Source organism: Ursus americanus, chromosome 7 (assembly GCF_024610735.1).
Source record: "Ursus americanus isolate L20-20 chromosome 7, mUrsAme1.1.p, whole genome shotgun sequence".
Classification (NCBI taxonomy): domain Eukaryota; kingdom Metazoa; phylum Chordata; class Mammalia; order Carnivora; family Ursidae; genus Ursus; species Ursus americanus.
The window spans coordinates 52,297,175-52,579,433 of NC_142133.1; the positions used below are offsets into that span (position 1 = coordinate 52,297,175).

At 49.0% G+C, this 282,259-nt stretch overlaps 10 protein-coding genes and 2 long non-coding RNA genes across 21 annotated transcripts; 2 read left to right on the top strand and 10 right to left on the bottom strand.

Moving 5' to 3' along the window:
• Window positions 1–3,515: 3,515 nt before the first annotated feature.
• Window positions 3,516–7,243, bottom strand: ADRA2B (adrenoceptor alpha 2B). Its single transcript, XM_045808983.2, has one exon. It carries the CDS (start codon window positions 6,696–6,698, stop codon window positions 5,361–5,363), a length of 1,338 nt encoding a protein of 445 aa, XP_045664939.2. The 5' UTR covers window positions 6,699–7,243; the 3' UTR covers window positions 3,516–5,360.
• A 6,776-nt stretch (window positions 7,244–14,019) lies between these two features.
• ASTL (astacin like metalloendopeptidase) lies at window positions 14,020–27,520 on the bottom strand. Of its 2 annotated transcripts, none has more exons than XM_045808855.2 (9): window positions 27,408–27,520; window positions 26,619–26,744; window positions 24,836–24,897; window positions 23,507–23,597; window positions 22,916–23,033; window positions 22,019–22,200; window positions 19,156–19,237; window positions 18,908–19,062; window positions 14,020–14,497 (listed from the first exon to the last, which is right to left on the bottom strand). In XM_045808855.2, the coding sequence occupies exons 1-9, from the start codon at window positions 27,451–27,453 to the stop codon at window positions 14,148–14,150; spliced, it is 1,212 nt and encodes a 403-aa protein (XP_045664811.2). In that variant the 5' UTR covers window positions 27,454–27,520; the 3' UTR covers window positions 14,020–14,147. The 2 variants fall into 2 exon arrangements, with proteins under 2 accessions (XP_045664811.2, XP_087719338.1); XM_087863212.1 differs by lacking the exon at window positions 14,020–14,497 and adding an exon at window positions 15,977–16,901.
• Window positions 27,521–30,781: 3,261 nt separating this feature from the next.
• Window positions 30,782–34,239, bottom strand: DUSP2 (dual specificity phosphatase 2). The gene is made up of 4 exons (XM_045808797.2): window positions 33,767–34,239; window positions 33,535–33,656; window positions 32,872–33,091; window positions 30,782–32,767 (listed from the first exon to the last, which is right to left on the bottom strand). The coding sequence occupies exons 1-4, from the start codon at window positions 34,152–34,154 to the stop codon at window positions 32,553–32,555; spliced, it is 945 nt and encodes a 314-aa protein (XP_045664753.1). The 5' UTR covers window positions 34,155–34,239; the 3' UTR covers window positions 30,782–32,552.
• Window positions 34,240–64,902: 30,663 nt separating this feature from the next.
• STARD7 (StAR related lipid transfer domain containing 7) lies at window positions 64,903–87,950 on the bottom strand. The gene is made up of 8 exons (XM_045808984.2): window positions 87,616–87,950; window positions 78,315–78,523; window positions 77,905–77,954; window positions 76,538–76,648; window positions 76,375–76,457; window positions 75,817–75,916; window positions 69,430–69,514; window positions 64,903–68,335 (listed from the first exon to the last, which is right to left on the bottom strand). The coding sequence occupies exons 1-8, from the start codon at window positions 87,933–87,935 to the stop codon at window positions 68,151–68,153; spliced, it is 1,143 nt and encodes a 380-aa protein (XP_045664940.1). The 5' UTR covers window positions 87,936–87,950; the 3' UTR covers window positions 64,903–68,150.
• Window positions 87,951–88,103: 153 nt separating this feature from the next.
• LOC148109694 (uncharacterized) lies at window positions 88,104–96,334 on the top strand. Of its 2 annotated transcripts, XR_015725265.1 has the most exons (3): window positions 88,104–92,645; window positions 95,440–95,487; window positions 96,177–96,334. It is a non-coding gene; the product is annotated as an uncharacterized LOC148109694 (long non-coding RNA). The 2 variants fall into 2 exon arrangements; XR_015725264.1 differs by having other exon boundaries at window positions 88,104–95,487.
• Window positions 96,335–96,870: 536 nt separating this feature from the next.
• Window positions 96,871–109,231, bottom strand: TMEM127 (transmembrane protein 127). 4 transcript variants are annotated; one of them, XM_045808986.2, is made up of 4 exons: window positions 109,075–109,231; window positions 108,333–108,650; window positions 100,075–100,239; window positions 96,871–99,323 (listed from the first exon to the last, which is right to left on the bottom strand). In XM_045808986.2, exons 2-4 carry the CDS (start codon window positions 108,574–108,576, stop codon window positions 99,016–99,018), a joined length of 717 nt encoding a protein of 238 aa, XP_045664942.1. In that variant the 5' UTR covers window positions 108,577–108,650; window positions 109,075–109,231; the 3' UTR covers window positions 96,871–99,015. The 4 variants fall into 4 exon arrangements, with proteins under 4 accessions (XP_045664942.1, XP_045664945.1, XP_045664943.1 ...); XM_045808989.2 differs by having other exon boundaries at window positions 108,333–108,675; XM_045808987.2 differs by having other exon boundaries at window positions 108,333–108,723.
• A 184-nt stretch (window positions 109,232–109,415) lies between these two features.
• On the top strand, window positions 109,416–115,752 carry CIAO1 (cytosolic iron-sulfur assembly component 1). Its single transcript, XM_045808985.2, has 7 exons — window positions 109,416–109,699; window positions 110,265–110,413; window positions 110,567–110,678; window positions 110,784–110,872; window positions 111,108–111,309; window positions 111,949–112,036; window positions 112,913–115,752. The coding sequence occupies exons 1-7, from the start codon at window positions 109,561–109,563 to the stop codon at window positions 113,151–113,153; spliced, it is 1,020 nt and encodes a 339-aa protein (XP_045664941.1). The 5' UTR covers window positions 109,416–109,560; the 3' UTR covers window positions 113,154–115,752.
• Window positions 115,753–116,343: 591 nt separating this feature from the next.
• Window positions 116,344–145,534, bottom strand: SNRNP200 (small nuclear ribonucleoprotein U5 subunit 200). Its single transcript, XM_045808991.2, has 45 exons — window positions 145,349–145,534; window positions 144,670–144,833; window positions 142,983–143,154; window positions 142,084–142,276; window positions 141,323–141,378; window positions 139,449–139,547; window positions 138,926–139,078; window positions 138,719–138,818; window positions 138,425–138,561; window positions 136,868–136,951; window positions 136,602–136,775; window positions 136,167–136,304; window positions 135,770–135,925; window positions 135,048–135,218; window positions 133,003–133,196; window positions 132,662–132,785; window positions 131,447–131,596; window positions 131,095–131,205; window positions 130,158–130,289; window positions 129,801–129,989; window positions 129,228–129,425; window positions 128,646–128,798; window positions 128,452–128,532; window positions 128,109–128,192; window positions 127,365–127,471; window positions 126,905–127,023; window positions 126,484–126,638; window positions 126,187–126,376; window positions 125,806–125,979; window positions 124,662–124,822; window positions 124,126–124,353; window positions 123,574–123,765; window positions 123,309–123,487; window positions 122,987–123,138; window positions 122,032–122,140; window positions 121,110–121,218; window positions 120,394–120,583; window positions 120,135–120,299; window positions 119,789–119,910; window positions 119,435–119,578; window positions 119,155–119,331; window positions 118,686–118,846; window positions 118,487–118,568; window positions 116,888–116,980; window positions 116,344–116,780 (listed from the first exon to the last, which is right to left on the bottom strand). Exons 1-45 carry the CDS (start codon window positions 145,391–145,393, stop codon window positions 116,637–116,639), a joined length of 6,411 nt encoding a protein of 2,136 aa, XP_045664947.1. The 5' UTR covers window positions 145,394–145,534; the 3' UTR covers window positions 116,344–116,636.
• A 9,583-nt stretch (window positions 145,535–155,117) lies between these two features.
• On the bottom strand, window positions 155,118–188,970 carry NCAPH (non-SMC condensin I complex subunit H). Of its 2 annotated transcripts, none has more exons than XM_087863697.1 (18): window positions 188,634–188,970; window positions 183,984–184,203; window positions 183,734–183,824; window positions 182,977–183,069; window positions 182,508–182,646; window positions 181,935–182,059; window positions 174,976–175,165; window positions 173,524–173,615; window positions 172,600–172,805; window positions 167,809–167,957; window positions 167,294–167,400; window positions 166,608–166,730; window positions 164,101–164,211; window positions 162,687–162,863; window positions 161,519–161,632; window positions 159,548–159,649; window positions 159,076–159,151; window positions 155,118–155,653 (listed from the first exon to the last, which is right to left on the bottom strand). In XM_087863697.1, exons 1-17 carry the CDS (start codon window positions 188,650–188,652, stop codon window positions 159,080–159,082), a joined length of 2,130 nt encoding a protein of 709 aa, XP_087719823.1. In that variant the 5' UTR covers window positions 188,653–188,970; the 3' UTR covers window positions 155,118–155,653; window positions 159,076–159,079. The 2 variants fall into 2 exon arrangements, with proteins under 2 accessions (XP_087719823.1, XP_087719822.1); XM_087863696.1 differs by having other exon boundaries at window positions 159,558–159,649; window positions 188,634–188,968.
• Window positions 188,971–189,802: 832 nt separating this feature from the next.
• ITPRIPL1 (ITPRIP like 1) lies at window positions 189,803–197,314 on the bottom strand. Of its 3 annotated transcripts, none has more exons than XM_045808993.2 (3): window positions 197,044–197,314; window positions 196,780–196,883; window positions 189,803–195,953 (listed from the first exon to the last, which is right to left on the bottom strand). In XM_045808993.2, exon 3 carries the CDS (start codon window positions 195,937–195,939, stop codon window positions 194,296–194,298), a length of 1,644 nt encoding a protein of 547 aa, XP_045664949.1. In that variant the 5' UTR covers window positions 195,940–195,953; window positions 196,780–196,883; window positions 197,044–197,314; the 3' UTR covers window positions 189,803–194,295. The 3 variants fall into 3 exon arrangements, with proteins under 3 accessions (XP_045664949.1, XP_045664950.1, XP_045664951.1); XM_045808994.2 differs by having other exon boundaries at window positions 189,803–196,235; XM_045808995.2 differs by lacking the exon at window positions 196,780–196,883.
• Window positions 197,315–197,880: 566 nt separating this feature from the next.
• LOC148109695 (uncharacterized) lies at window positions 197,881–220,597 on the bottom strand. Its single transcript, XR_015725266.1, has 3 exons — window positions 220,523–220,597; window positions 220,225–220,394; window positions 197,881–199,226 (listed from the first exon to the last, which is right to left on the bottom strand). It is a non-coding gene; the product is annotated as an uncharacterized LOC148109695 (long non-coding RNA).
• Window positions 220,598–250,313: 29,716 nt separating this feature from the next.
• NEURL3 (neuralized E3 ubiquitin protein ligase 3) lies at window positions 250,314–255,601 on the bottom strand. Of its 2 annotated transcripts, XM_045808996.2 has the most exons (4): window positions 255,233–255,601; window positions 252,263–252,748; window positions 251,232–251,300; window positions 250,314–250,594 (listed from the first exon to the last, which is right to left on the bottom strand). In XM_045808996.2, the coding sequence occupies exons 1-4, from the start codon at window positions 255,258–255,260 to the stop codon at window positions 250,428–250,430; spliced, it is 750 nt and encodes a 249-aa protein (XP_045664952.2). In that variant the 5' UTR covers window positions 255,261–255,601; the 3' UTR covers window positions 250,314–250,427. The 2 variants fall into 2 exon arrangements, with proteins under 2 accessions (XP_045664952.2, XP_087719824.1); XM_087863698.1 differs by lacking the exon at window positions 250,314–250,594 and having other exon boundaries at window positions 251,035–251,300.
• Between the last annotated feature and the right edge of the window lie 26,658 nt (window positions 255,602–282,259).

Below are 282,259 nucleotides of genomic sequence, written 5' to 3' on the forward strand. Positions count from 1 at the left end.
TATGCCCCACCTAAGCCGTGGGGTCTCTGTAGGGGCAGCCCTCCAGCCAGCACAGGGCAGGGGCTTTGCTGGGCTGGGTGGGCGCCAGGCCTGCTCCCCCGTTGTTAAGGAGGCAGATCATGAGGCCAGTTAGTGACACAGTGGAGATTAAACCGGGTGGGTTGGTGTCCTGGCTCTGGATGACCTCAGGCAAGACGCTCAATCTACCTCGGCCTCAGTTTCCTCTCCTATAAAATGGGAATAGTGGTCACTCTAGTCTCAGATGGTGCATGTCAGGCACTAACTAGTCCTGATGGCTCAGACCTGTCATCTTTCCTCTGCCACTGTCCATCTCAGAGGGCCCCAAACTGATGGGTCACCCTAGCCCCCGCCTTCCTCTGCCCTAAGGCACAAAGGTGAAGGAAACACAGCCCTAAGCCTGCCCAAGAGCCTGACCCTAACAACAACGGGCTAACTCCACGAACCTCTAAATCTGGATCTTCCAGAAAGCCAGGGGCACAGCAGAGATGGAGCCTTGAGCTGGGGAATCCTAAGGGCCATGGGGTCAACTCCTCGTGGGCAGGCAGGGACAGTGAGGCCCGTGGAGGGACCCAGCCCCGCTCAGGGGCAGCTGGACGGATGACGGCAGAAGGAGAGCTTGATCCTGGCCTCCCCGCCACCTTCCCACTGTGGTTTTCACCGGCGCTCAGTCCCACACCAGCCCGGGCCGTTCACAGCAACGGGGCCCTCCAAGCAGAACTCCTGGCCAGCCCCAGGGAAGCCAAAGGTTGCCCAGTATCAGCTCCACCTGGGCAATGCCTCCCTAGGCCCCGCCAGCAGCAACACCTGCACGTCTCACATCCAGTTCTCAGTACCAGCTCCCAAACACAGAAAAGAGGACAGGGAGACGCCGGGGCCTAACGATCTCATAAGCCCGCTCCACCCGGAGTCTTGGCGGCGGGTCCGCCGACCCTCCTGGCACAGCTACCTTTGAGCAGGTGGGCTGGGGGAGGGGCCTCCTGCAGCAGTGCCCCCAAGAGGAATTCCCAGCAGCCCCTAATTTCTCAGCAGCTGGCCTGAGGCAGAGGCTGGGACTGAGCTCCCTTTCAAGGGTATCCCCTGTGATCGAAGGACCCAGATTCTTACGCCGCCAGTGAAACTGGAGGGGAGATGTCTACCTAAGCCATCCACCCCACCTCTTCTTTAACCGTCTTTGTGGTTGGTCCCCCCCTTGTCAGGGGTGACATACGACAGAAGATAGAAGGGGCTTCAGAAGGCACAAGTGAGCCCCCAGGACAGCTCGCATCCAGCTGGTGGACTGCCGCGCCTCATGCTGCCTCCTGTCCCCCGCCCTCACCCCGAGGCTGCATGCGGATTACTCCTGGAAGGAGGCCTGCTCTCCCCCCACCCTCATCTCTGCTGCTCTGAGCCCACCCCTTCGACCCACCAACCCTCAGATGGGCTCAGGGTGAAATCCAAAGCAGGTGCCACTCACAAGAAACAGCAGGAACAGGGTGTGAGAGGAAAGAAGGCGGCCTGGGAGCCAGGTGTCCTGGGGCCCAGCTCCAGCCGCACCACCGCACCACCACCACGGCTGTGTGACCGTGGGCAGGCCCGGGCTCTGCTCCTCAGGCTCTTCCTCTGAAAACTGAACAAAGTAGCAAAATGGGGACAAGCCGGGCACAGGCCCTCGCGCACAGCAGGCTGTCCCAGATGTTCCCTAAATGTGGGCCTGTTGTTCCTTGAGTCTGGATGCAGTCCCTCCGGTGTGAAGGGGTGGGAGGGTGGGCGCGGGGACAGGCAACCTGCGTCCTAGACCAGCTCTGCCGCCGCCTGGCTGTGGGCGTGTGGGGCCAAGGCCAGTCACCTCTCTCTCTGGCCTTTGGTCACTTCTTTAATAAACTTCGGGGTTTGGACCAAGCTGTCAGGAATGGAAAACCTGCGGGACCCAGATCTTCACTTATGTGCTCTGTGGCAGTGACAGACGTGATTGGTCCGTCACCACGCCGCGGCCCACCGAGCCCAGCCACACGCCCTTTTGGAGTCCCCCACTGGCCGGCACCCCCGAATGACAGCTGCAGCGAGAGACGGAAGCATGATTCTCCCTCACCTGAATTTTGAAGCTTTGCATTCAGGGACCCAGCTGGGTGACCTTGAGCCTCAGTTTCCTCTTTGGCAAAATGGCCACAGCCAGCAAGATTGTGAGGATTAAGTAAGATTGTGTTTTCAATATTAGTACTCAAAACGGGCTGCCAACTGTCCAGCTCCAGCAGAAGTCACTCTCTGCCACCCTCTCCAGAGACGGGGCAGGGAGCCCTTCCCCCAGGCCCCTGGGCCCACCCCTCACAGACCGTCGGGCAGCCCAGACAGTGTGGGCCCATGGAAAGAGCGTGGGCCTGGGTGACCTCTGGCAAGTCAGTACACCTTTCTGAGCCTCAGTCTCCCTGGCATAAAATGGGCTGGTACTTCTTCTACACAGTGTCTAATTTTTTTGTTTAATCCTCATGCCCAAAGTGCCAGAAAAGCGATTGGCTCAGTAAATGGGAACAAACGAGCTCTGTTAATCTATGCTCATCCGGCCTCAGGGCCTCGGCATTGGAAAGCCAGGCTGGTAAGAACTGCCGGGAGCTCCTCGGGGCAGGGCGTGGCTTTCTCGTTAAGTCTTTGGTGAAGTCCCAGGTCCCCATGACCACCCGCGATGGTGGATACATAGAAGTCTCCACGGGTTGCCCATGGTGGGAGCTATGGCCCTGGGAAATGTGAGTCCTGGATCTGGGAGGTGGCCTCCCACCACCAGACCCTGGGACCTCAAGGCTCCTCCCTCTGCCCTGCCCTCCCCTCCCCTCAGAACCAGGCCACCCTGGCTCGGGCCCCAGAGGCTATCCTCGCTGAGGGGGGACAGCATGCCTTGGAGGCCTCATCTGGGAAATGAGGAGACAGACAGAAGCGACATCCTCAGGTCTCCCAGCTCTGGTGTTCCTGACGGAACCTCAGTTGGGGAGAGCCTGAAGCAGAACGTTCTGGTCCACTCTCCCCCCCTCCCGGAAGGCGGCGGGCGCGAACACTCTGCAGAGTTACCGTCCTCCCGCCCTTCGTCTCCATGTCCCTCCCGCCCCCGGCCCCCGCGTCTGCACCTGACCGCACGGCTGACTCTCCAACGGTCACAAATCCACCAACGGCGCCCTTTCCACGGGCTGCCCCCGCCTGAAACGCCTTTCCTATCGTGCTTCTTGGTGTCCTCCGGCTCTTCCTCCAAGACCCAGCCCCAAGGCCCCCTCCTCTGGGAAGGGCTCCTTCTCCTCCCTTGCCAGGCGGCCAGTCTCAGGCTTCTCTGGCCGCTCCCGGCCCGCCGGCTTGCGATGGTAAGGGAGGCTGAGGGGACAAAGCAGGCAGGCAGCCGGGCAGGTACCGGGTGGCCGCACCTGGGGGAGGAAAGGGCAACTGGCCCCCGGAGGGAGTCTTGCTTAGAGATACTACCCGAGTAGCTGAGAAACAATTACCCCTGGCAGCCTTTGGGCAACAAGGACACAGCTCACTTATTACAAAATATCCTTTATTGATAAAATAGCTCAGACTTCTAAAAAAAAACAAAAACAAAACCACCTGCATATCACAACAAGGGGGCCACAGGCAATCACAATAGCAGGACACCCACGGGACACACACAAGATGTCACAAGTCAGCCACTCCCCTGGGCCCAGCCTCCACAGCCTCGCCCCAAGGCGGTGCCCTAGCCTCACCCTGAGACTAAGGAAGGAGCTAGACAGCGCCTCTCCCTAGGAGGGGCTCTCTTTGGTCCCCTCCATTCTCTCCACCCCAGAAAACTCTCTCAGCACCTGGCCAGGCCCATCAGAGGGCCAACAGTGCCTGGGCTGCTCAGCCCCCACCCCACACTAGCTGCCCGCTGGCTTAACGTCCAAGCCAGGCACTCCTTGGAGAAGAGGAGGAAATGTCCTGCAAATGCTCTCAAGTGTTCTGGGTGCCAGGTCCCAGGGATAGGGAGACACCAGGAGGGAGAGGCCCCTGGAGCCCCATCAGCAGGATGGAGCAACGGCTGGGTGAGGGATGGCCAGCCGGCCCCTGCCCCATCTGGGGGAGGGTGGCTTATACATCACAGGAACCCACTGGGGGCTTGGAGACCTGCCTGTGTGCTCTGGTGCAAGGTTCCTGCAGGAGTCCATAGGGCCCTCACTCACCTGTCTGGCCCCAGCACCCTAGCTGGAGGCTCTGTCACCCACCCCAGGCTCTCATCCCAGACTGCTCCCACGGTATGGGGATTTTTAGCCATCTTGGGGAAACAATCGGCCTGCCCGATGACAAAAGACTTTTCCCCCACTGGGGGGGCCCAAGCCACTGAAGGCCCCCTTGGTGTTGTGGGCGAACTGTCAAGAAGCTGTCAAGCAGCATAATAACTAACCCTTGCAGGCGCAAGCACACGTTCTCGAAGCAATCCTTTGACTGAGATAGTGGTCCTCTCTACCATTCCCCACTTCCAGTTTGGGGTAAGAATTCACACACCCCAGGCACAGCACAAAAGTCTACAGGAAGACAGGTGGTGGTAAACACAGAGAAAGGGGATTTTTATATCACCAAATAATCACAGTTTCTGGTTCTCTAGTGCGTCTCCCCACGGAGCTCAAAGCTTTCTGCAAAGCCTTTCATCTCCCTGCAGCAAGCAGGCGGCGAGCCACTGTCGCCCAGTGTTTGGGGGGGGGGGGGTGCCAGTGATCAGGGATCTCCCGTCGAGGCAGAGGCCAGGCCTCCAGACCAGCCCACCAGGGCGAGGCGTCCACGGGCACACACCCACCTCCCCGAGGGGTGCCAGGCGAGGAAAATGATTCCAGAAAAGGTTCTGGCCGTTAAAGGAGCTACAAATCCAAAAGTAGGTGGAAAGGGACGAAGGCCCAGAAGCAGTGCCAGACCGTGACCCCCCCAACCAGCGCCTGATGGGGACCAGGTGCATCCGGCGGGGGTCCCTCCATTCTGCCTCCGGCTTGGCAGCAGGTGCTCCTGGGAAAAGTGGAAGGCTGGCATCCTGCTCTTTCCCCAGGGAAGATGAGAAACAAAACGCCACAAGCAAGCGACCAGCCAGGGAACACAGAGTCCTTGAGGAAGGAAAGCCCACCCGTTGGCTTGCAGGGGTCTGGGGTCCTGGGAGGGAAGTGCTCTCTCCTGGCCTGGCTTTGGAGGCTTCAAAGGGACCCTGGTGAACAGAACACCTGCCCCTCCCCCTCCCGGGGGGGGGGCTCCCAAGACGAGGCCTGCAGGACCCAGGCAGGAACCAGAAAGCCCCAGGGAGGTGGCCCCAGAAAACAGGGCAAGAATCGAAGTGGCCCTGGTGCCACCTGGCACCAACCCCACGTGGGCGGCGGGCAGGTGGCTCACCATGCCGTCTGGGTCCACTGGCGGCAAAGGATCCTTCGGAAGGCACGGCGAAAGTCCTGGTTAAAGATGGTATAGATGACGGGGTTCAGCGAGCTGTTACAGTAGCCAATCCAGAAGAAGAACTGGAAGAGGCCGTGGGGCACCTTGCAGCGCTGTGGGCAGATGGCGCCCAGGCTGTAGCTGAAGAAGAAGGGGAACCAGCAGAGCACGAAAACGCCGATGACCACAGCCAGCACAAAGGTGAAGCGCTTCTCCCGAGTCAGCTGTGCCCGCCGCCGCCACCACTGCCCGCTCGCGGTGCCCGCACCCCGGCCCAGGAGCACCTGGCCGCGTAGAGTTGCCAGCACCCGCGAGCCCTGTGGCTGCTGCAGGGGGGGGCTACAGGCTGACGCGGGAGACGCTGGTAAGGCCTGAGGCTCACACTCTTCCTCCTCCTCTTCCTCCTCCTCAGCGTCGTCCTCTGGAGAAGCCCCACACACACCTTCCTTCCGACTTGGGCCTGAGTTGGGAAGGGCTGGCCAGCTGGGTGGCAAGGCAGGGGTCCCAGGATCTTCAGGGGTAGCCCCCTCTTCTTTCTCCCCAGTAGGCTTAGGGTGTCCGTTGGCCTCCCCAGAAGCAGCCAGAGAGACCAGGGTTGGCAGCTTGGTTGAGGTTCCCGTAGGGACCGAGTGGGGCCGCTTCGGCTCACCCGTCCCAGGGGCCCCCTTGGCCCTGGGGCCTCTGCGGTGGCTGCGCCTGGCGATCAGGTAGATACGCAGGTAGACGAGGATCATGATGAGGCAGGGGGCAAAGAAGGAGCCGATGCTGGAGGCCAGGACGTACCAGGCCTCTTGGTTGAGTTTGCACTGGGGGCGCCCGCGGGGCTGCGGCCCCGGGTCGCCCTTGTAGATAAGTGGCGGCAGGGAGATGACGGCCGCGATGAGCCACACGGTGAGGATGATGCACTTGATGCGGCGCGGGGTTCGCTTGGAGTTGTACTCCAGCGCGCGACTCACGGCCCAGTAGCGGTCCAGGCTGATGGCGCACAGGTGCACGATGGACGAGGTGCAGAAGAGCACGTCCAGCGCCAAGTACACCTCGCACCACATGCGCCGGAAGTACCAGTAGCCCAGCAGCTCGTTGGCCAGCGAGAAAGGGATGATGAGCGTGGCTACCAGGATGTCGGCAGCGGCCAGCGACACCAGGAACAGGTTCTGCGGGGCGCGCAGCGAGCGGCTCGTCAGCACAGCCAGGATGACCAGCGCGTTGCCGAAGATGGTGAAGAGGATGAGGAACGTGATGACCGCCGCGATGGCCGCGGTGGCCTGCACCGAGTAGGGTTCCTGGTGGTCCATGGCGGGGCAGAACGCGGCCAGAGGGGTCGCTGCTCGGCCGGCACGAGCTCAGCCGGCGACAGCACTGTCCTACCCAGTTAGGCTAGACGGGAGGATCAACCCCCTGGCGGCGCAGAAGGCGCTGGAGCCCCATGGCCGGGCCGAACCGGGCCTAGGAGATCGAGGGATGCCTGGGGCCAGCCGCCGCCCTCCTACATCCCCTTCCACCAGCACCCGGCGTCCCTGCCGTCCTTCCCGGAGAAGTTTTCCAAGTTGTCCCTCTGTCGTCCCCGCCCCGCCCGGGACCGGGGGAAAGTTGCGCCCTCCCGCTCCGAGGCTGCTGGACGCACACTGGGGCACGGGATCGGTGGGCCGGGCGGCGGGCGCGCCACCGGTTGTGGGAGGAGGCGCAGAGGCCGAGGAGCCCGTTCTGCTCGCTGGCTCTACCGGGAGCTGCTCTACAGGCAGCGCGCCGCGGCAGGGGAATGGGAGGAGAGCGAACGCGCGGAGAGGAGGGAGGAGACTGGAGGCGGGAGCAGGAGGAAAGGATGGAGGCGGGGCAGGCGGGCGGACCGCGGATGGGTGGAAGGTGCGCCTGGAGGGAGGACTCACCGGCCGCAGTGTCCCCGCAGCCCCGGGCCTCCGCCCTGGCGCTCCTACCCCTTTTCCTCCCGGCCTCCGAGCCACGGGAGGTCAGAGAAGCGTCCGGGGTCTTCCAGACTCCAGGAAGGATCTTAGCAGAAGTGGAAGGGTTGGTGCGCACGGGGAGCTGGGACCAAGCGGGGGCGGGGGGGCTCTCCTTCAGACCTGGTCAGAGCACCGGAATTTAGGACCGTGGGCTCCAACTGCTCTCTCCTCCCGCCGCGCGTGAGCCCCAGGGAGAAGGTGGATGGGTGTGTTGGGGCACCGCAGCGTAATGAACCACACCTCCGACCCCGCGCTCGAGAAGGAAGCCTAGTGGAAGGAGTAGGGGGGAGTGGGGAGACTGCCCGGAGTCCCTTCCCCAAGTGCTTTCTAGCCCCGACCAAACTCCGTCGGGCCTGCGGAGCCCTGAGAGGCGCGCGTGGCCAGGTTGCGAGCGCCCCCTGCTGCCGCCCGCGTGTGGCTAGTCCGCGGCCGGCCCTGAGACCCGCGTCCTCGCAGTGTTCTGGGGGCACTGAGGTTCCCAAGGCCGGTGGGGCAAGCGAGTACTCAAAGATTTAGGACTTCAACTGTCCTGTTTCCCCCGCAGCTGCCTCGGTTTCCTCCACTAAGGGCAAAGAGGTAAGAGGAAAACTGGCTTGGATTCCAATCTCAGTTTAACGCAGCTCAGAGAAAAAGTAGGTCTCAGGGGCAGCTAGGAAGGGAGGAGCATTTCTTTGACTATGTTGTCACACATGCACACTCGGCATTCCTGCCGACTCCCCCCACAGACATGCTGTACACCCCTCTTGGAGTGGCTGTAGGAGCTGGGTAAGAAATTTCAGATTAATCACCCCACCCCATCCCCATGCCAGATTCCAAGAGCGATAGGCTCCCCCTCAGGCACCCTCAGCCCTACTCACTCTTGCTGTGGCCACTGCCACCAGTGTCAGCCCGGGCAGCCTCAACAGCACATTTTTTCAACACTCCTGGAGCCCCTGATGTTATAACCCCAGCCTAGAGCTAGGCCTGGTATTCACAGCCCGTGGCTCTGCGTGACATCCTCTGTGTAAGCAAGCATCAAGCCGCCCCTGAAAGTAGGGCTCCTCCAAAGGAGCCGGCCTTGAGACAGCATGCATGCTGGACCTTCCTGCCTGCCTGCTCCATCTTCACGGGACCAGGGAATGACCTCTCAGTGCCCACAGACCACGTCTCACCCCTACCCAGGCTCACACAGCCGGGGTGGAAGTGTTCCTCCATCCAGGGCTGTCCCTGCCTCCTGCTGTCCTACTCAGTGCTTTTGTTAAGTCTCAGTGCCACAGCCTGATGGTGGGAGGGGACAGCCCCTCCGGAGACAGGTCTTATGGCTGCATCCCCCACCTGCTGGCTGGGCTGAGCCTGGAGAAGAACTGGAGAAGTCCCAGTAGCCCCTTCCCTGAGGAAGGACTGAGGGACCACTTTTTCACCCTGTCCAACTAAAATCACACCGGGGGGCCAGTGGGTATCTCCCCAGACATTGCAATCAGCATCAGCCCTTTGTTTCCTGACCCAAGCTTTCTTTGAAGCACCAGGACCCCGAAGGAGCTGTGGCCAGGGCTGCTCATGCTCTCTCCCCTGCCCGCCCCTTCCCTCCACTTGGGCCTTCCCCAAAGGGGCAGCCGGCTCTGAATCTACCAAGTGTCAAGCCCGACCTGGCCCAAGCCCAGGTGGCGACAGCCAGGGAGAGTCTACAGGCATCTCTGAGGCTCAGCCACAGCCCCAGGTCTGTGTCACCTGCTGCTAAGTGCAGATGTGCAGCTGGCTCTTGGGGCACTGGAAGCCATTACATAAGTGGATTCGCACTCCTCTCTGCAGCTGTCTCCCCCCCCCCATACACCCTCCAGTGCTGCCTGCCCCACCCAGCCCTGCAGGAATCCGGGCCCCAGACCATAGTATCAACTATTCCCAAACTAGAGCAGACCTTCCATTGTCATTCCGTTCCACCAGGGCTGGCAGAATTCAATCCCAGCCCCAGCCCCAGGGCCGCCAGCCGCAGGAGCTGCCTCAGAGCACCCCAGCCACCTGCTGCGGGAGAGGAAGACCGTGCTGGCCACTGGCCTGCCTTCCTGGCCCCACCAGGTTACCTGCTGGTCCCTGGATATGCCCTGAGCTCCCACACCTCCAGTCCTTCCCAGGAGCTGGTTGTTCCTCTTGTGCTTGGTGGACCCCCCACTCTCCAAGGTCTACTCACCCCTCACCCACCACCCTCCCAGGGAGAAAGAGGCACCCTGCTTTCCAAGTTGTTTGACGGCACATACACAGTACCACTTCCACACTCAGACATGTACTGAGATGCTGGAGGATGGGTTTACTGCATCACCACCACCCCCGCCCCCGCCTTGAGCATGCGTCCCTTCTCTGTCCCCAGTACTGACCCAGATTGCTGAATGATGGGGGGGGGCTGACATCAGTGGATGACATACATGAGCCTCTCTCAGATAGTGTCCAAATGAAGGTGTCACCAAGGGATGCCCTTGGGGGGAGGGGAGGTGACCTAGTACCAGCTTTTCCAAAGACACAGGGACAGTGGTCTCATCCGTAGCTGTGAGAGCACAGCAAGAGATGTGCCCCCTTCGTGGAAAGCATAGCCACTTGTCCAGGCCTGAGAGCCAAGACTGGCCCTGGATTCTTCCGTGCCAGGGCTCCACGGGGATGAGGCCCAACTGGGCTTCACACCCCAGCCCTCCCCAGAAGCCCCAGCCTTTCAAATCCCTGGGACTCTCTCCTCACACCACCCTGAAAAGCTCCAACCTCCCCACCTTCCCAGGCCCTTGAGTCAGGGCCTCCATAACGCAAGCCCTCCACCTTCTCCTTCATTGCACCTCACCTGACAAAACCCCAACCCTGGGCAGACCTAAATCACCCACCTGGCTTTTGCCAAAGCAGCTGCTCCTTCCGGAGCAGAACACTCACTGCATCGACTGGTCTCACTTTAAAGTCATGACCACAAGTCTCCCAACTTTCCCAGGGTGCTCACCTCTCCCCCCCCCTTCAGGATCGGTATCCTGCTCATCCTCCTTGGCCACGTGCCCTCCCCCACTCCAAGCCGTGACTTTGCCTCGGACTTAGAAGATGAAAGCCCTCAGGCAGGAACCCACTCCGAGCTCTGCTGCAAGGGCAAGACCTCTGCATGTATCCCAAAGCCTCTGCTGTCCTCCAGGACTCTGCTCCTGCCATCATCCCCCTCCACTGTCATTCCTCCCCTGATCCAGGGTCCCACCCCCACCCCGCCCCCACCCTGGGAAGCCCTCTAAGCCACCTGCCGCTTCTGCTTCTCAAATGGTTCACTGCACTGTCTCTAACCCCTGCATTCTCTCCTTAACCCTCCGCTGGGCATCCGCACCCTGTCGTCCGCTCAGTCTACTCCCGGTGGGTCATTCGTGACTCCATGCCACCAAGTGTGCCCTCCTCATCTCTCTGCAACATTGTAGACCACAGACTGCCCCCTTCCCTGACAACACTGCTACCCTTCCCTTCTTGGCCTCCTTTTCTCCCCCAAACTCCCAATCACCGATTCTCACTAAGCGGGATTTTTTTTTTAACCCCTTTTCCTCCAGGGACATTTGGCAGTCTGGCACCTGGAGACATTCTTGACTGTCCCAACAGGAGGAAGGGGGTCGCTACGGGCATCTGGTGGGTAGAGGTCGAGGACGCTGCTAACCGTCTTCCGGAGTACAGGACAGCCCCCGCAACAAACGATTACGAGGCACAAAACACTAATCACGCTGCCCTAATGTCGCGGCACCCTGCTCAGTCCTGGGGTCCCTTTTCTTCTGGACCCAAACTCTTGATTTCATCCAGCCCCAAAGCTCCCACCTAGGTGCTGAGGACTCCCCGAAGTCCATGTGCCCTGGACTCCAGGCTCATTCAGCCCACACACTCCCTCACCTCCACTGAGGTCTCCGGGCTGGATGTGGTGCCCTCACCCCTGCATCCAATAGCAGGGGTGGTTGCCTCAACCGCCAGAACATGCTCCAAAAGCATCCCTCTGCCCCTTCCACAGCCCAGCGCTCTGGCTTGCACAGCTGCAGCGCCTTCCAACTATCCTCCCTGCTTCCAATCTATGCTCCACAGAGCATCCAGGATGATTGTTTAAGAGCTTAGAGCTTATCACTCCCTCCTGAGGCTCCTCCAGCAGCTGCTCCCTGTTGCTCTTGAATAAAACCATTGCTCTCTAAGCCAACCTCCCCTGCCCCCCCTTCATCCCCCCACTCACCCCTTAACTCCCTCCTGCCTCAGGACCTTTGCACCAGCTATTTCCTTGGATTTTTCACAGGGTAGTCTCGATCATTCAAGTCCCAGTTGAAAAGCCAGCATCCTAAAGGAATGCCCTCCACTCCCACCATTTATCAATCCCTGATGATTTATCTATTTACTGTCCATCCTTCTCCCACCCCAAATAAACTCCACGAGATTGGAAACCCTGCCTTGCTCACTGTGTTACTCCCAGTGCCTATAGCCGAGCCAGCCTGGCACCTAATTCAACAGATTCTGTCGAATGAGTGAATAAATTGATGAGTGAGGCCACATAGTTATGTGGTTGGGGATTAGGGAATAGGTCACGGACCCTGGGGTGGGTGGCTAGCCCCCAGGTTCTGGTTAACAGCCCAGGGCCCCATCCATAGCGCACGCGCACGCACGCACGCACACACACACACACACACACACACACCCCATGCCAGGGCTTCAGGGGCTGAACCAAGGCTGGACCACAGGGGCAGGGTGGGGCCTGGGGATCGGGGTCTGGGTGATAGCTGGCTTCATGGGGGAAGGACAAGGACAGCCTCCCCTGATCACCCCCAAAGAAGAGGGGGAAAGCACTCTTCCCCTTAAGTCACCAGGCTCAGCCAGTCCACCCTCTAGAGAACCCAAATTCTGGAGAATCCAAAAGCCACATCCTAATGGAGGCTAATGCCGGGCAGCCTCTGAGAGCCGGGAGGGCCTCACAGGACACCAGGCACTTCACCTCCTCTGACCTAGTGCGGCCACCAAGAAAGTCCAGCCCGAGGCCTGGCTCCACCACTTAAAGAGACCCATAGCTGGTAAGGCAGTCACACTCCGTTCTCTGATAAATGGGGGCACTGTGTACACTCTCACTCTTTGCTTAGGAATCGCCCAGGGGAGGGGTCACCGTGCCAGGCACGGGGCCAGAGCCTCTCACCCACTCTAAACCCAGACAATCGTCCTCTCCTATCTGGGGGCAAGCAGAGGGACCGTGTGTTCCCCACCCCATCAAACTTCCCTGATGCTAATACCCGAGACCAGGCCCCTGTTTGGTCTGAGAAGACCCCGAACTCAAGACAGAAACGCAAGATGGACCAAGGGCAGAGGCTTCAGCCTCCCACAAGCATGTCCTCATGTCCCCTGACTGGGCCCAGGAGACAGGCAAAGGCCCAGCTCTCCGCAGCACTGAAGCACGGCAAGCCTCAGCCCTGCACGGAGCTGCTGCTCCTGAGCCCTGCTCCCTCGGCCGTGCCCCTCTGCTGCCCCGAGTCCCTCTCCTCCCCCGGGAAGGGGGTGTAACAGGCCTGAGGGCCCCTCCCACGTCAGTCAGCGGGGTTAAATACACTCATGCCTAGCCCAGTACCGGCTCCTGGCGCAAGCACCCAATTTTATTTCTGCCCTCCCTCACCACATCTGAGGCGCGGGCCCCATGGGGCCAGGGCCCAGGCTCCTACTGCCCTCCTACTCCTAGCAGGGCTTCCGGGGGCTTCCAACCGACCACCAGGATAGTGCCTCTCCAGGACTGGGGAGCTACTGGCCTGGGAGCCTCCCTAGAGACTTTCTTCACTCCTGGAATAGCCTTCACACAGCAAGCCAAGAGGTAAGGATAGGGCTTTGCTGAAGGAAGAAAAGCAGGTTGACCCCCCTCCCTGCCCCTTTCCCACCTTCCAGGGCTTCCTCTGGCCAAGTCCCTGGCTGGTGGGAGGGGGTGGAGTGGGGGTGGAGTGGGGGGGGAGTGGGGGGGAAGGCTCCTGGGAACAGGGTGGAGAGGACCTTTGAGTCCCATGTTCAGGGCCTCCCACTCTTGCCGAGTTTCCCCATTGTGTCGTGCTGGAGGCCTCCCCCCCCCTTCCTCATTGTCCCATGGGGTAGCGTTCCTGTCTCTGGAGCCGCCCTGCACTGCAGGGGAGCAAGCTGAAAGCCCCCCTGGGGAGCGGAGCTGGAGGCTACAGCTGGAGCGTAATCTTCCTAGCACCCAAACACAGGGGTGTGAGGCCATTCCCAGGGTCCCAGCCACAAGCTCCCCCTAAGTCCTGGCCTGAGAGAGAGAGAAAGAAAGAGAGAGAGAGAGAGAGAGAGAGAGAGAGAGAGAGTGTGTGTACCTGAGCATGCTGGGGGTCTGGGACTCACCACGGGAGGATTCCCAGGGGCCTTTGGGGCTGGAAGCTGCCTCTGCCCCACCTCTCCAGCCCCCCTGTGGTTCTGGGGCCCTGGAGAGTATCCCCTCCCCTTCCCAGCAGCCTCTAGGGCTAGGGCAGAAGCTGAGAACAGGCAGAGCCAGGCATCTCTTGGCAGACCTGCTTTCCCCCAATAGACCTAGAAGTACCCTTTGTCCCCAGGAGCCTTCAGGAGAACATATGGGAAGGAAGGGACAGAGGGAGAGTCCAGGCCTCAGGTTGGGGCTGGAAGACCAGGTACTGCCCGGAAAGGCCAGAGGTTACACAACCCAGCTCTTCTAGACAGAGGATGCCCTTCCCACTTGGGGACAGAAGCCAAGGGCTCGACCTCTGGGCAGCCCCCTGAAAGGACTTTCAGGTACATGTGCTCCTGGCAGAGCTGGGGTCCCCAGAGCATCCCGAATAGGCACTAGCTGGTCTTCTGCTTCTGGAGACGTGGTTGGGGGTGTACAGAGGGCACTCGGGCCGGCCAGGATGTATCTAGAGAAATACCAGGAACACCTGCTCCAGGCCTGGAGTTCAGGGAGGAAGCTGGGGTCTGAAGCAGCCCCGCAGAGGCCTCCAGAGCGAACTTCCTCGGCGCAGGGAGTTCCCAGCTACGTGAGCTCTCTCCCGGCCCTGCAGCAACACGCTGGCCTCCAGCCTTGGGGCCACTGGCGTCGGGGCTCCCAGATTCTGCCAACAACGCCTTCAGAAGCCGCTGCAGGTATGGTGTAGAGGCAGGGGTAGGGCTCCCACCATCGCTGTGGGGCTGGAACCCTGAAGCGGGAAAGACAGGAGGTTATGTCCCAGAATCACAGAAGGAAAAGGTGCAGCCCGGCTGTAGAGCGCCAGGGCCGTCTTGAGTCTCATTCGCAGCTCGCTGGAGCCAGCCTGCCCGCCCCTGCTCAGCCGTCGCTCCACACCTTCAAGACCCACATTCTCCACTCCCACTGACAGACAAGGACCGCAGAACCATCCCACTCCCTCCCCTCTTGTCTCAGTCACCACCAGCAGTGAGGCCACGGGGGTCTTCCATGACCTTCTGCCCGGACCCCAAGCTCCTGACGGTCACCTCGCCAGATAGCCGAGCACTGACAGCAGTGCAGCCCTCGCTGTCCCGGCACCTCCTGGGGCCCCTGTCCCGAGCGCCCCCCGGCCTCTCCCGCAGAGCTTCTCCTGCACTCCTAACCACCTCCACCACGGTCAGACAGACACACACACGCACGCAGCGGGACGGGGCTGCCTTGCTCCTCACAGCCACCCCTGGACCACGGCTCGAGTTCCAGAAGACTTCATCTTAAGCCCCAGTTCTATCTGGCCAGGCCCCTCTCACCGCCATCACGCCTGCCCGTGCACCGAAAGCTTCGCAAGCAGCCCAATCTTCCGTCAGCACACACCGACCATATGAGGGTTGATCTGCTTCAACCAGCCACTCTTCTCCCTCTTGGTCCCATGGACCTCGCAGCTCATCCCCGCCCCCAGGCAGGTCAGCACCAGAAACCACCACTGAAGAAGTCTCTGTTCCTGGTTGCCCACTCCGGCACTTCTAAGCTCACTTGTTGAAATACCACAACTCTTCAGCCCCCCCCCCCCCCGATCGCATGGACCCCAAGGTCATCCTGCCCTGCCACCTCCTCGCTTCCAGACCGCTCTTCGCACCCGGCTTGCGGTCCACAGCCCTCACTGCAAATACTCAAGCACCTTCCCCTGTGTCACACCTGCCCATAAAGTCCCAGTCCTGGAGCACCCAGGTGCCCACCCACACCATGCCTTCCCCTGGCCGCCAGCTGCCCCAGCACCACCCACAGCCCTGTGAGGGGTCTCGAACTGGTCTCTAGTCAGCAGCATCACGCCTTACCCTTCACATCCATTCCCTTCTCCCCAACCTCCAGGCTAATGACCTCATGTCAGGCTTTGTGACAAGGCCCTCGAAGCCCACACATCTGCACGTCAGGATCCACATACGAGGTTAGGTCTGCTCCCGTCTTCCTTCTCATTAGGTCCAAGGAAGCGCAGACATATGCTTGGACACCTATCCACCAAGGGCGGCTCCTACCCAAATGTTCTAGATGTTCTTCGCTCTGCCCTCTGAATGCACCCTTTTTCCTTCTCCATTGGGTCATTTCAGCATCTAAACATGCTTGAATGTCTACCATCATGATAAGCCTTCTCTTGACCCACAGCCCCTTCCAGCCACCTCCCAGTTCCATTCCTCATGGTAGTCCAACCCCTAGAATAGTTACCCACAAAGCTCTTGCCACATCTTTTTTTAAAAAAAGTATGTAATATTTGATATTACGTATGGGAAAGAAATGCATAAGAAATGATGCTAGGACAACCAGATAGTCACATGCAAAAGACTTGGGATTAAATTTTCATGACCTTGGGTTAGGCGAAGGCTACTCAGATAGGACAACAAAAGCACAAAGGATAGAGAAGTTAGACCCCCATCGAAATTAAAAATGTTTGCATTCACAGGACACCATCAACCTATAGAATGTGAGAAAAATATTTCCAAATGACAAGTCTGATAAGGGACATTTACCTAGAATACACAAAGAACTCCTACAACTCAGCGATGGAAAGACAACCCAAGTGAAAAACCTCCAGAAGGTTTTAAACCCATTTCTCGAAGAGGACACATAGATGACCAATAAGCACATGAAGAGATCATTAGGGAAACAGATCAAAACAATGAGACACCACGTCATACCCGCTTAGGACCAATATAATCTGAAGAACAGATAAAAGCAAGTGTTGGCAAGGACATGGAGAGATTTGAACCCTCCTACACTGCTCGTGGGAGGGAAAAATGATGCGGCCAATTTGAAAACCATAGCCTTTAAATCCAGAGTTACCATAGGACCCAGCCATCTATTCCTAAGTGTAAATCCAAAGGAAAAAGACATGTTCACATAAAATCGTATACACAAATATTCGTAGTAGCATTAATCATAATAGCCAAAAAGTAGAAATAACCCAAAGATCTTTCAGCTGATGAATGAACAAAATGTCCTATGTCCATACAATGAAGGGTCATTTGACAATAAAAGAATGAAGAACTCATACATGATACAATATGGATGAGCCCTGAAAACATCATGCGAAGTAAAAGCAGCCTGTCACAAAACATCATGTACCGTAGGATTCCATTTACAGGAAATTTCCAGAATAGGCAAACCTAGAGAGACAGAATGTAGATTGGCAGTTCTCTAGAGCTGGGGTTGGGGGCACTCATGTACACGTGAGGGACATGGAACGTCTTGTGTTGACTTCTCATTTGGTTTCTTCTGTGAGAGGTTTGTTAGGTCTCTTGCCTGTTTTTCTACTTTGTACTCTTCCAGCTTTTTCTTATTATGTTCATTATATATATTATGTAAATTACATAACATTATGTATTTGGGGTACAATTCGTTATGTGTTACAAAAGCTCTGATTTGTAACTTGCATTTTCACTTCGTCTTTAGATTAGTAGTTATGCTAGAATAACCACACAGTATTATTAATGTAGTTGGACTTGTGAATCTTTCCAGTTTCATGGTTTGCTTTGTGTGTGTCTTATTAAAGAAACCCTTACCTATCCCAAGGTCATAAGCATTTTACTATTTTTCCTAAAATTTTTTTCTATTTACATGGAAGTCTGGTATATATCTGAGATGTATTTGTGCATGAGCTGGGAATTTTTTTGACAGATAACTAGTCATCTTAGAGCTACTTAATGGCTATTCTTTCCCTAATGATTAGCAGTGCCCCTTTACCAAGGCTCTACTTCTGAGTAGGATTCATTTATGGACTCTCCATTCTGTCTCAATGGGCAATTGTCTACCCCTGCACCAGAGATATGCATTTAACATTACATACATTTCATGTATATATTTTGTATGGTATACATTTCTATAAATCTATTTTATAAACTATATATCTCGATATCTGGTAGGGCAAGTCCCTCCACTTTATTTTTCTTTAAGAGTATCTTGGCTATTATTTGCCTTGTGTTTTAATAAGATTTTATTTTTTTTACTTGTCAGAAAGAGCACAAGCAGGGGGAGTGGCAGGCAGAGGGAAGAGGGAGAAGCAGGCTCCCGACTGAGCAGGGAGACTGATGTGGGATTCGAGCCCAAGACTCTGGGATCATGACCTTAGCCGAAGGCAGACGCTTAACCAACTGAGCCACCCAGGCGTCCCACCTCTGGTGTTTTTATATAAGTTTTAGAATCACCTTGCCAAGATTGCCAAAAAAAAAAAAAAAACTTCTTGGGATTTTCAGTGGGAATTGAGTGAATCTATGGATCGGAATTGACATTTTTATATCGCCTTCCTATTAATGAACAGGATACATATCTCTACGTATTTAAAAATCTTTGATTTTAATAAAGGCTAATTTTCCATAGAACTTTTTATGGAACTGTCAGATTGATTCCTTGGGACATTATTGCTATTATAATGGGTTTTTTAAAAATTATGTTTTCCAACTATCGATGCAATCACTATAGAAATCATATTTCTATACATCTACCTTTTAAAATGCTCATTGCTGGGGCGCCTGGGTGGCTCTGTCAATTGAACGTCCCACTCTTGGTTTGGGCTCAGGTCATGATCTCAGGGTCATGGTACCAAGCCCCGCATCAGGTTCAGCAGGAAGTCCGCCTGAGATTCTCTCTACCCCCCCCACTCCCTGTGCCCCTCCCCCCAAAAATAAATCTTTTAAGATAAAACTCTTATTGCTTCCAATAATTTAATAGGTTTTGTTGCTTTCAATGTAGATAATCATCTATGAACAGTGACAGTTTTTGCCTCCTTCCCAATCCTCCGATTCTCATTATTTCTCTTTATGCACTGCAGTGGCTAAGACCTTCACTACAGCACTGAACAGACAGGACAAGAGTGGAAGAACTTGTTTTGGTCCTGATTTTAGCGCTTTAACATTAGAAGTGATTTTTGCTCTGGGATTTGGGTAGATACCCGTGTTAGGGTTAAGAAAGGGACCTCTATTCCTATTTACTAAGAGTTTCTAATCACAAGTGAGAATTTTCAAATGCTTTTTCTACATCTCTTGAGGCGAACCCCTGATGATTTTGCCCTGCTCACCTCTGCAACCTCAGTGCTACCACTTCGCCCTCCTGGACATCACCTCAACAGAGGAGCCTGCTCCGGACGCCTCGGATCACTCTGCCCCTTGTCACTCACCTCCTCCATGGGGACCTTGGCCACTCGGGCTGCAGTCGTAAAGCCTGAGGACCCGTGTGATGTCCGAGGTGCTCAGGTTCCATCGCTGGCCAATGTGGACACCGGGAGCCCAGAGCGGTGTGATGGTGGGCAGCCCACGGCGGCTGAAGGCAAGCCTGAAACCCAGCAGATGGGGACCTGAGTCCAGATCACAGTGAGGGCTGGCAGGGCAGCAAAGAAGGGAGGAAGGAAGGGAAAGGGGTCCTCACCTCCCATAGTGCATCACTGATGAGTAGTCATAGGGCACCAGCATGTTGCTGTTCCGAGATTTGATGAAGTTGATTTCAAAGCCTAGGGGGTGGAGGGAAGGAGGAGGAACAACCACAAAACTTGGTGATGGGGGAAGAGAGCAGGGGAGTGAGGGGTTGGGGGATAGGGGTCTTCCAGGAACTTGTAACCTATGTGAGCTGAGGGGTCCAAAACTATAGCCAGATGTGCCCTCCCCTATACCAGTCCCTGGTCCCCACCTCCTTGGTGCCTTTACTTGCTACTCTTCCCCTCCCCCCCCCAGGAGGGGTCCAGACCTGCACTAGCTGGTGTGGAAGCACAGGGACCTCCTGACTCCTGAGGAATGCCCTCCACTTCCTGCCCCACTCGAGCTCACCTGGATGTAACGATCTTTGCCGAACCTACACTTTCCACGGGGTCGCACACTACTCAGTGTCTTCCACGCCCCCGACCCGAGAGATAGAGTACCTACCCTTCAACCCGGCTTCAGAGACCTGCTAGCCCATCATCTGCTGTTGAACTCCCGCTTCCCAGCAGCAAGCCACCTTGCTCTTTCTCAGGTTTGAGTCCAGCACTTCCCCACTGGCCAGAGCACCCCCTTTTCCCCATCACTGCCGTATGTGCCTCTAGAGAGTTCTTCATCTTTCCTTTTAAAAACCCTTAAGCCATTAGGGGCGCCTGGGTGGCACAGCGATTAAGCGTCTGCCTTCGGCTCAGGGCGTGATCCCAGCGTTGTGGGATCGAGCCCCACGTCGGGCTCCTCCGCTATGAGCCTGCTTCTTCCTCTCCCACTCCCCCTGCTTGTGTTCCCTCTCTCGCTGGCTGTCTCTATCTCTGTCAAATGAGTAAATAAATAAAATCTTTAAAAAAAAAATTTAAAAAAAAAAAAAAACCCTTAAGCCATTAAACACTTTTGAACAGGCACTATATTCATCTGGTTCAAAAGTCAAGAAACATTGATCTATAATAAGCCTCCCACTCCATCCCCCTTCTGAGTGTCTGCCTCCCCATCCCCAGTTCATTACTGTCATTAGTTTGTATATCTTAGCAGTTTGCCCTGTACGTAATACAAATGTATTCTCATTTTTCTTCATTCTTAATAAATGGGGAAAATCGCTTAAGAAAACCACGCAAGTTTAGGAGTGCTGTTGGTTTTCTAATTCATTCATTTCTGCTTTTAACTTCATTAATTCCCCCCTGCTTTCCTTTTTCTTAACCTGGATTGAAAGGCTTATTTTTTTCTATTTTTATTGATATAAGTATTTAAGTCCACACATTTTCCCTGAGCATTGCTTTAGCTGAGAACCATCAGTTCTAGTGTGTTGGGGTTTTGTTTTTGTTTTTTTAAGAATTCCTGCAATTCTTGGGGCGCCTGGGTGGCACAGCAATTAAGCGTCTGCCTTCGGCTCAGGGCATGATCCCGGCGTTATGGGATTGAGCCCCACATCAGGCTCCTCCGCTGGAAGCCTGCTTCTTCCTCTCCCACTCCCCCTGCCTGTGTTCCCTCTCTCGCTGGCTGTCTCTATCTCTGTCGAATAAATAAAATCTTTAAAAAAAAAATTAAAAAAAAAAAGGCTTAAAAAGAATTCCTGCAATTCTTTAACCCTGGAGCTAAAAGAAAGGATTATTACTGTTGTTTTTTAAACTTTAATTTCTAAGTAGATGTTTTTGGTTTTGTTATTTTTTAATTTTATATTAAAATCGAAACATTTGAAATAACTCTTTTTCAAATATGAAGTTTTTCTATCATATGGTAAGTTTTCCCAAGTATTCCATGAGCACTTGGAAGGACTGAAGTCTCTATTTTCAGGGTATAGTCACTATCATCACCCTTCTTCCTTAGGCTAGTCTCGGATCTCAAACTCCATCCCTTGTCTCATTATAAGGTGCTACCTAAGTTCCCCCCACATGGCACCCTTTCTCAGGGGCTCCATGCATGCTGGTCTCTTGAGTACCCTCCCCCACCCATTTCACCTGGCTCACCCCACAACAGCAGCAGAGGCACTCACACCAGAAGCTCTCCGCTTACAGGAAGTCTTCCAACCCTTCCCCTTCCCCCCACATTCCCCCAGACCAAATTCCTGATGGTGTATCTCTTCTACTTCCCTCCCTCATGAAGCAATGGTCTCTACTCTTCTTACCTCCTGACTCAGGCTGTCACCTCCCCCACCACAAGCGAGGGATCCCACCATTCCCAAGACCAGATGCCCAGCACTCAGCTCCTGCCCATGGCATGCAACACAGTGGCCCACTCCCCAAACCAGCCTCAGCTCTGCCACTGCCACCTTCTGGGACATGGTCTCCCCGGGCTTCCTCTGTCCCACATGCCCGTTGGTGCCCAGCTCACAAGGACTGAGCCCCTGCAGGGCTGGCCTCAGCCTCCCGCATCAGACACTTGGCACACACAGCCCACTACTTCCAGGGCTTCGGTCTTGGCTCCACGGCTGCAGCTGGAACACAGCCGCTACCCCAACCCCACCCAGCAGCGTCTGGCACAGGAAGGACTGCAAGGTGCATACGCAATGAACAAGGGTCAAAGGATACCACCAACTCCAACCTCAGCTAACTGGCTGTGTTCGTGAGAGGGGGGAAAAAAAAGGAGACAAAGCCAATAGCGATGCCCTAGCTCAGGCAGGACTACGGGCGGACAGATGGAAGGCTCGGAGCCCAGAGCAGTAGTAGCTGGACAACCTCCAGGGCTCGAGGAGAGGCAGGAGCCCCACCTTCCTTGTGGTAGAAAGACGGATGACCTCTTCTAAAGTGGCAGGCAAGTCAGGCCCTGGCTGGTGCCCTCGCACCCCAGGATCCCCATGTCCAGCCTGTGCTGTGCACGATTTGGCTTACCTGGGAGGATCTCGTTCCAGTTGATTCGAATATAGCGGTCCCGATCAGCCCGGGAGTGCTCATGCCAGAAGCCCAGCACATGCATGAGCTCATGCAGGACAATGCCTGGGCCTTTCTGGAGACAGGTAGGTGCCAGGGACACCACCTGCATCCCTCCACTGCGTCCCACGCTGGAGAAACACCTGCAGGGCCAGAAGAGAGCACTGGGTAGGCGCCAGCCCCGGGATGCAGAGCAGGCCCCCCTCCCCTTCCTCTCCCAAGTCCTGAGATGAATGACCACCAACAGGTAGTCCCCGTTCTAGGTTCTAGGCTTGCAGTTCCCAAGTCCCTTCACTGCCCGGCCATCTGTAAAATGGGTACACGGAATTCCCACTCCCACCCTGGGGTACAAGGAGGACAGAGGGGTGGAGAGGAGCACCGATAACAGAAGCAGCTCATTGAACGAATGTCCCCATCCAGGGGTCCCCAAGTCTACGCTCTCACACGTGATCTTCGGTCCCTAACAAGCTAGGAAGTGGGTACTGCCATCACGCCCATTTCCGAGCAGGCAGGAGAGCCTCAGAAGTTAAGCGCTTGCCCGGTATCCGGTGGCTCCTGCACCCGGAGCCGAGGCCAGGTGGGTCCCGCAGAAGCCGTGCCCATTCCCCAGACCATGAAGTCTCCTCAGAGCGTTTTGGGAGGAGGGTCAAGCACCTCATTCCCCTCCTTCTCCACCTTCTGCCCCGAGTATCTGTGGGCCCGGCTCCCACCCGGCAAACCACTCAATGGGCGGAGCGGCTTTGGACCTGGGAAGCCAGGCCCAGAAACAGATTTTAGACGCTGGCTTGGGTAAATCCCGGCTGAACTCAGAAGAACACAGAGAAAGTCCCTCCCCCCCACGCCCCCGGGAGCACATACCCAGACATGGGGATGATGGAAATGAAGTCTCTCTGGCCCTGGTAGGCGACAAACCTGATGCAGGTGACACGTTCAAACTCGGCAAATGCCTTCAGGAGGACCTCGCGGCTGGGTTTGTCTGGGGGAGGGGACACCCTGGCTGAACCTCCAGCAGAGACCCCCAGAGCCCTCGTGACGCCTCACAAGTCTGCACGCAGGGTGGGAACGGAGCTTCCAAGCATTCTTCCAAAATGGAAATGTCAAGAAAGGGCAGCCTGAGTGTCGTGGGGGGAGGCGGAGGGGGAAGCTGGGTCCCAGACAGGCCCTCACTGTGCCACCCTGGGTAGGTCCCAGTCGTCTGGGCCGTTTGGCCTTGAGATGGAGCAAATAGCCCTAGGGACCCCCATCAGCTCTTCCGGGCTTTTAGCCCTCCCAGCTCTGGGGGCCCTCCGGAGTAAAGGCTTCTCTTCCTGGGAAGGGGCTCTCTGGTGGTGATGGCGAGTAGAGGCAGAGGGAAGAACTTCAGAGGAGTGCAGGCTACACAGGGGTGTAAGAGGCCGGGGCCACAGGGAGGCCCACAGCTCCCGGGACCGAGTGCACATGCCCACTCACCGTACTTGCTGGAGAGCAGGAAGGGGACCTCCACAAACCCCCCGTTCTTAGGCCACTTGTTGCTGCCCGCTGAGAACAGCCGGAAGGGACTCTGAAGAGAGAGGGCAGTTCGGGGACCTCTGGGGACACAGGCCAGATAGGCTTCTTGCCCCTGGAGGTGCCACGTCTCAGGCCACAAGAACCAGGAAGACAGGAGAAGCAGGATGCAGGTATGGGAGGGTGGGGATGGAGGGACGTCGGGGGCCTGCTAGGTGAGTTCCGATACACAACACGACCCTGTGTTCTGCAGAACAGAGCTGTAACTTATTCCATCGGCAGAAGAACAAAACCCAGGACTTGTTCCTGAAGAGGCTGACGAGGAGTGCCAGTCCCAGGGTGGGGCCCACTTCAGAAAGGGAGCAGCAGCCCCGTCCTTCCTGAAACCCGGACGGCAGCTGAGCATCCCCGAACGTCCACGGAAAGAGGCAGCAGGGTCCTGCTCAGGCTGACGCTAAGGCAACACCCCTGGCCTTAGCAGCTCCCTTGCCCCCCCTCTTCCGCCAACCGAAACCCTCTGAAGCATAGGCTTTGTGGCACCCCAGCCGGTCCTGCCCCGCTGGCTACCACAGGTCTTACTGGATTCTGTTCCCCCTCCCAGTGCTCACTGGGTGACCAGGAACAGGGGCCTCGTCCAACCCCCCAGCCCCAGCCTTTGGCTCTGCAGCCCAGCCTCACGTTGAGCCAACAGCGGGCAGCCTCCAAACAGCAAAACCGTCTTGCTCTCACCAGGTCACAGTCCTGTTCAGGAGGACACCTCTGCCACCCAGTCACTTAAAAGATGGTCCTGTTCTCCTGAACACCGTGCATTCTCATCTGCCTGCCAAGTCACCCCAATTCCCACCCAGCCTTCTCCCTTTCTGACTCCACCCCTCCCTTCCCACCAGGTTGAGGTCCAGACTGTGGCTACCACCTCCGGGGTTCCCCACCACCACCTCCCACCAGCCCCTGCTGGTCTGTGCTCATCTCTTCCTTCATTCCAGTACTTTCTGAACACCTGCTCTGGGCAGAGTACCGAGCTGGATCTTGAGGACTCAAACCCCCTCCTTCAGGAAGCCCTCTCAGGCTGACTGCTGTTACCACTGCCGATGTTACCCTCCCTCCCATTCAGTCTGGCTGATACCTACTAGAATATTCACTGTGACTTTAACAAGAAGGGGTATCTACCAAGCTGTGAGCAACAGATGGATCCCTCATGTGTCGCACCCCCATGACACCAGAGGCTGGGCTCCAAGGCCTCTAACATGGTCTGTGAAGTTATTCACACCCATGTGTATACATGCTCACACTCACTGGCCGAAGGATATCCCCCTCGAGGAGGAAGCTGCTCTCTGGGGTCTCCTCTGGAATGAGCCCTGGGAAGAAGGGAGGGATATAGGTGAGCCCATGCCCTACGCCCACCGGAGTCCAGACTCTAGGGACAGGCCCAGCAGCAACCCCGGAGTCTGTCCTTCCCGACTCTGAGGCTGGAGCTTCCCTAGGCCCTCAGGCTGTGTGACCTCAGGCAAGTCATACAGCCCCTCTGAGCCTCCAGTCTACAAACATACGTGATGCTTCTCAGCCCAATCACATCTCTCCCTCATTGAAACACAGTCCACGGCTTCCCCAGCCCATGCAAATCCAGTCCCAACTCCTCCCTCTATGCTTGGGTCTCTCTGCTAATCAGGAGCGGCGTTTTCCTCCAGCTGCCCCTTATGTCATCCCCCTCTCCAGCTCAGGCCACACTCAGGGAACATCCCCCATCTAATCCTCCCCATCTGTGTGAGTCGGGGCCCTCGCAGGGACAAGTGACCGATTCCAGCCCATACCACCATCGCAGGACGGGGTCTGGCCCCCGTGAGCCTGGCTCTCCGGCTCTCTCCCTCCCCACGTCAGCCTGCCTCTGCTTCTCTCCAGCCTCAGTTTTTGCCACAGCTGGCAGCCCTTCTCCCCAGCCTCTTTACTAAGAGGTCAGTCCTACAAGGAGTCCCAGAAGAGGGTCTGGCCCTGAGGTATGTTGGGGGGGGGGTTCCCTAGATGCAGAGCCGGAGCTGGGGAGGTACCTGCGAGTGATTTATTGAGGGGGCGCTGGGGAAGACCCAGGCTCTGCGGGACTGCAGCCTCGGCCTGATTCCGCAGGAGCTCTGGACCCCAAACAGCACCACACCCTTGTCTCACACGGAGGCCAGGGGCCGCTCCATGGCCCCCATGAGTCTCTGCGGGCCACTCTGGGCAGGGGAGGGAGTAGCTTCGCAGGCACCCCTGGCCAAGGGCCTTCAGCTGTGAGGCCTTAGCAGCCAACATTCCCGGCAGCTGGGGACGGCGTGTGCTTCCCAGTAAAGGGCATCTCAGATAGCTGTTGGGCCTCCGGCAGCCCTGGCTAAGTGTTCTGTATGGCGGCTGAAAAAAATCAATGCCGGGGAAGTTGCAGATTGGTTCTAGCTACCTCCAGACCAGTCACAGTCACCGAAAGGTGGCATACAGCCCTGCTCCCGCTCAGCCATGCTGGGGCGCCATGTCGGCTCACAGAGAAAGGGCAAGACCACATTCAGGAGATTCTCATCCCTCCAGGCAAAGTCACCCCTCCCCCCAATGCTTCAGCTCCAACCTCCAAACTCCAGTCTTTTTTATCCCAGCAGCTTCATCCCGGGTTATGGGTTATCTATATGCTGGCCTTCTTCAGCGGAGATCCCCAGACGCCTGGGGTCTCATGCTGCTTTGGCTGCCCCCCCCCCCAGCTCACCCGCTCACACCTGCCGCCCATCCTGCCCCAGGTGGCTGACATCTCCAACATCCACTAATGACTTAGGTCAACACCAGATGGAGCACCCCAAAGACCCGTACTTTTATCAGGCCGTTTTTAAAAACCTAGGCTTTTCTCTCTTCTTATAAAATAACAAGCCAGTAGAGAAGATACAGAAATATAGACTTTTTAAAAAGTCACCCATAGACCTAGGAACAGCCGCTCATCCAGAGCCCAGTGAGCTGGCTCCTTTCCAGCTGGTTCTGCTCGTCCGTGTGTTCAGCACGGTCCTCACCACACCACCTGGACCGCTTCAAAGCCCCTCCATCCCACAAGAAGACATGGTGCCCTCACCTTGGTTAATCGCAGGGATGTCCTTGTCCCAGGACGTCTGGGTCTCCTCAGGTTTGAGGCCCTCTGAGAAGCTGGTTCCACAGGCCTCTGGGGAGCTGGAGGCGGAGGGTGCTCCTAGGATCAAACCTGGCCCAGACAGTGCATACTCATGATGCCCGAAGTGCCCTCACTGGGGAGAGAGGACAACAGGACTTGGCGGAGGGGGGGGGGGTGGACAGACAACCAGAACCAGGCCCTTCACAAAGGCAGGCCTCCAGAAAGTAGTCCTGGGAGACTGCCTGGCCTCCCCTCAGTCCCAGCTGGTGACAAGACCTAGACAATCTGAGGAAGGAGCTCCTTTAAGGGGACCAACACTGGGCTCCAAAAAGCAACCCCAGATTCCAAGTATCTGTGTGTATGAGGTAGGGGAGGGACAGGAGAGGCGGGGACAGACCTCAGACACGCACACTGAAGGCAGTGGGGCTAGTCCGGACCCTCCCCCATGCCTCCCTTCTCAGCCCAGACCTCTGGAAAGTGGACTCAGACTGGGCAGGCCTGGCACGCCAGCAGAACGAGGGCGTCTGGAGTGCCACACCTTCCACCTCCTGCCAGGTAGGCCTCTGTGTTCAGGGTCTTCAGGAGGCCTCCCCTTGGCGCCACTTGGAGCGGCTTTCTGGGAACATCCCTGGAGAGCCCATTCTCTAAGCTATTCAGATCAGTTCGGATCCCTGAAGCCTCCAGTCACACCCTCTCGCCTCTACCCGCACTCTGTGTAGCCGAAACTCGAGAAGGGCGAGGCAGCCCACTTACCTGGCAAACAGAGCAGACCCAGCACCCATGGCCAGAGGCCTCCCATTTTCACGCAGTCGGGGGTGGGGATGGGGGGCTCCCGCAGCGAGCAGGAGCCCAAACACCCGCAAGGACAGGCCCGCCTGATAGCAGACTTAACGCCAGCCCCGCCGCCCACGCACCGCTTAAATAGCGTCTTCTCCAGCCCCCACCTGCAGCCCCGCCTCCACCAACTCAACCTGCAGCCCCACCTCCGCCAACTCCACCTGCAGCCGCTCCCGCTCCTACCTGTGTTCCCCACCCCCACCCCCACCCCCAGCCCAGGCCGGAGCCTTCCCGACCCTGGTCAAATCCTTCCCAGCCTGGCTGAAGTGGGGGAGAAGGTGAGAAGCCAGGCACAAAGCACCGTGCAGGGTCGGAGGGTACCACTGGAGAGTGTGCCCCTTATGAGGTCCCCTCCCACCACCAGGGGGCAGAGAAACATCACAGAAGGGTGCTGAGGCGGGCGCCCTGGGGTGGACCTCATCCTCCAACAGGGGGAGACCGCTTTCCCGCCCCCCCCCCCCCCGCACTCACACATGGGAAAAGCTGCCTGAGACCGAGGCACCCCCAGGCTATCTGTGGAAGGAGGAAAAGTTCACGAATTTTTATAAGCGTTTACTTTAATATACATAGAGGAAAGTAGATAATCACAAGTGTGGGGATCTGGAAAAGTTTACACACTGAACGCCCGGGCGTAACCAGCACCCCCACAGAAGCCTACCATGCGGAGAGGGGGAGCTTTTGGATACCGAGACCCTTGCATGGACGCTACCCTTGTCATCCCGACAGCCTTGCAAAATCGGCATTTACCCCCATTTCACAGATCCAGAAACTAAAGCTCTTTACCCATATTCCTCCTCCTCTATGCTCCTGGGCCTCTCTGAGAGGCTCATTCTCAGAGCTTGGTCAGCCAGGGGGCCCACCTGGATTTAAATCCTGGAGGGGAAGGGTTTGGGGACCTCCCTCACCAATCCCCAGTGAAGCTAAGTGACAGAGCCGAGGCAAGGTCACCAGCCACTGTCCGCACGTGTCTCTCAGCATCCTGCCATGCCTGGAATCCAGCATTTCTCAAAAGATAGGAGTCAGAACCGCCAGGAGAACAGACAGATGCCCCTGCCCCCCAGGCAAGGTATTAGTGTATGTAAACATTCATGGACTGGCCACTTCCGATGAGAGCTTGCTGAAGTCATCCTAATAATCACCCCACTCCGGTAGAGAAACAGATTCTCCGTTAAGAAATGCAGTTTGGCTAGAGGACATTATGCAAAGCAAAATAAGCCCTTCTCAACAGGGCAAATACGGTACGATTCCACTTACAGGAGGCACATAGATTCAGAGACAGGAAGAGAATGGTGGTTGCCCGGGCCTGGGGAACTGGGAAACAGGGAGCTGTCATTTAATAGGCACAGAGCTGCAGTTCTGCAAGATGGAAAAGTTCTGGAGAGCTTGAGTATGCTTAACATTACTGTGCACTTAAAAATAGTAAAGATGATGGGGCACCTGGGTGGCTCAGTCAGTTCAGTGTCCGACTCATAGTCTCAGCTCAGGTCTTAATCTCTGGGTCATGAGTTCAAGCCCGGTGTTGAGCTGCATGCAAGGCGTGGAGCCTACTTAAAAAAATAGTGAAGATGGTAAATTTTATGTTATACGTAGTCCCCTTTTATCTGCAGGGGATACATTCCAGGACCCCCAGTGGATGCTTGAAACTGTGGTTAATATCAAACCCTACTTTTTCCTATACATACATACCTATGAGAACCTTCAATTTACGAGTTAGGCACAGTAAGAGATTAACAACAACTACTAAATGCTGTAATTAAAGTTATGTGAATAGGGTCTCTCTCTCTCCCAAAATACCTGATTGCACTGAACTTGCCCTTCTTGTGATGATGTGAGATGGTAAAATGCCTACGTGGTGCGATGAAGTGAAGGGCTTGGTGTAGCGCTGTGAGAGAGCCTTAGGCTACTGCTGACCTTCCCGTGATGTGTCAGAAGGAGGGTCATCTGCTTCCAGACCGTGGTCGACCATGGGCAACTAAAACCACAGAAGGCAGAACCTCCGATAAGGACGGACTTACCGTGTATTTTTAACCACGATTTAAATTTTTTTTTAAAGAGTTATGTATCTGAAGGAGAGAGAGAGAGCGCCTGTGAACAGGGGTGGGGGAGGGGGAGGAGCAGAGAGAGCTAATCCTCAAGCAGACCCCCTGCTGAGCCAACTCCGGGCTCATCCCAGGACCCTGAGATCACGACTTGAGCCAAAATCAAGAGCGGGCTCCTCAACCAACCGAGTCACCCAGGCGCCCCACAATTTTAAAGGTTTTAAGAAATAAATAAGAAGGAGGGAGAGAGAAAGGGGCACCTGGGTGGCTCCGTTGGCTAAGTAACAGACTCTTGATTTCAGCTCAGGTTAGGATCTCGGGGTGGTGAGAGGGAGCCTGGCAGGGGGCTGCATGTGGCGTCTGCTTGAGATTCTCTCTCTTCCTCTGCCCCCCCCCACACTTGCACACATTCTCTCTCTGTCTCTCTCGCTCTCTCAAAAAAAAAGAAAAGAAATTAAAAAGAAACAAACTTAGGGGCGCCTGGGTGGCACAGCGGTTAAGTGTCTGCCTTCGGCTCAGGGCGTGATCCCGGCGTTATGGGATCGAGCCCCACATCAGGCTCCTCCGCTATGAGCCTGCTTCTTCCTCTCCCACTCCCCCTGCTTGTGTTCCCTCTCTCGCTGGCTGTCTCTATCTCTGTCGAATAAATAAATAAAATCTTAAAAAAAAAAAAAAAAAAGAAACAAACTTAAAAACACAGGTAAGGGAGGCTGGGGTGGGGGGGTGGGCGGAAGGGATGGGATAGGGCTGAAGGGGGGTGGGCAGCGGCCTCAGCCACCAGTCCTGCTGTTTGTGAGATAGGACTGTGTGGTGGTGGGAAGGCCCTGATGACTCAGAGCCGCAGCTGCCCTTCACTCCCACCCCAAGCTAAGTGTTGTTGGCAGGTCCAAAGGGAAGCCCACTCAGGGCCTAAGAAAGCCTTGATTGCAAGCCCAGCTCTGCTCAGTTCCAACCAGGGAGCGCCTCACCCACCCCAGACAGCAGAGGGAACAAGGCACGGGTGACAGGCCACTCCGTCCTTTACCAGGCCTGTTGGAATGAGTGCCAACCTGTGCCAGACTCTGGGCGCCGAGGGCAGAGCAGACCACAGGCCCTGCCCTCGTGAGCACCTGGCCTGGCTGAGACACACAGCTATACACCTGAGAACAGTCCCCTCACAGGCTGTCAGTAGCTAGCACTTCTTGTGCACCTACTGTGTGTAGGTGCTGGGCTAAGCCTCTTAAATGGATCGACTTGTGTCATTCTCCGTACCACGCTAACTGGGAGGGGCTAATGATAAAACCTCGTTTTATAGACAAGAAACTGAAACGCGGGGAGCAAACCTGGCCTCCTAACCGTCGAACTCCAGCCCTCAGGTGTACCCTGCCAGGCAGGCAGAATGCCAGGAAGAAGAGCCGGCATTCTGCGGGGGGACCCTCGAGCTGAGTTTGGAAGGACAAACAGAGTTAGGCAGACGACGCTCCGGAGTGGCCAGGAGTGGATGCTGAATGAAGCAGGGGGAGCTGTCCAAGAGCTGACCTCAAGGGCCTCCACACCCCTGCTCCCAGGCAAATCACAGCACCTGTTTCAGGCAGCCTCAGCACGCACCCCTCCACTTCTGGCTCCGGCTGGGCCCGTGACTCACGCCACCCCGGACAGCATAGTCCCGTGCCAGGCAAGTAACCAATATTCAATCAAGACATGCTAGATGGGTGGGTGTAAAGAGCAACTAAGACCATCCCTGGTGACATGTTCTCCACACTGGACACCAGGCCACATGGCTTCTGGGGACAAAAACGAACTCTGGAACAGAGGCTGCTGTGAGCCCTAGCGCAAACGGGCATTCCGAGGCCTGGGGGCCCAGCCTGGGTATGCAAGAGGAGACGGGACAGGCTGTGTTGCCCTACTGTCGGGAAAAGGAGGCCTGGCCTAGCACACGCACGCACGGCCACTGGAAGAGCCACACACAGGCACACACACAGATACCTTCAGGCATGCGTGACATGCAGGTGCGTGCAAACTGTGAACACCAGACACCCACACTTGTGGGAACAGCCACATACATAGGCGCACACACTTACATATCCATCCATGTTCCGAAAAGGAAGTGAGATCTGAGCCATGGACACAGGCTTCCCCCCACAGGGTCCAAAGCCAGTAACAGGAATAAGATTGGACACAGCCTCCCAGAAACCACCTGTCAGCTCTGGAAACAGAACACTGCCTGGGCTAGGACACCAACACAGGGCGACTGGAGCCCTATGGGAGACGTGACACGAGCACCCTCTTCCCTCCACGCCTCTGGCAGCACTGCCAGCACAAGGAAAGGGGCGGTCTGATGAAGACACGGCTTTTGAGCATTTTCCCAGGCACTGACTTGAGACCAGGGGTTTGAGAGGTTGTTTTTTAAACAAAACAATATTTTATTGACACATCCTCAATGTTCTGTATAAATATAAAGTGCTAAGTTGCCAACCCCCACCCACGGGGCTGGGAGGAAGTGGGGGAGGGAGTGTTAAATGTCAGCTGAACACAAAAAACTTTCCAGCACCGAGAGAGGCGTGAAATGCTCACACGCGCGCGCACACACAGGCCAGAGGGCCACACGCAACAGCCGCAGCACTTCCCTGACGCCCAGCTCCCCAGAGCACAGGGCGCAGGCTCCAGGCCTGTAGTGGGCCCCCCTCCCCCCTCACAGGGCTCCTGGTTGTCACAGCTTGTTCCTTGGAGCTCTCAGGCTGCCAAGGGCTTCAACGTGGTGGTGGGACCCGTGGGAATCCATAGGTATAGAGTCCAGTTAGTTTCTGCCAGAAGATAGAGGGGGGAGGGGAAGCAGACACGCCCTCCATGCTGGTCCCCAGAAAGAGGGCCAGCCCTCAAACCTAGCAGAAGAGCACCAGGTGAGAAAGTCCAGAATTCCTGCATTCCCAGCACCACCACCTGGGGGCTCTTCCAATTTCGGGGAAAGGGCAGCTTTCCCTGAACTGGAGGGAATTGGTGGCCCCCCCCCCGCCCGGGCGAGCCGGCATGATGGGGCCCTGCCTCAGTGACACAGCACCTGAGTCTCAAACTGTAGCAGCTGCCCCATGAAACTGAAGTTGGGGGAGATGACTCCCCGGCGTTGCTTAACGAAGTCGAAGGCTTCGTCCAGCCTCACTCGGCGGCTCTGTATCAGGTAAGCCAGGCAGATGGTGGCAGAGCGTGAGATGCCCGCCTGGCAGTGCACCAGGACCCGGCCTCCACTGTTCTTCACTGAGTCTGCAAGCGAGTTGGGGAAAGGGGGGTCAGACACGAAGGGAGGCAGGGGAGGTGACAGGTGCCCCAGGCCCCTCACCTGGGTGTCCCTTTGGGTCCCCTCTTACCAATGAAGCTTATGGCCTCCTGGAACCAGGCACTGATCTCCACCATCTGGTTGTCCTCCACCGGGATGCTCTTGTAGCGGAAAAGGCCCTCAAAGTGGTTGGGGCAGCTGGCGGAGACGTTGAGGACCGCTGTGATGCCACAAGCCTGCAGCCCCTGCAGGTCGGAGGAGTGGCTGCAGCTGCCCAGGAACAGGTAGGGTAAGATCTCCACAGGGCCGCCCTTCGTGGGGGGGGAGAAAAGGAAGGATGAAGAGGAGCTCTTCTCAGCCCTGGCCTGGGGGCAGACATGGCTGGCTGGCCCCCCGCAAGAGGAGCCCTCAGCCTATCCTGACCAGGATCACACCCTGGAATAGGAGGGCACAAGGGGACACACAGAGGTACACACTCACAAATACACACCTCCCCGTCGGAGCCCCAAATATGCTGCAGACACACATTCGCAGAGGCACACATGAGCAGTCCACACCAGACACACAAAGATGTGCTCCCGTTTGCTGCGGGGACACACACACACACACACACACACACACACACACAGTGTGGACAGGGAGAGACTCCTGGAATCCACAAGAGACAGCCCGCTTTCCCAGAGGTGCCTATCCCGCAAATGCGGGGAGAGGGCGTTGGGGGCGAGCGGTGAAAGGAACTCGGATCTCAACTCACCTGGTCGTAGAAGGGCACCCTGGGGTCAGAGCGACTGTTCTCGACCCCAGCAGGCGGCATGGCCGGGGCGGGGGACTCGGAGCACAGATCCGGACAGCAGGCCTGGAAGCCATCGAAGCCGCCTGCAGGGAGGGGGAGGGCGGTTAGCGTGGAGGGCTCGGCGGGGACAGAGGTGGCGGGGTGGGGGGCTGGCGCGGGGTGGGGGGGGAGGACCGGCGCGGGCGGCGCTCACCTCGCAGGAAGCACACGGTCGTGGGCCCCGCGCGGGTCTCGGGCAGCAGCGCGGCGAGCAGTGCGTGTGCGGGGCCGTCGGGCGGGAGCTCGGCCACCGAGGCGCTGCCCTCGTCCAGCACCACGGCCCGGGCCAGCTCCCCGCGGGCCAGGCGCGCCCGCAGCGCGCGGTCGGGCAGCAGGCAGGCGAGGGCGGCGGCGGGCGAGCCGCGCGCACGGCGCCGCAACAGCGCGTTCCAGGGCACGGGCCGCGCGTGGCGCACGTGGCGCCGGCAGAAGGCCAGGAACGGGCGGCAGTCAAGCAGCAGCGTGCGCTCGGCCTCCCGCGGCTCCCGCAGCAGCGCGCCCAGCGCCGCGCAGTCCAGCTCGCGCGCTGCCTCCAGCCCCATAGCGACGGCCCAGGTTCCTGTGGCCCCTCTCACGGCGCTTCTTCGTCCCCCCGCCGCGCGCTCTGGGCTCTCGCGGCGGCCGCGCTGCCCGATACCAGTGTTCTGGGCGCCCTGGGCGGTGCCGCGGCTTAAGTACCCGGGGGCCGGCCTCCCGGGTCACCATACAAGGGCAGCGCAGGAAGGCGCCGGCGCCCGCCCCCGCGGCCTTCGCCCGGCGGGAGCTGGGCGGGCCCGGCGACGGGGCGGGCTGAGGGTGGAGGGTGCGCCTGGGAAGGAAGCGGACACTGGCTCTTGAGCGAAGGGGTTTGCCAGTGTCAGGGGGGCCCAGGTGTCACCCCCCACCTTTGCGCCCCAGCCTGGAAGAACGCTCCCACCCTCTGACCTGCTCCACAACGCTCAGTCCTTGGGAACTGGTTTCTCAGATGCACATCCCCATGCCCAGAGACTGCGGGGCGAGTGGTGACCCTTGCCACGTTTCCTCTCCCTTCCTTTCTCTTCCAGGATTTTCCCTCTAGGAATTTGTTACAACAAAAATTGACATGGCCGTGATTTCTACCATGGAGAGTGGGGAGCCATGTCCTTTTTCTACTTAGAAACGGCAGGAGGAGCTTTATTTGTCCTTCTCCCTCCCCTCCCGCATTGCACAGCTGAGGCCAGCACTGTGGGTCTTGCAGCGGGTTAGGGGCCAAGCTAGTCCAGACCATTATCCTCTGGGCCCAAGACCCTGGACATTGGCATGAGAAGGACCCCTGGGCCTTCCAGGGAAAGGCAGGGGGCCTATGATACGTTTCCAGTTAAGAGTGGGGCAAGGCTTTCCCTGGGGCCCAGGGAAACCCCAGAGGCCCAGGGTGAAGCACTTCCCCAAGTCACAGGCCAGCTCGGAAGGGGAACTCTGCTGACGTTGCTGGGCTGTCCCTGGGGCCTTGTGGGAATTTCAGGGAGCCTCACGAAGGGGAAGAGGGAGCAGAACTACCAGAATCTGCCTCCTCCACCCCTTTACCACACCCCCTCTCGGCCCTCCTCGGGCCCTAGCAGGCCCCCTGGACGGCAGCGACCTCGGACTGGCACCTGAGCAGGCAATGAGCAGTGAGAATGGGGTGCTCAGTAATCTACATCCCTTCTGTCCGCCCCCACCCCAGCTGCCAGCCCAGGGACCGGATGTGGTGAGGCCCAGGTGTGTGGGGGAAGAGCTAGGCCCCTGGGTTGGGGGCAAGAGATATTGACAGCTGAACTCCAAAAGAGAGATGGTCAGTGGCTGGAACAGCATCCTGGAGCAGGAGATGCCCCCATCCCCACCCCTAGCTGCATGGGATTTCAGAACCCTAGTCCCTAGGCTCCCACTCCCCTGCATCACTACTCCGTGCCCTTTATAAGATCCTTCCAGCTCCTTTGCAGTCCCCTATACCCAGACCATCTTGGAGGGCTGCAGATAGGACCCATGTTGACCCCCAAGCCCTCCACTCGGTTTATAAACACTAAACTCCTCAAAATGGTGTGTCGATGCATCTGTGTATGTTGGAATGTGATCTGAAGGCAGTTGCACGAGGTTTAAGACAGTTTGTAGCTCATGTGTGCTGTGGGGAAGAGGGGATCCAGGCGACAGAAGGACTCCAAAGATTCCTGGGGCCAAATCACTCTCTCACACCTCAAGGTCCCCATCTGTAAGATGGGAGCTCATAATAGAGCAGCTGTTCACCTACACCGGTTCCAAGGCTGTGAGGCCACACCACTGTCTGGGCACCTGCAGTGTCCTATCCCTCCCTACAGGCCAGTCTGGAGGCTGATGTGGCAAAGCCCACAACAGAGCCGGGGAGTCTGGGCCACAGATCCCAGAGGCTGATATGCGGCCCTTATCCTTGGCATCAGGCGGGCAAATGACTTAATGGCTGATTCCAGGGGCAAATTACAGAGCATGCGAAAGAATAGTCAGGTCCAGTCTTGCTAACCCGTGGGGCTGGCGTCACCTGCCCTGCTGGGAGCCACAGCCTCCCAGCTCCTTGGGGAGGAGGAGAGAGAACTGGCCAGCTGAGATCCTGGCTCAGGAATGAAAACCAGCTCAATGGTAGGGGCTGCAGACCCCGGACTCCCCAAGCTGGGCTGAGCCTCTCCCCCTCCTTGGGGAAAACGGCCTGCGCCTTGCTGGGAAGTTCCACTCGGGAGTGGGAGCACACTGTGAAAGCTTTGCTCTAGTGGTACAGTCCCAGGGGCCCTGTCCAGCGCTCCGCCTGAGGTGGCTGCATGCATGTCACCCCCTCAATGCCAACTGTTTCGGGGCTGTCCCTTTTGTGGCTCTGGAACACAGACTTAAGGAGGCCTGACTTAGCCATGAAAGAGGGGCTTCCCTCCTTCCCCTCTTCCCAAACTGGGGTAACCCCCACCTCCAATAACTGTGTGAAAGCCCAAGGCCAGGGCAGCAAGAGAGGGAGGACGCAAACCCACGTCCCACCCCCACTTCTGCTCTGACTAAAGATCCCCAGACCTCTGGTGAGTCACGGCACGGGGTGTCTTCCCTCCCTTGCCACCTCCTGGAGGAACACCATTCCCACTGCAGAGACCAGGCAGGGCTCTGGGCCCAGGTGGAGACAGTGAGGAGGGGTCTCAGTTAGACCAGATTAGACCCCACAGGCTGAAGGTTCTGGAGCGAGGACCCCGCCCCTCATCTAGACCATAACGGATGGCAGCAGGGGTGTATAGACTCGGAGGCTGTGGGTTACTCTGTGTTCCTGGCCTGCCTGTTACAGAGCAGTCACGATGAAGTCGGTTTGGGGCCTAGCTTCAGTTTTTTTCTCTTTTAATTACAATACCTAACTGGAACAAATGATGCTGTGCGATTCTTTGTAACCACCTGTTCTGACAGGGAAGTGTCATTCACCTCCTGCCTTTGGGATTCCTGGCTTTCCCTGCGGCCACCAGCACAGCCACCCAGCCCCCATGCAAAGTGGTTTCCCTTCCACAGTCCTGACGCTCCAAGCTCTGTAGTGATGTGGGCTTGCGTCTGGTGTTCCTTCCTGCTCCTTCCAAACCCACACCCCAAGCCTGTGCCCCAGGGGGAAGGAAGAAATGAATGGTGTGGCCACCATCCTTATGCCAGGTAGGGACGAAGGTGAGAGTGACGAGTCGTGGCCACCCCCAGCCTCATCTGAGCAATGAGTCAGGATGACGTCAGGTTTCCTGTACCAGGCCTCTGCCTAGGAGGCACGGCGGCCACCCCCACAGGCTCCTGCCAGGCGGGGACAGAGACTCCACGCTCTTCGAAGATGGCCCTGTCCAGCACAGTGGGGAGGACGGGGCAGAAAGGACATTCACCTTGGGCATCCAGCCCTCAGAAAGGCCAGCTCAGAAGAGGGTCCTCCCGTGGCGGAAGGGGAGACACATGTGTCACACTGTCACATGTATCTGTGGGCAGGAGCGCCAGCAGGCAGCCCGCTGGGGAAGCACTCCTCCGCACAATGAGTGTGTCAAGAAACGTCTCCACTTGGAGCTGGCGTGGCTTTTTTTTTTTTTTTTAAGATTTTATTTATTTATTTATTTATTTATTTATTTATTTATTTGAGAGAGAAAGCGTGGGGAGAGGAACAGAGCAGGAGAAGGACAAGCAGACTCCGAGCTGAGCGTGGAGCCGGACACGGGGCTGGATCTCACACCCCTGAGATCCTGACCTGAGCCAAAACCAAGAATGCTTAACCAGCTGAGCCACCCAGGTGCCCCAGGGTGGCTTTTTTGTTAGTGCCTTCCCCAAGCAACCATATCCAGATCACTCTTTCCTTTCTACGTTTGTTCATTTACTGGCCCCTCACTCAAAAAATATATTTTGAGTACCTGTGACGTGCCAGGTGCTTTTCTGGGTGCTGGGAATACAGCAGATCACAAACCACTGCCCTCAGGGAGCTGACCTCATTGTTTCAATAATATTTGTTTTTGTGATTACGTTGTGTTCATGGCGAGTGAGACTAGTTATCCACCTGGAGTAATGACAGAGTTGAATGGTACCGATGGGACCCAAAGATGTTAAAGAGTGTGACACAGGTAGGAGAGGTGGGACTCGTTGTCCAGGAGAGGACCCGACAGCCCCCTCCAGCTTCTGTGGGGTTCTATAGGGTCTCGTTCCCCCTCCTACCACGGTCTTCCATCGAGAGCGGAGCACGAGGCACGGAGGGAAGAGGAGGCCACAGCCCTGAGGAGGAGCATCTGGGAGAGCAGTCCCACCGCCACGGCCAGAGCCAGCTCCTCGGGTGAAGAGCCAGGCTCCACGGGCATGTCCATCAAAGGGACCTGGGTTCGGCTGCACCCCTGGGTGCGCCTGGGCTTGGGGCCAGGGGACACCTTCTCCCTGCACTCTTCCCTGGGCAGGCACCCACCTCAGCACCCCCTGGGCCCCCAGCCCCCGGCCGTCGCAGCAGTGAAGGGGTCCCATTCCCACCCTGTCCGCCGAATGTGCCCCTGGCTCAGGATGAAGTCGCCGAGAAGGGCGGAAGAGGTTGCTAAGGGAGAGCTCTGTCACCAGTGGGAACAGTTAGGCAGGAGGCAAGGGATTCTCAGAAATGTGACCACACTGCGGCCGGCCCTAGGGAGCATGGCTCTGTGACAAGAGGACTCCCAGGGCTGCCCCTCAGCCAGAGCTGGGTGCAGTGGGAGCGGTGGCAAGGGGGCTTGGAGGCCCAGAGGAGCCAGAGACTGCTCCTTCCCACCTGTCACCCCTGCACCTTTACCACCACCAAAGACCAGGCCGGTCCACTCCCCTGAAGACCAGTCCTACCAGCAGGAGCAGGGCAATAGCAGCCGTGTGATCAGGGAGCCCTGGGGGGCTCTGGAGCGCGTTGCCTGGGCTCAAACACAGCTGGGCTGCTTCCTTGCTGTAGGGCCTTGGACAAGTGATGTCACCTCTCTGTGCTCGCATCAGTGTCACTAGCACTGGTCTGGGTGCCTTCTAAGCAGTACTGCATCTAGGCTGCAGGGCTGGGGGTCGGCATAGTTAGCCTTGCTCTGCAGACAGGGAAACCCAGGCCCAGAGGGGTGAGGTGCTGGAACCAAGACCGCACAGCCTATAAATGGGGAAAGTGGGATTGGCACCTGGGGTCTCACCACTGGGTTACCCTGTCTCAGGCAGGCTCTGACGGGCCCACATGTGTCCCGTGGCCACCCTTCCACCAGCACGCACCTGCCTCATCTTCCTCCATAAAGAGAACTACAAACACTAACGCTGACTGAGTGCTTGCCCTGTGCCTGGCTCTGTCCTGAAACCTTTACAGGAATTACCACATTTAAACCTCAGACAGCCATAAGAGGTAGGAATGACGGGTATCCCAAATACAAATGGGGGAACCAAGGCACCAAGAGGCTAATCTACCCAAACTGTCACAGCTAGTAAGTGGCGGAGCCAGAGCTGGAACCCACGATCTTCTGCCCTTCTCGGCGACTTCATCCTGAGCCAGGGGCACATTCGGCGGACAGGGTGGGAATGGGACCCCTTCACTGCTGCGACGGCCGGGGGCTGGGGGCCCAGGGGGTGCTGAGGTGGGTGCCTGCCCAGGGAAGAGTGCAGGGAGAAGGTGTCCCCTGGCCCCAAGCCCAGGCGCACCCAGGGGTGCAGCCGAACCCAGGTCCCTTTGATGGACATGCCCGTGGAGCCTGGCTCTTCACCCGAGGAGCTGGCTCTGGCCGTGGCGGTGGGACTGCTCTCCCAGATGCTCCTCCTCAGGGCTGTGGCCTCCTCTTCCCTCTGTGCCTAGGACTTGGTTTTCTGGTCGGGAAGAGGGCCGCTTACTCGGCACGCGTGAGGGAAAAGGACAGAGAAGGAGGCTGCCTATGCCCATAGCCAGAGAAGAGCTGGGGGCTTGGAGAGACAGGGCACCCAGGAATGCCCTGGGCCGGGGGCTGGCTGTAGCAGCACAGATGGCTGCGGGGGGTGGAGGAGACACCTGAGAGGAAGTGCCTGGAGAGGATTAGGTGGATCAGGGCCACAGATCGGATTATGCTGCCCTTGAAGAAAAGCTGAAGCCATCACTGTTCCTGGAATCGCCCCTGGACAGCCAGAGGGCCGTGCGCATGCGTGTGTGGTACAGAGTCATACACTCACACACCTGTCCATGTACACACGGTGTCACAGACCATCACACACGATCAAACCCAAGCAGCTTCCCATAGTGCACAGACACGATCACAGCCCCAGGATGTGGCCTCCCTAGCCCCACGACAGCCCACAGAGAGCCCTGTGTGAGCAGCCCTGTTCCCAAAGCCCCAGGGCCCAGCCCTGGCTCACATGTGCCCACACACCTTCACATGTGCCCCACACACCTCACACGTGCCCACACACCTCACACGTGCCCACACACCTCACACGTGCCCCACACACCTCACACGTGCCCCGTACACCTCACACGTACCCACACACCTCACACGTGCCCCACACACCTCACATGTGCCCCACACACCTCAGATGTACCCACACACCTCACATGTGCCCCACACACCTCACATGTGCCCCACACACCTCAGATGTACCCACACACCTCACATGTTCCCCACACACCTCACACATGCCACATACCTCACACGTGCCCACACACCTCACACGTGTCCCACACACCTCACATGTACCCACACACCTCACACGTGCCCCACACATCTTCACATGTGCCCCACACACCTCACACGTGCCCCACACACCTCACACGTGCCCCACACACCTCACACGTGCCACACACCTCACACGTACCCACACACCTCACACGTGCCACACACCTCACACGTTCCCCACACACCTCACACGTGCCCCACACACCTCACATGTACCCACACACCTCACACGTGCCCCACACACCTCACATGTACCCACACACCTCACACGTGCCCCACACACCTCACACGTGCCCACACACCTCACACGTGCCCCACACACCTCACACGTGCCACACACCTCACACGTGCCCACACACCTCACACGTGCCCACACACCTCACACGTACCCACACACCTCACACGTGCCCCACACACCTTCACATGTGCCCCACACACCTCACACGTGCCCACACACCTCACACGTGCCCACACACCTCACACGTGCCCACACACCTCACACGTGCCCACACACCTCACACGTGCCCCACACATCTTCACACGTGCCCACACACCTCACACGTGCCCACACACCTCACACGTGCCCACACACCTCACACGTGCCCCACACATCTTCACACGTGCCCACACACCTCACACGTGCCACACACCTCACACGTGCCCACACACCTCACACGTGCCCACACACCTCACACGTGCCCACACACCTCACACGTGCCCCACACACCTCACACGTGCCCACACACCTCACACGTGCCCCACACATCTTCACACGTGCCCACACACCTCACACGTGCCCACACACCTCACACGTGCCCACACACCTCACACGTGCCCACACACCTCTCACACGTGCCCACACACCTCACACGTGCCCCACACATCTTCACACGTGCCCACACACCTCACACGTGCCCACACACCTCACACGTGCCCACACACCTCACACGTGCCCACACACCTCACATGTTCCCCACACACCTCACACGTGCCCACACACCTCACACGTGCCCCACACACCTCACACGTGCCCACACACCTCACACGTGCCCCACACACCTCACACGTGCCCCACACATCTTCACACGTGCCCACACACCTCACACGTGCCACACACCTCACACGTGCCCACACACCTCACACGTGCCCACACACCTCACACGTGCCCACACACCTCACACGTGCCCCACACATCTTCACACGTGCCCACACACCTCACACGTGCCCACACACCTCACATGTTCCCCACACACCTCACACGTGCCCACACACCTCACACGTGCCCCACACACCTCACACGTGCCCACACACCTCACACGTGCCCACACACCTCACACGTGCCCCACACATCTTCACACGTGCCCACACACCTCACACGTGCCCACACACCTCACACGTGCCCCACACACCTCACACGTGCCCACACACCTCACACGTGCCCCACACACCTCACACGTGCCCACACACCTCACACGTGCCCACACACCTCACACGTGCCCCACACATCTTCACACGTGCCCACACACCTCACACGTGCCCACACACCTCACACGTGCCCCACACTTCACACGTGCCCACACACCTCACACGTGCCCACACACCTCACACGTGCCCCACACCTCACACGTGCCCACACACCTCACACGTGCCCCACACCTCACACGTGCCCACACACCTCACACGTGCCCCACACACCTCACACGTGCCCACACACCTCACACGTGCCCACACACCTCACACGTGCCCACACACCTCACACGTGCCCCACACACCTCACACGTGCCCCACACTTCACACGTGCCCACACACCTCACACGTGCCCACACACCTCACACGTGCCCCACACCTCACACGTGCCCACACACCTCACACGTGCCCACACACCTCACACGTGCCCACACACCTCACACGTGCCCCACACCTCACACGTGCCCACACACCTCACACGTGCCCCACACATCTTCACACGTGCCCACACACCTCACACGTGCCCACACACCTCACACGTGCCCACACACCTCACACGTGCCCACACACCTCACACGTGCCCCACACATCTTCACACGTGCCCACACACCTCACACGTGCCCACACACCTCACACGTGCCCACACACCTCACACGTGCCCCACACACCTCACACGTGCCCCACACTTCACACGTGCCCACACACCTCACACGTGCCCACACACCTCACACGTGCCCCACACCTCACACGTGCCCACACACCTCACACGTGCCCACACACCTCACACGTGCCCACACACCTCACACGTGCCCCACACCTCACACGTGCCCCACACCTCACACGTGCCCACACACCTCACACGTGCCCCACACACCTCACACGTGCCCACACACCTCACACGTGCCCACACACCTCACACGTGCCCACACACCTCACACGTGCCCCACACATCTTCACACGTGCCCACACACCTCACACGTGCCCCACACCTCACACGTGCCCACACACCTCACACGTGCCCACACACCTCACACGTGCCCACACACCTCACACGTGCCACACACCTCACACGTGCCCACACACCTCACACGTGCCCCACACTTCACACGTGCCCACACACCTCACACGTGCCCACACACCTCACACGTGCCCACACACCTCACACGTGCCCCACACATCTTCACACGTGCCCACACACCTCACACGTGCCCCACACTTCACACGTGCCCACACACCTCACACGTGCCCCACACATCTTCACACGTGCCCACACACCTCACACGTGCCCACACACCTCACACGTGCCCACACACCTCACACGTGCCCACACACCTCACACGTGCCCCACACATCTTCACACGTGCCCACACACCTCACACGTGCCCCACACTTCACACGTGCCCACACACCTCACACGTGCCCACACACCTCACACGTGCCCACACACCTCACACGTGCCACACACCTCACACGTGCCCACACACCTCACACGTGCCCCACACTTCACACGTGCCCACACACCTCACACGTGCCCACACACCTCACACGTGCCCACACACCTCACACGTGCCCCACACATCTTCACACGTGCCCACACACCTCACACGTGCCCCACACTTCACACGTGCCCACACACCTCACACGTGCCCACACACCTCACACGTGCCCACACACCTCACACGTGCCACACACCTCACACGTGCCCACACACCTCACACGTGCCCCACACCTCACACGTGCCACACACCTCACACGTGCCCACACACCTCACACGTGCCCCACACTTCACACGTGCCCACACACCTCACACGTGCCCACACACCTCACACGTGCCCACACACCTTCACCCTTACTACCAGCCCCAAGACTTGCCTCCGCCTGCCAGCACCCCACCCTGTTTAACTTGGATCGCTTGCAGCCTAGATACAAGCCCCCCAGTCCACTTCTCACTCAGCTTGGGGGGTGGGGGGCAGTCCCCTTCCCTGCACAGCCGCCCCACGCTGTCTGCACTGCCCCAGATAGAAGCTGGGGGTTCCACGCAGCGTCATTTTTCAGGGCCTGGCCTCAGCCCTGTGGAGCCTCTCTCTCTCTCACACACACAGGCGCGCGCTCCTTGTAAGGCCTGAGCTCCCCATCATCAGTGCTGTTCTGTGAGGGGAGATCACCCTAGGAGATCTCAAGGCTAAACAGGATAGCCCGTATTAGTCTTTGACTTTGCAAATACAGTGGCGTGGGCTCCCCTGGGTGTCAGGCACTGTGCTGGGTGGCCCAGGGACACTTCACTATGAGCTGGGCTTTGCTGTCATCCCCACTGACACAATTCCTTAGAGCCCACCCGCTACCCCAAGTGAGGAATTCCTGCTTCAGAGAGAGGGCAGATGAACTGTCCAAGGGGCCAGGCCTGGCTGTATTCTTGGCAGGTCCTTTTTAAGCATTCCAACCAAGAAAGGCTAACCTTGCTGTCCCTGTTTCTTTCCAGGGGGTAGCTGCTGGCCCTCTCCCCAGCCTTACTCATGCAGAGCAGGGACTAGCCAAGGAGTGCCTGCCTCAGTTTCCCCAGGGGCAGGGGTAGGCCTCAGATTTAGTCTGACACAGGAAACGCTCCTGGAGGCTAGGCCAGGCAAGGTGACCAGTAGTTACATAGGCCCAGCTACCAGCAGGGGCCAGGTAGGCCCAGATGCCCACTGTTCCTTCTATCATGGGGCTGGCTGGCTGAGACTGCAAGATCACCCAGCAGTGGGCCTGAGTGAGAAAGAGCAGGAGGCTGCACCCAGGCCACGGGCCCCAGGATGCCACCCCCAAGACAGTAGTCGTTAGGCTAGAAATCCAGGTGGCTAGAGTCTCCTCACTCCTGGTGTGGTGCTGAGGGTGAGGAAGGGTCACCAAGGACACAGGAGAGCCAGAAGGCCTGCTGCCCTCACCAGGACCCCAGAGGACCCACAGAAGGGCCACAGAGCAGTGAGCTGGGAGGCATCATGCCCCTCCTCCCTCCTCCCTCCTCTTCCCTCCCCTGCTCTCACTCTCTACTCTGCCCTTGCTCTTCCCTGACTGGATGGCCTGAGCCACCTTCTCCAGGAAAACTTCCTGGGTGCTGGTGCAGCCCCCATGGATTTGCCCTTGGGCCCAGTGTCTCTGGGAGCCCGCCCTGCTCTGGGCCCCACACCAACCCAGGCCAAGCACAGCTGCCACTCTAGGGACACTCCCTGCGGCGGAGGGGTGCCCCCTCCCAGAGGAGGAGCACAGCTGCCACGCCCTGGTGTCAGGGTCAGGTCCATCCCCAGCCTGAGGCACTTGTCCTTGAAGGAATGAGAGGAAGCCACACTCTGAGGTCAGCCAAGGTCAGAATGCCGAACTTCCCCAGCCTTCATAGGGAAGTTGCCCCAGAGCCTGGGGATATCTTTCTACCTGGGGACTGAAGGCCCTGCCCGATGGCAAATAGGAACTAGACAGCTCCTACCAGCTCCGGATGCTCACCAGGTCGAACAAGAGTTTTGGTGGCTTCCCCACACACCAGAATATCACTTCCCTGCACCCTGCACCCACCAGGCCCAGGCCTCAGCCTCTAGCCCAGAATGGCTATGGCTCATGGGCCTGGCCACGGGGCTACCCAGACACTGTCAACCTTCCCCAGGTCCTGGAGGCCAAACCAGCTCTGAAAGAAGCCCAGGGCCTGCCTTCTGCTGCCCCACTGGTGACCCCAGGACCGCCAGGACTTCCTCTGCTCCATTCCGGTAGCCCCAGGCATCTGGGTATTGCCTCATGCTGGCTGAAAGCAAGAACCGCCAGGCAGTGTTTTCCAACTCACACTTATTGTGGACCCACCATGTGTTGGCTACCCTCCATCACATTTTTCATTAGTTTTATGTCACTTAAAGAGATGGCGGGCACCTGGGTGGTTCAATCAGTTAGGGGTCAGGACTCCTGGTTTCAGCTCACATCATGATCTCAGTGTTATGAGATGGAGGCCCCCGCACCCTCCGTGGGCTCCATGCTCAGCAGGGAGGCTGCCGCTCTCTCAAAAAAGTAAAAAAGAGATGGGAATGACTTCTTCCCCTCATTTTGCAGATGAAAAAACTGAGGTTCCGAGATTTTCCCTAGTGTGCTCAGACGGAGCTAGGATGCCCGCCCTTCCTTTCCCTGTGAGGTCGCACCTGTCTCTCTGTCTCTCAGCATAGGCATAGGACTGGAATCCAGGTGTGGGTGCAAAGCGCTCTGTGCCTCTTGCCTTGCTTTTCCTGCTCTGCCTCAACCAGGCCTCCCCCCAGAGATTTTCATCAGCCCTAATCTACAGATGAGAAAACAGGTACAAAGAGGCCAAGGCTGGAGCAGGGGCCTGGTGGAGTGGAGGACAGGTCCTGTTTAAGCTGCCTAGAGCAGCACTCTCTTCCTTCCATCCCTTTCCAGAACTCTCCTGCCCCTGGACCAACCACAGTCCGCAAGGGCTGCCCCAAGAAGCCCCCTGCCAGAGCCAAGCTGAGCAATGAGGCTCTGGACAGCTACAGCCCCGGTTCCTGTGGGGAAGGGGCAGGGGCAGGTCACAGAGGAGGTTCTGCACTTGGTCTCAGTGGTCTCCCACTTCCCCATCCAGAGCCTCAGGGCTGGAGGAGAGCTTTACTGCATCCTGGTCATGGAGGGAAGGGGTGCTGGAGCGTCTGGAGCCATGGGGTGGTCACGTGGGTCTGGGGGACATGCGGCAAGGCAGTCTCCGGCAGGCAGCCTGGAAGCTTTGGGGTGAAGCCAGGCTGGGCTCCCCAGTGCCCCCACCCTGCAGGGGGCCAGGCAGCTCCCCCAGACTGCTCTATGCAGGTGACAGGTCTCAGTGGGGAGGAGACTCCACAGCCCCAGTCAAATAAGGGAAACAGGAACTGCTTGCATACCAACAGTGAGGCGCCTTCCCCTTCCCAGTGAGCTCTGCTGGGCAGCCCCCTCCCATGCTGTGGCTGCTGAGTCAGCCTCAGCCGCCTCCTGGCGCAGGGACCAGACCAACGCTTCCCCGCCTGCCTGCCTGGCTGTTGTGGGAATTGAATGAGCCGCCATCCGGGAAGGCATTTTGGAAACTATGAAAGGCTGTGTATGTGTAAATAATGTAAAGGATTATGGAACAACAGGCTCGTGACCCAGTGGTCAGAACTGGGCCACCCCTAACCGCAAGCAAGGCTTTTGGTATCCTCAACAGCCCTGCGCCCTGCCAAAACCCCAGGGTTTACCACACCAAGCAAGCTTGTCACATAACTGATACCGGGTTTGTTTGTGTGTGTGGTTTTTTTTTAAGATTTATTTATTTATTTGAGAGTTGGGCGGGGGCAGAGGGTCAGGGAGAGAGAGAATCTCAAGCAGACTCCCCACTGTGTGCAGAGCCCGACCCGACCTCCAGGCTCAATCTCACGACTCTGAGATCATGACCCTGAGATCATGACCTGAGCAGAAACCAAGAGTCAAACGCTTAACCAACTGCACCACGCAGGCGCCCCAAAAAACTGATACCGTTTAACACTCATTCAAGATAATAGAAAAGCAGAATTCTTAGAATACTAGAAATAAAAAAATAGAAGCCTTCCTAAGTCCAGCAAACAGCATACTTAATAGTGAAGCTACAGGATCATTCTCCTAGGAGGAAGAACGAGACAAGCTAGCCCAGTAGAGCAGCCGCTGGGCCGAGTTTGGGGGGGTCCTGGCCTTTCAGTGGGAAAAGAAAGAGATGCAGGAGAAGAACATAAACCATTGTTATTAGTAGAAAATGTAAGTACCCATCAGAGGAATCTAAGAATCAGCTGACGCATACGCACACGATAAAGGGAACTCAGCAAGGCAACCAGAGACGAGATCATCATACGACAATCGTTGCTTCCCTACACACCAAAAAACCAAATCAAAACAAAACAAAAAAACAATGGAAAACTGTAATAGAATTTTGCCATTCAAAACATTAACAAAAACTGTAAGATACCAAGAAACAAGCCTAAGAGGAATGTATTAAGACCTATATGAAGACAGCTATAAAGGGGCACCTGGGTGGCTCAGTCGGTTAAGTGGCTGCCTTTGGCTCAGGTCATGATTCCCAGGGTCCTGGGATCGAGCCCCACGTCGGGCTCTCCGCTCAGCGGGAGTCTGCTTCTCCCTCTCTCTGCCACTCCCTCTGCTTGTACTCTTTCCCTCTGTCAAATAAATAAATGAAATCTTTTAAAAAAATAAAATATTAAAAAAAGACAGCTTTAAAATTTGGTTGAAGGTCATGTTAGAGCTAAGTAGACAGAGAACTATGTCATGGCCCATAATAAGAATATTCCACATAAAGATATGGGGTTCAACCTGACTTGATCTATAAATGCATTTACGACCCAGCCAAAATCATGAGATGCTTTCATGGGATCTGACAAGCTGGTTTTCATATTCATGTGAAAGAGAAAACGTACAAAAATAGCAAAGAGATTTTTGAAAATTAAGAACAAAGCGGGAGGACTTATCCCACTTGATATAAAAATAAACTATAAAAGTTTAGTGATTTTTAAAGTGCGGTTCCATCACAGAAACAGGCAGATGGAGCAATGGAACTGATTAGAATGTCCAAAAGCCCACTAGTGACGTTGGCATCTCCAACCAGCAGAGAAAAGTCTGGACTCTTCCACATACCGCAATAGCACAGCTGGCTATCCACTTTTTCAAAGTCTTTGATCCACATCTCATATGCACAAAAATTCATACCATATGGAATAAATCACTTAAAATAAGACCAAAATATTCAAGTATTAGGGAAAATACACAGCGGAATATGTTTATAGCTTCAGGATTAAAAAGCCATAAGCAAAATGCAGAACACAAAGCCTCATGTGAAGGAACTCAGTCCAAATAGATTTGAACTCATATAAATTAATTTTTTCTGATCAGACTCACCTTAAACAAAGGTAAAGGGCAAGGGACAGACATGGAGAAAATATCTGAAAAACAAATAACAGATAAAAGGTTATTATTCACTCATTCATTCATAAGACTATTGATTTGGTTGGCGGTGCCTACTCTGCCAGGCGACTGTCCTGGGTGTAGGACACATTAAGTGACAAAACCCCTGCCCTCCAGGTTCTTCCATTCTCGTGGGGAGCGGAGGGGGAGGCGAGAAAGAAAGAAACATGTCGCATGTCAGATGGCAGTCACAGAAAATAATAAACGGAGGAAGGGAGTGCGGCGAAGGAAAGCAAAGACGTGAGGCCCTCCAACGCCGAATAAGAAAAAGCCAAAGAACACAACAGCAAAAGGCACAAAGAAGAGCAACAGCGAATTCGCAGGTCAAGAGATGCAAGCGTCCAGTAAACATGCCGCCTCAGGCTGTGCCCACGGGAACAACGTGACGGCGTTATTGCTCAGCGGGTTGGCACACGGTCAGTACCGGGAGCTGGTAGCCTCATGCCCTTAAGGTGGGAGTGTACATTGGTGTCATTTGGGGAGGAGGGGTGCAATTTGGCAAGACCTATCCAGATGTTGAAAGCACATGTCCTTTGACCCCACAACCCCTCTTCTCGGTATCACTCTGGAAAGAGAACTGTACGAAGATTTCCAGTGCAGCATTGTCTGTATTGGGGGGAAATGGAACACACAATGTTTACAGCTCTACCAAGCATCTGTAAAGAAGGGCAAGGTAGATCTGCACACGCTGATGCAGAAAGAGGACTTACAAATAAGGTCATGCGGTATGATACGATTTTTATTAAAATGAGAAAGCTCTATAGTCCATATAAACATAAATATGTATGAAAATGCTCTGGGAGAGAAAGTCTGGTTACAACCCAAGGAAAAGCGCTGAACCACCCACAGGTGGCTGGTGGCGTGGCAAGAGGTGCGGGGGGCAACATCGCAATTGGGCCAGGCTGGGGAGCGAACATCTAGAAGCCTTCCACAAGTGGACCGTGAAGGGAAGGGGCCCAAGGTCTGCTGCAGGGATGTGGGGCGGGGGTGCCCTGACAAGGGAAGAGAATGCCAGTGTCAATGCCAGTGAGGGGCCAGGCCAGAGGGAAGACTGCAGACCCTGAGCAGACCAAGGGGGTGGGATCTGGCCAGGCAGGCAAAAAGAGCCCACCAGTGACACTGATGTGCACACCTCAGGTCAGGTGGCCCCCAGCACCCTGTGCTGGCTGACCCTGCCTGGGATGCCTTTACCTACCCCTCCCTGGCCCCCCTTTCAAGAGTTACGTTAGGCCTCACTTCCTCCAGGAAGCCTTCCCAGATCCTCAGGCTGAACCAAGGGCCTCTCCCAGGGCTTCCCAGAGCCCAGGCTCACCTCTGCCCTTCACGGGCCCCATCAGGAGAGCCTCCCAATACTTGGGCCTCCCTGAAGTCAGGGAACGCGTCTTGGCAGCTTCACTTTGCCTACTCTTAGCTCAGGCCTGGCCCAAGCAGGTCCCGTGTCAGTGTTTGCTGGATGAACAAGTGAGATATTTGCCCTGTTCTTCCTTCATGTTTGGTTTCGCCCTTGGGTATGAAGGCTCCCTGGGGTGGTTGGGGAGGTTTAGTCCCCATCTCCCCAAAAGGCAACATTCCTGTGGCACCTGGGTGGCTCAGTCGTTAAGCATCTGCCTTCGGCTCAGGGCGGGATCCCAGCGTTCTGGGATCGAGCCCCACATCGGGTTCCTCCACAGGGAGCCTGCTTCTTCCTCTCCCACTCCCCCTGCTTGTGTTCCCTCTCTCGCTGCCTGTCTCTCTCTCTGTCAAATAAATAAATAAAATCTTAAAAAAAATAAACAAAAACCAAAAGGCAACATTCCTGTCCTCTCACCGACCCTCTCACCCAGGGGTCGGATTCTGCCCTGGCTGGGAGCCAGGAAGGGCGGGGGAGGCCTGTCAGGGAGCAGGATGTGACGACTCCCACGCAGCCCAGGGTCTTTTTCCGTGGCTCAGAACATGCTGTACCAGGTGGCTGCCTTTGCTGGGAGCCACCTTGCTTCTCACGGCCCCTCTCTGCTCACATCCTGTTTCCACCCTCTGACACCCTGGGCCCCAAGCCTTGGGCCCCCACCCCCGCCTGCTGGGTTTTCACATGGCCTTTCCTGGGTGTTCTAGGAGCACAGGCCTCTTGTTTTCAACTCCTGGGGGGCTTGAAGGAATTTGCACTTGATTTTGCCCTCCTGAAGGAACAGTTTTAATGTGTCAAATGTCCCACGGGGCAGGCTCAGCTTAGAACAGGACCAAGGTGAAGGGAGAAGGAGCAAGGGTCAGGGTCAGGTCAGGGCCAGGAGGCTGGTCTCCAAGCCTGGTTCTCCCACCAACACACTATGTAACCTTGGGCAAGGCCCTGAAGTGACCTAAGCCTTACTTTCCCCAGGTACCAAAAGGAAATCCAAAGGGGTTGTCCTCACGGGTGAAAGCTAGCAACAAGGATACCCACTGTGTGCCTTTGAGACCCCAAGTCCTATCTCCCTCAGGCCAGGACCCTCGCCCACTATACCCACCCTGCACTCACTTATCACTCAACAGTTTCTACTTTCCCAAGTTGTCCCAGAAATCGATCTACACTATAGGAAACTGAGAGCAAGCAGCAAAGAAGGGAGAAGACAGCAAAGCATTGACCATAACCCACCTTGGTTTATTTTTGGAGTCACTCCTCCCTAGTTGTGAGCCCTTTGAAATGAATGCACCCGGTGAGAAAGGGCAGGTAGGGAAATTCATTACTGAAAGCAAGGCTGTTAGCCCCACCAGGCCGGGTAGGGAGCCCCAGGCAGGGTGCACTGCCCCTGCCCACGCAGCACTGAGAGACCCTGCCCCTCCTCTCCTCCCCGTCCTCCTCACCAGCTGGTCCCCCCAGCCTGGCAGTGGGGGGCTGCCCTCGCAGAGTCCCTGCAGCCTCCCCTCTCATCAACATCTCCCTGTCCAGGGCAAGTCCAGGGGTGGGCCTAGAAGCCAGGCAGGCCCAGGAGGAAGCCAGTCCTGACAGGGAACACAGCATGGCACATTCTGCGGTGGACGTGACTGGTGGTGGCCGGTCTCCAGACCTCCCCCACCAGATGCACAGAGCCCTGTCCTCCTCGGCCCTCCCATAGTAGGGCAGAGCCACGTGCCCCATTCCAGCCAATGAAATGTCAATTCCGGGCTGGGGCACTAAAAAGCCCATTGGGATTTTTCCAGTCTTGCTCTCCTCCTCTGCCTTTTTGATGGGGAGGACCTCCTGTTCTCCAGGCAGTGCGACGACATAAAGGAGGTCTGTGAGCAAGCCCGAACCCTTGTTAACGTGTTAAGGGGTAGCCATGGCAGGACGGTTGTGCGCCCTAACCCAGCTATCCTGCCCAGCACAGCCAGTCTGCCTCAGCTGGAAAGCCCCACATGTGTTTCACTGGGACAAACCCACTCTCTGTGGCCTGCTCTGTCCCCTAGCTTCCACCTCACATCCAGGTCTATGAAATCCCTCTGCTTCCCGTCACCCACCACCATCCGGGTCCTGAGCTTCTCCTCAGCCTTCAGTTAGTCATGTGCAGCCTGTTCACCCCACTCCTGTGGCTGCTGGACAGTGAGGGGCTCTCTCCTATCTGGCCTGAGGGCCAGCACCTTGGGGACAGCCCAGTGTTTCCCACACGGAGGGGCAGCTGCCACTGGCCCTAACTCTGATGGCCGCCACCTGCCGTACGCTGGTCTGTGCTAACTCCAACAAGGGTGGAGGGGGTGGAGGAAACCTCTCCTATCACAACTGGGCACTGCTACTGCCCACACACTTGGCTTCCTGGTCGTCTTTTCTTTTATTATAACCTAAGCATGTCCTCGTGTCTCAAGCACCTACCCACAGGAACCAAAGACACTTGCTTCCGTCCACAGCACTTCCTGGCTTATCGTGTCTACTCCTCCTGCCCCCTGCCAAGTCCTGAATTCCCTTCCTTCTTTGTCCTTCCAAACATGACACCTGGAAAATACCCAATGTTGTCTCAATCCAGCTCTCAGCCTTATTAGCTAAATGCTGCTGGAGAAAAGCACTGTAATGGGTCCTTCTCAGCCCCTCACACTCAGGGGTCCCCTGATCCTCATGCCCCTCTCCCGCTCCTTGGCTGCCCAGCTACTTTGCTAGCTCTGCTCAGAATATGAAACTGGAGGGGTGCCTGGGTGGCTCAGTCAGTTAAGCATCTGACTCCGGATTTCAGTTCAGGTCATGATCTCAGGGTCGTGAGATCGAGCCCCACATTGGGCTCCACGCTTAGTGCTGGAAGTCTGCTTGAGATTCTCTCTCCCTCTACCCCTCCCCCCCTCTAAACTAAATAAATGAATGAAACTTAAAAAAAAAAAAAAGACCATAAAACTGGTAAACCAGGATGGGCAAAGCAAGGTTGGATCCCTACCTCACAACTCCTACCTAAGGGAATAAATACCTAAATATAAAAGGTTAAACTATAAAACTAAGACATAAGCATGTTTGAAGGGTATCTTTTTTACCTTGAGAGAATAAAGATTTTAAAAGCACGGATCACAGTTGAAAAAATTATGGATCTCTACATAAAAAGTAGAGATCTCAGTTCAATAAACAGCATCATAGAGTTACTAGGTAAGTGATAAATTGGGAGCAAATGTTTGCAATGTCTAAAATTGACAACAGGGGTGCCTGGGTGGCGCAGTCATTAAGCGTCTGCCTTCGGCTCAGGGCGTGATTCCGGCATTCTGAGATCAAGCCCCACATCAGGCTCCTCCGCTAGGAGCCTGCTTCTTCCTCTCCCACTCTCCCTGCTTGTGTTTCCTCTCTTGCTGGCTGTCTCTCTCTGTCAAATAAATAAATAAAAATCTTTTTTTAAAAAAAATCCCATTTATGAGATTTTTAGAAAAAATAAAATAAAAATAAAATAAAATTGACAACAGTTATTGCATATATATTTTGTTTCATAAACAAAATATTAAAAATCCTAATTCTGTATATACAAGGAATTTTTGCAAACCAAGAAGAAAAATCAGGGAATTATAGATAAATAGCATGATATAGCTATAATAGGCAATTCGTATAAGGGAAATCTCAATGATATATAAAGAAATCTCAAAGGTATATAAAGAAATACTTAGGGACACCTGGGTGGCTCAGTCAGTTAAGGGTCCAACACTTGATTTCAGCTCAGGTCATGATCTCAGGATTGTGAGATCAAGCCCCACATCAGGCTCCATGCTAGGCATGGAGCCTGCTTAAAATTATATCTCTCCCTCTCCTTCTGCCCCTCCCTGCGACTCGTATGCTTGCTCTCTCTAAAAAAAAAAAAAAAAGAAAGAAAGAAAGAAAAAATAAAAAAAAGGGAAGGAAGGAAGAAAGGAAGGAAGGAAGGAATACTTAAACTCCCTAGCAGTTAGAGAACTCAAAAATAAAACTATGAGATATCCCTTTATACCATCCAAATTAGCGAAATAAAAATAAAAATTAGAGAATACCAAGTGTTGGCAAGGATACAGAGAAAGAAATGTGGTGATATTTAGTCAAAAAATATACTCCATTGGCAAAATCTCTCGGTATCTTCACTCTTAAAGAAAGAAAAGCACAAAAGACAAAAACCAGAAAAACTTTCCCTGTAAGAGGTGTGGGGTAGGGTAAGATAGGGTGAGGAGGAAAAAAAAAAAGTAGGGAAGAAGGGGAATGACATTCCCATTCTGCCTCACATGAAATACAAAATAAAAATCTGCAGTGATGATATATATGTAATAATATAGATCAAGGAAAAACTGGAAATATCCTCAATATCAAACATGAATGTTACCTCACACCATATATAAAAATTAACTTCCACTGATCTGAACCTAAATGTAACACCTAAAACTATAAAGTGTCTAGAAAGAAACACAGGAGAAAATCTTTGTATCCCTGAGTTAGGCAAAGGTTTCTTAGAATATAAAAGCACAAAACATAAAAGAAAAAAATTAATTAGTTGGACTTCATCAAAATTATAAACTTGTGCTCTTTGAAAAATACCATTAAAAAAAGGCAAGCCACAGACAGGGAGAAAATATTCCCAACACATTTATCAGACAAAGGACTTTCATCTAAAATATACAAATACACAACTCAACAATAAAATGATAAATTATCCAACTTTTAAATGAGCAAAGGTATTGAATAGACATTCCTCTGAAGAAGATCTACAAATGGCCAATAAGCACATGAAATATGCCTACCATCATTATTCATCGGGGAAGTGCAAATCAAAACCACAGTGAGATACCACTGCACACCCACTGGGATGGCCAGAATGAGAAAACAATAACAAGTGTTGAGAGTGTGCAGAAATTGGAAACCTCGTAAGTTGCTAGTGTGAAGGTAAAATGGTGCAGCTGCCTTGGAAAACAGTTTGGCAGTAACTCAAAACGCTAAGCACAGAGTTACTGTATGACCCATCAATTCCAGTCCTAGGTATATAATCAAGAGAACTGTTTGAATATATGTCCATACAAAAACTTAACCATGAATGTTCATAATGGAATTATTCATAATGGCCAAAAAGTGGAAAAACTCAAATGTTCAGCAAATGTAAATGGATAAACAAAATGCAGTATATCCACACGGTAGAATACTATACAGTCATGAAAAGGAATGAAGTATTAATACATGCAACAGCATGTACCGGATGGATGAACCTTGCAAACATTCTGCTAAGTGAAAGAAGCCAGTCAAAAAGACCACATGTTGTATGATTCCATTTACATCAAATGTTCCATAGAGATAGAAAGTAGATTAGTGGTGGCCAGGGACTAGGAGGAAGGATGGGGCAGTGATTGCTAATGGGTCTGGGGATTTGTGTGTGTGGGGGGGGTGTGGGTGGGCAATGAAGATGCCTGGAATTAGATAGTGGTGATGACTGCACAACTTTGTGAATACGCTAAAAACCACTGAATTGTACTCTTTGATAGGGTGACTTTTATGGTATGTGAATTATAACTCGATATTTTAAAAGAGAAGAAAAAATAAGATTCGTACGCTGTAAAAACTCTTACGGTGTAATAAGAACACAAACAACCCAATAAAAATGAACAAAAGATTTCAAATGACACTTCAGAGAGGATTTATGAATGCCAATAAGCACATAAAAATGCTAAACATCATAAGTCATCAGGGAAATGCAAATTAAAATATAATGAGCGACGACATGGATGGACCTAGAGAGTCTTATGCTAAATGAGGTAAGTCAGACAGAGAAAGACAAATATTGAATGATTTCACTTGCGTGTAGAATCTAAAAAGCAAAACAAATGAACAAACAAAACAAAACAGGAACAGACTCATAGATACAGGAAACAAACTGGTGGTTACCAGAGTTGGAGAGGTACTGCGGGGGAGCTCCTGGGGGAGGAGGGCAGGCAAAGATAGGTGAAGGGGGTTAAGAGTTATAAACTTTCAGGGGCGCCTGGGTGGCACAGCGGTTAAGCGTCTGCCTTCGGCTCAGGGCGTGATCCCGGCGTTGTGGGATCGAGCCCCACATCAGGCTCCTCCGCTATGAGCCTGCTTCTTCCTCTCCCACTCCCCCTGCTTGCGTTCCCTCTCTCGCTGGCTGTCTCTATCTCTGTCAAATAAATAAATAAAATCTTAAAAAAAAAGAGTTATAAACTTTCAGTTATAAAATAATTAAGTCATGGGGATATAACGTAGAACGTAGAGAATATAGTCAGTAATATTGCAGTAACTTTACATGGTCACTAGACTTATTGTGGGGATCATTCTATAATGTATAAAAATCATCAAATCACTCTGATGTACACCCAAAATGAATAGGATATTGTATATCTACTACATTTCAATTTTTAAAACGTATAATGAGAAGACAGGCCATAACAAGTTTTGGCCATAACACGGAGGAAACTCTCCTACACTGCTGGTGGGAACGTAAAATGTCACGACCACTCTGGAAAACAGTTTGGCGGTTACTTACAAATATTTAAACATACACCTACCAAACGCATATGACTCAGCCATTCCACTCCTAGGTATTTACTTAAAAAAACAAAACAAAACCTCAAAAACATAGTCACACGAAGACTTGTACATAAATGTTTACGGCAGCTCTATTGGTAGGAGCCAAAAACTAGAAACAATCCAAATGTCTCTCAACAGGTGAATGAATTAACAGACTGTGGTATATCCATTCCGTGGAATAATACTTAGCAACAGAACGGAATGAACTAGGGATAAAGGCAACATGGACAAATCAAGGACCATTACACTGAATGAAAGAAGCTATAGGAAAAAATAGTACATACCGTATGATTCCATTCATATAAAATCCTTGAATATGTTAGCTATTCAACGGAAACAGAAAGCAGATCAGTGTTGCCTGGGGACAGGGCTAAGGGAGAATTATAAAGGGGCACAAAGAAATTTTGTGGATGATGAAATATTCATTATCTTAATCGTGATGATGATGTCACAGGTGTATAGACATGTCAAAATTGATTAGATTGTGCATTTTAAATATAGGCAGTTAATCATACTTTAATTACACTTCCATAAAGTTGGGGGACTAAACTACATGAAGAAACAAGCAAAAACCGACCCAGGCAGAGGTCAGATTAAAAACACACATTAACTTTTGCTCCCTCCTGAAACCCCACTTCAACAATTAAAGGAAGCAAAATTCAAGGCAAACCCCATACAGTCAAGGAGAAAGAGGAACAACAGGAAAAATGTTTTGGGAACTGGAAAGCAGATGCACAAAATGGTAAATGGCTTAGGGAGAAAAAAAAACAAAAACGGATTCCTAGTCAGTAGTAGGGACAAGAGCCAACCCCATTTACACGGCAGAATTCCCAAACGGCTCAGAATAAGTGGGAAACCGAGTGGGGCAAAGAGAGGGGCTGGAATAAGAACCAGCGGAAGGTCGGTATTGAAACACAGCCAGCCTGCCCTACAATGAAGTTCATAGTCAGCCACCAACACTCACATGCTCACAGCCCCCAGCACAAGTTTCTTTCAATCAACCAATCATCAATCAATCAATCAATTTATTTCTTTACTTCTTTATTTATTTATCTAAAGTAGCCCAGCGTGGAGCCTAATGTGGGGCTTGAACTCACTACCCTGAGATGAAGACCTGAGCTGATATCAACAGCTGGATGTTAACCGACTGAGCCACCCAAGCGCCCCACTCTGAGTTTCTTAAGATGAACCAACAACCAATGGCTTTTAGCCGTTCAAGGAATGCCTCTGTCATGCAGGAGAGGGATCTAATTGGAAAAAATCAACTTAGACAAAACAAAGTATGTAGGAAGAAGAAAATATTAATAAAAATCATTAACATCCTCAGAGGGGAAAGATACTGTGCCCATAAAATAAGGTCAGTTACTACAAAGAGTAAACATTCTGAAAACAGATCTCTTGGGTAGTAGAAGAAAGCAGAAATTAAGAACTCAATATCAGGGTTGGAAGATAAAGATATGGGAAACTTTCAGAAAATAGAGCAAGAAAACAAATGGTTAAAATACAGGAGAAAAAAGGGGTGTCTGGGTGGCTTAGTCAGATAAGAGTGCCTTCTGCTCAGGTCATGATCCCAGGGTCCTGGGATCGAGTCCCGCGTCAGGTTCCTTGCTCAGTGGGGCGCCTGCTTCTCCCTCTCCCTTTGCCTGCTGTTCCCCCTGCTTGTGCTCTCTGTCAAATGAATAAATGAAATCTTAAAACAAAACAAAACAAAAAACCAGGAGAAGAAAGATAAGAAAATGAGAGGACATTTAGGTGATGGGCCATTTGAACAGCAGAAGAGCCAAAAGAGAGAAGGAAAATGAAATGATAGCACACTAGATAAAAACAAGTGAGACGGAATACCAGGAACAAGGAGATCTCTCACGCTTGGTGGCCAGAGGAGCAGGGAGGCTGCACGTCACAGATAAAAGATCAGGAATCAAAACATCTTCAGACTTGGCCAAAATTCTAAAGGAAAACTACTGCCAACTGGTCTTACTGTACTTGGCTGATTTATCCAGCATGTGAGGATCTGAAAATGTTTACCTTTTGTGTACCCATTCTCCTTTGACAATTGTGGAGGAAAATAAGACCGAGGAAGAAAGGGATGCAGAGAACAGGGCATGGACATGGAAGGAATCCCAGGGAGAAGGGGAAAGGAGATCTTCCAGCTCCAGGTGGGCACCAAGGGCAGCACCACCTGCTCAGCCCTCTCCTGGGAGGAGAAGCTGTTAGTACCTATTCTGGCTGCATATCAAGAGCTCACAGTTGGCACAGAGGGTGGGGCTGAATCCGTGGTAAGAACCCAACAAACGGGGCGCCTGGGTGGATCAGTCAGTTAAGCCACTGCCTTCAGCTCAGGTCATGATCTCGGGGTCCTGGGATGGAACCCCACATGGGGCTCCCTGCTCAGCGAGGAGTCTGCTTCTCCCTCTCCCTCTGCCCCTCGCCCCCCGCCCCCTTCATGCTCTCTCTCTCTAAAATAAATAAAATCTTAGGAAAAAGAAAAAGAACACAACAAATGAAGCAGATGAGAAACCAAGTACTCCCTCTAGGCGAAAATAATGAGGGGTGCAAGAAAGAAGTGGTTGTAGTGTCTTGTCGCCTGTGAATACCATACCATTTTCATGCTCAGAACAACATAAACGCTAAGTAATGCTGTAAAATTTGATATAACTTCTTTGGGAGATGAGGCAATGGGAAGGGTGGAAGAGGGAGAAGGGAGAGAGGAATTTTTATATAACGCCTAAAATGAAAAGTCCACATACGGTGATAATACCGTATTATTTAGAGACCTAGAGGAAAAGGCCAATATAATCCCCATGAGGGATGATACTGGCTGTCCTGGGAGGGGAAATGGTAGGGTAGAGGGTTTCACAACAAGCTTAATAAGAACTATGTGTCTTTTTAAACTATGTGCACAAATGCTTAGATATGGGGCACCTGGGTGGCTCAGTTGGTTAAGCATCTGCCTTCAGCTCAGGTCATGAACTCCAACTCCTCAGATCGAGCCCCTGTAGGATTGAGCCCCCCCCCCCCCGCCCCGCCCCTGCTCAGTGGGGAGTCTGCTTCTCTCTCTTCCTCTGCTCCTCCCCTCCCCCACCCTGCTTGTGTTCTCTCTCTCTCTCAAAATAAATAAAGAATCTCAAAAAAAAAAAAGACAAATGCTTAGATAAAACTTCAAAACAATGTTACTTACATATATAAGTATAGAAAAATACACTGATTCTCTGGCAATGTAAGGATTACGAATAATTTTTCTTTATAGTTTTATGTATAAAATAAATGCCTTACCTTTTTTTTTTTAAGATTTTATTTATTTATTCGACAGAGATAGAGACAGCCAGCGAGAGAGGGAACACAAGCAGGGGGAGTGGGAGAGGAAGAAGCAGGCTCATAGTGGAAGAGCCTGATGTGGGGCTCGATCCCTTCACGCCGGGATCACGCCCTGAGCCGAAGGCAGACACTTAACCGCTGCGCCACCCAGGCGCCCCTACCTTTTTAATCACATATTTATTACTTTGAGAAACAAAAGAATATGAAGGCAAAAATCTGAAAGAGTGTCAAGAATGTTCTCAGAGATGAATCAGCATGACACATAGGTTCCAGACTGTTCGCAGGTTTCATGGAGTCCCACTTCACCCCGGCCGGGCCTGTCCTCCCCACACCAAACTGACACTCCCTCGGTCCTCCGTGCTGGACTGTTTAATTCCGTCTACTTCAGTGTTGACTCCCCAGCTGCTTCATCAATCTTTTGAAAGTCATTAGGCACATAGTGGGTCTTCAGTAATTCCTTGCTGAATATCATGCCTTCTTTCCTAGGCACAGAAATACAGCAAACAAAGAATTGTAACAGGAAGAAACTAATATGATACTGTATGTTAACTAACTGGAATGAAAATAAAATCTTTAAATAAAATAAAATAGTTATATCAGGAAATGCAGGAATTGTACCAAAAGCGGTGGGTCCTCAGCTTAGCCCACCAGCCCTGGCCGGCCCTGGAGGTGCTGACCTACCTCCTTAGACTGGGAGCTGGACTGGCCACCAGGAGCAGAAAGGCTGTCAGGGAGGAGGCTGCACATCAAAGCTGCTGCCCCTTCATCTCTGCCTCCCTCCCTCTCCCATGCACAAACCCCTGGCAGGGAGCCTGTGGATGTCCCACTTGCACTCAGCCTCCTCTTCCCACCAACCTACTATCTATACCCGCACAGGTTGTGATCACCTGACCCACTTCCTCTCTTGTTTATTCATAGGTCTTGATGCCCATCAAAGCTTTGAGGGAGGGGTAGTGGTGCCCAAATAGGCCCACACTGACCTGTCGGTTTGTAGGAGGTGTAAAATCCTTCCAGCAGCCACGGGCAAAGAAAGAAGAGGCTCCTCGCAGGCGGTGCAGCCCTGCCCCCTGCTGCTGCCACAGGGAAGCTACAGGACAGGTGACTGTCGCCAGGCTGGGAAGCCTTTATGGACTCCACTCAGGGCCATTTTTTTTGGAAAGTCATTCTTAAATTGAGTTCTGGGTGATTTTCCCTTGTTATAAATTAAATTGTGTCCCCTCAAAATTCACGTGTTGAAGTCCTAGCCCCCAGACCACAGAATGTGACCTTATATTTCAAAACAGTGTCATTGCAGACGTGATTAATTAGGTTAAGATCAGGTTAATACAAGTCAGTAGAGCATACAACTCTTGATCTCGGAGTTGAGTTTGAGCCTCATGTTGGTTATAGAGATTACTTAAAAATAAAATGTTAAAAAAAAACAGATGAGGTCATACTTGAACTGAGTGGGCCTCTAATCCAATGTGACTGGTATCCTTAAAAAAGGGAAAATTTGGACGTAGACAGGTGCACACAGGGAGAATACCACGTGGACATGAAGGCAGAGATTGGGGTGTATCTACAAGCCACAGAATGCCACAGATTGCCACCAAGCACCAAAAGCTGGGAGAGAGGCCTGGGGTGGATTCTTCCTCAAAGCCCTCAGAAGGGACCAACCCTGTGGACACCTTGATCTCGGACTTCCAGCCTTCAAAACTGCGAAACAGTACATTTCTTTGCTCAAGCCACTCTATTTGTGGTTGTAACAGCCCTAGCAAACGAACTGGCATTTCTGCCTCAACTGAATCCAGAGTCTTTGAAGATTTTATTTAGAGAAAGAGAGCAGGGGGAGTGGCAGGCAGAAAGAGGAGGAGGGCAGGGAACCCGACGGGGGACTCAATCCCAGGACCCTGGGATCATGACCTGAGCTGAAGGCAGACGCTTAACCCACTGAGCCACCCAGGCGCCCCATGAATCCAGTCTTTGAAGTATGTTTTAGCTATTTTTTGGCAAAACCTGCCAGTTGCCCATTTCCTTTCTCTCCTTCTTCCTCAGCAAAATCATCTCTGAATTTTAACTGGGCACATGCCTGCTCCAAGTATAGACTATTTCTCAATAGCTTGGTACGGTATTTTGATGAAGTTCTGGCCACTGGTCTATAAGCAGGAACAGTGTGGCATTCCTCAAGGGAAGGGACATTCTCTTTTCCCGTACCATCCTTTCCACCAGGGAAACACAGACAGGATGGCTGGAAGCGGAGCAGGCCCCACCGAGGCACTGGGGACTCAGCAGGCAATGAGCAGACTGTCCTCACGGTGCTCACCTGCCAGGGAACGGAATCAGGTCCAGTCCTGGGCACCACATTTTAGGAAAAACATTGAAATAGAACACAATACTTGGATCTCACCCTCAGAGATTCAGATGCAACAATGGTATGACCCCCATATGTTGAAGGTGGGACAAGACAGCAGAAGCCTGGGTCTGGAAAAACTGCAAAGCTACGATACCAGCCCTGGACTGGCTATGTTTGCAAGAGAACATTAGTTTTGCTTCAGTCATATTGTGGGTTTGTTCCTCGAGGCTGAACAGAATCCTAACTCACACACAGCAGAGTCTTAAGATATGATAAAATGCATAAACCATAAAAACACCAGTATTACTACTTTCAAGCAGCCACCCTACCTTTTTAGGTATGGTTAGGCTCTTTTAAAGTAGATGCTAATGTTAGGTCATTTCTAAGTTGTCTGAAAAAAATTTTAATTGCATTTGTGGACCAGAACCAACTATCAGGTTATTAAAAGCAACTGTGACAGTTGCTCAATCAAGTACCCACTGAGGTTTGTAGGAACAAATACATTTTACATTAAGATCACTTCCAGGGATGCCTGGGTGGCTCAGTCGGTTAAGCAGCTGACTCTTCATTTTGGCTCAGGTCATGATCTCAGGGTCCTGGGATCAAGCCCAGCATTGAGATTACTTAAAATTTTAAGGGGAAAAAAAAAAAATCACTTCCATCCACATGCTGTAATTTTTTCAAGTTTATTAGAATTCAGAGTTGTCAGACTTTATAAAGAATTTTTCATTCTGAAAGGAATTTCGACTCCTGTTCTACCATGCTGAGTACAGAGACTGGTTACTTTGTAATTAAACATTTTTAGAAAACACTACCTCAAGATGTCCACAAGAATACCACCCTTTCCCTTTACATTAGCCCATATGTCATGGCAGTGGTATGTATATATCCTTAAGTTTCAAGGAAAGAAAGATTATTTATGCTTCTGATACTCCAAAAAAACAGCACCACCAATTAGCAACTGGCTGGTGGAACCAGTGGGTAAGAAGGCTTAAATCATACAAAATTTAACAAGAATGGATAAGAAAGCCTATGGTCCAGGTTCCAAAATAAGTCAACCATCCTGGGAAGGAATCTAGAGTGACAGCATTTATGAGAAACTAACCTAAGTGTGAAGACATGCTGCTAGAGGGGTCTTTGGAGAGCTCAAAGCTGGGTCTGCTTCCTGGCACTGTCACTTCCTGTGTGTGAGAATTCCTTAAACTCTGATGCCATTTCCTTGCTTATAAAACAAGGATAGCTACATACTCAGAGCTGTGGCAAGATTAGATGAGATCCTGCACAAAAGCATGAGGCATGGCGTCCGGCACTGCAAGTGCTCAGTAACAGTGGCTATTATTAGCTGATCCCAAGCCCTATGTTGGGATCAACAGTGTGACAAGACTGGTGACAAATTAATGACATCTTAGCCCATATTCCAAGTGTGCAAATGGAAAGAGATTGTAGCCTAATTTATTTTTAAATCTTTTGTTTGCATTAACATTCAATACTTAAACCCTCAGCAATACTGATGTAATTGGTCTGGGGTGAGACCTCGGCATGGTAATTTTCAAAGCTCCCCGGTACAGTCAAGTTTGAGAACCACTGCACCACACCATACTATCTAAATCACCCAGGAAGCTACATTACGAATAAAGGGCAGGCTACTGTTGATGTAGCCACTAGCATAACACAGGATATTTAACTGGATCCTGGATTTGGTGGTGGTGGGGGGGAATGCTGTAAGTCATTTGGGGGACAACTGGGTAAATTTTAATATGGACTGAATTAGGTATTAAGGGACACCTGGGTGGCACAGTCCATTAAGTATCCAACTCTTGGTTTTAGCTCAGGTCATGATCTCAGGAATGTGAGATCAAGCCCCACATCGGGCTCCACGCTCAGTGTGGAGTCTGCATAAAACTCTCTCCCTCTAAAAAAAAACAAAAACAAAACTCTCTCCCTCTGTCTCTCCCACTTGTACTCTCTAAAAAATAAAAAAACAAATATTAGATATTATGTTATTTATGTGCTACTAGTTAGTATGGTTACAAAGAACATCATTACTGTAAAAAAGCACACTTTGTTTAGGAGTGAAATATTGTGATGTTTGCAACTTATTTTCAAAAGGTCATGAAAACTATTCAGGCTACCATAACAAAATACCATAGACTGGGTAGCTTAAACAACACAACTTTATTTCTTACAGTTTTGGAGGCTAAAAGGCCAAGATCAAGATGCTGCCCAATTCTGTTCCTGGTGAGAACACTCTCCCAGGCTTGCCGACAGATAGCTTGTGTCCTCACAATGGTGGAGAGGGAGAACAAGCAAATCTCTGGTGTCTCTTCTTATAAAGGGATTAATCCTATCATGGAGGGTTCCACCCTCATGACCTCATCTAAATCTAGTCACCTCCCAAAGGCCCCATCTCCAACACTATTACATTGGGCATGAGGACTTCAGCATATGAATCTTAGGGAGACACAGTTCAGTCCACAGCAAAGTATATATATAAAGACAAAGCACACACCATAGCAAGTTAACAACCAGCAACGCTAGCAGGGAAAGGGTATACAAGGTTTTATTACTTTCAATTTTTCAAAATAGAGTTGGGAGGACTTTTGAAGCTGGTGACAAAGCCTGGGAAAAGGTTAAGGTCACATAAGTGTGGTCTTCAAGAATGTGAAGTACTATCCCATGGAAACGTTTTCTTTGTGTCGCTCCAAAGACAGGGCTTGACCTACTTGACCCACTGGTAGACGTTGAGGTGGCACATTTAGTCTCCATATTAAGAACTTCCTGAAAGACAGAGCTGTCCAACAATGGAAATGTTGCTCTCAGAACCCAGGTGCTTCTCAGTGAAGTGTTAATACAGAGCCTGGAGAACCACGTCAGGGATGCCACGTGCACAGGCCTCCACAGCAGGATGGAGGCCAGAACCACCAACTTTCCAAATTTAAGGTTATACAGACACATGTGCACCCATAAGCATTACAACATCTAACAAGTAATCTACAAGTAGAGATGGCTTTCCAGTGATTATTTTAGAACAATCTGGAGAAAAGAGTTTTAATAGTTCAGGTGTACATTTGTGTGCACTTATTGTTCCCCACAGGCAGAATCACCCAATTTTGCCAACTCAAAATTCAGGTTATGCTCTGAAGTGTCTCTCACGTATCAATTGCCTTGCAACAAACTGACACTTTAGCAAAACTGCCTGTGTGACCGACCATACTTCCCACCAAGCGAAGTGGGGTTTGAGCTCACCACCCTCCCTCCCTAGCCAGAGCCCTGGTCTACCTCCTACACTAGATCTGGCTTGCTCAAATCTCCTTTCCTTGTTTCCTCCCAAGTTTCACTATCAGCAAAGCTCAAACACTATTTCCTCAAGTTGATCCTTCTTTAAAAGCAAAGGATATGGGTTAGTAGATCAAGACAAGGAAATGGGAACATACGGTTTGTCTTCAGTTGCCAAACTGGTCACCTGAAAGGGCTCACGGTCAAGGCAAAGTGGTTAGTTGTGTCAGCCCCTACCAAAGAAGACCACACCCTGCTACTTCCATTTGCCAACCCTAAGTAGAAACACTCTTCAACTTTCTGATTAGGAAGAAACAATAAGCCCAATATACAAGATTTCCCACCACCATATGTCCAAAGACAAACACTCTTTTGTACCAATCTTTATATATTTATTCACACATTTGATAAAAATGTCACAGTTAGAAGTGAAATCATTACAATGACATAAGTAACTGTACAGACCGACCCCAAGTACAGAGTCAAGTTGCCAAAAATCAGATCATGAGCAACACAGCACCTTAACACCTGTGCACTCACACACTCTTGCCCATACCCATCCGTACCCCGACAATCACAGGTGCTAAGTTCAGACGTAACCCAGGGAAACTTTCCCTGGCTTCTGTCAAGTCCTGGGGATGAGAAGAGAGAAATGATCAATGAAAAAGAAGTTGGGATTGCTCGATGTATCTCTCTGTTCTGCCAACCACTCAGAGAAGGCAAGACAAGAAAGATGGGGGCAGTTATTTCCTTGGCACAAAACTTAACAGGCAACAAAAATGTCAAGGGGTTTAAATCAGTTTGAGGCTTAGATCCCCTTTTCAACACAAAAGGGTAGCAAGTGGGGGAAAAAGGGAAAAATCCAGCCATTTAAATTCTAGGGAAAAAAGAGGGAGTATTGAAAACTTGATCCCTATTCTCCTGTCAGATGGCAGCATGACCAAAACAAAACCAGCCAGGCCAAACTGATACCATCTGATTGTGACTTTATCCAAAGAGCGTAGTTTGCTTTCATTTTTATTCTGAAGAGAGGAAGAAAAATTTTTCAGAGGAACGAGAGGGTCACATAAACCACATCTCCATTATATTAGCATTTGGGGCAAGATTACATCTATTTGTTCACATGGCTTGTCTATAGCTCTGAGAGCTCCAAGGAAGTGGCCCAACCCCCATTCCTCTGCCTTTAGCCTTCCAAGATGGACAAGTCCTCAGCATCCAGTCAAACCTGAAGTGTGAAAAATAATGCCTGAATCAAAACAGTATTTTCTATACAGTGGGACTATGGAGAAATCCTATTCCACTTCCCTATTCCTACTTGACACAAAGGTTCAAAAAAAAAAAGAACCAACAACCTGAAGTGTGATGTTTTGAGCACTGCCATCAACCCTATCAAAACACTGATGACACAGAAAGCTACCATCTGAAAGGACTCATTTCCAAGTATTCCTCGTGAATGAGCTAAGGAAGGAGGCGATGATCCAAATTAATATAGTGCATGAATACAGAAGAACTGGCCAATGCAAAGGAAACACTTTGGGTAGGGGGAGTCAATGGGGTGGTATATGGGAGGCAGAGAGAAATTTCTTGGTACAAATTTGATGTCCCTAAAGATAGAAGCAGGGTGAGGACAAGGCACTTACACTGCCAAACAACAGTTCACATCCATTAAATACTAAAACTGTTACCAAGAGCACTCCCAATGACCCCTCATTAAAGACTCAACCAGCCAACTGCACTTTCCAGTTGGACCTTCAGAACTGAAGGAAATCCCAAGTGCTGCAGAACCGACGGTGGGAACTGGAATGTTGGCAGAGGAAACTACTCAGAGGAAGCAAAAAGAAGTTGTCCCCTTTTGGCCTGAGGTGAGAGGTTTGTTCCAGATTAGCTCAGTGAAATACTGAATTGCAAGATGCTTGGCCTGAGAATATGACAACGCCCCCATGGATGCCTCCTTCTTCTGTTTTGATAAAGAGCAAAAAGGGCTCTGAATGAAATCGGACACCAGTTACTGAGTTATCTTGCACTGGTGGTTACAGCAGATGCCTTCTAATACATGTCCCTGTTCTGTAGCAGATAAGGGACTGAGACAGGGCTAGAAGCAGCCTGTCCCTTCTTATCCCAAAGCCCTTCAAGCGTACTCGATCCGGGCAGGGCCACAACTACCCTCATTCTTCCGCTCGGAAGACGGGGTGGTAGCCTTGGCTTCACTACCGGTTTCCAGAGGCTTAGACGAGATATAGTCCTTTACTTTGATCTCCATGTTCTTGGCTTTAAGAGTGGCCATGTGCAGCTTCTCCAGGAAATCTGGCATGCCTGGTGGGAGAGAGGGAAATTTGGGTAGGCTGAAATACAAACCAACAGTAGGATCAAAATTAGATGGCCTATTTCTCTCATGGTAGAGAGCCAACTTCTTCTTACAGAGATCACAGCCTGATTGACAAGCTGTGAGTTATAGTTGCCTCCCAAAATGTATGGGGAGTGAAAACAATCCATGAATTCTGAGATCCTTTGAAAAGGGGTACCAATTAAGCCAAATAAATTCCCAAAGGCTTTTAGGTGATTAAAATATCACTTATCAGGGATGCCTGGGTGGGTCAGTGGTTTGGGCGTCTGCCTCCGGCTTGGGTCATGGTCCAGGGGTCCTGGGAACTAGTCTGGCATTGGGCTCCCTGCTCAGCAGGGAGTCTGCTTGTCCCTCTCCCTCCCCCCTGCGCATGCTTTCTCTCTCTCTCAACTAAATAAAATCTTAAAAATATATATATATATATATATATATATATATATATATATATATATATATATATATCACCTATCAGTAGCATAGCCTAAATATCTGCCCATTTTATTTAGACAAATATCAAAGACAAACACCTAATCTCTCCATTCTCCTCCTGAGGTATTTGTCATAAGCTGCCCACAGAAAAGCAGAAGAAAGAAAATCACATGAAGATGCTTTTTAAAACAAGGAATCAGAAGGAAAAGGTGCAGTTACGGCTGTGATGTACAGCCTTTGTCAAGACACATGGTGGCCCCTTTTTCCAGAATACTATCCTATAACAACCACATTTTCTACACTAGATTTTATGGCCTCCAATACTATCTTAGAAGAAAAACTGTTCAAGTGCATTCATATACACAGTCCATATTTAAGGAATTAAGCAAATGTTCTCAAAATTCCCTTCTGGGCACATGTTGCTTTCTGGGACTCCACAGTTTTTATCCCTCAAAAGTCCAGCTGGAGGCTTCGGTATCTTCATAATATTCAAGAACAGGCTTGGAAGGATGTCTAATTTCTCCAACAGTGCTCCCATGAGACAAGCACTAATCCTCTTGCTTGCCATTTAGAGCTAGAGAAAAGCAAAATGCTCAACCCAGGTTCCAGGCCCTGTATACAAGTACCCACTCACCACTGGAAACCATCCAACTAACGCAGTAACGAGGAAACACAGTCTGGGGATTGTCACTGTATGTCAACAAGTAGTCAAAGCCATTCTGGAAAAGAAAAAAAGCAAAAATAATGATATTTGGATTACCTACCATACCTTCCATATCCAGTACCACAGAATAATCATGATCTGATTCTGGGGCAGACAGTGCCGTTTTTTTACCCTGTGCAAAAAAAAAAAAAGAGTTAATACTGAAGACTGCACAGGTTGCTATCCATAGAAAGGCCAGCCTGCAAGGTTGGCCCTCAGGTGGTGTCTGGGAAATTGGCTCCCAGAACATTCCCAGTCAACAGTGAACTGGTAAGAGTGGCTCCCTATGTCTTGTCTGTTCGTGCAAACACTACAGTTTATGCTGAATACCTGCTTTCTTTCTGGTGCATCTGGAATTTTGATATGTGTTATGCAGAGCATCCCTATGTGACCAGCCCTCAATAAAAATCTTGGGTGCCGAGCCTCTAATGAGCTTCTCTGGGCAGAACTATCACAGACATGTTGCTCTATTTTTGCTGCTGGAAGGAGAATGTGCTCTGTGACCTCCCACAGGAGAGAGAGAGCAGGAGGAAGCCTACACGTGGATTCCTACAGATTCTGCCTGTCTCTTCCCTTATGATGCAGCTCTGTATCCTTACTACATGACTACAATACATCTTAGTCATGAGTACGACTATATGCGGAGTCCTATGAGTCCTTCTAGCGAATTTTCAAACGTGGGGTGGTCTTGAAAATTCCAACACATACCCTCAAATGTTTAAAGGTCTTAATCTTTACCAAAATGGTATAAATTTTACTACTACTATGACTAATAACAGCGAACATTTATAGAGCACTTAACAGTGAACTGCTTCCAACTTGAAATAATCCTATAATGTAGGTACTGTTACCTCATTTTACAGAGGAGGAAACTGAGCACTAAGAAGTTAAGTAACTTAGCCCAAGGTCACCTATATACTCAATGACAGCCAAGATAAACCCAAAATTCTGACTGCAGGGCCTATGCACCCACTCTTTTTGGCTCAGCCCTCTCACTGCCTATTATAGTGAAGGACAGGGAATTAAGGAGATTTCCAGGTTTCTTGATCCTAGTAAAGATGTGAACCAACTATGCTCCACCCAAAGGGTTAAGAGATAACCCCTTTTATGTCGCACTTTTTAAAGCAGACTAGCCCCAACTTCAGGTGGGAGAACTACAACTTTAAATTCCCATGCTTTTACTCCAAAGTCCATCTTCTTTTTTCCCTGAATGAATTGTTCAATCTTTTATTCACTTCCTCAACATATATTTAAATGTCTGCTTCGTGTCCGGCACTGTGCTAGGTACTTAGAGCAAACAAACATGTGCTAGTCCCTGCCCTCAAGAGCTTTCAACTAACAGATCCCGTAACAGAGATACAGAATGAATACCATGGAAGTAAAGAGAAAGGAGAGGGACACCTGGGTGGCTCAGTCGGTTAAGCATTTGCCTTAGCTCAGGTCATGATCCCAGGGTCCTGGGACTGAGTCCTGCGTTGGGCTCCTTGCTCAGAGGGGAACCTGCTTTTCCCTCTGCCTGCCGCTCCCCCCTGCTTGTGCTCTCGCTGACAAATAAATAAATAAAATCTTAAAAAAAAAAAAAAAAAAAAAAAGGTAGAACCCGTACAGTGGAAACTTAACAGTATCCACCACAAAGGCTGGCTATAAGACTAAATGATTTAGTACATACAAAAGACTTTATTCTTTTATAAATATTCTTTTATGAAACACTTGGACTGGGAAGTCAAGAGACCTGGGTTCTCATCCACCACTGCTTATATTTTAAAAAAGGAAACCAATCAAAAACAATGATTACCCATTGGAAGAAGAAACAAAGATATAAGCAAAATCACTCTGAATAGTTCTTATTTTATAGATTTGATTTTGGAAGGGTAAGTTTTTTCATAATTTAATAAAACAGAATTAAGTTTAAAAAGCAGTATCTAAAAATCGAAAAGTAAAATAGAAAACAGGGAACCTAACTATGAACTGAGTTGGAAGGAAAAAGCACAAAGAGAGCACCTATTTCAAGTAGCTTTAAAACTCAGTATTTTGTACACTGTGTACACATCCTAAGGATAAAAAAACACAAATTTTAAATCACCACAGCACTGGTGATCTTGGTGGTATTATTCTGAGGCTGGTGTGTGCGTATTTCAAGTTAAAGCAAATGAGTAATTATGTTCAGGTGATGAACTGAGAGTTGAATTGTCCAGCACAGAAAAAGATGATAGATGTAAGATATAAAATATAAATAAAAACCCTCCAATCTGAAATATGAACTAAAAATGTTAGCATGAGCTTAGGATTTATCTTTAAAATAAATAAGCAACATTTATTACTTAGTTCTAGCTTCTGAAAAAGCCTAAAGACAATGAGAAAGCCAACAGCTGAGTAATCCTATTTCTTTATTTTTAAAGATTAAATTTTTTATTTTTATTTTTTTTTAAAGATTTTTTTAATTTATTTATTCGACAGAGATAGAGACAGCCAGCGAGAGAGGGAACACAAGCAGGGGGAGTGGGAGAGGAAGAAGCAGGCTCATAGCGGAGGAGCCTGATGTGGGGCTCGATCCCATAGCGCCGGGATCACGCCCTGAGCCGAAGGCAGACGCTTAACAGCTATGCCACCCAGGCGCCCCTAAATTTTTTATTTTATTTTTTAAGATTTATTTATTTGAGAGAGAGGAAGAGAGACAGAATCTCAAGTAGACTCCCTGCTGAGCACAGAGTCTGAGGCCGGGCTAAATTTCATGACCCTGAGATCATGAACTGAGCTGAAATCAAGAGTCAGATGCTTAACTGACTGAGCCACCCAGGCGTGCCTAAAGAGTGAACTTACAACCCCGAGATCAAGAGTCGCATGTCCACCAAATCCTGGTTTAATTTAAATGACATCTTAAATGGAACCAGGGCTCCCTAACGAAATGCTAATTTCCAGGTTTACAGCTAAAACTATACAAGATGAACCTGGGACATCTTATAACATCAGAAAACAAGGGAACCCCTGAGGTTAAGTCAAAAGGACTCGAGCCAGTTAAGAGGAGGCTCCTAATGGCCAAACTGGGACAATTTGAGTCTCAATAAGAATAACTGTAATGGATTAAAACGAATCAAACATGTTAAAAACTGAAATATCTATACAAGTCTTCTACTGGTTCTTCCATAGCAAAGACTAAGATATTTCTTTAAAACAAAAACAAAACTTAACCTTTGAAGATCCCTGGTTGAAAGAATTATTTTGAAACTCATAAATAAAGGAAACAAATCAACCATTTCTCTTATTTCCCTTTCCTATGTAAACTAAAGGAATACAAACAGTGAGAAAATTTTTCCTTAATGTATTTTAATAAGTGGAAAAAAATGAAGGAATTACAGAATCAGCATTTTGTTATACCACTAATGAAATAATGAATCTGAAGCAATAATCAATCATTTCTAAATTTACAAAGAAAGAGACAATCAAACATCACTTGCCTTCTAATAAAGTGGTCTTGCCCAAAACAACCAACAACCTGAATCTGTTTAAGCCTCAGGCTTGATCGGTAACTACCAATACCCAGGAAATACAGGCAGGGGACAGAGGAACACGTTAAATGACACTATGGATACTACCGGGTGTACACAATCATCAAGATCCAGAACAAAGAACCCTACTTTTTCAAAAAATACAATTGCAAAAAAAAGAAAAAAAGAAAAGAAAGAAAAAAGGAAACTTACTTCAAAAGACTCAAGACTCAAGATACTGAATCAATATCTGGATCATATTTGGGTCCTGATTCAAATAAACCAACTCCAAAAAAATTTCACAATCAGGAAAATTCAAACACTAACTAGATTATTTGATATTAGGGATTATTAGGACACTGAAGTTATGTTTTCAAAAATCTTTTCAAGATAAATACTGAAGTATATCCACAGAAGAATTCTTCTATGGTTTCTTCTATAGCAAAACTAGAAACTGCTTTAAAATAAGCAGGATAGCAGGAAAAGGGACAAGAAAGGGTACAGATAAAACAAGTATGGCCATGAGTTGATCACTATTGGAGCTGGGGACGGATACAGAAGGTTCATTATACTACACCCTACTTCTTTACCTTTCACATACATTTCAAATTTTCCCTAATAAGAAGTAAAACAACATACCTTGGCTCAAGGACTACTTTCCATCTAGCAGTCCAAATGCAGCTGCCTGGTTTTCAAGTACTCTCTGTACATGGTCAATGTAATTTATCACTCCTCCCTAATCTTAACCTTCCTTTCTAAGTGGTCAGTCTCTGAACATATTCATGGCTCATGCCTGTCTTATCTTTGGTATATCATATTTTCCTCTATCCAGTCTGCCTTTTCACAAGAACCAACTCAAATCTTACCTTTCCCTAAGAGCTTGCCACAAATATACTAGAAGAATTATATATATAACTTATTGTTCCTCCACCTCAGCTCAAAGAAATTATTTACTGGGTCTCTACTTAGATGCAACACACTCTGCTAGGTGCTGAACGATGCCTTAGCTGCTCCATGGTCACAGTTTCTAAAGGCAGCAATGCTGGAACTCAACTCAGTTTTTTTCAAAGAGGAAATAAATGGAAAAGGTCCAAATTTCAAAAGCAACATAAAGGAAAAAAGTGAGGCCTAAGTCTGCCTCCCACACTATCTCCAGCCTGACCCAGGCTCCCCTTTCCTAAAGGGGACTAGCCATGGACAGTAGCCTTGCTTCTTCTTTTCTATCTTCTAAAGCAAGGACTTTAAAACATTTTTAACTATAACACACTGTAAATAATCCTTTTTACACTGTAACCAGCTCTCTCTCTCAGCCTCCTACACACATTCATACATACTTATGTAACTAAACAAAAGCCTCATGAAATATGCTTACACTGGGATGATTTCTACTCTATGTATCCTCTCTTCTTTTTAAAGCTGGTCATAATGCACTAAATTAATTTTGTCTTCCATTAATGGGGTAGCAATCCGAGGTTTGAAAAACACTGCTCTAAAAATAGTACACAAGTAAACACACAGATCTCCCAGTTAAAAAAAGAGTCAAACACCACATTGACTGAAAGGAACCACCATTTCTGTCTAAAATATTTAAAATCCTACGTCAGGCAGTATAAATAGAACAACCTGTTGAAAACAAAACCATACTAAAGCACACAGTTCATACAGCTCAAAAACAAAAGTAATGGGAAGAAACAAAGCCTTTAATTATAAAGTGAAACACAACTAAAAACAGCAACCAGTGGAGTCAATATGTAAACTCAAGAGATGTGGCTAAAAAACTAAAAAATAAAACACTCCCTAAGTTGAAAAAAATATTCTTCTCAAAGAAAGGTCAAGAGAATTTTAAAGAAGGCTGAGACAATGTCCACAATAGCTAAATTGTGGAAGGAGCCGAGATGCCCTTCAACAGATGACTGGATTAAGAAGTTGTGGTCCATATATACAATGGAATATTACTCAGCTATCAGAAAGAACGAGTTCTCAACATTTGCTACAACATGGACAGCACTGGAGGAGATAATGCTAAGTGAAATAAGTCAAGCAGAGAAAGACAACTATCATATGATTTCTCTCATCTATGGAACATAAGAACTAGGAAGATCGGTAGGGGAAGAAAGGGATAAAGAAAGGGGGGCTAATCAGAAGGGGGAATGAAACATGAGAGACTATGGACTATGAGAAACAAACTGAGGACTTCAGAGGGGAGGGGGGTGGGGGAATGGGATAGACCGGTGATGGGTAGTAAGGAGAGCACGTATTGCATGGTGCACTGGGTGTTATACACAACTAATGAATCATCGAGCCTTACATTGGAAACCGGGGATGTACTGTATGGTGACTAACATAATATAATAAAAAATCATTAAAAAAAAAATAATAAAGAAGGCTGAGAGGGTTAGTCTAACCCTCTCATTTTGCAGATAAGGAAACAAAAGTCCAGAAAGGTTTTAAGTGTTCTGCCCACTGAGGTGAAATTTTGATGGAAAAGGTGCTCCCTTCAATTCCTAAAGAAGGATGCTAACGACAGGCCATTGTCTTTTCCTGTCTCTCACACACACGGAAGTCAGTGGGTCATTAGTACTCCGTCCTGGGGGATCTTCCAGGTATATCACCCTATAGCAGTGCTTCCCAAACCAGGAGCATCAGCCTCACCTGGGAACTTCTTAAAAATACTTCTTGGGCCATACCCAAGCACTGCATGTTAACAAGCTCCAGCGGACTCTGATGCATGCCAAGTTTGAGAACCACTGGCCTTCTCAGTTCAGACAAACGGCATTCCTTGATAAAATTCCAAAGCCACTACACATCATCTCTTGGATGATGTAAAACTCACCTCATCAAATGACTTGTGGGGACGGATAACCATCTGGGATTCATACGATCGGACCCTTACAAATTCTGGAGACTCTGGAACACTAGGGTGCTCCACAGCACTGGTAAGGAAAGAAGTTAAGGAAACTCTTAGTAATGTCTATATATAAGAAAACAGCATGAGAGCTATAGTTAAGAGGAAAATCTAAAAAGCTGGCCCTAATTTTTAAAATAAAACAGAACAGTCACTAAAATGAATGAATACAAACTAAGTTCTAAAAACAAAGTGAGTTTCCTTGGTGATTCCTGGCTCACTAGGCTTCGTGTTGAAGAGGAGGGTACTTCTTTTTTTAATTATCAACACAAAGGAACTAAAGAAACAGTTTAATGAAAAGCTTACACAGATCCCTTCAATCTTCCTAGACTGTGGTCACCAGTCACAGCCCACTCATGTTCTAGCTGGGATGGATGGGATCCTAGCATCACTCATAACAGCACTGAGAACATGCAACTCTGACCAGACATATATAAAGGACACAGTTAAAGGAACTCAGCAGGAGCCACAGGTAACCACACATACCGCGACACCAACACCATCACATTGTTTTCCTGATCCACGCTATACCGTCGAACATAAACATAATCCCGGGAGTACATCGGATACTAAAGAAAAGGATAGGCAGAATTAGTATTCTGCCCCACATGGACGTGATAGAAGTAAAAACAGTAGTAAAAATACTCACAGGAAAATGGGTTACCCAGTGAAGAACCTCAGAACCACTAACCACATCCCTCTCAATCACTTCCAGCTTGATTACCAGGGCATCCCACTTTTTTCTATATTCCGTATCCAGCTGCAGAAGAGAAAAGACTATGAAGACCCAGGAAATCCAAAACAAAGTTGCAGAAGGCTTTTCCAGATGCCTGGACCTATGACCCAAGGACTTTACTCTGAAACAGTAACCTGACCTAAAAATGACAAGGTGTGAAAGACACGGCTGTGTTTACTGCAAATAAGTCTTTTAAAATACTTTCTTACAGGCCAACAGCATTACCTTGAAAGTTAATCTTAAAAAAAAAAAAAAGACAAAGCAAAGGATAATATAAGAAAAAAATACTGTGATAGACATGTCTGGGGAAAATATAATAAATAGGTAGTGATAAAAATGTGTAAGGGCAAAACAGTTTTTTAAAGTTTTACACAGACAAAAGTCCCAAAAGTATGAGCAGACACCTCACACAAAGAAATGCAAGTAACATATTTTTTTAACTTCTAGCGTGACTAGTAAGTAGGGAATTTCAAAATAAGACATATCATACACATCCAAACCAACAAAAATTCAGTATAAATTGGCAAAATTCAGTGCGTGGGGGGAAGTGTGCACTTGCATATTACTAGTGGGTATTTTAATCAATTAGTTACTGAAAACCTGACAAAACAGTGAAATATCCAGGAAGGAAAATAATTTTTTTATACAACTCTGGGTGAGACCATCTCCCCTTTTCATACATTTCCCCCCAAGGAAGAAAGCAGTCTTTGAAAAGATACTCTTCATTTTTACTAAATAAATACCTTCACTATGGAAATGTTCCAGACTGGATCTGTACTGAAGAGGAAAACGCTACAAAGGACATCACTGGGTCAAAAGATAAAAACGGGAATACAAGCAGAAGATAACACACGAGCTACATCCATGTTAAATTTATAGACTTTGATAAAGACACCATGGTTAAGAGAGTATGTCTAACTTTAGGAAATACACACTGAAGGATTTTGGAATAAAGGGCCACATATGTAACTTGCCCTTAAATTATTTAGGAAAAAATAACTATAAAGCCTTATAAAATATACTAAAAGCACTCAAATACATTCCTCTATTTAATCTTCCCAACAGCCCTGCGAGAGGACAGAACTGGTCTCATCCCCACTGGACAATGAATGGTTAAGTCCAATGTTTACCCAGATGCTATCTGACATGAGATGAAGGGTACAGAGATAGATGGATGTACTAAACCATGTCTTCTGAGTCGAAGAAATTATTCATGTGGACAGTGGTAAGCGGATTTCTAGACTTAGAAGCTCCAAATCTGGGAAGAAAAATTTACTCACCTGAACATTGAAGAACTGCCGGGGTGTCACATCTGTATAGGTTCCAAAAACTAGAATGACAAGAAAGAACAAGAGATGGCTGCCACACCCTCACCACTGAAACTTATTCCTATCACTTAACTGCATTTCAATTATAGAGTACTGAAAGATCTTAAAGGCAGATTCAGAAACTAGACGTCATATTGACAAACTAGATTGTCATACCAAAGTAAGACAAAGAACAACCTACAGCAAAGTACAGTAATGAAGACACTAAGATGCTTGTCATCTGGGAGAAGAAAAACAAAAACCAGGAAATCATGGCAAATTTTCTGAGCAACAACCAGATCAGTTTAGAGTATGAAGTACAAAAGTCCCACACATCTGGGCAATCATGGAACACACCTGCAAGGCAGCCAAGCTGGGCTCACCTCTGTACTGGTAAAGGTGGGTGCCTGTAATAGGGCGCCGCCAGAGCTTAAAGTGTTTCTTATCCATCACCATTTCCCATGGCTGCTCTTTGCTCCCTGAATCTTCATTTCCTTCTCTCTGTGATTTTGGTTCTGGAGGGTGGCGTTCAACTCCAGAACGCTGAAACACATGGGACATTTCCTCCAACCGTTTCATCTCATCAATGGATCTGCAAAAGGAGAAAAACAAAAGGAATGGTGTAGGTGGTTAAATCTTCCCATTTATGTGTTTTAAAATTTCTTGCAATGATCTTTTATAGTTTCCATGGAGTACAATGTTGAACAGAAGTGGTGAGAGCAGACATCTTTGTCTTATTTCTGCCTTATTTCCAGTCAATCCTGTGAAATGAAATGTCCACACCATGACTTGTATAAGAATGGTGTGGGTTGGGGTGCCTGGGTGGCTCAGTCAATTAAGCATCTGTCTTTGGCTCAAGTCATATCTCAGGGTCCTGGAATAGAGTCCTGCATTAGACTCCCTGCTCAATGGGGAACCTGCTTCTCCCTCTCCCTCTGCCACTCCCCCTGCTTGTGTACTCGCTCGCTCGCTCTCTCTCAAATAAATAAAATCTTAAAAAAAAAAAAAAAAAAAGAATGGTGTGGGTTTAAAACAGTATAAAGTGTAGTGAAAACTCTAGTTCCTGAGTCTGAATCCCAGTCCAACATTCATTAACTAAAACATTATTTAATCTCTATTCTTAATCTGTAAAATGAGGATAATAACAGGACCTACCTCCAGGGTTGATTATAAAACTTAAACAATTACATATTTTTCCTCCTCTTTTAAAAATATAATTCACATTCCCTAAGAATCATCCTTTTATAGTTTACAATTCAATGTTTTTTAGTATACTCACAACGTTGTGTAACCATCACCACTAATTCCAGAACATTTTCATCATCCCCCCAAAACACCTATACCCATCAGCAGTCACTCCCCAGTCCCACCTCCCCATAACCTCTGACTACCACTAATTTATTTTCTGTTTCTATGAACTTGCCTATTTTGGACAATTCATATAAAGAGAATCATAACAATAGTCTCTAGTGTCTGGCTTTTTTCAATAAGCACATTTTCAAGGTTGATTCATGGTGTGCTTTGCTCCCTCTTTTTTTGGCTGAATATTTCACTGAATGGATATATCATATTTTGTTTATCCATTCATCAGGTGATGGGCATTTAGGCTGTTTCTATTTTTTGGTTATTACGAATAATAACGCTATAAACATTTGTGTAGAAGTTTTTATGTAGACACAGGTTTTCAGTTCTCTTGAGTAGGTTCCTAAGAGTGGATTTGCTGGGTCATGGCAACTCTATGTTTAACCTTTTGAGGAAGTGCCAAATTATTTCCCAAAGCAGCTGCACCATTTTATAGTCATAACAACAATGTATTAGCGTTCCAACTGCTTCACATCCTTGCCAACACTTGTTATTAGACAAAGCTATCTTTCTGATTCTAGCAATTCTAGTGGGTGTGAAAAGTGTATCTCATTGTGGTCTTTGATTTGTATTTCCCCAGTGACTAATGATGCTGAGCATATTTTCAAGTGCTTATTGGCCATTTGTGTATCTTCTTTGGAGAAATATCTATTGAGATCTTTGCTTATTTTTAAAATGGGCTTTTTACTGTTGAACCAGAAGAGTTTTTATATACTCTGAATAATAGACCCTTACCAGATATGATTTATAAAAATTTTCTCCCATTCTGTGGGTTGTCTTTCCACTTTTTTGATAGTGACTCTTGATGAACAAAAGTCTTTAATTTTGATGAAGTCTAATTCATCTACTTTTTTGATTGCTTATGTCTGTGTTATAGCTAAGAAACCATCACTTTCTAATCCAAAGTCATAAGGACTTACAGCTGTTATCTTCTTATAAGAATTTTAGTATTAGAAAGAGTTTTAGTATTAGTTTACACTTTGATCCATTCTGAGTTAATTTTTTGTGTATGGTGTGAGGCAGGGGCTCTAAACTCATTATTTTGCATGTGCATCTCCAGTTGTCCCAATGCCATTTGAAGACTGTTTCCCCATTGAATTGTCTTGGCACTTTTGTTGAAAATCAACTGGCCATAAGTTTAAGGGTTTATTTCTAAACTCTCAATTTTAGTCTAACATTTATATATATATCCTTATACCAGTACCATATCATCTGAACTATTATAGCCTGGTAGCTTGGTATTAAGTTTTCAAATCAGGAAGACTGAGTCCTCCAACTTTGTCCTCCTTTTTCAAGAGTGATCTGACCATTCTGGGTCTTTTTCATTTCCCGCTGAGTATCAGGATCAGCTTGTCAATTGGGACAAAATAGTGTGCTAAGATTCTGATAGGGATTGTGTTGAATTTATAGATCAGTTTGGCTAGTATTGCTATCTTTACAATATTAAGTCTTCCAATACATGAACAGAGATCTTCCCATTTATGTGTCTTAAAATTTCTTGCAATGATCTTTTGTAGTTTTCAGCAAAAACATGGAGTACAATGTTGAATACAAGTGGTGAGAGCAGACATCTTTGTCTTATTCCTGATCTTACGGGAAAAGCTTTCAGTTTTTCACCATTAAACTATGTTAGCTGTGTTTTTTGTAGATGGGCTTTAACAAACTGAGGAACTTTCCTTCTATTCCTAGTTGCTGAGTGCTTTTTATTTTATCATGAAAAGAGGTTGGACTACCAAATGTTTTGTATATACTGAGATGATTATGTGGTTTTTGTCCTTTATTCTATTAAAGTGTTGTATTAAACTGATTTTTATATGATGAACTAAACTTGCTTTCCTGAAATAAATCCCACTATTCCAATTCCTTTTTATATATTACTGGATTCTATTTTGTTAGTATTTTGTTCAGAACTGCCTAAAGCTTTAAAACATTTCAAGATAACACCATATATTTTCTTCTGTTGTTGTATATCTTTTAGGGACATATACCTATAAAGACACAGAAAGGAATGCAATACAACAAACTGAGATAGATAATCTGGGGGAGAGAGGAGATTGCAACTGGGCAATGGTACATAGGAGGCTTTACCTATACTATTTTCTTTCTAAAAATAACTGTATTTGGGGGTGCCTGGGTGGCTCAGTCGGTTAAGCAACAGACTTTTGGTCTGGCTAAGGATCATGATCTCGGCATCCTGAGATGGATGGAGCCTTGCGTAGGTCTCTGCGCTGAGCAGGGAGTCTGCTTGGGATTCTTTCTCCCGGCCTCTCCCTCCCCCCTCTGCTCTTCCCCCTGCGCTGCATGTGCTCTCTCCACCTTTTAAAAAATAAATAAATAAACTCTTTAAAAATATGTAATGCATTTGTAACATTCATGTTAAAGTCTTTTTATATATCCGAAACATTTTAAGTTTTGTTTTTTTTTCCTAAAGAGAGAGCAGGAGGGGATGGGCAGAGGGAGAGGGAGAGAGAATCTTACCCTAATCCACGTGGAGCCTGGTTAAGATTCTCTGTCCCCCTCTCCCTCAGCCCATCCCCTCATGCACACGTGTGCTCTCGTCCTCTCTCTCAAATAAATAAAACCTTAAAAACAAAAACAAATGAAAAAAAACATGGTTTGTATTTTCCCCTTAACCTTTAAATAGCGGTTAGGAAAGAAAGATTGCTGTCTGTCTGTATCATATACAACTACTGCTATAAGACTGAAGAAGACACCAACTACTAATACACTCTGTCTGAAATGCCCACTTATCTTCAACCTTCAATAAAACGTAAGGTTCAAGGTTAACTTCCAGGCAGAGTTAACCATATACATTTACTTTTATTCCGCACAGACACATATCACATTATATAATTAATCTTTGTATCTGCCTCCTTTACTAAACTATGAATTCCCTAATGTCCCCAAATCAGTCTCTTTCATATCTGTATTTCCAGCTCCTAGCAAGTACCTGGTAAACATAAGGCACTCAAATGTTTACTCAACTGAGTAACTATGAAAAGTAGGCCCCAATAATTCAAATTCTTATTAAAAATTACATAAATACATTATTTTAAAAGCCAAAAATTCAGTCATACTGGTAACCCAGTTACCCAGATTAAAAGTTTAGAGCAACCCAAAGCGATGATGACTATAAAGATCTGTGTTCCAGTCCTGCCTCTGCCAACTGGCTGTGTGATCTTACGCAAGTCATTTTACCTGTAAAGCCCTCCCTTTTTTCCACCTATAAAGTTAGGACATTATTTAAGGTTTCTATTAGCTTTAAAATTCCATTTTTCTGAATTTTAAACTTTGGACTTAGATGAAAATATTTATACAGGGGACGTTTTGTTGTTTTGACTGCCCAAAATCTTTTCATATTCAGGAGAATCCCAAAGTAAGTGGGATACAGCCCGCTCTCAAGCCCTAGCAGTTAGAGCACAGCACCTAATTTAAGTGAGATTAATTAGACACTTCTGGTAGAGAATATGAATCCTGAGGGAAATAATACAAGGCACAGCATCTTTTGGAGATTATTCTCAGTGATCCTGAAGGAACTGAGTGTCCAGCAGTGCAACCAATCTAGGGAAAACAAAACCAGCAACACTGCCCTGAGGAGATTATCCCTACAACAGGTCTTGGCTGTTCTCTTGGCCAACCTGTATTCTGGCCTTCTAGTCAATGCCCTGAGTGACCTAACACCTTTAATTAATCCCTTTGACTAATGCCTTTTGGCTTAAGTCAACCAATATCAGCTTCATTTGCAACCAAGAACCCTAGCCAGTACAATTTATAGTGATGCTCTGATGAAAAAAGTTTAACCATTTTTTAAAAGTTTTAATTTGAACTAAAAACTGCAAAACAGGATTCACCGCTACCACTGCAAACACATACAGCAATAGGGAAGGAACTTTACAATACACAATAAGATCTTTCAGGAGAAAGCAAAAGCAAAACCACAGCTAGACTTGCTTAGAGAACAATTCAGGCATCACATGGCACCAATTATGACATTTTTCAGGACTAGTAAGGCATTCTTCAATAAAAATTAAGCACCACCCTTGAATGGCATTCTTATCACATAATGAGGAAGGGCAGAAATACCTTATTAAAACGACATCAGAGGCCCTTAAAATTACAGAGTAATAAGATTTTAAGAATATTAAACTATGACTATATGCAATATTTTTAATGGCCTCCTAAGGTGGTACAGAGCTTCAGACCCATTGCTTAATCAACCTCTCCTATATAATTAAAGGTCACTAGGTGGCCTTGATTAAAATTATGAGACTAAGTCCCCAAAGGGGGAGAAATATGTCTTGTGAAGGCCATGACATTCATTCTTGAAATAACACAATCTAAATGCCGGCGCAAGACTGCATCATGAAATGCAAATGATTCTTGTCCCCAGATTCAACAACCTCTGAAGGGTCTCAACTTCTAAATGCTGACATGACATACATAATTAGCACAAAGGTGCCCAAAGTGACTCACTACCATGTAAGTGGAATAAGGAAAACCTCTCACCATACATCTCTTTAGCCTGCGGTGCCAAATCTTGTTTGGACAGGGTGGGTGTCTAAACCTTGTTATCTGAGACTTAAATAATAAGAAAGGACAAAAGAGATTATTCCCAAAACAGTAACAGCAGATTAGTAAGAGGATCAAGAAAAGACACCCAGCGCTTCCCTTTCTCCAAAATTAGAGTCATTTCAATATGTGAGAAAGGCTGGACCGAAAGATATGGAAACTGAAGTCATAAAACTATTAAAACAGAGTAGTAAGTATAACCAGTTTTGGCTCATGTAGGAGGTCCTGCCATCAGTATACAGAGTTTGACATAAAGGTCCAATATGATTCAAATGAAGCCATCCCTGTAGTCAGTAATTTCAGCAAGACAACTTCCTCATTTCACATAATCCCTTCCTTAAACTCCAAATTATTGTCAAAGTTAGAGACTTTCAAGTATAACTGTCATGAGGCACAAGAAATACAAGACATCATCTGGTTCATTGCAATTCTGGGCCAACTGGTTAATGGTAAAATAATGAAGACAATGTCAAAAAATTCAAATCAGGTTTTATGTAGTTCCGATGATCTAAGGATATGTCAGTAAAAAAAATCTTTAAGTGACAGTGGCAAAAAAGAAAATGGATTTCTTGTTGATCATCTATCTAATTAATAACCTACTGAAAAGTTAAAATTATTCTAAATGCCCTGAGACAATTTTCTTTATGAAACTTTACCAGCACTTACTTACTCAAATTTCTGGAGCAATGGACTGTAACTTTTTTAAAATGAGGAGGGGTTAATGGAACATTTTCCCCTAGCCTTTCATATTTCTTAACTTCCTTCCTCTTTTTGTTCCTGTAACTTTTTTTTTAAAGATTTTATTTATTTAGGGGCGCCTGGGTGGCTCAGTCGTTAAGCGTCTGCCTTTGGCTCAGGGCGTGATCCCGGCGTTCTGGGATCGAACCCCACATCAGGCTCCTCTGCTGGGAGCCTGCTTCTTCCTCTCCCACTCCCCTGCTGTGTTCCCTCTCTCGCTGGCTGTCTGTCACATAAATAAGTAAAATCTTTAAAAAAGATTTTTTTAAGAAGGAGAGCACACGTGCGAGTGTGCACAAGCAAGGGAAGCAGCAGGCAGAGGGAGAAGCAGACTCCCTTTGACCAAGGAGCCCCAATGTGGGACTCAATCCCAGGACCCTGGAAACATGACCTGAGCCGAAGGCAGATGCTTAACCGACTGAGCATCCCGGGCACCCCTCCTGTAATTTTTTTTTTTTTTAATATTCCAAAGCAATAAAAAATTGCTACTATATTTTTCCATAAGATCTGCCCTGGGCTCACAGAACGAGTGATTCTATACCAAAAATAGTGACTGAAAGTTATTCTGTTTGACTTAAGTGAAATCAGTTGGATAAGAATCCAAACCAAGCCTTAAAAGACCTGATTTCTACACCTGGCCCCAGTCAAAGTCACTTTGTACAAATTACTTTTCTCAAATTTTCTTGCTGTTGCTAGATAAATGAGATTCTATTTGTTAAGACGTTCCTAAGCACAAGAGAACTGAAAGTAAGGTTATTCCTTTTCATTCTGAATTGTACTCGAATAACGTAAGAAAAAACACATACCACATTAAAGCACACATTCAAAGAGAGTACTAGGACAAGAGGGTACAGAAACAGCAAAGAACCACCAAATGCTGTGATTTAGTGGCCATGGTACAATCATGCTCTTCTTCCATTATACAATGAAAAAAATGCACTTGTCCTGAGGCACATTCAACTGTGCTTCATTACGGAAGCCACCCAAAATCCTTTCACTAGAACAAAATCTAAGATGTTCTAAACTAGCTATGACAACCTCAGCAGCAGCTCCTTTAAAGCAAACTGAATACTTAAGCAAAGAAAGTTAACCTGAATCCAAAATATTTTATTCAATAAAAGACAAAATATTACAAACATGAGAAAACTATAGAACCACTTTACAATCAAGATATAGTTGAACAGCGTATTTGTCGCCCTAGCAAGGTAACATACATTTTTTAAAAATCCTCAAAATGGACACCATCAAATTTTAAGTACACGACTGAATTCAGGCTTGAACTGGAAAATGAAGTGTAAATGAAGGCCTTTGCTAAATAACAAGTCTGGAGGATGAAAAAGGCATCTTAAGTGTTCTGATTGACCTTAATCCGAGTTTATGATATTCCCAAGTGGGAAGAGAGCAATACCTCTTCAGGATCTTGATTAGAATAAAATATGTTTGTACAGCCCCTAGATTTCAGAAACAGCCCAAAGAGGGAAAAGAGGGAAATACAGTGAATACGGGGCCTGGTCATCAACTGGTCTCTTTCTGCCACAGTGGGTAGTAACTACTGACTCAAATGTTTACCACATTAATTTTTTACTTTGTTTCCTTCCCTAGCTCCTGCTAACAGCAGACCTACTGAACAGAGTCTCCAGGATATACTGTCCATAAAAACACATGAAGTAAGCCAAAGAATGTCATTTACCATGGAGGCCCCAACACTAGTCAATTCCCACCCCAAAACATCTTCCCTCTCTTTTGCACCAGGTAACCCTTTTCTGGTCTTTCTCCTCCTTCCCAAATAGATCCAACTGGGAATTTTCCTCTCAAACTTTACTGTGGAACATGGGTATTTCACCATCAAAAACAGAATGAAAATTCAAACAGTTAATTGATAATTTCTTAATTTAAAAGGTTTCCTCCCATAAATATTCTCACCCTTGAGCCTTTTTCATTAGACCAATGGCCAAGTTGCAAGATACTAACAGAAATTAGGCAAACTACCTATCAAAAAATAAACTACCCGCTTTATCATATTAACATTTTTGTGAATAAGACAGTTGTTATAATTTTAAACTATTTATATCCTCAAGGTGGATATTTAGTGACCAGTAAATTTTCTATTTACTAATATTTATACAAATAATGTCTACTAACGCAAGAATCAGAAAACCACAGTCTAGGACCAACCACCTATTTTTGTAAATAAGGTTTTATTAGGAAACACAAATTTAGGGGGAGGGGAGAGCAGTTTAGGAACATCAGTTAAAAGGAAACACAGAGACACTGTAGAGAGCTAAATCAAATCAAAGCTAAATCATGAGATTACTTGAAAACTGTAAAGGCTCAGATTTAAAATCACAGATTAACAAATTCAATCAGTGGTACTGCATTTTTTCACACAGAAGTTTTGATGATGACAGCGTGATTTCAGAGCCTAATGAAACAGTATTTCCTAAATTCTAGTTAAAGCAGCAAAAATCTGACCTAATTTTTGCAGGTTAAAATGTCTGGGCTCCTGGTTTATCTGAGGAAGACAAAAATCCCTTCCAGCCACAAGAGTCACGATAACAAAAGAGCTTTCCGGGCATTTCTCACGATATCCCATCAGGAATCAAGTAGTTCTGTAATTGCATAACCATACCCTTAGGTCAAATTTAAAACCTGTTTTGAGTTTGCACCTTTCTGGATGAGTTAAAGATTACGTGAACAACGGGTTACATGCCTTCAATATCTAATTTATTTTTTACAACGTTATTTCTTCAGTGTCACGCTCCCTATTCAAAGTCTTCCCTCCTACGCTAACCTATACCTCGTTATTTCTAACCCGACAAGTGAAATTAACTGAGAGGCAATAAAAAACGTGGTTTGCTAAAACAGAATCAAGTTACTGGAACGCCACTTCAAGCACCACCGGGTAAACGGAGACACTGAGCCAAAAAGGCAGGCCCCAGGGTTCGCCGTGCCAACCTCCCAACCTGACCGGCCCCCACCCGCAGCGAACAGAAACGACCTCGCCGCAAGGCTCACCTCTGCAACTCCTCCTCCTGGATCCTCTCCTCGTCCCACACGAACACGCCAGCGAGCGCCGCCATCAAGGCAGAGGCATGGCCAGGACGGCCTCGCAGCCGGCGCCAGAGGCGTCCGAGGAGGACGCGGCGCGAGCTCTCAGAATAGAGGCGTCCGTACAGCTGCGCGATCTGCTGCGCGCGCCGCACACGCAGGCCCGTCACGAAGCGGCACTGATTGGCCAGCAGAGCGAGCAGTCCCCCGCCCCGCGCCCCCGCGCGCCCCGCCGCCGCCGCGCCCGCCACCCAGGCGGCCAGGGCCCGCGGCCTCCGCAGGAACATGCTGCCTGAGCGCGCCCCGCCCAGACCCCCTTACCCAGCCCCCCCGCCGCTGCGCCCGCCGCGCGCCCGGAGGCGAACTAGGCCTCCCTCACAGGGCAAAAGGAACGAGCCCGGGAAGGCGCGGCGGCCTAACGCCGAGTGCCCCTAACTGGCCGACCCCGAACTCGTCTCACGATCTAACAGGCTTTTCATCTCTCTTTGCAGCAACCGCTGAGGAAGAGTCCCCTTTGCGGAGAGAGTCGGTCATGGCACAGCCGAGGGGATGGCCCCGCAACCGCTGCAAGCGGCGTTCGTAGGCTCGGGCCGCGAACCCGACGGGCCGACGGCCCCTCAGCCCCGTTGGCCTCCTGCCTCCTTGGCGTCCTCAAGCCGGCGCCAGGGCTCGTAGTGTAGAGGGCCTGGGAAGCAGAGAGGTGGGCGGCTCAGTCACAGCAGCAGGTAAGGTCCCAGGCGTTCCGCGTCCGCCACATGCACGGCTCGCCTACAACCTACCCCCTTCGCGGCCGCCCGGGCCCTGATTGGAGGCGGCCCGGACTCCTCGGTGCTGATTGGCGCTACCAAGGACTCGTCACTTCTCCTTCCCGCCCCTTCGCGCAGCGTGCCGGGCCCCTGGCTAGCAAGGTAGGTGGCGCACCAGAGAGCTAGTCAAGGGCGCCTCAGAGACTGACCCGTAGACCCTGCCGCCGCCGCCATATTCCGGCCACCCGACCCCACCCCGCGGAGGGGTGCGACCAAGTGCCAGTTAGGTTCCTGCGCGGTGCTCAATTGGTCTGAGAGACGGGGGAGCCTCGCCCCTTTCAGTAATTTGAGTGTAGGGTGATGGGGTCTCGGCATTTCCTCTGCGGGGTGCTGGGGGTGTCCAGGTTGGGGGGGAGGGCGGGGGCGGGACGGTGTAGACGCCTTTGGTGAATGGAGACCCTGCTGAGGCCTAGAAGTAGCTACAGTCAAAACCTTCGATCTCTCCAGCCGGCTCTCCCACAAGCGCCTTAATAACCAGGGTACCGAGACGGTCTCCGAGGATCGGAGTCTTAGCACTCATCTCTCCGCGAACCCCACGTCGCTAGAGTGGGCAGTTGTGGCATCCTTATAGCCCAGGACACTCCAGAGAGCTGCGTGGGCAGGTGGCCTGTCGCAGGCTGGAAATGCGTGAGCCTCTCAGTAAAAGGGCAGCAGAATGGAGTTACTTAGGGCAGATGCCCCAGTTCGGCTAGTAGCTGTCCCGCTCCTTTTGACTCAAAGGTGCCGGCGTGAGAAGGTAAACAGGTTTCCTGAAAGCTACTTTTCACCTCCCATGAGCACCCTGACTAAACGATCTCGAAGGACATTAAATTATTATTCTGTACCCAATCTCGTTAAAATGAAACCGTTGGATGTCCAGTAGGAAAACCTTACACTAAATTGTTTCCTTAATTTTTTACACTTACATTAAGTACCTTACGGACAAGAAAAAGTCTCATAAAAGGACGTCTTGATAAAAAAAAAAGTAGTTGTGCTCATTCCAAGACAGTGCATTTAGAAATTTTACCCTTACTGTAACCATTTGAGCAATTGCAGATGTTCTTAATAAACAGTGTTTCTCCAAAAAGATTAAAAAATCAAGCTTTACTAGAAGCTGAAATTTAGATCTGTCCAGGCTGTCTGATTTTACTCTGGGGATTCCTATTGATATTTATTTTTCCCTTGAAAGCAAGTAAGGAGAAGGGGTATATAACAGAAAATAGTATTTGAAGCTTTGTTGAGTCAGGCTTTTCTCAGTGATGGCCAGAAGGGAAGTAGGGGAAGAGAGGTTGAACTTTCCTTCTGTCTTGCTTCCCTTGAGTAAAAGCTTAGTACTTCTACTGGTTTGGGGTTTTTTGTGTTTTTTTTTTCCCCTGTTTTTGTTTATCAAAATGTATTCTCAGGAACTCCTCTAATCTGGCCATTTTTCTCCATCTCTACTGCCTTTTTTCCTTCAGTACATAAACACAAGTCCATCTTCAAAAAAGCTTTGAAAAAAAGGACTCCTCCTCTTTCCAGATACCACCTAGCTTTCTTTCTTTACACAGCTATGATTTTGTTTTTTAAAAGGATGGCATAAATAAGCTTGCTGTCTCCATTTCTGTACCCACTTATCAATTCTTCCTCTTTAGAATTTTATAAATCAGTTTCTTCTACACCATTCTCTCTTCCACTTTTTTGTTTAGGCCCTAACAATATTCTGTAGCCTGATCTCCCTTCCAATCTATTATCAACAAACTGTTTTTGCTTGTGTATCTCCAGAACAAGTTGAAAAACTTTATTCCCTTTGTATATTTTCAAATTGACCCAAAATTCCTCATCATGAGCTTGTCCTCTGTAAGCTAGGTTCTGCCTTTCAGACCCACCGAAATAAAAAGTTGAATAGGCCCAGCAATAATTCATTAGTAAGACGGAAGTAGTACATCCAGAATTGGGTATGAACAGGATCGGGGCACAAGTAAGCTATACCAGCAGGTGGCCTAGACATCCATATTATCTACCATTTGTGGACCAGTGCCTCTCTATCAGCCCATACGTATGGCTGCATAGGAAGTGGGGTCCCTTTATGACCAGCTGACAAAGGACGAAAAACAAAACTTGATTTGCAGATAGGTCAGAATGGTATGTGGGTACAAGCAGAAAATGAACTGTGGCTGTACTGTAGCCCCACCCTGAAATGATCTTGAAAGACAGTGGCCAGAGAAATTCTCCCAATGGATAAATCCTCTCAATGGCACACCTGGCCATTCATGTTGTGTGGAAGGAAATGTAGCCATAGTTAGAATATATATGGACTGGCAGTTGGCTTGGCTGGTTGCCTGAGGACGTAGCAGGAGAAAGATTAGAAAGATGAAGGATTAGAAGGTCTGGGAGAGAGGTATGTATGTGGATGGACTATGTGAGTGGGCAGGAAGCGTGCAGATGCCCACCTGAGAGTATCTACCATGAAAGAGGCACTAAACAACAAGTAGAAAGAATGACTTACCAGTTGATGTCAGATGTTATCAGCCACCTCAGTACCAGCACAATGGGCATGTGAATGGCGTAGCCACGGTAGCAGGGATGGGAGTAATACATGGACCCAAGAGCATGGGTTCCCACTTCCAAGGCTGATGCCACTGCTGAATGCCCAGACTTGCAGCAATGAATACAATGCTGAGCCCCCCAAATGGCAGTATTCCTCAAGGAGAGCAACCAAGTGCTTGACAACATTGGATACTTTCCATCCTGGAAATGGCATCAATTTATTTTGACTAGAATTACTACATTCTGGGTGTGGTTTGCTGCTTCTGCCTGTGGGGCCTCAGTCAGCACCAGTATCTTCAGTGTTGACTGAGTGACCCATAAACATAGTATCCCACATAAAAATGCAGCAGACCAAAGGACCTATTGCACAGCCTTGAAGGTGGGAGAGTGGCACATGACCATGGGATCCACTGGCCTTATCACATTCTGTACCATCCAGATGCCAGCATGAACAGAGAGAAGGAATGGCCAGTTGAAGGCATAGCTGAGGTTCCAGCACAGAGATGGTACCAACTAAGGATGGGCTACCACCTTCCATGACACAGTGTACGTTCTGTCAACAGTCAATATGGTGCTATGTGCCAATAAGAATAGATAGGTCCAGGGAGCAAGGGGTGAAAATCGGAGTGGCTTCACTTACCATTAAGCCCAGCGATTCCACTGGGTATTTCTGTCACTGCAACTCTGAGCTTTGAGGGTTTTGAGGTCCTGGTTCCCAAAGTGGAAGTCTTTTCATCAGGGGCTATAGCAAAAATCCCATTGCACTTTAATTTACAAGTGCCACCAGGCACTTTGAGCCCTTCATGCCAAGGGACCAGCAGGCAAGAAACAGATGTCACCATCTTGGCAGCAGTAATTGACCCTGATTATCAGGAAGAGCCAGGGCTGCAGTTACACAGTGGGAGCAAAGAGGAAGATGTTTTTGGCACCCAAACAGTCCAGCTGGCTGTCTCTTTGTCATACCCTTGCTCAATTTTGATAGTAAATAGGGAAGTGCAGCAGCCAAGGACTGAACAGGATATGGCGACCAGGCGCTCAGCAGAGGTGCTTCCTGAGGGTGAGAAGCACCTAAAATGGATGGTAGAGGAGGAAGATGACAACAGTTGGGGGCTCAAGACCAGCTGTAGTGGTGGGAAATGTGGCTCATCCTATTAGCCATCCGTTTCCCCCAGAAAAATCAAGCTGCTCCCAAAACTTATACAAACAAGTGGATCTGAGTAGTAGGCATTAAGGAATATTGGATACCAAGATATGCCACCCAGGTCCACCTTCAGGATTGAAGGGCTTCTTGCCCCTAGGACTTTGAGTATGCTGGGGAACAGCCCTCAATTATCAGCCCGCTTCAGGGATTGCCCTCAGGTGATAAGACTTCCTCACCCAAGGTAACACCTTCCTCTCTGGGGACAGCATGTATCCAATGACTGGCTGAAGCTAGCGTTTAAAGGCTTGGTCCCCCAACCCCAATTCAGGACAACTCGAAAGGCTGTATCAGCTTCAGAACTCTGGGGAGTCAGCTAAGGCCTTTACATCCCACCTTCTCCCTCTAACCAAGACTACTACTTCCTTCCCTTCCTCCATAGGTGTTGAACCTGAGAACACTCCCAATACCACATGCTAATCTTCATCTTTCAGTCTGCTGCCCAGGGGACCCAACCTGAAAGACCCTCTGTCATCAAGCTCAATCGAGTATGTCTGTCCAGGGAACTGGTACTGGAAGTCAGGTCATGGGCTCTCCCTGCCTGTAAAGTGCTATGGGCACTGCCTACTCCCCTCCAGTTGTCTTTCTCTGGTATCCCTTAGATGCCCTTGCCCTCTGACCTGCCCTTCCTCATGGCAAGTTCCTCATGCAGCCTCCAGGTCCTACACTGGACATCATCTCTCCGGTTTGGGGATCTGGCAGAAGTAGGAAGCACCAATTTATGTAAAAATCATTTCTTAGGCCTTGTACCTGAGGATAGGCATTCCCCAGAGAATTAAATGGGCCCACTATAAGTTAATTAGGCTTTGATGCCCATGCCCTGATCCCTTTTCCCCAAGTACTTCGAAAGTAAGTTGTCTGAGCCTGATGCAAACCTGGACTCCCAACTGTCATGCCAAGAGGCAGCCGTAATTGCCTTCTCTTCCCTTCAAAATGGTATGTAACCCAGGGGCGCCTGGATGGCGCAGTCGTTGAGCGTCTGCCTTCGGCTCAGGGCGTGATCCCGGCGTTCTGGGATCGAGCCCCACATCAGGCTCTTCCGCTGGGAGCCTGCTTCTTCCTCTCCCACTCCCCCTGCTTGTGTTCCCTCTCTCGTTGGCTGTCTCTGTCAAATAAATAAATAAAATCTTAAAAAAAAAATGGTATGTAACCCAAAGCTCTGTTCATCTATTATTCAGAACAGAAAGCATTGACAGTATTCATCCACTTACTCATACATATGTGCAGTCTTCTCCTAGCAGGCAGTTTCCCCTAATTCACAACTTAGGAACAATTCATCTGTCTTTGTCATCAAGGATAAAGCTGTATATGAAACCGCCAGGCCAAAGACACCTCACGTTAGCTCTTCCAGAACCAGATCAAAATCTCTTGGATAAAAGAGACTCATCCCAGTCCTTAAACAAGAGATTAATGTGAGCCTAGGGCTGCTGTTAGCCATCTTCACCACCTCTGGGGAGAGACTATCTGAGCCCATAAGCAGAACAGAGAGAGAAATAGTGTTGTGACATCATCATTTGAGCACCTGGATCCAGCCAGGTCACCTTTTCCATTATGGAAAACAATAAATTCTATTTAATTAAGATATTTCTGTGTTAAGAGTTCTGTATCCTGCAGCTTTAAGTATTCTGACAATACCTTTACATTCCAGGACCTCGTGGGTTGGGTCCATCCACCTTATCACTCCGCTCCTGTGGGTTATCACCACTGCTCAAAACACACACTGTCTTCCAAAGCCTTTCCCTCTCTTTCCTGCTTTCACACCATTGAGTACGTTATTCCCTCGTGAAAGCCTACCCATTCTTCAAGGCCCATATTAAGTCTCTCCCCCTTCATGAAGCCTTCCTGGACCATTACAGTCTCAAGGGGCATCAAGTGCCCTTATCAGGTCTCTGCCTTACAGATTTCCTCTTCCTTGACAGCTGGACTGGAAGGCCCTTGAGGGCAAAGACTGTATGTGTTAATAAATTTGCATCCTTCACAAAGCACGTTGTGTTCATTGTATTTGGTGAGTGAACACTGGATAAGAAAACACGACCCCCTGGTCCTAATGAACTTAAAATGTGAAAAACAAGACATAAAGCCTGTCAACTTAATAGTGTGTGTGTTCAAGTGGACACATGCACAGATTCCTCTCACCACTCTACTAGAGCACAGAGAAGCAAACCAGTGGGAAAGAATGAATAAGGGAGAGCCCTCCCCCTTTTAAAACAAAACCCACCCACCACCCCAAGGTTATTCCAGAAGGAAACTCCCTGCCAGTAGTGGTGGCACTAGAAATCTAGGTGAGAAAACCCCAAGAGGAAGGTAAAACCAAGGTGGAGGACTGAGTTTCAGTGTCTAGTCAGACCACACCGTGAAGGGAAGATCCTTTAAAGGGCTAGCTGCCATTTTTGCTACAGAGACAAAAAGAACAGGAAGCTTCCAAACAGGGCTGCCTACAGGCCCTGTGCCTTCAGCCCCATTCTCAGAGCCATACAAGCCCTTAAATAAGATGGAACCACAGATGTTTCTTTTAAAGTTTTTTGTTACCAAACTCTTTAGACATGGTTGGGATGAGGGGCCTCTATCTCTCCTTGAACTCATCGTACAAAGCCCCTCACCATCCACTGTGTTGTTTTCCCACTGAGCTGAGTGGGCAGACCAGGCTAACATATATCCTTCAGCTTTTTTTTTTTTTTTTAAGATTTTATTTATTTATTTGAGAGAGTGAGCAAGCAAGAGAGCACGAGCAGGGGGAGAGGGAGATGTAGACGCTTAACCAACTAAGTCACCCAGGCATCCCCTTAAATCCTTCAGCTTTAAGAGACCACTGACACTGAAATCTCTCCTGAGGAAACCGCCTCCTCCCCTTGCCCACAGCAGAAAAGCCAAGCATTTTCCCCAAAGTGAAGAACGGATATCTTAATTCTCAAAGTGTATCTTTAAACAGAGTGCCTTCACTTTGGTTACCCCAATCAGACAGGAGACATTTTCTCCCCTCCATGCGCCTCCCGACCACATTAAAAATGCCACTCCCAGGGTGCCTGGATGGCTCAGTCAGTAAGTGTCTGCCTTCGGCTCAGGTCATGGTTCTGAGGTCCTGGGATTGAGCCCCACATCAGGCTCCCTGCTCCGAGGGGAGCCTGCTTCTCCATCTCCCTCTGCTTGTGCTCACGCTCTCTCTCTCAAATAAAATCTAAAAAAATAAAATAAAATGCCACTCCCACAAAAAATGCAGGGGAGACTTCAGGCTATTTGAAACCAAGGGCCAAAAAGTGTATTCATTCCTTTGTCTCCCCACAGAACCTTGAGACCTATGAATTTAGTGGCTGATGGAATGGACATTTGTGGGTAAGCTGTCAGCTGAAGATTCTCTCGTTATTTTAAGAAAACTGCTCTTCCCCAGGATGCAACCACCCCTTCTTCGGTTCCCCAAGGTTCTCTCCTTGCTGCCCTTCACACCCTGCATCTTCTCATCCGTGAGCCCCTCTAGGCCCGCATTGCTGGCTCTGCCTCCATGTCGTGAGACGCCAGGCCCTGGGAGCCAAGTGACTGCTCTCTTCTTCCCCTTCTGCCAGGTTCCAGGACCCCACACCACTTCCCGTTTCCCATACCCTCAGACCCAGGTGACTGTCACCAGAGTCATTAAAAGCAACCTGGGTCCCTCCTTTCTCTTCTCAAAACCTATCCAGGATTCCCCACTGCTTATAGTGCTCAAATGGGCCCCTCTCACCTTTCTAGCCTCTTCTCTCACCACATCCTGGCCTTCAGTTGTGCTTCTGCTCTTGCTATTCCCTCAGCGGAGTTCCCCACACCCTACCTCCAAACCCCCCACTGCAAGCCTGGCTCAAGCTTCCTCCTTCACGAAGCCTTTCGTAATCACTCAGGTCACAACCAGCCTCCCCTCTTGGCACAGCTCTTTCCCCAACTGTCCATTAAACCACTTACTTCACTGCCTTTTTGTGAACAAGTCCATTTCCTGAACTAAGAATATAAAATCCTTGGCGAAAGGGCCGCTGGTCATCACATTTCTTCTCCAGGTGCCTAAAAGTGCCTCGTATACGACACAAGGCGCCGTTCGTAAATGTCTGAAATGAAATGAAAGGAGAGAGAACACATTCCTAGCTCTGAAGAAAGATGGATACTCTTCCAAAGAATAAAAAAGAATGCCTGAATGGGCTGCTCCTCAAAGAGAGCCGTAAGCTCGTTTACCGTGATACCCAGGTGGGGCCCAGTGTGTCAGCTGGATGAGGGGAAAGTGGGTAACCACGTGAGGCATGGACACTAAAGGACTCTTCCACAAGTTACGCCCCTGGTACTGTCTCCACTCACAGGCCTCTCCCTGCAGGTAATCATTCCCTGTGCTTTCAAAAGAGCAGCTCCTTCTGCAAGTCCTAGCTCTGAAGAAGTCTGTTTCTTCCCACACCGCGGCTGGAGTTCGGAGGCAGCTTTCTCTTCCGCAGCTAACTAGCAGCTGCAGACGAGAGCTCAGGGTTTGAAGTCAGGGACTTGGGCTGGAGGCATCTACTGGTCCTAGGCTTGGGACCCTGGTGTGGAAGTTGTCAGGATTAGGAGGGTCTTAGAGGTGGAAGTGCCTTGCATGGCGTAAGCACATGCAAGTCCCCCCCAACTTTTTTTTTTTAATTACACACTCCATCAATTTCTCCTCCTTCTCTAAGTGGAAGGGAACAGACCAAATCAGGGAAATTGTGACAGAAAAATGACAGGGAGCCATTGGCATTTACATTCTTATTTGTAATTTGGTTTTTTTGTTTTGTTTTGCTTTTTAATTTTTTTTTCTAGAAAAAAAAAAACACAACCAGGGGAGTTTATATGACAAACTATCAGCGTCAGGATGGCAGGGGAAAAGAGAAAGGCCAGAGGTATGGGGAGCTAATAAAAAGTGGGTTCCGAATCACGTGGAACGGTCCACAGGGACATGTCTGGGTCCTCATGAGATGACTGGTCACTTTGGCATGCGTGTTTGGTGCCCGCTCTCTTGGTCGGCCTGCTTAGACACCCATGGTCAGAGAGAGCTGGCCACACCCTGGAGATCAGCCAAAGGCAAACTCAGACTTTACAGAAAAACATAAGACTTAATTTAGCTCCTTGGCTTTGTGCTCAGGTATCATACTGCAGTCTTTCTTGCCTAAGAGAAGAGTCTGGAAGAGTGTGAGAGTCACCCTGGGACACACTTCGGCATCACAGTGAACTCCTGGCAGCCGCTCACTCATGCACAGACATGGTCTTCACCTCCCACACAGGCATCTGTGCAGACATCCCCAGGCAGACTAGCTGAAGAAGGACGAGGGACAAGACAGTCCCTTTCTAGCCACAATTCAACAGTGGTATCCATTCTCCAGTCTTGCTCTGTCTATTGCCTGTGAAAGGAAACTGCGATCCAATCTGCTTTTCAGCTCAGCACCGGACACTGATTCCAAAGAAGCTTGGCCATCTGGATCCACACTGAAGGTCTCTCAAGTTTCTCCCACTTTGCGCCCCAGATCTCAGGGCAGAGTATTCAGCCAGACCCAGAGCCATGTGTGGCAAACGGGATCGTCAGTGATGGCTGCACAAGAAAGAGCCAGTAGCATACTGCAAGACCAGAGTACATTCAAGAAGAGAGGAGGGGCAAGCAGCAAGCTGTTGCCCCAAGTCACAGTCTAGGGCACACACTGAGCTTCTGAAGGACACAGCCAGGTCTGCTAGTCTGACGGGAGTGGTTCAGACACCTCACGCAATGGGACCCCACTGGCTGTGGTTCCTATGTGGAGAGTGGCGCGTTTCCTGCCCCCGCTGTGGCTCCTGTTCCTGCACGGAGGCCAGGTTACATCTCAGTGCCACAGTCCTGAGGAGCACCACGCTGGCCAGCCAGCCAGGCCACAGTCCTCAGCCCCTCAGGGCCGACAGGGCTCTGCGTTCCACAGGAAGGGCCCGGGGAGCCGGGTCACTGTGGGGGAGGGATCAAGGGAAGAGGCTGCATTCTGCTGGGAGAGGTTCGGGGAGGAGCTGCCTGGCGGGGAGCTGTGGCCCAAAACACTGCTGAGCCAAAAGGAATGGGATAAATGTCTGAAAAAACGACAATAGTCTTGTCGCTAGTTTAAAAAGAGTATTGTTGCTGTTGGTTGGTTTTGTTTTTTCCTTCTAAAACCACTCACATTTTAAAAGGTGAAGGGACTAGGGAGACTTGGCGCCCCCTCACTCTGATCCTTTAGGGGCACCAGGGCGCCTCAGGCCCATGCCAGCTGCTGCTCTCCTTGCCTGGGCTCCAGCCATCCAAGCAAGGGCAGGGTGGGGAGAGCACCGGCTCTGCTTTCCGATAGCAATTCCTTCTTCCCATAAAACCAGAACACGTGATGGGAAGTCCAAAGACTAAAGTGCAGAGAATTCCATGGAGCTGCGGCGCTCCAAGTAGGAATAGGGGTTGGGGATCAGTCCAGGGCTAGAGCGGTGGGACGAACACTGACTGTTATGAAGTGAACCTACAGGGCCCAGTCTCCTTTCCCTTTGGACCTGCTGACACTTCTATCTGGGAGTGCCTACCGTCAGCAGCTCCCCAGGGAAAGTCCCAGTTTCAAAGCTATGGCCCATGAAGGGAGAAAACTTGTATGACCATCCCTGGTTGGTAAGGACTAGTGACTGCGAAGGGACAGGAAGGTGACAAGAGCGGGAGACAGTGCATTATATAAAATCAGTGAATCCCAGGTTTTGAGAGCAGGGATACATGAACAACCCTAAAGGCAGAGTCTCTCCTGGGAAGGTTTGGTGAAATGGTCAGGATCCTACCAGTGAGGCCTGCTGGGGAGAGGAGCTCCTCTGGATGTGAGAGGTGCTGCAGAGTGGGGAGGGACTGCTGCAGAAGAAAGCCCTTGGCTGGCATTAGGGTGTGTAGGCCGGGGGCGGCTGGAATTGGTTGATGACCTCATACTCTGCTGGGTAGGGCTCGTTCTCCTCCATCTCGGAGAGCAGCTCCAGGGCCTGCTCCTCCTCCTCCGTAGGGTAGTGGCGCAGAAGGTTGGCTGCCGTGGCCAGGATTGAGGCTCCACCAGCTCCTGCCACCAGGTAGAAGCTAACAGCAAAGGTGACATAGACCTGGGAACCGTGGTACTTCTTATGTTGCTGCTGCTGGGCCAGGATGAGTTCAGAAGCCCAGTAGGAAAAGCCGATGACAGTGGCACACTGCAGGACTGGGGGACAGAGAGACAGCAGAGAAGGGGAGTTAGTAGGCACCCTGCAGCCAGGATGCTTAAAGAACTAACTGAGCCTCTCTCCCCAAACCGCATTCCCAGAGAACCTGCCTGGCCCCAGGCCCTGTGATGGGGAGTTTTCTTGGCCATGCGATTCTCGGCAGGGTCTGGGGCCAGAGTCTCTTGTCTCAAGAATTTGGAATTGGGATACCGGGCTGCTAGAAGTCACTGGGTGCTTGAAAGGGACAGACCAGGTCATGCAGTTTGGGGGCTGGAGTCAGCACCACCACAAGTCAAATCAACACACCAGCCCAGTCAGGAGGGAGAAGAGAAGCTGCATCTTAGCAGAGAAAGGGGGTGTGCAGGCAAGCAGGAAGGAGAGAATCCGATGAGACTATGCATTCCAGGGGAGACACAGTGAGACACCTGGTTCCTTCCCTGCTCGTTCTGGGCCCCATGAGCCCAGCTGAGCTTCAGCTCCAGTTCTTAGCACTGAGATTTCTTGTGGAATATTAACAGTATTCCCTCTCTACAGCTGGGCTGAGTGGGTTTGTGGTCCTGGCAGGCATACGCGCAAATGAAAAAAGCAAGCTGCTATCACAGTCCATTGCTTTGTGAAAGGCTAGAGCTGAAATGAGCATCTGGAACGGTGTCTGCTCACAGAAGCCCCTTCATCCCCACCGGCAACTCCAAACAGGGTGCCTCCACCCTGTGGCAGTTCCTTCCCCACGGTGAGCAGGCCCACGCTTACCTGTAAGGATGTGGGCGAAGGCATAGCGACGGGTGATCTTCAGAGCTGGATGCTTGGGTCCAAAGACATCTAGGAGGAATGCAGAGAGACTACACAGGATGCCCAGGAAGCAGAAGGCGGCGATGACCCGCAGGAGCAGTACGGTCTGGGGGTTCATGCAGAAATCTGTAGGGGGAGAACCAAATCGTCAGGGCCCAGGCAACACCCTGCTGCAGGAAGTCCTCCCACCGGGAAGAGCCTGTCCCCCTCCACCACAGTCCTGGGGAACCTGGGGAGCGCTGGGGGCAGCAGTCTCGGCTCCTGTTCCCAGCTGGCCTGCAGAGGAGATAAACCACAAACAGGCTCCCATGCGCCTCAAGTCCTTCTTCCTTTTTCAACAAAATCACTCTAAGTGCAGGGCTCCACTCCCTTGTACTTGCCACACTCTGCTAACCATCTGTAAAGACCCTGACAGTTAGCCTGACATGTTAGCCCACTCTGCTCAAGCGTGCTTTAGGCAGCCAGGAACAGCCCACTGACTTCTGAGCCTCATGAGACAGCCAGAGAGGCCGTTTAATGCTGACTGTCTATCTGGTCACTCATTCAGTCCCTTGTTCAGAAAGAAGTTGAAGCAATTTAGAGAACCGTAGAATTAAAAGTGCTGAATAAATTAGGAAAGATGATAGACTAGACCTTCACATTTATTTTTTCTCCCTCCTTGCACCCTACTAAAACAAAAGAAAAAAAAAATTAAAGGCATAAACCCACACAAAGAGGAAAGGGGCAAAACAAAATTCTAGAAACTGGAAATTAAAAGGAGTTGGACCTACTTAGAATGGACTTAACGGACTAGATAAGCCCAAGTGTAAGCCAGAAGTGGGAAAAGATAAGAAGCAACTAGTTTACACCACCAGAGCCTGACAGACTCAGAAACTGACAGCCCCCAATACCTTCTAAAGTGAGGGTGAAGCCATGCTCTACCACAATGAGGGCGTGAACCAAGAAAAAGGAAGACGCTCCGACGGGAGACCCAACATACAGAGAGTTCCCAGGGGCAAGGAGAAGGGAGGTCCCAGGATGACAACCGCACACCAGACACACAGAGCGAACTTCTAAGGTTTTTAACACCTTTTCCTTTTTTAAAAGAAAATTCATCTAGACAATACTGTCAGTCCCGTTTTGTATCTGTGTAAACTAGTAGCGCTCCCAGAAACACACAGAATAAAGACTCATCCAAAAAGAAACCATTTTAAGCTTTGATAAAGAGAAATGGGCCTTAACTTCCTCTTTTTCCTCTAGTCCAGCCATGGGCAAGTTCTTCTTACATTGAGGCCATGGGTTGTCAACTGGTTTAGGAAAATTTGGAAAGGGCTGGCAGTACTTAGACTGTAGGCTCCTTTCCTGGGTCCTGATCTCAGGCTGAGAGGCTGTGGGGTCATGGTCACCACTCCAGTGTGCATGAAAATCACGGGTGCAGGCTGACAGCATGTTCCCAGGCCCCGGAGCTTCCGAGCTCTCCACCTGAAGCAGGGCCTAGGAGTCTGGATCTTAGCAAGCAGCCCATGGTAATTCCCATGCAAGCAGGCCAAGCCTTATGATGCAAGAAACACTGATCCTGAACCTAGAGGAAAGCAGAGTGTTGAAAAAAAAGTCCAAGAACCTGGAGAGGGGACCTGAACCCCACAAAGCGGGCTCAAACCAATGGACATTGGTATCACTGGGTCTTGGGCAGAGAGTCTGGCCTCCCAAACTGAAGAACCAGACCAGACATCGAGAGACTCTGGGCCTTTGTGACAGCATGCATTCCCTGCCTCAGGCTCAGAATTCACCAGGCAGATGTTGGCTGAGCCCACACAGGACTCCTATGCCTCGATCTGGCTGCAGGTCACCCGCTAAGCTGCCCCAGAACTATCTGTCACTCTCTTGTCAGCTAACCATCTGTTTTGGGCCCAGTCATCCAGCCTGGGAAATCATCTGCAGCCAAGAGGCTTGCCTGTGCGTTAGCACTGCCAGCAACCAGGGCCAGCCTTCACTTAACCCAGCCCTGCAGAGCCTAAGACAGCTGGCCTGAAGGAGTCTAGAAACCTGGGGCCTCACTGAAAGAAAAGCTCCGGGAGGCAGACAGGGTTTCCTGCCTTTATCTGTATATTGTTAAAAGCTCCCTGAGATAGTTCATCTTGGGCTCCACATGGCACGTAGCAGGGACGGGCGGGACGAGTGTTCCAGCACATCCCAGAATAGCCTGAGCGCGGCAGGGTGGAAAGGCTTACATCACACCGCGCTGCGCGGGCTGTGTTCTGATTCCGGCCGCGTTACTTCACGGGGCCAGGTACTCTGAGTGCTGCTTTAATGGTGGTTCTCAAAAATCAACTAAATGTTAACAATTATTTTTTCCCCCCAAAGCCTGATTTATTTACGAGAGAGAGAGAATGAGCGAGCACACACAAGCGCAGGGGGTGGGGTGGGCAGAGGGAGAGAGAGTCCCAAGCAGACTCTGCGCCAAACATGGGGCCCGATGTGGGGCCCATCTCAGGACCCTGAGATCACAACCTGAGCCGAAACCAAGAGTGGGAGGTAAACCGGCTACACCTCCCAGGCGCCCCAACAATTAGTTTTAACTGAAAAAGTAATACCCCAGGGCTTCAGACACTTTCTTCAGCAGCAGAGGGAGTACAGGATGTTCATTTGATTACTGTCCTTAAAAATGTACATTTATTATATATACTCCGATGTGTCTTGTGTTTCCTAATACTCTTATTTCAATACTAAGGAAAACCTGCACATGGTAAAAAGCTTCAGGGAGGACCTTCCTCCCTTTCCAAAAGTCCAACTGCCCCTCCCAAGAGACAAACATTGTTGGTCGTTTCCGGTGTACCCCTCCAGGAACAGCATGTGCACACAGATGGGTCGAATGTTATTTTAGTTGGGGCGCCTGGCTGGCTTAGTCAGTACAGTGTGTGACTCTTGATCTCGGGGTCGTGAGTTCCAGCCCCATCTTGGGCGTGGAGCCTACTTAAAAAAAAAGATGTGATTTTAGTTAAGCCTCACTCCACTCTGGGGGATCCATCATACAGCTCAGATGAGGACTCAGAGACTCCGGGAGGTTAAGCGACTTCCTCCAGGTCACAGAGCGGAGTTCAGACTCCAAACCCGCATCAGGCTCCCTTGCATCATCGTGATGCTCGGACTCACCAAGCACCAGACTTCGCTGTTCCACTGTCCCCTGATGGAGATGATCAATCAAATCCTAAAGAGCTGTATTTGCATGAAGGTCAAAAGTGAATACGCGAGCTGTCAGTCATCCTCACAGCCAGCAGCTGCCGAGCTCACTAAGGAACAGTGGGAAGCATGAAACCTCTTCTAGGCCAGAAAGGTTTGGACGATTAAGCCAAGAAAAGTGCTCACACTGGGAATTTACTGGGCAAAACCTGCTTGGTGTGGTCTAGGCTTCTGCAGCCATCAGAGTCTGGCTCTTAGAAGCAGTGGGGACAGCAGAAAGGCACCAGACTGGGCACCAAATCCTAGACGGACCACAGACTATGTTACCTTGAGCAAGTCGCTTGACTGCCCTGCTCTCTCATCCAGCAGATGAAAGCCGTAACGCCTGCTCCCCATCCACAGGGGCGAGCTGACAGAGTCAGCTCACACCGCGCCAGGAATGAGCCCGCAGAGCTTGCCACTAGCCCGCTCCCGCGGCACGCCACTGGGACAGCCGGGCCACAGTGGTGTCATCCCTGGTGTGCCTTTCCTCCTTCCGCCAGTACTTCGACCGCACACATCAGCCAGTGTGGGCCAGGCTGATGTGTGCAGAGCCCATTAAAGCCAGACTAAGAATCTGCCCCACCAGAGTGATGATGTGGTACAGAGAAGGAGCTTTTGACCCAAAATGCAAATGGGTTTTGTTTCAACATGACTGCCTTTCTCCACTCCAAAGCTGTGAGGGAACCCTCAGGCTTGGTGGGGAAGCCAAACATAAAATTCCCTCGGAGGCAGCCTCTCATCAGAGGGTCTCAGAGCACACAGAGAAGCCAGGCCGAGTTAGCCCAGACACACCCAGAACCCAGCTCTGACTCTCCTAGGGTCAGGCCCTCAACGTCCGTTTCTCTCTCCCCTGCCAGACATCAGTGCGGCAGGAGAGCAACGAACACCCACCGCCTCGAGGGCAGCTAAAGGGGAACAAAACCCCAAGTGTGATGTGTGTATTACCTGCGGCGAGAAAGGTCACATGCGGCAAGGCCCTAATGTTAAATGCAGACAAGTGGGGCAGTGTACTACACTCTGGTAAGACACAGAACACATCCCATTCTCCAGTTGTGCTGTTTATTTTGGCCATTATTGCTGACTGTCCCCTCCAGTCACCAGGGACGAAGGCAGCTGCTGTGTAATACGATCCCAAGGAACTGACTTTGCCCAAGGTCACTGGTGAGTCACCGGGCTGGATTTGTTTTGAAGGCCCTGGCTCTTCCTGTCTACCTGCCCATTGCTCTCACCCCCTCCTGACCCACACAGGCTGCAGGCAGGAAGGGTAAAGCGGCTTCCGGACAGTTCCCTTCTTCTGTCTCATCTCCCCTCCCTTCGCCCCTCACTGGAGTACCTGTGAGTTAAAGACCCTTCCCCATGGCCCAAATCCTTCTCAGCGCTCATCCATCCCACCTGCATAGCCCACTGGGACATTTTGGCTTCCAGACAGGTTTTTTTGTTTTTTTAAAGATTTTATTTATTTATTCGAGAGAGATAGAGACAGCCAGCGAGAGAGAGAACATGAGCAGGGGGAGTGGGAGAGGAAGAAGCAGGCTCATAGCGGAGGAGCCTGATGTGGGGCTCGATCCCATAATGCCGGGATCACGCACTGAGCCGAAGGCAGACGCTTAACCGCTGTGCCACCCAGGCGCCCCCAGACAGGTTTTTGACACAGGACTCCAACAGGGTCCTCTAGTGCCTGGCTGGGTATCACCACAGACAACGGAGGTCCTAGCAGAGCTGCCTCTGGGGACAGGCCCCACAGGGCAGGTGCTAGGAGTGCCAGCTCCATTAGTCACCACCCAGCAGGCACACTGGCCCTTCCTGGAAGGGCCTTGCATTTCCAGTGGCTTGTTGTCAACTGTGATTCATTGACTTCAAATCCCAAACTTCCTCATTCTCCAAAGATGCTTCCTGAAGTTGTTGTCGGAGCTGCCCTTTGCTGGCCACACTTGATAGAGAGGGATTGGGGCTCAGAAGGAACAATTATCTGGGGCCCCCCTGCTTGGGGCCACTAGCAGTCTGAGCGTATCTCTGGACCTGGGCCCAGGGTGAGGAGCTGTGAGAGAAGCAGGCACCCCCTGGGGAGTGGAAGCATTCAGGACCAAATCTTTTGAGCCAGCCAGCATTTGCTAAAGCCTTCTGGGGCCCTGCAAATGCCAGCGGGAGGGTGAGAGGCTTTGCCTCAGGATCACCAACTTGAGCCAGAATGTTGAGGCAATGAGGGATAAGAAGCACAGCTTTGGCTGGGCTTGTGAGAAAAACTCCACCAGAATGGGGAAATAAGCAGCCTTGGACAACTCCGACAGAAGGAAAAAGAAACCTAGAGCGCACTGAGGTGCGATGGTAAGAGTGGAGTCCACGCCACGCACACCAGCTGTTTGCCTCCAAGTCCGTGGTACCCGACCTCCCTGAGCCTGTGACCCTCGTGAGGTGGAGATGGGGACAGCACCTCCCAAATAAAGGTGTTTAGGAGAAACTAAAGCCAGACATGGAGTGTGCTTCGCACAATGCCTGGCACTCGGGCAGGGGACTGAGAAACAGGAAGACACTGCTCGAGGCCTGCCAGCCCTGCCCACCCCCCTTCACCTGCAGAGACCTGAGAGGTCTGTTTTCCCTCTGTAACATCTATTGCCATCAGATCTGTGCCCTCCTGAGATAGAAAACATCCCAGGCTTCCATGTCAGGACATGGGTTTGGCCCTAAGGATCAATATAATCACACAGGAGAGCTCGTGTCTAGAGGCCCACTGCGCAGCAAACCCAACAGGTACAGAGTAAAGGAAGAGAAGCTATCAGGGACGTAATTCCTTGCCTTCCTCTGTCATGGTTTGTGAGGTACCACTGTCACCTCTTTTATTAATGAACACCCGTGTGTTCCTAGCTTGCAACAGCCAAGAAGACGGCCACAGAAAAGCAGGTTGAAACTATCCATGGGTTGGGACGCTTGAGGAGCAGAGCATCTGACTCTTGGTTTCAGCTCAGGTCATGACCTCAGGGTCGTGGGCCTGAGCCCCCTGTTGGGCTCCACGCTCAGTGCAGAGCCTGCTTGTCCCTCTCCTCTGCCTCTCCCCCCTCAAATAAATAAAATCTTTGAAAACACACACACACAAAACTATCCACAGATTAAGATCCCTAAAGACATGAATAAATGCAATATAAAGATTAAGGCAACATGCTTTATAAAAAACAAAATCTGGCTTAAAAAACTTCTTAAAAAGGGCAAATATTACATAAACAAAGAAGAACCTGCATGAAGAATTTATTTTTATTTTTCGAATGCCTTTGACAAGGGTGCACTCCAAAGTGGAATACTCATGAAGTCATTCTCCGTGACACTGAAGTAAAGCAAAGGTTAACAAGCACACGAGACAGCATCATTTTATACTGGAGTCAACAGACACGAGAAACCTCAGCTATGCCCCGAGCTCTGTGGCCCTGGACAGATCACTTCACTTCTCTGAGCCACAGCTTCCTGGACCTCTGAAATAAGAACATGGGATCAGAGTGCCTCTCCCTCCATCACACGAATTTTGTGAGCCTCCCCAGGAATGATCTGAAAGCGAGAAGCACCATAAACTCTCTCCCGGTTGCAGGTGATACCACATTCTTGAAACACTGCAACAGCAAGGGATCAATGGCAAAGACCTGGATAAAGTGGTGGAAGGCAGCAGCTGTGCTTCAAAGAAGGCAATTTGCCGAGGGAAAAACCATCCAGACTCCACGCAAGCATGGTGGCCTTTCTACCACCAGCTACAGGCCAGACAAAAGCTGTATGTCACAAAGCCTCCGGCATTGTGTGTGTAACTGGGGTCTTAATGAGCCAAACCACCAAAGGCCATCATCATGGTGAAATCTGGAAATAAACCAGACACTCCCATCCTGTTCTCTACAAAATTATCCTAAAGCCTTAAAAACTCAGAGATGCAAAACAGCAAGAGAACTCTTAGAGAAAGACAACATTAGGCTACAAGGTCAGGGTTTTTCAGACTAGACCCGCAGAAGTGGTATATAATCCAAAGCACAGAAGGGAATTTGACCTTTTCACCAAATCCCAGTGCCTGAATCCTTAAAGAGGCAATGTGAAGATATCTAACACTTCTGGTACATGGGGCAGTAAACATTTGGAATGCATCACAACCCGGGGGTGGTCCAGGGAGAAAATATGAAGACCTTCATAAACGGTTCAAAAGACCTTGGGTGTGATGAACTGTGCTGTTACTAAAGGCTTCTTGAGGTCCTCTGACCATTTTTGGGGTCAGGCATGTGCAGTCCTGCCCTCACAACACACATCCTTTACTCTTTCCTGGAGACAGGACTGGGTAGGATGACCTATGGGGCTCCCTGGAACAGCCCCCCTCTCCCACCCCACCCCCATACTGGTCTCCTCTGTGCCCAGTAAAGAGAACAGTCCCTTTCTCCTTTTCTCTGCCTACATAGCTAGGAAGCAGGATGATGAACAAAGCAACCTGACCTCGGTCAAGCCCACCTGTAAAAGTTCCAAGAGCCAAATTCCAATTGTTTTACTGAGAGTGGCACTGGAACTGACTTCTGGCTATTGAAAATGCCATAGACACCCTTTCTCTGTAGCAAAAATCCAATTATAGCAGAACTCAAAAATATCTTTTAAAGTCTAGCCACATTAAAAGTTCCTCTTCCTCCCTCCATCAGGCTGCCCCAAAGAAATCTTTCTATATCTCATAGGTTCCTTAGAAGGGTGCAGCTCATTGTCATGCCTAGCACCCGTATCTGTTCTCGATATACAGCGCCCTTCCCTCGGCAGAATCCGAAAATAGCAGCAGTCCAGATTAGCATGGCGTGAGAAGTAGGTGCCTGGCTGAATAACATCAGAATTAATGAGGGGCCAGACCCCAAACAGAGCCACCTGGTGGGCATGAACACCCAGCAGGAATGGGGTTGTTTCCTTCAAGCCAAGTGCCTGCCCCTGGCTATCTCTGCTCCAGCCCGCACCATATTCTGCTCTCAGCCAAGGAGCCTCTATCTCTCAGAAAGAAGAGGGCCGGCGCGCAGCGCCCTCACCTTTCAGCAGGTCCGGGTGCACGTAGCCCAGCACGTCGGAGACCCCCAGCTCCTGGCGGGAACAGGTGCCACCGTGGATGTGCAGCCAGGCAGGCTCGGCGAGGGCAGTGCACAGCGCGGTGATGGACAGGGCACCCGGCAGAGCCGAGGCCAGGCTACGCTCCGGTTGCTTGGGCAGAGCGCTGCCTCCCGGGCTCCTCCGCCGGCGCCCGCCGGGCAGCCCTGCGCCTCCGGGGGCGTACATGCCCGGGGCCGCCCGCCGTCGCTCCGCGGTCGCTGCTGGTCGCCGCGGACCTCCGCAGGGCGCGCTGAGCCTGCCTGTCCCGGGGAGGAGAGCAGGGCGCTGGGTTCACAGAAGGGGAGGCCGGCACAGCGCTGTCAGGGCCCACACCTGAGGACAGGGGGTGGGACCTGGGGCCAAGCACAGACAGGAGGGCTGCAGGGAGTCGGGGCGGGGGGGCAGGGGGCGGGGACGGGGCCCCTGGAATGGGGCTGCGGAGGTGTGGAATAGGGACCCGGAGAGGGCTGCGAGCCGGCCAGGACCTGGGCAGACCGGAGTGGGGGCGCCGGTGTCGGCTACCGATTCGAGACACCCGGCTCCGGGGTCTCGGCCAGAGAGTGCCGAAGGGTCGAGGACCAGACTGGGCCGCGGGGATCGGGGATCCGGGATCTGGGAACAGTGCTCTGGGGTGCGACCTGTGGCCAGAAAGGACCCTCCCTCACACCGACCCCTGTTCCTCACCAGTCAGCAGGCCGCAGGGCCGGTATGGCGCCGCTCCGTTCCGTCACGGGCTCCGCAGCTGCCTGGGGCAGAGTGATCCCAGGCCCTAAACCCGCAACGCCCGGACCGACCCGGGCCCAATCCACTTCCGGCTTCCTCCACCTCTGCCTCCGCCTCCTCCGGCACCCCGCCCCGTCCCCCGCGCGCGTCACAGCCTGGGCGCGCCGCCGGCTCCCTGCGCAGGGCCTCACGGGACTGGTAGTTCGAGGCTGCCCAGCGGTGCTTGCCGCTAGGGGGGGGTGGCAAGCTGACTACAACTCCCAGAGGACAGCGCGGCTGCAGCTGCGGGCACTTCAGTTCCCAGGAAGACCCGGGCCCTCGAGCGGAAGCGGCGAAATCTGACGGCCGTCGGAGGCCGGAGTGGGCGTCGCGGGCGTTTGTACCGTGGGACTCGCCTTCGGCACGGCCGCCTCTGCCCACTTCCTCCACACCCTGCTCTAGGCCGCCATGAAGGACTCGCTGGTGCTGCTGGGCCGCGTCCCGGCCCACCCGGACTCCCGCTGCTGGTTCTTGGCCTGGAACCCCGCGGGAACCCTGCTGGCGTCGTGCGGTGGTGACCGTAGAGTCCGCATCTGGGGCACGGAAGGTCAGGCCCGGCCTCGCTGCACGACCCCTGCTGCCTAGGGTTCAGCGTGCGCGTAGTGTGGGTGCCGGGCTCAGGGAGTGCGCAGCCTTTGGGGCAAGCCGACCTGAATGAGGTTACAGTCCATGGGGGAGGAGGGGAGAAGCCGCGTTCAAGTTAGACGTTATCCACTCTGGGAAAGACTTTTTGGGCGAGGGAGTCGGCAAGTATTGAAAGCAAACTCGTCAATGGGCTGGAACTGTTGAGGGAATTCTGATAGTTGCTGAGACCGGAAAAGGAGGAGAGAAGGGTGGTAGGAATGTAGTCAGCAGAGTAATTTGCGACCCAGTGTGAAGTTTAAATTTTATCTTGAGGGCATTTGGGAGCCATTGACAGTTTTAAATCAGAAAAGTGACTCCTCAGATTTGTTTTAGAAGGATGCCTGCAGAGGAAGTAGAGGAAGTAGTCAGTTACTGGTTTCTGAAAGCACGTTGTTAATAACATACACCTATTGAGCCCAGCTTGGCTCCAGGCGTCTGCACCTTCTTGTGCACCCAGCTCCAGAGCTTGGCCTGTCCTTTGCTTTTAGGTGACAGCTGGATCTGCAAATCTGTCCTTTCCGAAGGCCACCAGCGCACTGTGCGGAAGGTAGCCTGGTCTCCCTGTGGCAATTACCTGGCCTCTGCCAGTTTCGATGCTACCACTTGCATTTGGAAAAAGAACCAGGATGACTTTGAGGTAACCAGGCTGGATGGGAGCAGGATTGTTGCCTTTTTGCTCCCCAGGGCTGGTTCAGGAACCTAAGCCAACCTGGGCTAGCTCGACTGCACCTATGAAAAGAACGCCAGGGACCTTAGTTGCTTGATTCTTGTTCCTCTTCCCTTTTCACAGTGTGTAACTACTCTGGAGGGCCATGAAAATGAGGTCAAGTCAGTGGCCTGGGCCCCTTCTGGCAACCTCCTTGCCACTTGCAGCCGAGATAAGAGTGTGTGGGTCTGGGAAGGTGAGTCTAGATCCTTCCAGATGCAGTCGGGAGCCAGTGAATAGACATCTACCTCTGTGTCCGATAGGGTCAGCTCGTGGGCTCCTTTCTTTTTCCCTCCCACAGTTGATGAAGAAGACGAGTATGAATGTGTCAGTGTCCTCAACTCTCATACACAGGATGTCAAGCATGTGGTTTGGCACCCAAGCCAGGAGGTAAGAGTGAGGTGAAGTACCTTGGTGGGAAGGAATTTTGGTGTGGAGGGTTGTACTCAGCCTTCCTCTGCTCTCAGCCTCAACCTTTTATGGGGATCTCTATCTGTGAACAAAAGGCATTATTAATGCTTTTATAGAGACAGATCCCTGGGACTGTCGTAGCTGGGAGAGGTATTGGAACTATAGGCACTTCCTAAGCCCTATAGACAAGTGCTGTGTTCCCGCCTCCCCTCAGCTGTTAGCCTCTGCCAGCTACGATGACACGGTGAAGCTCTACCGGGAGGAAGAGGATGATTGGGTATGCTATGCCACCCTGGAAGGCCATGAATCCACTGTGTGGAGCTTAGCCTTTGACCCCAGTGGCCAGCGCTTGGCATCTTGCAGTGATGACCGTACTGTGCGTATCTGGCGCCAGTATCTACCGGACAACGAGCAAGGTGAGGGGCCAGAGAGCTAAAGGGGACTCCTCTCTCATGAGGTTTACAGTCTACTAAAGGTCTAACACACAGAGATGAATCAGAGCAAATTGGAGTAGAAAGGGAGATGTGCTACGAGAGGGCTCCCGAGCCAGTGCTGGCAGAGTCAGGGAAGGCTATGTGGAAGAGGAGCCATTTCATGCGAACTTGAAAGTGTGTATAGGATTTTAAGACAGGAAAAACTTAACAGGAGAAGAGACTTCTGGGTGAAAACAGAACAGAATGAGCAAAGGCATTGAAGGTGCAAAAGCCTAGATTTACACCAGGGACCGTGATTCCTTTAGATGGAGCAGAGGGTATAAAGGATCTGGGGAGTGGGTTGGGTGGCTGAGCTGGTTGGTGGCCTTAAAAGTCAGGCTAACTAGTCAGACATAGTCTGCGGCAAAAAGTTTTTAAAGAACAGGGCCGTGCCTTCTGAGAATTCTGTAAAAATCCCTGCCTGACCACAGTATGTAAGGCAGATCAGTAAGGATGGAGACGGAGGAACCAAAATGAGTCCTCGTGATTGAAGGTGGGGGTGAGGGAGGGCAGATGAGGAGCTCCTCCCAAGGTGCCCAGGACACGGACCTGTGTGAGGCTCAAGAGAAGTCTGTTGTGCAGGGGTGGCGTGCAGCGGCTCTGACCCCAGCTGGAAATGTGTCTGCACTTTGTCAGGCTTCCACTCCAGGACCATTTACGACGTGGCTTGGTAAGACCTCCATCCCCACACCCACCCGTTTGGAGAGATTTTAGAGAAGACAAACCCCCGTGGTTCTGTCTACCACCTTGGGGAGTACTTGGACTGCAGGGCAGCTGCCTTCATTTCTGCAGGCCAGGCGGACTGTCTGCCCTGCTGGTCTAGGGCCGGCTGGCCTGAGGTTCACAGGAGCAGGGGACAGACTTACAGACGCAGGCCTGTACCTACTTCAAGATCACAGGCTGTGAGAGCAGCACCAGCCTTGTGTTGGGGAAGGGGGGGGCGTGTCACACAGCCTCATACATCCAGAAATGTTATTCTTGAAATTGGATTCCTGGCTGCAGTTTTTATGATTTGGTAACACTGACTCTCCCCTTAATGGAGTCTAGGAAAGCCATACTATTCATATAGGAGAGTGGTCAGAGGGCAGTTCTGGCCGCAGGAATCTATCTGGAGGAAATAATCCTAGACGAGGAAAATAGTGATGTGCATCTAAGCTGTATTTATATTAGCAAACATTTGGGAATGACAAAAGTGACCTTAGGAGAAGTACGGTAAAAATCAACGGCCCATTCCTGTGAAAAGAAATAGTTAAGAACGACTTGCGATAAGGGAAGCTGCTTGGGCTAAGTGAGCAAAGTGCAGTTCAGAATCAAGGAGTTTTTTGGGTTGACTGGGGAAACCTCACCTAGATGGCAGCACTCGAAGAATTAGGGGGTGATGCCTGTGGCCTTGCGTTAGTTAGGGAAGCTCTTCAATAATGGCCTTTGAGCTGAGGCCTGCTGTTTGGGAAGAGCTGCCCAAGGACAGTAGAACCGATCTCTTGTGCCTGATCCGCCCCGTTGGGGAGGGAGGAGCCACACTCACTGATGCACACGTTCCTCCCAGGTGTCAGCTGACAGGGGCCCTGGCTACAGCTTGCGGGGATGATGCCATCCGTGTGTTTGAAGAGGATCCCAGCTCAGATCCACAGCAGCCCACCTTCTCCCTGACAGCCCACTTGCCTCAGGCCCATTCCCAGGATGTCAACTGTGTGGCCTGGAACCCTAAGGAGCAGGGGCTTCTGGCCTCCTGCAGTGATGACGGAGAGGTGGCCTTCTGGAAGTATCACCGACCAGAAGGCATCTGAGCCACCTTGACTCCGAACAGAATCATGGTTCCCCAGAAAATGTCTTAAGACTTTCCCAGCCCCAAGAGGACCAGGAGGAGCATCCTTGACCTTCGTCTAACTTGGCTCTCTTCCATTCAGACGTGGGTAGACGTGCAGAGCCACAGAACCACTCCCTCTTCCCCTCCTATGACATGCGGCCCTCGGTGAAGAGCTACAGAACTTCAGTGCGTTGTGGTTATGCTACAGCTTTTGCTTGCTTGAGGGCACAGTGTTCAGTTTTGGGGGGTGCCTAGAGTCTTTATAGCCACCTTATCTCTGTGTAGAAGGGGGTACATCTTAGCCTTTTCAGAAACAGGAAGCTTTCTAGAAATAGGTCATCTGAGTCCCAAGTCCTATTTCATAAGGACATTCACAGCTTAAAAGAATTCCATGGCGAGTGCTTTTCTAGAAATAGGTTCTGCCTTCCTTATTTCTGGGTAGATCCTTACATTTTAGACATTCAGTACTGCAGGACATTTTTTAATGTAGGCTGGTTTAGAGTAAGACATGCTTCTGCTTTCCCTTAGAAACGCCGTTGTGTCTTCTGTGCAGGTATGCTGCGGTGGCAACTGCGAATGCCGAAAAATAAATGGGGAAGGGCGTGAACCCTAAGAGGGAGTTACTACTGGCTACAGGCCATACATTCTCAGTGGGGCTGAAAGTCGGTTCTTGGGTGGGAGGCATGAAAATATTAGAGACCATAATTTGTGGCTAATGAACCACCAGTATTAAATTTTTGTGGTGGAGGCAAATAGAAAAAAGACCTAATAAGGCTCATTAGGGGCATGATAATGAAAAAAGGTAGAGAACCACTCCTTAAGCTATCACTTCTTCGATCTCATTCAAGTTGTCCTCTGAAAGTCACTTCCAAATGGGTTTTGACTTGAGGACTGTCCCCAGAGCTACAGCCTTCACCTGATTGTTTATACCACAGAAATCAGGACCTTAGGTTTTGGAAAGACAGCCAGGGCGGTGCCTTGCAGTGGCTCCCGCTGTGGTTCCCGAGAGCCTTTCAGGGGACCTGTGCGGTCAGCTGTGGCAGGAATCAAGGCAGTGGCACCTCATACTAGTGGCCGTCGTCTTCACTGCCTTGCCCTCACGGTAGAAACCGTGGCAGCCTCGTTTACAAATGCCCTGGATAGAACCCACTAAACACTGTTAAATCTTGACCCGAGAACACAAGCTAACACGCCGGCCGTGGAAAGCAGGATAAAGCCCTCCTGCCACACACTGAAGTAAGGCTGTCCTGACAAAAAGCAGTTGTGTAAGCTGAACTGTCTTCGTGGCCCCATTTTGACTTGAAAAAAATTAGCAAATTACGTTAGTTAGACTTGGCTTACCTGGCAGACATTTTCTGGGACGTGGATGGAGTGAGCCTTTCGCGTCAAGGGAAACTGGTAGTGTTGCCAATGAAACAATAAAGCTCTTAAGCAAAAATTAGAATTTTCGAAACCTTGTATTGCCACCGTGAGCTTGACATCTTCCCAGCGCTTGCTCTTCTGAGGAGACTGGTGGTATTAACAGATGCAGTCTGTATGATGAAATGTGTCATTTGGAAGATCTGCCGAAATCAGTGAACCAACATTTTCCAAATGACTAATGCATGATATTATGAAATCTTTCATGGTTAAGAAATTCATTCAAAGTGTAAGACCAAACAAATAAAATGTTTTAAAAAGCAGGGGGGTGGTGGTGCCTGGGTGGCTCAGTGGGTTAAACATCTGCCTTCTGCTCAGGTCACAATCCCAGGGTCCTGGGATCGAGCCCCGTGTCACGCTCCTTGTTCAGCAAGGAGTCTGCTTCTCCCTCTCCTTCCCCTGCTTGTGCTCTCTTTCAAATAACATCGTAAAAAAAAAAAAGCGTAAGACCAGTGGTTTTTTGGGGGTTTTTAAAAAGATCTGAGAGAGACACACAGCACAAGTGGGAGGGACAGAGGCAGAGAATCTCAAACAAACGCCACACCAAGCAGAGCCCAACGTGGAGCTCTATGTCATGACCCAGACATCATGACCTGAGGTGAAACCAAGTCAGATGCCTAAGTGACTACACCACCCAGGCGCCCCAAGACCAGTGGTTTTAATGCAACAGAGTAGAGCAAGTTTATTTGATAAGGTTGTAGATTCCACACTGCCTTTAAAAAACTCACTTGTGGAGTCTCAGTGTAATATCAAACGGCTAATTACCTGAAAAGGCTTTAAAAACCCTTGTCTGGTTTCGTATCTGTGTAAAGACAGTTCTAGTTCATTTGACGTCAACAAATACAAAATTACAGGAATAGCTATGAGAATGTCTTTCATTACAGCAGACGTGACCTAATGAGATTTGTAAAAATGTAAAATGCTGTCTTCTCCCCGGATTTGTTTCAGAAGGTATTTTTCATAAAATATTAAGTTACCGAGGCACCTGGGTGGTCAGTCGGTTAAGCGTCTGTCTGCAGCTCAGGTCATGATCCCAGGGTTCTGGGATAGAGCCCCGCATCATGCTCCCTGCCCCACGGAGAGAGAGGCCTGCTGCTCCCGCTCCCTCTGCCGCTCCTCCTGCTTGTGCTCTAATTAAAGAAATAAAATCTTAAAAATTATTTTTAATGCATTAAATTGTTTTAATCCCTAATATAGTAAACATCAATAGATATAACCAAGGTGATAAAATATCTTTGGGGGTATTTTTTGTCCTCTTACTTGAAAACTGCCGACCTAGAGACACTATGCTTGAAAATTATCTTCCAACTTTATGCACATTTATTCCTAAACAACAGAAGGCAAGAATCTGAAGAGGAAAATTTGTAAATGCAGATCACAGAATTGGTTTACCAAGACTGGGCCACACCCAGCTGGTGTGTTTTAATCTCCTTTCTGGTACTGCCTCCTTATGGGAGGGGACACTGCAGATCTTGGGAGACTCGAGTTCAGTGTTAGTTCCTACAGTAGTGCTGATATCTGGGTAACAACAGAGGTGGGAGAAAAGGGCATAACTCTGACAGCTATCTAACCTTGTTCCCTCTCTACACTGACAGGAAAGGCTGCAGGTGACAGCCCAACTAAAGAGCAGACTTGTCCTCTAGAAGTATTCATTATGAGCAAGTTCAGTGGCTAAAAATCCAAATGTTTTTGGCCAAGGGCCTTAGGCAGAGAAAAGAAACTTTAATTTGGGAACACTGCAAAGACAAACGGTTTTTCCAAGTTATTTTATTAGAATGTCTGACAAAAGGAACTACACAGAACATGCCTAAAAATGCTGTACATAGTTTATGCTCGACAACTACAGGACACCTGCAGACACTGGATCCCAAGTCTAGACGGCAAGGGAGTAAGAGGGCCAAGTAGGAGAAAGGGGCTGGGACGGCACCTGCACTGACTGGCCAGATCGCACAGCAACAGCCCTGGTCCCCACGTAACTGTACGTGTTCCTAACTCAGGTGCAATTCTCTCCTCTTGGTAAGAGTACGTGCAAGCGCCTCTGGACTCAGTCCGAGTCACTGTCTGTCTCCGCTTCCTTCACGTCCACACTGAATTTGTATTCCTGGTCACATCCCATGTAAGCATCACTCATGAAATACAGGGTGTAGTTGTGGGCACCAGTGGCTGGGGCCACAAAGTCAAGCTTCACCTAGAGAAAGCAGGCAGAAATCAGGGCGAGCAGATGTGGGGTGGGGAGGGCAGAGTTCTCACCCTGACCCCATCGCAGAACAAATGCTGGGGCCAGTGTTCACTCACCTTGGCCTTCTGCTGCAGGGTCAGCCTCTTGATGGAGATGAGGCTGTTGGACTTGGCATCGCCGATCACCACCCACCAGCCCTCTTCACGTTTCTGCGGTGACCAAGAGCCAAGAATTTCAGCATGTAAAACGCGATGGCCATGAGACCATGAGAATGGTTACAAAAGTAGGGAAATAAAAACCAGACAGAAAGCTTTCTAAAATTTCCTCCTGGCAGGGGGGGTGTCTGGGCAGCTCAGTCGGTTAAGCGGCCAACTCTTGATTGCAGCTCAGGTCATCATCCCAGGGTCCTGGGATCGAGACTCATATCCGTTCGGATCCTCACTCAATGGGGAGTTGGCCTGAGATTCTCTCTCTCCCTCTGCCCCCCCACTCCCGCCACCACACTTGCTCTAAAATACATAAATAAGGGGCGCCTGGGTGGCTCAGTCGGTTAAGAGTCTGCCTTTGGCTCGGGTCATGATCCTGGGGTCCTGTGATCAAGCCCTGCACTGGACATCCTACTCAGCGGGAAATCTGCTTTTCTCTCTTCCTTTGCCCCTTCCCCTCGCTCGTGCTCTCGCTTGCTCTCTCTCAAAATAAATAAAATCTTAAAAAATAAAATAAAATACATAAATCTTTTAAAAAATGAAATAAAATTTCCTCCTAAAAGACAATTTGGTGTAACAAAGACTTTCGAAACGGTCAAAAAGTTATTTCAAATGAACTCTGTTTTTAAGTGGATGAACTCACTATTGGTTCTGGCTCATTTCCTTATTTATTCCAAAATACCTTCTCCTGACATTCAGCGTTTGCCAATGAATCCAAGATTCCACTATTAGAGATCTAGTCCTTGGGGCCTGGCAGCGGAGTTCCTGAGACCCCTTTAAGTAAAAAGTACCCATGGCAGATAAGCAAAACCAGCTGACATGGAGAAAAGCCCGCCCCAGACAGGATCCACAACAGGCCATCCCTGTCTGAAAGTCCAAGTATTCCAGTTTAAAGCTCTCTTTCCCCAGAGCCTATTAAACCACTAGTTTGTAAAATGAAACATTACAGTGTAGCTCGTTTCTGCTTTCGGTCCTCAAATATTCTCTCATATACGGGATCAGATTTTCTTTCAGGTGGTAAAGAACCAAGTAACTGGACGCCGAGTGAAGTGGCAGTGAGAAAGGAGAAGAAACACCAACTAGAAAAGCCCAACTATCCCGGAGTCGTTTAAAAAAAAATTCATCTTAACAATCACAGAGACTAACAATACTGTATAACCGATGTTTTTAACAATGACCAGTCACCTGAATTGTCTTCCAGCGCAACAACCACCAAACCACCCATGGCCCCAGTATTAATTCTCAGCCTTGTGTCTCGTCATTACTCTAAACTTCCTTCCCCCACTGACAATGTACGCTTGAACTCTGAACGCGAGCCAATGGATAAAGCCTCCAGAAGAAACCTCGTACTGCTACTTAAAAATGGAGCTCATTTGAGATACCTTTTGACAGTTTTAACGTCTTAGTTAGATCCAACTGTCTTTCAGGAGGAAATTTCAGGAAGTTTTCTACCTGGTTTTCATTCATTTCATTTCTACCTGGTTTTCCTGTCCAGCTACTAGGACCCACCTGCGGAAAGAGAGGCGCGATCACAGGGCCTGTGACTTCCTCCTCTCGCTCCAGCTGCACCAGCACCACCACCGGCCCACCGCTGCGGGGAGAAGGGCAGGGCGGCGCGTCAGCACCGAGGCAGTGGGGTCGGAGCGCACCATCACGCCGGGCCCAGCAGGGACCCCGGGGGCAGGGCGCCTGGCCGGCCCAGGCTCACCTGCGGATGCTGTCCTTATCCACCACTTCGTACGAAAGCTCGATGTTAGGGTAGCGGTTGCAGAAGCGGGCCACGTCTGCGATCTGGCTGTCGGACAGCTGCAGCAGCGCATTTCGTTCTTCGTCTTCCATCTCCATGATGTCAAACACGCTCTCCACTCCCTGCAGTGGGCATTCAGAGGTCAGGGAAGGAGAGCACATACTAACAGCAAATGAAACCTGGCTCCAAACAGCTGCTAATTTTCCTTCCTGTGCCATCAGATCATGTAAAGACACGGCTTCAGGAAGAACGCAGCCCACGACTGTACACTGTCAGGCTCTCCGGTATCCCAGTATGTAACACCCTCAGAGAAACTGAGAAACTCCAACTCTCCCTACCGTGACTCACCTCCCACAACCCCTTCAACTGGCCCCACCTCCCAGGACACTTAGCTCAGCCGCCCAGCTGTCCAGGTCCAGACCCAGCTCACCTTGTCTGTGCAACGTTTAATATGCTCCGAGGTGAAGTGCGGCAGCTGTTTCAGGTAGGAGTCCTTGGACCACATGGCCTGGGTGACCATCTGGGCCAGCTCCATAGCTGCCAGAGCAGGGCTAAGCCACCCGTTGCTGGAAAGGACATCCACACAGGCCTGGATGAGCCGGATTGCCTGAACAGCGAAAGGAGTGCAAGAGAAGGCACAGTTAGAACCGCGACTTCATAGGCCACCCCTGGCCCCTCCGCTCCACGCCCACACCTGCACCCACACCTACCTTGCTGAGGATTTCCTCTGTATCCGACTGCAGCTCAGCACTCAGCTGCATGCGGGACAGGTGAGCTTGCAGAAGCAGGTTGGTCTTGACATGCGGATCATTGAACTTCGGGTTATTCAGCTTGTGGGGGACCTTCTGAGCCAACTGGAGGGGGAAGAAAAATAGCTGGTGACGAACCTGAGAACAGCTCTTGGGCCCAAGGCACCACCTGCCCCAAGCTCACAACCCTTCAAAACAGAGAAGTGTGGGGGATATGTTGGGGTCTTCTTGTGCTGACAAGGACACCATGTGCTCTGGGCACACAGGCCAAGTTTCAAGTCTAAAGATGTTATCCTGAACCCAAGATGTCCTCACCTGCCGCAGGAGGTTATCTTCATGGTGCCGGATGGGAATGTTCTCGTACTCCGCCGCGTTGGAGATGATCTCAATAAGCCCTCGCACCTTGGTCTTGGCATTCAGGGACATACTGAAGAGCTCTGACAGCCAAGGAGGAGGAGAAAGTGGAGAAGTCAGAAGAGGAGGAGGGTGGAGAGTTAACTGCCTGGGCTGCCTTACCCTGCACTACCCTACGATCCATCCCTCTGAACGACACACGGGGCACTGGAAGCCCTGGGCTCGCTCATCCGGGTGGGCTGCAGGCCCCCGCAAGAGACTTCTTTAGCTTGGGCTCCCCAGACAGCAACCCCTGCCGGCCCCTCACCAATGGTGGTGTAGTTGATGTAATAGTAAGCAGCGATCATGCCCAGGTTCAGGGGCGCCACGTCCATCTCGTCCTCAATGCTGATGCACTTGGACTGCTCCAAGTCACTCAGGGTCTGCTCCACGAGCTCGGACAAGTGGTCAGACAGGTGACGATGCGAGATGCCTGTGAAGGTGAGAGAAGCAGGGAGTCAGCGGGAGATGGCCGGCAAGCACCAGGAGAACCACAGAAGGACACCGTGTCCTCTGAGCACGCTGACCCTGCAGGTTGTAGTAATTGGGGTTCTGGGTCATGCGGCGGTACAGGAAGGTCCAGGTCAGGTAGTCCACGGCGTCCTGCTTGTTCTCGATGGTCTTGGTGACAATCTCAGCGTTGAAGTGGTCGTGCATACAGTGGTCCAGATGGGACTCTACTGGCAATGGCTCATACAAGAACTTTTTGAAGAAATCCTGTGCATTGGAAAAGGAGAGAGAGTAATATAGTCAGTGACAACATCGTCACAAAGAAGGGCAAATCAACAGGAAACAGCCCTTGTGTGACAGACACAGCTAGAACACCTGTGGAACAATGGAAGAAATCATTGTACCAACAAGGTGAACTGGGTCTGCACCTGGAATGCTGGGCATGTAAGCAGAATGCTGGGTGTGCGTGTAAGCGAATGTTGGGTGTGTATGCCTGTTCCCACCGGTATCTTAGTTACTCTCACAACAGGAACAGGGATATAGCAAATCACGCAGGCCTCACAGTACATGAAGAACCAGCAAGAAAGTAAAGACCTCAACACGTGAGATCAACAATGGCAGCAAAAACAAAGGGCTACAAAATTCCAAGTGGCTGAAAGGCTTATTACAAAAGCAATATGGAAAATAAAAGAAACAGAAGTTGACAGAAAGAACGTAAACAAGAAAAGACACCTATTAAAGACTCTCCTCTGAAGCCCACGATCTCAAGAGGGTACCCGAGGCCAGGACTGACCTTTTTGGAGCCCTGGCACATGATAACACAGCGCCCCTCGTCATCCTGCAAAGGGCGGTTGGCATGCCCCACCATCTGAAGCACATCGTAGATGGGGTAATCCACATACCTGGGGACAGAAGAGATGAAAGGCGACAAAGGTGCATCAACACAGAGACCACACTCAGGAGGCCTGGACCCCCTCGATAGCAGAGAATACAGTGCGAACATGGGGGATAGCATCAAATTACAGCTAACCCCTGTGGTTAGGACTTCTTGTGCTCAGGTACCAGTTTCACATATCTCTAGATCATTGCAGTTTTCAAGGGTAAGAGTTGGGACTTTGCTGCTCAGGGTCCCTGAACCAGAGCTACAAACCCAGCGTGTGCCAAAAGCGAGTAACTCCCTCATCAAGGATCAAATATATATTAAGTCAAGCTTCCCAAACAACTGCATATTTCATGAGTTAGCAAGTCACCTAACTGAAATCCAAACCTAGAAGGAATTTCAGACATTAAAGATAAACCATAAATAATCCACTTCAGAAAAAAAAAAAAAACTACATTTTGAGAACAAATTATTATTAAGAATCAAATCATTCAAGCTTTTTCTGAGAAAAACCAAACCTTCTACTTCTTGTCACCACAAAGGTGTTTGACTTGGACCACGTCACTTTCCCAACCTATAAAATAAACGAGTTAACTACCTCATCTCTAGCTCGAACTTCCTGGTTTTCCAACTTGCTGAAATACAACACACCGACCCCAGAAGCAAAAGTGAGCGTAGGTCCTGAGACTGAAAACTCTCAGACACCTGGCTATGGGGGAATCTCAGCTGGCAGTTTATCTCCCTAACACGTTTCCTTCATCATTTCTGGATCTGCAGATGTTACGTTCCTCTTAGGAGGAAGGTTCCCATTACCGCAGAGCACAGCGAGACTCACGCGTGGATCTTGCCGTTGTAGTACTGGGTGTCCATGATGATCACCAGGTGGGCGGCCACATTCATGCCCCAGCAGAGACTCCGAGAAGCTACCACCACCTGGATGGCCCCTGAGTGGCAGAGGGGAGAAGACTGAGTGCAGGGCTCTCTGGGAGGATCTGTCTCCTGCGCCGGTAGGGGGCTCACCCTGTGCTACGCGTCAGAACTCACAGCAAAGCCTGCTGAGAGTGAGCCCGAATAATGCGTAAGGGCTAACACAATGCTGTAAGAGGTGGCTCCAAGCTGCCATTGCCCTGCTCAGGAGACTACCCTACAGGAAACAGGGTAATCCCGGAACAGAATTCCAAGCCCAGGGAAAGCGAGGCTTAGCCATCTGCCTGTCAGCCTGGCCTTGCTGACTGGAAAGCGCTAACACCACCTCAGTCATGGGCTGGCTCAGTACGTGGCAGCAAAACCGAGCTGGGAGTGACGGGTTCAAGCATCGAAGAGTGCCAGTAACCAACTGTGGCAGGAGCACGTCCACCGCAGCTCCACCCAACAGTGTCAGAGAGAACACCCTGCGTGGAATGCCACAGGTCAAGAGGGACAGGAGCACACAGACCACCCGGACGAGACTCACAGTTCTAGCATTTACTACACCTCTAAGATCTACCAACCTTGGTGAGTGTGGTATCCATGGGAAACCAGGTCTACTGGTCAAAGGTCCTGGTCTAGAAAACCAGGTTTTAAAGTAATACCACCTTACGTGCCTGTTTTCTCATCTAGCAGGAAGGCATGATATTCGATCCGTATCATGAGACTGCTGAGCGGATCAAATGAGGTAAGAGATAAAATAATCGGAAAAGTATTTTGACGATGATGCACGTGCTGGAAGGATCACCCATGTCTTAAAGTCGCGTACCCATCGCCCGACACTCTCAGACAGAACCTCCCCTGGGCCACAAGACTTTCTGCACCTGAGCTGAAGAGCTGTTCCACCAGGCGTCGCTCCATGGGGCTGAGCCCCTCGTGCAGGTAGCCCACCCCATTTAACAGTGTTTCCTTGAGCGTGCTGTCACTTAGCTTCTCCAGGTACGGGATCAGATCCTTCTCGGTGCAGTGCAAGAACCTAGGCAGTACGGGCACAGATTCAGCTCGGAGCCCTTCCCATCCCCGGCAAGACCCTTCCAACTACACCGCTGGCTGGCCCCTGACCTAATGGGGCCAACACCCACCCTCATACACAGAGCGCCCTGCAGGGTGAGCCAACCTCAGTGACCCAACTCCACAGCCCCCCACCTCTGCCGCTGGATATCCGCCGCACACGTGGTGAGGATGTCGATGGCAGTGAGGCGAGTCTGCTTTCGGGACGGAACAAAGACAATGACCGGCTTCTTGGGAGAGTGTTTGGTGATAGCATGGTACACGGGCTTGGCCATGGAGAGCAGGCGAGTTTGTGTGTGGCTGATGTTGAAGCCCTGGAGACCGAGGGAAACGAAGAGACAGAAGTGAGAGCTGGTCCTCCGACGTGAGGCCACGTAGGCGCGGGGAGAGCGGGCCCTACCTGGATGTGCAGCTCCAAGGGCACAGGGCGCACGTTCGGGTGGAAATTGAAAGTAGAGGTGGCACTGCACCCCAGCCAGTGGGCCACGTCCTTAGCGTTCGAGAGCGAGGAGCTAAGTGCCACGATGCGAATGGGTCGCTCAATCTGGGAGGAGATGTAGCGCATCCGGGAGCAGATCACTTCTAAGACAGGCTGGGACACGGGGAGGGAGTCACTACAGGCCCACGCACCCCATCCCCAGCCTGCACCCTGAGTTAGCCTGTCCGTCTGACCCAACCGCCTCGAAATGATCGCCTCACTCTTCCTTCTAATTAGGGTCCTCGCCTATCTTTGGTTTCACCTTCGCCATAGCAGCCAATCTCCACTAAGCAACGCTACTTTCCAAGAATATGACCTAAGAAGTCTCACACTGTCCCTCTGGAATAAAGAGATAAGCAGAATCCTTTTGGAAGCAGCACCTAGTCTCTGGCCTCAGACCCAAACGTAAGTCCCAATGCCAAGGCCACTCAGCCAATCACAGCTCCCCCTCTGTGCTTCAAGGTCAAGCCATACCCCATTCTCGCCCCCGATAAGGTGGACTTCATCCACCACAAAGAGGTTGATGTTCTGGACATTCTTGCGCTGCTTCCACCGCCGGGAAAGGATGTCCCACTTCTCAGGGGTGCTGATGATGATATTGCCCTTGCCCAGGAGCTTCAGGTCTGTGCTGGTCTCCCCCGTCAGGAGCACCACCTTCTTGTTGAGCCTGTCCTGGAACTTCTCATACCAGTCCATGTAAACCTGGCACGCAGGAAAGGCAGAAAAACATCAGGCCAGGCATCGTTTCACTTTTAACGAGAAGAGCCTGAGAAGCCAAACAGAGAGACTTGTTGCTCTGTGCACCTCAAACTACTTTCTAATCCCACATTAACCTTTAAAGGACAGTAGAGTTTTCCTGCAGTACACGCACCGAGGACACCAACAAAAGCAAGAAGGGTCTTGCCACAAATCACCCTGCAAATTTCAAGGGCTTAGAGAATTCTGATCTGGGCTCAGAGGAAAACAGCTTCCAGGCAGGTTCGCACGTGACCCAGCACCATGCCACGTACCTGCTCCGCCAGGGCCTCCATGGGGGTGATGTAGACACAGCGCCCCTCCGAGTTCTGCAGCAGCATCCGCAGGATGGCGAACTCCGCACAGATGGTCTTCCCGCTGCCCGTGGGGGCCCCCACAAACACATTGTCATCACTGTTGTAGACGGTGTTGAACACTGGAAGCCGGCAGAGCGGGGGGGGGGGGGAGACACCGAGGAGAGAAGAGACTCAGACCACTCCTTAGAACAGAGGACACCAGGAGAAACTCAGCCAGTCAGTCAGCTGTCAAGCGCCAACCACGAAGGGGGTGGCATCAGGGCCTCTACCTGCAGTCGGCCTACTCCACCTCTCCCCCCATTTTCTCCCTCTCACACACAGGCAACAGGGCTGGAGCCCGGACCAAGAGGTGGGGTAGCGTGGAGATCTGCAGGATGGCAGAGGGAAGGAGGCCAAGTATCCTGTGCTTCTCTGCCAGTCCTCTCAGGGACCAGGATGCAGAACAAAAAGGGACTGGCTACCTTTCTCTGCCCCTCCAACACTCTCCTGTGGTCCCTGGAAACGGTCTAATAAAGAAGAAAGTAAAGCCAAAGTCCTGGCATTAAGACTGGCTGAAGTCCAAGTTCTGTTTATTAGCTGGTTCAGCTGACGTGCCCCTCCCTGCCGAGCTTCCTCATCTGTGAAACGGGACACGAATAGCAGTACCACCGACAGTGAATCCCTCACAGCATCGGCGGAAGGCATAAAACAGAAACACCCAGATGCACTCAGCCAAAAGTACTCAGGCAACAGGGCATACTCTGAACGTGGCTGTTACTGAAAACAATGAGGGGAAGGAGGCTTCCGTCAGTGCTGCACACGCTGGCTCAATACTTGAGCAACAGGAGCACGGATCCAGCCTCCTGAGCCTGAGAAACAACAATGTACCCTCGTAACACCTTGTTCTACTGACCCTCCCCAGTGGCATGTGCAGACAAGCAAAGGAAATCTAACAGCAACCAAGGACTGAGAGGGGAAAAGTCCCGGTGTGCTCTCAGTCGGCACGCCGAGCTCCGTCTACCTGAGCGCCCCACTTCCCTTCTTGCCGTGGGACGTTATCTGTGTCCAGGGGACCTTAAAAGGCCCCCAAAGGAAATGACCTCCTGGGGATGGAAATGCCTACCTTGGGTCTGGATGGGGTTGAAGAAAGGAAATTTGTCCTGGTAAAGGCTCTCAAAGGCGCTGTTTCTCAGGGCAGACACAGGCAAGGGCTGCAGGTCCAGAAGCTCGGTTGGAGGCGGGTACTTCTCCGGTAGGATCAGGTGCCGGAAGGAGACAGGCAGCTGGGTCTCACAAGCTGCCAGAACAGAAACGGGAGGGGTCATGAGCAGTCCTCCCTTACCTAATGGCCCCTCAGAGCCCCTCCATGCCCGCTGGAAACCCCAAGGCAACAGCAGGTCATATCGCTGCGACCCCACGAAGTCTAGTCCAGTCCAAAGGCCAAGACACTCCTATGATCGCCCAGAAGACGTGCCCCTATGGGACCACGTAGAGACACACTCACAGAGCCAGCGGTCAGACACCACTCGGATGAAGTACTGAGGGGGCAGCGGTTCAAAGACAGGCACGAAGAACGTAATGAGGTGCTCATCCTGGGCATACTTGGCCTTGAGTAGAAAATACTCATGGTGGAGTATCACCTCACTGTCCACATCTTCCACCAGAATCCAGAATGCCTCGGATGACCCGTGAACCTGTCAATACAAGCACAAGTAAAAGGACGTGAGCCAGCGTGGACTCACAGCTCCGATCCAGCTCTCCTCGGGAGCATTCTGCGAGCCTCCACCGAGCGAGGCCTCACCTTCTCATCCCACTGGAAGTCCGGCGTGATGGTCAGCTCCACTTTCAGGGTGGAGCGTGTGATGGGCTGCAGGTGCACCGACAACTCCAACTTGGGGAAGAGGTGGACGTACTTGTGGATGGTCTTCCCCATCTTCGGCATGCGGATAAGCTCCCCTAGGAGGACACGAGAGTACAGCGGCTGCGGCCCAGCCTGCTGAGCAGGGCTGCAAACTGGGCCCTGAGGGCAAGGGGCACATTCCACTCCCGTGCACAGACTCCCGCCCCTCACTCTTAGGGCAGCCCAGAGGATTCAAAGTCACGTCAGTGGGCTGTGAGAAGTGAACACAGGACAACAGGGCACCAGGCCCCGGAACTGGGAAGTAAGAAGGCTTAGAAAGATGTCTGAGCAGTAAGGAGAAAGAGGAGAGCTTCCCGCACACCTATCTCATTATGATTCAGGTCATACAGACGCTCAAAGGGGAAGTTTTTCTTCTCGATCTTCTTCACTACTTCCTCAGGGAGTTTCCGGAACTGGCGCAGAGGACACATGGACTGCCACCTAGCCAGGAGGGACACATCTCCGTCAGTCCCTTGTGTTACAAATGGCCCTCACCATGGCTTCCAACAGATTAGCCGTGACCACACAAAACACAGTCGTTAATGGAAAGCTCCGGGAACCACACCAGCAGCGACACTTGCAAGCCATCACTCCCCACCCCTTTCCCCCCACCCCTGGGCTCCACCCAAAGGGCCTTCCCTCTTGTCAACTTTCACCCAAGTCCAAGTCCCACTTCAGGCGTGAGGGCCTCAGAGATAAGAGCACTCCAAGGATTCCCCACCACACCCTCAGCCTGGGACCTTAGCTCACGGTGACCAGCTTCCAGCTCCCCGGGCCCTTACATGCGCTTGTCAATCATCTTGCAGAGATTCAGCGTCTTGTCCGTAAGCTGCGCCCAACCTCGGTTCAGGACGATCTCAAAGATGGCACGCATCAACCGGCCAGCCGACTGGGAAAGAGAAAGCATTCCCTCTGTTAAGTCCCCACTATCCCCGGACCTCATGAAGCCACCCGACACGTGGCTTAACTACCTCAAGCTCTGATGCGGTGAGGCACACCACGCACGAACCAAGTCCCTCCGTAATTACCGTTCCCCTTTATAGGAGGTGCTTGCCAAACGCGGAACCGTCAGAAAGTGCAGCTCGAGCTCACCGTGCATCTTCACTCAATACTCACTGCACGATTTTAAAGCTCCGGCTCACTTAGCACTAGGGATCTAGCAGGAGTAAGGATGCCAGTGACTTGCCCTTACAGATAAAGACCAAGCATAGCTAAGAGCCTTCTGCCGTTTCCGGATCTACATCTGAGCCCAGCAGCCACAGTGGGAAGTCATTCCCTGTAGGAAAGCAGACACCACGTTTTGTGGCTCTCTGCAGCACTCTCTCTTAAGGCCCTATCTCTCCACATACTTAAGGTCAGTGACACAGAGTGGCTATACCAGACGCACATGAACCAACGAGCCAAATAGGGCAAAACTTGGCCTTCTTTCCCCCTCACTAGGGTCAGGCCTCCCTTCTCCAAGATGCACACCAGCACACAGCTGCGAGCTGCTCAGGTCTCTTCTGGCAGCACCACTCTGCTCTCACCTGTGTGACATATACCATGTCCGCCATTAGCGCAAAGCCCTCCAACTTCAGCTGCGAGATGAAGGCCTGGAGCAGCACATTGATCTGGAAAAAAGCAAGATTGGCCAGAAGGCGGCCAATCACTGAAGAGTCCAGTCCAAGAAAGTGAACCACATTTCTGTTCCGGAGTCCATGCCAGGTAAGATCTTGCTTTATAGGCATTAAATAATCATTACTCCACATAAAAGGACCATGTGAGAAGGATGCAAAAACTGGGAGAACCAAGCAGGTCCCCAAATACGAACTCGAATTAGGAGATTACTAAACCACCTGCTCCTTATCCCAAGCCGGGGAGCGGACTCACCTTTGCACTGGGCTCCTCAATGCTCTCCTTCACGGGAATGGGCACCCGCTCCAGCAATTTCTGCAGCTCCAGCTTCTCCTCCTGCCACAAGAAGGAAACAGGTCATGAAAAAGGCAGGTGACTGAGGAGAGAACCCAACCAGGGGTTTGGCAGTGAGTACCAACCACCTGTCCCAACATGCCATGGGGACTCGCCTCTCTCACAGTGATGTTCTTAAACTCTGAGGACAAGGAGAAGACTCTGAAAAGCTCAATCTCACTCAGGGTGGGCTTCAGCAGCTGGTTGTAGGTCTGTACTGTATCGTTGGTGATGTAGTAGTGGCTGGCTATGCGGCCCAGCTCCGTCACCTACAAAGGAGGAACACTCGGTCCAACAGCGATCATTAACAAGTGGCAACCTCTCACTGTGGGCCACGGGTGCCCACCGCGCGCCCACTGGACGAACTGACGACAACACTACCGCCGGGCCCACGTACATGAGGAAACATGGCACAGTACACTGACCAATGGTCCCACTTTCTGTGCCCACACAGAAAAGACAGCTGAATTAGCCACCTCAACGCAAGTGACAGAAAGGAGGCAGCAGCAGCTTCTAATATGCCATTTTAGAAGTTCCCAGAATCAAAGGCCACAGTCCAATCCCCTGTTTTTTTATTGCTCCGAACAATGAGCAATTAGACGGGCAGTATCCAAATCAAGAACGCAATTTGAAAAATTGTCTCCTGGGGCTACCACTTAGTTCCTGAGACCTTTGCCTCAATCCCTCAGCCCACTCACCTGGAAGTTGCCTGTCTTCTTGTCATACTTGACCAGATTGTTCTTATCCAGCATCAAGGCAGCAGTATGAACCAGATCCAGTCGGCGCTGGTCCAGCAGGGGATCCCCCTTGAGGTCATCGTGAGAGATGCCATAGAGGGTTGGGGATCGGAGCATTCGGATATACAAGTAGGCATAGCCCAGCCAGTTCACCGCATCCTACAAGAAGAGATAGCTCGTGGGTCTTAGCATGGAGAACTGATGTGAACTGATGTCCGAGTGAAACGTTCCCGTAAATCGCTTAGAAATTAATTCCCAATGATAAAAACGTGTATTATGTTCTCTGCTGAAGATTTTTAACATTTCATTATTAAAGAGACAAAGAGTGCTTTCTGAGATCTCGGTAACAAGGGGAACTGTCCGCCACAGACCTGACAAGCTTCTGAGAGACGGCTTACATCGAAGATGTGGGGTGTAGGGTTGGAGGACCCTGGATGCCGGTGGCCCACAGCACCACAACGGAGACCATCCCACCCTGGTACCTTGGCTTCTCCAGAGAAAGCAAGAAGCACCAAAAGCAGAGCCCTTCCCTACCTTGGCATTCTGGACGTTCCCCAGCACGATTTCCGCATTAAGCATGTCAGGCAACTTCGAAACCATCTGGCTCTCAATAGGAAGTTGCTGGTTGAGGAGGGACAGGTAGTACTGTAGCTCCCCATGAGACGTGATGAGTATGCCTTCGCCCTTGGTGTCATACTGGGGTCTTCCAGCACGTCCCAGCATCTAGGTCAGAGACAGCAAACCAAGACGGCTGTGGCCACAGAGCTTATGGATTTGTTCCCAGGCTTCTACTTTCAGAACCCCACCTTCCATCTGCCACCTTTTTGGCCCCCTTGCATTTTATACATAGGATACTTCCCCCCACCGAAAATAACCTCAGAAGTTCTATACCTGCAGAATGTCCAGTGCCCCCAGTTCCGTCCAGCGCCCCTTCTCTGGACTGTACACCTGGGTGCCTTTGATGATGACTGTATGTGCAGGGAGATTCACCCCCCAAGCCAGCGTTGCTGTGGAAACTAAAACCTACAGAAACAAGGCAAGGGAATAAGGAAAACAGACGTTAGCTCCAGAGGGTGAGTACCCCCAAGTCCTCTAGGAAACCAGCCTCAGAGCTTCTAGCAGGACTGAGATGGGCCCCACACTCGTCAGTGTAAGACTAGAATTAAAAGGGGGGGCGCCTGGGTGGCACAGCGGTTAAGCGTCTGCCTTCGGCTCAGGGCGTGATCCCGGCGTTATGGGATCGAGCCCCACATCGGGCTCTTCCACTATGAGCCTGCTTCTTCTTCTCCCACTCCCCCTGCTTGTGTTCCCTCTCTCGCTGGCTGTCTCTATCTCTGTCGAATAAATAAATAAAATATTTAAAAAAAAAAAAATTTAAAGACTAGAATAAAAAGGGAAGGAACCCCTGGGTTCCTCATCTATTCAACCATTAACATTTCATGGTTCCAGAGATACTTAACAGGCAAAAGCGTAGACCAACGTTAATCAACTTAAGATTACTAGACAATTAATAAAGATTACTAGACAATTAATAATACACCGTATCCTGAGAGAGAACAAACAAGGTCCTGACTTCATGAGGCCCTGCTTGGCGGTTATCTGGAGTCACTAAACATGCTTCCTTGTCATGCTTCTCGGACGCGTTCCTAAAATCACTCGCCTTCCCTCACATAATACGTAAAGAGCTGGGAGAGGTGGCACGTTCTATCCACTGTACCACCATACCCCTCTGACCTGCTTTACCTGAGCCAGAAACAAAGCACCAGGCACAAACACATGGCACTCGACATTTCAGGTCTTCTGAAGCCTACATTTTGCCCACCCTCACCTGAATGTGTTTATCGGCGAAAAGATCTTCTACAAGTGTCCTGTCAACTCTGGTCATGCCCGCATGATGAATAGCAAAGCCATACGGGAGAAGATCCTTCAGCTCCAGGTTCTGCGGGACAGAGAAAGAATAGGTGAGGAGGTGAGCCTCACTGTGGGAACTCTACAGAGACTAAGTAGATCTCTTCACATGAGACCCTGCCCCTTCACCTAGTCCAATAACCACACCCAGCCAATCTACCTTAACCTGTCCGAGACAACAGCCCCACAATGCCGTCGAGGACTGTCTGGATAACCTTGGATTGAGCCAGTTACCAGGCAGGACACAGAGAACCGGGCCTGTCTCTCCTCACCTTGCACTGCTCAGCTTCTGTCCGAAGGACTTCTGTGGAGGCTGAGCCCTCCCTCAGAAACAGACCCAGAGTGTCCTTCTCTAGGCACATGTCCCGGATGGCCCTGGCCGTCTTCCCAGTCTCCTTCCGGGAGTGGACAAACACCAGCACCTACGGAAAAACCACAGTTTACCACAGTCAAGAGACACAGCTACCACTGTCACTCCTACGGCCCTGAGGCACCAGAAGCAGGAAGCAGAGGCTACACCATTATGAGGTGAGAAACCAAGGTCTAAAAGAGGAGCGATGGCAGGAAAGCCTACTGATTCAGAAGCTGGCAAGACCCTATATGAATGAAATTACAAAGCAGAGTGGCAGAGTCCTCTAGCTGGGAAACTAAGCTCTTAAGCACTCTATCTTTGAAACCACGTTTAAATATAATAAAGGATGCAAATTCAGGAATCTCAATTATGAATTTGTGTTCAGGCAGCTGACAGGATTCTAAGCCACCTGAGGAATGTGTCTGCAAAGTAACAGCTGAAACACTGTATTAAATGATGGGCACCAGCCTTTATAAAAGGACCGAGGAGGAAGTCTCAGAATGAGACGACTACAATTTGATAGGAAAGTCATCCAAGTATTTAGTGCCAAGAAAAGATTTGTCTCTTCATTTAAATTCATATGCTTCTTATCAGACAAAAATCTATACACAACCTGTTGCTTTTTCTTAGTTTTTATCTTGGTGAACTTAACTAAACAGTGTTCAATTAAAAAATTATAACATATTTTCTAGTAAAATGCTCTCCCTTCCACTGTTTTTTAATTTTCATCTTTATTTTTACTGTGTTACATTTTTAGTGTCAGTCATCCAAATCTTTTGTGGAAGGATCCCTGATAATGTAGAGAGACAGATGATTATCCGCACCTGGGGATTTCTTTTTCGGGAGTTTTTAAATTACAAATTCAATTTTTTATAATGGTTACAAGACTATTTCATCTAGGCTGAGTTCTGGTAATTGGTACGTTTTGAGGAATTGGCCCATTTCTTCTAGGTTGTCAAAACTTACTCATAAAGTTCGTATCCTTTCAATGGCTACAGATTCTAAAGTAATATCCCGTTTTATTCCTCATATTGGTGATCTGAGTTGTATCTTCTCTCCTCATTTTTGTCAGTCTTGCCTGATTATAAATCAAAAATTCAAAAGAACAGAGTTCAACAGGAAACCACAGACAGACCTGATTTTTTCCAGCATGTTCCATGATTTTCTCATAGACTATTTCATTCATGATCTGGAAACGCTTGATAGCTTTTTTCTCTGTGATACCCACATAAGTCTGTTCCAGAGGCACAGGGCGGAAGCTAGAAGTTCAACAGTTAGACAAATGAGGCTTCTGGCATAGAATACTGAGGAAATGAACAGTCATTTTCACTGTCTGGGAACGACACTCCTTTCTGGATTCATACCACATCAAAACCCAAAGACCCTTCTAATACCCAATCCAACAAAGCTCCTTGAAAAAGGGGAAGGGCAGTAGGAAGGTCACCATGGTGAAACTTCTCCCACTTTTTCTCATACCTGTTGTCGAAGTAGAAGAGGCCCTTGGCAGGATCGACACGCAGGAAGGTAGCCACATCTTCATAGTTGGGGAGGGTGGCACTAAGACCGATGAGTCGGACATCCTCCTGGGTCATCTCAATGTTTCGGATGGCCCTGGCCACCAAAGCTTCTAAGACAGGACCTCTGTCATCGTGGAGAAGATGGATCTCATCCTAAGGAATGAGGGGGCCGCAAATTACCTCTAGGACTAGAAAAACGTAGCCCTCTTTCCAGAGAACAGTCCTGTCTTATAGTACGTACCGGATATGCCAAATAAGGAAGGAAGGGGATCCCAAGCAAGAGAAACCCAAAGGGTGAGACAACATGCACTAGAAAATACCATTTCCCAGAAAATATCATGCTGTGCCCACAGAGCTGCAGTGCTAGTTTAGTGAAACATATGCTTTACAGCAAGAAAATCGGATACTTCAGAAAATGAAGCTTCTGAGCAGACTGTATTTTTATCAAATAAGGCTTCACCTCTGCACATTTACTACTTTGCACTTGCAAAAGATCAGGAATCAAAGGATGAGTTCACATAGCCTAAGGCAGTGCTACTTGAATTTCAACACGCAGCAGGAGATCTTACTAAAAAGCAGATCATGGGGTGCCTGGGCACCTTAGTTAAGTGCCCAACTCTTGATTTTGGCTCAGGTCATGAGCTCAGGGTCAGAGCCATGTTGGGCTCTGTGCTTAACACAGAGTCTGTTTTGAAATTCTCTCTCTCTCTCTCTCCGCCCCAGCTCACGCTCGCTCTCAATAAATAAATAAAAATCTTAAAAAAAAAAAAAAGTATATTTCAGTAGGTGTGAGATAGGGCCAGGGACTCTGCACTTGTAACAAGACTCTGACTAGCAAGGCTCTAAAGCAGGGGTTGGCAAACTTCATAAAGGGCCATACAGTCTCTGCTACAAACAGAACTGACCCTTGTACACAGGAGTTAGGGGTGGTGCCCCACAGAGTCGACAATCTACTTATAACTTTGATTCCCCCAACACTTAACTACAAATAGCCTACTCTTTACCAGAAGTCTTACAACATAAATAGTTGGCTAACGTGTACTTCGTATATGTGTTACATACTGTATTCTCACAATAAAATATGCTAAAGAAAAGGCTATTAAAAGTATAAGGAAAAAACACATTTACAGTACTGTACTGTATTTATTTTTTAACAACCAATACATAAATGGACCCATGCAGTTCAAGCATGTGTTGTTCAAGAGTCCACTTACTTAATTCTGTCCCTGCAGCACAAAAGCAGCTGTAAACCGTATGTAAATAAGTGGGTACGGCTGTATTCCAAAACCAGTAGCCACAGATGGCCAAGCCCTGCTCCAGGATCCTGAGAATCAACGCGCAAGGCTTCCTTCCTGCTCTCCCGGACAACTTCCGGAAACTACACTCAGGCTCAAAGTCATTTTTGCCTGGGTGCTTCTGTGTATATGGAACACAACATCCTGACTCCCTCCTCATTCCCTCTGAGAATGGATTATTTATTAACAAAGCCCTTTAATATCCTGGAAAGACACAATTAGTTATGTCTGTTTACATTATTTCAAAATAGTTCAGATATAAAAAAAAAGACACGAAGGACGACGTGGCGAACACCATGCGCCTCCTCGGAATGTTCCAATTAGGCGCCGACTCTCATTTACTGATAACAGCGAGGCCGACAACAGCTGTCATCATACAGGCTAGTGACTGGAGGAGAGCACTAAAGACAAAGTCAGGGTTAAGATCCAGCGAACCCAGGGCGCCTGGGTGACTCAGTCGGTTAACTGTCCGACTTGATTTTGGCTCAGGTCATGAGCTGAGGGGCATGAGATCCAGCCCCGTGGTGGGCTCTGCACTCAGTGGGGAGTCTGCTTGAGATTCTCTCCCCACCTCTGCCCCTGCCTCCCCCCACCAGCTCACATGCTCACTCTCTTACATAAATCTTTAAAACAAAGAAACAAACAAAAATCCCAGCAAACCCTCCTCCACCAGGCCTGGTCCCCACGTCCCCAAGCACTCCCTGCTCACCAGAATGATGAGCCGCACGAGCTGGGTGTACGTGCGCTCCCCACCCTTGCGGGTAATGATGTCCCACTTCTCGGGGGTGCAGACGATGATCTGAGTAGCGCTGATTTCCTCCTTGCACAGCTGGTGGTCACCAGTCAGTTCTGCAACAGTGATGCCATAGGTGGCCAGGCGCTAGGTGGAGGAGAGGCACGTCAGGCAAAAATGCTTCAAGGGGGCCTTGCCACCACACTTTGGGAGGTCTGAGAGGAGGGTACTGGAAGGAGGTATCAACCCAACAGGGAAATAGCAAATGAATTAGATTGATCCCACGAACACGTATATCTAAAACAAACCAAGTTTACATTTAGGCAAATGAAGCAGACAAAGGATCTCTGGGGCTTCTGCAGACAAGATGGGAAAATGGAAACTTGTAGATAACAGGACCTAGAATAAAACACCACTAGATCTATTATCAACCATGCCCCATGAGTGCTTCATAAGTTCTTCAATAATGTAAATGGAAACAACTACAGAAAACTGCTATGGAGAGAATTAAAAAAAAGATGCTAAATCCTTGCAGAGTCCAAGACAGATCCAGGACATTCTTGCTTCAGAAACACTCTGAACTTGGGTCATGCTCCACCTTGAAGTGGAAGAAAAATACCATAGGAGGCATTCCGGGGATGGCCTAATACAAGCAGTGACGCCCTAGACCCATTCCCAGTACCCTTCCACCCCCTTACCTTTCCAAAACTGCCCACCATCTCCTGTACCAGAGACCGCATGGGAGCGATGTAGATAATCTTGAAGTCGTCCACGTTGATAGTGCCATCCATGTTAATGTGTTTCCCTATCTCTCGGAGCATACACATCAGGGCCACGTTGGTCTTACCCGCACCCTAGGACGGAAGTCAAGGATGAGAAGGTCTGTTTACCTGCCCTCGCTTCCACAGGCTCATCACCAGAACAGACACAAGAGCATGTCCTGGGAATTGCATCTGACCATTTAACATTTCTTCCATCAGAGAAGAACGAATTCGGCTGGGGGGGGGGGGGGGGATATGGGTGAAGATGAACAATCTTGCCACCAAAAATACACACCACTCTCCCCAAGAACAGAGCGGCCAGGGCAGTGCTTACCGTAGGGGCACACAGCAGCAGATTCTCATCTGTCTCCAGAGCAGCGCGGTACAGTTTACTCTGGATCCGATTCAGTGTTTTGAAGCCCTCAAATCCAGCCTGGGCATACTTCGGCAGCTTCTCCACTGGAAGCAGTTGCTAGAAGAGAGAAACGCCATTCATGCCCCACTGGCAGCACCCTCGCGCACGCTGTGTCTGTGGGATGGCCAAGACGGCACTTCCTGCCCCACCCCACCCCTGCCCGCGCAACTCTCCGTTGAAGGAGATTTGACTCTGTCCCCCGGGCTCGCAATCAAAACAGAGGGACCTCTGAAGCAGCTTCCGCATCAGGGATAAACTATCGATGAGACAAGGCCACATTTTGGCCAATGGGCTGAACTCCAAGCTGGAAGGGAGGTGAAAACTGAAGAAAACTGAGAAAAGTGATTCACTCACTTCCTCCGAACCAAAGGGCTTGGGCTTCAGGGCAGGCACATGCACCTCTTCATAGCCCTTGCGCTGGCGACGGAAGGACCCATCAGGAAGCTGACAACGTTTATTGGCCATGAAGTGGCTCCCCTGGGTGAAAACCAGGTCCTCCAAGTCTAGAACCTGCCGTGGAGCCAGTGCCTAGGAGTATGAAAAACAAAAACCCAAAGTGAGCAAGGTGAACAAATGAGTTTCCCGTCTAGCACTGCCTTGGAAATGATTCCGAGACTCACCTCTCCACCCTGGTCCAGATCCATGGTTTCCAAGTCCGTGTCCATCCGGGACTGACGCACTCGCTCTCTCCGGGACCTTTCCTCCTGTCATGGGGAAAGGCACGAAGAATAGTAATTCATCATCTTTGTAGGTTCTGGTCCCTTTCAGTCCCCGTTTAGCTAAGCTTGACTCACAGATGCTGACCAGTAAGTCCCAAAACAGAAAGACAGCCCTTTATGTTTAGATTAGACACTTGCCATGGGGACCACCAGCATGATGAAAGCCAAGTGAACAGCTTTAAAGGGACAATGCAGGGACACCTGGGTGGCTCAGTTGGTTAAGCATCTGGCTTCAGCTCAGGTTGTGGTCTCAGGGTCCTGGAATCGAGCCCCATATCGAGATCCCCACTCAGCGGGCAGTCTGCTTGCCCCTCTACCTCTGCCCCTCCCCCCACTCATGCATGCACGCACTCTCTCTCATGAATAAATAAAACCTTCTAAAAAATATGGGGCGCCTGGGTGGCTCAGTCGTTAAGCGTCTACCTTCAGCTCAGGTCATGATCCCAGGGTCCTGGGATCAAGCACCGCATCAGGCTCCCTGCTCAGCGGGAAGCCTGCTTCTCCCTCTCCCACTCCCCCTGCTTGTGTTCCCTCTCTTGCTGTCTCTCTGTCCAATAAATAAATAAAATATTTAAAAAAAAAACCTTCTAAAAAATAAAAAAATACACTATCCTCTAAAAAAAAAAAAGGATAATGCACAGCACAGGAGTTTCACAAGTAAATGTTCAACAATTCAGTATCAAGGGCTATCCCTAAGTATAGAAGTGTGGGTTCTGTGTTCAGCCAACATGTGTTCTGGTTCTGTATTTTCAGTAATTACCATGATTTCAGTCAACACATGTGTTCTATCCCTGCATTTTCAGTAGATACCATGATTTACTGTGTAAACTGTGAAGGACCCATGGTGCTGGTGAATACAACAGCAGCAGGCCAGCAGTCTCTCGACCACACCAATGTGAATGTGTTAATTCTAATCTGTACCAGTAACAAACCTCAAAGAATTCAGAGAAGTACTTAACTTCTTCAACCCCCACTTCTTCTTTTTTTAGATTTTATTTGAGAGAGGGAGCATGCGCAGAGTGATAGCGTGCATGCACGAGCAGGGGGAGGGGCAGAGGGAGCAGCAAATTCCCCACTGAGCAGAGAGCCTGATGCAGGACTCAATCCCAGGACACTGCGATCATGACCGGAGCCAAAAGGCAGATGCCCAACCAACTGAGCCACCCAGGGCCCCTCCACCCCCTCTGCTAATAGGAATTCAGCTTTACACTATAATTCTTAAGAGAGAGCAAGCGAGAACATGAGTGGGAGGGGCAAAGGGAGAGAATATCCCAAGCAGGCTCCACACTCAGCGCCTGACACGAAGCTCGATCTCATGACCCTGAGGAGCATGGCCCGAGCAGAAATCAAGAGTCGAACACTCAACCAACTGAGCCACCCAGGAGCCAGACTGATGTCTCTTTTCCAAAGCAAACACTCTAGTTCTGGAATCAGACAGATAAACGACCCAGGCCTTACCCGGATCAGATCCTCCTTTTCAGTCTCATGGAGCTGGTACAGGAACTTGGAGAGTTCTGGATCAGCTTCCATCTTTCCCATGATCCTTTCCTTTTCCGCTTCACTCTGTGCACTGGCCAGTAAGGTGCAGTATAAAACTGCCAATGGCAAAAGGTAGAAAGGGAAGGTGAGAAGGAGGGGACTGGGGTAGAAAGCAAGCTAAGCAAAACAGGCGCTGAAGCTATGAAAGTAAGTCTCCATCACACACACACATACGCCATGTATACGCTCCAGAAAGGACCACTATATACTCACTCATCATCCTGTGCTGTCGCAACACTTTAATAAAATCGAACGTGTTGAAACCAAGAAGCAGAACCAGCTGGTTCTCACATTCCCGATCATCACTGGCCGTCTGCAGAGAGAAGGTAACGCCATTATTAAGGACGCAGCCATCTGCTTCATAACTGTCCCATCCGCTAAGACACACACAATGAAGACAAAACCACATCTCGGCCATACCTTCAAGATCTCCAACACTTCATCTGCCTTCTTCTGTGACACAATAGCATCGTCATAGAAGCGACTGAGCTGCCGCTGGAGCCAAAATGCATCAATATCCCGCGGGTGCAAATCCTTCTTCTTGGAACTCATCAGTTCCCCTGAGGCTACAAGCTATAGAAGGAACCAGGCACTTAGCTCACGCCATGTCTCCATCTGCCCCAACTGCTTTCTCAACACCCTGCAACAAAGGTCTCCCTGCCACCCAGAGCCTACCAGCTTTAAGAATTTCCCAGAATTTAAAAAACCCTGTTATACTGAATTCAGGAGCATACCAAACTTACAGTTCATCAACACATGCCTTTGTGAAGAATAATGAGTGACTGAAATCTTAAGAAAATCAAGACGCTGAATGTTTACTATGGCTCCTATAAAAGGCTAGCTTTGGTAGGTTAATATATACAGGATCTATATAGGAGAAACAAATGCTACACCCAGAAATCCCCTAGCCTTGCAGCAACAGGCCAGAGCAAACGGTACTTACATTAGCTGAAAGGGTGCAGCGCACTACAGCCTCGTCCCCTTCCATGTCATCATCAGATGCCTCTTCTCGAACCTCCCCGTACACATCTTCATCACCTTCCTACAGAAACAGCCCAACCGCAACTCATGATGTGGAGATGACCCTAACATCACCACAGAACCTCTCCCTTGAGTCCCTTAAAATGAGCTCCATGGTTGCAGAGATGGCGCTGGGGGAAACCAACAGCTTCCTAGAGCCAGAGCCTTAGTCCAGAGTACGTGCAATTGAATGCTCTCATTACTCTAAGTCCACTGGCATGGAGTCATTAAATGCTTCTACTCTCTCTTCTGCTTCTCCTCTTAGGCGGCCACAATGGCAACCAACTGGATCACAGTCTCTCATATACGCTCAATCAATAAATGAAAAAAGAGAACTATCGGCTAACAGGAGGGAAGAGCGATACAGAAACTATGCTTGGGAAAACACCCGGTGATCCAGAGATGTACAGCCCACTCAGCTTGCTCTCCACTATCTTTACTCACACTCTCTCACACTGTAAGTACTCCCTACTTAGCACAGGGTCATGTTACAAACAGGTACTTACTCAGTAAGTCTTTGATAAACGAATGAACGCTACAGGTAAAACACTCTTCTATAGTTTGTAGCCACTTTTTTTTTTAAGATTTTATTTTTAAGTCATCTGCACCCAATGTGGGGCTCAAACTTACAATCTTGAGATCAAGAGTCCCACGCTCTACCCACTGAGCCAGCCAGGCGCCCCTGGTTAAGAGGGTTCTATGATTTAAAACTGTAACAAACTGGGAGCACCTGGCCGCTCAGTGGGTAGAGCACGCGACTCCTGCCTCAGGGTTGTGAATTCGAGCCCCACGATGGATGCAGAGATTACATAAAAAGAAACTAAAAAAAAAAAATCCTAGCAGGGCGCCTGTGTAGTCAGTTAGCTGTCCAACTCTTGGTTTCGGCTCTGGTCATGATCTCGACGGTCCTGGGACTGAGCCCCGTGTCGGGCTCTGCACTCAGCATGGAGTCGGCTTGACATTATCTCTCCCTCTCCCTCTGCCCTCCCACTCATGGAGTCTCTCTCTAAAACATAAATAAATAAATCTTTAAAAAAATCCTATTAACTACACTGCAGGAAGCAGCTTAGCAGTCATCTACTTCTCACATCTTATTTAGCAGATGGAGGAATAAGCGAAATGACCTACCCGAGCTACAGGACCACAGTTCAGATCTTGTGGCTCCCAGTTGGGGGCTCTTTCCTCCGACTCTCGTGCTACCTCTGCTTCCTGTCTTACTTAGTATACGAAATTTCGAGGCCGGCATTTTACCTGAGCCAAACTCGCCCACTGAGAACTCTAAGGCAACTCTGAAAATTTTTTCAAGTGTCCCACTTGTTCCTATTTAGTTATATTCAAGAATTCGGATGAGGTGGTACATCTCAGTGGCCGCTGCAACTGTCACTTAAACAACCATGTACATCATATGCCCGTGCTCTTGGGCCAACGTGTATGCTTTTGCAACTGGCAGCACTGAAAAGTGGAAAATTCTCACAAAGATTAAAATGGAATAAAACGTGGTGGTGTACCCCTCAATGAAGGTATACACTGTGCTGTGTGTCCTTCCTTTTGCTGATAGACTTGGGTTGTTTTAAATTATGTCTACATGTATAGTGTAAATTTCCTTTATAAATCCCTAGAGATAACCATAGCTAATTTTTAGCAAAATAACGTTTATGCCCAAGGTTGACAGCCACACAACACCATAAAAATCTGTCTGGCTTAAGCTAGGGGGCTTCTTTACACCAGAAGTGGTCCCCTCACCTTAACAATTTCAAAAAACGAGAACACACTGGGTCTGCTTGCTTTCTCACTCACCTCCTCATCAGACTCAAACTGGACATTCACACCATATGTCTCATCAATGTTGTCATCTGCAACAATAAGGGATTAGAAAAAGACAGCAGGGAATTAGTGAAACGAGGCATTATGGGGCTAATTCCTCCCCAACTACTTGACTTGCCCATCCTCGGCACAGATCTATGGTCTCACGACCGACAGACAAAGACACTTAACATAAGAAAGTCATCCATACTGCCATCGCTGAGGCCCTCTCCAACCCGCCAACTCTGGACACGGCCCTGCACTGCTTGTTCAACTACCTGAGTGCTCCCACCCTCCCTCCCCGCCCCAAACGGGCTCTTCCCAAGTTTTCCTCCAGGTTCTATACAAAAGGTCTTAAAGAAATAGCTGCTGTAGGGGCAACTGGGTGGCTCAGTCGTTAAGCGTCTGCCTTCAGCTCAGGGCGTGATCCCGGCATTCTGGGATCGAGCCCCACACTGGGCTCCTACGCTGGGAGCCTGCTTCTTCCTCTCCCACTCCCCCTGCTTGTGTTCCCTCTCTCGCTGGCTGTCTCTATCTCTGTCAAATAAATAAAATCTTTAAAAAAAAAAAAAAGAAAAGAAATAGCTGCTGTAATCTAGGGACTCTGATTCATCGATCACAAGTCCTCAGACACCAAACAGGTTATGGGAACTCATGGATACATTCAGAGGTTTTAAAGACTTGGGGCTTGAAAATCAAATTAAGAAGTCAAAAGTAACAATTTAATATGATGTGGACATCAAGAGCTCAGTTACCCATATTCTGGATTTCCTTGTCTCCACCGTAGTCTGTAATCTTTTTGCCCAAGTTCACTAGCACATGGTATCTAGTATCATCTGTCTGACCCAACAGCAGGTCGATCTCCTTTCTTCTTTCCTTGTCCCGAAGCTTTTCATTCTTTAGGACAGCTAGAACTTCATCAGCTGCCCCGCAAAGGATATCACGTGGCTGGTGGCCAAAAAATTTAAAAAATTTAGAACGAGACACAGAACATCATTGGTCAGCTTTATGTAACAACAGGATGTGAAGAGTCACACCTCTTTAAAACCTGAATACCAGGTTCTGACCATTTTTATTACTTAAATATTTGACCATATTTATTAATTAAAAAAACACCACAACTGTAGGAAAACTCATCTGTTTTTAAAAAGATTAGGTAGGTGGTCTTAGGAAGTAGGACCCAACTTCCACAACAGTCTGGCGCATTTCTCCAGGCAACAGAGACACTCAGTGCTCCTCTAGCCCACCAAACTTTTGGTAATTCTTCGTCCTCACCAGAACCCCTGAGACTCATTAAGGTCCTTAATCTAGTCACACATGTATAATGGTCAAGAGCATGGATTCTGGACATAGAATACCCAGGCTCATATGCCAAATGCTACCTCTGTGATATGGGAAAATTACTTAACTATTCTTTCCACCAGTAAAATGGAAAATGAATATTAACAGCACCTAGTCAGAGAGCTAGTATGAGGACTGAGAGAGAGAAGGCATGTAAAGCACCATTGCACACAGAGTGCTCAGTAAATATCAGCCACTTCCACAAACTGCTATGGCCCACACAGGAAAATCCACAGACAAGGTTCTTCTGGTACCTCCCGGTTGTGACCCTCTCCCTCTCCAAAACCACAGCTCCACCCTCTGGCTTCCTCACCTGGTCCCCAAGGGCAGCCTGGATGAAGCTGAGCAGCACCTCATAGGTCTCCCGGGTCTCTTTAGTCTTGGGCTTATAGATGATACCCACCATCTCATCGATGCCCTCGGACAGCAGGGTATACCCCTTCATCTTGTTAATGTCATGTCGGTCCTCATCACGCTTTCTTCGCCTAATGAACACATGATGTTTAAGAGGCAGAACCTGCACCCCAAAAAGCAAAACTAAATCAAGCCTACCCTCCTCTCCCCAGCTTCACGGCACACAGGTCATATTTAAAAACATGAATCTGCACCTCCTCAAATGATTCCCACTTGGCCATCTTTATGGGAATACAGTAACAGGAAGGGAGTCCTTCGTTATCCTCTCGCTAGACAGCCTCCTCATTCATTTGAAAAAAAGACAACCCTTTTTACTTGGCATGACAACATCATATAATCAAATTTCGACTTGCCACTTCTCGCACACGTTTTCTCCAAAAGAATCTACTGCCATTGATTCCCAACAAATTATAACAAACCTGGAAAGGAAGCCATACTCTGCAAAGTGGAGAACCAGTGATGTATTAACTCATTCCAAATATATCTAATCAAAGGGTGCCTGGCTGGCTCAGTTGACAGAGCATTTGACTCTTATCTGGGGCTGTGGGTTCAAGCCCCATGTTGCAAAAATTACTTAAAAATAAAATCTTAAAAAAAAAAATACAACTAATCAAAACTGGGCCTACCAATTTTTGAGACTTCATCATGGGAGAGGAGAAAAACGCAGAGATATCAGGGATTTCAAAATATAAAGATGAGGAAGTTCAATGATCTTTTAAGTTTTGAAATATATCCCCCAAAAAGAAAAACAACAACAACAAAACCAGAAAAAACCTTTTATAATATGGATCCTTGAATATTAGTCCATACCAACAAAAACAGGACATGGGCAACAGCAGAGGAAAGAAGTTGGGATTGGACATTTGTAACGGAAGAAAAAGAGTTAATGAGACACGGAATAGCAAGGGTCTTGAAAATACTGTGGAGAAAATTAAGATCTCTCTATGGACCAGAAACATATACATTAGAAAAAGATCTAAAACTTATTTTCTCAGGGTGCCTGGGTGGCTCACTTGGTTAAACACCCGACTCTTTTTTTTTTTTTTTAAGATTTTATTTATTTATTTGACAGAGACAGCCAGCCAGAGAGGGAACACAAGCAAGGGGAGTGGGAGAGGAAGAAGCAGGCTCCCAGCGGAGGAGCCTGATGTGGGGTTCGATCCCAGAACGCTGGGATCACAACCTGAGCCGAAGGCAGACACTTAACGACTGCGCCACCCAGGCGCCCCTAAACACCCGACTCTTGACTTTGGCTCAGGTCATGATCTCAGGGTCGTGGGATCAAGCCCTGAGTCGGCTCTCGCTCAGCATGGAGTCTGTCTGTCCCTCTCCCTCTGCTCCTGCCCCTGCTCTATCTCCCAAATAAACAAATAAAATCTTTATAAAAGTTGTTTTCTCACTTCAGTACACATACCAAGGCCAAAGAACCTTTTAAATCTCATGTTCTGTTTTTACCTTCGCTAAGTTGTTTTAATGCCACTAAAGTCTCATCTTGCACCAAACATTTCAACAAAAACACCGCTCAAATGCTCAAGGAAAGTTGGATTTTGGATCCCAAGAAAAATCACTTTCTCCTTGGTACTCACTTGGCTCTTCTTTCCTCCTGCATCTGTGGTTTGGTCCGTTGAGCCTTATCTCCCATCCGGGTGCCCTCCAACTTCCCAACCAGGGACAGCACCTCTCCCGTGGGTTCATCCCGGCGGGTCCGGTCAATGAGAGAGCGGTCAGCTTGGAGGACAAGATTCGAGTTCTGAAAAGATCACAATATTATCCAAGCTCTGACACGAGCAGGGCAACTTCCTGCATCACAGGAATGTCTTGATAATATCAAAGTTAGTAAGAACTGGAGCAACTAAGTGCTGATAAGCACAATGGGAATAAGAGGTTTTCCTTAAGACGAAAGAGCGCCACACAACCGCACAGGAGGAAAGAGCGATCAAATCAATCGAACGATCCTTGCTCCTAACTGCCCGTAACAACCCACATCTGGGATAGGTGGTGGCACGCTGGGGGTGACAGAGAAGGGGGCGGGTATGGCGCCGAGGGGACAGGGAACAAACACTCCTAGCAGAACTCTTAGCCCATCCCGCCCGACCTAGACCCTAGTGGGGTTATTCATGTCATGTACCCCCACCTTCGCCTGGATCTGATTTCGTCTCCGCTTTCGTGATTCACCTGTAGGCCTTCAGACTAAAACTCCCCTTCCCCGCCTCCCGCTCCCCAGTGCGTTCCCTAGCCCGGGGCCTTCCCCGAGCCCACACGCACCGCCTTGTACTCGTACTGCAGGCTACGGGCGGTCACATCCGCCATGGCCGCGGCTTTCCGGGGATCTCAGAGCTCGGCTCCCCTCACCGCACGCTACCAAAAACCGTTGCTCCCCGCTCCCGCCGGGCCGCAAAAACGCAAGATTGACGCACAGGAGAGGGAAAGAGACGGCCCCCTTCCGCTTCCGGGTCGTGCGCCGGAAGTGTGGGTGGGGCATGTCTCCGGTGAAAGTGTGCCACTGACCCGCGGCCTTCTGGGCGGGGTGGGCGGAGCCGAGGCCCCCGGGTCAGCTAATCCGTTGACCCCGGCCTCGGGTTGTGGGTACCCCCTGCAATTTCACGCCCGCCGCAGATAGGCTCCCCCTCGTCTCACTGCTTCCGGGACCCCTCCCATCGTAGCGAAACGTACTCCTGCTTAGCCCCCCTCCTAACCCAAGCGCTTTTCTACCCGCTTCTTCCTGACTCTGGCCACCGTCCTGTGAGCTGTGCTGGCGAGGGGTGCCAGTTAGCTCCTTTCTCGGTTGAGGAAACCGAAGCACCCAGCAAGCGATTTCAGAGTGTGTGTGTGAGAATTACTATCATCCTTTGGGTTTCAATTCTGTATTTAACAACTGAAAGAAAACTCTTGTCTCCCACCCGTCCCGCCTAAAACCCATGCATGTCAACAAGACCCTCGTTCTGGGCCGGCCGGGGCCCCCTGTTTGCACCCAAATGCTTGTCTCATTCCTTCTCAGAGCCCAACACAGCTGCCCTCTTGGCAGGACCAGCTCCCTGAAGACAGTGACTTAATTTCTTCCTAAGCAGCAAAGTCCTGGGGCCAGGAGGAACCACTGCCTTCCCACCCCCAGCCAACCAACCTGTTCTCAGCTGTGGAATGGCAACTAAGAGCAGAACTGTTACCTCACTTAGAGCCTGTTCGCTTTTGAAAGAGGAATGAAAGGGAAGATAGGTATTAAGCCAAAGAAATTCATCCTCTATAGCAGTCTCTGGGCCAAATTTGACCCGCAGGGGTATTTTGTTTGGTTGTCTGTTGACTCCTTACTTAAAAATTGGGAAAATCTGGACTTTTAGCATCTATGGAGAAATCAGAATGCTGGCCACATGAGACCCACATTCCTACACGGCCTCCTTGCCCAGTGCTAGTCAGCACCTTGCTGTCCTCAGAGGATCCGCATGCTCCTCCCGCTGCTCCTGTTGTCTCATACCTGGCCCCTGTAGGCATGTCGTTTGCAGCCCTGACGCTGTTTTTGTGTGTCTAACTGGGCCTTTCAAGGGACAGTCAAGTCCTTGCTGCAGCACTGTTCCTCAGTGGCTTTGTGACTTTGGTCTCTCTGGGTGAGCGTCATTTTGTCATCCTTAAAATTGAAGCAGTTAAACTTTCCCCCGTGTGTGTTGTGATGAAATGAGGTAGTGTGTTTAAAAGCACCAGTGAATTGCCTGGCTCAAGGTGGGTGCTCCCTGAAGGTTATTTCAATCTGAATCCTCAAGACTGACTTTTATTTTGTGGCCATCCTGTGGCTCACCCAACTGACACAAAAGAATCTGAAAAATATTTCAGGGATTCTGCTCTGCGTTTCTGTGGGAGCAGTATTTATGTTCACAGACAAGCCTAGGCTGTGGGCAAATCTTCGAAGCAGAGGAGGAATGGGGCTAACTACTCATGGGAACAAGTTTTCTTGTTGGGGTGGTGGAAATGTTTTAGAATTAGAGTATGGGGGTGGGTGCACAACTCTGAATACAGATTAAAAACTATTGAATCATACTTTTTAAAAAAGATTTTATTTATTTGAGAGACAGACAGTAGGAGCAAGAGCATAAGCAGGGTGAGCAGCAGAGGGAGAGGGAGAAGCAGACTCCCGACTGAGCAGAGAGCTCCCTTGAAAGGCCCAATGTGGGGCTCCATCTAAGGACCCTGAGATCATGACCTGAGCCGAAGGCAGCCACTTAACCGACTGAGCCACCCAGATGCCCCTGAATCATACATTATAAGTGGAAGAATCATACGGTATGTAAATTATATCTCAGTGAAGGTGGTTTTTGTTTGTTTCTTTCTTTTTTTTTAATTTTAACAGGATTATCCCCAGGAAGCTGAAGGACCCAGGAGCACCCTGACAAGCACAGACCCTTGGTGGGGGACGTTCATCAGCAAGTTGGGTTCAGCTTTAACTTTCTTCCAGTCCGTGTGTGCCCCATTGTGCTGCTTCTCTCCAGAGATTCAGAATTCACTTATCCCTAGTGCCAGTACACAGGGTTACCCAGGCTCCTGGGGCCTGCATTCCTATACCTTAAGCCCTGTCATTTCATTTAGTAACCTCTCTATTATATGTGCACAACTTTGTGAGCACTTTTAGGGACTCAGAGAAAAACAAGATGCAGCTAGAACCCTTGAGAAGTTATAGACTTCGAGGATACGTGAAACATACCAGTAACTGCAGCTAAAAAGCCGAGTGGGGGCATCTGGATGGCTCAGTCAGTTAAGCGTCCAACTCTTGGTTTCGGCTCAGGTCATGATCTCAGGGTTGTGAGATCCATCCCCACATCAGGCTCCCTGCTCAGCGAGGAGTCTACTCAAGGTTCTTTCTCTCCTTCTCCCTCTGCCCCTCCCCACCATGTACGTGCTCTCTCTTTTTCTCAAACACTTTAAAAAATTCTTAATTAAAAAAACTGTAAGTTACCAAAAAAGGAAAATTCCATGCGTTCCCATACGTCCTCACCTTCCCGCCTTAACCACAGCCCCCCAGTCTCTCCTTTGTGTCCTGCCGCCTGCTCAGTTGCAGTGTATTCCTTAAACGTCTAACTCCTTAAAAAAAAAAAAACAAAAAAAAAACTATGCAGTAAGTGCCACAAGGGGGCGCTGTGGGAGATCAGAGAAGTCAATTGATAGCGGAGAAAGAGCAAGAGTTACAGTTGTAAAGGATGTCTAGGATTTCAGTAGAAGCAAGGAGTGGGGCAGATTTCAAGGGAATGCAGAAGAAGCAAAGTATGAAAGTGGGAAGACAAAGACATGTCCGAGGAACTGTAAGGAACTCAATTCAGTTGAGTGAAGGGCAAATGTAAGGAGTGGAACAATGTAATATAATTCGGGATAGATAAAATTTAGAATCTCTTGAAAACATAACGCCGTTGTAAAGAGTTTTTACTTTATTCTGGGAGACAGTAGGAAGCCATACAGATTTGTGGTGGTGGGGCTGTTTGTTTTTTGCAGCTTTATAGGAGGTGTTTGATTAGAGGGATTAACATCTAGACTAAGCAAAAAGTTACTATTTATCACGTGGCAAGCATTTGCTAAGTGCCACTTTAGCATACACGATATCATTTAATCCCCATAAAGCCCTGTTAAATATATTTATTTCCCCCATTTTAGCAATGAAGAAATCGAGGCCCAGAGAAGATAACTGACTTGCCTGGCCTCACCTGCCTCAAAGCTAGGCTGTCTCATTCCAGACCCTCTGTACAGTGGCTTCCTCACAGAGCTGGGCATGAGGAAGGTGATTCTCCTAGTGCTACGTAAGGTGTAGGTGGGAGAGTGGGGTGTAGGGGGGACCAGAGACAGGGAGTACAGCTGGGAGCCTATTGAAGGAGACAGAGCACGAGATGAGGTGTGCCTGATGGGGGTACCACAGGCAGGGGTAATGGAATGTTAGAAAGGTGAGCAAAATTCGGGGCACCTGGGTGGCACAGCGGTTAAGCGTCTGCCTTCCGCTCAGGGCGTGATCCCAGTGTTATGGGATCGAGCCCCACATCAGGCTCCTCTGCTATAAGCCTGCTTCTTCCTCTCCCACTCCCCCTGCTTGTGTTCCCTCTCTCGCTGGCTGTCTCTATCTCCGTGGAATAAATAAATAAAATCTTTAAAAAAAAAAAAAGGTGAGCAAAATTCAGAGGGACTTGGTGATTGTTTCTGGTGTGACCAGGAAGCCCTTAGGTTGCCGGAACTCTTGGGGTTGCAGAGGAATTCTGGCTCACCAAAAAGCCCCTGGCAACTTACGTACTAGGTGGTGAAATGCTTCCTCATCTAGGATTGGATATTCACATAGGGTGCGAGTCAGACTGAGTTGAATGACCCCAGTAAACACAATGTCCTACGTGGAGAAGGGATTCAGTAGATGGTAGTTCCCTCTCCATTTGCCTAGAACATCAGTTCACCCAGTCATGCACATTTCTGAACTACTCCATTCCTTCACTTCTTCATTTAGCAAAATTTTATTGTCTCCTCTGTGCCTGTCATCACACTAGGTTCCAGGGCTACACCGGCAAACAAGACACAATCTATGCAGAGGAATGTTTAAGATTTAACCGTGTAGTGATGAAATTGACTTTCTAAATTCATCTGGTGTACATCTCTAAACAGGCTTTGCTCCCTTTCAGGTCTTCGTCTAGGAGGCAATGCCCTTGTATTAACCAAGAGGCAGTTTGATGTGGTGATTAAAAGCATGGACTCTTGTGTCAGGCTGCTGGGGTTCAAATCCCAGCTTCACCCCTTCCTAGCTGTGCAATCTTAGGTCGATTTTTAGTGCCTCGTGTGCATCACCTGTTGAAAGGAGATAGTTTTACCTGCTCCTTAGGAGCGCTGGGCACCTAGAACTCCGCCAGGAATAGTAAGGGTAAAGGACTGTCTGACAGAGCTGCATTTCCCAAAAGCATTTATGAAGTACTTTGGGTCTGGGGCAGTCTGTGATCGAACACAGGAAAACTGTCTCATTCTTTGTCATACCCTGGCTTTCTTATTATAAATGGTCTTACCTGATGGCCCTTCCACCCAAAACTTGGTTCTGAATGGCTGCTGGCTCTTCTCCAAACTCCAGCCCTCACATGGAAGATGACAGTTTGCCAGGCCTAGGCGTATCCAGTAGCATGGCTGTAGGTTGGGTGGCTGTGCCAGAATGTTGTGTGTTGGGGCCACGTTGTTAGGCTAAGTATGTGACCTCACCAGGTGACTGACTTGCAGGGTCTCCTGAGGACACATTTTGGTGTGTAGGTTGCCACATGCTTGTTGAGAAATGGAATAATGTCCTAACTATATATAATGCAGACTCCTTGTAAAGACAGTCACAGGTCATGGTGCAGCTCATGCTGGTTCTGTGATGGGTCCATTCCTAACGAGGCAGCTGGTGGCTTGCAGTTTCAAGGACTGGCTTCCTCCACAGATGGAGGACAGACGGTTGTAACAAGCTGAGTCTCCTACTTGTACTGGGCAGCTCCTCTCTTAGGCTTCCCCCTCCCTACTATCCCATTCCCTCCAATTTCCATTGCAAAATAGAACTTTTAAAAGAAAAAAACAGGGGCAGCTGGCTGGGTCATTCAGAAGAGCATGTGACTCTTGATCTTGGGGTTGTGAGTTCGAGCCTCTTGTTGGGCATAGAGATTACTTAAATAAACTTTAAAATAAATAAAAGAAACAAAGAAGAAAAGAGAGAACGAAAAAAAAGAAAACAAACAGGCCATATCTGCACTGCCTTACTGCACCCCTGCCCACCTTCCTACCTGGGCCCTGATTTCCTTTCCTCTTGACAGCTCCAAGTCTCTGCCCACTAATCTTCCCATGCCCCAGACTGCCAGCTGGGATGAAATCCAAATCCAAGCCCCGTCATTTTTTCCTGAGGCACTGTAGCCTTCTTAACTGTGTATCCAACGAACTTTTTAAAAAAGCCGACGAGCATGGACGCAGTACTTGTCATGCACTTGTGACTGGGCCCGGTGAGAGGAGGCTGGCCAAATGTAAGCTCTTCTGGGGGCAGACACCAGCAGCAGCGAGCAGGCTCAGTGAAGGCTCAGAATGCTAATTCCTGCCCGAGACCAATGTGCCAAGGAAATAGGAAAAGAAAGCACACACAAGTGTGCCTATCACACCAGTACCTCAGAAGCCCCTTGGGGGTCCTCGCCAGTTGCTCTTCTCCCCGTCTCCCCACCAGAGATAACCACTTCTCTGACTTTTATATTAGCCAGGCCCTTGCTTTTCTTCATAGTCTTACTCCTTATGTATGATCTCGAAACAATATATGGCTCAGTTTTGAGAAAATGAGTAGCAAGCACATCCCGTGCCGTCAAAGAGAGGGCGATATGGTTCCAATAGATGAGGGCACCAGGAGGTCAGACAGAGCAGAATGCCTGCATCCGACGCTGGCCTCGGCTCGCCTGAGCGTCTCTGGGGCTACTGCAGGCCGTGGGCGGGCGAGGCCACAAAGGAGGCCTGGAAGGGTTCAGGGCAGTTAGGCATCTAGCAGGGTCGTGGTATGGACCAGTATAGCTTCTTGGAAAGGGGTACATGTGAGGGGATTTCATTGTCGTTTTTAAAAATGTTGCATGGCCCAAACTCTTTCTTCTACTCTCACACTTGTTTGGTAGTTTGGCTAAGTATAAAATTCTAGATTCGGAAACCATTTATCTTCTTGCTTCTAGTGCAATGCTGAGAAGTCTGACACCCCGCTTCCTGATCCTGTGTGTGTGACCTGTTTCTGTCCTGAAGCTTATGGAATCCTCTGAATGTTCTGAAACTTTATGATAAGGTACCTTGCTGTCCGTTCATTTTCATGTGCTGGACACTCAGTCTGTCTGAAAACTCATGTCCTCCAGCTATGGGATACAGGCTTTATCCCTTCTTCGGCACGATTTTCCCCTCTCCATTTTCTCTGTTCTTTCTGGGCCCCCTGATTTGTCGTATGTGGGATCTACTTGGCAACCGTTATAATTTCTCTCCACTCTCTTCTAGCCCTTGGCATTTTCACTCTAATTTGGGGAGATTTCTTCTGTTTTACCCTTCAGTCTCTATAGCCCCCGCCATGCTTGTACATCCCTCACTCCACGCCTTTGCTCCTTTGTCAGCTGGGAACACCTGTGGCCAGTCTTGACCCTTCCAAGGCAGATGGGACGCCATCTCTTCCTCAAGGCCTCCCTGGCCTCACCTTCAGAGTCAGTTGAACATATACCTGCATCTCACTGAAAATAGGTGAACAAATATAAATAAACACTATTTCAAATAAAAACAGTAAGGAAGGATTCTAGAATACTTAGAGATGAGACCTACCCTGTGCCGGCTATGAAGTAATCATCTCTCAGCTCCAAACCCTTCTATTCTGGCCACCTTGCAAACCACATTCTGCTCTGCCAGCCACTCCCATGTAGGTTATGCCAAGGGGAGGCACGTGAAGGAGACTGCAGGGCTGGAGAAAAAAGGACTTGCTCCTTTCCGTCTGCCTCCTGAGCTCGTGAGCGCCCCCCAGCGGCACTTCTTCGTGTGGGCAGGGGCCGTTCCCTCCCAGAGCCGCAGGTTGTAGATCTTCCAGCGCGCGTGCGCAGAACCAGCTACACCGTGTCCCTTGTCAGACGCCCCCACCAGCTGAGCTGCTCCCCTCTTCAGGGGGCAGTTTCTGCCCTCTTGAAATCTTTTTGATGTTTTCCTCTTTGTTCATTTTGTTTTCCCGCCCTGGGGATGGTTGCTTCCCGCAGTTGCTACTTGATACTTCAGATTCCCATCACACCTAGTCAACAGTTCTTTTTAATAAGTTCTTTGTTCATGTTACAGGTTTCTGCCTCCTGACTAGACTCTCACTGTTATAACTCCCACCTTTATTTTACAGAAACTCTCATCGTTACCATATAGGAGGTGATGGAGACAGAGAGGGACACTTATAAGGCAATATCCCGAATTCAGTGTTCTTGTTTATCCGTAGGAATAGGAGACGTTTTCCTGAACGGGGTTTCTGGTTTTTGACATAGCAGTTCTCCAGTGTTTTTGCCAAGAACATTTACAGGTGAAGCTGAGCATTTCAGCCCCACTGACTTCATTTCTTTTTCCACACTGGCCACATTTCTTCCTGGCACAGGGGCACTTTTCATCTTTACGTCTTCGGGTGCCCACTCTCCTGCAATTACGTTTTTGTGTCCTGATCGCTCCTTCAGCAGGAAGGAGGGCAGCTCTGATTCCTTAGTGTTTCCTTCTAGGGAATGGCCTCCCTGTTCTCTGGTTCTGTAGTATTTTTAATTCCTCAGGAACTGTCACCAGATTTCACTTTGGAAAACCCAGCTGTAAGTGAATCCCACTCATCCTTACCCAGGGAAAACGATCTCTAATGTTAGTGAAAAGATTTCTGTTATGAAAAAGTACTCTGCGCTTGGATTCAGATCTGGAACAGCTTGCTCCCAGAGCTTCCTGACAAGCAGGGAAATTTGGGAACTGTTCTATTTCCTTCCTGGGGAAATTAAAAAAAAAAAAAATCTTCCTTAGCAGAGCTCCAGAAGGTAACTTTCCAGTCAGCCATTCCCAAAGGACAAAGGAAGTTTATCTTCATTGGAAATTCAACCACCACCACCCCCCACTGCAGCTCCAGTGAATTATCTGAATTATCATTGCAGAGATGGGGCAGGGACAACATAAACCAGAAGAGACACTTAATCCAGAATGAACAATGTTGAGGTATCAACCCCCTGAGGCACTACACAGCCTATGCCAGAGATACGAATGCAATACTGTCCCATTTAATCTGACAAAGGTTTTTCTTTTCCTCCCTGATTTGAGGATATGCTCATGTGGAAATCTTACAAAGGTATGCAAATGAAACCCCAACCTTTTCTTTCATAAATCATTTTTATCCAAAACGATAAAATGTGATGAACTCAGGACTGTTAGAAGAATCCAAGGCAAACAGTTTGGTGACAGTGGAGCCCAGAGAGAACTCTGCTTCTCTGGTCAGATACGAACAGTGCATCTGGTATACCTGATGTGCACGTGAGCGAACACAGGCTCTGCTTTGCTTTACTGAACAGAATCATCCCTGGGAAAGAGGATGAGAGAGAAGTGTGTTGCACTGAGAGAGGGCACGAGCTTGGCTAGTGGCACTCCCGAGAGTAAGAGCAGGGCGGGAGGAGCAGCACTCCCCGGCATGGGGAAAGGTGTGGGAGGCCTCAGCCCCAGCAGGACAGGTATGGATCCTCACTCGGCATCACCCCCTCTTCCATTAAAGCATATTCACAAGTCTACCCTCTCAATATAGCAGAGCAGGTAACATTTTAGACACAATTTGGGAAGCACATCCTGGGGTGTGTGTTTTGTTTTGTGTGGTTTTTGGCTTAGAAGCAAGTTCTTTATTCTCAAGAGTGATCTCCAATTATATATGTCACTGCTTCTGACCCAAGATCTCTGTGTACCTACTGAATGGTGACAGGGTGCTCTGGCAGAGACCCAGGACCTGCCAAGGATAGAATTACTTGGATGAACATCTACAAGCAGAGCCTACGATCTGAGCAGCATATAACACAGGAGCTAAGAACGAAGCCTTTAGAAGCATATTACTTGGTTCAAGGTTAGTCTCTGAAGGCTGTCTGCCCTTAGGCAGGTTCTTTTACCTTGAAGTACCTATTTCTCTGTAAAATGGGAGTGATAAAAGTATGTTCCTCTCAGAGATGCTAAGAAGGCTAGGTGAAGTAATCCACAGAAGGTGGTACTTAGTAGTCACTTAACAAAGGCTAGCAATTTTTACTACCATCACTTTTCCACAGAATTCATAGGCCCAAGGGACCCAATCTGGAAATCTGACCTCCAACCAGTGGTTTCTCTCTCCTCTACTCTGCTACAAGACAATTCCTCTCAGCTCTTAAGTGCTTGCTGCCTTTAGTGGCACGTGGGTATCGTCTAGCTAACAAGACTGCATCCCCCCCCTTAAAGGAAAGGACCAGCCCTCCCTAACTTACCTAGAATGTACTCAAATATTTTGGCGGGCATTATCATTCAGCCCTCCCTAACTTACCTAGAATGTACTCAAATATTTTGGCGGGCATTATCATTCAGAATGATTTTATTTTAAGGATACACAATATATATACATTTGTAAGTGCACATATGATGTATTTTATGTACATGGCTTAGATAGCTGTTTAAAGACAACCAGTGCCTGCTGGGAAATTATTTTCTACAAAAGTGTGGAAAACAACAAAGATCAACTTAGGAGACAAAAACTAGACATGGATACAAAGTCTGGATCTAGGTTTTCATAATCAAAAACAGTATCCTTACCAGCTCGTCCCTGCTAGGTGGTCACCACAGGGCAGAAAACTTGAATCAAAGACAGAACTTCAGGGGGCTAGTTCCCAGACTGGGAGGGAGAGAAGGGAAGAGAACAGACAAAACAGCTGGCACTTTGGTAGTGGGCTACAGCCTTGCCACAGGCCTGCGGCACGGCAGCACCCAGACTGGAGACATCCTGGTCACTGAAGAAGCGATGAGCCCCCTTCTGCCAACTTTTCTCGGGCAAACTCAATCCCCTTGCCTCACCAGAATGTCGGAAAGGTCCTCGGTTCCTTCCAGCTTTAGATTCTGAAGGAAGACCAAACACATGAACTTCAGCATACTAAAAATACAAGAATCGTAACACAGATTCTAATCAAGGTAACAGGGGAATGACTATAAAGAATGAGGTTTGTCCCATGATTGTAAGTAAAATCGTTACAACAAATATAATTTGTATGATAAAGCTAATTCCAAATCCTTGCCACCTGCAGGGAAAAGAAGCAAAAAGCAAAACTTCGTTGGCACTGGTTCCTGAAACAACCTCTCTCTGTAAAGGGCCCAAGAGCTAAGCTGTTTGCTGTGGCGGGAGCTGAGAGAAGTGGATGGCCACCAGGAGACCCAAGACATGCCTGTTAGCCGTGTCCATGCGTGGCCTTCTCCAGGCCCTCCCCTCACTGCCCCATCACCTCAGCCCTAGGGATGGCCACGACAGCGCCCCTTCTCTCCCATCTATGCAGGCCTTTCCCTACCCCCCCAGCCCTTCCTCCACCGAACACCCCCACTCCCACCCCGTGACTTCCCCACCAACCGGGGCACTTCTTTCCCTCAGCACGCAACAACTGTCTGAAGCCTTGCTCGTCTAAGCTCACCACAAGCATACCTCCCCTCCCTCGGCCCCAGGGACAGGCACGACTCACGGCCCTGGCTAGTGCATCTTCCTCTACTGCTAACGATGGAGAGCTGCGATCACACCTGCCCCAAGTGTGACTTCTGCGGCTCGGGGTCGGGTTTAAGTCTGGCTAATCAGCTGCACCATGCTGGCACCGAGGACCCAGCGTCCAGCACCGCATCCCAAGCCCTATCACGCCGTGCTTCTCAGGGGAGCTCGTTACCAGAGTGGCTGATGAAGGGTCCGCACGGGAGTGAAAGACTGGGAGAAAGGCCACAAAAAGAGTCATGTTCTGGTATTAAGTGTTGTGAGGGGGCGCCTGGGTGGCACAGCGGTTAAGCGTCTGCCTTCGGCTCAGGGCGTGATCCCAGCGTTCTGGGATCGAGCCCCACATCAGGCTCCTCCGCTGGGAGCCTGCTTCTTCCTCTCCCACTCCCCCTGCTTGTGTTCCCTCTCTCACTGGCTGTCTCTATCTCTGTCGAATAAATAAAATCTTAAAAAAAAAAAAAAAAGTGTTGTGAGATTTCTCGTGGTGGCTCTAAGCTCTGAGTTACCGCAGATCCCTGTAGATGATCGTGGTCACTGACACGGCCAATGTTACCAGCCAAATTTTCTCAAATAGCCCAAAGCCAAGCCCCAGTAACGCCCTCAGTGCTCAGCCCGGTGGTTCCGGACTGGTGCATCTCCCCATCCTTCAAGCTGAGCACTCTGGGCCCCTAAAGACACACTTGATCACAGCAAAATGAACAATCCTGGCCCCGCTGTTGGGGGAAACAGAGTCGTGCTGAAGCCAGAGCATTATGCACCCCAGCGAGGCCACAAAACCATTAATGCTTTTCAGCAGGGTTTGCTTGGCCCCAGTCTACTTGGGAACCAAGTGAGGACCATCAAGCTGCTCTCTCACAGGGGAGAGGCAGGCTTCTGTGGAGACACACAGCCCAGGGCAACACTGATTCTCAGATTGGTGCAACTGAGTGAAATCAGTAACATTCTTAATTCGGACTCAAGATAAGGGTTTCTGAGCTTCGGAGACACCCATGCTTTAGGAGCCTGCTAGAACACACCCAGTGGGACAGTTCCCCAGCATCTATGTCCATAAAGATGGCACGAGGTTCCAGGCCATCAGGCAGTCACACTTCAGAATGTCAGACAGATGGATGGCTTGTATGCCCTCCTCCCCTGATGCGGGATCCTCCTGAGAGCCACTTGTGGATATCTTGTCAGGATGATAATATTATCTTTTCATTCGTTTTTGTCTCCTAGTTATTCTTTCTTCATGTAGTTTGCTTCTGACATCAGATTACTTAGGCTTTGTCAGGAATGACACAAAGACATTCTCACTACCACCTCCCACCACCATGGATGGCGTTGCATGGCCCCCAGTCCTGTCTTTATGACTTCTGCACGGGACACATTGTCTCTCCTGTTGCTGCTTCCTGCCTTCCATCCAGCAGCCACACGAATTCAGCGCTCCTGGGTCAGCAAACATCCAGAGTGGCTTGGAAGTACAAGTGTTCCCTGACAGGGGTGACATTGGGCTGTTCTGCTCATGCCTCAGCTGTGAATGCCTAGGCCCGGCAGTCGGCCCCATGGCTGGACACACCCAGCACTTACCCTGGCTCGCTGGCTCTTCCACGTTGCTTCCCCACTCAAAATCAAAACTAACTTCTGCCAAATGGACACTTACTTCTTCCTGAGTGAGGTCACGAGCTTAGAAGAGGGGGTCCCTGACTCCCAGTGGTAGGTCCACTTTGGAGAGGCTGACAGCTGAGCTGCACAGGCCGTCCTACGTGGGACCCTCTCTCCTCTGCACCTGGCAGTCAGTCCAGTCAAAGGCAGACCTGGGGAACAGAGCCGGTCATCACCGCATCACTTTCGTCATGAGGCCAGAGGTCAGACGTGGGCACTCAGGAAATCCTGGGCACTTCTACAGCACCCCGTTTTTGTCAGCATTCCAGTACAATCTGATCAATCCTCTCAAACCACACGTCGGTGTTCAGACAGGTGCCACACTCTAAGAGCCCCCTCTGAGCTCGGGGCAGGGGGGAGGGCAGAATCTACACCGGTGGTGCACGAGAGCAGCGAGGGCTAGTGACACTCTACTTCAGTGCCAACATCTGCGTTAGGGACCAGGGGCCCGGGGACACAAAGGATATCATCAAGTCTCACGTGGTACCCCACGTCCGGGCTTCTTGCTGCTGGCTGTGTGCTGGCCTGCCTCCCGGGCAGCACCAACAGACTCTTGACAAGATGGGTCCCTGCCTGCTCCACCGATAACTGCCACAGCTGCTCAGCTCTGCTGCTGGCGTGGCACCCTGCAGAGCCTGGCACACTGTCACTTTTGGCACTTCTACTGCCCCCTGATGTGACACTCTAGTCCCAAGCCCTTGTTCACAGCTCTTGGTGGTCCAGCTTGGCTGGCCACTGCCTCCATGTCTTACGATTCCCTCCTCCTACATCTGTCTTCCTTTTGTCCTCATCTGTCCTCTCTGTTCTCCACTACGTTGCCATGTGTCTTGACTTCAGCACTGTCAGGATTTGGCCTTTAAAGCCTTTGACACCCCATGATACCAAAGCACTTTATGTTTTGAAGTTGGGAACTGATAGATTGCAATTCAGCACTTAAATTTTCCCATTTGGGTTCTCCTCATTATTTTCATATTTTTCATTGCTAATGAAAATGGCCTTTTTCTAAAATACTTCTAAGTGCCTGGTTAATCCTCTGGGGTTGAAAGTACTGTGTAAGTCACTGTATTTAAGATGCCCAAGAAAGATCGGGTAAAAAACTCAAATATTGCTGTTAATAAAGAATACCCCCATGCTTATCCAATGTACCTACCTTTTCATTGGCTAAATGTAGGAGACAGGCAAAGGCCAGAGGTATAGAGAGGTTCTGAGCCATGAGAGGAGGCAGGCTGAAAAACAAAGAGGCAAGTATTTAGCTAGGTCACTGCGGTTCTAGGAACAAAGGCTCTTTCAACAAGTATGAATACACATGTCCAGTGAACAAACTAATGAGAAACAAAGAAATATTTCAGATGCATTTTATAAGCAGGTTTTTCCAGTTTCTTATTGGGAAATAAAATATCACTTGTTCCATTCCAGCCAATGGTGCAGAAAAATGCCTTTTTTTTTTTTATGCCATGTTTAAAGTTGGTCTATATTCACCCATTTTTCAATGTAAAGAAGAAACGGCAGAACTGCCACAAGTATTAAAACAGCAGACCGGTGAGGGTCTGTCACGCTAGTGGCTCAGGCTAGAGCACTCGGCTGGGGCTCAGAGGAAGGGGTGGTGAGCCCCCCGCGCTCACCGGCACGCACCTCTTCTGCAGGTCCTTCGTGAGCCCGCTGAGCGTCTTCTCCTCAGCCAACTTTCCCGCGTCCTCTTCTTTTCCATTTTCACTGTGGTTTGTCTAAAAGAAGAAGGATAGTGAGAATTCAGACATGTAGGGCCAGTTCCCTTTTGAGAAAGCAACATAAATTTCAAAGCTGTAGCTCTGAAAAGTTGACATCTGAATGAAACCAAAACATTTTCTAAGTTACATCTTAAAGAAAAGGGACCCATAAAGGGACTCTGTGCCTCAGCCCTGGACCATGAGACTGACTGCCAAGTTATGCTAAATGTGGATGTCAATGGCCAGTATAATCCCAGTAAAGGAAAAATTGCAAAGAGGCTTCTAGGTTCCTCTAAAAAAAAAAAAAAACGAAATAACAAAAGCCATGACGATTTTTAGCTTCAACTGGGCTACACAACCAAGGGCAGCAAAGAATCCATAATCTGGGGCGCCTGGGTGGCACAGCGGTTAAGCGTCTGCCTTCGGCTCAGGGCGTGATCCCGACGTTCTGGGATCGAGCCCCACATCAGGCTCTTCCGCTATGAGCCTGCTTCTTCCTCTCCCACTCCCCCTGCTTGTGTTCCCTCTCTTGCTGGCTGTCTCTATCTCTGTCGAATAAATAAATAAAAAAAAATCTTTAAAAAAAAAAAAAAGAATCCATAATCTGTCAGGCAAGCAGTTATCAAAGGATATCGTGTTTGGTATTTGCATTAAAATAACCCAGAATGTGTATACGGTGAGAGGCATGGGGTGACAGGACAGGATGGGGGACAGTATAGATAAAACAGTGATAATGACTGGAAGTAGGTGTTCACTATACTATTCTCTCTCTACTTTTGAATATGTTCTTTCTTTTTTAAAAAAAAATTTATTTGAGAGAGAGTGAGAGAGCATGCACAAGCGGGAAGAGGGGCAGAGGGAGAGAGAGAGAGAATCTTCAAGCAGACTCCCCACGGAGGGTGGAGCCTGACTCGGGGTTCAAACCCAGGACCCTGAGACCATGGCCTGAGCCGAAATCAAGAGTCAGATGCTTAACCAACTCAGCCACCCAGGAGCGCTGTTTGAATATTTTCATGATAACGGATTTTTTAGAAAAAGAATAAATCCTTCATCAACCAGAATCCCTGAAGGAAAAAGTACTATAAATCATTTAAATTCAAAGTTTAAGTAGAACCCCTTTCCTACTTCTTAAAAAGCACATTTGTATCCTATTCAGTTTCAGTTGATAAAACCTTATGAATATGACTGAAGCTTTATCTGATATCCATGACTACACGACTTAGGGTCCTCAATCAAATCATGATTTTCACTTCTTAGCTAGCAGGAGAAGGTTTGAGAGAACAGGTTGAGTTTAGAAAGCTCAGAACATCGCCGGAGCAGAAGAGGTCCAGAAGAGAGGATGGAAGGATTCTGGTTAACTGAAAGTTCATTTAATTGGAAAGAGTTAGTCAATATTTCATCTTGTTCTGAAGGAGAAAGAGACCATTTGACAGCAAAATAATTTTTTTTTTTTACTACTTTTCTACTTAGAATACATATCAAAGGGTTTAAACATTTTATGGCACATGAGATGTTAGCATTTGCTTTCCAAAAGCGTCATTCATCAACCTAAATGGACAGCAACGAATATGTACACCAAATTTTTCCTCAACTCTGTTTAATTGTTTAATTACTAAAGCTGCTACTTTAAAGCAGTATGAAATGCTTTGATTTGTATTTTGTGATTACCAGCAAGGCTGAATAACATCCCATGAGCTAGTCTACCATCTGTATCCCCTTTCGTGTGACTTGCGTGTTCATATACTTGGCTCATTTCACTTTCAGAGGGGTGAGATCTTCCTTGTATTTCTGAATGAATGCTTTCTGTATTCACCCTATTGTAGCCTTTACCACGAGCCATTCTGCTCCCACACACTGGGCACCTAGAGAGTGAGCAGCACACGTTACCTCTGTGTCTGCTTGCTTGGAGAGCTTGGTCAGCAAACCCCACATGCTCTGCTTCAACTTCTTCATGTCCATCCTTTTGGCAGTCTTGGCATAATGAATTTCAATTTTATTTACCTGAAATAGATATGTGATAAAGTAAAATTAAGCCAAATAAAGAAACATGTCCCATCAACCCATTGTGAAATCAAAAGTCTGGAGTTTAAATAAAGAATCTGGTTTAGTCTTATCAAAGAAGTCACAGAGCTTCCTTTGGATATACCAAAACAGAGTGCCTCCTTTCAATCAAATTTCTTGTTGATCAAGTGCAGTCTACATTAAGACTAACCCGGAATTCCAGTGTAAAAGAGACAGGTCAATCAAATATTTATGAAATCACCAAGCCTGTCACCTGGTATGGGACAGATGCTTAATGCATGATCATTTCATATTGAATCTGGCCAAGATTTTCTTTTTTTTTCTTTTTTAAAAACATTTTAGGGGCGCCTGGGTGGCTCAGTCGTTAAGTGTCTGCCTTCGGCTCAGGCGTGATCCCAGCGATCCGGGATCAAGCCCCACATCAGGCTCCTCCGCTGGGAGCCTGCTTCTTCCTCTCCCGCTCCCCCTGCTTGTGTTCCCTCTCTCGCTGGCTATCTCTCTCTGTCAAATAAATAAATAAAATCTTTAAAATAAATAATATATAAATAAATAAATAAATAAATAAATAAATAAATAAATAAATAAAAAACATTTTATTTTTAAGTAATCTCTACATCCAACATGGGGCTTGAACTCACAACCCTGAGATCAAGAGTCTCATGCTTCACAGACTGAACCAGCCAGGCACCCCAGGCCGAGATTTTCTAGAGCCATATAGCTAGCCTCACCCAAACAGCACAGAAACCCATTTTCCCTGCCTGCAGCCTTCATTCAGATCCTTTACCACTTTGCCTCTAGTCATATGGTTTATCACCATCTCTGAAGAGACGGCTAGTTCCACACAAACTTAATTAGCCATCAGCTCATTCTCAACATGGCCCTACTTAAGAGTCAGCCACCTGGAGAGTAACAGGTTAAAACCAAGAAAGGAAAAAAAAAAATCAAGTCCAAACCAGTGTGACTCTCATATAGGAGGAAAATTAAATAGATCTCAGGCAACCAATCTAACATAATTCTTGGCTTTCATCTTTACCTTCTGAGGCTCAGCTACCAGATTCGACTCCCCATAAGTGGTGATGTCCAATCCTTGCACTTCAGGCACGACACCATTCTCTTGTGCTGTCTTAGGTGGCTGGCAGGATGTAAGGTCAAAGGTTCCAGCTGGTCCCACGAATAAGTCATCCGACTCTTCGTAATCACTGTCAGCAGCCTGGGCAAGGAAACAGATTTTCAAGTTTGGCAGAAGCTGCCTGAGAGGCTTCGAAGTACCCTTGAAAAAGACTCTGTATTCACGCATTAAAAGTAAAGCATCTGAGAGTTCATTACGTGAGTCAAGCCTAGGATGGACTTCAAGGTGTCTCCAGTTATCTTCCTGTTACACATAAACCCTATGAGGAAGGTATCTGTTAACTAAGACCTCTAGAGCAAGTTAAAAGGAATAATCGCAACTATCCGTGTCCCTCTTAGCTTCTAGCCAATTTAAGATTTCATTTTATGGAAAGCATTTCCAAAACACCAGGGATCTGACCCACATGCCTCACCCAATGTGAGCATAAGAGGTGCCGGGGGTCACCAGCCGGCACAGAGGTCCTGCCTGGGAGCTGTGAAAAAGTCATTCTTGCACCAAGCCCAGTAGGAATGGGTCAGATCTCTGGGCTGGGGCCTAGGACTTGGTTTTTGAGCAGGCTCTCTGGGTGATTCTTATACCCCCTAAAAATGTGAGAGGCACTCGCCAAGAGATCAGTCTGGATTTTCACTAAAAGGTAACAACCCTACTCTCCTCCAAGGAAGATGATAAGGGGAACAAACTATTCTTCAGTTCTTGTCCCTCTCCCCACAGGGACACAGAGGAGACCTAATATTTTTCCCCTTTCTGTTATTCACATTTGCCATCTCATTAGTGGACTCACAAAAGGAATAGTGAGATTATTTAGTCTAAACCAAGATCTAAAGATGGGGAGTGGCTTGTATAAATTCACAACATAAGAACCAAGATCAGAGCTACAAGCCCAGTCTCCCAAGGCTACCGCATAGACTTTTCCCTTTCAGACCACACCATCGTCACACGTCTATATGTCCTGTCTCCCTAGGCAAAAATATTAGCTCCTAAAAAAATATTAGCTCCTAAAAGCAAGGAGTATTTTCCTCTGAAATCCCAAAATAGCCAAAATAAGTGCTTTGCAAACGCTAAAGACATTGACTGGTTTATTGGAGTAGGACCATTCCCTTTCCACATACAGGGCTTGAGGTAAAGCAGGCCAAGGTTTTGGCTGTTTCCTCAGCTTTGCTCCATTTCCTGATGCCTGGGGGGGCAGGGCAGGCAGCCACATGCCCCCACCTGATTCAGAATTTCCTACAGCCTTCCGCCATGTAGGAAAGAGAAGGGATGGGGTACATGAAAGGCTCTTCCACTTACAAGAGAGGACAGAGCTCTTCTCTCCTCTTACCTGTAATCCAGGGCAAAAGTTGGAGGTGTCATTAGGGTTGTTGTAATCATAGTCTCCAATTTCTTCATAATGTTCAGTTCCTGCTCTCTGGCCTTGGGCCATCTTAAGTAACTAGAATGAAGAAAAGAACAACTGCACAAAGCAATTTCTAGAAAAGCAGCTCTAACCTAGGTTGGATAATAACCTTAGTTTTTTGGGTTTTTTTTTTTTTGGTAAAGATTTTATTTATTTATTTATTTGACAGAGAGAAAGAGAGAGCAAGCGCGTGCACAAGCAGGTGGACTGGCAGGCAGAGGGAGAAGGAGGCTCCCTCCGTTCTAGAGCAAGCCCCAGGGTAGCAAGGCTTGGAGACTCCATCCATCCCAAATATACCAGAGCAGCCGGTTTGCAATTAGGTCTGCACACAACTTCATTTGAAAAAGGGTTCATTAAAAAACAAAAGTGCCTGTAGCTATCTGAAAAGAAGTCAACTTGCTGCCACTCAAACAATTCTGAAAGAAAACCCACTCAAAATTTTAATTCACAGACAGCCTGTTCCATTTCTGGGGCAATCACTGCTCCTACATAGCTGTACGGAGAAACATCCAGCTCTTCGCCCTGTCATTACACCCCCAAGCCCTTGTTCTGCCTTCCAGAGCCTCACGGAACAAGTCTGCCTCCTCTTTGGGAATGCCTGTGACCACAGCCCTTCAGATATTTGCTGGCCATTAGACCAGTGGTTTTTACTTGGGGTGTGTGTCTTTGGGGTGGAGGAAATGAGGCTGAAGGTATGTACAATTTACAAAGCATACTGAGTATTTTAATACAACGATATATTCCAAAAGCAGCCAAAAAAAACCCCCTCACAATGTTTTTATAATACAAATCCAAAAATAATATTCAACAATAGGTATTTATTGACTTAAGAAAAGTCCTCTTTCTTCCACAGTTCCTCATAGGACACCATTTCTAAATCCCTCTCCATTTAGGATACTCTCCTTCAGGCACACTCTAAATTGTCCATAGTCTACAGGAAGTGTTTCAGGAAGGGGACGTGACCCCCTTGTGTATCAGCTGGTTGCTACTAGAATCCCCCTATAAGATATTAAACTGGATGGTTGATCTGTATGGTCTCAAGACAAACAGTGCTTATTAATCCAGCATTTAGTTTCCAGGGTGTCCAGAGTTTAATAGTCATTTTCCCTGTGTAGCTCTGTGGGAAGGACAGGGATCTCCAGCTCCTGCTACCTGGCTGCCCTACCACACACAGTGACTCTGACCCTGTGGACAATCTGAAGCAGAAGTTCTTTCTTCTGTAAGAGATAACTCAAAAAAACAAACAAACAAACAAACAAACAAACCACCACCACCACCCCTGGAATGTAATGACCTAATGAATATGCAAATCCCCACCTAAGGCCACAGTCTTCAAATTCTCTTGAGGGAAGGGGGTGGCTTGCGGCCACAGAGAGCAGCTCCAGGCTGGGCGAGGATTGGTAGAAGTGTCCTACCATCCTGCTCTTCTGCGGCAGGGCCCCATTTTCCCATTAGAACACGATGACAGGGCTAGCATCTAACCAACACTGACCACAGCCATCATTTCTACTACTGCTACAACTTCGTATTCCTTTCTTCATTTGTAAGAGTATTTCTGTTAAGTAAACAGTACAGATTAAAAAGAAAAATAAATTTGTTGGTTTATAAAAACACAATGAGAGATAGTGAATTCAGGGAACTGTATGCATTATGATTAAGGCACTGTAGAGAAACAGGCAAAATAAGGAAGAGGAAACTGAACACAGTTTGTGTCTATGACACCACAAGACCAGAACACCCAGGAATGCAAATGAGCAGAGGTTCCAGATAAAACAGAACTTAGCAGGAGCCGCTGCCTGGTAACTCTGGCAACAGGGACCTGCGCTTGCTACCGGCATCGCCAGAAGAGCCACGGGCAGATGAAGTGAACAGCCACTGGGATCCAGTACCCGATGGCCTAGATGCTCATCGGAACAGAGGAGCCTCCTAGGAGCCCAGGAAGGTTGCACAGCAGCAGAGAACTCCCTGAGGACTGCACGGTCAGGTGCTTGGCACCCACATTACCCCACAAGTCACAGTGGGGCTTGTGTCTACACCTTGACCATGAGGAAGGCAGTGTGGCCTGGCTAGTGAATCCATAACTTCAATGAGAAGGTGAGAGAATCAAGAAATAACTATCATCTTGTAAAAACCTCAACGAAAGACTGTTTATCCCCCTAGCATTTCAGCACATAGGCCTCACCGGCCACCCAGCAGTCTCGCCAGTATTTCCAAGTCTTTAGTGCGTGTCTATCCCCTAAGCAGTCCCTTTAGCTTTGCTACACCTGTTGCATCTCCAAGGGACGGCCCCCGGCCAACACATTCCCCTCCCCTCGCGCTCTCCCTTTCCTTGAAGGCACGGGCTGATGGTCACACTGCCAACCATCTGATGCCTCCCATGTTATCAGCACGTTCGACAGCAGCAGCCTGGAGGAACCACGGAGCAGCCTTACCCTGGTGCCTGGTTTGAGATGCAGCTGGACAAGATGATCAATCTCGTAGAGGAAATCCGTGGGAAGAGTTGTGGCTTTCCAATTCTGGTTCTCCAAAGTGGACTTGGCCAGAATAGTAGAAACCTATTAATTAAAAAACAAGTTTTTAGGCATTTTTTTTTTTTTGAGAGTGAGAAATCAAGAGAGCACACATGGGGGGGAGCAGTGGGAGGGTGGCAGAGGGAGAGAGAGAATCTTAAGCAGGCTCCATGCTGAACACAGAGTCTGTTGCAGGGCTCAATCTCATAACCCTGAGATCATGATTTGAGCCAAAATCAAGAGTTGGATGCTTAAGCAACTGAACCACCCGGGCACCCCTAAGCATCTTTAAAAGAATGGTCAAAACATATATATATATATATTTTAACTAGCTTGGGAAGGATTTGGTCAGCACTAGTCTACTGTCAGAGTTCCCAGTTCTGTGTAAAAGACTGATTTTGCTAGATATTATTCATATTCTAAACTTGATTTTATCTGCCACTGAGTTCAGAATTATTTCTTAATTCCTCCAGAGTTTGAGGGAGAATGAAACCATCCATTTACTCTAAAACTTAAATTTGTAATGAATTAAAAAAAAATCATATCTGAAAAGAAGAGTGAAAAGAGCAATTTAAGAAAGCATAAATGCTAATAAATCTAGCACAAACCTTTGTTTTTTTAAAATATACATCAAAGTCAATATCATCGTCAAAGTCAATTTCAAAATCTTTCTTTGTACTCTTCTTTTTGTTCTCTGATTTAGAGGAAGCATCATCTGCAGAAATGAACACAGATGTCAACACTGTTCACCTCCGTGGACAATATTATGTACCCATTTTGCAAGATCTTATCAACCGCAAAAATGCTCGGCATTTTTGTCTGAGCGTAACAGCATAAGGAAAAGCAAACCATACACCTAGTTTCATCCTTAACTTATAATTTGTGGTCTTGCTAACAAAACACAATTAAAAATATGCTAATTAATCCCTTCTTTTCAAAGAGAGAATGCAAAACACATAATGCTTGCACGGCCCTTCAGAGTTCTAGAGTCCTGCCGTGTAAGCCTGTGGTCATTCCCACGTATGGCCGCTGTCTGAAGTCACGTGGATACTGGATAATCATCAACACTATCTCTTAAAGTTCATACTTGGAAGTACATATGTTCAAACTTAGAAGTACATACGTTTGAGTCGGGGTCTAAAACGCCAGTGGTCCGGGCCAGCCCACATTGACATGGTACGGGGACTAAAATAGGAATATTCTCCAGGTTTCATGGACAGAAGGGGGCACATGGTCCTAATGTCTCCATCCCCAAGGGAAATCATTTCTTCCCTGTAACACACATGAAATCATGTTTTTACATGTCCAACTGTGTTCATGTCAATATACATAACACAATCATGCCATTTACATGCAAAGCAGCATGTGATGAAATTGAAGACTCTACCAACCCACTTCTCCACAGATGAGCAGCATTTCTAAGAGTAAGTCCAATATAAACATTTCATCATTAATAATGAGTTTCAACCTTATCAAGTGCTTTTGTTTCTCTTAATTTTACAATATGATCATAGCTACACAAGGTTTTAAAGGGTTTCATGAAATGCAAGTTTACCTATTTGAGAGACAAGGAAACAGTGGCAGAGAGAAAGTTAGGGTTTTTTTTTTTTAAGATTTTATTTACTTATTTGAGAGAGAGAAAGTGCACAAGAGGAAGGAGGGTCACAGGGAGAAGCAGACTCCCCTCTGAGCAGGGAGCCTGATGTGGGGCTCAATCCCAGGACTTCGGGATCATGACCTGAGCCAAAGGCAGATGCTTAACCGACTTAGACACACAGGTGCCCTGGAGAGACAGTAAGTTTTTATGTAAGACTGCAGTTCGTAAAATGCCAGAGCTGGGAGTAGGACACAATTCTCTGAATCAGCCTCAAGATCGTTCCAAACACAAGGCTTCCTGCCATACGAGATGATAATCTGTCTTTACCATCCTTCCTTAAGTGAGGGTTCCAATAACACCTGTAGTATCTACTAAAAGTGAATAGATGCTATTCTGATTTGTCCCCCAAATGATTGGGGGAGGCACTTATAATCTGTAAGCCAACTAGCTTTGTTCTTTGCTGTGTGTGAAGTCTAACTGGCTAGTCCAGCATGGTAGTTTGGGTTTGGTTTTTCAACCTTTCTGCAATGTACTAGTATGTGTGGGTAGCTTTCGACCACAAGCCTGATGCAGAAAGTATGTTAGTGCTGCTATATTGCCCTCTAAAGGTAAAGGTAACAAGGAAACCTCAGACACTGAGCTGCTTTTTATCTACGCTGAGCCATACGTATACACCCTCTTTACACCAAGCCTTGTGGAATAAGGTTAAATAGCTTTAAAAGAGGACTTGCCTTTTATCTACAGAATCTTTACTTTAAAACCGGGAAACTCTATTTGTCTATTTTATTGTATAATTAAAACTTAAATTTTATTATTCTTTTTAAAGATTTTTAAGTAATCTCTCCACCCAATATGGGAGTTGAACTTACAACCCTGAGATCAAGAGTCACACGCTCTACCAACTGAGCCAGCCAGATGCCCCTAAAATTTAATTTTAAAAATTAGAATGTACTAAAAAAAGTCACATTTCTAGTATGTAGAACGCCTCTATGTTACTACGTAACAATTGTACTGCACTGTGAGCTCCAGAGGGAGAAAGGAGATGGCTTCAGTGGAATCTCTGCTCAGTTCTCACAGGTACTCTTCTGTTTTGGTGGTCAGGTTGGGAATTTATTGGGAACTTATAGGCAAAGCTACAAAAAGTTTGGCTCCCATCCCCTGAGACTCTCTGGGCCAGGGCGGGACTAAGGCCATTGAGGCTTGAACTCCAGCCATTCTATCTTGCAATACACAACGCTATGTGGCAGGCACCCTAATGGTCCCAGCTGCCCGACTCAGCAACCACCCTACTTCCCAGCCTCCTCAGTTCTCCATCAAACTGCCCCTCCGCCAAACTTCTCTCATCCCCTCTGGGGGAACCACTTCTTCTACCTGCCCCCCAATCACAGAGCCCCTCCAAGTTAGCGCCAGTTCAGCACTTCGCACTAATACCTGCAGTGAAAGGTCTCCTCCCAGCGGACTCCCAGCACCTCCCGGCACACGTAGCAGAATGCTTCATTCCTGCGTGCACGGAGCAGGGTGTGGTGTGGGCCTGGACCACAGGCTAGGTCTTTTTTTTTTTTTTTTTTTTTTTAAAGATTTTATTTATTTATTCGACAGAGATATAGACAGCCAGCGAGAGAGGGAACACAAGCAGGGGGAGTGGGAGAGGAAGAAGCAGGCTCATAGCAGAGGAGCCTGATGTGGGGCTTGATCCCATAACGCCGGGATCACGCCCTGAGCTGAAGGCAGACGCTTAACCGCTGTGCCACCCAGGCGCCCCCACAGGCTAGATCTTTAACCATAGCAAGCACCTGTCCCAGAGAGACTGGCTAGAGCACACACATGCCACTGCTGCAGGAAGAGGGAGTGCGCCCAAGCTGCCGTGGGACATACAGCACTTTGTGAGGCCCGGCCTTGTTAATGTATGATGCGTACAGTGGTCCAAGTGTTGCCATCCAGGGATCGATAACACGGGGCACCCTCCAGAACACTGCTATTTATGATTCAACCCTGCCCTACCCCACCTTGACCTAGAGGAGCCCTTAAAGACCTTTCAATCCAGCAGGGCCTGGGTGGCTCAGTTGGTTCAGCATCTGCCTTCGGCTCAGGTCATGATCTCAGGGTCCTGGGATCGAGCCCCACGTTGGGCTCCTTCTCAGTGGGAAGCCTGCTTCTCCGTCTCCCTCTGCTTGCCGCTCCCCTGCTTGTAGTCTCTCTCTCTCAAATAAATAAATAAAATCTTAAAACAAAACAAAACAACCTTTCAGTCCAGTACAGTGTTTGCTATCTCGGGTGCATACTACAATCACCAGGGAGGTTGGGGAAATGTGATGCAAAGCCTGGGCTCAGGGACGCTCAGTTAAATGCTCTGGGGTGGGGCCTCCATCCAAAGTTCATCACATGCAGCCAGAATTGGTCAAAGGCCGTGAGTGATACCCAGCTCCATTCCATTACTTAATTTCTCTGAGCCTGTTTTTTCATCTGTGAAATGTGGACAACAGGACCTAATGACAAGGTTGTTGCAAGGCTTAAATAATTACATTTTCTATTTTCTGTAAATTATGTGAGATAACAGGGGTAAGGCCCCTGGTACAGTGTCTGGCACAAAGCCAGAATAATAAAGCGCTCAGTGAGCTCAGACATGACTATTATCATCTAGACCAAACCCTTCAACTTGCGGATGAGAAAACAAAGATCCCAAAAGGTGATGCCACTTGCCTCTGCCCCACATCTCATAGCTATGCACGGCCATCAAGTCTGTGCAGTTTAAATACTGAGCTCTCGGGAAAGGCCAGTGCCATGCCAAGGGTAAGGATTTCAAGCTGGACAAAACCTCAGGCTAGAACCTAATCACCCTGCCCCTAAAGCACTCAGTAGGATGGATCCTAAGATTTCATTCTGTTTGAAACTGGGGAGAGAAGCGCAGATATTTGTTGAAAGTAACAAATGGAAGTGACTAAAGCCCTTTGCTACCGTCAGTTCCTCAGATGTCAGGAAAAGTGACAGCTGTTCTTTGACATTTGAAAATGGATTATAAAGGGTATGCCTGGGTGGCTCAGTTGGTTAAGTGTCTGCCTTCGGCTCAGGTCATGATCCCAGGACCTGCATGGGGGGGGGGGGGGAAGAAGTGTCCTTGCTCAGCAGGGAGTCAGCTTCTCCCCTCTGCCTGCTGCTCCCCTGCTTGTGCTTGTGTGCACGCACTCTCTCTCTCTCTGAAAAATAAATAAAATCTTCAAAAAAAAAAAAAAAAGAAAAGAGAAATGGATTAAAAGAGCTCATCCCACCAACTTGCCTGCCATTTTTCACTTTGTAGAAGATAGAATGGGCACAGGGACAAATTGCAGGTATACCAACAGTAAAATCAGGAGAGGAAAGGAGGGTGACAAAGGGCCTCGTTGGGTAGTTTTGCCTTGAGGTGCCAAATGTTTAGCCCGTCAACTTCTACTCTGATGTGAAGAGACATTATCAATCTAATCATTTCCCACATGAGCAGACAAGTATCCTAGACAACTTCAAAAGTTTTACCTGATACTAAACAGCCTGGCCATCCCCTGTCCCAGAATGCAAAATTGTTATAGGCACAGGAGTTATCAGAGGGACTGTTCATCGTAGTCTCATGGAATCTGCTACACCCAAGCCCATTCACGACCTTTAGAGGCCCTCGGTGCCACAGGATTATGGGAATCATATTCAAAATTAAAACAGTACTAATCTCTTAAGTACATATAAATAAAGACCAACAAAGTTCTGATTTCCGTCTAGGGCTACTAGAGTAATAAAAAGTTTAAACCCCTATAAACCAATTCTACCACCTCTCTTCCTGCCCAACGTGCTCGGTTTCATCTGGTTTTTTAGTTTCCCCTGCTTTGCTTGTCCCTGGTCTATCTGGTTAACCCAACACTGCCCGGCCCCTCCTCTTTGCCTGACCCTTCAGGCAGGGGCCACTTTGTTTCTGCAACCAACACGTAAGCCTGTTTCTGTCTATAACCGATACGGAGCAATGCAGCCAAAAGCCAGACTACACATCGTGGGGAGAAAGCACACTCCACGCTACCAAAGCAGCGCCTATATCCCAGGTACTTTTCTCCAGCCCTTTACATATTTTAATTTTATCCTTACAAACTCCTGCAATGTCACCAATAGGTGGCTGAGCCAACATTCACAGGCAGGTATGATTCCACCGTGAGTCAGAATGGCTCAGCCTGCATGGACAACGTGGCCAGCACACCAGGCTAGCCAGTCTCGGGGATGAAATGAGACGGTCCCAGCAGGAAATCTGTGAAAAACCAATAGAAAGCTCCTCTGGGAACCCTTCCATGGCCCTGAGAGCCTTACGGGCAGCTTTGAGCGTGGCAGGGCTCCTTCCAGCTCCTGAGCTCGGTGTGATCCCCGGAGGTGCTGTGTTCAGGTCCATCGTTCGCGTCAAAGTCGTCCTCCATGGGCCCATCAAGGAAGTCCTCGCGGTCACTCTCCTCTACCTCAGCGTTGATGTCAAACACCTGCTCCTTTTTCTTGAACTTGTCTACCAGGGCAGAGACAGACTGGAGAGGACAAACAGAGGGTCCTCTAGTTCTCCCCGTCCCCACAGCCACCCCAGTCACCGCGGGGGTAACAGCCTGCCTGGATGTGCCTTCTCAGCCTGAAGTTCCAGGTTCCGGCCTCTCCTCCCACCTCCCCCTCCCCAGAGTCAAGGTTCTCACGAGGAAGTTTATATTGTGCAGCACAGGATGAGGCTGTGTTGTCGTTAGGGACATTTCATAGAACATGAAACAGGAATCTGCATCCATTAACTACATGTTTAGAGAAAACAGTTTTCCATGGAGACCATTTATTCTGGAAGTGATAGTAAGTAGGCTAAAGGGGGCCATGCTAAAAATAGACAGAGGAAAGCTTTACACATGACAGTTTCTCAGGAAACTCTGTGCCAAGGGACTCAACCTCGAAGAGCAGGAAATTCCTTGAGCCTGACAGCAGCCTGAGACCAAAGGCCTGGCGCTAACCGTGTTCAAGGGGATAGCCGATAAAAAAAAAAAATGTGCACCCAGGAATGACAGGGCTGCCTCACCCTCCATTCCTACCCCCCAGGTTTTAGTCCCTACAGAAGTGCCAAGGGAAATATTTTCTGTACTCCTGGCTAAATAAAAACGATGCCACGGTTTGGGTTCTCACTGGGCAGAACTTGTCTTGGGCCATCTCACTGAAACCACGAGCGGTTGGACAAATGCCCAGAGCCCTCAGAAGTCAAGAAGTTGAACTCACCTCATTATGTGTCTCACTGTCCCATTTGGTAAACTGGAACCCGGCCAGGGAAGGGCAGATCTGGCCGCCCTCCACACACTGCTGCATGGGCGCTGGAGAGGACAAGAGACGGCAGAAGAGTGTGGATGGAGCACACTCCCCCCACTCAGAGTGACCAGGACAGCACGGTGCAGAAGACAAGCTCAGTCACCCCCTGTTCTGTGGCAGAGGCTGGCTGGTGCCCAAGCGCCAGGTCCCAGACTTCTGTCCAGGCAGAGGGTAGTGCTTGGACAACACACCCACGCTGGAGGTAGGCTCCACACTGGCACTCCAAGAATTGGTAAAACAATAGGGCAGAAGCCTGAAGCAGAGACATTTGACCCTGAAATGGACTCTGTGCCCTATGCTGGAGTTGGGAAATCAAAAACCTTTCCTTAAAGTGTCCTGACCACACAACCAATCACACAATGTTACTTATTTTAGTTCTAAACCAGCAACCTCACAGAATTAAAAGTCCCAGTTGAGAGCATAAACTTGGAGAAGAGACTGTTAGCACAAATACGTGTACTCAGAAAACTTTAGACAAGAATGGAAAGGAGGAAAGCAGGCCCTGTAACATCTGCGTAGTCCTAGAAGAGGAGCGTCAATTTCATGCATCACACAAAAAGGACGCACACAAGCGTAGCTACTGTATTCCGGCACCTGGCCTTCCTGCCACCCACACTGGTCACAACATTCTTGACAATCCCCCCAGAGAGGTGTGAAGGCAGGATGGGAGGGGGAATAAAACCCTTGCCAGGCCAGTAAGAGGGGCTGACAAAAGGACAGGTCCAGGGGCACCTGGGTGGCTCAGCTGGTTAAGCATCTGCCTTAGGCTCAGGTCATGATCCCAGGGTCCTGGGATTGAGTCCTGCATCGGGCTCCCTGCTCAGCGGGGAGTCTATTTCTCCCTCTGCCTGCTGCTCCCCCTGCTTGTACTCACGTGCACTCTATCTCTGATTGACTGATAAATGAATGAATGAATGAATGAATGAATGAAAGAAAGAAAGAAAGAAAGAAAGAAAGAAAGAAAGAAAGAAAGAAAGAAAGAAAGGGCAGGTCCATTCTCAGACCACCAAGGTGGAGTCTGAAAATAACTCACAATGCCCTCTTGTCCTCAGGACGCCCTAGATTGGAAACAAATAAGAACAAGGCCTCCCTGGCTCAACAAAAGCCTATGAAAGTCCGTTTCCCCAGACCAAACTCGGACACTCCCGGCTGGCCCCGGACCCTAATACATGACTGTGAGAGCTGGCTGCTAACAGGGGTGCGTGAGGGATGTGGACCATCTGGACCAAAAGCAAAGGCGAGCGTTAGCTACCACTGTCAGACTCTGTGCTGCAGAGAGGGGGAGAAGTCCGCTTCTCCCAAAAGGACGCCCAGCGTGGCACTGCAGAGGAACTGAAATGCTCCGGTGAAGCGCATGATGCGTACCTTTTAAATCCGTCATTTCCACCCAACCTAAATCCGGCAGCTCCAGGGGCTCTTCCGTGGACAGAGTCTGGACATCGGTAGGAAACAGCAGCTCGCTTCTATAGTCATGGCAGTGGAGGGTAGAGAGGAACACCCCTGTTGTGCTGCACTCATCGAAGGAGGCCGCCGTCTTCTGAAACATGGGATCGATCTGAGCATAAAAACAGAGAGAACCGACAAATTACGGGATGCAGCCAAAGCAAGCAAAATCTCAAGTCACTGGACCCTGCTCATCCGCAGCTCTGTGTGCCGGACTGAAATAGCTCTGTAGGTGATCGAAGTAGGGGGAGGGCTTTCTAATTGATCAATAAAATCCCATCCTAGCAGAGACCAACCGAAAAGGAAGCTTGTGTGTGGTCAAGTGTTCAAGTACACAGTAAATGGGAACAATCTGTGTCAATCTCTTTATAACCCACACGGACAGGACTCTTCTGCTGGTCTCTTTCCACAAGTCACTGTTTTTAAATGGCTATCCTAGTAGAATGCTATCACCACAAATTCTGTGGACTTAAAAAGCCTGTGTGACGGATTTGTTCACAAGATCCCATTATTACTCTGGGCAGAAATATTTTCACAGATTTGGAGAACACAACCAAGAGACTGAGGGGAAAGATAGGCAGAGTCAGCAGATCTAGATGGATGGGTAAAAGACGGGAGAGGTTGTAAGAGGGCCCCAAGGCTGGGGTAAGGAGCAGGAGTGGCACAGCCAGGTGACAGCAATCCCAGACGCAGACCAGGGGACAGTGCACGAGAACGAGGATGGAGCAAGACACAGGCACGTGTGGCAAGAGGGTAAAAGACACCTGACTCTACTGGTGGCCCTGTGACAGGAAACACGTTGGGTATTGGGTTCACAGGTCTCCTTTATGTCTCAGGACATAGCTACTGTGGAGAGAAGAGGCCTAAGGGAGGAAGACAGATGTGGCTCTCTGGCTCATTCCTGGCCCCCTTAGCTCTGAACCTGATCTCTCCAGAACTGAGATTCTCCTGTTGCCTTCCCAATAAGCCTGTCTCAGCATCCTTCCAGCCCCAGAGTATCACATACATCACCCCCACGTTCTCCCTGTCTCCTGTTACACAGCCTGATGGGTCTTCCTCCCAGCACATCTCTACCATCTACCCCTTCCTTTTTCATCCCTGTTGCCACCAATACAACCCACTCCTGAGTTAACCCTCGCCTCTGGTCGCTCCCATTTCCTATCCTAAAAATACTAGTGTTGTTACTCCCATTCCCTTCCTCAAAGGCCAACCAGAACACTGGCTTCCTACCTGGAGCCCCACACCCTGAGAGGTCCTGGGTGGGTAGTTAGTGAAAACTCAGCATTTCAAAGAGTCAACATGGAAACAGTAAACACTAAAATAAAGCTGAAAACACTAAGATAATTTTCCTCACTTTTCTCTAGAATTACATCATGCAATGTGAGAACAATGGTTCTTTCAGAGAAATTAGATCTGATTGACATTTTTGAGCTCTTTGATGGGAAATGAATTATTGGTGACTGCATAGTTTAGGTAGATGAAACTTTTGTCTTTTTTTTTTTTTTTTTTTTTAAGTAATCGCTACACTCAGCGTGGGGCTTGAACTCATGACCCCAAGATCGAGTGCCGCATGCGCTACAGACTGAGCCAGACAAGCACCCCGGGCAGGTGAACCTTTTCAAACAAGGGTCCACAGCAAGGAAGAGAAACAGTGAAAGGAGACCTTGGTAGACCACAGCTGCATGGTAAAGTCTAGGGTTATTTCAGCCTTTTGAGTAAATCCTGGGCTCTCGCCAAACTTGTACACTGTCCAGCTCCTTAAAGAACCAGAACTTTCCTGTTTCGTGGCCTTTGCTTCTGCGTCTGCCTAGAATCACCTTCCTGGCAAGGTCCATGTGACAAATACCTACCTTTCCTTTAAGGCTCAGTTGAAATTTCACCTCTTCCATAAATTCTGACCTCCACCCACTCTGACTTCCTATAGTATGTGCCTTGAACTTCCTTGCATTGTATCCATTTGTGCTCTCATGGTATAAAGAACTGGAGCATAATCAGGTTGGAATCTCCTATGACAGCAAACATTCTGCACACAGAGAGCTGTGTCCAAAACACATCAGCTCATACGCAAATAAGAGTTCTCACCTGGTCTCGACACACCCACAGAACATTTGCTTTCTCATCTCCACACCATCTCCAAGAGAATGAGTGTTCAAGAAACAGTTGAAACTTCCAACTCGAGGTTTCTGATAATCCCTTGCTCTTGTTTATCTTCCGAACTGGGCTTTGGGCTATTACAAGTTTATGGCAGATTACAGAGCAAAAAAGCTTCCTAGGATTGGGGTCCTCGGTGTTTCTTCAAGACTAGTGGTTTCAGGGGCGCCTGGGTGGCACAGCGGTTAAGCGTCTGCCTTCGGCTCAGGGCGTGATCCCAGCGTTATGGGATCGAGCCCCACATCAGGCTCCTCTGCTATGAGCCTGCCTCTTCCTCTCCCACTCCCCCTGCTTGTGTTCCCTCTCTCGCTGGCTGTCTCTGTCTCTGTCAAATAAATAAATAAAATCTTTAAAAAAAAAAAAAAAGACTAGTGGTTTCATTTGGCGTAACTGTGGCTGACCACCACAGGCTGAGAGGGAGCAGCGCTGCCTGCTCTCTCGTTTTCTCTTTAGAACAAAGGGAAAGGCTCGTTAGTATAAGCCTCCTCAAGCTCTCCAGAACTGGGTCTATCTGGTCGGAAAAAAGAGGACCGGAAACAGAATTTCCAACCATATTGTTGAACTGACATTTCACTACAGAACCAGAAGCAGACGCGAGAATGACAGTGAAATTACTACTCAGATTATCTAAAAAGGGGGAACGACATGGAGAGTTGGGGAGAGGAAGAGAAGGTAGGAGAGAATTATGTGGCTCCCCTTCGGATGTAGACAACATATTACCATGGATAAAGCACTTTGCCAGGAACAGATTCACTGCCACAAAACCCGTATGTGGATGGGACTAGTGCTAACCTGTTTCTACAGTTTAAAGAAATGAAATTCAGAAACTTTTCCCAGGGCCACACAGCTAAGATAGCAGAACCAGCATCTGAACTTGACACCCGCTGCCTCCAAATCTGGTACTACCCAAGGTCAATGCTGACATATAGATAAATACAACTCCCTCCCCACAAAGTGCCTGCCACCCTTGTTTCCCTTCTCTCCTCTTCGGCCTTGGCCTCAGAGCTTCCACCTTCCTCAGGCCCGTCCATGCCCATCCACAAGGCAAAGTCCTCACAAGGACTTTGGAGCCACTAGGCAAGCCCAGAGCAGAACACCTCATCACTCAGAGTGAACCCAGCAAGTCTCCTCACTCCTAGCCCCCTGTGTGCTCTCTCTCTACCAGCTACCATATGCCATGAGGCCACCAGGACTAATCTCATCATTGCCCTTTATTTAGTTTACTTATTAGTCACACATGGAAGACCCAGAACTCCCCCAGGATTCCACATTTCCCAAGCTCTAAAACCTATACAGCTCTGACATTCCCTCCTTGGCCCCCATCTCCTTCTAACAATGGATATTTCCCCCCAGGACCCTCTAGAAATTCCCTATATTCCCCACTTCTTTCTTGAAGGTTCTCTCCACCTACCAGCTCTAACTCATTCATTTTGTTTGTTTTAAAGATTTTATTTATTTGTCAGAGGGTGTGCACACAAGCAGGGGGAGCAGCTCCCCTTGAGCAAGGAGCCCGATGCAGGACTCGATCCCAGAACCCTGGGATCATGACCTGGGATCATTACCCAAAGGCAGACATTTAACTGACTGAGCCACTCAGGTGTCCCTAACTCATTCATTTTAAATTGGGGACAATATCATTCTCAAGGGGGTGAAAACTGGTTCTTGGGGGGAGGGTGAAAAAAATCTTAGAAATTACAGTAACTTGTGGTTCTCTAAGCCTCAACCCTACCTGATAAAATCTTATTCCATAATCATTCATTTCAAGGTTAGGGGGTAGGAAGAAAACATCTAAAAGGGCCCTGAAGGGGGAAGAAAATGACAAAAGGCTGAGGAGCACTGCTCTAATGGAACCCTGCCTGCCCAAGGACACTGCTTCCCCACAGGCCTCGCCAGGGCGGCTGCTTCCTCTCCTGCAGCCCTCCGACCGCTGGCCTAGATGTGGGGAAGGTGAGTTCCTCGTTCTTCATCACTGTGTCCACACTATTCTCCTTCCCAATCCTAACCCTCTGCTTTGAACATAATAAGGTCAGACCTCACCAGCTTCTGCCCATTTGTGCTTCGATCACCCCCCAATCCCCTGGTCTTCCCCCTCCTTAGAAGATTTTAATATTAGCTCTTGGCTCATTACTATTCTCCAACTCTACTGCTGTCATAGTTTTTGGCGGTTTCAATATCCATATATTGATCCTTCCAACACTCTGGCCTCTCAGTTCCTTGATATCCTCACCTTCAACGGCTTGAGCTTCACCCCGAAAACCCCAGAACTTCAAGAGATCCCAGCATGAATGCCACCTTAGGACTTCAAGAGATCTCTTGCCTGTTCTCTGACTTGAATCAGAACAATGACTAGAGCCTCTCCATATGCTCAACTCCAAGTGCCCCTGGCAACCACCTCCTATCTGTCCAGCCAACACCTTCTTGTCTCCAACACCAAGAAGTCTTTGACCCAACATGCCCTACAATCCACTGCTCATATGGCTTTCTGCTGTCTCTCACTCCCCTCTTTTCCTGGCCAAAGTTCCACAGAAAGAAATACCTGGAAGCTCCCACATGTGCACACTCGCATCCCATCCCCCACCAGCCATGGGTGCTCCTCAGCCAAGCTCTGTCGGTGCTGTCCATTCCCTTCCCTTCTCATGTGCTCAAGGACTCCACTCAAGCAACTCTCCTCTCTTCTCCACCAGACTGTTGCCATCAAGTAAACATGCTGTTAATCCTCCCATTAAAAAAACAAAAAACAAGAAAACCCTCTAGACTTTACTTTCCCCCCTCCGTTTTCCACCCATTACTGTTCAGCAAAACTCTTCAAAAGACCAGCCTACGCTGCCTTCATTCCTCTCTTACCATATGATTGCTGCCATTATTATGAAAAATGTCAAGCTTACAAAAGTGCTGAAATAGTAATAAGAACCTCTGTGTAACTTTTACCTAGATTCCCCATTGGGTAACATTTTGCATATCAGCTTTCCCTCTCCTCCCCCAGCCCCGAACCTTTTTGAAAGTGGACATGCTGACACTTCACCTCTCTGCCAGTTTTAAGCTATTGCCTCTCAGGCCCCAACCTACCTTCTATCACCGCTCTGTGATGCTGGCTCTGGGACTACATTTGGGCTTTGCCAGCAGCTCCCTGGTGGCCTCCACCAATAGGGGGCACTAGAGGGAGACTGCAAGGCTAGAAGGGGATTTGCTTCTTTCTGTAGTCTTCCTGTTGCTCTCACCCAACAGGGCTTCTTCAGCCCAGATGCAGCAGGTCCTACCCTACCTGTAGCACTAGCTGAGTTCAATTTGCACTTTTTTTCACACTGACAGAACCAGCCTTATTGAGTGCCCCTCACAGACACCAGCACCAACCAGCATGCCCTCCTCAGAGGTCTGGGTCCTGGGCTCACGAGCCCCTCTTCCAAACGGAGGGACACGAAAGCCAAGCAGCACCCCTTTCCTAGAGTTCTGAGTTTCAGCTCCATAGGCCCTTCTCCAAGCTGACCAGTGGCCCCAGGCTGCCATTTTGGCATGGCTGATCACCCTCTCCTCCCTGACACTTTCTCATTTGGGTGCCACACTCTCCTGGTTTTCCTCCTACCTACTGGATGTTTCTTCTTTAGCTCTCTGAACTCTTAAGATTGGGGTATCCCAGGGTTCCGTCCTTCTTCCACATACACTCATTCCCTTGATCAATTCCAGGTTCTTGACCTTAGCTGCCATTTACAAATGTTGTGGAGGTAGGAGAAAGGAATAATCTAGTTCACTGTTGGTGGGACAGCAGGCTGGTACAACCTGTTTTTGAGGGCAATGGAAATTCCATGACTCAGAATGTTCTTATAGATACACTCTCAGAAGAGCACAAAGATAATAATATGTATAAGAACATTCACTGAGATACTGTTTTTAACAGCATTTTCATTTATTTATTTTTAAAGATTTTATTTATTTATTTGACAGAGAGACAGCCAGCGAGAGAGGGAACACAAGCAGGGGGAGTGGGAGAGGAAGAAGCAGGCTCTCAGCAGAGGAGCCTGATGTGGGGCTCGATCCCATAACGCCAGGATCACGCCCTGAGCCGAAGGCAGACACTTAACCGCTGTGCCACCCAGGCGCCCCAACAGCAACGTTTTTAAAAAGCTTGTACCAACACTGTTGCTTTAAATTAATCATGCTAAAGATAAATGAGGCCTCTGGTTTCCTTTAAGTAGAAATTCCTTAGGATTTGCCAGATCATAAGGCTGCTTAGAACACGGACTCTGGAACCAGGCCACTTAGCTTCAAATCCTAACTTCCTTACAACCTGCATCATTTGGGGCAAGTCACTTAACAGCCCTGTACTTCGATAACCTCCTCAGAAAATATAACAAGGATGTGGTGAGGATTAAGTGAGGTCACATGGCTCACAGACTTAGGGCAGCACAGGGCGCCCAGTAAATGCACAGAAAATGTTAGCTATCATTATCTCTGCTGCATGTTCCTAGAAAGAAAATGAATGGTTTAATCGATCAGAGTCCTTGGTAATGTGCCATCTCTTTCTACTCAATCATCCTGAAATATTGTGGAAAAGCAGGGACTTACACCCTTGAATCTTAATGTGACGCTAAGGGAAGATAATGCAGATGTCACTTACAGATTTGACTCCCTTGAGGCCCAAGCAGGCACATACCAGTAAGGCAGGCGTGGCCCTGCCAAGTTTCAGCCGCTGAGGCTCTGAATTAGTCAGAGACCACACTGCACACAGTTCTCACCTCACACTTCCGATCTGCTTCGGAGACATTGAGGTTGTTTACATTCTGCTCGATGGTTTTGTAGGAGTGCTTCTTCTTTGGCTTTTGAGCCTTTTTGGTTGTTCCTGTTTCAGTAGCACTTCCATCTGAAAGAAGAAATAAGACTAGGTACTGCAAGGATGGCTTTGGGGCATGTAACTAAACTCATATTAACTCATGTTCTTCAAAACTCTAAAGAGCGATCACAACTGAAATGTGCCATTCTCTCAAAGCAACAGGCACATCTCATCTGCAGCTTCGGGAGAAACCTGAAGCATGTGGCTTCTAATACAAGTCAATTTCTAAAGCGCCCCCAAATCAGAACCTCCCCGCTTGATGTTTACTCAGTCTTGCCTAAATAAGATCTAAAAGGTCGTTCTCTTTTTCGGAGAAAAACAACTCTAGGGTTTAAGGATCTTCTCATAAACGATTCAGAAAACGTTCATGTCTTCAATCGAATGAAATTATTTCTTTCGACTTCATTCCAGTATGCTACCCAAATAACTACCTGCTATGCCCTTAAAACCCCTTGAATCCAGATCCCAAACCATGTACCTGCATCCTGGCTCTCTACTTCTTCCGGGGAGGGTGCGTCTTTGCCCAGCCCCCCAAGGACTCTGTAGACATCAGCATGGACTGCATCCACGCGCACTGCATAGATCTTCGTGCTGGCATCCAGAGTGCCAGCAGCCACCTAGTCCAACAAACAGAGCTATACTCACTGGATGCATAAAAAGGAACTGCTAAACAAGCGAAACACAGCAAGCTTCATAAAATATTGACTTGCTCTTAAGAAAAAAAATGACAAAGATTCTCCTAAGACTGATAGGGAACAAACAAAATAGAGCAGAAAGATATCTACTCTGTACTTCATCAGTTTAGAAAAGAAAGAAAAGAAGCTAATAAACTGTCTCACACAAGGAAGGTGCTCATGTATTTGCAGAATTCAACGACAGTGCTATGCTCAATATTAGAAATAACTGTCATTAATGCAGATGCAAGAGAAGGTGAACAGCCTTCTTACTTTAAAGTTGGTCGGTTCGGTGTCTTTCTGTTTAAGAATCTCTGACATGAAATCAATCAAGTGCAAGCCAAAAGCATTCTTGGTCGTGATTTTCTGCAAACAGAAAAGTGCGGGAAGGTTTGTTATTGACAGCCTAGGCTCACGTAAATAATGCTACTCTAATAGAGGAAGCTACGTTTTTACATAGTAACAGCCCACATCTCACCACACGTATCAATTCCCATAAACACTTGGTCACACGGCCTAATCCATACACGTACCTCCTCATTCTCAAGACCTGGAGAGTGGCAGCACACTTCCTGAGTCTTCACCATGTGTAGACCCTGTTATGAGCACTACACACAAAGGGACTCAGTCACCCTCAGAACAACTCTATGAGGCAGGGACTATTCATGTTCTCATTTTACGGAGGAGGGCCCTGCAGCAGAGTGCTTAGGTGACTTGCCAAGGCTATAGAGCTTAGGAATGGCAGAGACTGGATTCCAACACAGGCTGGGTCCAGAACTCACATTATTAACCCCTAAGCAATGCTGCCTCTCTAGATACACTGCGGGTGGCAGGCAACCTGCCAGAAAGAGCGCCAAGGGCCCCTAAAACACAGGAAAAGCATACTGACACACATCAGCGTTGAGAAGAGTCGCTGCAGAAGGAAAGCACGCGATCACCACCAATTGCGCATTCTCCAGAGAATCAAGAAGGCTAGGCTTCCCTCGTGATCAAGTTGCAAAATCTTCACTGATAAACAGCAGATACTCACATTTTCAGTGGACAGTTTGATACAGGTGGAGTAATGTTCTGTAATCTGTGTGTTTGTAAACTTAGGAATCGTGGCTGAAGTGTCAATATTCCTAAATGAAAACCAAAAACAAAACACTCTGTCAAGGATCCACGACACTCTAACTTTTCAAAATCCAGACCCAGAACCCATGAGGTCCTGTGGAGATGCTGGGCGCATGGAACCCACGTCGGGGCGGCTATCCCACGGAGGCAGCCCAGGACGCACGCACCTGCTGGATGGGGAGGCTAGCAGGTGAGGCGAGTCAGCGCTGAACTGCAGGTCTAGGACTCGCGAGCGCCGCCGCTGCAGCCGCTCCTTTTCATCGTCATTCTGGGGAAAGTCTTCCAGGACGGGGGTGCCAGGAGTATTGAGAGGGGCCTTCCGGGGCAGGGACATGGAGAATACCCGTTCTGAAGGCGAGGAGACGCTGTGGGGGTGCCCACGGATTTCTGAAGAAAAGCAATTGATTATGGCTGACAGTGATGGAACGAACAGAACCCTTGCTCAGGAAACCTGCCACGGAATATGTCCTATGTCTAAAGCAGGGCTTGGGGCCTGTCATAGGGTGGAAGTTCACTGCACGTTTCCCACCAAGATCTTTGCCAAATCTAATCCTCCTCTATAGCTTAAGTTTCTTTGTCGGGTGATGGGTTTCTGACGCTTCCTTGCCAAATTAATGAGGTGTGCAATGAAGTCAAATTAGAGAAGGACTGAGAAGCAATCATTGGATTTAACAACCTAGAGGTTATTGGTGACCTTGAAAACAGCAGTTTTCCTAGAGTAGCAATGGCAGGAGAAAGTCAAATGGGCGTAGATTCCAGGGAAGAGAGGAGAAGAGAAATTGGAGACAGCAAATGGAGACAAGGTTTTCAAGGGCTTATGGAAAAGGAAGGACAAAATCGGGAGGGAAGATGTGAAAGGCAAGTGAGGTTGAGAAATTAATTTTAAGATGGGAAAAACCCCAGCTTGGTAGAAAGAATGAAGCAAAGGGATTGTATTAGTTTCCTATTGCCCCTATAATAAATTACCACAAATGTAGTGGTTTAAACCAACACAGATGTATTCTCTTGCAGTCCTAGAGTCAGTCTAAAATCGACGTGTCAGCAGGGCTGTGTTCTTTTTGAAGGCTTTAGGAAAGAATCTCTTTCCCTACCTTTTTCAACTTCTAGATGCTGCCTGCTTTCTTCACATTACTCCAACCTCTTGCCTTTTTTTTTTTTTTTTGAGATTTTATTTATTTGAGAGAGAAAGCAAGAATAGGGCAAGAGGCAGAGAGAGAGGGAGAAGCAGACTCCCCATTGAGCAGGAACCCCAATGGGTTCGATCCCAGGACCCCAGGATCATGACCTGAGCTGAAGGCGGATGCTTAATGGACTGAACCACCCAGGTCCCCCCAACCTCTTGCTTCTGTCATCACATTGCCTCCTCTGACTCTGAACCTCCTGCATCCCTCTTATGAGGGCCACTGTGATTGCACTGGGCCAATCCAGATAATTCAGGATAGTCTCCCCAGCTCAAGATCCTTAACTTAATCATACCTGTAAAGTCCCTTTCACCATGTAAGATACCATGTTCACAGGTTCCAGACATATTTGGCAAGGAAGGGGCATTATTCACAGAGATCATGCAGAAGGGGAGACGTTGCTGAACAACACACTCAAGCAGGTAAAGAGGCTGCCTTTCCTGAGATCACTGAAAGCCCACCCACAGCAATAGGAAGGAAGACAACACAGACACAGATGTAAGTAGGGGAGCAGGTACAATGGTGCGTTTGGGGATGTTCCTTTCAGTTTGCTTTTCTTAGTAAAATAAGAAGCACATAAAAATAAAAAACTCAGTAGCTAAGGGTGAGGGCCAGGGAGGAAGTACTGGAGATTTCAGGAGAGAAAGGAAGGTACGGCAAGTCATCTAGAAAAAGGTGAGTGGATGAACGAGGGCATAAGCATGACTGCTGGGCAGCTTCAGGGCTCCCTTGAGAACACTGAGTGAGGAGGGACTAGGGCAGGGTAGGCAGAGTTGGAATTAATCAGGGTGGTGATTTTGTCAAGAAAGTATAAACAGGCTAGGAGAGGGCAAGGGGTTATGAGTGTATGAAAGGGAGTGATTATAGTGATTGACCATGGAATGTAAGCTACGTAAGGAGAGGAACAAGGACATGAGAGATATGAGGGACAGGGAAAAGCAAAGAATATATATCTGCTGGGTCAAAAGACTATTGGGAGTTACTGGAGTCAGGGAACAAGAAGGAGTGAGTTGGAAAGATAGGAGTGGTACTGAGAAGTAGGGTGCTTTAAACTGAGATGATAGAATGGTGCAGCTATTGATAATGACAAGGTCTAGGGTGTGACTATGGTTGTGAGTGGCTACTGCCTATTTTGGTAGTGCAAGAAACAAGATCACTGGAAGAGAGATGAAGGAACTGAGAGACTGGGGGGAAAGTTTCCAGATCTAAGAATCAAAAGGCTTGGCTTCAAACCCCAGGTTCATCACTTACTAGCTATCCAGCTATCCAGCTTTTTTTTTTTTTTTTTTTTTTTCCTAAAGTAAATGCTATGCCCAATATGGGGCTTAAACTCATGATTCGGAGTTCAAGAGTCGCCTGCTCTATAGACGGAGCCAGCCAGGCACCCCATTAGCTGGAGAAATTTTAAGCAAGTAAATGCTCTAAGCATCTGCTTCTTCATCCTCCAAATGGGAATAAGAGTGTCTCAGCTGGTTCTGAGTTGGTGATATAAAAAAAAACCCCACAATGTAACACATATTTTATAGGAACATATTAAAAATAAAGGGATAATAGGGGCACCTGGGTGGCTCAGCTGGTTAAGTGTCTGACTTTGGCTCAGGTCATGATCTTGGGGGTCCTGGGATCAAGCCTGAGTTGGTCTCCATGCTCAGAAGGGAGTCTACTTGCCCCTCTCCCCCTCCCCCCCGGGTTGTGCTCACTCTCACACTCTCTAATAAGTAAATAAAATCTTAAAAAAAAATAAAGTGATACAAAATAAACACTAAATGGTTGCCCATATAAGGGGAAGGGAACAGAAGTGGTGTATAGGGATAAAAGGGAATAAAAAAATACAAGGAGAAGAACTTCATGTGTTTCCCTGATAGCTTCCCATAAGCTCAAGAGTATGGTTAACATATCCCTCAGCTGAGGTCAAAACAAAAGAAAAAGAAAGAAATGGAAAGGAAGGAGGCAACAGACATTTTTAGAGGCTGAATCAAGAGGACTTGTTACTATCTGGGTGAGAGCACTTCAAGAGAAGGAGGGGAGTTGGACCTTGAGAGGAGACTTTAACAGAAATAGGAAGCACTGAAGGAGGAACTTGTCTAAGAGGGAAAATCAAGAGGGAATCAGAGGCATGCTTCAGCTCTTGGAATATTCCTTCTCTGAGTTCTCTCATTAAATGGTTACTGAGCTCAAAGACACTTTCTACATCTACCTTCTTCCCTCCCATTCATTTTTCAACCCCCTAAGGTCTGGCTACCAACCCCACCACTTTATGAAAACTATCTTGCCACAATCACCTACAACCTCCATGTTGCCAAACCCCCTGGCCACTTTTCAGGCCTCATCTCTCTTGGGATTCAGCAGCATCTGAAACAGATGACAGCCCCTTCAAGTGCTTCTTGAAACACTCCTGGCTTCAATGACACCACTCTCTTCTGAGAGTTTTCAAGCTCTCTCTTCTCTGTCTAGCTTCTAAATGTTGGTCCTGTCTTCTCTACAGGGTCTTCCTAGGGTTCTCACCTGTTCCCATAGTTTTCTGACCTATACGATCATGATGATCAAATTTGTGTCTGAGTCTGTGGGCCACTTCCCTGAGCCGTATCACCCTCTGAGTGTCAAACTCTTATCCAAGTGTTTACTGACCTCTTCACTTGTCTCTTGCATAAGTCATTTACCATGACCAAAATATAACTAAATTTTCAAACCTTTTACCAAGACCAAAGCCCTGCCTACCTCAGCAGCCTCACTCACTGTTCAGTCACGACGTTCTAGTTCTAGCCCAAGCCAGGCTCTTTCCTGCTTGCCTTCTTTTTCACTTACTCCTTCTGCCTAGAACACGTTCCCCTCTAATATCTTCCTTGAATCCTCAACCTCCCCTCACTCTGCTGTTCTCAGTCACGGCACTCAACCTCACCTGTAATTGTTTCGTTTGTTTACGGTCTCCCCAACTAGAATACAAGCTCCAAGTGATGCCTGGGTGGCTCAGTCGGTTAAGCGTCTGCCTTCGGCTCAGGTCATGATCCCAGAGTCGAGTCCCACATCGGGCTCCTTGCTCAGTGGGGAGCCTGCTTCTCCCTCTCCTTCCCGCTCATGCTCTATCTCTCTCTCAAATAAATAAGTAAAATCTTTTTAAAAAATAGAATACAAGCTCCAAAAGGCTGGGATCTTATCTGTTTTGTTCTTTACTGTATCTCTGCACCTGACAGTGGGTTTGGCCCAAAGGGAGCGCTCAATGCTTGTTGAATGAATGTAAAAATCAGCGCACGCGTGTTAAGCATTCAGCAGTAGCCACAACGCTTTCACGGCCCTGAACTAAGCCGCATCCCAGGAAAACCACCTTTCAAAGGTGACACATCCCACACGGCGCAGAAGCCCACGGGAAAGGAACTGAGGAGTGGGGATCGCCCCAACCGCGCTCCCGACGCCGACCCAAGCCGCGTCCTGATTGGCGGGGCACACCCCTCCGCGTTCTCCGCCTCCCGCCTCTTCCTCCCGGCGCCTGCCTCCCGCCTGGCCCGTGGAGCGCAAGGCCAACAATTAGGCCGAGAATATCCGTACCCCCCGCTCAGGTTCGCCCGCAGACCCTGCCCGCTCGGAGCACCGCTTCACGCCGACCCCTTCCCGCGGCGCCCCCAACCCACCCCGCCTCACCTGGGCAGGGAGGTCCCATTTTGCTCTCCCTCTCCGGAGCTGGTTTTAAATCGTCCGCCGAGAAGCCTTAGCTCCGTAACGGCCGCGGTGACGTCCGCCGTGGGCGGGGCCAAAAGCGCGCCTGCGCAGGCCGCCCCAGTCTTCCCCAGTCTTTCGCTGGTAAAGGGGCGTCCGGAGCTGTGCAGGAGTGTGTCCTGTGGAATCGCTGGCTTCCCGCTCTGCTCCTGTGGGTGGACTGTAGAGGGTCCGTGGACTACCGTCACCCGCCTCCTTTCGAGCGTTAGACGTGGAACTCGGCGCTAGGGACCCAACGTGGAGCAGGACGGGAGAGGGCTCCGCTTTCACGCAATTTACTCTGTAATGGGAGGGAGGGCAGATTTCTAGGAAACGAGGTTAATTTTCCATAGCGACCTGTTCTGTAAGGGCAGCAAAACACTAAGGAGGTAGATGGAGTGTGGGACGGAGGTGAGAAAGCCAACAACACGATGAAGGTTCCAGGCAGGCGAAGGACAGATGCAAAATGTTTTATGTACATTTTAAAATAAAGGCCATCGTTTTTATTCAGATTCTTGTGAAAAGCTTCCTGGATCTACCCCCCCCCCCAACACCTCACCCCCGCGTTTTTATTCAGATTCTTGTGAAAAGCTTCCTGGATCTACCCCCCCCCCCCCGCAACACCTCACCCCCGCGTACCCCACCACATCAAAAAAAAGTTTAGGTGAGAAGTGAGATGGACGTAACTTGCCGTCTCTCCCTTCATTCTGCTTCATCTGATCCTAAGAATTTTTTTTAATTTTATTTATTTGAGGGGCGCCTGGGTGGCGCAGTCGTTCCGTCTGCCTTCAGTTCAGGGCGTGATCCCAGCGTTCTGGTATCGAGCCCCACATCAGGCTCCTTCCTAGGAGCCTACTTCTTCCTCTCCCACTCCCCCTGCTTGTGTTCCCTCTCTCGCTGGCTGTCTCTGTCAAATAAATAAATAAAGTCTTAAAAAAAAGGGAGAGTGAGAGGGAGAAGCAGACTCCCCGCTGAGCAGGGAGCCCAACGCAGGCCTCGATCCCAGGAGCCCTGGATCATAACCCAAGCTGAAGGGAGACACTCAACTGAGCTACCGAGCCGCCGCCCCCCCCCCCCCAAGAGTTGTATTATGGAAGGAGAGGCCCCGGGCAATTCCCCCCAAATATCCCTAGAACGCCCTATTACTTCCTATAACACACATCAGGCGTTTTTTGCAGTGTTTTCCCTGAAGGGTGCTATTGCCATTCAGGGTGAAACAATTTTTGACATGTGGGGCTCTTGTTAGGACACTGTCCACTAAACGCCATCAGTGCTTCTTAGTCATTTGGCAACCAAAAAGTACTACCCTTTGTTGAAAACCACCTTTCAAGCCTATTTGCTTTTGCACAAACTTGTTCTCCCAGTGACCACCATCAAATCTTTAGTGTATGGCAGCGTGGAATAGAAAAAAGAAGCAGGTTTACAGCGTTTTTTGTCTTAGTGAATGATTCTACCACCCACCCAGGAACCCAAATCAGCACCCAGGAGCCATCCACGCACAACCTATTGAGCTCTTTTCGCTTCCTAAAAATCTCAACCCTGTGTCTCTTTTTCCCCCATATTACCTTCTTGCGGGTCTGCAGCAGCCCTACACCTGCTCTGACCCCTTTCTCATTGGGCCCTTGTGTGGTGGTTGCTAAGTACCAATCTGACCTGTTCCTTCCCAAAGTCTCAAACCATTCAAAAGTTCCATTGCTCTGGGAACTTCTAAAGTGATCTAGAAGGCCCTATGGGGGGCCCTCTTTGGCCTCATCTTGCACCTTGCCTCCCCTTGCTCCCTGCCCTCCAGTCACTTGGGCCTTCTTTCAGACTCGCTCTCATCATGCCCTCTCCCTCCACAAGGCCTCTGCACATCCTCTCCTCATCTTCACTGGGTTGGCTCCTGTCATGTTTCACCTCACATCACTTCCTCAGGGAGACCTTCCCAGATACACTCACATGTCCCTACTGGAGGTTTTAGTGGAACTTGCCACCTTTGAAATTTTATATCCACTGGGATGACTATTGCATGTCTATCTCCTCCACAGATCGCCAACTCCATGAGCATGAAGCCATGTTTTGCTTGCCATTGTTTTCCCAGGGCCTGGTGCTAGCCCTGGACACAGCAAGTGCTTAAATATGTATTGAATGAGTGAAGTTGGAAGACAAGTTTAAATCCTGGGTTGGGCGTCTGAACCTCTCTGGGCCTCATTTTCTTCTCCATTTATAAAACAGTCATGACGATACCCCTTCACTGGGCTTTATGAAGAATTGGGTAACATATTAAACTCTTGTGGGCACATAGGCTCAGTGTACGCTGGGGTCCCTGTTATCTCACTCGTCTTCTCTGTGCTGAGTGCATTTGAGGAGTGGGAACAGGTTGTGATCCAGAAGCAGTGTGGGTTGGGAGGGTGGTAGATGGCACTGAATCAGGAACCTCTGAAGAACTGGCTTGGAACCCCCGGCCGAGGAAGACTGCTGGGTGACCCATTCGGTGAGGCTTGAGGCTGTTCCATGGTTATAATGGGGCCTCCGGAGCTGAGGGCTTAGGGCTCCCTGTACTGGGACAAAGCCAGCTCCACCCCTTGCAGGCGGCTCATTCACCACCCGCTCTGAATGCTGTCTTTGTTTTTTGGGGGGTTAGTTCTGCGTAGGGTGCCAAAAAATCGAATGATTTATCAGTGGTATCAGTGGTATGCAGAACTCAATTCCTCTGTCTGTACAAAACTAAAGTAGTGGGTCCCTCCCCCACTCCTTGTCTGCCAGAAAAGCAGTGCTGGAGCCATTCCCCTTCCCCATTTCACTCCTCACCAGGATTCTACTTCCCCAAAATGAATGGCAAACAGCTTTAGTTTAGGCGAGGAGCAATACTGTTATCAGTTGGCTACCTGAACACACTTTTGGCTTCAAATTTTCCCTGACCTTCCAGCCTGCAGCTGGCTTATATCATAATGTAGTTCATGATATGAACCACGGAGCCACTGGGGCCCAACAGGCATGTAGTTCAAATGGCTTTACATTCATTTTGGCCTCTGAGCAAATGCCTTTAATTTTTGTATGTGATACGAAATTCCTGACCTAAAGACTGGGCTACGGACCAACAATTTCTGTCTTCTAGAATTTCTAAACGACATACCGCCCTTTATCTTAAAATTAATATAGTGCTTTTCGCTTTTCAAAGCGTGTTAACCCCTACATCCTGACATTCCCAAGACCACGCTGGAAGGTTGCTAGGACAGGTACTTTCTTCCAGGCTCTGCCTTTTACTAGCTACGTGACCTTGGGGGAAGTTGTGTACCGTTTCTGTGCCTCGGCTTCCTCATAGGAAAAAGGGAAGGAAAAAAGCACCCACTTCATGAAGTTATGGTGCGAGGATTAAATGAGTTACCAGATGTGAACCATTTAGGACCACTGGCAATGCTCGGTGAACGCTAAGTATTCCCATTACTATAACTGCTGTTATATCCTGGGTGCCGGCCAGGAATTGTTTTAGAAGAAAGCTCAGCTTCCTAAATTATCCAGGGAAGTTTCCCCTTTCATTGTAAGAGTATTCCCAGAGCACAACAGCTCTGTTCTTTCCATTACTACTTGTTTTTTCTATACTCTTTCTTACACGCTTGGCCCCACCCAAGCTTCGCTGACTATTCCTTTGTAGTCTTCTGCCCTCTCCTGTTTTCTTACCTCTTACTAGACTTGAAACCACAGAGTGCTAGAACATGATACTGCCTTTCAACCTGACAGATTTATGCCTTCTACAGCTTATGCATGGTTTTTTTTTTTTTTTTGTAGCACTAAGATCTTTTAAATTGGCTGGTATTTTGGTTTGGGCACCATGAGAATGAATAACTTGGATGTTCCTTGACATTCTGAATTATTCTTTCCTGGCTCCTGGCCATGCCACTGGGAAACCTCAGGGCAGACTGGTTCAGGGTGCATTGAGAAATACCAGGATGTACTGGATGAAGCTATCAGGGTAACATGAACATCTTGGGGACAGGCACGTGAGAATGCTCATCTTCTGTGGGTATTATTCCATCGATTCCATGTCAGGCATCGGCAGCCAGACACACAAAATGGCGTCCTTTATTGATTTGGAACTAAAACACCAGCAAATTATTTTCTAAACAGAAAGAATATAGATGTTTATAAAACATCAAGATCCCACCGGCATGGAACTAACCATCACTGCATCTTAACTTGAAAGCAGTACCTGGCCGATATCAGCAGACAACATGGGAACACAACCGTGACTGTGCGGTGGGAGTCTCAGATATTGACTGGCATCAACTCCTGGGACATAAATTTGTAATTTATTGTTGCTGTGGGGAGGGTGTGGATACAACCAAAGCCCACAAGAGCAGCATCTAAACCCCCCTGTGACTGAGTTAAATGTGGGGCCAGGTTCTCCTCCCCAGATCTTCCTGGCATGCAGGGCAGGAACAGCATTGTTATTTCCAAAACAACCACACCCACAACGATAGTCACTTCTCTTAAACCTCCTCATCAGGATGCCCAGGACTTTGAAAGAAGGAAAAAATCCACCAATCCTATCTCCAGAATCACAACTCTGTTCGAGCTGGACTGCTCCACAGTCCCTTCCTGTCCAACCCTGGCAACGGGCCTGGATTGTAATGACCCCACTTTGTAAAACCGCAAACATAGTTCAAAAAATCCCTTTGTCATCTTTGTGAAAAGAGAATACAAAGGCATTAACAGACTGAGAAAAAGCACAGCTACACATGGTGGCTAAACCTTTTCATTTGACAAACAAGCAGCTCCCTTTAGAAACAGTAACTGTTCATCTCAGAAACCACCCCCCCACCCCAAAAGGTTGTCCTCATTAAGGGTTTTACAACGTTGCTTCCGGGAATGAGAAGCTCATTAGACGCTATTTCATTAATTTTAGTAAATACATTATCTCAATTATGAAACAGATCACCATTGACTTAATATTTGCTTGTGAATCAGTGCTAATGAACTGTTTGGGTAGTATTGGAGTTTTCTCTCAGGTGCATAGAAACAGCTATATTATATTCTGTTTCACATATTATACGAAAATAGGGCTAAATTGAGAAAATAGAAAATAAACATCTCGGGTAGATCTTCAAACAGAGGTGGTCTGAAAAATTAGATCCTAACGTACGAGAAGTTACCTTCACAGTATTTAGGATAAAATGGAGTGCTATCAGCTTGGATGTGAATTAAGCTAACAATTCAACAAGGAAACCAGTTTACAAGGAATGTGCTGAGAGTCATTCACAAAAAGAAATAAGCTGGAATGGAGGTATTCCCTGGTTCTCTTTCACTTCCAGTGTTGATACAAAACAGGCCCCATCTGGTCTCAACTCTAGCTGCGAGATCCTCCCATAACATCCGTTTCCCTGGGCCCTCTTTGGGTCATGCTAAAAATCAGGAGATGAAAACCTCAGAAGACACACCCTAGATTAGGGCCTACACATTGGACCCAATCCTGTTGAGCATTTCAGGTGCTCCTTGGAGTGTCTAATCTATCATAGCCCCCCACCGGCAAGGTGAAGGTCACCCATACCACTGATGTGTCCTAAAAATAAACTCTTTGGCAGCCTAAGGAATCAGAAATACCTTCTCCCCTTTTTTAATGGCCTTTACATTAATGTGCCCCAGCCAATGGGGCACAGGGCAGAGTTTTCACTTGGGTCAGAAGGTTGTGGAATTCTTCCACTGCCTGCGAGTGTGCCATGGGGTTAAGCACCAGGTGTTGGAAGAGATTGACAGGCTCAGCATTCCGAAATGTCTTAGGGATCGGGATGGTCAGGGGCAGGAAGGTGTTACCAATGAGGAAATGATGGAGGGACCTCTGCTGGAGGCCGCGGCCCAAGAACCAGAGGATGTCCTGGAGGCGCTGGGAGAGCATGCTGTGCTGCCAGTCTGTCAGAGGCAGCCGCAGCAACAGGTGCATGAGGGCTGTTTTGAAGTGGTAAGAGGTGAGGATGGGACGGGATGCCCCCTGGGGTAAGCTCTGAAGGTCCCGGAGACTCAGGATGATCTGGAGGCACTTGAGGTGACAGGTGTTCTCTGGAGCAAAACGCCCTACCAGCTTCAGGAACAAGTGTTCACAGGCTGCAAAGGACTCGGGCCAGTCCACACTGGTGAGCTGTTCCTGGTCAGGAGCCTGACTCACCAGATAGACCAAGGTGTCTTCCCGTTGCACCCCCAGGACCAAGCGGATTGAGAGAAAGCGGCCCGAGCGGTAGTCCAGCCTGAGCTTGCAGGAAGTGGTAGACGGTGGGAGGCTGAGCTTAAAGTCATACTTGTGGGCCACAAGGGCCCAGGCATTGCCCACCATGTTCCGGAACCACTGTACTGTCTTGCACACATCCAGGTAGGAGCCAGTGCAGAGCGCCACCTTGATGGAGCTGCTACACTTGCTCGGGACGGCCAAGTGATCCCTGTGGTGGTGCACCAGGCACAGCACGTCCCCCAGAAGCTTCTCACGCTTGCACACGCATTCCGACTCGACCAGCACACAGCCACAGCGGCGGCCGAGGGCCGGGTCCCTCATCTCCAGCACAAACATAGTGCCCTGCGGGGGAACAACGGGCACCAGAATATCAAACTTCTGGGTCTCGTGGAGGGTTCCCCACTTCTCAAAGGCAGCCCCGATGCCCAGGCAGTCCTCCAGCTGTGGGTGAGCCTCCCGGCGGCTGAGCACCCGACAGGCCTCAATGAGGTCGTCCACAAAGCTCTCCACGAACTCACAGGTGCAGGGCAGATCACGGGTGACATTCTGGACGTAGTGTTTGTAAAAGGATTCCAGGGCCTCCCGCGAGGGGAAGTCGGTAAGCCAGTTGTAGGAGGTGACGGGCACAACGCGGACTTCCTCCTCCTCCTCATCGCTGCTGGAATCAAAGGCCGGCTCATGCTGCATGTTCTGTCGCAGGAGCTCAAAGATGAGGAAAAGGCAAAAGAGGCCAGCATTCCACAGGTTTCCCAGCATCCAGCTCAGTGGCCCCTCCTGGCCATCAGCCTGGAACGGCCACCCCATGTCTTTCTTCCCTAGCACTAACTGATCACTGGATGTGTCTCCTCTCCAGAAGTTCTCTGCCTTCTGCTTCTGCTCAGCTGCTCGCTTTCTCTCTTCAAACTCTATCTCCAACTGGCGCATCTCCTCGCTCATCCGCTTCTCTAGCTGCCGGCTTCTGGCTAGTGTGTCCAGGTCCATCCGGTCACTGACCATCAGGGGGTGGTGAACAACATACATCACTGCCAGGAACACAAGGCTTATCACAGCCATGGAGGCCTCTGCATCTGGAGAAGTAGGAGGGTGGGAGTCAGTGGTGATCTTCGGGATTCATCTGTTCTCCAGCACAGAGCCCCCAGAGCCCTGGAACCCCAAATCCTGGAAGTTAACTGCTCAGGAGAGACAGAAACCTCACGGGGCTGGGGCTGGACAGAGCAAGGGTCTGCCCAGAAGGTGGTTTGGGAGAAAGGGTGTCAGCAGGATGTGCCACTCGGTCTTTCTGCTTTCCTTCCACATGGTGTGGCTGGTATTCAGGCTTCCAGAGTATGGACATAGCACTGTTTTCATTCCTGTGTAGGAGGGGGAGGGGGACCCTTGTGGTAGGGTGGCCTCACCCGACTCATCAGTCCCCCGTGGGCACCAGGTGTGCCCTGCTGATCCCAGAGGCTCCCTTCTACCGGCAGAAAGCACTGATCTGCCTGGGCGACACCTCTCCTCTTGCCAGGCAGCCAGCCCCAAGCCCCAGCTATAGCAGCCCACTTCCTCTGTGACTTCACAGTCCTCATTCTGCTCACCCTGTGTCATCAGACCACTCTGCCTCTCCTCCCTCTTGCCCAGTGGGGCAACTCCCAGCAGGCGCCAGGGAGGCACAGTGCCACCAGCCTGCTCCGCTGCTTCCCGCTGTGCTCTCTGAGGTCCTAAGGCGGCGGCTGGATGCCCCGTCGATGGGCCAGGCGCATAGGCAGGCACGGCTCCACATCTCAGCCCAGGAAAGTGCTCGAAGAACCAGGTGCCCAAAGCCACTTGACAGCCGAAGTAGTCGGATCATCTGCCTCCCCACCCACCACGAGGCCGGAAGCTTCTCGCATTCACCCCACAAGCTACTGGGCTTACCAAGATTATGAAGGACTATGCCGCGTGGACGCTGAAGCCAGGTGGGGGGCTCTCCTCTCTTTGGAACTTGGCCTTGCTTAGTCTCACTGCCCGCTCCAGGAGCCCTGTTAAAATTTACAAGGTACCTAGCGGCTGTGGCTTAAAGCAGGGTGCCCCCCCCCCCCCGCCATTCATAACTTCCCCAAATTCCACGCCCAGAGATCTGAACTCTCATCCGCCTACCCTCCCGGGGCTTTCTCAGGAACGTGGGGCCAGGTTACTCACCGTCGGTGTTAGCTGGAACACGGTCTTAAAGAGACAGCGAGGCCTGACTGCCCCCGCCTTTTCGCCGGCGGGTTGGGGGCTCCGGGTGCCTCGCCTGGGGCGTCCGGGGAAGTGGCCCCGCTCCCCTCTCCCGGGGAACGCACCATCTCGTCGAGGGTCAGAGGGTCTGTGTGCGGCCCACCCCGGAGACCCCCACCGCGCCGCGGGCCGCTCCGAAGGCGCCTGCCGCGCACCGCGGCTCCCGCCGTCCAGGCTCCACCCCGCCCAAGCTCCTCCCAGCCCAACCCGCCGCCGAGCGCGCCGCGGGAGCGCCGCCCTGGGGCCCCGGTGGCCCGGGTCGCGTCGACGCGCCTTCGGTGCGCGGCCCAGGCTCCCGCCGGGCCGTGTGCAGAGCCGAGGGGCTGCGGTCCCGGGACTCGCCGCCGAGGGGGCTCGCTCGCCGCAGCTGCTCGGCCTCCCGGGGGTGGCTCCAGGGGCAACTGCGGGGCCGGCAGCCGGCTTCACGCAGCTCGGTGCACCAAGGTATCCTTACTGGGAATTTGGAATGCACCGTACTTACACGGTGACGAGGATGATGGCATAACTAGGAATTGACGGGGACAGGGGGGCGTCATTCGCAGTCCGGACTGGTCCTGCGCAAAATGGCACAGGAGCTGAGGTGTGTCGTCAGCGTCCGTACTGTGCCTCACCCCCAGCCCACGCCCAGACTCAGGTGTCTTTCCCCACCTCCTTCCTATCGAGTGGCTGTCAGGAAAGGCCAGACAGCGCGCGAAGACCTGGCTTGAGGCCTTACTTCTCACTCACTAGCTTCGTAGGAGTAAGAATCCTAAAGCTCCAGGGTAGCTCTGCTGATGAGATGGGCGTATAAAGGAAAACTTAGGAACTGTGGAGACTGGACAAGCCTTATGATACACTACGATATCCCCACAGAAGGGGTTTCCGGGAAAGGATCTTCAGAGTATCAGCAAGAGCCCCCAGCCTTCCTGTCCTGTGTCAGCTAACCAAGGAGAAAAGGAAGTGCTATCTTTTCATACTTACTAGCTAAAGTCCTTCTGCTGAAAGACAAGTTTCAGCCCTCCTTACAGTGGCAATGTAGCCGGGAGGGGGGGGGGCAAACAACTTGGACAGTGCTTCCAAAAATACTGACTTATTTCACTGTGGAGGGGGAAAGACTGTCTTCTAGCTGGCCATGACTGAAGTTCCCAAGTTTTTATTAAACTTAGGGGCTACTACCACTAAGCATTAGCAAAATCACGTGGTGACCATGAATTTCTCTTTATTTCTTAGCTTATGACAATGTTCGGATGAAAAAAATGCATTTCAGAGCGTGCAAACAATAGTGTTGAAAGCTATGTGTTTAGGGGTGCCTGGGTGGCCCAGATGGTTAAGTGTCTGCCTTCAGCTCAGGTCATGATTTCCAGGTCCTGGGATCAAGCCCTGCGTTGGGCTCCTGGCTCAGCCGGGAATCTATTTCTGCCTCTCCCCCTGCTCATGTTCTCTGTCTCAAATGAATACACACAATCTTTAAAAAAATAATAAAGCTGTGTGTTTAAAGGTGCGTGTGTTCATAGTCAAATAAGGGTTTGTTTTAAAAGTGATTGTCACGTTAGAAGACATATGCTAGTTGGCACTCATGAGGTTGGTTGCTATAGCAAACAGACTCCAAGCTAGAGACTTAGAATCCATGTAAATATTACATTTAAATCAACAAGAAACCCTCTAGCAGTGAACATTTCTTGGCCTGTTTTTGGTGATTTTTCTGCTTTGGCGTGATGTGACGTGATTGTTGGCTTAGTGGGATTAAAAGAAAACCAAGTCATTTGGAAACCCTGGGATTTCTGCTAATTGGTGATCGTACACAAATAACATGAGTAAACTATAGCAGTGGCCACTCATTTTAACAACTGAATTCCACTGTGGTGGGATTTACCCTTGTCAAGCAAGGAAACATGGTAGTTTCTCCCCAAATAATTTTATTTTTATCATTAAAAAAATAAGTACATAGAAAGTAAGTACCTACATAATCTATCTATGTACGATTTTGCCTCTTGGCCCGTAAGACCTAAAATGTGTTTAAGACTATTAGTTTGTATTGGGGCACCTGGCTGACTCAGTCGGAGAAGCATGCAACTCTTGATCTCAGGGTTGAGTTTGAGTCCCACATTGCGCGTAGGTAGAGATTACTAAAAATAAAGAAAAAGAGACAATTAGTGTTTTGGTGAGAATAGTTGCTCAAAGACTTGAAAACACTGGGAGAAATATCGGTAATCAATCTAAAAACAAGTCACATGATTCTGAGTGATTTCCCTTAGCTTGATGAATCAGTAAATGTTTACTAATACTGCTCAGTTGTTGCTGTTCATTCAGGAAGCCAATGCAGAATTTGCAATTACTGAAGAATTAGACTTTATAAATAGTCTGCATGGGACAATTAGAGGCAAGAATATTTAAAAGAAAACATTAATTCAGTACAACCTGACACGGAATCTGCTAATATATGTTACCACCGATGGTAATAAAAACATATATGGAGCAGAAAAGGGCTTAGATCAGCAAATTTACAAAGCTTGTGAAAATTTCAGGTGTTTAAAGCTTATGGTTATTCATCGTATTATTCAATGGCAGATATTTTGTGGAAAATATTTGAATCTGTTATGTATTCGTGAACCAGTAATGTCAATGGTGAACTTTGTTTGGGAATTTTCATCAGAAATAGACACCGAGTATCTTGACTTGCCCTACTATCATTTTCAGTTCGCAATCTTTTTGAGCTCGGGGCTGAGATTAAAATTTTTCTAAACAAGAACTGCCCTCAACTACTCTTATTAAACACTGAATGACTTTGGAAATTAGCTTTTGGTTGCAGACTTGATACTGGGGTGATTTTTGTTGTTGTTGCTGTTGTTTTAAGTAGGCTCCACGACCAGCATGGAGCCCAATGTGGGGCTTGAACTCATGACCCAGAGATCAAGACCCAAGCCGGGACCAAGATTCAGCCACTTAACTGACTGAGCCACCCAGATGCCTCTTGATACTGTTTCTTAATGAAGTCAGTGTAAAAGTAGAAGACAAAATGGTGTTTATATGTGAAATTTATTCTCTGATGAAATCATTTTAACAAACTTTGAATCACAAGTAATATCAAGCTGCTTTTTACACTTCCTGTGTTGTCAAAAATAAAACAAGAAGCAAGATGTCCATTCCTACATAAATTTGTAGTAGATACATTTTCTGAGCTCAAACCACACACAGCTCCAGCAGAGTTTGTCAGACATCACTGCGAGTAGAAAGAACACTTCCATATTTCAAAATCCATTTAACTGTGCAATTGAGAATATTCCACATAATCTTCAATTAGAAGTGATTAATCTACAGTGTAATGACATACTAAAAAGGCAAATAAGAATCTAATTATGTAAGAATGAACATGCTCAGTTAAAATCATATGCTTGTGTATTAATACATCAATATTTGTTAGTAACTGTACTGAAAAACATTTTCAGAGAGGTAATACATAATAACTCATTACAGATCGGCATTAACAGATGAACATTTGTAATCAATTTGGATGATAGGAAACATTAACTTTGAGCCCTAATTGACATGTTATTTTCAAAAAATAAAAGAATCCCATTCTTTTCATTAGCAGCTCCATATTACAAAAAAAAATGCACTCGATCATTATTATTATACTGTGAATTCTGTCAATAAAATTTTGTGGAGGGCGCCTGGGTGGCTCAGTCAGTTGAGCATCTGCCTTTGGCTCAGGTCATGCATGAGTCCTGGGATCGAGCACCGTGGGGCTCCCTGCTCAGTGGGGAGTCTGTATCTTCCTCTGCCCTTCCCCAACATTTGTGCTCTCTCTGCTCTGTCTCACTCTCTTAAATAAATAAATAAAATTTTAAAAACAGATTTTGTGGAGATTTATTTTCTCTTGTTATGTAAATGCCTGCATAATTCTCAATTCTGCCTCTTGGCTGGCAAACACTAAAACATTACCCTCTGGCCATTTACAGAAAGAGTTAATTGTCCTGTTTCTAAGCAGTGAAATGTGCACATTTCCCCAGAAATTCATTTTTAAAGCTTCATCTTTTTGTAAAAATGACACATGCTCATTGTAAAAATGCATATTATATAGGAGGAATAGGAAAAGAAGCTACCCTCATACCCCACTACCCAGAGGTAAGCGTTACAGATTGTGGGAGCACCACAAATCCGTACACATGATTTGTGCCAGTATTTCTAAAAATGTGCCCCTTGGAACACTACTTGCTCAAGTTGACCCCCAACAAACAGATTTGTATAATGTTTCTTGATAACATTTAAAAAACTCGTAAACACGGGGCGCCTGGGTGGCTGAGTTGGTTAAGCATCTGTCTTTGGCTCAGGTCATGATCCCAGGGTCCTGCTCAGCGGGAAGCCTGCTTCTCCCTCTCCCTCTGCCACTCCCCCTGCTTGTGCTCGCTCTCTCAAATAAATAAATCAATCTTAAAAAAAAAAACACTCATAAACACAAAACAAAATTGATCGTTGTAAAAAGTTTGGAAAATATAGGAAAGTTTAAGAAATCAGTTTTTAAAAAATCACCCTCAATCCTATGATATCAGTTAGGTTCCCCAGCAGGATGTGATGGAATACTCACATCGGGTAATTGAGAATTTAATCAAGGAACAAAAGAGTTCCAGGGTTTGGGGAAAATGCAAAGGACAGTTACTGTTCCTGGAGCTAGGCCAACAGGGAGCCTATCTCTGGGTAAGGGTGAGGAGGAGGGAGTGATTTGTTACCAAAACTCGAAGACAGTGGCTATGTGGAGAGGATGTCTGATAAGAAAATGTGGTCTTCAGTTGAGAGGATGAAGTCAACCCTGCGGGACACCACAGGAAGAGAGTTGAGTTCTCTAAAAACTCATTTCCTGAAGCCTCCCATTGGCCCAAACCAACCGGAAGGCAGAGAACAAGGGAGCCCCTTGATTCAGTCCTCCTGGGTCTGTGCATGGCCCTAGGGCTCAGAGAAGAAAGGAGAAAAAGGGTCTGCAGGGGCAGAGAGAAATGCACACGTCACTGCCAAAGGTCCCCAAACTCGTCTCCAGTGAGCACCAGTCTGTGAACTCACACTCAGAGATGAAGTGCCTCCGCTCCGTACAAACACATTTGGATCCCCACTCTTCTGACCACTGCACTCTTCTACTCTAAAAAGAATCAAAACTACTCAGGCGGTGACGGCACAACAGGTCAGAACATCCAAAAGGTCAGGTGAGCCTATGACATCTCGATGATGTTAGAAAGTAAGAAAGCCATTATTAGACCTGTCTCAGGTGGTGGTAGGAAAGGTGTGAAGAGGCCACACAGAACTCCCACTGGTAGTATGAATGGCAGATGATGCAGGGAAAAAATCACTGTAATTACTGGGAGAAGGTGAGCCAGGGATCTGTGAAAATATTTTTTAAATGATATAAAGTTTTTATAAAAGATTCCTGTGGTGCACCCATGTGTTTTCATTATTTTTTTTTTTTACCAAAATTAATCAAATCACTACACAAATCTTACTCATGTTTTGGTCATTACACAATAAACCTATAAAAATATAGAAATGTACTGTATGTATAAAAATAGAATGTGTAAGTCTACATTAAAGTGGAAAATAGACCAAAGCATAGTAACTGAAAAAAAGCAGGTTACAAGACTATGCTAGGGGTTTAATCCCCTTGCGTGCGTGTATTGTATGCCTAAAAAAAGAAGTTTCGAAGGGTGGATTCCAAAATGTTTACAGTGATCCTCTGAGGATGGAGAGACTGATTACAGGTGACTTTTACACTCTCTTGTGCCTTTTTCGAACTGGTTAACAATGATCTGGTAGTATTTTCACATTATAATAAATACCAGTCAGACAGTGCCCAGCTCGTGAATGCATGTGCTCAAAGCTCTGGTGTGCCTTCGTTGAAGAGACTCACATTGCGTTTTCTTAAAAAGCAGGTGCAACCACGCTGGCGTGTTTAACCCAGGACACGCTTTGTGCCTGGGAGGTGGCGTCTTAGCCATTGTGGGGACGGGCAAGGGGCTTTCTCCTCCCCGTCAGTTCCCCGGGTCCTTTGAGCACCCTCCCCAGGCTGGGACCGTCCTGCAGCCTCCCTTCGCCCCTCACCCCGCACGGACATGCTGCCCCGCCACCCTCCCGCGCGCTTTTTCGCTGGCTCCAGACCCTCAGCCCCTGGACCAATCCCCCAGACACATCGGTTACCACCGGGTCACAAGGACGCCGCCATACGGTTGCCAGAGCTGGCGACTCTCTGGAAAGTGGAGAGCCTGTGAAAGACGATCTGGGCCATCGCTTCACTCCATGCCACATGCAGATGGGTGAGGGGTGAGTAGATGCCATCGATGAAGAGACGGTACATTAGTTTGCTGGGGCTGCCATACAATTTTGGTGGCTTAATAATACAACAAAAATTTATCCTCTCAGTTCTGGAGGGCAGAAGTCCAAAATGAAGGTACTGGCAGGGCCGTGCTTCCTCTGAAGGGTCTAGAGAAGAAGCCTGCCTTGCCTCCGTGTTTCCTGGCCTGTAGCTGTACCATTCCAGTCTGTAACTCCATCACCACATCACCTTCTCTGTGTGCCCTTCTCTATCTCCTACAAGGAGGCTGTGGTTGGATTTAGGGACCAACATAATGCACATGGTCTCATTTTTTTTTTTAAGATTTTATTTATTTATTTGAGAGAGAGAGAGAGCACAAGCCAAGGGGAAAGGAGGGAGAACTGAGCAGGGAGCCTGAAGTGGGGCTTGATCCCAGGACGCTAGGATCATGACCTGAGCCGAAGGTAGACACTTAACTGACTGAGCCACCCAGGTGCCCCGCATGGTCTCATTTTGATCCTTATCTTAATTACATCTGCAAAGACCCTATTTTCTTTCTTTTTAAGGTTTTATTTATTTATTTGACAGAGAGAGAGCACAAGTAGGCAGAGGGAGAGGGAGAAGCAGGCTCCCCGCTGAGCAGGGATCCTGATGCTGGCCGATCCCAGGACCCTGGGATCATGACCTGAGCTGAAGGCAGACGCTTAACTGACTGAGCACCCAGGTGCCCCCAAAAACCCTTTTTTCAAAAAAGGTCTTGTTCCTGGGCTCTGGGTGGACATGAATCTTTTGGGAGTGGGCACACTATCTAACTCCATACAGACAGACATACAGATAGATGGATTCAAAGGTACACACTGCATGGGGGTATCATAGGCTGAACTGTGTCTCCCCAAAACTCTATGCTGAAGACCAAACCCTCAGTATCTCAGAATGCCACTCTGTTTGGAAACAGAATCTTTGCAGATAGATGATCATGTTGAGATGAGGTCATCAGGGTGGGTCCTAATCCAATATGACCTGTGTCCTTATCAAGAGGAAACCACCTCACACCCTTAGGATGGCTACCATACAAAAAGAGAGAGAGTGAGAATTACAAGTGTTGGTGAGAATGGGGAGAAACTGGAACCCCTGTATACTGCTGGCAAGCATGTAAAATGGTGCAACCACTATGGAAACCAATGGCAGTTCCTCAAAAAATTAAAAATAGAACTACCAGATGATCCAGCAATTTCACTTCTGGTTATGTACCCCCAAAGAACTGAAAGCAAGGTCTTGAGGAGATATTTGAACATCCATGTTCATTACTGGCATTATTGGCATTGTTCACAATAGCCAAAGGGCAGAAACGGTCTATGTGTCCCTTTGGGAGAGCCACACTGAAAATTTTCCTGACCCAGAGTGGAGGGCTGAGGTCCGTGGGCAAGTCCTGGCTCTGCCACCAGCTTGTTCTGTGACGTGGGCAAGTCACTTCCTGTCACTCTGGCCCTCGGCTCCTGATGTGTAAACACTGGGGTTGAATGGAACTCTTCCAGCTGGCATGGTTTTCATCTACTGAAAACAATGGCCCCAGTGTACCAGCCAGGCAAAAGCATGCCTTTCATGCCTCAGACTCATTCAGCCTCAAGAACTGTGGAGGCCAGCTCCCCAAGAGTGGCCCAGGGATACTGATGTCAGACCTGTGATGTCAACACCCACACACTGGCTAAAAGGGCCCAAGCCCCCAGCCTCTCTCAAGTTGTCACTAAATGACTACCTGAAAAGACACAAGAGGCTAAGATGAGGGTCTCGTCCTGCTTTCTTACCTATGATGCAATCAACTTTGTGCCAAGCACCCACCAAGCATGCCCTGCCCTCACCCCATCAGCCTCCTAGGGCACATGTGTTCCTCTCCATTCAGCTGACCCAGATTAATCCTCTTGCCAGACACTGAGAGTCCATGGGGGCTCCCAGTTAGGCTGGCACTGGCCTCAACTTGGCCTCCCAGAGTCTAGCCTCCTCCTGCTCTGTCCTCTTCTCTGGTTCTCAAGGATGATCCCACTTGTCAGAGCTGTGCTCTCCCTGGTTTCCAATCTGCCACTCTGCTCTGGACTGCGGATTACTGCCTGGCTTGCTCCTGAATGTTAACACATGGCACTTGCAAGGACAGTCCCATAGACTTAGTCACTAGCTGGATTCTAATTTCTCTTTCCAAAAGGTATCAGCAAAAAGAATTTTTTTCCCATTTTGGGTTATCTCCTTGAGTATATTTCTGGTTGGTGACATTTTCTCAGATTCTAAAATTGTAAAATACATGTTATAGCAATCACACAAATCTTTATGGGACCAGAGGAAGTGAATACTAAGGTTGGGCTGCCCTGGCAAATCCAGGTGAACACTTAATGGGACTGTGTCTCAATAGTGGAATTCCTTGCTCATCCCCAAGCCCTGGATTTTGCCCTATACCCTATTCACTTACTTCCCTAAATCTCCCTCTCCTGTCTTCTGGTTCTAAGTATTCCCTCCCCGCCCAACCTCCCCATTGAGTCCTAGCACCCAGCCTTTGGAACAAGCAGGCATCAGATTTTGGGGAATGAATTGATGGGCTTGGGCCTATCACCCACCCCAATACAGTCACTGTCCCTTTCTTGTTTTTTTGTTTTTTGTTTTTGTTTTTTTATACCATTAAACACTCTGCCCAGACTAGGCCTTTGGCTCTTGTCTTCAAAGTGCATTGTTATAGCAGAAATGTAAAGAGAAATAAAAGAAGCTTATTCTTGCCATGAAGGTGACACAAATTATCTGAGTTGGGAAAGAAGGAGGAGAGGGGCACAGAAAGGTTAGAGACTAGGGTGGGTGGTGAAGGAGGGGCCCATCATTGCTCTGGCCTAACACCCCCAAAGGGGGCCAACAAGGAGAAAAACATCATTTTCCCCCTACCCTTCTAAGTTCTCTGTGGAGAACCTTGTAACGAGACAGAGTAAGAAGAGAAAAACCAACAGAATTTTATTAACATGTATACCTCATGTATACATACCAGGGAAAAATAAGTACTAAGATGGCTTAGAACTTGGGCTTAAATACCACCTTCAGCTACAGACAAAAGAAAGAAGGATGTGGGGGAGCTCAGTCATGGGAGATGATTAGGCAAAGTACAGAGAACAAGAGTAAGGTTTGTTCTGCAGATTTAAGTGCCTTCTCCATTAATAAGAGTTTGTTTTGATTTAAAGCTGTTCTCTTTCTGGTGCAGAGAGGGAGATGCCTTTATAAATAGAGATTTCTTTTATAAGATCTTAATCTTTTATAAGATTTCTTATAAAAGGGAAACTTCTACTCTGTTTTCAGAGCTTCTCCTGGGTCTGCTGTTTCTCAAAATAATCAGCTCAAAATTATCCTAATGCCAGGCGCCTGGATGGCTCAGTTGGTTGAGTGTCCAACTCTTGATTTTGGCTCAGGTCATGAACTCAGGGTCCTGGGATAGAAACCTGAGTTGGGCTCTGTGCAGAGTCTGCTTGAGATTCATTCTCTCTGTCTCTCTCTCTCTCAAATAAATAAATCATTAAAAAAAATCCTAATGCCAAAGAGGCATATTTTGGGGTGGTACTTTCTGGTCTTGTACAGTGTGAAGGGGACCCCAATAGTCTGAGGACTAGAGAGCTGCAGAGAGGACTGCACAGGATCTCTGAGGTGGGTAGAGAGGCCTGGAGAGCCCTCCAGCAAGCTTCCCTAAGCCTTCAGAGGAGTGGAAGTGGCACTGAACATTCAAGAGGGTAGACCTCTGGAGCCCAGAGCCTTACTCAGGGCCTGCATGAGCCAGTGAATGGGGGCAGAGGGCCAAGGGGTGAGTTCCTTCTGAGAACCTAGGGGTGACTTGGGGAAGGGGGGAATGTGGGAAATATAGTAAACAACAAAATCTTCTTCCAACCCAGAAAATCTCTCCACAAAGGTAGTAGAAAAAGTTTTTATTGAATAAGCATTAAATCAGTGAAGGAAATCAGAATGTCACCCCAAAATATGCCTTTTGACATAAAAATTATGTTGAGCTGAAGGCAATTAAGAAGCAACAAATGCAGGAAAAGCTATCTCTACCCTTCCCCCTTTATGCCTAAAGGCAGGACATAAATTCTCCCTTTACTGGGGACAGACTCTTATCAGCCCAGAGACAGCACCAGAGGAATCTTCTACCACCCTTCATTCCATTAGCTTCCCCCTGTACATTTACCTTCCCATACTTTGCTGCTTTCCTTTGTCCTGTCATTTCTCTACAAATTGTTCTTTTCTTTTTAAAGATGTATTTAGAGAGAGAGCTCAAGCAGGGTGAGGGTCAGAGGGAGAGGGAGAGAGAATCTCAAGCAGACTCCACACTAAGTGCAGAACCCAAGGCAGGGCTGGATCCTACAACCCCAAGATCATGACCTGAGCAGGAATCAAGAGTTGGACACTCAACTGACTGGGCCACCCAGGCGCCCCTACAAATTGGTAGTTCTTTACTGAAGCTGCTTCATAAGCCAGAGTTCTAAGCCACCACTTCAAGTTATTCTTTGTTTTCTCCCACTGTACAGGTTTGTTTTTATTTTGTTAGAGTCCCAGCTGAAAATCCCAGATGGGCAGAGGTGAAGTTTTGCCTGCCCTACCCCCAAATGTGATGCACTAACTCCTGTGATGTTTGCATTTTTTTTAAGTAGTCTCCACACCCAAAGTGGGACTCAAACTCACAAACCTGAGATCAAGAGTCATCAGTCAGGTGCCTCAATATTATCCTTTCTTTCTTTTTCTTTCTTTCTTTCTTCTTTCTTTCTTTCTTCTTTCTTTCTTTCTTCTTTCTTTCTTTCTTTCTTTCTTCTTTCTTTCAGATTTATTTATTTATTTATTTATTTATTTATTTATTTATTTAGAGCACAAGTTGGGGAGGGGCGGAGGGAGAGAGGGAGAGAGCATCTCAAGCAGACTCCACTCTGAGTGTGGAGCCGGACACAGGGCTTGATCTTATGACCCTGAGATCATGACCTGAGCTGAAATCAAGAGTCAGGCACTTAACTGACTGAGCCACCCAGGCACCCCTTGCATTTCACAAAGACAGCTCCCAGGTCCCTGAGGAAACTTTCCTGAGTTGTGAGACTGGCCAGAGTACTATGGCTTATTTAGTCATTATAAAGATTTACCTACATTGAAAAGGACAGAGAAAGGCATTCTGAAAAGAAAGGGAGTAGGAGAAGTCTCTTCCCTTATTTTCAACAAGGAGAATTAAGCCTATTTGTAATTTGTGTCTGGCCTTATGGGGATCTGACTGAGCCAACCTACACTTGTCTGGACTTGTCCTGAATTGACCAGGGTAATTTCTACCACATAATGGAATGGAAACTTAAGCCAGGAATTTGATTCAAGTGGAGATTTTTTTTTAAGTGGATTTTATTTTCGCATACCTGAATTCCTGCTGTACACCATTTCAAGCATTTAAAGGTAAATGAGGTTTAATTCTCACAAAAAGCACATGGCTTCTGAATAGGAAGAGGTATTGGAGCTACCTCTCAGGGAGGCCAATACACACCTGCCTTTGCTCTGACACCTTAGCTGGAGGGCACAGCACAGTATGTGGCAGTCACATTCCTGTCCCTGACACACACCTGTAAGTCATTCCTTGGTCAGAAGCCCTGCTTAACACCTTCCATGGCTCCCACTGCTTTCTGACTAAAGTCCAGGTGCCCACCCTGACTCAGGCCCCAGGGATGTGTATCCAAGTTCATCCTGACCGCTGGGCTACTCTGAGCTCTCCCTTTGGTTCCTTGAGAGCACCAAGCTATTCCCTCTGGTGAAATCCTGCTTACCCACCAGGTGCAGCTGGAAGGGCACTGCCTCTGGGGGCCTTCCCTGACTCTCCCAGGACTGGGTTAGGTGCCCCCTTCATGTGCCATTCCTCTCATAACCCCCTGAGGGAAGGGCCCTGTCTTTTCATCTCTGGTGCTTCAGTAGGTGCCAATTAGAGCTGAATGAGTAAATGGTGGGCAGGTGGGTGACCAGGGCCTCCCTCACCCAGGGCAGTCCACCACACCCGGTCCTCTCTCAGGGCCAGCAGCATGCAGTGAGGCCCACCTGATGAGCAGCAGGGGTATGGCTGTGTCCTGGAGCTGATCTGTGTGTTTCGCATCCAGCACACTCTGCTTTGCTGTCTGGGCCAGCTCACTCTGCTCACTGCCTGTCAGAGGCAGAGCTGCTTCTTGGCTCACATGGGGAAAAGGATGGATGGACAGATGGATGGACAGAGGGACAAATGGGGGGGGGCTTATGCCTCAGGGCCACAGTCTCCCTCCTGGGGGCTCCCCAAATCTCTCAGCTCTTCTTGCCTGCCCTGGTGGGGATGGCCAGACCAGGAAAGTGACCAGAAGGGTGCCTAGAAGGACGCCTGACTCAGCCTGAGACTACCCAGCATGACAGAGCCTAGAACCTGGACACAGTAAATTTCAGGACAATGGGGGAGAAGCAGGATGGCCTGTGGGAACCCAACGTGGCACACAGCCACACAGCCTTTAGGGCCATGTGTATGCACTGTTGTATTAGGCAGGCCTTACTGTGGGCAACTTGAGTTTGTCTCAGTAGGTGAAGGGTTGCTCCATTAATTTTGACTAAAATGGTCCCTTTGGGATAGAATTAGCATTTTACTATATAGGGGAAGAGAAACTTTTTCTCTTACGCTCTTAGGTTCTGTACCCAAGTCCTGCAGCTTAAACTAACAAAAGACAGATTAATAGGAGAAAAGGCATAGAAGTTTTATTTTATGTGCATGGGGGCTTCACAGAAAATAAGTGAAAAACCCAAAGAGGCTGTTAGACTCTGGCATTTTATATACTATTTTAATAAAGGGTGATAAATTATGGAGAAGTAACTAGATGAAGGAAAGGGGGTTTGGGCTCCTAGGGGCTGTAAATTGTGGGGAGGTGACCAGGAAATGTATGGTAAACTAGGGTTGTTTAGGAAGGTTTGTTGTGCAGACTCATCTTTGCAATCTCCAGTCTTGTTATAGGAGAGGAACAGTTTTACAAATGGAAATGTATGTCCTGCTTTTTAGCAGAAAGGGTTAGAACAGAGATTTCTACCTGTGCCTGCTGTTTCTTAATTGCTTTCAGCTCAAAATAATCCTTATGCCAAACTGGCGTGTTTTGGGGTGGCATATTCTGGACCCCTTCAACTGCATTAGCTGACATCACAAACCTACATACTTTGGCACCTTGTTTTTATAGGGTATAGAGAAGCTAAATATATTTGGGTTTGTTACTAAACAACCGTCCCATACAGAAACATGTTTCTATTCATAAAATTTGCTAGTCTGCTCATACAGAACTGCTGGTATGTCTGCTAACCAGTTTTCTCTGTAAAAGAAAGGTTACAACCAATTAAAAATTATAATCAACATATGTAGTTAAAACTACTAGAAATAATAAGGGTGAAGAAAAACAACTGCATATGAAGAATATGCAAGAAAAGTAGGATGTACTTATTCATAAGGAAAGGTATGAAAGATGTGTTTTTGCTGAGGAGAAAAAGAGTTATTTTATTTAAAAAAAAGAATGACTGGTTGTTCCAGAATGAAAGGAGGAAAATATAGAAAAACAGACGCCTGAATGAATTAAGAAAACTGTAGAAGTTTTGCAGAAAATAGACCTTATCTCATGTAATTAAGCTGAAAAAAGACCTAAATGGATTTATTTCAAGGTCTTAAAAAAAAAAGCCTTAATAACAAAAGCACACTGGTACAAAACTAAAATATGGTCTTCTTTCTGTTAGAATGACAAAGTTTCCTGAGATTATCTGTCTGCTCTTGATAAGAGATGGTAAAAAGTTTCTTCTTTACTTTTTGGTAATCTGCCTAGGATACCAAGATCTTATCAGAATAATTTCCTGTGCTTCATGCTAACCTTTGTCATATCTTCAATTATTTAAGAGCACCAAGACTTTTCACATTGAAAAGAGCTAAGGTTTTCTACATTTCTGACAATTTTTTTCTTCCCCAAATCAAATCCCAAATGAGGGGCACCTGGGTGGCTCAGTCGTTAAGCGTCTGCCTTTGGCTCAGGGCGTGATCCCAGCGTTCTGGGATCGAGCCCAGCATCGGGCTTCTCTGCTAGGAGCCTGCTTCTTCCTCTCCCACTCCCCATGCTTGTGTTCTCTCTCTCTCTGGCTGTCTCTCTCTCTGTCAAATAAATAAAATCTAAAAAAAAAAACAAACAAACAAAAAAAAAAACAAATCCCAAATGAAGTTTTTTTGACCTCAGATTAACTTTGGGATTTCCTAGAGAGTTCCTGGAAATTTTCAAAGGCTTTGTTCTTTCATCTTGTAGACAAACAGATGTTTAAGTAATTAGGTTTATTTGATTTGTTCAATTGCATAATAACAAGGCGTTGTCAAATAGAACTTTTAACCTTTCTAGGTTATATTTGTATGGGTAAATATTACTAATGCAAAATATTTCACAAACTGTGTAATGTTTATAAAAATTTGTCAATACCTTGGCTATCCATGGTATGTCTTGATACAATGCCATCAGTCAAAATCCTGGTTATTATTTTTGTTATGTGTCACAGAAACAATGAAATTTTCTTGTCAAATGAACTCTCTTCAGATCTTTAGAAGCTGCCAAGTTCACGGAACTGCTAACCCAGGATCAAGTAGAACAAGAATTGATTACATGGGACTGAGTTAACTGATGAAGCATGATTATAGCTACTGTTCTGGAACAGTCCTAGTTCTTTAGAGTTCTATTTTCCAGACATTTCACTTAAACTATCTATAACTTATAACAGTTTGGTAGATGATGCTTTTGTAAACAGAAATCAAACATTTATCTTTTCTCCCTATCTGATCCCTTGAGAATTTGGAAACGCTTATTAAATATTCTTATTTCTGTGGCAATATAATTCCTTGCATAAGTTCAGTAAGAATCTGTTCTTGTAACAGGACATAACTGGTTAAATTTGGACAACATTAGTTAAATAACCCAGGCTTTAGGTGAATGTCCCATATTTCAGAATAATGCAGAGAATCAGATAGGACCAGATAGTTCTAAGGAACCAGGCTTAATTTTATGAAGCCAATGCTTATAAAGTCTTCTTGGAAAAATGAGCCTGGGACTTGGCTTACAGGGTTCCCAGCCTTACAGGTGAGTAAGGAAGGTCACTTCTTGGCAGGCCCAGGAACCTCGGGTTATTTGGGGGATTCCAGAAGAGAGAAATTCATCCAAATTTATAGGTACTGCAAGCAAAATCTTCTGGAGAGTTTCTGGCATGGCTTCCTCGCCTAGAGCGGATTTTTAAAATCTAATCTAAGATTCCTTATAAAAGTTCCAGCAAAGCAGACTCAAAACTGCCTATGTGGTCAATTACCATTCTTGCTGCACTTATGTGGATAATCAAGCCAAAACCTGGTTTATTTTGTAAACAAGAACCAAAAGCAGGCGACTGTGTTTGTTTCCATGGAAAACTACAGCGCACCCTTGTGGGCTCCATCGCTCACGTTTCGCAGCTCCTCACCAAATTCTCAGTTCTTCTAAGTTCCCCTCTACATCTAGCTACAAGTCTCCAACCTGAGGCTCCCAGTGTTTCTCCCACCTTCCCGACTTGGCATCACTGAGAACTAAAACTGCCCTCTTCCCAAAGCCCTGCAAGCTAAAGCTGGAGGACTTGACATAGACTTAAAAGAAATCACCTTCATGCCTGCTGCTCAGAAACATCACCAGATCACTCAGGGCCATCACCAAAGACATGGTCTTCAAACTGAAGACCGAGGAACTCGTGGCATTGCCAGTCCCATCCTCGAGCCCAACATCTGGAAATCTCAACAGGCTGATCTCCGGACTCAGAGACTGGGTTTCCAACCATTAACTTTCTTTCCTTAAATTTTTATAGAAATTCCTCTCATTAGGGGCGCCTGGGTGGCTCAGTCGTTAAGCGTCTGCCTTCGGCTCAGGGCGTGATCCCAGCGTTCTGGGATCGAGCCCCACATCAGGCTCCTCTGCTGGGAGCCTGCTTCTTCCTCTCCTACTCCCCCTGCTTGTGTTCCCTCTCTCACTGGCTGTCTCTCTCTGTCAAATAAATAAATAAATAAATAATCTTAAAAAAAAAAAAAAAGAAATTCCTCTCATTAAATGCCTGGACACTCCCACCACCCAGCACATATCCACTACTGCTCAGTCCAGGTAGGTGGTGCAGCTGACCCCGAATGAGCAAAAGGCAATGAAGTAAGAAAATGGACTTCTGCTCAAAGAAGAATATCGCTCTTTTCCTTGGACAAGAGGGGGACTGACAAACTCTCTCCCTGATCAAACCTGAATCAGGCTCCTCTGTGCTCTGCTCTTTCCAATGAGTCTTGACTTTTGGACTTCCGTGATCATCGTTGCGTCATCCAGTTTTACAAGCACTCTGCTCAGTCAAGTTAGCCAGAATCACTCAGCCCCCGTAAGTGGTCCCTCTCAATATCTGATCAGGTTTCTCAGCCACCACCACCTGCAGATGTCTGATCACCCTGCCTGCTGCCTTCAGCAAGATCCTGTTACATAGGCTAGCCAGAATCCCCCTGACCCCTGCTGCTTCCTCTTAGCCACTTTCCATCCCCTGACCCCCACCCTGCTCCTTGGCTATAAATTCCCACTTGCCCATGCTGCATTCAGAGTTGAGTCCATTCTCTCTCCCCCACTGCAAGACCCCATTACAGTGGTTGTAATACCCACCGCCCTGGTCCCCCTTGAATAAAGTCAGCCTTACTGTTCGTTAACAAGTGTCAGGAAGAATCTTCTCTCTAACTCACTCTGCCTTTCCTCTGAGGGAGTGAGCCTCTATGACTCTTTCCCCTCTGCTCCTGGGGAGGACCTAGGTGCCCTGCCCGAGGAGGATGAGTCCTGATCCCCTCCCACTCAGGGCTCCCTCGTCTGCTACCTTATATTCAGGGTGGGTCCCCAGGGGCTTCTTCTAGAGACACACCCAGTGCTTGGGCTCTGGCCCTAGGACATCATGTCTCTCTGTGCCCTGGCCATGTTTTTTTTCAGGCACTGGGACCCTCCATCTGCCATCCCCACGTGCAGCCCCTGCCAGAGGCTGCTGCCCAGCACTGGCTGAGAGCCTGGCAGGACTGGGCATGCCAGAGCCCAGGTACTCCAAGACACTGGCCCAACAGATGTCCACACTCCCAAGTCCTGGTATCCTGCCCCTGGAGTCCTTTCAGGAGGGTTAGAGCTGGCTGCTAGGTTCAGATGATTGCTTTCTGTCTCCTTAAGCGCTTGCCTTGGGGGCTTCTTTTGTATGTCCTGAGACACTGCCCTGGGGGTGGGCTGAGGTCTTCTGGAGAGTAAGAGTAGGAGGTCTGCCCTCTCCTCACTGACAGCAGCAGCAATGAAGGGAGAAGTCCCCTCCCAGGGCCATGTGTACATCCTGTCTGCCTATGGGAACAGGGCAGGTGGGTAGGGAGGCAGGCTCCCTGGGGCAGGTGAGGGGCATCTGACTTCACATCTCCTATTCTTTGCCCCCATGGCCAAATGGCCCAAGAATGGGGATAGGGTTGGCACTGCTCGGAGAGTCTGATCAGGCCTGGGGCAGAAAGCAGGAGGCTCATGCTTGTGACCTTCCTCACCCTGCGAAGTTGATGGACACTGGCCCACTGGTCCAGAGAAAGACCCATGCCTCTGCAGCCTCTAGATGTTGCAGGACCCCTTTGGGTACATCCTTATGACCTCGTGGCCATCAAGAGGACCAGCTCACAGGGACAGATGGCTTATCCACTCTAGGAAGGTAGAGGCCTGGAAGCCCACAACAGAATGGGTTCTGGCCTCTGTCTACTGAGTGATGGCTGCCAGCTCAAGCCCTGAGGTCAGGCAAGAGGACAGCAGGACTGTCCTCCATACCAACCTCGGCAGGTTGCAGACACTCTACAGAAGTCTCTGGCTTTCCCTCCTGCCCTGGGAGATGGACTTGACATTCACTTTCTTCCATTTTGGTGACCAAAGGCCCTCTACTGGCATCTTGTCCAGGAAGTATCCTAGCTTTCAAGATGCTCTGTTCCTGCTACCGGAACACTTTGCATTCTTTGTCTGGCTGGAAGGCAAAGGGAAAAGCCAGGAGTCTATTCTCTTTGGGGGACATGCTTGTGGTCTTGGTACCTGCTGGGTGTTCAGAACTTTCTTTCCCTTCGTTATCCTTCGTTAATCCTTCCCTCAGTCCTCCGCAGTGCCAGACAACAGGGGAGGAAACCTGTTCCAACTCTAAGCCAGAGGCCTTAAATTCCAATGCAGGGGAGGACAGCTAAACATTAATGAATGGCACAGCCTTGGGGAATAAACTTGGACCTCTTGTTTTCTCTCTTTGGATAAACACAAGGATATCTTGCTCTCTCGGCCCTAGGCTCTTTCTTCATGTCATGCAAGGACAGTAAGCATGGCCTCCTGCCTCATGGCCGGCTCCTAGGAAGAGAATCCAAGGTGTTTGCTCGGAGGTTGCAAACTGGTAACCCCCAGATTCTGGCCCATGGGCATGGTTTAATAGGTCTGCACTAGCCCAAGCAGTAAATAAATTTGCCATTAAAAAACTGGAAGGTTTCCAGTATAAATCTAGATTTTCATCTATTAAAAAAAAATAAAAAAAAAATAAAGACTTGGCAACATTGGGCCTTGATTCTGGCAACAAGTGCGTGGAGCTGAGTCACGGCTGCTCCCAGTCTCCCCATAGTCCCCATCAAGCCTGGCTACCCACCTGGCATCACTGCCATCCTTAATCAGATGCATCGCCCACCTCGTCCTTGTGGTATCTGGGTTTGCTGCTGCAGCTGGGGTCCTGGTTGGGGCAGTAGCATCCAAGATCCTTGAGGAGATGACCCCCTGGCAGAGGTTCCAGAACTCCATGCCTGCCCTGTCAGGCCGCCCACCTGTCCAGCACTGATGCCCTGCCCTGGCCACAGGGTGGCGGTATAGCATGTGGAAAAGCTTTCTGGCCTGAGGCACAACACTAGGGATTCTCGATCTCTGTCCCTGGCCAGGGGTGACCCTGGTCAGGCCTGTTCTCACCCAGTCTGCCGCTTCCCCTCAGGTGAGGAATATTCATTGCTAGATTTTTATTTATTTTTTAATTAAAAATATTTTATTTATTTATTTGTCAGAGAGAGAGAGAGAGCACAAGCAGGGGAAATGGCAGGCAGAGGGAGAAGCAGGCTCCCTGCTGAGCAAGCAGCCCTATTCAGGACTCCATCCCAGGACCCTGGGATCATGACCTGAGCTGAAGGCAGATGCTTAAGCAACTGAGCCACCCAGGCGTCCCTCATTTGAATTTTTTAGAAATTTTTGTCTGACTTCTTTCACTCACCATAATTATTTTGGGACTCGTCCATGTTGCTTTCATAATAGTGCTTTTGCTTTCGATAACTTGTACCATTCCTGTATATGCATAGATTGTAATTTGTCTACCTGTTCAATTGTTGATGGGTGTTTGGGTTATTTCCAGTTTGGGGCAATGACAAATAAAACTGTTATGAACATTCCTGTACAAGTCTTTGTGGGGCATTTGCTCTCCCTCTCTTTTTTTTTTTTTTTAAAGATTTTATTTATTTATTCGACAGAGATAGAGACAGCCAGCAAGAGAGGGAACACAAGCAGGGGGAGTGGGAGAGGAAGAAGCAGGCTCACAGCGGAAAAAAAGCCTGATGTGGGGCTCGATCCCGGATCGCCGGGAACACGCCCTGAGCCGAAGGCAGACGCTTAACCGCTGCGCCACCCAGGCGCCCCTGTTCTCCCTCTCTTGAGTAAATAGCTGGGCGCCGAATGGCAGGACTGGATGGTAGGTGTATGTCTAACTTTTTAAGAACATGCCAAACTGGTTCTGGTTCAAGGGGATGATGTAGGAACATCCTGAGCTCATCTCCTCCCACTGAATCTACAGCTACATATGGAACAGTTGCCTCTGAAAGAAACCCCAAACTAGATAAGTGATTCCTACACATCCCACTCGCTGGCTCAGTCGGTGGAGCTTATGACTCTTGATCTCGGGCTTGTGAGTTTGAGCCCCATGTTGGGTGTAGAGATCACTTAAGAAAAATAAAATAAAATCTGGGGCGCCTGGGTGGCTCAGTCGTTAAGAATCTGCCTTCTGCTTAGGGCATGATCCCAGGGTCCTGGGATAGAGCCCCGCACCGGACTCCCTGCTCCTCGGGAAGCCTGCTTCTCCCTCCCCCACTCCCCCTGCTTGTGTTCCCTCTCTCACTGTCTCTCTCTGTGTCAAATAAATAGATAAAATCTTTGAAAAAAAGAAAAAGAAAATCTTAAAAAAAAAACGCAAAAACAAAAGAAAACCCTTAAAACCCTATGGGTAGGAGAGGCTGAGACAGTCTTGCTATAAACCCCACCCCCAGTGCAGCGACCCATAAGCAGGAGGAAACTCGGAATCCACAGCTTTGCCCTGAGGAGTGAAGGATTTGAGCCCCGCATCTTGCACCCCAATTTTTGAGACCTACAGCTGGGAGATAAGCCTCCAAAACATCTGTCTTTGAAAGCCAATGGGGCTTTCAACAACAGCCAGGGCAAAAAAGCACCAGTTCTTACAGGGCTCCTGTGGACTCACCTGGTCACCCTTCGGGGCCCCCCAGAGACGCAGCCAGTCTTTCTGTGAAAAAGGCCTGAAGCTCTGGCCTGAGGGGCAGGCATCTAACTCAACATACATCTAGGGCCTCCTGAAATAAGCCCCAAAGACAGAGGCCAGCGGGTATCACCTGTGTGGTCTCCCTCTGCCTCACTCCAGGTCACCGGTATGTCCCGAAACGGAGCTTGTCCCCTAGTCTAGCACCCTGTTTTTTGCGGCTACCACCCTTGATCCCTTGTATCCGGTGGCCAGCGGGGCCTGTGCTCCTGGGTCCCACAGAGCTGTCCCCAATGCGGCAAGAGTTCTTAACCGGCCGCCACTCCCAGGACGCAACAGCCGGTGGTGCCTATTTGCGCATCCTCACAGCCGCAGCCTGAGGGCAGGCTTCTAATGAAACACTCATCGCGGCCTCTGGTAGTCCTCTCCAGAGACCTCAGAGGACAGGTGCTAGCTCTGTGCTCTCCCTCTGCCTCATTCCGCGTGGCCAGTGTCTCCTGATAAGGAGTTTGTGAACCAATCTGCTCCTGTGGGTGCAGCCCAGGAGACACCTTTTGATCACCTGGCTCAGGTGGCGAGCACAGCTCACGTTCACGGGTCCCCTAGGACTACAACAACTGGAGAAACAGTTCTGAACCTGCGAACTTGAGAAGTCATCTGCGACCTTGTTCACTGCAGCATTACTTACAACAGCCAAGACAGAGAAACAACCTCAGGGTCCACCAATGGATGAACAGATAAAGAAATGTGATGTATGTGCACAATGGAGTATTATTCAGCCATGAAAAAGAAAGAAAATCTTGCCACTTGTGACGACACGGACAGACCTTGAGGGCATCATGCTAAGTGAAATAAGTCAGACAGATGACAAAGACGAATACTATATGATCTCACTTACATGTGGAATCTAAAAAAAAAAAACATAACTAGAGGTGCCTGGGTGGCTCAGTCAGTTAAACGTCTGCCTTTGGCTCAGGTCATGACCCCAGGGTCCCAGAATCAAGTCCCGCATCGGGCTCCCCGCTCAGCGGAGTGTGCGCTTCTCCCTCTGACCCTCCCCACCTCGTGCTCTCTCTCTCTCTCACTCTTTCTCTCTCAAATAAATAAATAAATAAATAAATAAAATCTTTTAAAAATTTTTTTAAAAACTAAATAAAACCCCAAAATTCATAGATTCAGAGAACAGATTGGTGGCTGCCAGAGGTGGGGGGTGGGGAATGTGAAGGTGGCCAAAAGGTATGCACTTCCAAAAATAAATCTGCATAATAGCTAACAGTAGCTAACATTGGTTTGGCTTGATTCCATGCCTGTTGTTAGAATTTCCACGTGTATTAACTTACAGACCCTCACAACACCCCTGAGATGTAGGTACTGCTATAATGTTGACTTTCATTTGACAGCAGTGAGGCTCAGAGAGGCTAGGTAACATGGCCAAGACTGCAAGGTTAACAATCCCAGATCTGCCACTTCCTAGCCTGTAACCTTGGGCATGCTTCTCACTGGCCTCACTGCCCTCAGCTGCAATAGGGGGATAACAAGGATGCATACATCACAGGACTGTGAGGACACGGCTAATTCAGGGTCTGGTTCAGAGTCTGAGGTCAGGAGATGGTAGTCATTTTATTACTGCATGTGGCTGCAGGATCAAGCCCAGTAGGTAGACTGTTGGACTGGAGGAGTATTTGGACTCTTTTAAGGAGTCCTGCTGAGCCTTGCAACCTTGAGCAAGCCACCCTTCCTCTGGGTACCACGTATCACCCACCCCAGTCCAGGACCCACCCCGTGCTGCTCACCCATCATCTGAGTCCCTTGCTCTTGGGCCTGACAGCCTTGGCCTGCCTTTCCAGAGCAGCTTCTGCCCAGGGACCTGCCTCCCTACCCCTGCTCCCCCACTGGCCTCCCGCTGGCAAAGCTCCAGTCCAGCCGCCAGCACACAGCAATGGCCTGAAAACAACTTTACTGAATGAGCCAGCAGGTGCATCTGCACTGGGAAGCCAGCCCTCCTGCCAGTGCCCTGCTGACCAGTTTAACCCTCATGTGCTGTGGGCCCCCATTTCCCCAAGGCCCCCAACCTCTAGCTGGACACTTTCTCTATAACCACAGCACTTGGCTTAGGAGAGCCTGAGGGTAGGGATGCTGTGCTCCCCTGAACACGGGGCTGTGGGCCCTGTCGGCACTCAAGGAATAAAATCAGATCACAGAAAGGACAGCCTCCCTTGAGCCTCTGGGAAAAGGACTTTTGTAGGTACCTGGAAGGCTGGTGAGTACCCCAGTAATCCAGGGGTGTTTCCAGTGACATCGCCAAGAGACAGGCGCTGGGCTGTCATACTCTAGGAGGAGCTTGCCGAGGAGTGCCAGCATGCAAAGGACTGAGCGTCTTCTGACCCTGTGGTGAAGGCAGGGTGGCGGACGGAACCCACTGCAAGAGAGGAAAATGCCCTGGCCTGGTTGCCACTTACCCAGAGGCTTCCACTTCTCTCTCAAACTCCTCTAGGACCTCTGCCTTGATTTCCACCAGGAGCTGAGGCATTGGCGGCGGCCACTTACCAGGGACACCAAAGAGAGCCAAGAATGAGAGGAGATGGGGTTTCACTTCTGCCCAAGCCTCCCGCTCAACTCCCTTGAATGGGAAATGCACTCGGCTCCTGGACAAGCACCCTCCTTTGGAGGTGCACCCCCCTCCCCCACCGGAAATGCTGGTGGCTGTGGGGGAGGATGGCTTCTCTGTCTCTCTGTGAAGGAGGCTGTGCTCCGCTGCTCTCCGCCAGCTTTCCCCATACAGGCAGGGCACTGGCCACACATTTCGTTTACCTGGGGCAAGTTTCTACGTGCAGGTTTGTAGTGCTGGAAAGGACCCCAGAGGTATTCAATAACGTTTCCGGTCTTTGGCTATTGGAGAGTCTGGAACTCTGGCAACAAACAGAAGAGGAAGTAACACTTTCTTGTCCATTCGATGAGATTATTTTAACCTAGATTCTAAAAGCAGATGAGGACATTATGAACAGGTCTACCTCACTTCCAAACACAGATAGTAAGTCCTAGATAAAATAACGGGTCCACAATCTGCTATCCAAGATTCTCAAATCTAAAGAGCCCTGAAACCAAAAGATTTTCCATAAGTCATTTGGAGGCAGAGCCGGAAGTGAAGTCCTTATTTATTCCACTTAGCTTAATATTCAAAAGTTTGTGGCAGGAGTTTTATGATGTTTGATTATAAAGCCCCTCCCTGGATTTGGGTGTTATGCGATACACGGTTATTCACTTTGTTTCTAACATCCCCCAAATTCCAAAACACATCTATACATGTTCAGATTAGGGACTGTGAATCTATATTAGCAGTCTGAATCTTATCTAGAAATCATATATATATAGTTACACTCACTGTATCCTGTGAGGGAGGCATTTGTCATCAGCCCCTTTTTAAGAGGAGGGAATTGAGGAGCAGAGAAGTGAGGTTTTCATCTGTTTTCTCATTGCTGATAGGCCCTCCTTCAGAATGTTGGTGTGGAGTGTCAAATACATCAATTCCTGTAAAGCTCAGAACCGCTAGTGGGCTGGGAGTGACTTGCAGCGTGCTTCTGCACTGTGCTTTTTCCAATCAACATTATATTTTTGAGATTTATCTGGGTGACACTCATAGGTCTGGCTCATCCATGGTGTGACACACTGATTCCAGCCATTCTCTTGTTGGTGGACACTGTGGTAGTTGGATCCTTCCAGAAGCAGATGCCAAGACACAGTGAGACATACAAGGCATTTATGGGGGGAAAGGCCTGTGAAGGATGAAGAGGTGTAGATGGAGAAAGAGACGAGAACCTTCAGATGGGATGCAGGCCTGACACCTGTGAAGGGAGAAGGAAAAGAAGGAAGGCTGGGCAGAAGAGCTGGGTCTGTGGGACAGCTCTGAGAAAGGTTTGTCTGGGCTGATGAGGCATTGTCGAACGGAAGGCACCATCACAGGAATCCCCCACGCCACAATGGTGGGCCTGCCCTGGTGCCCCACCATGTCAGTCAAGGGCGGGGAGTAGCCATGGGGAGCTGGGCTCTCAGTCACTGACGGTCCCCACAGCAGAGGTCTAAGCAAGGCGTTTCTGGGGCAGCCATAGTCATTTGCATTGGTTCACATTTATCTCAGTCGGGTTTACCTAAGGCCTAGTGGTGACTGTGCGCCCACCGTGCTGAGGTGACCACATTCACTGGATGCTGACAGAATCAGATTTCTGGGCCTCATAAACTCACTGAGGTGAAAAAGCTGGCCTTAGGCCTTTCAGGGGTCAGTCCCCAATCCATCCCCCTAGGAGGACACATAACACATACTCTGTCATGTACTTGTGGCTGGGAGAACACCTATTTGCTGCACAGGTATGAGACCCTTGGGTCCCCTTCCTCATAAACATTAAAAAAGGATTCTACCTGAGGGTAACTCAAGGGTCTCTGTCCCTTTTCAGCCAAGGGTCATGTCTCTTCAGTCTCCATTTGGGGAAGGAAAGGGACAGTGGTTTTTCTCCAATATACTTACGTTCTTCCTTTTTAGGAAGCTCAGGGGTCTTGGGGTAGTCAGCCCCAGGACCACATACACTTTGAGGGGACAAGTGAAGAACCAAATGCATTTGATCCTCTTTTCAGCCAGCAGGACCCAAGAGGAGCAGAGGGAGTTGGGAGAGTCCTGGAGAGGAAGCCAGAAAGATGGGTTGGGCTGGGGAGAGAGATTGGTAAGGGCTCTTGCCATCAGCCCTTCCATCTCAATCACTGCTTGTGTCCAAATTGACCCTTTTTGTGTCAGGACCTTGGCGTGGGGGGGGGGGGGGAGATGGGGAGAGGTGGTATCTACCAGGCAACTGGCATCCATGTCCAACCATAAATGGCACAGTATGACAGAACAGTCCCTTGGCTGGGATCCAGGGATTCAGAATCTAGTCCTGACAACACTATGGACCGCTGAGTAGCCTTGGGCAAGTTGGACACAGTTTCTAGGCCTCAGTTTTCCTAGCTGTAAAATGGAAATATTACCATCTGCTTTCGCCCACCTACTTCATGCAGACCAGAGGATCACAGAATCATCCAGGTTCATGAAGGGACCCCCCACATCCTCCTCCTTCAAAGGAAGGTGTGAGGGGGAGCAGGACAGCTGGCAGACAGGACACTAATCTGGTACAGGTCCACGCTGGGATGGGACAGAGCCTTGTTCTCTTCGCCCTGCCACCAGGCTCAGGAATTGTCTCTGCCACCATCCTCCCCGGCCTTTGCTTGTGGACTTCTTTCAAGTAGAATTTCCTGAACAGCTTATCAGCAGGCAGGAGGCCTCTGCATGCAGAGCAGGGGGTGGGGGGTTGAGGGGGTTTTAAGTAGGCAATAATGCTGGTGGGGGCTCCTACTAAAACAGCATTGGGGCGTGTGTGTGTGTGTGTGTGTGTGTGTGTGTGTGTGTGTGTGTGTGTGTGTCAGGGGGAGCCGGACAGGGGACACAGTGGACCTGGTCCCCGAGGGAGGGCTTTGTTATTCCCCAGACTGAGGTCACACACCCCAGTCAGAAGCCTTATTTGGAAGTCACCTGAACGCGGGAATTTTTCTCCAGTCTCCAGGAAAGCCCCACCGCAGATCCCTGGACCCAGCCCAAGCTGGTTTTCTGTTTATAGCAAACACTGATAATCCTCCGTAGCGCTTTTACTTTCCTTTTACGCTATATATTATCCTCATGATAGTGAGTCACGACATACTCATTCTCTTTGCTTTGATCCAGTGACTTCTCATCACCAAAAGCTATAAATCTCAAACTTCCAGGAAAGTGAAACTCAGAAGCAGCCTGTTCTTCTGAGTCCCTTATAAGCAGAGCATGCTTGGCTGCAATGGGACAAGCCAGCTGACCTGTGGCTTCTACACATTAGCCTCCCTGGGGTCCGCTGGGACAGTATGGCCATCAGAACTCTCCGTGGCCGGCTCCAAACATGTTCCCCTTCCTGCTCCCTCTGCTTGGACCGGTGTGACCTCCTCCTCATTCCCCTGACACATCCTGCACATGTCCACCTTGCCGTGGGCTGTGGTCACTATGTGAGCGACCTGAATTTCCCCTCCTCTTCCAAAATAGCCATTTGCCCTGTTAAGTCCAATTCAAATGTCACTTCCTCTTCAAAGTGTTTCCTGCTCCCAGGGCTAATATTACCTTCCTCTTTTTCTCCCACTAGCACTTCATTATTCATCTATTTTGGGTGGGGTTTTTTTTGCATAGTTTTTACATGGAGGTATAGTCCACATACCAGAATATCCACATCTTTAAAGTGTGCAGCTTCATGGTCGTTAGTATATTAACAAAGTTGTGCAAATGTTTTCCTCACCCCAGAAAGAAACCTTGTACCCCTTAGTGGTCACTCCCTGTTCCTCCCTCTCCCTGGTAATTTACTTTCTGTCTCCACGGACTTGCCTATTCTGTCACACAATATGTGGCCTTTTGTGACTGGTTTCCTGCTGTTAGCATGCTTTCAAGGTTCACCCATGTTGTAGCACGCATCAGCCCTTCATCCCTTCCTTATGGTCAAAGACCGTCCCACTGTATCGATAGACCACATTTTGTTTATCCAGTCATCATCAGTTGATGGGCATTTGGGTTGGTTTCCACTCTGGGGCTGTTATGAATAATACTGCTATGAACATTCATGCACAAATTTTTGTGTGGACATCTGATTTCAGTTCTCTTGGGTGCATACCTCAGAGTGAAATTGCTGGGTCATATCATAACTCTATGTTTAACTTTTTTGAGGAACTACTTTTACTATGCATGTACCAACACACACACACACACACACACACACACACACACACACACTTTATATATTTTTACATTCATTGAATTTACTGTATGTCACATTCTGTATGTCAGAAATATTGTGAGAAGGTATCCTTTGTGACCATGGCAGTGTTCCCCATGTGGATAAACCCTAATTGATATAAGCTCACTTACACACTCCCTCTCTGTTTTAATCCAGTGACTTCCCATCTCACCTGTGTGAGTGACTTTCTAGAGTAGCTGAAGCTGGGGCAATAGGTTACGAATACTTTACATTTTGGTAGATAATGTCTACAAATGTTTTTGCTCAATCAATTTCTCTTCTGTTGTTATCTTATTGCTGCCCTTATTTGCATTTCCCAGGCCCTGGTGAACAAGATCATCTATCATATGTTCATTGGCTGCTTGGATTGATTTCCCTGTATGTGACCTTAGCCATTTGCACGGGGAGCTACCTGTGCCTGAATGCTTTATATATTTGGACATCAATCCATTTCGTTATATATGTTGAAATACTCTACTTTCCTTCTATTAACTTGCCTGTTAGTTTTATTTATGGTATCTTTTGGCATACAAAAGCTTTTTAAAAATTTATATGTCATCAAACTTGTCAGTCTCCCCTTCACTGCCTTTGTTTTTTGTATCTTGTTTTAAAAGGCTACCACTACTCTGAGGTCAAATATTTTCTTACATTCTTTTCTAAAATATCTTGAACATATCAAATGTGGTATATATGCACAAGCACATAACAGGATCGCAAAAAAAATCATGCTACCAGTTAAATACAAGAAATTGTATCAAAAGACACGTTAGACATTTGCTCAGCAAATTATGTAAAAATAAATTATTTCAGATTTAAATATTATCTATTAAATGGAAAAGTCACATGCTAGGATTCTGCAGTGATATGAACTCAAAGGAAACATAAACTGCAGTAACAAATAAAGCCCACAATTTCAGGGGCTTGGAACAACAGAGATTCATTTTTTACCCACATTATGGTCCAATGTTGTGATTTCTGGTTAGCTCACCTTCTGTCTTTATGTTTCAACCACCCGTAGAATCTCGGTGTCCTCTGCACCCAGGAAGTACACTGGGGAAGAGAGGAGCCTCAGATGAGATATAGCACATATTGCTTTCTCTCACATTCCTTTGGTGAAGTTTCAGAATGTAGTCCCAGCCTGGGCAACTGCTTCCCAGCAACAACCCTGTACTTGTACTCGCTTTGAGTCTTGCCAAAAACCCATGTATTGCGGGTCCAAGGAAGCTCTGTGCTCATGGGCATCAGGGAAGCTATGTATGAATGGAGCAGCTGGGAATGGCCACCTGGCATATTATGCATATCTCCTGTGCTCACTGGATGGTCCATTGTTCTCTTAGACTCTACCACATATGCATTCTTCCCTTGTTCTTCTTCTGTAATTACTGATTTTTCTGTTTAAGGAACTTCCTTTCATCATTTCAATCATTACTGATTCCTTCTTCTGTAATTACTGATTTTTCTGTTTGAGGAACTTCATCATTCCTTTAGGTCTGCTGGTGACAAATTCTCTTAGTTTTCCTTCATCTGAGAAGATCTTATTTCCTCTTCATTCCTGAAGGATCAGTTCTCTGGACATAGAATTCTGAACTGATAGTTTTGTGGTTTTTTTCTCCTGCACTTGAAAAATGTGACATCCTTCTGGCCTCCATGGTTTCTTATAAGGAATCTGCTGTCATTCCAATTGCTTTTTCCCTAAATGTAAGGTGTTGTCTCTCTGGCTGACATTAATACTATATAAATACTTGTTACAACTAAGCTGAGACATATGTATACTATAATCCACTATCTTTTTATTTTCTTTAAAATTATAATTGTCTTGGGGCACCCGGGTAGCTCAGTTGGTTAAGTGTCCAATTCTTGCTCTCAGCTCACGTCTTAATCTCAGGGATGTGAGTTCAAGCCCCACATCAGGCTCCATTCCGGGCGTGAAGTCTACTTAAAATTAATAATTGTCTTATTTTTTCTTTTCTTTTCCTTTCTTTTCTTTCTTTTTTTAAAGATTTTCATTCATTTATTTGTGAGAGAGAGAGCAAGCGCACAAGAAAGGGGAGCAGCAGGCTCCTCACTGAGCAAGGAGATCAACTTGGGACTCAATCCCAGGTGTCACTGTCTTATTTTTTCTTTGTCTCCCTATTGAATCAACCTCTAATCTTCTGATATAGCAGGTAAAGGTACTGTTTCCCAGGGATTCAAAGAGGAGATCTAAGCGCCTTGCTGTTACTTCCAACAAATTCCTGTTTCCAGCCCTTCCTCCACACTCACTTCAGAGATACTTGGTGTCCCAATTCCCGGAGATTCTGGGTGGAAACCAGGTTGTTTCTTAGCTTTCCCCACTGCTGGTGTAAAAATCAATGTACCTAGGGCTAAGTCAGTCCAACTCCTTTCCAGCTTCGCAAATTGTTGTGTTGCCTCTTCTTTCATTTTCTTTGCCTCTCTGGGGTGTCTTTAAAAAAAAAATCCCCAGGGTGCCTGGGTGGCTCAGTTGGTTAAGCACCTGACTTTGGCTCAGGTCATGATCTCAGGGTCCTGGTATCAAGCTTCTGGTATCAAGCCCTGCGTTAGGCTCCCTGCTCAGTGGGGAGTCTGTTTCTCCCTCTCCTTCTGTCCCTCCCCCCCACTGTGCTTTCTCTGTCTGTCTCTCTCTCGCAAATAAATAAATAAAATCTTAAAAAAAAAAAAGAAATCCCCTTGTTGTCTTGTCAGTTGCTTTTCAGCAAGGAGCAAAAGTAAATGAGTGTGTTCAATCTATCACTTTTACCTGGAAGATAAAATTTTTTTAAAGATATTTAATCCATCTTCTACACGTTTTTGTGAATGATAGGACTTCAATTTGTTTTCTCCATAGGTAGTTAATTTTTCCAGAAGGTTTCATTCAATATTCTGTTCTTTTTCTCACTGATTTGAAACGCTTTATCATATACAAAGCAAAATTTTCTGTTACACTTGGAGCTTCATCTGGATTTGTATTATAACCTGTTGATTTATTTTTTCTGAAAAAATCCACATAAATCAAAGTATTTTTAAAATTATTATTGCGTTATAGTATCTTATTCTCATTTCGAAATTATCTTATTGTGTACATTTACACATCTATTTTAATTTTAGAAACAGCTTCCCAAGCTCCATGAAAAATCCCACTGAACTTTAGATTGAGATTGCACTGAATTCATGGACTTATGGCATTTTGGAAAGAAGTGATATCTTTACCATATTGAGACTTTTGTCCATGAACACGATCTAGCTCTTTTATTTTTGGTCTTTTTTGTGTTATTCCATAGGGACTTGACTAACTTAGTACATTTATTACCAGGTATTTTACAAGGTTTGCTGTCATTGCTAATTTAATCTTTTTGACTATTTTTATTTGTTATCTAGTTATTTGTTATTGCTATTATTAACCAAAGCTATTAATTTTTGGATGTCAATCTTGTAAACATTTTAGGGAATCAACCAAACCTTTGCAATATCTTCTTGAGGTATTGAAATATTATGGTTTTCTGCTTGTTGAGCCAATTTGGGTAATTTACATTTTCTGAGCAAATCATCCACCTCATCTAAGGTTTTCATAGTAGTGTAAATTTATTGGTGCACCTTTTAGTCTCCTGTTAAATATCTATATTGTTAGGCATATTCCCTTTTTGTTGGTATGTTCATTCTTTTTTTTTTTTTTTGAAGATTTTATTTATTTGATAGAGAGAGAGAGAGTACAAGCAGGGGGAGCAGCAGGCAGAGGGAGAGGGAGAAGCAGACTCTGCTGAGCAGGGAGCCCGATGCAGGGCTTGATCCCAGGACCCTGACATCATGACCCGAGCCGAAGGCAGATGTTTCACTGACTGAGCCACCCAGGGGCCCATGTTGGTATGTTAATTCTAATTTTTTTTTTTTAAGATTTTATTTATTTATTTGACAGAGATAGAGACAGCCAGTGAGAGAGGGAACACAAGCAGGGGGAGTAGGAGAGGAAGAAGCAGGCTCAAGTGGAGGAGCCTGATGTGGGGCTCGATCCCAGAATACCGGGATCACTCCCCTGAGCCGAAGGCAGACGCTTAACCGCTGTGCCACCCAGGTGCCCCATGTTAATTCTAATTTTATATTACATTGTGTTCCGTGAATATAACTTACGTGATTTTATTTTTCTTTTTAAAATCTGTGGTCTAACACAGAACATTTTTATGTTTGATATATTTGAAAAGAATATGTGTTCTTCAGTTCAGGGGATTAAAACATCGTATACATCTATTAGATAAAAACTAACTGCACTCTTCAAATCATTTCTAACCTTACTAATTTTTTGTCTCCTTGATCTCTCAGTTTCTGAGATCTGTTAAAGTGTCCCACTATCATTGAGCCTTTTGACATTCTGCCTCCAAATCATATCACTTTTTGCTTTTTTTAAGGAAGATATTTTGTTAGGTGCCTCAGCATTTGCAACTATGTATCTTCTTACCAGATTATTCCTCCTATCAGTATGAATTCTCTCATTATTCCTTATAATACTTTTTTCCCCCTTAAATTCTATTTAATCTAATGTTAACACAGCTGTACCCGAGCAGCAGGTAAGACAAAGGAGTCTAATCTGGCTTTTATGATGAGCAAGAATTATGACTTGGACCTGGTATAAGGAAACTTTTACTTTTGATTTATAAATAACTATATCAAAGGATTTACGTAAGATAAAGATACAGGACGTGGCTCAGATTTTGGTTGCCCTCTCTTTCTTTTTTCTTTTTAAACAAGAAACTTTTATTCTTGAAAACCAGTCGATTTCCTTCTTGATACTGGAGCCTCCTTTTCTGCTCTACTCTCCACCCTGGGCCAACTGTTCAACCGCAGTGTTGTCATTAAGGGCGTCACTGAGTGACCCATAAGCCAAATTTGTTTCTCGCCTCCTGGGATTCACCTGGGAGATCTAATTTTCTCTCGCCCTTTCTTAATGCCTGAGAGCCCCACACTTCTCTTAGGTAGAGATATTAACTCTCATTTAGATAGCCCCTGGGCAAACTAGCAATTGCCTCCCTTTAGTAGAGGCTGATATTAATTCCCAGGTCTGGGCAACTCAGACTGAAGTGGGATGGGCTTAACAGCATTGCCTGTTCCCATACACTTTAAGGACCCCACAACTTTCCCCTGCCGGAAAGGTTTTTTGGGCATAACAGGACACTGCCCCTCCAGGATACTGGAATATGGAGAAATAGCACGCTCCCTCTAAATTTAAAGCTTGGATCCACCATTCCAGGGCCAAACCCTGGTCCCCAGTGGGGCCTAACAAGAGGAACTGGAATCTGTGAACCCAAAGAGCACCTTAAGCTAGTCTTGAAGCCACAAGATACAGGTAAGTCTTCTTAAATGTTATTTTCCCTGTATTCCATCAAAATCATAATACTTATTGCATTCCTTTCACCAGCCCTCTCCTCACATTAGGTGGGGAGTTCACTAAAACATCCTCTATCTCTCACCAGACCCTTGGCTGTACTCGGGTCTTGAATTGTGCTTTGGGCCTTGCCTCCTAAATGCCCTAACCCACTTTATATCTTCCAGAATAAAGGTCATCAAACTCAAATGGAGCCTCACATGGAGGTCAAACCAGACATCTACTCTGATCCCTTGATAGATCAGGACAAGAGGAACCCTGACTGCCACCCCACCCATTGCCCCTGGCCGGCAGGAAGTAGCTACGATCAATCGGTCATCACCCTTCTTCCCTAACAGCAGTTAGGGTTACCTCTTCAGAGGGGGGAATGATGCAGGATAGTTGAAAGGCAACCAGGCAGGTACAAGCACCGCACCCACCCCAGGCCTAAGAGGAAACCACCCTTTATTAGTGTACTATTCGTTTCAGGGGTAGAATTTAGTGATTGATCAGTTGCATATAACACCCAGTGCTCATTACATCATATGCCCTCCTTTATGAACATATAATGTACTATTTGTTTCAGGGGTATAGGTCTGTGATTCATCAGTCTTATACAATACACAGCGCTCACCACAACACATACCCTCCCCAATGTCCATCACCCAGCAACCCCATCCCCTCCAACCCCCTTCCCTCCAGCAACCCTCAGTTTGTTTCCTGTAGTTAAGAGTCTCTTATGGTTTGTCTCCCTCTCTGGTTTCATCTTATTTCATTTTTTTCCCCTCTTCCCCTATGATCCTCTGCCTTGTTTCTCAAATTCCACTTATCAGTGAGATCATATGATAATTGTCTTTCTCTGATTGACCTATTTCGCTTAGCATAATACCCTCTAGTTCCAACCACATCGTTGCAAATGGCAAGATTTCATTTTTTTTTTCATGGCTGCATAATATTCCATTATATATATGTATATGTGTGTGTGTGTATCTCACATCTTTTTTTTTTTTAAGATTTTTATTTATTTATTTGACAGAGATAGAGACAGCCAGCGAGAGAGGGAACACAAGCAGGGGGAGTGGGAGAGGAAGAAGCAGGCTCATAGCAGAGGAGCCTGATGTGGGGCTCGATCCCATAATGCTGGGATCACGCCCTGAGCTGAAGGCAGACGCTTAACCGCTGTGCCACCCAGGCGCCCCTCTCACATCTTTTTATCCATTCTTCTGTCAATGGATATCTGGGCTCTTTCCATAGTTTGGCTATTGTAGACATTGCTGCTATAAACATTGGGGTACAGGTGCCTTTTCAGATTATCACATTTGCATCTTTGTGGTATATACCCAGTAATGCAATTGCTGGGTCGTAGGGTAGCTCTATTTTCAACTTTTTGAGGAAACTGTATACTGTTTTCCAGAGTGGTGCACCAGCTTGCTTTCCCACCAACAGTGTAGGAGGGTTCCCCTTTCTCCGTATCCTTGGCAACATCTGTCGTTTCCTGACTTAATTTCAGCCATTCTGACGGTATAAGGTGGTGTGATTTGTATTTCCCTGATGCTGAGTGATGTTGAGCACTTCTTCATTTGTCTGTTGGCCATTTGGATCTCTTCTTTGCAGAAATGTCTGTTCATGTCTTCTGCCCATTTCTTGATTGGATTATTTGTTCTTTGGGTGTTGAGTTTGGTAAGTTCTTTATAGATTTTGGATACTAGCCCTTTATCTGATATGCTATTTGCAAATATCTTCTCCCATTCTTTTGGTTGTCTTTTGGTTTTGTTGACTGTTTCCTTTGCTGTGCAAAAGGTTTTTATCTTGATGAAGTCCCAATAGTTCATTTTTGCCTTTGTTTCCCTTGCCTTTGGTGATGTGTCTAGGAAGAAGTTGCTGTGGCCGAGGTTGAAGAGGTTGCTGCCTGGGTTCTCCTCAAGGATTTTGATGGATTCCTGTCTCACATTTAGGTCTTTCATCCATTCTGAGTCTATTTTTGTGTATGGTTTAAGGAAATGGTCCTGTTTCATTCTTCTTCTGTTGAAGAGACTGTCTTTTTTCCATTGGATATTCTTTCCTGCTTTGTTGAAAATTAGTTGACCACAAAGTTGAGGGTCCATTTCTGAGTTCTCTATTCTGGCCCATTGATTTGTGTGTCTCTTTTTGTGCCAGTGCCATACTGTCTTGATGAACAGCTTTGTAACAGAGCTTGAAGTCCAGAATTGTGATGCCACCAGACTTGGTTTATTTTTTAACATTCCTCTGGCAATTCAGGGTCTTTTCTGGTCCCATACAAATTTTAGGATTATTTGTTCCATTTCTATGAAAAAAGTTGATGGTAGTTTGATAGGGATTGCATTGAATGTGTAGATTGCTCTAGGTAGGATAGACATTTTAATAATATTTTTCTTCCAGTCCATAAGCATGGAACGTTTTTCCATTTCTGTGTGTCTTCCTCAATTTCTTTCATGAGCATTCTATAGTTTCCTGAGTGCAGATCCTTTGCCTCTTTGGTTAGATTTATTCCTAGGTATTTTACGGTTTGGGGTGCAACTGTAAATGGGATTGACTCCTTAATTTCTCCTTCTTCTGTCTCATTGTTGGTATATAGAAATGCAACTGATTTCTGTGCATCGATTTTATATCCTGTCACTCTACTGAATTCCCATATGAGTTCTAGCAGATTTGGGATGGAATCTTTTGGATAGTCCACATAAGTATCATATCATCTGCAGAGTTAGAGTTTGACTTCTTCTTTGCTGACTCAGATGCCTTGTATTTCTTTTTGTTGTCTGATTGCTGAGGCTAGGACTTCTAATACTATATTGAACAGCTGTGGGAATAGTGGACATCTCTGCCATGTTCCTGACCTTAGGGGAAAAGCTCTGTTTTTCCCCATTGAGAATGATATTCCCTGTGGGTTTTTCAGGTAGCTTTTATGATATTGAGGTATGTACCCCCATCCTTATACTGTGAAGAGTTTTAATCAAGAAAGGATGCTGTAGTTCATCAAATGCTTTTTCTGCATCTATTCAGAGTATCATATGGTTCTTGTCCTTTTATTAATGTAGTGTATTGCATTGACTGATGTGCGGATGTTGAACCAACCTTGCAGCCCAGGAATAAATCCTACTTGTTCAGGGTGAATAATCCTTTTAATGTACTGTACTGCTGGATCCTATTGGCTAGTATTTTGGTGGGAATTTTTTTAAAGATTTTATCTATTTATTTGACAGAGAGAGACAGCCAGCTATAGAGGGGACACAAGCAGGGGGAGTGGGAGAGGGAGAAGCAGGCTCCCCACTGAGCAGGGAGCCTGTCCCGGGGCTGGATCCCAAGACCCTGGAATCACAATCTGAGCCGAAGGCAGATGCCTAATGACCAAGCCCCTCGGGAGCCCATTGGTGAGAATTTTTGCATCTATGTTCATCAGGGATATTGGTCCATAATTCTCCTTTGCAGTGGAGTCTTTGTATGGTTTTGGGATCAAAGTAATGCTGGCCTCATAAAATGAGTTTGGAAGTTTTCCTTCCATTTTGATTTTTTGGAAAAGTTTCAGAAAAATAGGTATTAATTCTTCTTTAAATGTTTGGTAGAATTCCCCTGGGAAGCCATCTGGCCCTGGGGACTTGTTTGTGGGGAGATTTTTGATTATTGCTTCAATTCCCTTGCTGGTTATGGGTCTGTTCAGTTTTGGTAGTTTATACATCTCTAGGAATGCATCCATTTCTTCCAGATTATCTAATTTGTTGGCATATAGTTGCTCATGATATGTTCTTGTAATTGTATTTCTTTGGTGTTGGCTGTGATCTCTCCTCTTTCATTCATGATTTTATTTATTTGGGTCCTTTCTCTTTTCTTTTTGGTAAGTCTGGCCAGAGGTTTATCAATCTCATTACTTCTTTCAAAGAACTAGCTCCTAGTTCGTTGATCTGTTCTACTGTTCTCTTGGTTTCTAGTTTCTGCTCTAATCTTTATTATTTCTCTTCTCCTGCTGGGTTTTCTGCTCTAATCTTTATTATTTCTCTTCTCCTGCTGGATTTAGGCTTTATTTGCTGTTTTTTCTCCAGCTCCTATAGGTGTAAGGTTAGGTTGTGTATTTGAGACCTTTCTTGTTTCTTGAGAAAGGCTTGTATTGCTACATATTTCCCTCTTAGGACTGCCTTTGCTGCATCCCAAAGATTTTGAACAGTTGTATTTTCATTTTCATTTGTTTCCATGAATTTAAATTATTTAATTTCCTTGTTGACCCATTCATTCTTTAATAGTATCCTATTAAAGAGGCTCTTTAGCTTCCATATATTTGAGTTCTTTACAACTTTTGTCTTGTGATTGAGGTCCAGTTTCAAAGCACTGTGGTCCGAAAATATGCAGGGAATGATCCTAATCTTTTGGTACCAGTTGAGAACTGATTTGTGACCCAGGATGTGATCTATTCTGGAGAATGTTCTATGTGTACTAGAGAAGAATGTCTCTTCTGTTGCTTTGGGATGGAATGTTCTGAATATATCTGGTCTGGTGTGTCATTCAAAGCCCTTATTTCCTTGTTGATCTTTTGTTTAGATGACCCTTCCAATTCAGTGAGGGGGTGTTAAAGTCCCCTACTATTGGGGTGCCTGGGTGGCACAGCGGTTAAGCGTCTGCCTTCGGCTCAGGGCGTGTTCCCGGCGTTATGGGATCGAGCCCCACATCAGGCTCCTCCGCTACAAGCCTGCTTCTTCCTCTCCCACTCCCCCTGCTTGTGTTCCCTCTCTCGCTGGCTGTCTCTATCCTGTCGAATAAATAAATAAAATCTTAAAAAAAAAAATAAAGTCCCCTACTATTATTGTATTATTGTCAATGTGTTTCTTTGATTTTGTTATTAACTGGCTTATATATTGGCTGCTCCCATGTTAGGGGCATAAATATTTAAAATTGTTAGATCTTCTTGTTGGATAGACCCTTCAAGTATGATATAGTGTCCTTCCTCATCTCTTATTACAGTCTTTAGTTTAAAATCTGATTTGTCTGACCCCAGCTTTCTTTTGATGTACATTAACATGATAAATCGTTTTCTACCCACTCACTTTAAATCTGGAGGTATCTTTGGGTCTAAAATGAGTCTCTTGCAGACAGCATACTGATGGGTCTTGGCTTTTTTATCCAATCTGATACCCTCTGTCTTTTGATTGGGGCATTTAGCCCATTTACATTCAGGGTAATTATTGAAAGATATGAATTTAGTGCCATTGTATGGCCTGTAAGGTGACTGTTACTGTATATTGTCTCTGTTCCTTTCTGGTCTATGTTACTTTTGGACTCTCTCTTTGCTTAGAGGACCCCTTTCAATATTTCTTTTAAGGCTGGTTTGGTGATTGAAAATTGTTTTAGTTTCTGTTTGTCCTGGTAGCTTTTTATCACTCCTTCTATTTTCAATGACAGCCTAGCTGGATAAAATATTCTTGGCTGCATGTTTTTTCTCATTCAGTACGCTGAATATATCATGCCAGTCCTTTCTGGCCTGCCAGGTCTCTGTGGATAGGTCTGCTGACAATCTAATGTTTCTACCATTGTAGGTTATAGACCTCTTGTCCTGAGCTGCTTTCAGGATTTTCTCTTTGTCTCTGAGATTTGCTAAGTTTTACTATTAGATGTCAGGGGGTTGACATATTTTTATTGATGTTCAGGGGGATTCTCTGTGCCTCTTGGATTTTGATGCCTGTTTCCTTCCCCAAATTAGGGAAGTTCTCTGCTATAATTTGCTCCAATATACCTTCTGCCCCTCTCTCTTTTCTTCTGGGATCCCAACTATTCTTTTTTTTTTTTTTAAAGATTTTATTTATTTATACGACAGAGATAGAGACAGCCAGCGAGGAGGGAACACAAGCAGGGGGAGTGGGAGAGAAAGAAGCAGGCTCATAGCAGAGGAGCCTGATGTGGGGCTCGATCCCATAACGCCGGGATCACGCCCTGAGCCGAAGGCAGACGCTTAACCGCTGTGCCACCCAGGCGCCCCTGGGATCCCAACTATTCTAATATTGTTTCGCTTTATGGTATTACTCATCTCTCAAATTGTCCCGTCGTGATCCAGTAGTTATCTCTCTTTTTCTCAGTTTCTGTATTCTCCATCATTTGGTCTTCTATTTTTTTTTTTTATTAATAATGATTTTTTATTATGTTAGTCACCATACAGTACATCCCCGGTTTTCGATGTAAGGCTCGATGATTCATTAGTTGTGTATAACACCCAGTGCACCATGCAATATGTGCCCTCCTTACTACCCATCACCGGTCTATCCCATTCCCCCATCCCCCTCCCCTCTGTAGCCCTCAGTTTGTTTCTCATAGTCCATAGTCTCTCATGTTTCATTCCCCCTTCTGATTACCCCCCCTTTCTTTATCCCTTTCTTCTCCTACTGATCATTCTAGTTCTTATGTTCCATAGATGAGAGAAATCATATGATAGTTGTCTTTCTCTGCTTGACTTATTTCACTAAGCATTATCTCCTCCAGTGCCGTCCATGTTGTAGCAAATGTTGAGAACTCATTCTTTCTGATTGCTGAGTAATATTCCATTGTATATATGGACCACAACTTCTTAATCCAGTCATCTGTTGCAGGGCATCTCGGCTCCTTCCACGATTTAGCTATTGTGGACATTGCTGCTATGAACATTGGGGTGCATATGGCCCTTCTCTTCACTACGTCTGTATCTTTGGGGTAAACACCCAGTAGTGCAATGGCTGGATCATAGGGTAGCTCAATTTTTAACTTTTTAAGGGACCTCCACACTGTTTTCCAGAGTGGCTGTACCAACTTGCATTCCCACCAACAATGTAGGAGGGATCCCCTTTCTCCACATCCTCTCCAACAATTGTTGTTTCTTGCCTTGTCTATTTTTGCCATTCTAACTGGCGTAAGGTGGTATCTCAGTGTGGTTTTGATTTGAATTTCCTTGATGGCTAATGATTTTGAACATTTTTTCATGTGTCTGTTAGCCATTTGTATGTCTTCATTGGAAAAGTGTCTGTTCATATCTTCTGCCCATTTTTTGATTTGTTTATTTGTTTCTCGTGTATTGAGTTTGAGAAGTTCTTTGTAGATCTTGGATACCAGTCCTTTATCTGTAGTGTCATTTGCAAATATATTCTCCCATTCCGTGGGCTGCCTCTTAGTTTTTCTGACTGTTTCCTTGGATGTGCAGAAACTTTTAATCTTGATGAAGTCCCATAAATTCATTTTATCTTTTGTTTCTCTTGCCTTTGGGGATGTGTCATGAAAAAGGTTGCTTTGGCTGATGTCGTAGAGGTTGCTGCCTATGTTCTCCTCTAGAATTTTGATGGATTCCTGTCTCACATCGAGGTCTTTCATCCATTTGGAGTTTATTTTTGTGTATGGTGTGAGATAGTGGTCAAGTTTCATTCTCTTGCATGTAGCTGTCCAATTTTCCCAGCACCATTTATTGAAGAGACTGTCTTTTTCCCACCGGATGTTTTTTCCTGCTTTATCAAATATTAGTTGCCCAAAGAGCTGAGGGTCCATTTCTGGGCTCTCTATTCTGTTCCATTGGTCTATGTGTCTGTTTTTGTGCCAGTACCATGCTGTCTTTGTGATCACAGCTTTGTAGTACAGCTCGAAATCCGGCATTGTGATGCCCCCAGCTTTGTTTTTCCTTTTCAACAGTTCCTTGGAGATTCGGGGGTCTTCTCTGGTTCCATACAAATTTAAGGACTATTTGTTCCAGTTCTTTGAAAAACGTTCTCGGTATTTTGATCGGGATAGCATTGAAAGTGTAGATTGCTCTGGGTAGCATGGACATTTTAACTATGTTAATTCTTCCGATCCATGAGCATGGAATATCTTTCCATCTTTTTATGTCTTCCTCAATGTCTTTTAAGAGTGATTTATAGTTTCTAGAATAAAGGTCCTTTACGTCTCTGGTTAAGTTAATTCCAAGGTAACGTATGGTTTTTGGTGCTATTGTAAATGGGATGGATTCCCTGATTTCTCTTTCTTCGTTCTCGTTATTCGTGTACAGAAATGCAACTGATTTCTGAGCATTGATTTTGTATCCCGCCACGTTACTGAATTGCTCTATAACTTCTAATAGTTTGGGAGTGGCTTCTTTTGGGTTTTCCATATAGAGTATCATGTCGTCTGCGAAGAGAGACATTTTGACTTCTTCTTTGCCGATTTGAATACCTTTGATCCCTTTTTGTTGTCTGATTGCTGTTGCAAGGACTTCTAGTACTATGTTGAATAATAGTGGCGAGAGTGGGCATCCTTGTCGTGTTCCTGATCTTAAGGGAAAGGCTTCCAGCTTTTCCCCATTGAGAATAATATTTGCAGTAGGCTTTTCATAGGTGGCTTTTATGAGATTGAGAAATGTACCTTCTATTCCTACACTCTGAAGGGTTTTAATCAGGAAAGGATGCTGTATTTTGTCAAATGCTTTTTCGGCATCGATTGAGAGGATCATATGGTTCTTGAGTCTTTTCTTGTTGATATGATGTATCACACTGATTGATTTGCGAATATTGAACCACGCTTGCATCCCAGGTATGAATCCCACTTGATCGTGGTGGATAATCCTTTTAATGAACTGTTGGATTCTATTAGCAAGTATCTTGTTGAGGATCATTTGGTCTTCTATATCACTAACATTCCCTTCTGCCTCATTTATCCTAGCAGTTAGAGCCTCCATTTTTGATTGCACCTCATTAACAGCCCTTTTGATTTTGACTTGGTTAGATTTTAGTTCTTTTATTTCTCCAAAAAGGGATTCTCTGGTGTCTTCTGTGCTTTTTTCAAGCCCAGCTAGTATCTTATAATCATTATTCTGAACTCTACTTCTGACATTTTACTAATGTCCATATTGATTAGGTCCCTGGAAGTCGGTACTGCCTCTTGTTTTGTTTTGAGGTGACTTTTTCCCATCTTGTCATTCTGTCCAGAGAAGAACAGGTGAAAAAGAAACCAAACTACTAAAAGGGCAACAACGACCCCAGAGAAATATACACTACACAAATCAGAAGAGACCTGAAACCAGGGGAAAAGAAAAAAAGAGAGAGAATATGATCAGGCTGGTGAACAGAACAGAACCTTACACTAGATTTTGGGTGTATTTTGGTGTGCCAGAAGAAACTGCATCCCAAAATTTTAAAGAAAGAAAAACTTACATATATACAAAAAATAAGGTTAAATACAATGAAGGGATAGAATATGACTGTAAAAATGAAAAAAATAATTTAAAGATTTTATTTATTTGACACAGAGAGAGAGCACGTGCCCACATAAGCAGGGGCAGCAGCAAGCAAAGGGAGGGGGCGAAGCAGACTCAGTGTGGAGCAGGCAGCCTGATGTGGGGGCTTGATCCCAGGATCCTGGGATCATGACCTGAGCCAAAAGCAGACGCTTAACCAACTGAGCCACCCTGTGCCCCTGTAAAAATGAAAATTAAAAAAGAGTTTAAAAAAGGAGCTGATAAGTTGGTTGAAAAAGGAAAGAAGAAAAATTTTAAAAAAGAAAAAGGAAAAAATTAAGAAAATTAAAAAAAATTAAAGTTGAAAGGCTAAAGAATCATAGGGAGAAAGCCATGAATTCTATGTGCTGTATTCCCCTAGTGCTGGAGTTTTGCAGTTCTCATTCATTGGTAAACTTGGTCTTGGCTGGACGTTCTTGCTGATCTTCTGGGGTACAGGCTGTGGCGTTGATGCTCAAGTGTCTTTGCCTCAGGTGGAACTGCACTGCCCTTGCCAGGGGCCAGGCTAAGTCATCTGCTCAGGTGTGCTCTCTGTAGCTTTCCTAACCCCCAAGGCTTCCTGCGCAGCTTTAGAGAATGAGAATGAAAATGGCGGCCTCCCACTCTCCGGGCCCCCCAAGGAGCCGAGAGCTCAGGACCCCACTCCTCAGTGAGCCCTCAGAGAAAAGCGGTCAATCACGCCTGTCTCCCTGGTCTCCGGCCGCTCTCCATGCTCACCTGGCCTGTGACCGAGTGTTTCTACCTCTGGCACACGGCCCTGTTTGGAGTCTCCAAACCCTGCAGATTCCTAGGGCGGGCTCTCGCGCTGCTCCTCCCCGGCGAGGAAGGGGGGTCTCCGCGGATCTGCTGCCCCTCTCTGAGCAGAGGCCCGACTGGGCCATGGTGCACGGTTTACGGCCACCCCCAGCTGAGAGCCCGCCCCTCAGCTCTCTCTGCGGCGGCTTCCCCGATCCGATACCTGGGAGCTCTGCCGCACTCAGGCACCCTCAGTCCTTCTGTGACCCCGAGAGTCCTGAGACCACACTGTCCCAGCGAGGGTTCCACCCCCTGCTTAGCCATCGGAGCGGACTTCTACAAGTTCCGACTTTGTGCTCCGCTGCTCTATCGCTTGCCGGTAGCCCACTGACCACGGCTCCCTCCCCCCTGGGTCTATCTTCCCACATATCGCCTCAGAGTCACGTCTCCGCACCTCCTACCTTGCAGAAAGTGGTCGCTTTTCCCCTCATAGAGTTGCTGCTATTCTTTTCTTCGATCTCCCGTTGAGTCGGCAGGTGTTCAGAATGGTTTGATAGCTAGCTAGCTGAATTCCTGGGACCAGAAGAAACTTAAACCTTCTACTCCCCCGCCATCTTGGGCTCTCTCCGAGGGAACCACCCTTAAAAGGATTTTAAGCCACCCTGGAAGGAGCGCTCCACCCCTTCCCGCGTGCAAAGCCCTGATTGGATGCCAGGCTCAGGGTGGGTTAAGCAGATTACAACAGCCCAAGACAAGCTCAAAAAAACCCCTAGGCTCAGAAATTCCAGTGGCAACCCACGGGGGTCCCCTCCCTCCTCAGGAGCTTTGTATTATCACGTTGCTATTGCTCTATAAACCTTGCTTTGCTGCTTAACAAAACAAAAACAAAAACCCTTTTATTTCATTATTTTTAAAATATTTATTTATTTAAAAGTAATCTCTGCATCCAACATGGGGCTCAAAACTCACAACTCCAAGATCCAGAATCGCATGCTCTATTGATTGAGGCAGCTGGGTGCTCCCTATTGTTCTCTTATTTCTCACAGGGTTGTGCTCAAAGTTTGGTGGTCTTCATGGAGTAAGATGCAGGTGTTTGAGAAGTGTGGTCTCATTCCAGCACCAAAAATGACCAATACTACATACATACCAGAAATTCAGCCCATCAGAGAGCATGGCCCCTGAGCTGATACCTAAGTTCTTTCTAAGCCAGCACTGGGCAATCTCCTCTTACCTGCACCTGTCCTACAAGGCCTAGGCATTTTCCATTTCCATTATCTTGAGGGATCTCAAAGGCAAGCCTGATCATGGCCTGCCACAATCTGTTTTCTTGCCATCTGAATTTGCTTGATATCATTTTCTTTTCCTTTATTTGAAGTCTTTTTAGATTTTAAATGCATCTCTTAGAGACAGGATGTAACTGGATTGTATTTCCTGGAGTTTTTGTTTGTTTGTTTTTATCTGCCCAAACTGAAAATCCCTGTCACTCAATAAGCAAATTTAACCCATCACATTTATTATGAGTACTGCTCTGTTAGGACTTAATTCCTACCTACTCTTTGTTCTTTTATTTACTCTTCTGCCTTTTGTTGGATTGCTGGAATTGAGGTTCTATTACTTTTCTTTTAAAGGTTTGGAATTTATATATTCTGTTTGTAGTCTTCTACGTTTTTTTGTATGCTCTTTGACAAATCAACAAACTTACCTTTTTCTCATTTTTATTGTTAATAATTACCTATTCCTAGTGAAGAAAGAAACTTAGCATGCTTTTGCTGCTCTCCACTCCACCGATGATGATATCATCTGTGGTTTTCATTCCAGATTATCATTGAATTTTTTCGTAAAATTAACATTTATTTAGACTAAACTTTTTTTGCTTTCACTAATCACTACTGCATTACTTTTTTTTCTTCTTTCTGAAACAACTCCTCTAATAATTTTTTCATAAAGTATCTGTAGATGAAAAAGTGGTTTTTTTTTATATGGGAGAATCTCATTTTGCCCTCATGTTTGAATGGGAGAATGGCCTGTAAATTTTTAGATTTCAAAATTATGCCCTCATCAAAATGGAGACTTAAGATCTGTGCATTTTCTGTATGTAAGTCATACTTCAATAAAATAAAATTTAAAAATCCCTCTGAAACTTGAAGATATTATTCCATTGTCTTTCACCATCCAGTATTATTGAGGAAAACTACTGTTAATGTGATTCATGTTCTTTTGTTTGTGATTTTTTTTTCCTCCTTGGGTCTTGTCTTTATCCTCAGTGCTCTAAAATTTCATCAGTATAGGTCAAGGTGAAGGTCTTTTTTTCATATTCTGCTTGACAACTGGTGGGCTTTTTCAATCTGAAGACTCTTCAATATAAAATTTTCTCTATTCTTTGATCATTCTCTTTTTTCCCTATTTTTCTCCATTTTCCCTATTTTCTCCTTCTGGAATTTGGATATTTGAACTTCTGCATCTATTCTTTTTTTCATGTTTCATCTCTTTGTAGTTTTCCAGTGCATTCTGTTTGATTCCAGATCATGAACTCATTTTTCAGCTATAATCTTTCTGCAATTCAGTCTGTCTAATGAGTTTTTATTAAATTTTTAGTTTCCAAGGTACCTACATTTTTTTCTTTTACTAAGTAGGCTCCACACCCAGTGTAAAGCCCAATGCAGGGACTTGAGCTCATGAGATGAGATCAAGATCTGAGCTGAGATCAAGAGTCAGACACCTGACTGAGCCACCCAGGTGTCCCTGTACCTAGATTTTTTTTTTAAGATTTATTTATTTGTGAGAGAGAGAGAGAGAGCATGAGCGGGAGGGGCAGAGGGGGAGAGAATCTCAAGCAGACTCCATGCTGAGCAGGGAACCCCCCAACTCGGAGCTCGATCTCATGACTCTGAGGTCATGACCTGAGCCAAAACCAAGGGTCAGACACTTACCCGAATGCACCACTCAGGTGCACCCCTCCCCCCACCCCGTACCTAGATTTTTTGATGAAATGTCTTTCTGCATTTATATTTATCCTAAATCCCAGGTCTGTCTGTTCCATTAACTCTATCTTTTCCAGGTATGAACTCCTCCTTTTGTTAAGTTAGGTGTCTTTTCCCCCATGATATTAGCTTTTTCAAATACTTGGCTTTTCTTGGGTGTGACCTTGGAATTAAGATTACTTGTTAGATTGAGTGGTTTGCTTGCTAGAGGGAGTAGGATAGGCATCTGTGAATTGCACTGCAACTGTTTAAAGTGATCATGAGAAATGGATGGCATGTGCTGCCGGACAAGATGAGTCAACAGTTAGCCTTCTGAATATAGAAGCTTCTGTTGCCCTGAAGAACCATCAGTGTTTGGGGCTTTGCCCTGCCTCTCTGACCCACACATACACCCCCACTGCTCTTGGCCATGGGCAGACACCTCCTTGGCTCACAGCCTGGCCTGAGATGAACATTCCCGACCATGTATTCTGGTCAGTCAGGTCAGTCAGGAATGGGCTGTCTTCTCCCAGCCCTCCAGTTCTGGGTTTGAAGCTTCCCTAGAACTTCTCCCACTTCTTGCAGCAGACCTCTCCTCTCTGGAATTTTTTTTTTAAGATTTTTATTTATTTATTTATTTGACACAGAGAAAGGCAGTGAGAGAGGGAACACAAGCAGGGGGAGTGGGAGAGGGAGAAGCAGGCTTCCCGCTGAGTGGGGAGCCCGATGTGGGGCTCAATACCAGAATGCTGGCATCATGACCTGAGCCAAAGGCATCCGCTTAACGACTGAGTCACCCAGGCGCCCCTCCTCTGTGGAATTTTGGCCCAAGGTTTCCATCTTCAATCTGTTCCCATCTACTTGTCATCTTTTATAATGGCACTAAATAGTTCCTTCTATTGTTTTTGAATGAAGATATGGATTTATTATATTTTTTATGAGCAGTTTATAGAAACCTGGAGTAAAAAGAAACAACTACATATGTTCAGTGTGCTATCCTGAACGAAAGTTGACCAGCTTTTTGTATAGACTATTTTAAAACTTACCACGTTATACTACACTTATCTATTTCCCAGTGTGACGCCCAAGGATGCAGAGAAGGCTGTGCTTATAGTAGGATAGCTTCTAGCGTCTGGTGCTTAATATTTTTTGGAGTTAATTTGATAAATAAATGAAGAAATGATTGAGTCAGAGTGGTTGTGAGGGAATTGGGGGAGCTGGTAGGGCAGAAGGACATTCAGGGGCCCAAGACACAGGGCACTGCTGGCTAGCACAGAGGTCCCTTCCAGTGAGTGACCAGGAACGTCAAGTGACACTGAGACTGGCATGAAAGCACTTGACCCCTTGCCACCAGTTCTGAAGAGCTTGCCCACAGCCAGCAGGAGTATGAGCTACGGGCCCACTGTGGCCCACCCACTGCCCCTCCCTGTCATCCCTTACTCCTGTCCTAGGCCGAGGAGCCCAGGACAGGTGGAAGAGCCACTCTATTTCCTTCTGTTGGGTTTCAGTCCTGTGGACAGAAGCTGGCTCAGGCAGGGCCTGTGACAGCTGGGGATGGTCACAGAGCAAGTCTTGAGAGCTTGGTGGTTGAGAAATACAGCTGGGCCCAGAGTGGCAGCAGCACTGAGTGGGTGGGGTGGCCAGAGGTGGAATGTGAGGCTGAGGTGTATGGTCCTGAAGCCCTCCTGATACGGGGCAGCAAGCAAGTCGGAGGAATAGAGACAGACAGGGCCAAGGTGGGTGGGGTGGGGGCCTGGGGCTCAGAGGTTATGGGGGTTTAGCCGCTTGTAGGTGCCTTTGTGCTGGAGGCCCACTCTCTTCATCAGCCCATCTGCCTCTGCAGGGCCTCGGCTGCTGGATGTTCTTGGTGACCGCCTCATAGACAGTGGGGGGCCAGGCCGGGTAGAAGAGGTGGCTGGCCTCCTGCCCCTGGTAGAGGGCACTCGTGTGGCTGTTGAAGCACTCGTAGGAGGCAGTGTCATCATACTGGCCAGCCACAGTAGAACTGTGGGCAAAGAACTCCTCCAGCGTGGGCTTCTCCTCTGGGGTGGCTTTGAAGAAAGGTTCACTCTGTTTTCATATGTCTGCCGCTGTGAGGTGGGGGGGGGTGTAGCCCACGATGAAGGTGTCTTTGGGCAGAAGGCCATCCTGGAACAGCCACCAGATGGTGGGCTAGGTCTTCTCGGCTAAGTTGGCTGATGCGCCCATGATCATAAAGATATCTGTATCAGATTGATGGAAGGCATTGCCCTGCTACAGCTCCTCCCTCTGGACCTCACACAGTTGGGCCTTGCTTAGGGCCATCTGCTCTGCCAGGGTGTTCTCTGTGCCTCACCGCCAGTGAACTCACAGCAGGGGAGTTCCTGGCTGGTTCCCCAGGCTGTGCCCTACCCCCCACCTCCCTTAACCAGTGAGGGCGGCTATGGCTCTGAACAGCCCGGCTTCATGCAAGGCATGTGGGTGAAGCCTCAGCAGCCCCCACCCCTGGGGGGGGGCGGGACAAGCCCTCAAATTTAGAAACTTTTTGGTCTATTATTTTCTTCCCTTTTTTCTGTTCTCCTGGTCTATTATGTGTGTGATGGAGCACTTGGTGGTGCCTCACAGGTCTCTAAAGCTTTGTTCATTTTTTGCCATCTTTTTCCTTTTCCTCAGGCTAGATAATCTGCATTAATTTATCTTCAAGTTCATTGATCCTTTCTCATGCAGCTCAAATCTGCTGTCAAGCCCCTCTAGTGATTTTTTTTTTTTCCAGGTATTGTGCTTTTCAACTGCAGAATTTCTATTTGGTTGTTTTTATAATTTCTATCTCTCTATTGATATTCTCTCTTTGGTGAGACTGATAACATGCTGTCCTTTAATTCTTTAGATATGGTTTCCTCTAATACTTTGAACATATTTATAATAGACGATTTAAAGTCTGTCTAGGGGTGCCTGGGTGGCATGGTCAGTTGAGTGTCCAACTCTTGGTTTCAGATCTGGTAGTGATCTCAGGGTCATGGGATGGAGCCCTGCCTCAGGTTCTGTGCTCAGCGCAGAGTCTGCTGAATTTCTCTCTCCCTCTGTTCCTCTCCCCCATGTGTGTGCTCTTTCTCTCTCAAATGAGTAAATAAATCTTAAAAAAACAAAGTCTCTGTCTAATACAGATGGCCACCAGACACATGACAAATTGCTCAACATCACTCATCATCAGGGAAATGCGAATCAAAACTACAATGAGATCATCACCTCACACCTGTCAGAATGGCTAAAATAAAAAACACCAAAAAAACCCAACAAGTGCTGGTGAGGATGTGGAGAAAAAAGAACCCTCGTGCACTGTTAGGGAGAATGCAGTGCATTTCTGGTGAGGCCACTGTGGAAAAACAGTATGAAGTTTCCTTAAAAAATTAAAAATAGAACTACGCTATGATCCAGTAATCACACCACCGGATATTTACCCAAGGAATACAAAAACAATTAATTCAAAAGGATATATGCATCCCTATGTTTATTGCAGCGTTATTTACAATAGCCAAATTATGGAAGCAGCCTAAGTGTCCATTGATAGATGAATGGATAAAGATGTAGTATACATATACAATGGAGTATTATTCAGCCATAAAAAAGAATGAAATCTTGCCATTTGCAACAACACGGGTAGAGCTGGAGAGTATAATGCTAAGTGAAATAAGTCAGAGAAAGCAAAAACCATGTGATTTCACTCACATGTGGAATTTAATAAACAAAACAAAGGGAAAAAAGAGAGAGAGAAAGCAAGAAACAGACTCTTAACTACAGAGAACAAACTGGTTGGGGGGTGAAACAGGTGAATGGGATGAACAGTGCACTTACCATGATGAGCACTGAATAATGTATAGAATAGTTCAATCAGTATATTGCACACCTGGCACTGTATGTTAACTATGCTGGAATTCAAATAAAAAACTGGAGCTCCTGGGTGGCTCAGTCAGTTAAGTGTCTGCTTTTGGCTCAGGACATGATCCCAGGGTCCTGGGATCAAGCCCTGAGTGGGGCTTCCTGCTCAGCAGGGAATCTGCTTCTCCCTCTGCCTCGGCCCCTCCCCGATGCACATGCCCACATGTGTGCTCTCTTCCTCTCTCAAAAACAAAGACATTTTTTTAAAACTTTAAAAAATAAAATAAAAACCTAAAAAAATGATTATTTAAAATTAAAATAAAAAAAAAGAAAAAGAACATTTTTCTCTAGTAAGTTCAACATGTAGCCTTCCTCAAGGAGACTGAAATGGGCCATACTTTCCCGTTTCTTTTCAGGCTCTATAAACATACATACATACATACATACATACATACATACATACGTGTGTGTGTATAACTTTTTTTTTTCCTTTGAAAACCAGATCCTCCAGATAACATAATATGGCAACTCTGAATACCAGACACCACCACCACCCCTGCCAGGATTTGCTGTTACTGTTGTTTGTATATTTGTTTGTTCAATGACTTTCCTGGACTAGTTCTGTAAGGTCTATATTTTCTCTGGTGTGCAGCCACTGGTGTCTCCACTAGGTTAGCTTAATGGTCAGCTAATGATTAGACAGAGATTTCCTTAAATGTCTTGAGCTAGAAAATCTTCCACTTTTTGCCAAGTAGCTCTGGGGGGTGAGGCATGCCTTCAATCTCAAGCAATTTAAATCTTTGTCTTAGTCTTTACTTCCTGCTTGTACAGGACCTCAAGGTCAGCCAGAAGCAAGAGATCAGGGCCCTTCAGGCCTTTGCAGACCATGCACACAGGCTTTTAGATCCCCGGAAATATACCAGAGCTTTTCAAATTCCTGTAAGTGCATCCAATTTCTCAGATGTCTCTTTTAAATTTCTGGCTGGGCTCATGTTTGCCCCCCAACTGGTATCACAGTCTTTGGCAGCTGTGAGGTTAAGCAATTGAAGCTGATTATATTTGACAAATACCCTGGGAATAGGGGTTTTCCCGAGTAGAGAGCTTCAACTTGGATTAAATAACAGCCTGTAAATCAAGCTTTTCCAATAAACTGTCATCCAGGTCAAACAATGATGATGCTTGGGTGACAGAACTTTCTGAGGTGCTCTTAACCCTATCTGTCCCCTCTAGCAGCTGCAAGGCTGCTGGTTTTCAAGGCTACTGTGGAGCTGGGGCTAGAGGGGTGGCCGTAGGCCAAGTTAAAACCCCACAAACCCACTGTTCTTACCGAAGTTGAGCAGTTTCTCTTGGATAAACCCCTCTTCAGATTGCTGTTCGCCTTTGGTTAATATCTAGAGTTCTGGAAAAGTTGATTTGTATAATCTTGCCAATATTTTTGTTGCTTTAATGGAAGAATAGATTTAGAGGACTCCTCACGCCACCATTCCAGAAGTCCCCCTGCTCTGGTTAGAGATCATTTCTAAGATCAGGCTTGCTCGGGTGTTAACTAGTAAGAAGGTGTTCACTGGAAATAGGATGAAAGTACTGCCCTTGCCCTAGAGGCATCTGATTTAAAAACAAAAAGACACTTAAAGGATGAAGAAGGGATCTGTAGGAATCATTCCAAGATACTGGGGATGACACAAGGGCCCTCGGTAAAAGTTAGTGGGCTGTCAAGACTCACACCCAGACCCCTGACACCTAGCCCATTGATCTCTTGGCTGCTTCCCCTAGGAGATGCCGTTTCCAGGGGAACGGAGATGCCATCTTTTGAGTACTTCATCTGAGCTACAAGTTTCTTTCTTTTTTTTTTTTTTTAAAGATTTTATTTATTTATTCGACAGAGATAGAGACAGCCAGCGAGAAAGGGAACACAAGCAGGGGGAGCGGGAGAGGAAGAAGCAGGCTCATAGCGGAGAAGCCTGATGTGGGGCTCGATCCCATAACGCCGGGATCACTCCCTGAGCCAAAGGCAGACGCTTAACCGCTGTGCCACCCAGGTGCCCCTGAGCTACAAGTTTCATACTCATGATTCTCACACTTTCAAGCAGAGAAAATGAGCTTATTTCCATTTTACAGATGAAGAAACTGAGGCTCACAGGAGTCAAGTCACAAGACCAAGGTTAGACCATTCATGAGTGGTGGAGAGGTGATCCCACTCCAGAGTGTAAGCTATTCCAGTGTCACTGAACCCAATGTCCTGACCCACTGGTTGGCAATGGTGTGGGTAGGGAGGCCATTAATGAAGGAGCCCGTCATTACAATTTTTAGCGCAATAAGTTGGAACTGCCCTTTTAGTCCTCTCTCCCAGGAAATACCTCCCCACGAGTCCCGAGCAAGGAACAACAGCAAAGTAATAGGTATGGCTTGCCCCAACCCAAGCAGCTGCTGAAGGGAGCTCCCGGGTCAACTCCTCCCTTCCTTGAAGAGCCAGAGCCTCCCGGCAGTCCCCTCAGATCAAGGGTGGCAAGGGCAAAAGCCTGGCTGTGACATCAGGGCTGGGAGCGCAGAACTGCGCCCCCCCCCCCCCCCCGTGTGCTCAGCAGAATAAAGTCCACAGGCTTGAGTGGCCAAGCCCCACCCAGTCCCCCACAAGCCTAGGGTGTGTCTGCAGAGGACAGAGGGTATGTTCCCAAACGCCCCAGCATCCCGACAGCCCACAGCTCCATCCACACCCCACCCCAACTGCAGCAAAGGGGACATACTCGTCACAAAATCATTCACAAGAGCCAAATTTATTTTGACCCCCCCGAAATTGGCAAGGAAATAAGCACAAACAGTGCGGTCCCATGTGCAGAAACGTCTTCAGATACGCGATCTCATGGGACCTGACAGTCACCCTGCAGGGCAGGCAGGGCAGCTAACTATTGATCTGCTTTATGGAGGGCTTCTCTAGGGGACCCAGGCTCCACACAGGACTGTAAACATTCCACCCAGATGCCTCCCTGCGTCTGCTCCAGGCTCCTCGATACCCCAAGATGGGCTGGGGTTCTACCCGATACATGCTGATATCCGACGTTCCTCCGCTATAAAACCAGGATCAGGCCGCCCCATCTCTGAATAGAGGCCATTCTCCCTGACATGACCTATGGGTACCAGGACTGCTAGGTCTACGGTGGCTGCACCGGGTGGTCAGCCAAAAGCCTTGGCAAGCTTTGGGCACAAATGAACCTGGCTAAGCAGAGGGCCCACTGCTGAACCACCAGGGAGATAGTTCTGGTGTGGGCAGAAAAATGGGGCTCCTCCTTTCTCCACTGGCCCCGATCTGTTGGGGAGGAGAGAAGAGCCATTGCCTCCCTGCCTCCCTCTCCCTGCTAGGCTTGCTTCTGACCAGCTTTTCTGACTCCCCCAGAATGCGGGTGGGGGGCTGCACCTCCTCCCTCTGCAGAGGCCAGGCTCAGAGTCAGACTCAGTCTGCCACCTGCATCAGGAGGCCCTTTCCAGTCCTCAGAGTAGGGGGGCCCTACGTGGGGGTCACGGCCTCGATATCCCAGCGACATACAGGGCACCTGGCCGAGTCCCTGAAGACCCGCCAAGCGCAGTAGCTGCAGAAGTCTGTGTGGCCGCAGGGAAGAAGGCAGGTGTTGGCAGCACGGTGGAAACAGATGGCACACTCCTCTCCTGCTGCAGCTGGGAAAGGGGACAACACAGGTTGGGGCACGTGGGAGCAAAGGGTGGGCAGCCTACTCACGCTATAACTACAGGGCAGAGAACCACGCAGTCCTATTGTGAAGAATATTACCTCACGAGAAAATGCTCACAACATAAACGCAAAAAAAAAACACTGGCAAGAAAACCATAATGTACACACATATATATCATAAAATTCCAACTTAGAAAACAGGAACACAGAGCACAATTCCCCACAGATACATGACTACAAAATAGTAGGAGAAAACTCCACCTAAAAGGTAATCGGTGATTTTTTTTTAACTTCCATATTTATTCTTTAATATTTATTTTACTTCTGTTTGGCAAATCTTTTATTATGAACATGGACTGCTTTTTAAAGCAGGGACAAAATAACACTATTTGTGCGTGAATGTGCTCTTGTAACTTGTAAAGTTAGCCAATGTTTCTAGAAGGCAGAGCTGTTAAACTGCTGTTAGGGTTCCCGTAGGCAGTACCAAATCTTTTGGCCTAAAGCCTGTGGGAGACTTCATGGGACTTGGAAAGGCTTTAGTTGAGCCCCCAGAGCTGGGGTCTCCCGTGGTGCCTCTGGTGCTGGAGCCCCGGGGAGCCCCTGGGGCTGGGGGAAGCCACTCACCTTCAGGCTGTGGGGTCTCATCACTGAGGGTCCATGGTACGGTTGAGGGGAAGACACTGGCTGTGGGATCTGAGGCAGAGAGGGAGACTCAGGGCCCCAGGGAAAGCAAAGCCAGGGTGCTCCCACCCCACCCCCACCAGCCCCTGAGGTAGTTTCGTGGGCTTTCTTTCCTGGAATGCATTGCTGGAGCTCCCAGCTGATCTTATGGCCCCAGCCGTCCCTTCCCCAGTTTAACCCAGCAGAGAATTCTTGAGGCTGTAGATTTGTTTTCCTAAACCACCCCACCTTTCCTCTAGACATCTCATCTTTGCCCTGCTGTCGCTGCCTGACTGGAGACACTCAGCATTACCCACCTTCCTAAACCCAGATGTGCATTAAAATCCCCCAGGAGGCTGGGAAAACAGGTGTTTGGGCCCACACCAGACCTACCAAAACAGGTGTCCCAGGCGTGAGGCTTCAGCAGCTGCGACAAGTGATTTTAAAAACGGGACTGCTTGTGTAGGCCCCTGACGACTAGCACAGGAATGCCAGTATTTCTTTTTATGGATGTTTCCTGTATCCACTCTCCCTGAAATCCACCTCCTTTCAGGTGGCTAGAGGGATGCTTCTTGTTTGCCCACGCACTGGCGGAACGGCTCACTTGACCCGCACAAGCAGTCTTCCCGGGCAGCTCTAACGCTCCTACTCACGTTCCCTTTGCTTGCCGCCCTTGACTCTTGTGAACTCCTACTTAGACAGCAAAACCCAGCCTCCAATCTCTTCCTTTGGGAAACAGCCCTTTAACAGATGTTTGGAAGGCTAGTCCTATCTTCTTAGCATTCTCTAGGGACAAGGTTGCCCTCCCGTTGGGTCTTGTCCTTCTGGTGTCCCCAGTGCCCATCTTCATAACCTGCCCTGGGCAGGAGCTGATGGGAAAACTGCATATGAAAAACTGAACGGATCTCCCCACGGCTGTGCGCGGGGAAGCAGTACCACCCGAGCCTCCACCTCCCACCCAGGGGCGGTGCCTGGGTCCCCGCGGGTTGCCTCACCCAGCAGCTCAATGGCCTTGGTGGTCCCGTACACGTCCATCACGGCCCAGAGCGGGGCGCCCATGAGCACGCCCTCGCGCAGCAGGAGCCGGGGGCCCGCGTTGACCCTGGCGAAGAGCCGGCCGCTGCGGTTCACCCAGAAGCGGACCACGTTCCCCGGCAGCGCGCCGTCCTCGGGCAGCACGGCCGCCCACGTCGGGCTCTGCTGCTCCAGGTCTGGGCACACGAAGGGCGGCAGGCTGGGCGCGGACACCCGCGCGGGGTCCAGGCGCGTGAAGCCCACGCGGAGCCCGCCGCACCAGCCCTCCTCTTGGCCCAGCACGCGCAGCGCCACCCGCTCGCCGGGCCGCACCGGCCGCTGGCTGAACACGATGCCGTCGTGGAACGTGGCGCGCCTGTGCGCAGTGCACCGCTCGGCGTCCAGACGCACCTGCGCGCCCTTGGCCTCAGCGTGGAAGCGGAGTATCTCTCGCGGCGCCTCGGCGTCTGTGGGGGTGGGGGTGGGGGTGGGGGTGGGGGTGGGGGCGTCAGTGCGGTCTGGACCCCGCCCCACCCGCTCGCCATCTCCCTGGGGCCACTGCTCCTGCCCTCATCCAGGGCCCCCCTCCCCCCACCAGAGAAAAGCGTGCCGGGGATCTGAGTTCCAAGGTGAACTTCCCCAAGCGTTAGTGCCCCTCCCGGAGGGATGTTGTAAAAATTAAAGGAACTGGTGCTGGTTGGTACCGGCTCTCAACACCTGCTAATGGTCATTGGGATTAAACAGAAAAAGCATTTTTTAGAACAGTAGATATAATATGATCCAGGTTTTCTTCGACACATACGTTTATATGTTTAGTAACATATATTCTATCTGTATCTAGAAACAATCTGAAAGGAGATGGGCTTGCTAATGAGGGTGAGCTCTGGCAGATGGGTCCTGGTGTTCGCGCTGTTTTCCTCTCTGTTTGTCTGACTTTATCATTGTCCCACAGAGAACCTGCACCATTTGTGAAGGCCACGGCCCTCAGTGAGGACCACTTCCTTTTCTAGGAAGAGAAAGGGGTCCAAAAAAAAAAAGGGGGTCCAACAGTCCCCCCACAGGGGGAGGTGGGGGAAGGGGGGCACGGGCTGGAGAAGGAGTCCCAGGTCTGCCCCTCAGAATCCTGGGCTGGGCCAGGGAAGGCCCACGGCTGGGCTTTAAAATCAGGGGACTTCCCAACCTGACTCCACTTGGCAGCCAGGAGAGGAAGTTCCCTACCGAGCAGCCCTTCCCCTCCAGCCCCAGGTCTGAGCCTGGAGGAAGCTGGTGAGCTTCCTGCCCGCAGCTGCATGTAGCCAGCTCCCAGGCCTCATCTCTCTCCCCTCCACTTCTCCCCTCCTGTTCTGCTCTTTCTGGGTTGGAAGATGGGAGCTGAAACTAGAAGGGAATTCAGTCAGAACTTGAACCAGACCCCAACCCAAAAAAGCAAGGCCCCTACCCTCCCAGGTCTCATCAGTTTCCCCAGCCTCATTTCTCTGACCACTCACAAGCCTGCGAGATTCCAGCAGGTCACAAGGAGGGGAGGCTAAATCTGGGCAGGTACAAGGGATACCCTTCAGGTCATAGGGAATGTGTCCCTGATGGATTCAGGTCAAAGGCAAGCCTATCATGGTTCTCTCACCTGAGGCCTTAGAGACAAGCACTCACTCTGGCCTTGGGGACCTCTGAACCCTGCTATCCAAGTTCACCCCTCCCTCACCCAAGCCCCTTGACTGACTGTCACCCCTTTCTGGAATACCCTCATCTCTTCCTTCCTTCCTGATAGTTTGCCCAGATGCCTTTTCCTGGAGGCTATGCACAAGCAAGGGGGAGTCCCCAAGTAGGCACAGACGGTGACCAGGTACCAGAGTCGAGGGCCCTGACATCAGATGGATTGTCTTTGGGCCCACTGCAGAGTCGCTGAGGCATCCAGGAGGCTCTGTGGAGGGCAGCCATGTCTGATACCCAGATTCTAGTCCCAGCTCTGCTGCTCACCTATGCAGGTCCTGCCCCTCTGGGTATAGGCCTCCCTATCCACCAATGGGATTGATATCCACCAATGGGTATGGCCAGCCATGGCCTGGAGTCTCCAGGTACCTGCCTGGAAATCCTGAATGTGAGGAGTTAACTGCCCACTTGGGCAGGCATCATGACTTTTGGATGTCTCCCCCTGCCACACCCCCAGGCAGATTCAAAGAGAATCTTTGCAGGTCTCTTGGAGTTTAAGTGACAGAGGGTCAGCCCTCTGCTCAGCGAGGACCTCCCTGAATCTTCGTCATCTCTAGTATCACCCGTCCAGCCATCAAGCCTCTTGGGTGCCAGGCACAGATGAGCCCTTACAGCGTGTCTTTCGTTGCTCCCACAACCTGCAGGGAGGCATGCAGAGGGCGTGGAGCGGGAGTGGCTCTGCCCACCTCCACCGCCAGGAGCTGAGGAGCCAGGGGCTCGCTGCTGCCCCTGCACTCCTCCCACGCTGCCTCCTTTCTGGCACCACCGTGACCTGGAATCCACACTTGCCACAGCAATAGAAGCAGCAGCAACCGTGGCTTGGTCCCTACCCTCCTCACCACCTCCCCCCGCCCCAGCTCTGGGTTCTACCTGCTGCTGGGTTGTGAGCCTCGGGTGCCCCTCGGGACCCAAGGGCTGAGGCTCCAGACTCTCTGCCTGGGACGGAGCAGGGTTCTGAGACGCAGTCCAGACCTCAGGTGGTAAAACACCAGGTTCTCCATCTCCTGCCCTGCACGCTACCGGCGCACTGTGGTTTCAGGTGAGGCTCTCAGAGAACTGTTGTGCCTGGTAACCTTTTGGTTTGTGCCTCTGGCAGCCCTGTAAGCTGGCAGGGCTTGCATTGGCCCTGGCCTGCAGATGAAGAAACTGAGGCCTTAGGGAAAAGTGAATCACCCCAGGTTCCATAGCTTCCCCTCTCCTTCTATATCCCTGGTCTTGGGACCAAGCTTAGGGCTCCCACTTACCAGCCTGGGAACAGAGCAGGGCCCCCATCAGCCTGGGGTCCTCGGGCACAGGTCCCTGGGTCTGGAAGGAATTGTCTGTGGAGAAGTCTCGTGGACAGGTTTCCAAAGATTCAGCGGGTCTCCTTGTTACGGGACAGGATTGTGTTACAAGGTTGATGATTAATTAGAGGTTGCTGTCACGGGTTATGATATCCGGGGAATTTCCTGATGATTGCCCCTGGCTCACAGCAGAACTGCTGCGGCTCGCTGACCTAAAGGAAGCAAGGACTCCGGAGATGGCCTGGGTAGGACTTAAGACAGACTTCTCCCCGACTTCTGACCGGTCGTTCTCAGCCCACTGCGCAGTATAATTGCCTGAGGCGCATTAGTAAGTACTCACACCCAGACCCGCCCCAGAGACTCTGATTCCAGTGGCCTGGGGTGGGGCCCAGCATCAGTAGTTTTGAAAAGCACCCAGAAGATTCTAGTGCACAGCCAGGGTGGAGATGCACTGCTACAGACCCCAGGCATACAGGAGGTGCTTAATCAATGTCGCTGAAGTGGACTGAATTGAATTAGCTGCATCCCAGGACCTGTGGAGTTGCCCCGGCCCTGGGTCTCAGGCAGAGAGGAGAGGTGTTGATTGTTCTCCCAACCTTGTTGGAGTCAGAATTCCACTTTCCACAGTCTGCTACAAAACACAGCGTCCCACAGGAGGTCGTGCCGAACGCCTGCCTCCTGGTGTGTTCACTGTGGCAAAGAAGTCAAAGATCTCAGGTGTCTGGCTGGCTCAGTCGGTAGAACAAGTGACTCTTGACCTCAGGGTGGTGAGTTCAAGCCCCAGGTTGGGTGTGGAGTCTATTTAAAAACAAAAACAAAGTCAGAGATCTTCTGCCCCCTCCATTTCTATAGGAGAACTGAGGCCAGTGGAGGGAAAATGGCTTATTCTAACCTGGTACTTCCCACAAAGCAGCAAGCGTGGGAATCTCCCACGGGGATCTTATTAAAATGCTGATTGGTTCAGAAAGCCTGGGGCTATGGCTGGGATTTTACTTTTCTAACAAGGTGGTTCTGCAGAACCCACTTTAGGTGGCAACGCCCTGGGTTAGTTTGGAGGCTTATGGGTACCCTGGCCCCCCACCTCCAGGCTAAGCCCTTCCCAAGACCCCAGATCAAGGCCATGATCAGTGACTACTCTGAACTCAGCTAAGGGGAGGGATATCCCCATGCATGTCTCTGGAGGAGCTAGGGACAGTGGTCCTGGTGACTGGGCTGGGGAGGTTGTTGAGGTGGGAAAGGTTGGAGGGTCTGGTGACCCAGGTTCTGCCTCCTGTGCTTTCTTGCCCTCCCCTATCCTCCCTGGGCCCTGGTGTCCCCATGTGTAAAGCAGGAAGCCAAGGTGAGCTGGTTTCTGGGCCTTTCTGGCCCCGACATGCTGTGATTTTAGTCTTGGCAATGGAGAGGTGATGGCAGTCTGGCCCCAACTGCCCTCAGAAGATGTTGCCTGGACCCTGGACCTTCTCTTCCACACCACACCCCTGGCCAGCCTCCCTCGGGTTCCCCCTCTAGAAGTCTTCCAAAGGCAAACGGATGAGAAAAGTCAATAGCAATCACGGCGAGTCCAAGATTGGTGGTTCCACCTGGTCCAGTGAGGTGAGGGCCCCACGCTTTATGGTCCTGCGGGCGCAACGTGAGAGATACTGGCTTAGGGCATCGCCTTATCTCTGGGCGTTGCTGGGGCCCAGAGATCCCCCCCTTCCCCCCCCCCCCCCGCTCCACCTGTATCACTGGCTGCCTTGGGTGGTGACCAGAGGGCTGGAGCCAAGAGCACCTCGTTGATAAACAATAATCTTACAAAAGAAGTGATTATGGAAGTTTATCAGGGAAATCAGGTCCCCTCAGCCCTGGTGGAAAATTACCTGGCAAGCTGCAGACATCAGGCTACCAGCTGCCAAGAGGCTGATGTGGTCTAGCTCCATCTTCAGGACCTCAGTGGGAGTAGGCATTCTGAGGGGCTGCCATCCTGCCTCAGGCCTGACGCCTGGGATGCAGGGGTGCCCAGGCAGCACCGCCATCACACACTTAACTGTTCTAAGTCCAGTACCGTCTTAACCTGCTAATCCTCGTGGCAATTTCTCAAAACTATCTATTTATTGTAATCATTCCCATTTTACAAAGTGGGAAACTGAGGCACGAGGAGGCGAAGCACATGGTTCACAATCACAAGGCAGTCAGCTACAAATCCGGACTTGGCCTCGGCCGGCTGGCTGGAGAACCAGGGCCTTAACCGCTGTGCTACTGAAACCGAGCCAAGCCCGCAAAAGCTGCCAGAGCTTCTGCAGCAAAGAAAGAGGCTGTCTGTTGGTGTGTCATCACCCAGGAGTACCGGGGGGGGGGGGGCTAATGCTCCCAGGCCGAGCTCCCCAATGGCTTACAAGCAGGGGTTTCAATAGGATGAAAATCCAGGGTGTCTAGGGTCTTGGATCAAGCTGACTGATCAGGGATTACGTACGTCGGCTCTAATCTTTCCTTTCCTCATCACCCGGCAGCATCCTGACTGTTTGGTAAGCTGGTGGCCCTGCTTCGGGGACCTGGTTGTTCCGCTTTAGGGGCCTGGAACTGGGGCGAATTCTCAGCAGATCGCATTAGTGCTGTCATCTCTAGACCGCAAGGGCAGAAGTTCTCCGTCCTGGAACTGTCGCTAAGCTGCAAGCTACTATTATCATTTTTTCCTTGCAAACATGACACATGTTTGTTCTCTCAGGCAGAAGAGCGTCCCATGGACTTTTCCGGATCCAACTTAATCTTATTTCCTGAGGCATTTTTACGGGTTTTTAAAACAGTAGCTATGGGGCGCCTGGGTGGCTCAGTCGGTGAAGCGTCTGCCTTCGGCTCGGGCCATGATCCCAGGGTCCTGGGATGGAGCCCCGCATTGGGCTCCCTGCTCAGCAGGCAGCCTGGGTCTCCCTCTGCCCCTCACCCTGCTCGTGTTCCCTCTAGCTCTCGCTCTTTCTCTCTCTCAGATAAATAAATACATACATACATAAAATCTTAAAAAAAAAATAAAACAGTAACTAAGGGTTACAGGACTCGGGTCAGCTAGGAGCCAGATGTCTGAATCGTGGGGTCTGTGGGGTCTTGCATCCCCAGTTGTCACTATGCCCCCTCCGTGCCTCTTCACTTAGGCCACTTTGCAGCTTTCTGAGCATTTAGTGGTCCTCCCTGTTGGACTGTGCTGACCCCACAGTAGGAGCTTTATGGACTGTTGCTAACGGGTTCTCAGAGTGAGGCAGAGGCCACCTCAATGGAGACCTTCCCTCTCCTCCAAGCCACCTACACAGCTGTTGTGCACATTTGCTCCAAGACAGTCCTTGAAGCGTCCCCTGGTGGCTGTAGTCAGTACTGCAGGCTGTGCTGAGGCCCTGGAAGCTAGGAGGGCAGACAGGTCAGAGGGCTGAGCCTTCTGCGGCCTCCGGCCTCCGCACCTCCTTTCCTGACCCCGAGGTTCTTCATAGTCCCTCCATCCCTCCCCAGGTTTCCCTCGCCAGCACTCAGCCCTCACCATTTGCCCAGGGCCCCATCATTTCAAAGGGCTTCCACAGAAGCATTTCCTAAGTAGCCTCAAGCACTCTCAGAAGCTAGCTGCTGGACAGCTGTTTCAGTCCCCGCCATACAGCTGAGGGAGCTGAGCACTTGCCCAGGGTCCATGCCAACTGTGGTGGAGCAGAAATGGGAAGCCAGTGGGAGCCGAGCCCAATCTGGGGACAGCTAGGCCGCCCCATCCCTTGTCTGTCCCACCGCCAGGGCCCTGGGACCCCTTATTATGCTTGCCTGTGTTCAGCTGTTCCCCTTGGGGCCGAAATCTTGGAGGGCAAGGGGCTGCCATGCCTAGAAACCAGCCCCTAGAACAATCATGGCCATGTGCACAGTAGTGCGTCAGCAAGAGTTTGTCAGTTTCTTCTAAAATTGCTGGCCGACCTACCTAATGACCCAGAGATGCCCCTCCTAGGTGAGTGCCCAACAGACTCGGGTGCATACATCCACAAAGACCGATATGTGACTACTCAGAACAACGTTATGCATAATAGCCCCAGACTAGAAACAGCCCAGATGTCCGTTGTGCTGGACGCTCTGATGTGCTGCTCAACTCCCACTTCAGGAATGAGGAACCTCCAGAGGCTGGAGTGCTCCCTCATGTGGTCAACTGAGGTTCTTGTGCAAGTACCATAGTCCGGCTCCCCCCCTGTCCAGTCCTATTTCCACAGGTGTCGACCCCAAGAACACTCGCTAATGAGCCCTGTTAGTAATCTCTGTCTCAAGGGCTGCTCCCTGGGGAACCCAGCCTCCCACACCCATCAACAGGAGAACGGAAAAATATTGCCATGTAGTCACACCATGGAAGTTTCGCGGCAATAAAAACGAATAAAGTACTGTTATCCACAACAACGTGGTTAAACCTCACTGATGTGATGTTGCTTTAAGAGAAGACCCAAAAAGCACCCACTGCACACCTCCACTTATATGAAGCTCAAAAACAGGCTAAATTAATCCGTGGTGTTAGAAATCAGCATAGTGCTCACCTTTGGGACTTAATGACTGGGAAGGGGCACAAAGGAGCCTCCCAGAGGAATTGTCCTCTATCTTGATTGGGTGATATGTAGACATATGGAAAAATTCATCCAGGTGGACCCTCAAATTGCATGGTAATTGTACCTTAATTACATATTGGCTAAATTCCCTTCCTGCCCCAAAACGCTGATTCTGAGTAAGGTGATGAACGATGGGAGTATTCACACTTGCTTGGAAAAATTGGCCCTAGAAGCCAGAGGGCTTAGCTAGTACTGCTGCCTGGTGGGGAGAAACGGAACTGACTGTGGGTCTGATAGCCTGGAGGGAAATGGTTGGGGACCACACAGGCTCCCACTTGCATCCTTGGGCACTTGTCTTCCTTCCCGCCCACTTGATTCCTGCTGATGAGACACCCAACAACTCTGGGAGGCTACCATATCCTCTGGGTCAATAGCTAGACCCCTGCTGGGCCTTGGGGTCCGGAAGTCAGGAAAGGGAGGCTAGGGTGAGCCAAGCAATTAGTCAGCCCCTAGTTAGGTCTGTGCTGTTCCCTCCGTCCTGCTGCCCTGTCCAGATTTTCCTGGGCCCTGATTCTGCTGTGGGTCTCCACTGCCCTGGGCCCCCTGGCTCCTGCCCTACCAGCACCACGGCGCCCTTCATGGTGTGAGTGTGGAGCCTTTCAGAGAGGGGAGCCAGAGGAGGGGGAACCCTAGGGTTCCAACTGGCTGCTCAAGGTAAGAGAAAGGGCAAAGGGAGAGGTTTGGGTTTGGTCTCCTGTTTTCCTTCTCCCTGTGTCCCCCTTCTCCCACACACATCTGTCAGAGAGTCTGTCTTGGAAGTTTGTGGCAGCTGCCCTGGGAGCATCGTGTGTGTGTGTGTGTGTGTGTGTGTGTGTGTGTGTGTGTGTGTGTTCAACAAAAATTTACTGAGCACCTCCTATGTGGCAAGCACTGTACTAATTTCTGGGTAACCAGAGATTGAAGAAAACCCACTCCTCATCCATCGGTCAATTCCAGTATGTCCCAGTACTTAGGTAAGTGCTATGAGAAGACCAAACCGAGGCCTGGGAATACCCGGGGCCTGGGTGCTGTAGGGGGTTGTTATGCCCAGGGAATGGGTGAAGGTTTTGTGGAGTAACAGATATTAAAATTGATACCTGCAACATAATTAGGCCTCCAACAGCAAGAAAGGAAAGAAAGGCATTCCAGGAAGGAGGAACCACATACGCGCACGTAGAAATGTAATTGTGCCCATTGCTATCTGGTTGTATCAGTTAAGATCAGGATTGCCTGCACATAAAGGAACATCCAAAAGAATGGTGGCTTAAAGGAGACCTGTTTCTTTCTTTTTCACATAAAATAAGTTAAAAGTAGGCAGTCCAGGGTAGCTATGACAGCCCTATAGCCATAAGGAGCCCAGGGTCCTCTACTTGTCTGCTCCACCATTCTAGCACTGGCCTCCATACTCAGGATTACTTTGTGGACCAAAAGGGCTCCTGGAGCGCCAGCTAGCACATTAGCATTCCAGGCAGCAGGAAGGAGAGAGACCCAAAAGGGCATTCCTTTTAGCTAAGTCAACTCACTGGAAGGCTTATGTAACATTTTCATTGACATCTCATTGGCCTGAATTTTGTTATGTGGTCACAACTAGCTGCAAGGGAAGCTGAGAAATGTAGTCTTTATTGGGGGAGCTGCTAAAAATCAGGGTTCTCTTGTGTAGGAAGGAGAAAATGCATCTTAGGTTGGCAGCAAGCCCCATCTAGCCCAGTGGTAGAGTGGGACATTGGTCCTCCATAGTGTGGGCAGAGCTGGCAGAAAGGAACTAAGAAAGACAATTGCTGGGGCAGAGGGAGAGAGTGCAGCCAGCCATCATGCGCAGAGCAGAGACACGTTGTCTGCACGAGCCCGGCCGTGCAGCGTGGGCAAGCAACATCCAGCCAGGAGAAAAGGCCTGGCTTGGAGTCTGGGAAGACACCCCCACCTCAGCCCAGAAACCCGGCTCATCCACTTCACATCCAGAAGGACAGTCTAGCCCTTATCCTCAGAATGATCCCGGACAGAATTTGGGGGAAACCAACATGTCAGGGACAAGCACGGGAATAAGGGCTCTCGAGGACACTGGAGGGGGGCATCAGAGACATGAGAGGTGCCAGGAGTGCGGCATCCCAGAAGCTAAGAATGGGCCAAGAAGGAAGAGTGGGAGGCGGCCAGGTGTAGGGCAGGATGACAGCTGGGAAGTGGCCATTGGGTTTGTCCAGGAGGAGGGCCACCATTGGAGACAGTGCCAGAGGACAGGTGGAGGCAAAAGCCAGGGGGCAGCTCCTGGAGAAGTGAATGTTGTGTGAATGACTGGATCCTGCAGGCTGTGAGTGTAGGGAAAGCGAGCGGTCATGGGGTGCAGGGAAAGAGAGAGGGCGACAGCCAGAGGGTACCAGGTGAAGGAAGGCAGGCTTTGAGCATGAGAACTCCAGCTCATGGGTGCAGGGACATGAGTGTGCACCATATGGGGACAGGGCCCGAGTGCCATGCCGCCTGTACTCCACTGCGGAGGCATTGCTGGTGGGTGGGGAGGGCGGCTGTTGTTGCGGAGAACGAATTCCGCTAGCCAGGACGACAAATCACCGACCTGTCCAGCACAATTTTTCAAGATTCCCTGGAGGTCCTTCTGGCCCCACACCAAAGCCAAAATAGCACAGAGAGAAAGAAAATATCTTCCTCCCCCACCTTTGAGCTTTTGGCCATTGTCAAGGCTCATTTTGGCCATTGTCACTGGGTCCAGCGCCTGGGCCATGGGCACAGTCTTTGGGCAAGGAGTGACCGCCCCCAGGCCCCTCTGCTGTGGCAGAGCTGGGACCCCAGATATGCACAGTGGGGTCCAGACTATTCTGTCCCTTTAGGGGCCTCTCCTCTCTCCACTCGGGCTTTAGGAAGCAGGCTAGGAGCAGACCCATCCGCTAGAGATGAAGGGGTTAAAATAAGGGTGTCTCTTTCCTCACTGGGCTGCCAGCTGTTGGCTACTGCCGCTCTCTCTACTCCTCTTTGTGTGTGGAAGGAAGACAGGGTCCTTGAATTCTGTCTCAGCGGGACTAAGTTGTCCAGAGCGTTGATTTCCCCTTGGGTCTTTTGGCGACAAAATGCAGGCAAATGCTTTGGGCACCACATGAATTAGGTGTTTCATTGTCTCCCTTTGTGATTGGACACGTATCTCATCTCTGGTGTGTGCCTTCATTGGGGACCTCGTTGACTCATTCATTCTTTCAGTAAGACAGTTGGCAAACATTTCCCGGGGCCCATGTGAGCTAAGTACTATGGACTAGCTTAGTGCGGTGGGCGGTACGGAGTTGGGCCTCTGCCACCCACAGGCCGTGGGACTTGGGTATGTTACAAATGGGGAAACTGAAGTTCAAGGTTGAGTAGCTAGTGTAGGTTAAACCAGGATTGATTTCAAAAGTTCTTCATTCTTTTACTAATTCTAAAACAAAGATCATGGCTCCTGGGGAAAGCCCTAAAGGCATTTGAAAGAGGTGCAGAAAGTACGTGATGTGTGGTTGGCAGCCTATGTTTCTTAAAACCCCATGTCCTCGTTCTCAGGTATGTTCCAGACAGACAAGGTGGCTAAACCCGGGGCTTCTGGATCCGTGAGCAATTGCCTCTTTGGGTGAAGCTGTGCAGGGAGCGTGTGTTTGTGGGGGCCGCTCTGAGGAGCCCATGTGCAAGCTTCCGGTCCTCTTGCAGACTGGGGGGTGCTGTGCTTAGAGCTGAGCCTTCTTTTATTAATTTAATTAATTAATTTTTAAAAATATTTTATTTATTTATTTGAGAGAGTGAGAGAGAGAGAGCATGAGCGGGGAGGAGAGAGAGAAGCAGACTCCCCACTGCACAGGGATCCTGACGTGGGGCTCGATCCCATGACCCTAGGATCATGACCTGGGCCAAAGGCAGATGTTTAACCTCCTGAGCCACCCAGGTGCCCCCTGAGCCTTCCTTTTAGCTCCAGAGGGGAACCCACTGCCTCCCCTCAAAGGCTCCAGGGATTCCAGGATGAGGGAAGTCAGCAAAGGCCCCCATGTTTCTCCAGGCTCTTCCTTGCCCTGTTTCTTCCTCCTGCTGAATCCTCCATCCCCGTCTCCTTTCCTGGGGATGTTTTCTTCACAGCAGCCAGCACACCCCAGGATAGGCTCTTCCTTCCTTCCTCCTTCCTTCCTTCCTTCCTTCCTTCCTTCCTTCCTTCCTTCCTTCCTTCCTCCCTCCCTCCCTCTCTTTCTTTCTAAAGATGTATTTATTTATTTGAGAGAGAGAGAGAGAGGAGGGAGAGGAAGAGAATCTCAAGCAGACTCCCTACTGAGTGCAGAGCCTGATGCAGGGCTCCACACAGGGCTTGATGCCACAACCCTGAGGTCATGACCCTGGCCGAGACCAAGAGTCTGACGCTCAACAGACTGAGCCACCCGGGCGCCCTGAGGATAGGCTCTTCTTTGGTTTTACTCAAGTACCACCGACACAGGCCTTTGCGAGCAGCCACGCTGACTGAAGCTCCAGGCCCCTGCCGTGTGAGAGGAAGGAGGGTGTGCAGTGCATCCCAACACAGAGAGCAAAGTTAAATGAAGCTCAACCCACCACCCTTTCAAGGGTCCTGAGAGGCTTCCACCACCAGGATTTCTCACGGGCCATTCTTTCGGAGCCAGGGCCTTCCTTTATCCCTCCAGGCCCCTTACTCTTCCCCTGTCTCAGAGCCAGCTCTCATGCCCTCACCCTCCAGCCCCTGTTGATTTCTTACGCCGAGATGTTCAGTTCCCCACGCCCAACCAACGCTAACTCCAGGCCTGACTTTGCAGGTCGCTAGACTCCCAGAGGTGTTCCACTAAACACCAAGACCACTGCTGTCAGATTCTGGCAACATCGTGGACTGAACCAACACTGACCCCCACCCCTTGAAAACACTGAGAAATTGAGAATAAAATATTAACTGAAAGATATCAGAACCGCAGTGGAACTTGAAGAAAGGGTGGGGAAACACCCAGGTGTCAGGTGTCCAGAGCTGAGCTCAGACCCTGGATATGGGCCCTAATGACAGGGGCTGAAGAGTCAAACCCTCCTCGGGTCAAGGGCTGTGGTCTTAAGAAGACACGGAACAGAAACCCCTATATGAACTAGAGCCCTGGAAGGGCTGGCCTCTCAGGAAAGAATCGACCCACCAACCTAGAGAGCAGTGAATCTTGTCTTGGCTTAGGGCTCCGGGTGGGAGAAAAGATTCCTGGGAAAAATCAAGACTTATAACCTGACGTAGTCATGGAAGTAGCATCTACATGTATGCAGTCCATGGGGTGAAGAATTCCCAAGCTGAAAAATTAACACAAAAATAGTCCCTTGGGGAGTGAACCATGAGAGACTATGGGCTATGAGAAACAAACTGAGGGCTTCAGAGGGAAGAGGGGTGGGGGAATGGGATAGACTGGTGATGGGTAGTAAGGAGGGCACGTATTGCATGGTGCACTGGGTGTTATACACAACTAATGAATCATCGAGCCTTACATCGGAAACCGGGGATGTACTGTATGGTGACTAACATAATATAATAAAAAATCATTAAAAAAAAAAGAAAAGGAAAAAAAATATTCCCTTGATGAGTCTTCAGAGTAGTGGGTACAAGCAAATACAGAACAGATCTCCGAGGCCATTTTCACAACCCGGGACACATGGGGCTCACGCAGAACAAAACAGTCGCACTGAAGATGAGCTCACAAACACCAGTTACGAATCACACGAAGAAACCATCTACTGTGAAAGAGAGTTGGCAAGTCTAACAAATAGAAAAATCATGATCTCCAAGAATAGGGGATGACAGAACAAGCTGGAAAAGATATCACATCAGGATGTTAAAATCATTAAAAATATAGAGGAAGGAATAAAAATGATAGTAAAAGATTAGGATGCTTTGAAGAACAGACTGAGTGGATGAAATTTTGCGAGAATGGAAAAAAAGATATGAATCTTCAGATTCAAAAGGCATACTGAGTCCTAGGTAGGATAAATAAAAATAAATCCACATATAGATACTTCAGAACACCACCAACATATTAAAAGCAATCAGAGGGAAAACCTGGCTTACTTAAAAAGGAACAATAATTATATTGAGTGAAGACAACTTAGCCACAATAATAGAGGCCATAAGATCATCTTATGTATAAATGTGTAAATCTTAATAGTCATTGATTTTGGCATCCCTGTGTTTATCGCAGCGTTATTTACAATAGCCAAATGACGGATGCAGTCCGAGTGCCCCTCGATAGATGAATGGATAGAGAAGATGTGGGCTATATATACAACGGAATAAAAAGAATATAAATTTGCCATTTGCAACAACATGGATAGATCTAGAGGGTAATAATGCTAAGTGAAATAAGTCAGAGAAAGACAAACACCATATGATTTCACTCACATGTGGAATTTAAGAAACAAAACAAATGAACAAAGGAAACAAAGAGACAAACCAACCAACGGACTCTTTCTTTCCCAAAAAACAGACTCTTGACTCTAGAGAACAAACGGATGGTTACCAGAGGGGAGGGGAGTGGGGGGCTGTGGGAACTAGCTGAAGAGGATGAGAGCACACTTACTGTGATGAGCGCTGGGCCATGTATAGAATCGTCCAATCACTGTATTGTACACCTGACACTAATATAACACGATATGTTGACTATACTAGATTTTAAAAATTAAAAATAGAACAAAAAGGTCACTAATTTATACCACCACCAGTAATAAATAATTTGAGATGTTAAAAATAAGATGAAATAAAATATTAGATAACAATGCATAGAAAAGGAGAGATGTGTAATTGGAGTTGAAGCTTGTAAGATCCTTGGCGTTATTTGGGGAAAGTATAAAGATCCTGATTAATTTCATCCCTTGTTACGTCAGATAGGCATGATAGAGCTGCACATTAGCCCCTAAAAGAATAAAAATACAATATGCAATATCCAAACCAGTATAGGGAAAAGGGGAGGGAAAAGAAAAGTGACCAGTCTAACAGAAGGTAGCAAAAGGAGACAAGAAGCAAAGCAAAGCAAAGATAAATAAAAGAACAAATTAAATAGAAATATATCAATAATGACAATAGATACAAACAGACTACATCTGCCACTTATAAAGCAGAGATTCTCGGACTACATTTTCACAATTCTAGCTCTATGCTGCTTACAGGAGACACGCCTAAAACATACTGACATAGAAATATTGGAAGCATTTTTGTACTAAGCAGATACTAATCAAAAGAAAGATAGTAAAGTATTTACCTAGTATTAATACTAAGTAAAATAGACTTTAAGACCACTTAAAGTTACTGCTAGGGAAAAAGGAGTCACTACCTAATGATAAAAAGAATAATTCACCAAGAGACTAAATTCTGAACTTGATTGTACCTAGTATCTTCAAAATATACATAGCAAAATATTTACAGAATTACAAGGAAAAACTGGCAAACCACAATCACAGTGGCAGATTTTAAACAAAGGGCGATCAGCTTCAGGCCTCCCTTGCCAGAGTCCCAGAAGCTTTAAGATTACAATCTTTCCTTCAACATAATCTAATTCTCGATGTAATTCCTTCAACTGCCAGCACCTGTACCCGGAAGGGAGGAGTATGCTTGTTAGACTGCAGAAATGTGCAGAGCCAGATGTTCTTATTAAAGTAGTCATGGTGGGGGGCACCGGGGTGGCTCAGTTGGCTAAGCCTCTGCCTTTGGCTCAGGTCATGATTCCGGGGTCCTGGGATCAAGTCCCACGTCGGGCTCCGTGCTCAGCGGGGAGCCTGCTTCTCCCTCTCCCTCTGCCTGCTGCTCCCCCTGCTTGTGCTCTCTCTCTCTCCCTGACAAATAAATAAATAAAATATTTTTTAAAAAATAGTCATTTTTTTTTCTCTTGCCACAGATGCATGAGCTGCAAGGGGCGGCAGCTGTCCCAGAAGGATTTCCTTTAAACCAAGAGGAGCACCTATTGTATACTTAGGGTAGGTGTGCTCTGGAAGACACCGGGTGACAGTCATCTGAGTTTTTGTAAATTAAATCCTATTCCCCAACAGATGCTTAGGTGTCTATTGCATATTCACATATTATAAATTAGCAAAGCAGAGTCCTTTAAAAAACCTCAAACGTTATCTTATCCAACCTCTGGTTTGCAGAGAAACCAAGGAGACAGGGCAAACGAGTTTTCCAGGGCCCTCCAGCGAGTGTGGCGACGGAGGGCCCCCAGCACCTGCCCGCGGACTTCATTCGGAATTGCATTGAATTTCATGTAACAAAATCCCAGGGATGGTGGCTTAACCACATGGGGGCTCATTTTGTTCAAAGGACGAGAAATCCTGCAGCGGGACGTCCAGGCTGGTACAGCTGCTCACGCAGATCGTCAAGGGCCCAGCAGCCTGGCAGCCTCCTGCTCTGCTTCCTTGGCAAGTCGCTTTCTTCCTCATGGGTTTAAGAAAGCTGCTTTACCCACTGCACCTTCCGAGCAGGAAGGAAAAAGGAAGTGACAAAGAGGAAGACACAGGGCCTGTGGCAGGAAAGTCGAACTCTCCTAGAAACCCCCAGCTGACTCCTTACATCTCACAGACCAGCAGCAGGTCTCAGGGCTACCCCTATAGCTGCAAGGGATGCTGGGGATTGACTGATTTCTTTTTTTTTTTTTTTTTTTAAAGATTTTATTTATTTGACAGAGATAGAGACAGCCAGCGAGAGAGGGAACACAAGCGGGGGAGTGGGAGAGGAAGAAGCAGGCTCATAGCAGAAGAGCCCGATGTGGGACTCGATCCCAGATCGCCGGGATCACGCCCTGAGCCGAAGGCAGACGCTTAACCGCTGTGCCACCCAGGCGCCCCAGGGATTGACTGATTTCTGCCAACCCCATTAAAATCAGAGTTCTGCCATGTACCCCACTAACAACCAATTAGCCTACGTTCATGAACTGCCTACTGTTTCTAGGACCCTGGCTCAAGTCCCCACCTCTCTGTACTTCCAGATCAGGAATTTTTTCTGCTCACATAGCCCTCACTGCATTGTACTGTAGCTATTCACAACTTTCCCTGGAAACGAAATTGTCAGCTTTTTGAAATCGGGGACTATGGCAAGGATGAAACCGAGCTCGTGTAGGAAAGCACTTGTGCAATCTTCCGTGCCATACATACACTAAGCGGGTTTTTTATTATCCATATCAATATCAACACGTTTTGCACAATCTCCCTCCCTCTCCCCATAGCAACTCTGTCTTTGCACATGTATGTGTTCAGCACATGTGTGTTCTGTTGCTCGATTCTCCTTCCTTCTCCCCCACCCCTCCAGTTTCTGCTGCGTGTGTGAGAGCTCGGGCACCATAGCAAGCCTCTAGGTACCTGGGGATGCCCTCTCCAGGTAGAGAAAAGCAGCCCAAGGGGAGTGAGACTCCCCCGCCCCACAGCAAGCCCCTGGGATGTCTACCGCAGATCCTGTACCAGCCTGGCAGGCTTCTGTATGAAGACCTGGGATGCGGGGTAGGCTGTAGCAAGGGAGAGGGTGAAGTGGAGAGTCTAGGACAGACTAAGCTGGAGGGGGACCGAGGCAGGACCAAGCACAGGTAAGGGCTAGAGAAAGCCTTTGTCCCCCCGAAACCAAAGGCTACCATGCTCTGCCCTGGGTCTGTGAGGCTCTGCCCTGGGCCCGATGCAACAGTGCCCTGCTCTGAGAAGAGGGTAGGATGCAGGTCGTAAGGCTGGTGGCCCACACGAGGCTGATTTTTCATACATTAATCCCACTGTCTTCACATCAACACTAAAGTAAGTCTTTCCGTTTTACAGATGAGGAGACTGAGGCCCAGAGGCTAAGTAGCATTGGGTACTGGGGGCCACACAGTAAGTGGCAGGACTGGGACTTGATCTGACCCTGAGCCTGTTCCCTCTCACTGAAGTAGGTGCTGTGTCCCCAGCTTAAAGCACCAGCGTGCTCTTTGGCTTCACCCCTGAGGGGGCAAGTGGCTGAAGCAGCAGGGGTTGGACCAGAGGGAAGGGGAGGCGTCTGGTTGCCACCCTCCCATCTATGGCTGCTTCCTCCCCTTCCACAGTCAGCAACAGCAATTGTCCCATGGGCTCCCTGCTTCAGGGCAGCCACCTCAACTCCTCCATCTGGGGGCCATCAGAAAAAGCTCCCCAGAATGCACCAGGCCAGGACTGAGACCTGAAGCCCCCCCACCTCCCTCCCAATCCCCCTACATTTGCTGGGAATCCAGAGCCAGCCCAGCTTTCTCCCCAGACCAGGGGGACCTTCAAGCCCTTCCTGCCTTCTCAGTGGCCCCAGAAGCTCCCCCTTCCCTGTCTCTTTCCTGGCTGGCCCTCTGGCATGGAGGTAGGTCCGGAGTTGTGTGCAGGGAGGATGGCACCGGGTGGGGGTGGGATGGAATGCCAGGAAGCCTGAGCCCAAGCCCTACCCTTCATCAGCTGACCCTTTCCTAGAGGAGGCATGACAAATTCAAATCAAGACAGCATTTAGGCTCCAAACCAAGCGTCCTCGGGTCCTTGCAGGCAACCCCTGACCGGACAGGCTTTTAGAAGGAAGCAGCAAATCATAAGAAAAGCATCTCCTTGGGAGGGTTTAGTTGGGACAGAAACTGCAGATTGATGCCAATTCTGGCCTGTCTCCATGTCAACATGTATAGAACGTACAATGGCATCCACACCAGAATCCTAAATCCCCACACCGAGCCTCAGTCAGCTATGCAGTCCGTCTGCCACGCAGACAGCCGCGGGGAGAGCAGCCCCGTGTCTAGAGCACAAATGGCTCCTCTTTCTAGTGCTTGTCACCACCTAGAGAGGCGTTGATCTGTGCATTTTGCAGATAAGGAAACTGAGGTTACTGAGGTTAGGTAACTCGACCAAGGTCACATATTTAGAAAGTGGTGGAACTTTTCAAAATACTAAGTTGGGGAAATGCACGCCATTTGTAGAGAAATTTTCGATAAGGCAGAAGGACACAGGTTTCCAGTTAACCCTCAGTTACCCAGAAAAATCAATTCCCCAGAATGTCCCTACATGAGCGCGTATGTTGTGCCTGCACGCACTTGGGTATTTTGATTAATGGAGCTCTTGATCGACGGGCCAGGCCACAGTGGGGAAGATGTACAGGAATGAGGCACTGTATTCTCTGAATTCAGTCGCACGCTTGCACCAGGGCCCCAGATACACGTTGCAAAACATACTCCTTTCAGGGCAATGGCAGGGAAGCAGGATGAAGCATCCACCATCATTAGAGGCACAAGCAGCCATTCAGGTCCCCTGTCCCCGCCCCGGCTCTCACAAGCAGCTGACCCAGGGCTGATGGGCCACCTCCCCGGACTCACTGCGATGCTGAACAAAGAGCAGGAGAGTGCTCAGCCGCCAGTGCGCTGTGTGGCATTGGGCGGTAGCTTTCCTTCTCTGGAGCTTTGTTTTCCCAGCCGTAGAATCAGGAGCCTGCAAACTTTTTACAGAAAAGGCCAGATAGTGAATATTTTAGGCTTAAGGTCTGTCACATAGTCTTTTTTTTTTTTTTTTTTTAGTTTTTAAAAAAATTTAAGTAATCTCTCCACCCGACGTGGGGCTCAAACTCACGACCCCAAGATCAAGTCTTCTGACTGAGCCAGCGAGGCACCCCATATATCCTTTTTTTTTTTTAAACAACCCTTTCACCATACAGAAGCCTATAAAAATGGAAGCAGGCCAGAGAGGCTTCTGAGAATGTACCACAATAAGGCAGAAGCACCTCTGCTCCCCTTCTTACCCCTAAGTTCTCATTCAGCTCCTTAAAATGGAGAGGCTCCCGCCTTTCTCCCAGGAGCCAGGGTCTCCTTTCAGCCCTCAGGATTAATAGTCACCTCCCTGCTCTAAACCACTTATAATATGGACATACTTCAATGTCAATGGTAGCTGCTGCTCCAAGCACCTAGAACGGCTCCAGCTACAGGGCCATCTTGGTGCCTTCCCCCCTCCAGACCTCCCTGCAATTTAGCAACTACAGAAGGCTAATGACAGGGGTTCTGACAGGTCAGTGGCCATGCTGCCCCAGCCCTGCCAGCCCCACCCACTAGCACTGCCTGCAAGGGGTGTGTGTGTCCATGCATGTGTCCTCCCCACATACTACGCCGACCCCGCACGTCCCTGACCTTGGCCATGTCCTGTGCTTGTCCTTGTGTGTGGTGTGTATCAGCCAGGCCCTCCGTGCCACAGCTGTCTTGTGTCTATAGGACCGTCTGCATGAGAGCAGCTGTGTTCCTGGCTCTGCCTGAGAGCTCATGATGGTCCTGCTTACAAGGCGAATTTTGTGCTGAGGTGGTGAACTGGGCTGAGGGAGCAGCGCAACAGGCCCAGGCCAGGTGTTCTGGGGAATCCAGGAAGATGAATCCTCAGCATCTCCTTTCCACGCCTGTCCATAAGGTCAGAATGAACTTGAGTCCAGCAGGGTCCCTGAGCCAGAGAGTTTCTGTGACTGCAAAGGCTGGGTAGTTGAGCGGGGGTCTGGAGATATCCACAAGCTGGAGGAGGAGAACCCCCTAGGCCCCACCTGTTCCATCGCACCCTGGCAGTCCAGCCTGAAAAAAATGATTAACTACTGCATACAGATCAATGTTTCTCTCCTAGTTAATGATGGTTCAAACAAACCTTGTAAATTTGGGCCTCACTGTGTGCAGTAGGGTGCTGCGGAGCTAAGGGGCCTGGAAGTGACATTGAGGTTAGGGGGCCAGGGTCAGGAATGATGGAGCTACTTGAGCGGTTCTTTTCAAGTTGGTTTTAAGCTGGTCTCCACCGTGGGAAGCCAGCCCTGTTGGAAGACCGGGTAGAGGCCCCCAGGAGTGTCAATATGAGACTTCCAGGAAAAATTCTGAGGAGCTTCACACCTCTATCCCCAGGAGGGTGTACAGGAATTTGCAAGCTGGTGGAGAGGGAACAGCAGAGGGAAGGGAGGGTGCAGACTCACAGAGGCACGAGGGACTTGTTGAATGACCTGAGAAGGGTGGGCCCAGGGTAGGGCCTACTGGGGCAAGTAGAGAGAGTTCTCCTTCACTTCTGCCAGAACGCCCCAATCACCTGGGCCTCCAGGAGGATTGCTGACTGGCTCTGGACGCCCTGCAGAGCCTGTGGGGCTGGAGGAAGCACCCTCCCTCAGTCAGCCCTTTCTCCCCTGAGCCCTTCCTGGCCCCTTTTCTGGGGAAAGAAAGAACTATGTGGGACCAAGGGGCTTTCAGCGAGGCCCGAGGGGCCAGCGACGCTCGGGCCCAGGAGCTCCCTGCCTGGCAGTAATTTGGGCCCCAGAGAAATATTGGCGGCCTTGGCTAACCGAATTATTCTTTCGGTTTGAACCAGCTCCCCCTTTTGACTCAGATCCGGCTGGGCAAGGAAAGCGCTTTCCGAAACCCCCGCCCGGTCTTGCGAGCCCAGAGCGAGGGGGTGGGGGTGCAGCGCGGCCGCTCCGAGGGAGGCTCTGGGGTCCTGGGCCTGGGGTCCCCTCGGCGGCGCCCCCCCCCCCACGACTCCCCACACCCCCGCCGCCCGGCCGCGCCCCCTAAGGCGGCTCCTCCTCCGCTCGGCGCCCGCCCGCTGGGGCTCAGGACTACCGGGCGCGAGCCTGGTTCGCAGAGCACGTGCTTAAGGCACCAAAATAGAAAAAGAAAATGCTTGGAAAGAATTTGATATTTCCAAACGAGCATCGAAATCGCCTTACGGGAAAAGTGAGTCTTGTGGGACTTCTTTACACTCATTAAATGGTTCAGAGTTGTTTTTATTTCAAATTACGCCAGGGGGTGGGCATCGCGATCTTTCTCAGGGTTTAGCCTCTACCCCTCCACTCCCCAACCTCAGGGCCCTCGAGCCTCGGGGGACCCCTCCAGCGGCACCCCGTGTCAAGTCTGTCCGAGCCCCCAAGTCAAATCCCTGGGGCCACGGAGCCGCCCAGCTGTTATTTTGCAGAATTTCTCTCGCGCCTGCCCATCAGCAGTTCTGCTTACTGCTCCTGCCAGTGACTCACAAGGGGAGGAGGGGATTTCTGAGCTGTTTCAAAACTTAACCAGAATATTAGGGGTTTCATGTAGCCCTTGTTTATTATTATTTTTTTTAAAAAGCCCCCAAAGCCAACAAAATATGACACACAGGAGCAGGAGGGAAGGTGGGGTGGGCAGGGGCCTTCCAGGACCCAATGGCCTATAGGCTCCTTACAGCTGGACCTGGCATCCAGGTCTCCTTTCTCCGTCCCGCAGCCCTGGCTCATGCCGTGCCTTCTGCTTTGCTCTGGGCTGCGGAGAAGAGCTGGCACACATGGAAAGCTTCCTCCTGCCACGCGCGGTTCTAAGCGCTTTATAAGAAATAGCTCTGGTAGTGCACATAACTGCACTAGGAGGGGTGAGAGCTGTGAGTGTGCCATCCCCGGTTTACAGATGCAGAAACCGAGCGTGAAGAACTTCCCTGGGGGCACTTGTCTTAGGGAGAAAGATGCCCTGAGGCAGATTCTGCTCGGCCACAGCTGGCCTCAGACTCACGAGAGTGAGGCCACTAGGTGCCTAGAACCTCCCTATCACCGAGACCCGTGGGTCAGGAGCTTGGGGACACTGAGATCCTGAAGGGATTGAGGATGTGCTGCCTTGAGTGTCATCTGGGGCCCCAGATCCTGCTGACCACCACCACCAAGGGTCCACTGGGTAGGGACACCCAGGGTAGGGGCTCTGATCCAAGCTGCCAGCCTGGGGCCAGAGGGGTGGAGTGACCACCAGACCTGCAGTTACCCAGCCCTGGAACTCCAAGAAGAAGGGAACGTGTATGACCTCAAGGCTAAAATATAGACTGTCCTGCCCTTAAAAATTAGGAAGTGCTGGGGTGCCTGGCTGGCTCAGTTCGAAGAACATGTGACTCTTGATCTGGGGGTTGTGAGTTCAAGTCCCATGTTCAGTGTAGAGATAACGTAAAAATTTTTAAAAATCTTAAAAAAAATTAGGAAGTGCTGCTGTGGGGAAGGCCTGGATGGTATGCGGTGGTGGTGGCGGGAAGGCAGTGGGAGGAGGTGGAAATGGCTCTCCTGCCCTTTCTCCCTCCCTTTCCCTCCTTCATCCCCCTTCGATGGATCTTTACTGCGCACTTGCAATGTGCCCACCCTCTGTGGCCTCTCACTTGCTCCTTTTCCTTCCCCATTCCTTTTTTCACCGACTAAGATCTCCTGAACCATTGTGGGACCTCAGACAAGTTCCTTCCATCTCTGAACCTCAGTGTCTCCGGAAGAGCTGGGGCCTGGGCGCTGTGGCCCCGCCAGCAGCATGGGGTGTAGGCCGATGGGAGGGACTATTCCTAACAGCAGGACAGAGGCTCAGTGGCTGCTGGACAGTCACGTTATGACAAGGGACTGACCCCAAGAGCACCAGTGTGGCACATATCACAGCAGAGGCATACGCTGGGAGCACTGGGACCCAGAGGGGATGTGGATGCCTGCTTCGGGTGGAGCCTGAAAGAGGAGCAGAGGTTCACTGGGTGGACATGGAGAACCTGCTGAGCCAGGGAAGGCACTCGGGCACAGACGGAACAGCACACACAAACACTTGGTGTCAGGAACAGAGCATAGAGCACCACGAAGCCAGTCCTCCCAAGTGTGGCCATATTGCCAGATCTGTTGGGGAGGGGTGGACACCAAGCTGCTGCCATGCCCAAGAGCTGGCTTTACCCCAGTCCCGACACCCAGAGAAGCCACCTACGTGCAGTCTCCTGTCTTCAGCTGTGGCTAGCGCCAATAGTCAGATCTGGAAGAGCCTGCTGAGGCCAAGGCAGGGAGGGAAGTCAGTGGCAACAGCAAAATCCCACAGGCCAGCCCCATGGCTGAGGAAACCGAGGCACAGATGGGCGGCGAGGGAGAGGCAGGAGGGCTGGACCACCATCTGTCCCCTTTAGGGTGTCCGAGGCAGGGCAGCACGGTGCCTCAGATGTGGGGAAGGAAGCCTTGGGGGCTGCGATCTCTCTAGTGAGTTGCAGCTGGGCGTGGGCACATGCGTGTGTGTTCCCCTGTGCGAGCTACGGGCTCTCTGCATGCAGGATGCACGTGCAAATGCACAGGTGTGTGTACCCAGGTTTGTACACTTGCTCCTGAGTATGCAGGAGCAGAAAGGATGCACAGGGTGTATGGGGAGAATTTGAGCTTTGGCCTAGCAGAATGGGAAGGAAGGAGGGTCTGAGGTACAGGCAAGACCATTTGGACCTGGATTCTCCTCAGGTTCTCCCTGCCAGGCACTGTTTCAAACATTGTTGGGATGTCAGGAAGGGAGGGCAGGGCAGGCCTGTGGCAGTCACAGGGTGGGTAATTCCAAGATGATGACTGCAGAGGCCTGGTCTTCAGGTATGGGATGGAGTGTGGCGAGAGGTGCAGGGAGAGCGGGAAGCTTCTAAGGGATGTTGAGTTCTTGGTGCCAGTGGGTCCCAGACAACTCCAAGCCTGGAAGCTTTAGTTCTGATGTTAGCAAGGTCCTGTGTATTCACCTGGGGAGCAGGGATTAAGGCAGCCTTCCCCAGCCAGGCCCACACTTGAAGAATTGAAGGGGTTCATGGAACCTGCTCAGGATGGACATAAATCACTTACCTTACCCATAATTCTTCCTGGCATCCTGGCTAGACCCTGAGACCCCACCAGAGACTTCAAGACTTTGAAGCGACTACCTGAAAACTTAGAAAACCTGATCAGGTGGGGAGTCTCAGGGCCCAGCCCAGATCACCAAGACTGGAGCCTGGGGGGCAATTCAGCTTGGGTCTCCCCTGGGGTGCACACAGGGCAGGGCTGTGCCGGGGCCAGTGGGGAGGATGCCTGTTGTGCTAAGAGATAGTTGGGATGATGGGGGGGAGGTGGTTATTTAACTATTTACTTCTTTACTTTCTAGCACAGACTCAGCAGCACACCGACTTTGCCCGGTCAGAGGCTGTTTTCACGTAATACCCAACACAACAGAATGATCGCTTGTTGAAGGCCTATGTTATTTCTAACCTCACATTAACCTTACAAGGTGGGTATTGCTAAACCCCGTGTTACACATGGGGAAACTGAAGATTAGAGATGGTGAGTAACTCCTGCGAGCTCACCTGCAAGCGAGGCTTACCAGGATTGGAAAGCTGTCGGCCTGGCTTGAGAGCCTGGGCGGTTCCTGTTCCACTAGCCGGGCTGAGAGTGAGTGCAGCCTCCTGGGAACTTGTGAACCTGTCTGTGCTTCCCCTTGTCCTTTCGTTAAATTAATTAATTAATTAATTAACTAATTAATTAATTTAAAAAGTGCCTAACTCATTGCAAGAGTGAATGTGTGTAAGGACCTTAGAGCTGGGCCTGGCCTGCCTCAAACTTCAGTAGCTCTAAGCTTCAATTACTCTGTGCTGCCTCGGTGGACCAGGGCCGGAAGCCAGTGGGAAGTCTCTGGGCCCCAGCGGCCTTACCTGGGCAGGATCCAGAGTGGGAGGATACCTGTGTCTGGTTCACAGCTGGGCCTCAACTCCTGTGATTGGCCTGGAGGGGTCTCAGACAACAGGCTCTAGAGGTGAAGAGGCAGCTTCTTGATCAGCTCTCTCTCCCAATTCATCAGAATCCTGCCCTCAGGACGCCAAAAGCGGCACTGGTGTTCACCCCCGCCCCAAAGACTTGCCTGCAAGTTTAAGGGAACTCGGCACCTCCCATGAGATCAGAGACCTCCTCTTTTCCTCTCTCCGTGTCCCCAGGCCAGGCCCCAACCCTTGCCTCCGACAGTAGCCCTGCAGCTGCCGAGATATGAACTCTAAAATCCGGGAGGAAGTGGGGGACACTGAAGAAAAGGGTACCCTAGCCCCCTCTGGCCTAGTTCCCGCACTATTCACCTTGCAGGGGTGCCCCCACGAGGGACACCAATTCTTCCGACAGGGGGCAGCCCCAAACGTTCCCCAAAGCACGTACCAACTGGTAAACTGAGGCTTGGAGGGCCGCTCCCCCACCCCCACTAGCTGGCTGCCCGCCCGGGCCCAGGGTCCAGCTGTCAGGGCCCTGGCATCCAGCCCCCGCCCCGGGGCAGGGCCGAGCTGCAGAGGAGCGCCAGCCGCGCCCCCTCCTGGCTGCGCTCCCGGCCGGGCCTCTGGAGCCTGCCTCTCCCCCTCTGATGTAAACTGATATTTTAATTCTCTTACAAGGAATGGTGTTTAGAGAAATGACTTAACCGGATTACTCATCGTCTATAATGACTTGGCCTGGCTCCGAGGCTATTCCTAGACATGACGCTTGAGGCTTTGATTCTCTCTTTTCTTTCGCTACCCCCCCCCTTTTTTTAAATACCAAGAAATTACAGCCTTGTGCCCGCGGCGGCCCCGCCCCCACACGCCCCTCGCACAGCATCCTGGGAGATGTAGTTCTCTCCTAGCCGGCCTGCCGCGCCGCACCCGGGCTTCCCGCCGTCTCTGTCAAGTGCAGGAGAGCGGCGGGGTCCAGCTTGGGAACTTGCCTGTGATAAGGGACCCTACAGCAGGAACCCCTGTTGTGCAGTGATTGGGAAAGTCACTTAACCTGCACATGCCTTGGTTTACTCCTCTGTCAAACGGGAGATGGTCATACAACATAGGGTTGAAGGGACAAGTGGGATCTTACTTTAAGTAAAGGGGCTGCACAGAACCCACGTTTAAAGAAGTCTTTGTCCTGTGCCTATGTACTGACCTCCAGTCTACTTACCACTTTGTATTACAAAGTGACACAGATAACCAGGCTTTAGTTTTTCCCGTCCCTGGGGCTTAATAGGGTCCTGGCACGCAGCCGGCCTCCGAACTTGTCCAGCACGAAATCTCTGCTCCTCAACGCCCTCGGCTGTAATATGGAGATAAATATAGTGTCCACATCACAGGGTAAATGAAATCATTGAGGTAAGATGCTTGGTGTAACGTCTCATAAACACTGGTCCAAAGCATTGCACCCTCCTAGAGCCAGGCTGTGGCTCAGAAGCTGTGTGAAGAAGGGATGGCTAATTCCCTGCAGCCTGTGAGGCTGACAAGGCTACATCATCTGATCCCAAAGATCAGGACTTTGTTCTGGTTGTGGTTATGTCGTCAGTGTCTAGCCCAGTGCTGGTGTGTAGTCAGACCAAGTGCTGGATGAATGAGTAAATCAAAGATAATCCCTGCTTTCCAGAGGAGGAAGCTGATGCTCCAACAGGTCAAGTGACTTGCCCAAGGCCACATAGCTGGGCTGTCTGTGTGGGGATGCAAGCCCCCATTTTTTCTCTTTGTCCTTCCCTTCCTTCCTAACACAGGGGAATCGGCTTTCACCCTTCAGGCTCAGGAAGGGCAGAATCTCAGGTTTCCACCCTGCTAGGCCCTCTGGGGTGGAGGAGCTCCCAGGCCAGGCCTGACCCAACAAAGGAAGTTGTTCCCAGTTCAGCTAAAGGGCAGGGCTAAGGGGTGGGGGTGTGGTGGGGGGGTCAGAGGGAACAAGCAGCTGGGTGTAGACATGGCTCCCTGTGTGGACAGAGCTGGGGAAGCTAGTTTTCACGTGCCCTGGGGGAAAGTGGCCAAAACTCTTCCGGCTGGAAGTTGGGCCCTTGGCGATCTCAATCTTGGCTGGATCCCTGTCCCAGCACCACACCTCCTCACTCCCTCACCCCCAGCAGGTCCCCGAAGGCTGAAAGCTATTCTTGGCTTTTTCTAAAAGAGGCATTTGAAGGCATGAGCCAATTTTTTCCATTCCTGAGCTTGGGTATCATCTATTTCGGGCGTTTGTTGTTTTCCATGAGTTGCAATGCCACTGTGAAGCCGGCCTTTCCTGGACAGCTAGCACGAGGGAGCAAGGCAGGAGCAAGGCGGGGCCAGCGGTTAAAAATACTTCCCGCTTCATTTCTCCTTTGAAAACAAAGCCCTAGAGGCCTTTTGCAACTGCTGAGCCTGGGAACAGAGCTTCCCAGGGCAAAAACTGGCTGTGTGTTGTTTCCTGAGTGAGCGGGATGGGTTCGTGTGGGTCCCAGAAGAAGCAACACTGACGTGCTGTGTGACCTTGCGCAACACACTTAACATCTCTGGGCTTAGGGGCCTCCTCTCTAAAATGAGGCCAGGTGGACAGATCTTGAATGGTCCCTCCAGCTCTGAGAGAGCCCCAGGATGAGAAGCACCTCCAGGGCCAGGTTTTCCTCCTAGAACTGGGCCAGCAAGGGGTGCTGGAAGTTAGGAGTTAGGAGAAGGCAGCTTTCAGCTTTACCTCAGTCTCTGGGAACATTTTGTGAGCTTTGGGCACTGAAAGTGTTCTAAGGGGGTCCTGATTGTTCTCAGAGGATTCATGTAATTGAAAAAGAGATTAAACGCCATCAAAGAGGAAGTTAAATAAAGACACTGCGGTGGATCCACACCAAGGCATGCAGCCCGGGAGTTATGAGACAGGCAGATCTGTGTTCTGACATGGAGAGATCTCCAAAATCTATTGTTGGCCAAAAACCAAGGCTGGAACAATTAGAATTGTACCATTTGTTTAAAAACATACATAAAACAAAGCTAAATATTTTTCTACACCATGGATACATATATTTATGAAAATACATAGGGAAGGTTCTGGAAGATTTTACCCAATCTGATGTAGTCCTTATCTCTGGGGCAAGGAGGGAAATGATTTTGGAGTGGTGTCAGAGAGGAGTGATTTGTTTGTAATGTTTTACAGGAAGAATGCATTTATTAGTGTGTTTGTTTGCTTATTTGTTTTTATTGACACATGGAGAGACACCAAGACATTGAGGGGCTAGGTGTCTCCTCTCAGGCTGTCCTGGGCTGGGATCCTGTGGTCAGAGGGTGCAGTGGGAGGGGGGCTGTGGGCGGGAGGTGGAGGTGTGTGACATAGAGGCTTGAGCAATAGAAGTGTTTATACTTTTAGGGAGGCAAATGGAGATGTTGTTCCTCTGCAAGATTTATTGGCCATTGTAAATTACATTCTATTGCAAACAGTTGCCTCAGGAGGCAATTAAATTTAGATCATATTGTTCTCAGGTTGGCAGAGGCAGGTGTTGACTTGCTGAGGCTTTGCACAACAGCCACTGCCTGTAAGAGTGTGTCGGCTGCCTGGATAGCAGAATAACCCTATTCCTTGGTGGGATGAGCTGTTGCTTTGTAAGGTAGTGAGTTCCTTGTCAAAGGGGGCATCCAATCCAGGAGGGAGGATGTGCCTAGCCTGTGACACTGAGGGGAGCAGGCAGGTCTCTATCCCAAACCTTAGGCAATCAGTCCTTATAGAATGGGCAAAAGTGGGACTAGAAAGGCCATTAAGCTTCCTGATAGCATTCTACTGTAGTGCCTGCCACCCCACCACAGCCTCAGCTGTCCTGGAGAGTTTGGAAACTGGGCAGTGGGGCACACTGTGACAATTACCATGATAACAATTGTTCTAGGCGGTCACTAAGTATTGTCCATGATGTGTTTGTTACTACCGGCACTGGCTCTTACAAACCACCCCATTCTGAGGGAGACAAGGGTGCTCACAGTGTTGTCAGCTCTCAACTGACCCTGAAGAGATCTTCCATCCCCGGATCACCAACCTGCAGCCCTGGTCCATTTGTTTCAGGTGACAGGTGGGCAGCATTGGGTACAAAAAAGTTCGGTGGGTGCCCAAGTATGAGGGCTCCTCAACCATCTGAATTTCAAGTCTGCACCTCACTCCTGGATTCCAGGACTCAGTTCAAGCTACTGGTGGACGTCTTGCTGGGCCATCATTTCCTCACTAGCTGTCTTCCCCTTACACTCTCTGCAACTCAGGCTGTGGTCCCTGATTCTGTTAATGGTGCTGCCAAGGAATGGTTGAGGGGAATGGTTAAGGAAGCCTTTCTGGAGCCCCAGAGCCTGGATTTAGCTCAGGCTCTGCCACTTACCACTTGTATCACTGGAGCCAATTAACCTCCTAGAGCCTCAATTTTACCCTATAAAATGGGGACAATGATGATGGGAAGTACCTAGAGTTGTTATATTAGGACTAATCAACAAAAAATATTGTGAGTACCTACTATGCGTTAGGAACAGGGTTCAAGTCCTAGCTAGTCAAATGTTGAGACCTTAGCCTCTTTTTTTAAATTGTGGTAAAATATACATAACATAAAATTTACCATTGTAACCATTTTTAAGTGTACAGTTCAGTGGCATTAAGTACATTCAGGCCACCACCCACTGCTACTTTTTCATCTTGCAAACTGAAACTCTGTACTTATTAAACAACTCCCCATTCCTCCCTCCCCCCACCCTAGGCAACCACCATTCTACTATTTGTCTCTATGAATTGGACTCTAAGTACCTCATGTACGTGGAATATAACAGCATTTGTCCTCTTCTGTCGGCTTATTTCACAGAGCGTCATGGCTTCGAGGTTCATCCATGTAGCACGTGTCAGAATTCCCTTCCTTTTCAAGGCTGAATGATATTCCATTATATGGACATACCACCGTTTATCTGTTCCTCTGTCCAGGTCCATGGTTGTTCCCACCTGTTGGAGGTAGGGATGATG

Excerpts from the sequence above, each read along its gene's own strand:
- NCAPH (XM_087863696.1), bottom strand. Across the intron at positions 182,647-182,976 it reads CCGAACCGACCAACTTTAAA|GTGGCTGCTGGCACTCTGGA; the intron begins GTAAGAAGGCTG and ends TTGTTGGACTAG. Across the intron at positions 161,633-162,686 it reads TGGTAGCTGAGCCTCAGAAG|GTAAATAAAATTGAAATTCA; the intron begins GTAAAGATGAAA and ends TATCTATTTCAG.
- DUSP2 (XM_045808797.2), bottom strand. The coding sequence starts at position 34,154 with ATGGGGCTGGAGGCAGCGCGCGAGCTGGACTGCGCGGCGCTGGGCGCG. Across the intron at positions 33,092-33,534 it reads GGGTGCCCTTCTACGACCAG|GGCGGCCCTGTGGAGATCTT; the intron begins GTGAGTTGAGAT and ends CCCCCCACGAAG. Across the intron at positions 32,768-32,871 it reads GGAGGCCATAAGCTTCATTG|ACTCAGTGAAGAACAGTGGA; the intron begins GTAAGAGGGGAC and ends ACTCGCTTGCAG.
- NEURL3 (XM_087863698.1), bottom strand. The coding sequence starts at position 255,260 with ATGGGGGCCCTGCTCTGTTCCCAGGCTG. Across the intron at positions 252,749-255,232 it reads CCTGCTCTGTTCCCAGGCTG|ACGCCGAGGCGCCGCGAGAG; the intron begins GTAAGTGGGAGC and ends CCACCCCCACAG. Across the intron at positions 251,301-252,262 it reads CAAGGCCATTGAGCTGCTGG|ATCCCACAGCCAGTGTCTTC; the intron begins GTGAGGCAACCC and ends TCTCTGCCTCAG.
- ADRA2B (XM_045808983.2), bottom strand. The coding sequence starts at position 6,698 with ATGGACCACCAGGAACCCTACTCGGTGCAGGCCACCGCGGCCATCGCG.
- CIAO1 (XM_045808985.2), top strand. The coding sequence starts at position 109,561 with ATGAAGGACTCGCTGGTGCTGCTGGGCCGCGTCCCGGCCCACCCGGAC. Across the intron at positions 110,414-110,566 it reads AGAACCAGGATGACTTTGAG|TGTGTAACTACTCTGGAGGG; the intron begins GTAACCAGGCTG and ends CCCTTTTCACAG. Across the intron at positions 112,037-112,912 it reads ACCATTTACGACGTGGCTTG|GTGTCAGCTGACAGGGGCCC; the intron begins GTAAGACCTCCA and ends CGTTCCTCCCAG.
- ITPRIPL1 (XM_045808995.2), bottom strand. The coding sequence starts at position 195,939 with ATGGCTGTGATAAGCCTTGTGTTCCTGGCAGTGATGTATGTTGTTCAC.
- TMEM127 (XM_045808986.2), bottom strand. The coding sequence starts at position 108,576 with ATGTACGCCCCCGGAGGCGCAGGGCTGCCCGGCGGGCGCCGGCGGAGG. Across the intron at positions 100,240-108,332 it reads GCACCCGGACCTGCTGAAAG|ATTTCTGCATGAACCCCCAG; the intron begins GTGAGGGCGCTG and ends CTCCCCCTACAG. Across the intron at positions 99,324-100,074 it reads CTTCGCCCACATCCTTACAG|TCCTGCAGTGTGCCACTGTC; the intron begins GTAAGCGTGGGC and ends TCTGTCCCCCAG.
- STARD7 (XM_045808984.2), bottom strand. The coding sequence starts at position 87,935 with ATGTTCCTGCGGAGGCCGCGGGCCCTGGCCGCCTGGGTGGCGGGCGCG. Across the intron at positions 76,458-76,537 it reads ACTGGGTAACCCATTTTCCT|TATCCGATGTACTCCCGGGA; the intron begins GTGAGTATTTTT and ends CCTTTTCTTTAG. Across the intron at positions 68,336-69,429 it reads TAGTTGGATGGTTTCCAGTG|GCATGCCAGATTTCCTGGAG; the intron begins GTGAGTGGGTAC and ends CTCTCCCACCAG.
- ASTL (XM_045808855.2), bottom strand. The coding sequence starts at position 27,453 with ATGGGAGGCCTCTGGCCATGGGTGCTGGGTCTGCTCTGTTTGCCAG. Across the intron at positions 24,898-26,618 it reads CATCCCTGCGATTAACCAAG|GGCTCATTCCAGAGGAGACC; the intron begins GTGAGGGCACCA and ends CCTTCTTCCCAG. Across the intron at positions 23,034-23,506 it reads CCTGCTCTCCAGCAAGTACG|ACAAACCCAGCCGCGAGGTC; the intron begins GTGAGTGGGCAT and ends CCCCTCCCCCAG.
- SNRNP200 (XM_045808991.2), bottom strand. The coding sequence starts at position 145,393 with ATGGCGGATGTGACCGCCCGTAGCCTGCAGTACGAGTACAAGGCG. Across the intron at positions 128,533-128,645 it reads AGAACATCACTGTGAGAGAG|GAGGAGAAGCTGGAGCTGCA; the intron begins GCGAGTCCCCAT and ends TTCTTGTGGCAG. Across the intron at positions 119,332-119,434 it reads CAGAGGAAATCCTCAGCAAG|GCAATCCGGCTCATCCAGGC; the intron begins GTAGGTGTGGGT and ends TTCGCTGTTCAG.